This window comes from Gorilla gorilla, chromosome 2, assembly GCF_029281585.2.
Source record: "Gorilla gorilla gorilla isolate KB3781 chromosome 2, NHGRI_mGorGor1-v2.1_pri, whole genome shotgun sequence".
NCBI classification, from domain to species: Eukaryota; Metazoa; Chordata; class Mammalia; order Primates; family Hominidae; genus Gorilla; species Gorilla gorilla.
In genome coordinates, this window is record NC_086017.1 from 136,390,752 (window position 1) to 136,606,958 (window position 216,207).

At 43.1% G+C, this 216,207-nt stretch overlaps 2 protein-coding genes, 1 long non-coding RNA gene and 2 pseudogenes across 3 annotated transcripts; 3 read left to right on the top strand and 2 right to left on the bottom strand.

Moving 5' to 3' along the window:
• Positions 1-10,372: 10,372 nt before the first annotated feature.
• On the bottom strand, positions 10,373-79,785 carry OSBPL11 (oxysterol binding protein like 11). The gene is made up of 13 exons (XM_019024675.3): positions 78,837-79,785; positions 67,097-67,165; positions 64,064-64,239; positions 63,164-63,243; positions 60,415-60,591; positions 51,249-51,450; positions 47,431-47,576; positions 44,103-44,243; positions 33,753-34,251; positions 28,908-29,094; positions 20,025-20,207; positions 13,383-13,536; positions 10,373-12,096 (listed from the first exon to the last, which is right to left on the bottom strand). The coding sequence occupies exons 1-13, from the start codon at positions 78,998-79,000 to the stop codon at positions 12,031-12,033; spliced, it is 2,244 nt and encodes a 747-aa protein (XP_018880220.1). The 5' UTR covers positions 79,001-79,785; the 3' UTR covers positions 10,373-12,030.
• Positions 79,512-204,499, top strand: LOC101131649 (olfactory receptor 7E24-like; annotated as a pseudogene).
• On the bottom strand, positions 126,980-134,914 carry LOC129532778 (uncharacterized). The gene is made up of 3 exons (XR_008678697.2): positions 134,776-134,914; positions 133,330-133,405; positions 126,980-127,427 (listed from the first exon to the last, which is right to left on the bottom strand). It is a non-coding gene; the product is annotated as an uncharacterized lncRNA (long non-coding RNA).
• On the top strand, positions 191,615-201,099 carry LOC129532776 (olfactory receptor 7E24-like). Its single transcript, XM_063703467.1, is given in 4 exon segments — positions 191,615-191,693; positions 191,696-191,770; positions 194,859-195,911; positions 200,969-201,099. Coding segments are annotated over 4 exon segments (1,305 nt in total). The 5' UTR covers positions 191,615-191,647.
• Positions 204,500-213,882: 9,383 nt separating the features above from the next.
• The window catches only part of LOC115934040 (olfactory receptor 7E24-like), a 2,796-nt pseudogene continuing 471 nt past the window's right edge, over positions 213,883-216,207 (top strand).

Consider the following 216,207-nt stretch of genomic DNA (forward strand, 5'->3'; position numbering starts at 1 on the left):
GGAGTTTGAGACCAGCCTGGCCAACATGGTGAAACCCCGTCTTTACTAAAAAAATTTGCTGGACGTGGTGGCGGGCGCCTGTAACCCCAGCTACCCAGGAGGCCGAGACAGGAGAATCACTTGAACCCGGGAGGCGGAGGTTGATCTCAGTGAGCCGAGCTCGTGGCACCGCACTGCAGCCTGGGCAACAGAGCAAAACTCCGTCTCAAAAAAAAAATAGATTTTAAAATCAGGGCAAAATGGATCTGATGGTTATTTCCCTCTATTTTATATACACATAATACATGTTAATTGTGGGAAAATTAGAAAAGTTGAGCATTAAAAAATTAAAAGCCACAATTTAAGCATGAGAAAAAAAGAAAAATAATAAAATAAAAAATGGTTCTTGGCCGGGAGTCTCAGGCCTGTAATCCCAGCACTTTGGGAGGCCCAGGCGGGCAGATCACTGGAGGCCAAGAGTTCGAGACCAGCCTGGACAATACGGTGAACCCCGTCTCTACTAAAATACAAAAAATTAGCCGAGCATGGTGTTGTGTGCCTGTGGTCCCAGCTGCTTGGGAGGCTGAGGCAGGGAGAATCGCCTGAACCTGGGAGGCGGGAGGTTGCAGTGAATTGAGCAACAGAGTGAGACTCTTGTCTCAAAAAAAAGAGAAAAACAAGGCCGGGCACGGTGGCGCAAGCCTGTAATCCCAGCACTTTTGAAGGCCAAGATAGGCAGATTGCTTGAAGTCAAGAGTTCCTAGCGGACCACAGACTGGTACCAGCCCACAGCATGGGGGTTGGGGACCCCTGCACTAGATAATATGCCTTATTCTTGGGGCTGTCTATAGGCTAACAAATTATTTTTGATAAAGAGATAGCAACTAGTGGTTATGTAAAAAGCCTGAGGTGGGAGGGTAGCTGGCATTTTGAATTTTTTTAATGGGTCCATGTTTGGGACACCCTGCCCAATGGCCAGAATCATGATAGCTGCAGTTTTTTTATGTGCTTGGCACTTCACATATTAATACTTTTTCATGCAGTGCCCCTCCCTGCAAGACAGGCATTATACAAGCTGGGCATGGTGACATGTGCCTGTATCCCAACTACTCAGTAGGCTGAGGTGGGAAGATCGCTTGAGTCCAGGAGTTTGAGGTTGCAGTGATCCATGATAGGACCACTGCACTCCAGCCTAGGGAACAGAATGAGACTGACTCTTAAAAAAAAAAAAAATCCCAGCACTTTGGGAAGCCGAAGTGATTGCTTGAGCCCAGGAGTTCGAGACCAGGCTGGGCAACATAGTCGGACCCTGTCTCTACAAGAGATACGAAAAGTAGCCAGGTGGGGTGGCATGCCCCTGCAGTCCCAGCTACTTGGGAGGCTAAAGTGGGAGGATCCCTTGAGCCCAGGAAGTCAAAGCTGCAGTGAGCAGAGACTGTGCCATTGCACTCCAGCCTGGGTGACAGAGAGACTCTGTCTCAAAACAAACAAACAAACAAACAAAAAAGACATTATTTTCCCCATTTCACCAATGAAGCAGGCTCAGTAATATTTGACAAAGTCACACAGCCATTAAATAAGGGAAAGAGATTCAAACCCAGATTTGTAGGACACCCAGAACCCAAGCTCTTGGGCCATGCTGCTTCTCTTCATGGGGGAGAGGAAGAAGAGAGATTCCTCTAGAGAAGATGCAAATAATTTGCGGAAATTGAGAATTGATTCCTTATGTGAACACACACAAAGAAAAGCAGGTTTCCTTGGCATATGAAGGCAAAGTCACACCTGTGTGCTGAGGTCTGGGAAAGCCCAAGGCTAACTCCATGGAGATTATGGAAATAGATGTTCCCCCTTCTTCTGACTCTGGAAGGGAAGGAATTCCCCCTCACAGCCCTCACTGGGGGACAGCCTGCGGTGACCTGCTCTGGAGTGAATGGGAAAGCCTCAGGAGCAGGAGTGACTAGCCAGGCGGAAGGTACTTCAGTCCCTTGCATGTCAACAGCATGTTTTAGATTTCAATTTGTCATTAATTTAACATTTATTGAGCTCCCATGTTAGCCTGGGAACACCAAGAAATATCTATTCTCTGGTCCCCATCGTCCAGGTTCTGTTCTCCCCCTTCCCAGGATTTTCCTCCTGGTGCCTGGCCAGCCTCACAGGGACTGTGACAGTCACTTTTGTCTCCTTCCTCTGAAACTATCCCCTTCTCAGCAGCAATCAAACCCAAACCCCACCCCATTTCTCCTTTCAGTGTCAGTGTGGATGACATTTGCCCTTGGTCACAGCACAGGATCTTTCTTCCCACCCTCCTATCAGTACCACCATATTCTTTTGGAGCAAATTCCTCATTGTGTGAGGACTTGTGTGGGGAGCAATTTTTAATATGTACCTCTATTGTAGCCTCCCATCATAGGAGTTGAGGAGCCCAGATCCTTCTTGTACCACCACTGGGAAGATTATTTCAACTCACCACTTCAGACCCTTAAACTCCCAAGAGTTTGAATCTTGGGTCGGAGGGAATGCTGGAGGTTGAGCCTGTGGCAATGCTAGGGCCAGGTTTTTGCCAAGCCGAATTTCCTGTGTGTTCTGTGCCAAGTGTCTGGAGCTACCTTGATTCTGCAACTTTCTACAGAATCACCAGCCTTAATTCTGTGAATTCCTGTCCTATTTCTCTATTTGCTTCATATGACTAGAGTTCATCTTTGTTCTTTTTTCTTTTTTCTTAAGAGACAGGGTCTCACTCTGCCACCCAGGCTCGAGTGCAGTGCCATGAACATAGCTCACTGCAGCCTCAACCTCCTGGGTTCAAGCTATCCTTCCACTTCAACCTCCCATGTAGCTGGGATTATAGGCCCGTGCCACCATGTGCAGCTAATATTTTTTTGGTAGAAATGGGGTTCTACTATGTTTTCGAGACTAGTCTTGAACTTCTGGGCTCAAGGGATCCTCCCACGTGGACTTCCCGAAGTCCTGGGATTACAGGCATGAGGCACAGCACCCGGCCCTGGTCTCTGTTCTATGGAACCTAGAGCTGTAACGGCTGCAGTGAAGCACTCATCTACTCAACTAAACATGCAGTAAATATTTATGAAACATCTACTCTGTGCCTGGCAGTCTCAGTGTCAGCCAAGGTGATTTTCCAGACTGATTCATGGTTCTATGCCCTTGGAGAAGACTGGAATATATACCCAGAATCAGAAAAACCATATCCTCAACCCCTATTGCTTGAGAAACTCCCAAAAGTGCTACAGCAAGCCAGCTACCAGAATCTTCAACAGCTAAAAACATGGAAGCCTCTACAAGGTAGAAATTTTTCTCCCTAGACGAGTAACATAAATACACTTTGATAAAGACCTTCTGAGGCAAATAGTCACTTACAGCTAAGAAATTTATTTTATTTTATTTTATTTTATTTTTTTTAATTGATCATTCTTGGGTGTTTCTCGCAGAGGGGGATTTGGCAGGGTCATAGGACAATAGTGGAGGGAAGGTCAGCAGATAAATAAGTGAACAAAGGTCTCTGGTTTTCCTAGGCAGAGGACCCTGCGGCCTTCCGCAGTGTTTGTGTCCCTGGGTACTTGAGATTAGGGAGTGGTGATGACACTTAACGAGCATGCTGCCTTCAAGCACCTGTTTAACAAAGCACATCTTGCACTGCCCTTAATCCATTCAGCCGTGAGTGGATACAGCACATGTTTCAGAGAGCACAGGGTTAGGGGTAAGGTCACAGATCAACAGGATCCCAAGGCAGAAGAATTTTTCTTAGTACAGAACAAAATGAAAAGTCTCCCATGTCTACCTCTTTCCACACAGACACGGCAACCATCCGATTTCTCAATCTTTTCCCCACCTTTCCCCCCTTTCCATTCCACAAAACCGCCATTGTCATCATGGCCCGTTCTCAATGAGCTGTTGGGTACACCTCCCAGACGGGGTGGCGGCCGAGCAGAGGGGCTCCTCACTTCCCAGTAGGGGCGGCCGGGCAGAGGGCTGACCCCCCCACCTCCCTCCCGGACGGGGCGGCTGGCCGGGCGGGGGGCTGACCCCCCACCTCCCTCCCGGACGGGGCGGCTGGCCGGGCGGCGGGCTGACCCCCCCACCTCCCTCCCGGACGGGGCGGCTGGCCGGGCGGGGGGCTGACCCCCCCCACCTCCCTCCCGGACGGGGCGGCTGGCCGGGCGGGGGGCTGACCCCCCCCACCTCCCTCCCGGACGGGGCGGCTGGCCGGGCGGGGGGCTGACCCCCCCCACCTCCCTCCCGGACGGGGCGGCTGGCCGGGCAGAGGGGCTCCTCACTTCCCAGTAGGGGCGGCTGGGCAGAGGCGCCCTTCACCTCCCGGACAGGGCGGCTGGCTGGGCGGGGGGCTGATCCCCCCACCTCCCTCCCGGACGGGGCGGCTGGCCTGGCGGGGGCTGACCCCCACCTCCCTCCCGGACGAGGTGGCTGCCGGGCGGAGACGCTCCTCACTTCCCAGATGGGGTGGCTGCTGGGCGGAGGGGCTCCTCACTTCTCAGACGGGGCGCAGGGGGTCTCCTCACTTCTCAGACGGGGCGGCCGGGCAGAGACGCTCCTCACTTCCCGGACGGGGCGGCAGGGCAGAGGTGCTCCCCACATCTCAGACGATGGGCGGCCGGGCAGAGACGCTCCTCACTTCCCAGATGTGATGGCGGCCGGGAAGAGGCGCTCCTCACTTCCTAGATGGGATGGCGGCCAGGCAGAGACACTCCTCACTTTCCAGACTGGGCAGCCAGGCAGAGGGGCTCCTCACATCCCAGACGATGGGCGGCCAGGCAGAGACGCTCCTCACTTCCCAGACGGGGTGGCGGCCGGGCAGAGGCTGCAATCTCGGCACTTTGGGAGGCCAAGGCAGGCGGCTGGGAGGTGGTTGTAGTGAGCCGAGATCACGCCACTGCACTCCAGCCTGGGCGCCATTGAGCACCGAGTGAACGAGACTCCGTCTGCAATCCCGGCACCTCGGGAGGCCGAGGCTGGCCGATCACTCGCGGTTAGGAGCTGGGGACCAGCCCGGCCAACACAGCGAAACCCCGTCTCCACCAAAAAAATACGAAAACCAGTCAGGCGTGGCGGCGCGCACCTGCAATCGCAGGCACTCGGCAGGCTGAGGCAGGAGAATCAGGCAGGGAGGTTGCAGTGAGCTGAGATGTCAGCAGTACCGTCCAGCTTCGGCTCGGCATCAGAGGGAGACCGTGGAAAGGGGAGAGGGAGAGGGAGAGGGAGAGCCACGTTTTGCTGTTGTTTCGAAAAAAAGTAGCCCAATACCCCAGCTAAGAAATTTAAACCAGACAGGTTAGGAGGAAGCACAGGTTGGCCAAAGTACTTCCACACAAGTGAGTCTTGTGGCCCCTCTCAACTAACATTGTGCATATGAGTAATAACAGCTTACCCGTAAGGCTATTTTGGAAACTCAGAAGAGCCTGGCTACTTGTTTCTCACCTCCCACCAGCAACCTCCCATTCAACTCCGGGCCCCAGACAGATGAAGCACAACTCTCGGGGGACCATTTCCACATTGTGGAGATCCCAGGGGAGCCCATAACTATTTCACGTATCTGTGTGAAGAGAGTCCACCAAACAGACTTTGTGTGAGCAACAAGGCTGTTTATTTCACCTGGGTGCAGGCGGGCTGAGTCCGAAAGAGTCAGCAAAAGGTGGTGGGATTATCATTGGTTCTTATAGGTTTTGGAATAGGTGGTGGAGTTAAGAGCAATGTTTTGGCAGCAGGGGGTGGGTCTCACAAAGTGCATTCTCAAGGGTGGAGAGAATTACAAAGAAACTTCTTAAGGTTGGGGAGATTATAAAGCAATTTAAGGGTGGGGGAGATTACAAAGTAAATTGATCAGTTAGGGTGGGGCAGAAACAAATCACAATGGTGGAATGTCATCAGTTAAGGCTATTTTCACTTCTGTGGATCTTCAGTTGCTTCAGGCCATCTGGATATATACGTGCAGGTCACTGGGGATATGATGGCTTAGCTTGGGCTCAGAGGTCTGACAATAACCGCCTCTTGCGTACAACTGCCCACCAGGAGGCACATACCCAGTGTGAGAGAGGGATATGGTCTTGCCTTAATCTCTGTTAAAACTGCACATGTCTGAGGCAGGCGGATCACCTGAGGTCAGGAGTTCAAGACCAGCCTGGCTAACAGGGTGAAAACCCATCTCTACTAAAAATACAAAAAAATTAGCCGGATGTGGTGGCAGGCACCTGTAATCCCAGATACTTGGGAGGCTGAGGCAGGAGAATCACTTGAACCTGGGAGGCAGAGGTTGCAGTGAGCCGAGATCATGCCACTGCACTCCAGCCTGGGCAACAAGAGTGAGACTCTGTCTCAAAACAAAAAACAAAACAAAACAAAAAACTGCACATGTGCAAGCCATTTGCACTCTGGAATTGTGTGCCATGAAAACTCCTAGTGGTGTGGAACTTAGTTTGAATTTGAAATCACGTTGCATGCACAACCTGCCCGCTGACTGCAGAGCATCCCCTGTAAGCCACGGCAAGGCCCATGGAGCCTGAGCTTTGTGTAGCTCGGTGCTTATGATGTACCACCTCCCTTCAGTCCCAACTCCTCTTCCTCCTCCATCCTCAGGTATACTGATTGCACACTCCCTGTGTCAGAGGCGTTTGAACCAGAGCAAATCCATTTTGAGTGAGGGCTAGGAAAATGAGGCCAGGACTTGCTGGGCTGCATTCCCAGAAAGTCAGGCATTCCTAGCCTCTAGATGTTTACAGTTAAGGGAACAAATTAATAATGTTTACTAAACAGACCCAGACTTGGGAGTGTCCAGGTATCCCGATATCTGGAGAACAAAGGCATTCTTGATTTTGCTTTAAAAATAATAATATCGATTCTCGAAAAATATAGTAATTAAGAAAATTAATCGTTTATCATAAACCCTTGTAGCAGACTACACTCTCCCATATACCCAAGCATTGTACCTAGGGTGAACATGTTTCTCCTCTTACTTTCGGGAATGTCCTACTCTGTCAATGGAGTAGCTCTTCTTTTACTACTTTACTCTCTTAAGAAACCTGCTTTTAGTTTGCACTGTGGACTTGCCCTGAATTCTTTCTTGCGCGAGATCCAAGAGCCCTCTTTTGGGTTCTGGATTGGGACCCCTTTCCTGTAACACCTGTGCAAACGATAGTGTCCCTATTATAACCATCTCATAGTGGTAGATTCCATTCAGATTTAAGGTAAGCCCAAAGACCACTTTTGGGTTTTCTTGACTCTCTGAGAAAAGTTGTATAAGCACCTGTGTTCTTCTGGGTTTGGCTAGACAGGGTTGTGTCCCTCTATGGAATGGAGAGTCATGTGGATGAGGGTGTCATTTTCCCACCCAATAAAACTCACTGAGGATGCTTCTGTAGAAGTGAGAAATATGATGACTATATTCAGAATAACAATAACTCGGCTGGGCGTGGTGACTCACGCCTGTAATCGAAGCACTTTGGGAGGCCGAGGCGGGCGAATCACTTGAGGCCAGGAGTTCAAGACCAGCCTGGCCACCATGAAACCCCATCTCTACTAAAAATTCAAAAATTAGCCAGGCATGGTGGCGCGTGCCTATAACCCCAGCTACTCGGGAGGCTGAGGCACGAGAATCGCTTGAACCTGGAAGGCGGAGGTTGCAGTGAGCCAAGATCACACGACTGCACTCAAGCCTGGGCGACAGAGTGAGACGCTGTCTCAAAAAAAAAAAAAAAACAAAAAACAAAACAAAACAAAACACGTTGGTCAGGCTGATCTCGAACTCCTGACCTCAAAAAGTGATCCACCTGCCTCAGCCTTCCAAAGTGCTGAGATTACAGGCATGGGCCACCACACCCGGCAATCATTTTTTAAATTAAGGAAATATTAACAAGCAAAAATAAAAACACAAAAGTACAGTCTTTTCGCTTAATAAGTCCTTCTAAGAATCTGTAGAAGTTATTAATCAAGTAGTAGACATTCGTAGTGGGAGTTAAGCATAAGGACTAGAATTGTGTGTGGGGTGAGAAATTCAGTACTACTTATTGTTTTTGGTGACAACCAGATATTGGAGATAATGATGACCATAACGTACTGAGTTCAGTGAATCAATACGGATATGCCATAACTTACCGAATATACAATAAAAAATTACCTTTAGAGGCTTAAAAACTGTCTAACTGGAACATGACTGGGGGCTTAAATACAAATATTTTGCAGAAGCTATAGTGTCATCACCATGAGAAAAAAAATTAAAAGCCCAAATATATGGCTGGAACACTCTCTTTTTGTTACTTCCAGTCTTGGACTTTTTTTTTTTTTTTTTTTTTTTTTTTTTTTTGAGATGGAGTCTCTGTCGCCCAGGCTGGAGAGCAGTAGCACAATCTTAGCTCACTGTAACCTCTGCCTCCTGGGTTCAAGTGATTCTCTTGCCTCAGCCTCTCGAGTAGCTGGGACTAACAGGCGTACGCCACCACGCCTGGCTAATTTTTGTATTTTTAGTAGAGATGGGGTTTTGCCATGTTGCTCTGGCTGGTCTCGAACTCCTGACCTCAGGTGATCCACCCACCTCGGCCTCCCAAAGTTTTGGAATTATAGGCATGAGCCACTGTGGCCGGCCACCCTGGACTTCTGGACTTCTTTTTTTTTTTGAGATGGAGTCTTGCCCTGTTGCTCAGGCTGGAGTGCAGTGGTGCAATCTCGACTCACTGCAACCTCTGCCTCCCGCGTTCAAGTGATTCTCCTGCTTCACCTCTCGAGTAGCTGGGATTACAGGCATGAGCCACCATGCCTGGCTAATTTTTTGTATCTTTAGTAGAGACGGGGTTTCACCATGTTGGCCAGGCTGGTCTCGAACTCCTGACTTCCTGATCCGCACACCTCAGCCTCCCAAAGTGCTGGGATTACAGGCATCAGCCACGATGCCTAGCAGTCTTGGACTTCTTAACACAATCACTAACCACCAGAAGGAAGTGTACCTTTAAAATTCTGGCCCAAATGAAAGAGATACAAATATGGCACAACTGCCACAAAGACTTGTTTCCCTAGCCAAATAGTACCAAGGTGTAGACAAAAAAAATCAAAATAGAAAAAGCCTCTAGCTCTCGTGAGGTGTGTAAGCTGCAGCTTCTGGAAGCAGATGTTGCTCCTTCCTTACTCTCTGGGCCCTGCAGTGGGAAGGCAATTAGATAGGGAGAAGGTAAAACAGTCAGCCCAAAGCATAACAATTCATTCTTGTCAAAGAGTTCAACCCAATAATGTGGGGGAGATTTCATTACTCATAAATGTATTACTTTCCATAATAACTTTAAAACTAATATTTCAGTAATTCTTAAAATGGCTCAACAATCCAAAGAAATAAATGGGCACTTGACATGGTTTGGCTCTGTATCCCCACCCAAGTATCATCTTGAATTGTACTTCCACTCCACAATTCCCACGTGTTGTGGGAGGTAATTTGAATCATGGGGGCAGTTTTCCCCATACTGTTCTCGTGGTAGTGAATAAGTCTTACGAGATCTGACGGTTTTATCAGGGGTTTCCACTTTTGCATCTTCCTCATTTTCTCTTGCTGCCACCATGTAAGAAGTGCCTTTCGCCTCCTACCATGATTCTGAGGCCTCCCCAGCCGTGTGGAACTTTGTAAGTCCAATTAAACCTCTTTTTCTTCCCAGTCTTGGGCATGTCTTTATCAGCAGTGTGAAAGCGGACACAGCACTCAAACAGTTCAAATGAAACAAAAATCTCTGGTTTCATTTTATTTTTAAAAATTTTTATTTATTTCTTTTTTAAAGGCTAATCAAGTTAAGCAGTGGGAGCAGAGAAGGAACAAAGAAATCTGTAACTGGGGCTGGGCGAGGTACCTCACACCTGTAATCCCACTACTTTGGGAGGCTGAGGTGGGAGGACTGCTTGAGCTCAGGAATTCAAGACCAGTCTGGGCAACATAGTGAGATCCAGTCTATACAAACAGTACAACAATCAGCTGGTTGTGGTGGTGTGTGCCTGTGGTCTCAGCTACTTGGGAGGGTGAAGTGGAATGATTGGTTTAGCCTGGGAGGTCAAGACTGCAGTGAGCTATGCACTGTACTCCATCCTGGGTGACAGAGTCAGACTCTGCCTCACAATCAACAAAATAAGGAATCTATAATTGGTTGTGATCAGTTAGTTGTAAATGCCACTGCATGCAGATCAGCCTGGTTTCATTTTATATTCTTCTTCTATCTCCAGAATATTTAAAAGTTAAACATTTCAATTTTTAGAAACTCTTATTAAATTTACCACCTCACTGAAGATTCCTGAAGGACTTAAACAGAAAATCCATGCCCCTCTCAAATGAACAGGGCAATAACTCTACTGAATATAAACTTTCTATTTGTCTCCATTCATAAAAGAGACAGAAGCATTATTGTTTGTTCTCTAGTTTTATTATTTGTCAATTTTCCCAACACAGGAACTATAACTCATTTTGAGGATTTTTTTCAGTGCATTTCACAGCAAAAATGAACAAGGGAATCATTAAAATTGTTGTACACAAACCAACTCTTTTTCTTATAATTTACAATTTGTTGAAAAAATTGTTTTGCTGTTTTCATCCTACTAACCTCTTTAACAGAACACAATTTATCAGAGCACAAAGCTTAAACTTCTTATGATGATGCAACAGACACAGCCACCTACAGTGGCTGATAAACAACAGGTATGTTACACACACTGATTGGAAGACCATATCAGAAAAAACAGAGTAAGGCACCACTCTTGGGAAATTAAGGTAGCTTGCAGTAACAAGTGTTGAGCACCATCATAAGTAGGTGCTCAATAAATATATGAGTGAATGATGAAAGCCATAATTAGCTCTATTCTTTTAATTGCCAGCAATTCTTCAACCTCAACAAAATACTTATTTAAAAAAAGATTTGTACCTGAATACAACTTCCTGATCTTTTTTTCCTGATACCTTTTCATTTCGTTGTTTCTTTAGCATTTAAATTTCCTCAAAAAAAAAAAAAATAAAACCATACCTTACATGCGCGTTCAGTTACACATATAAGTTTTGAATTACTGACAAATATGAATAGAATCATTTATTTTAATTTTTAACAGAGGTAAAATAAAGCATACTTATCCAAAGGGATAACACATAATACTGGATATTAACCTAAAGGTGAAAAGAAAGAAGGAAAAAAGTAACAGTTTTATTTTTAAATATTTGCTATTTTCTTTAATGCCTTAGTTCTGGAGAAAGGCTAAAATCTCATCATATTGACATTAACACATTTTTAAAAAGTGTCTCTCAAGTGTAATATTTAATAAAACTAGGTACTGAAAAATGTTCTGAAATTTTTCAAGTCAATGTTGTTTTCAAGTATATTAAAATGCTCAGAAGAAAAAATTCTCCATGGTTATAACTCTGATCAATCTATAAATGTACTTTTTAAAAGAGAGTTCCAACAGAGGTGGATAATGGGTAAGTTCCTCAGACACAGGCATACAGTCTTTTTGAAGAAATAGAATGCCTTGTTACCACAACCTGGTTGATTTTTTTTTTTTAAACACTGATTTCAGGCACAATGGCTGAATCCACTTCTGGGTCATCTTTCTCCTCCTCTTGGTTGGTTTACAAGAGTAGTGAATACTTCAGTTATGGACAGAAAGAAAGACACAAACTCTGAAACGGAGACTTCACTTTTCACTACAAAGAAATCAAAGTCACTGAGTTCTCATTGTTGTGTGTATCTGCTGCCCCTGTGCAAAAACAGGGGATTCAAACTTAACTTTAGGAGCAAGAACTGGATAAAAGATTCATCTACTGATTCAGGTAACAAGTTTTAAGATGGTATTGCTCACATCACATGAACAGGTTGGTAAGAGGTCCACCGTGTTTCTTTACCACTTTGGTCTTGCTGCAGTATTATGGTGCCCTAGTAGGTACATTCAGGTTTAGCTAGTTTCAGTCTGCGCAATTAATCAGGAAGCAGGTCACTCAGTGCAATGACTCCATTCTGGGAGGATTTAGGGTAAACAGAGAAGAACCTCATTTGGTTGAGTTTTAGATAGTATGTGTCACTCTGCTGGTTGTGTTGTTGGAATTATTTTCCAAAGTGGTTTATGATAAACCCAGCCATCTCCCTGAAACAAATAAAAAGATAAAGAATCATCCCTCTAATATTATCAAAATCAGTAACCAAAACTAGAAGCAACACCTTCACTGAAATGGAATTCTATTTTCACATTCAAAAACAAGTTTTTGTGAAGGAATAAAGTCTTCCTGATTAAGACATCAAACAATGCCTGTGGTTTAGCTAGGATTTAGGTGAGAAGGCATGGTATGGGAGGATCTAGTTTGTGACCCATGAACATTTAATTTTGCAAGAACCATTTGTAGCAATTTTGCCAATTTCGCCAAGATGCTACAGATTGAGCCTCACTCACAGAGTTATGGGCAGCAGGTGGAGTACAGAGAAATGATCGGGAAGGTACTAACCGTTCTCCCTGTCTCCACTGGCACCCCAGAACTCATTTTTTTTCTTTCCTTTTTTTTTTTTTCCCCCAAGACGGAGTCTTGCTCTGTCAGCCAGGCTGGAGTGCAGTGGCACAATCTTTGCTCACTGCAACCTCCGCCTCCCTGGTTCAAGCAATTCTCCTGTCTCAGCCTCCCGAGTAGCTGGGATTACAGGCACGTGCCACCATACCCGGCTAATTTTTGTATTTTTAGTAGAGATGGGGGTTTCGCCATGTTGGCCAGGCTGGTCTGAAACTCCTGACCTCATGATCCGCCCGCCTTGGCCTCCCAAAGTGCTGGGATTACAGACGTGAGCCACCGCGCCAAGCCCCCCAGCTCATTTTTTCTTTTTTTTTTTTTTTGGAGACAGAGTTTCACTCTTGTTGCCCAGGCTGGAGTGCGATGGTGCAATCTTGGCTCACTGCAACCTCCGCCTCCTGGGTTCAAGCAATTCTCCTGTCTCAGCCTCCCGAGTAGCTGGGATTACAGGCATGTACCACCACACCTGGCTAATGTATTTTTAGTAGAGACGGGGGTTTCTCCATGTTGGTCAGGCTGGTCTCGAACTCCTGACCTCAGGTGATCCGCCTGCCTCGGCCTCCCAAAGTACTGGGATTACAGGCATGAGCCACCGAGCCTGGCCACCCCCTAGCTCATTTTTAATGATATATAGATGTTCTCACTTAGAAACTCTTCTTTCTTAGAATCTGTTCCTGGTATATCTGCCTTTTTTTTGAGACAGAGTCTTGCTATAGGTTACCCAGGCTGGTCTCAAAAACAGTTGGTATTTATATACAGCCATACTACTTTTAAAAATAAAGATGTATAAGTGATAGCAATTCAACAAAGCCTAGTAAGCTAAAGTTCTCAACCAAGTAGATACATTTTTATCTTGAAGACATGTACAGCATACCTCTTTAATAAAATATTTGGTTTTCCAAGGTGTGCCTGTTTCAGTACGATGCCTTTCTTCAGTCCTCTGATGTTCTTCCAGGGTATGCTTATGCTCTGTGGCCTTATCAATTTCAGATTCTCTCAGCGAGTCTGTCACATTTTTCCACAATCGCCTGAAATCCAAAAACCACACATTTTACAAGCATTCTTTAAAAGAGATAATTAAATAGAATCAATACCCTCAAAATTACAATAATTTTATAAAATAACATTTCCTAAATCACATCTACAATGTCATGCTTATGAATTCCAAGAATAATGATACTGTGCTTGCTGATGGTTATGTCCAGGATGCTGCTCCTTCTGCTTCTTTTTAAATTAAAAATAATTTGTATTTTTCCAGGTTATAAAATGAGGATTTTTTGTTTTTAGAAAACTTAGAAATTAACAAGTAAAAAGAGAAGTAAATTTTCAAAGTTGAAATGTAAGCAAGACCAACTGTGCTTCTGGACATGATGAAATAATGGGGAACACATTTATTTTCCTGCCTTCATCAACCAGGAAACCAGGCAACATATAATACAATAGTGGTTTTCAGATACTGAGCAAAAGGCAGTGCAGGGCAGTGATCCTTGAGAAAGGAAACAAATGAGGGGAGTCTTATGAGTGCTCTAACTCGCTGTCCAGAGTGTTTCTAGGCCACGCTCAGGGAGAGGGAAGCTTAACAAATCTCAAGCAAAAAAAAAAAAACAAAAAACTGCCACAACACTTCTTTAGGGAAAGAACTGTTTGTTGAACAAATGGTGCTGGGACAACTGGATATACATGTGAAAAAAATGTAGTAAGTTAAACATAAAACTACCATAAACCCAGCAATTCCACTCCTGGGTATTTACCCAAGAAAAATGAAAATAAATGTCCATACAAAGACTTGTAGGAGAATGTTCACAGCAGTATTATTCATCATTGCCCCCAACTGGTAAATGGATAGGCAAAATGTGATATATCCATACAGTGCAATACTATTCAGCAATAAAAAGCAATGAACCACTGATACATGCAATTAATACTTCATGGATGAACCTCAAAAACGTTATACTAAGGAAATAAGCCAGGCATAAGAGATCACACATTGTATGATTTATATGAAATATCCAGAAAAGGCAAATTTATAGAGACAGAAAGTTAGTGGTTCTCTGGGCTGGGGGTAATAGGGATTAACTGTAAATGAACATGAGAGATCTTACGGTAGGATGAAAATATTCTAAAACTTATTTATGGTAATGACTGTACTACTCGAGAAAGTTACTAAACATGTTTTTTCTTTCTTTCTTCCTTTCTTTCTTCCCCCCTTCCTTCTCTTCCTTCCCTTCCCTCCCTCCCTTCTCTCTCCCTCCCTCCCTCTTTCTCTTCTGTTCTCGTCTCTTCTCTTTTTTCTTTTTTTGAGACAGGGTCTCACTGTCACCCAGGATGGAGTGTGCAGTGGCACCATCTCAGCTCACTGCAACCTCTGCCTCCCGGACTCAAGCAATTCTCCTGCCTCACTTTCTTGAGTAGCTGGGACTACAGGCGTGCACCACCATGCCCAGCTAATTTTTGTATTTTGAGTACAGACAGGGTTTCATCATGTTGGCCAGGCTGGTCTCGAACTCCTGACCTCAAATGACCCGCCCACCTCGGCCTCCCAAAGTGCTGGATAGTATGCCAAAGATCTTATAGTTTAAAGAATTAAGGCTACATATGTATCTTAATGGTTCCAAAAGGTTTCCTAACACATTTCTGAAAATCAAGTATCAAATTTCCTTTTGAAAAAATATGATACATGAGATGGCTCAAACATAAAAATGAATTTATAAGGAATTCTCCATAAATAACGAAAGACATTAAAACAAAAACAGAAACATCAAGACATAACAATCCTAAATATAAGTGCCTGCCCTAATAACAGAACTTCTAATAAAATGAAGTAACAACTTGCAAAACTACAAAGTGAAATATTCAATTGTAATTGGTAATTTTAATAACCAATCTCAATAACTAAACTCAACTGATAGAATAAATACACAGAAAATCTGTAAGACTACAGAAGACTAGAAAAATACTGTCAACTCATTTGACCTCACGTTTATAGAACACACTCACCTCAGCCTCCTGAGTAGCTGGGATTACAGGCACATGCCATTACATCCAACTTATTTTTATATTTTTTGTGGAGACAGAGTTTCGCCATGTTACCCAGGCTGGTCTCAAACTCTTGGGCTTAATACACATTCGTGTCAAGGGCACATGAAACATTTACCAAGGCCAGGTGCGGTGGCTCATGAATAATTCTAGCACTTTGGGAGGCCGACCTGAGTGGATCACTTGAGGTCAGGAGTTTGAGACCAGCCTGGCCAACATGGTGAAACCCCATCTCTACTAAAAATATAAAAAAATTAGCCGGGTGTGGTGGCACACGCCTGTAGTCCCAGCTACTCGGGAGGCTGAGGCATGAGAATCGCTTGAACCAGGGAGGTGGAGGTTGCAGTGAGCCGAGACTGCATCACTGCACTCCAACCTGCGCGACAGAGTAAGACACTACTTTGTCTTAAAAAAAAAAAAAGGAAACATTTACCAAGACAGAACATATTCAGAGTCATTAAACAAACCTAAATAAAGAATTAAAATCATACAAAGTATATTCTTTGACCAAAATGAAACTAAATTAGAAATAAATAATGGAAAGCTAGCTGGAAAATCTCTAAACATTTAGAAATCACCAACACATTTGCAAATAAGTTCATGAGTTAAAAAAAAAAAACCCACAAAGGAAATAAGAAAATATTTCAAAATGAAAACACATAAAAAGTCATCAGATAGAAATAAAGCAGTCCTCAGAGGAAAATTTACAGCATTAAACATTTAGGAAAAAAATATTGATGAGCTAAACCAGGGATCAAACTATGGCCCACAGCCCATTTTTGTAAATAATTTTTTATTGCAATTTAACAATGTCTCATCATTGACTTATTGTCTATGGATGTTTCATGCTATAAGGGCAGAGTTGAGTAGCTGTGGGAGAGGCTATTTGGTCCACTAAGGCTAAAATATTAATTGGCCTTTTACAGAAAAAGTTTGCTGACCCCTAACCTAAGCTTCCATTGTAAGAAATTAGGAAAAAAAAAAAAAAAAAAAAAAAAAGCACATTATTTACAATGTAAGGAGAAAAAAAGAGATTTTATAAAAGAGCAAAATTCAATGAGAAAGAAAACAAACATAGATTAAATCAGTGAAGCCAAAATCTGGTTCTTTGCGTAAAATTAATAAACTTTTAGTCACACTGATGAGAAAAAAGATATTACAAATATAAGGAATAAGTATGGGGATATCACTACAGATCCTACACAGATAAAAAAATAAGGTAATATTAGGAACTATATGACAATAAATTTGACACATTAGCTGAAATGAACCAATTCCCTGAAAGACAAACTACCAAAGCTCACTGAAGAAACAGAAAACCTTAACAGCCCTATATATTAAACATACGTAATTTGTAATTCAAAACCTTCCGCTAAAGAAAAGAACAGAGCAATATCCCTCATGTATATAGAAACTATAAAATTCATTACAAAATTTTAGCAAATAAAATTCAGAAGCATCTTTTTTTTTTTTTTTTTTTTTGAGACAGTCTGGCTCTGTCACCCAGGCTAGAGTGCAGTGGTGCAACGGCGGCTCACTGCAACCTCCACCTCCTGGGTTCAAGTGATTCTCACGCCTCAGCCTCCCGAGTAGCTGAGACTACAGGTGCACGCCACCACGCCAGGTGATTTTTGTATTTTTAGTAGAGATGCCTGGCTGATTTTTGTATTTTTAGTAGAGATGGGGTTTCACCATGTTGGCCAGGCTGGTCTTGAACTCCTGACCTCAAGTGACACACCCGCCTTGGCCTTCCAACATGCTGGGATTATAGGCATGAGCCACCACACCGGCCCAGAAGCATCTCTTTATCTGCCCATACATTCAATCTGTGGTGATATATTGATTTAAAGTATATATAGGAAAAATCTGGGCCGGGCATGGTGGCTCAAGCCTGTAATTCCAGCACTTTGGGAGGCCGAGGTGGGCGGATCACCTGAGATCAGGAGTTCAAGACCAGCCTGACCAACATGGTGAAACCCCATCTCTATTAAAAATACAAAAAAATCAGTTGGGTGTGGTGGTGTGCACCTGTAATCCCAGCTACTTGGGAGGCTGAGGCATGAGAATCACTTGAGCCCAGGAGGCAGAGGTTGCAGTGAGCCGAGATCATGCCACTGCACTCCAACTTAGGTGACATAGTGAGAGTCCATCTCAAAAAAAAAAAAAAAAAAAAAAAAATCTGGCCTCACACAGATACAGTTTGAAAAAGAGAAGACATATTTTTACAGATTTTTCAAATAATTCAATTCTTTCATACTGTTTCAAAACTCGACAACTGGTAATTTTAAAAAGGCTAGTTGCAATGTGGAAAATTTAAGAATGTCAATATTTTTTCAAATAACTTATATGGAAATCCACTGGTCTAATGTGCATCCTGAATGGATCATTTATCCATGCATGATTCTGTAATATCATGCATTAGTCATTGAAAAATACTGGTTCATTGAGTTATGCAGATCTTCCAGATGTTGACATACTATACAATATTTTAAAAAATCACGTTCAATAATATCAGCACCAAGTTCACCAGAAAACTAATTGAGAAGTTTTCAAGTTCATGGTGGCAGATACAATTTTCTAAAATTCTAATTTTGCCTTGAAGCTCAAATTTTATTATTAGTAACATACCATCAATTGTTTTTCTTTAAGTATCACATTCACGTCTTTCACTTACAAGAAAAATGTCTACCTAACATTGAAATTAGAAGAACCATAGTTTGTCTATCAATCATTCTTTTAAGTAAACATGGTATTTCATGAACAAAGTGATTAATTCTGCTTGTAACTCAAAAAATTTTACAAGTGCTCTTCCTCCAGATAACTACTATATTTCTTTGGTAGCCAGCACAAATACTTATTTATATTCCCAATTTGTCATACAGAATACTAATAAGACATGTACTCAGCCAGGCACGGTGGCTCATGCCTGTAATCCCAGCACTTTGGGAGGCTGAGGTGGTAGGATCACTTGAGGTCAGAAGTTCACGACCAGCTTGGCCAACATGGTGAAACCCCATCTCTACTACAAATACAAAAAATTAGCCAGGCGTGGTGGTCGATGCCTGCAGTCCCAGCTACTCAGGAGGCTGAGGCAGGAGGATCACTTGAACCCAGGAGGTGGAGGTTGCAGGGAGCAGAGATCGCCCGACCACACTCCAGCCTGGGTGACAGAGTGAGACCCTGTCTCAAAAAAAAAAAAAAAAAAAAAAGACATGTACTCAGTAATCCACATTTTAAAAAAACTAATAATTTGTATTGCTTTTTCAAGGACATCTTAAGAGAAAGGGGCATGCGAGTACATGGCAGTGAAGAATATAATGACTGCTTGTGACGTTTGGTGCCACTGCCTAGATTAGTCCTAAGGCCCACCAGTGCTACCCACAGCATTCCTTTTGCACCATCATAAGAGCCCACAGAGTGAAAAATGGTAAATAATATCTCTGTATTGTTATAAAAAAATTGTGAACTTGCAGATGCCCTGAAAAGGTCTCAAGGACCCAACAGGGGTCTGCAAAGCAAACTTTGAGACCCTCTCCTTAGGATAAATCCCTGTAAGAATTCTTTAAAAATTCATTATTGCTGTATTTTTTGACCCACTCTGAATGTTTGATTGTGGACATTTAATCCTTTTTCACACCTAGTTAGAAATTGTTTGGTTCTATTTATGTGATCTTAACGTAAGATGTTTAGTGGTTCCCTGTATATTTTTTTTCTATTTTTAATTGATAGAGGGACATTTTATGTCCCTCATGACATAAAATTTAAACAGTACAAATAGGAATCTTGTAAAAATTAAGTCTCTTTCCTATTCCAGATCCCAGTACTCTTTTCCAGAAGCAACCACTGTCAACACATTTTGGAAGCTGTACCTTATTAACACATATAGATCCACTTTATTTTTCAAGGTCTATGACACATACTGCCAAAATAACCTCTACAAAGATTGCACTGGTTTAACATCTAATCAGCAGCATGAAAATGCCCATTTGCTCACACCTTTTCCCCAAAGAAGTATTATTTTAAAAACTAATTTGTCTTATTAATTTTTACCTCTGAATTCTAATTACCCTAAACAATTTTTCATTTCCTTGGTTGACCATTTAAGATGTTCCGATATTTTTGCACCACCTCTTTACATCCTTTGCCCAGTTTTTGTATTGGGGTGCCTGACTTTTTGTTAATAATATAACAAAATTTTTTATGATAAAGTTTTTATGATACACACAGTAATTCTTTGACAGTAAATGTTTTTAATATTTTTGCTCCATTTACAATGTTTGGTTTTTACTAAAATGTGACTGTATATCAAAGAATCTCACAGCTGGCAAGCGGTTTAACATCAGATCAGACTAATGCTTTCAATTTACAAAGCTGATGCAACCTGTGAAGTGACTTGGCCAAGGTCACCAGTTAGTGAAAAGGCTTAGATTAAGATGCAGAGCATCTGACTCTTTCCTGGATAGATGCAAGGATGACATACCTGGATTCAAATGGATCCTGCTTCTCCAGAGGTCTCACTCTTTTCTTCGTCACTGCCAATTTAGTCAAGTCCACATACTTTGTCTCTCCATTGCTATATGTGAACTCAAGAACACTATTCCATTCCCCTTGCACTCTGCATACCACAGTGTTGGTGATGTTGTGCTTTACCTCAGCTGTAACCCTAGAAGCAGACAGAAAAGAAAGATATGCTCTAATAAGTGATATCATGTTTGTTTCTTAGATCTGAAACCCAAGAACACAGCCTGTGAATCCTGTTGAAATTAGTTATATACCTCACTTCAATATGTCAGTGCCAAAGTTAGATTCTTTGTATGTCCTAAGACAGCTTCCTTCATAATTTGTTCAAATAATATCAATTGTAATCTTTAGAAAAAAGGCCAGGAGTCAAATCAGAGACTTCATTATCATTAATGTCAAAATGTTATCTTTAAAATGCTTGCTACAAACAAAACTATAATATTAAAACTAAATAGAAATATGAAAAAATCAATATTTATTAGTCTAAAAGTGTTACAACATTACAATCTATTTAACTTTTTTTAACTAGTTAATTTTACTTATCGAAATATTTGGCATCCCTACATTTGAAGTTCTGGATACATCAATCCCGTACTAAACTACATAAGCCTAATTTTAAATTTAGAAACCACACAAACCAATAAGAGGTAGAAAAACATAAAATAATACATTAAAATGTTTAAAATTCTCTTGCCAAAAGAGAAAACTTAAAAGAGCACTGGTCTACAAAAACTATCATTATCACCATAGAACTCAGAGAGACCTTAAACACTACTGCTATTGAAGTTTAATGAAGAGTCACCACAGCCATATATATATATATATATATATATAATAGCTATATATATGGCTGTTTATCAGCAGATAGCTGTATTGATGCAGCACAAATACATCAATAGGAACAGGCTAGGAATCGGAACAGGTGTAATTGTTATTATTTTTGAGACAGAGTCTTGCTCTGTTGCCTAGGCTGGAGTGCAGTGGTGTGATCTTGGCTCACTGCAACCTCTGCCTCCTGGGTTAAGTGACTCTCCTGCTTCAGCCTCCCAAGTAGCTGGAGTAGCTGGGATTACAGGTATGCGTCATCATGCCCAGCTAATTTTTGTATTTTTAGTAGAGATGGGGTTTTGCCATGTCGGCCAGGCTGGTCTTGAACTTCAACCTCAGGTGATCTGCGTGCCTCGGCCTCCCAAAGTGCTGGGATTACAGGCATGAGCCACTGTGCCTGGACTGTAATTATTTTTAGTGAGGTATTTTATGTTCACTCTAGGACACAGATAACAACAGGGTCAGATTAGACAGAGGTTCAGAAGTTAGGGAATGATAGGCAAAGGTTAGGGTCTAATCAGTGTACAAGAGAATATGGCTTATCTAGATTCAAAAGGAAATCCAAAAGACCAAAGCCTAGAGGTTCAAGTGACAGTTCAGGAATCCCAAGTATCATCTGTCCAGCATAAGCTAAGGGAACAAGAAGCACAAAGTAGAATTCAGGGAGTCCAGTTTCAGTTTTGCAGCGAGTGGTCTGCGAACTCAGCTCAAGGCAGAGGTGTAAGGAGCCCAATAAGCAAATTATTTATAAACCAGATCTCTGGAATCTAGGAGCAAATCAAACATTCACAATCAAGAGTTAAGAGTAATTTTACCTACTAAAAATACAAAAAATTAGCTGGGCGTAGTGGCACAGGCCTGTAGTCTCAGCTACTCAGGAGGTTGAGGCATGAGAATTGCTTGAACCCAGGAGGCAGAGGTTGCAGTGAGCCAAGATTGCACTATTGCACTCCAGCCTGGGCGACAGAGGATGGCTCTGTCTCAAAAAAAAAAAAAAAAAAAAAAGAGTAGTTGTATAGTTGTAGTTCACTGGACACAAAGAACACTACGACTATCAGTCAACTTGATTACAGCAGGAATGGGAATTCTGGGTTATGCCTCAAAGCATACACACTTAAATAACTGCCCTGGTTTCTTGCCAGTGTGAATGTTTCTTGTGATGTCATTGCATGCTTCCTCTCTGATCCCACTTGCCAACATCCTTCCCTTACTTGAAAATTTATCTCTATCAAACAGGATATGAAGAAGTGACACTGAACATTTATTTAGTCTGTTTCCCATCCACATACACCCAGAATGATATTCTAAGATAATCAGCTCCTCACTTGATCTTTCTTTTACTACCATAGCGCATCTCTCAAGTTACTGTTATCTCCCATAAGGCTTTCCAATGGACAATCTTAGGGCCCTGTTCATGACTGCTGGGTATTACAGGGTCCGTATTGTTTAGAGCAGCTACACAGCAAAAACAGCATGAAGAGAAGTGGGGCAGGTGACAGGAATCACATATACTACAGGTAGGCCATGAGGAACTTGCAAAGGAGCACGAGGAGGAGGAAGGCCTCATCACTTTGCTTATAACAATTCTTCACAACAGTGTAAGGCAATCATCACACTTCTTCCATAAAGAGCCAGAAAGTAACTATCTCAGGATTCTCAGGCCAGACCATCTCTATTGAAACTACTTAACTTTGTCACTGTAGCATGAAAGCAGACAGAAACAAGTACATGAATGGGCATGGCTGTGTTCCAATAAAATTTAATTTACAAAAACAGGTGTCATTAATGGCCTGAGCTCTTTACTTCCATTGTATGTCCTTAGGGAACTGATCACACAGTAATGTTATTATTGGTTTGCCATCCTTGCCCCTCCCCAAGACTGCAAGCTCTTTAACAGGCATGGAATGGGTCTCATCTCTATAGCCCCAGATAGCACTTAGCAGAATGCCTGATAAACAGTAAGTGCTTAATAACTGTTGCCTGAATTAATGAATGAGAAAACAAAACCTCAATTATATTATCACTACATAGCATAAGAGTGAGCAAAAGCATACACACACAAAAGGGTGCCAATGTGTGCATGGAGGGGGAGTTAACATTTTTTGAACATTTAAAATATGCTGGGCATTTTACATAAATTATTTGTCAAGCCTTGTGACTATTCCATTTCTGTAGATGAAGAAACTAAGGCTCAAAAATTTAGGTAAGGTGCCCCGAATCTCTTTCTGTATTATTTTTTTTGGAGACAAAGTCCTGCTCCGTCACCCAGGCTGGTCTTCAGTGGTGAAATCACGGCTTAATGCAGCCTTGACCACTTAGGATCAAGCCATCCACCCGCCTCAACCTCCTGAGTAGCTGGAACTACAGGCATGTGCCATCATGCTCAGCTAACTTTTTAATTTTTATTCTTGCAGAGAGTGGGTCTCACTATGTTGCCCAGGATGGTATTAAACTCCTGGGTTCAAGCGATCCTCCCACCTCAGCTTCTCAAAGTGCTGGGATTAGAGGTGTGAGCCACCGTACCCGGCCCCCAAATCTTGTAGTTAGTAAATAATAGACTCAGGATTTGAATACATGTCTAAAGGACTCCAAAGTCCGGTTCTTCCCAATACTTCTAGGTACAAATTTCCTTAAAACAGCTTGACCTGAGGTCTGACATTACCATTATTTTGTAGCTATGATATACAAATAAAAGTTAGGTACTTCAGAGAAATATTTTACAGGACAAAGGGAAATTGAGAAAATAACCCGAAGAAATAAAATTCTGCTCCGATTCAAATCTGTCATTCTGCTTACATGCAGCAGCATGTAACAGAAACAGACTTCCTGCATAAACAGAAGATACAAATGCAGAGCTTAGGAATTTAAAAGTAAAAGCTTGTACCAAACTACCGTAAGAAAGGTATATTTAAAAAGTTACGCCAATGATTAACACAAAGCAAAAGAAGTTAGGTTATGGAAAGCGATTCTTTTTCTTTTTTTTTGAGATGCAGTTCCGTTCTTGTGGAGTGCAATGGTGCGATCTCGGCTCGGCACGATCTCGGCTCACCGCAACCTCTGCCTCCCAGGTTCAAGCGATACTCCTGCCTCAGCCTCCCGAGTAGCTGGGATTATAGGCATGTGCCACCATGTCCTGCTAATTTTGTATTTTTTTTCTTTTGAGACGTAGCCTCACTTTGTCGCCCAGGCTGGAGTGCAGTGGCACGATCTCAGCTCACTGCAAGCCCCGCCTCCCGGGTTCACGCCATTCTCCTGCCTCAGCTTCCCGAGTAGCTGGGACTACAGGCGCCTCCTACCACAACCGGTTAATTTTTTTTGTATTTTTAGTAGAGATGGGGTTTCACTGTGTTAGCCAGGATGGTCTCGATCTCCTGATCTTGTGATCTACCCGCCTCGGCCTGCCAAAGTTCTGGGATTACAGGTGTGAGCCACCACGCCCAGCCTAATTTTGTATTTTTAGTAGAGACAGGGTTTCTCCATGTTGGTCAGGTTGGTCTTGAACTCCCAACTTCAGGTGATCTGCCTGTTTTGGCCTCCCAAAGTGCTGAGATTACAGGCACGAGCCACTGCGCCCAGCCGAAAGTGATTCTTAATCTTAGCGAAATTCTGAAATACTTGATAATTCTTTAAAAGCTGTCTGGTTAAGAGTAGAAAGGAAATGGTTATTGAATCAGACCAGTTCTGTTGAGGGTCTTAAAGAGTCTCAGTTTTCTCATCTATAAAACCAATACCTTTCCCTCCTGGGGCTAGTAAGATTTTTTTTTTTTTTTTGAGACAGAGTCTCACTCTGTTGCCCAGGCTGGAGTGCAGTGGGGCAGTATCGGCTCACTGCAACCTCCACCTCCCAGGTTCAAGCAATTCTCGTGTCTTGGCCTCCGAAGTACCTGGGATTACAGGTGCGTGCCACCATGCCCAGCTAATGTTTGTATTTTTAGTAAAGACACAGTTTCACCATGTTGCCCAGGCTGGTCTTGAACTCCTGACCTCAGTTGATCCACCGGACTCGGCCTCCCAAAGTACTGAGATTACAGGCATGAGCCACCGCGCCCAGCCTAGTAAGATATTTTAGATAACATTTATAAAAACACTTATTTACTTGTTTTAAGTAAATTTTTAAATGTGACCATCAATAGTAGACAAGAAGTTAAAGCTGTGATCAAAAGCTCTAGTTTCATTGGAATATGTCAATTTGATATATCCTCGTCCCCTGCAAAGCTTTGTCTCAAAGCAACCATTTTGGGTGGGCACAGTGGCTCACACCTGTAATCCCAGCACTTTGAGAGGCCAAGGTGGGCAGATCACTTGAGGTCAGGAGTTCAAGACCAGCCTGGCCAACATGGCAAAACCCCGTCTCTACTAAAAATACAAAAATAGCCGGGCATCGTGGCACATGCCTGTAATCCCAGCTACTTGGGAGGCTGGGGCAAAAGAATAGCTTGAACCTGGGAGGCAGAGGTTGCAGTGAGCTGAGATCGCACCACTGCACTCCAGCCTGGGCGACAGAGTGAGACTCCATCTCAAAAATAAAAATAAAAAAAATAAAAATAACCACTTTGTTATCTCTCGTTTGACAATAACTGAGTTATTAATTTATCTGGGACTATCATTGACTGAGATGATGAAAACACTTCAAATAAATTGTACTAATCATCTAACCATTGCTTTTGATGAGCATCCTTATGAACCAAGATTTTTTTTTTTTTTTGAGACAGAGCTTCACTCTTGCAATGGCGCCATCTTGGCTCACTGCAATCTCTGCCTCCCAGGCTCAAGCAAGTCTCCTGCCTCAGCCTCCCAAGTAGCTGGGATTACAGGCATGCACCACCAGGCCCAGCTAGTTTTTGTATTTTTAGTAAAGACGGGGTTTCACCATGTTGACCAGGCTAGTCTCAAACTCGACCTCAAGTGATCCTCCTGCCTCAGCTTCCCAAACTGTTGGGATTACAGGCGTGAGCTATTGCACCTGGCCAAGAATGGTTTTAAGAAGCAATTTTACCAAATGGTTAATTATATCTTATAAAAAACAGTTATATAAATGTTGCCAAAACCAAAGTTAAATATTCAAAAATAAGATATTAAATAATTCCCTTTAACAGGCTAAGGTACTGGCTTCTTGTGGTTGCTATCTAGGTGCTAATATCTTAACCATCAGGCAAGTTCTCCAAATCCAAGTCAAATTCTGGATCCTTTATGACTGAGGCAATTGAAAGGCTGTCTTAAAGTTAAAAAATATTTCTAACACAGAAATCTAAGATTTCAACAAAGCACTTGCCTAGGATTTGAGCAGATCAGAATTTTCTCCTTGATAAAAACTTTGCCTCTCTCCACAACTCAGGCTTATGGAGATGAGATGGCCCTATATGCGGGTGAGAATGCAATTAAAATTTTATTTTCAAAGAAAAAAAAGGTTTCTTGACCAAATCTACAATATCTCAACTATGTACATCTTGTATCAATAAATGACATAGAATACAGAATATGCTGCCCTTAAGATAGTTAGCAAAGAGCTAAATCTTACATTCTTGTTCCATTCATCTCTAAAGTAAGAATAATTGATAAATAATAAAACATATGCTTTCTCGCTTTTTAAAAACTTGACAAATCAGCCTTTTAGATTTTCTAGATCCTGTCTCTAAGAGCTCCCTGAGATACCAGAAAACCACTGGTTATGTTAACTTAGCTTCAAATAGAAAATATTTTATTGACTGAAAGTTAGCTTTGGGTTTCATGGTATATATAAAAAATTCACATGAAGCATAATTACATTTTATGGAGAGCTACTGAAGAAGACACTGTCTATTATGTTACTCGATATCACTATGTAAGGACACATGCAACAAATCCCTTTAGAATTTAGTGCCAGGAAAACAGTTTGTCTATCTCGAAAAAGTGATATGCTTCCTTTATCAGACTTTGGGAAGTATGTTGAGCATCATGTTTCTTTATTTGCTTTAACAGATGAATCAGAACTAAAAATTGACTTTTTAGCTATAGTAACCATCTAATCCTATCTTCACAGTACCATTGTCCTTACCCATCTTTATGGTATTATGACAGACTTTATCTTTAACTATTACATATGAGTTTTTCCTAAAAGCCTTACAAATGCTTTCCAAAAATAGTATCCTGGATTATAATCTCAGACTGAAAGCTTCTTGTAGGCAAAGATAGTCTTTATTTTTATTTCTCTGTATCTCTAGTATGCAGTAAAGTATATAGATATATGTATATACATGTATGTGCGTGTGTGTGTGTGTAATCTACATATCCTAAAATCTTTATATTACACCACACACTATATATATAGGCATCCTAAAGTGAGTGTGGAAACTGGGAACAGAAGGTGGACATGAGAATGGGGAATAGTTAAGCAGGCTCACTTGGCTGCATGAGAGATAGATGTGGAAACTAAGGGAGTAAGGGAAGACAGGTAGAATATAATATATTTATACCAAATGCAGACAGCAGATAATGTGTCTGTCCCAACTGCAGAGAGCAGTTAAAAAAACTAGGCTATGTCTGAGGAAGGAGGCATGTGCATTAAATAAAGACATGAAGAAGACCTTAGTTACAATAATTTGTAAGCACAAAGAAGAAAAGGTGTCAAGAATAAGAAAGTTGGCTGAGCATGGCGGCTCATGCCTGTAATCTTGGCACTTTGGGAAGCCAAGGATTGCTTGAGCCCAGGAGTACAAAACCAGCCTGGGCAACATAGGGAGATCCTGTCTCTTAAAAAAAAAAAAAAAAAAGAATAGGAAAGTCTATTTCGTTTTTTTTTTGTGGTTTTTTTTTTTTTTTTTGAGACAGAGTCCTGTTCTGTCACCCACGCTGGAGCACAGTGGCACAATCACGGCTCATTGCAACCTCTGCCTCCCAGGTTCAAGCAATTCTCCTGCCTCAGCCTCCTGCGGCATTATAGGCACCTTCCACCACACTCGGCCAATTTTTCTTTTTTTTTGAGACGGAGTTTCACTCTTGTCACCCCGGCTGGAGAGCAGTGGTGCAACCTCAGCTCACTGCAACCTCTGCCTACTGGGGTCAAGTGATCCTCCAGCCTTGCCTCCTGAATAGCTGGGATTACAGGCATGCGCCACCATACCCAGCTAATTTTGTATATTTAGTAGAGACGGAGTCTTGCCATGTTGGCTAGGCTGGTCTCGAAATCCTGACCTCAGGTGATCCACCCATGACTAAAAAATCACATGTGACTAAGAAATACATCAATATTAGCCAGGTGTGGTGGCTCCCAGCACTTTGGGAGGTTGAGGCAGGCAGATCACTTAAGGCCAGGAGTTCGAGACCAGCCTGGCCAACATGGTGAAAGCCCATCTCAACTAAAAATACAAAAAGCAGCCAGGCATGGTGGCACATGCCTGTAATCACAGCTACTTGGGAGGCTGAGGCACAAAAATCGCTTGAACCCAGGAGGCGGCTGCAAGGAGCCAAGACTGTGCCACTGCACTCCAGCCTAGGCGACAGAGTGAGACTCTGTCTCAAAAAAATGAATGACAAAAAAAAAAATACATCAATATCATTGACAATAAGAAGTGCTGGATCTGGAAATTTATCACTGCAAGTTGCTTCCACCTAAGCATCTACTGAAGCACATACACTGGCTTTAATCATTGTGCTTCTTGAACCATTCTTCATGATTAGATATATTTCCACCCTAACTTACAGCTATAGCTGCCTTTACTGAGGTCCAGATCCAAATCTGTATCCCTTAAAGGCAGAATTGGGCCAGAGACTGCATGTTCACTTGTTAGAAATTCTACTGTAAAGCTCACTAGTTACTTCATCAGGAAAATTTTTAAGAGTAGATATCTTAATGTTACTACTTTTAAAAATAGAGCATGATTTTCAGAATGCCTTAAAAGATGAAATATTTTAAATAAGAAATAAACATTAATACAAATCCAACTTCACATAAAACAGAGCAGAAAAAGAATAAGGAGTTGTAATACAAAATCAAAGTGGAAGAATAAGAAGTAGATAATCATAAAAATGTTCTTACCGATGCAGTTTGCCACCATAAAATGGCTTGGTATGAAAAGTGATGCTGGCTGAATATCCAGTTTTTGCACAGTTGACACTGACTTTGCCACCCAGTTCTACCCAAGGAACAGTCAAAATTGACCGAGCATATGCACAAGGTAGAGAAAATGTGTACTCTTCTCCATGCTCCAACAGACTAAGGATACCTGAATGTGAAAACATGAGGGTGGTTAACATCTTTTTAAAGAAACAGCTAATGAAAAAATCCATATTAATTTTTTTCCTGTCTAGTAAATAAGCATCATTATTTTTCCTAACCTTCATTTAACTTTCAATGAAACTGACTTCATTTATAACTATATCTGACAACATTACCAGGCAATAGTGAATCAGGTTTACTTTCACTATGACATGATCTTTCCATCAATTTGAGGTTCATGAGCCCAGTAAATGTTACAGTGGAAACATTTCAAGGGTTTTCTCTAATGCTCCTAAACATAATTTTTTTTTTTGAGACGGAGTTTTTTGTGCTTGTTGCCCAGGTTGGAGTGCAGTGGCATGATCTTGGCTCACTGCAACCTCCGACTCCTGGGTCGAACGATTCTCCTGCCTCAGCCTCCCAAGTAGCTGGAATTACAGGTGCCTGCCACCATACCTAGCTAATTTTTTTGTATTTTTAGTGGAGACGGGGTTTCACCATGTTGGCCAGGCTGGTCTCGAACTCCTGACCTGAGGCGATCCACCTGCTTCGGCCTCCCAAAATGCTGGGATTACAGGCGTGAGCCACCGTGCCCGGCCCCTAAAAATAATTTTTTAAAAAAGGCCTTCAGTCAGAGTTTAAGACAATGGTATGCTAAAATTTTATCATTAGTATGAATAACTTTTTAACAGTTTGGGAATAACTAGATATTCAGTGTTATAAAGTCATAGACATTCATCTAAGACAGTATAATGGGAAAAAATTGTTCTTCATTCTATTCTATGTATATTAAGAAAGAAAAAATGTTGTTTGATTATAAAAACTATGGTCATAATAATTTTGTTTGCCAAATTATAAAATATTTATGGTGAAGCTAGAAGAGATAATAGTGGTGGTTTTCAAACAAATATTATTCTAATAGAGAAAGGAGCTTGTTCCATATTAAGTGATGCTAATTAAAGATGGTTTAAAAGGTTTTATAAAAAGGGGACTATATTAATAAATAATCACTGTATACTAGACAATTAAGGGATACTAAGGATACTCGAGCTACATTACTAACCTTCTAAACTCATTACCTGTGTCATCAACAGACCACATATTGAAGTGGATATATACTACTAGTCCAAACTTTTATGGCATCTCCCTCTTAATAAATGCTCGTTAAGCACTCAGTTCTCAATGTTCACAAATAAGGGCGAGTGTATGATAAATATTTTAATATAGTTAATTTTTAGGATAAGCAAATAGACAAAATGAGATTCTAAAGTAGCCTACACAAAGCAACATCAACTATTTTTTTTTTTGTATTGCTCTTAATAGTCTTCACAAAGGGCAACAATAAATTAAGGTTTATTGAGCCATTTCACAAAAAACATGGTTCTGGCTATATTTATACATAATGAGAGCCGTCAGATGACAGACAACATACTTGTATATATTTTAAGTCTTTTTTTTTTTGAGATGGAGTTTCACTCTTGATGCCCAGGCTGGAGTGCAATGGCACGACCTCAGCTCACTGTAACTTCTGCCTCCCGGGTTCAAGCGATTCTCCTGCCTCAGCCTCCCAAGTAGTTGGGATTACAGGTGCCTGCTACTATGCCTGGCTACTTTCTTTGTATTTTTAGTAGAGACGGGGTTTCACCATGTTGGCCAGGCTGGTCTCGAACTCCTGACCTCAGCTAGTCCACCCACCTCGGGCTCCCAAAGTGCTGGGATTACAGGCGTGAGTCACCACGCCCAGCCCCATTCCTGACTTTTACTTACTTTCTGTTGAGGATATCGATAACCATTAAATTTCCAATATATTCCATTAATATGTAGCAGCACAATAAAAAATTATTTACATACCTCCTTTATAATTAAAGCATGGTTAAGACATGAATGCTTTTCTCCATTTCTTTTTTAAAAATTTTACATTTGAGACAAGGTTCTCCTCTGTCATGCAGGCTGGAGTACAGTGGCACGATCATGGCTCACTGCTGCCTCAATTTCCTGAGCTCAAGTGATCCTGCCACCTCAGTCTCCCAAGTACCTGAGATTATAGAAGCAAGCCAACATGCCCAGTTAATTTTTTTAAAAATTTTTGTAGAGATAGGGTCTCATTATGTTGCCCAGTCTGGTCTCCAACTCCTGGGTTCAAGCTATCCTTCCACCTCGGCCCACCAAAGTGTTGAGATTACAGGTGTGAGCCACTGTGCTGGGCTTTTCTTCACTTCTTGAAGTATTTCCTTTCTTGCAGTGTGAGAGGCTACCATTTCCAGATTCTTACTGTTACATGAACTGATAAGAGTAACTGTCCTTTGGGAGAGTGTCAAAGAATATGGTTCTAAATGTGTCTATTCCTTAACATTTATGACCTTAGACATGTCTCGTCATCTCTAGACTTCAGTATTTTTTCACTTATAAAATAAGCAAATTGATCTATGAAGTGCTTAAGGCTAACGTTACGGAGCTTATAACGAAGGGTAGCAAACTTTTTTTTTTAACTAATAAAATATGAATGATTTCAGCTGGGTGTAGTAGCTCACAACTGTAATCCCAGAACTTTGGGAAGCTGAGGTGGGTGGATCACTTGAGCTCACAAGTTTGAGACCAGCTTGGGCAACATGGCAAAAATCTCATCTTTACAAAAAATACAAAAATTGGTTGGGCATGGTGGCGCACGCCTGTAATCCCAGCTACTGTGGAAGCTGGGGTGGGAGGATGGCCTGAGCCTGGGAGGCAGAGATTGCAGTGAGCCAAGGTGGCCCCACTGCACTTCAACCTGGGCGACACAGCTAGACCGTGTCTCACACACACACACACACCAAACAAAAAAAAAAGAGAGAGAGAGTACTTTCTAATGTTATAAAAGTTGTAATTAACTTGAAATATTATTTGGAAATTGGTAAGACATATTATAACAGAACTTAAAAATGGGGAAAACTGAAAAAGAGGATATTTTCTTCATAACGACTATAACACAATCTCAAAATATTAGATTGGCTTAATGATGCCATGCTTACACTGTAAGATGACATTCAGAGCAAAGTGTTCTTTGCATAAGAGTTTTCCTTTAACATAAAAGTGGTAGTTTTTTTCCTATCATTATATTTTCATTAACTCTTCAATAATTTCTGTGGAGATTTTTGTTTTTGTTTCATATTCTTGGTCAAAACACTGCATTTCCAAAAATAATTTTTTCATAATCTTCTGATGAAGTAGAATTAACTTTTATAAGTATATATTTTTAAATATTCTATGAATAGCACCTAAATATTCTATGAATAGCACCTCTGGCCTCCATCTCCTAAAGTGCTGAGATTACAGGCTAATGCCTGGAGGTGGAGGCCAAAGGATCACTTGAGCCCAGGAGTTCATGACCAGCCTGGGCAACATATTGAGACCCTATCTCTAAAAATAAAAATTAAAAAAATTAGCCTAGCATGGTGGTGCATGCCTGTAGTCCTAGCTACTTGGGAGGCTGAGGCAGGAGGATGGCTTGAGCTGAGTAGGTCAAGGCTGCTGTTAGTTATGACCATGCCACTGCACTTCAGCCTGGGCAACAGAGCAAGAGCCTGTTTCTAAAAAAAAAAAAAAAAAAAAAAAAAATTAAATTAAATTAAAAAAAAAGATTTACCTAGATTTTTTGGTGATTTTTATAATAATAAAAATTTGGGACCAACCTCAATGTCCAAATAAAGGGAAATGTTTAAATATAAGATGGAAAATCTATTTCACAGAATATTATGCAGTCATTAAAATATGTTTTATCAATGACATGATAAAATGAATATATTTAATTTAAAAAGCAGTACTCAAAACTATATATATTATTAATTCTAATTTTATAAGGCTAAAAGTATGAACATACACACACAGAAAAAGTATAAAATATTAAATTTATATATATATGGATGCAGGCATTACAGAAGCTTTTATTTTCTGCTTTGTACTTTTCTAGTTTTCCAAATATTTGATAAGAAATATTTAAAATCGCCAGGCACGGTGGCTCATGCCTGTAATCCCATCACTTTGGGAGGCCGAGGTGGGTGGATCATCAGAGGTCAGGAGTTTGAGACCAGCCTAACCAACATGGTGAAACCCCCCCATCTCTACTAACAATATAAAAATTAGCTGGGTGTGGTGGCATGGTGGCAGGCGCCGTAATCCCAGCTACTCGTGAGTCTGAGGCAGGAGAATCGCTTGAACCTGGGAGGCGGAGTTTGCAGTGAGCGGAGATAGCACCATTGCACTCCAGCCTGGACGACGGAGCGAGACTCCATCTCAAAAAAAAGAAAAGAAAACAAACGAAAAGAAATATTTAAAATCAGAAAAAAATAATTTAAAAAGAGAATTTACATTAGTTCATAGATATACTCCTCCCATCCCCCCAGGAAGCATTCTGGAACACTCTAGAAATTGGAGCGAAAAAGTAACATAATATTTTAAACTTAGAGTTAATATTTATCTAGGGTTCCTAAATTTAAGATTGTAGTTTGATATTAAAAATTATAAAACAGGCACTTGACCTTCACATGCCTGCTTGGGTTTCTTCCAAGCGAACTTTCCTTTCTTTCCTGTTCTAAAGCCTTTTAAAGTAAACTTTCATTCCTGCTTGGAAAAAAAAAATACATATATATATGTGTGTATATATATATAAAAAATAATTTTTCTACTTACCTTCTCCAACCATTGTCACGCCTATTGACATGCCTAAGAACTTGCTCTTAGTCCAGACATGCGCATTTACACACATCTTCCTCTCTGTACATTCTGCATAAAATCCTGAGACTGGAGGATGATGAGAAACCTGCTCAGCAACAAATCTGACTGTGTAACAGTCTGATCCCACCTGGTTCAAAGACTCCCCCGATAAAGGAGCATGATTTGTGACTCCCTGGGTGGAAGAACTGCTAAAAACACTGGATGCTACCTCGCTTTTTGGCATCTTCCAGGAACAGTGAAATGTTTCTCCAATGATAGGATTGTATGGTTTTTTAGCAATGGCTCCCTTACGGCCTTCATGAAATGAGGTAAGGTAGTACTCAACAAAGCGAATCATTCTGTCCTCAGCTGTGGCTCCATTAGTGATGGCTATAAATAGGTCTGGATGAGACATAAAGTCTGCATACATTTCCAGCAAGGAACGCTTCTCTAGGATAAATGTAGGAAGCACCACCTAAAACAACAATCAATGAAAGAGGGGAAATTTAATCCATGTGTAGCATATCTGTAGACAACTATTCTCTCTCTGAAAACATTTCATTCTAGATAGGTATTAAAAACAAAGTCACAAAGAAAAAGTATTCAGTCACATTAAAAAATAGCATTCTTGGCCAGGCGCAGTGGCTCATGCCTATAATCACAGCACTTTGGGAGGCCAAGTTGGGAGGATTGTTTCAGCACAGGAGTTCGAAACCAGCTGAGGCAACATAGTGGAACCGTGTCTCTACAAAAGATACAAAAATTAGCTGGGCATGGTGCCTTGTGCCTGTGGTCCCAGCTGCTCAGGAGGCTGAGGTGGGAGGATCACTTGAGCCTGGGAGGTCAAGGCTACAATGAGCCATGACTGCACCACTGCATTTGTACCTGAGCAACAGAGTGAGACCCTGTCTTAACAACAACAACAAAAAAGCATTCTTAAAAGGACACGCAAATCTGCCCAAGACTAAACATAAATTCAAGAGAGTCAGAAGAAACTTCAAAAAAATCCTCAAACTTCTACACTGGATAAAAGTATCACCAGGGAAATGACGTTAAAACTCAAAGTAAATGTTAGCCATGCCTTTGCTCCTTTCCTATGTTAAAATTAAATTGTAGATGAATGACCAAGACATGAGAAAAGTCAATAAATGTCATTCCCTGAGAACAGACTAAAGAGATCACAAACCGAAGCAAAAACTGCAACATATATTTAATCTTAAGCACAAGAGAACTATTTCCAATAAGAGAACTTTTTATACTTAAAACCAGGTAAGTGTAAGAAAGATTAAATATTTTACTTAAAGCAGAGTTGGGAGAGGCACTGTAAAATGGTTTAAACGTCTGAGAAAGCAAAATCTGGCAATATTTTTCAAGAGCCCTAAGATGTTCTTACCCATTTAGCCTAGTACTTATATTCCAAGAATCTAGCCTTAGGAAATAAATAATTGAATGAAGGAAAAGCAATGTGAAAAAATAATTAGAACAACCTGCATTTTAAACTACGGTTCTAGCTAACTGAAGTAGGGAACTTTCATTTAATTGACTATTATAGTCATTTAAAAAGACGGTTTTGAAGATGATACAAATAATACAAAAGACAGTGGATGTTGCAGGTTCAGCTGGTGAATTGAACACATGCATCTTAATTTCACTTTCTGTCGAAATTCCACTGAAATTAAATTAACTTCATATAAAGACAAACCCAGAGATACCAGGAAAGTAGACAAAACACAACAAAATTTTGAGAGTTCCTAACTAGAAAGCTGAAACTTAGGCAGTAGGTTACAATATGCACATATTCCTAAAAAGGCTCAGGAGTTGATAGCACTAGGTACCTCTGGATCTGGGGATTCACAGAAATGATAAAATAAAAATAACTGAGTAAAATCTGTATGGAAAGCAATTAGATGCCTAACTCAAACCCCCAACTCCACACTGTTAGTAACTACCCTCTTGGACCTCAAAGTCTAGAGGTTTAGCCTCTGGATAAACAAGGTGGTCTATTCTCTAGACTGGAGAATAGCAAGGAATTCTAAGAGAGTGGATACCAAGTGATACATAACAAGGGCATTTAATAACTCCATATAAACTAAACGTTAGCTATTAACACCCTCTCTCATGCAGCCTTCTTCTCCTTTTTAACTCCTTTTGGACTCACCAAGTATGAGATGAAAAAATTTTTCTTCTGGGAAATTTGACTAAACCTAGAAAAAAAACCTAATGATACTGACACCAAGTTTCCCAACAAATGGCCCATCCAGATTATGGGACAATGAAAAACATAGGCGCCACCTACATGTTAAAGCTTAAAATCAGATTTTAGTTTCCCTAAACTTAATCGTGAGCAGAAAATCTGATTTCTGAGAAAACCTCTAACTAGGAATATAAAGAACAAAATAAAGAAACAGATTTGGAGGAAACAGAAACCTCAAAGGAGGGGAAAAAACAAAAATAAAAAATAATATCTTCAGAGAATTAAGAAGATATTATCCTCTCCCTCTCCCTCTCCCTCCCCCTCCCCCTCCCCCTCCCTCTCCCTCTCCCCTTTCCACGGTCTTCCCTCTGATGCCTAGCCGAAGCTGGACGGTACTGCTGACATCTCAGCTCACTGCAACCTCCCTGCCTGATTCTCCTGCCTCAGCCTGCCGAGTGCCTGCGATTGCAGGCGCGCGCCGCCACGCCTGACTGGTTTTCGTATTTTTTTGGTGGAGACGGGGTTTCGCTGTGTTGGCCGGGCTGGTCCCCAGCTCCTAACCGCGAGTGATCGGCCAGCCTCGGCCTCCCGAGGTGCCGGGATTGCAGACGGAGTCTCGTTCACTCGGTGCTCAATGGCGCCCAGGCTGGAGTGCAGTGGCGTGATCTCGGCCCGCTACAACCACCTCCCAGCCGCCTGCCTTGGCCTCCCAAAGTGCCGAGATTGCAGCCTCTGCCTGGCTGCCGCCCCGTCTGGGAAGTGAGGAGCGTCTCCGCCTGGCCGCCCATCGTCGGGGATGTGAGGAGCCCCTCTGCCTGGCTGCCCAGTCTGGAAAGTGAGGAGCGTCTCTGCCCGGCCGCCATCCCATCTAGGAAACAAGGAGCGCCTCTTCCCGGCCACCATCACATCCGGGAAGTGAGGAGCGTCTCTGCCCGGCCGCCCATCGCCTGAGATGTGGGGAGCACCTGTGCCCTGCTGCCCCGTCCGGGCTGTGAGGAGCGTCTCTGCCCGGCTGCCCCGTCTGAGAAGTGAGGAGACCCTCTGCCTCGCAACCGCCCCGTCTGAGAAGTGAGGAGCCCCTCCGCCCGGCAGCCGCCCCGCCCGAGAAGTGAGGAGCCCCTCCGCCCAGCAGCCACCCCGTCTGGGAAGTGAGGAGCATCTCCGCCCGGCAGCCACCTCGTCCGGGAGGGAGGTGGGGGGGGTCAGCCCCCCGCCCGGCCAGCCGCCCCGTCCAGGAGGGAGGTAGGGGGGCCAGCCCCCCGCCCGGCCAGCCGCCCCGTCCGGGAGGGAGGTGGGGAGTTAGCCCCCCGCCTGGCCAGCCGCCCCGGCCGCCCCTACTGGGAAGTGAGGAGCCCCTCTGCCCGGCCAGCTGCTCCGTCCGGGAGGGAGGTGGGGGGGGTCAGCCCCCCGCCCGGCCAGCCACCCCGTCCGGGAGGGAGGTGGGGGGGTCAGCCCCCCGCCCGGCCAGCCGCCCCGTCCGGGAGGTGAGGGGCGCCTCTGCCCGGCCGCCCCTACTGGGAAGTGAGGAGCCCCTCAGCCCGGCCAGCCACCCCGTCCGGGAGGGAGGTGGGGGGGTCAGCCCACTGCCCAGCCTGCTGCCCTGTCTGGGAGGGAGGTGGGGGGTCAGCCCCCTGCCTGGCCAGCCGCCCCGTCCGGGAGGGAGGTGGGGGGGTCAGTCCACCGCCCAGCCTGCTGCCCTGTCCGGGAGGGAGGTGGGGGTTCGGCCCCCCGCCTGGCCAGCCGCCCCATCTGGGAGGTGAGGGGCGCCTCTGCCCGGCCAGCCGCCCCATCCAGGAGGGAGGTGGGGGGGGGTCAGCCCCCTGCCCGGCCAGCCGCCCCGTCCGGGAGGTGAGGGGCACCTCTGCCCGGCCGCCCCTACTGGGAAGTGAGGAGCCCCTCTGCCCGGCCACCACCCCGTCTTGGAGGTGTACCCAACAGCTCATTGAGAACGGGCCATGATGACAATGGCGGTTTTGTGGAATGGAAAGGGGGGAAAGGTGGGGAAAAGATTGAGAAATCGGATGGTTGCCGTGTCTGTGTAGAAAGAGGTAGACATGGGAGACTTTTCATTTTGTTCTGTACTAAGAAAAAATTCTTCTGCCTTGGGATCCTGTTGATCTGTGACCCTACCCCCAACCCTGTGCTCTCTGAAACATGTGCTGTATCCACTCAGGGTTGAATGGATTAAGGGCGGTGCAAGATGTGCTTTGTTAAACAGATGCTTGAAGGCAGCATGCTCGTTAAGAGCCATCACCACTCCCTAATCTCAAGTACCCAGGGACACAAACACTGCGGAAGGCCGCAGGGTCCTCTGCCTAGGAAAACCAGAGAACTTTGTTCACTTGTTTATCTGCTGACCTTCCCTCCACTATTGTCCTGTAACCCTGCCAAATCCCCCTCTGCGAGAAACACCCAAGAATGATCAATAAAAAAAAAAAAAAAAAAAAAAAAACCAAAAAAAAGAAGATATTATATATATACAAGAATGCTTTTTAAAAAAATCAGAAAATTTAAAAACATGACAGTAATGAAAAGTCAAAAGAAGAGTTAAAAGATAAAAGGTGAGGAAATCTCCCAAAACACAGAAGACAGACAGAGAAAAAGAAAAGTATGAGAGAAAAATAAAAGACCAGACCAGGAAGTTCAATGGCCACATAATAAGGATTTCAGAGAAAACAAACAAACAAACAAACAAACAAAATAGAAGAAAGAAAAATCATTGTGATGGTTAATATTGAGTGTCAACTTGATTGGATTGAAGGATGCAAAGTACTGTTCTTGGGTGCGTCTGTGAGGGTGTTGCCAAAGGGGATTAACATTTGAGTCAGCAGATTGGGAGAGGCAGACCTACCCTCAATCTGTGTGGGCACCGTCTAATCAGCTGCTAGGATAAAAGCTGGCAGGGGAACATGGAAGGACTAGACTTGCTGAGTCTTCTGGCCTACATCTTTCTCCCCTGCTGGATGCTTCCTGCCCTTGAACGTCAGACCCCAAGTTCTTCGCTTTTGGACTCTTGGACCTTCAACCACAGACTGAAAGCTGCACTGCTGGCTTCCCTACTTTTGAGGTTTGGGGACTCGGACTGGATTCCTTGCTCCTCAGCTTGCAGATGGCCTATGATGGGACCTTACCTTGTGACTGTATGAGTCAATATTCCTTAATAAACTCCCCTTTATATATACATCTATCCTCTTCTTTCTGTCCTTCTAGGAACCCTAATACAATCATCAAAGAAATAATTCAAGAAAATTTCAGAGAACTCAAAAACATGAGTTGTCACACTGAAAAGGCCCACCAAGTGCCCAGATACAATGGATAAAAGAAACCTACATCAATGTCACAATACCAAGACATGATAAAGAGAAGATTCTAAACAATTTTGGAGAGAAGAACATACAAAACAAGTCACAAACAAAAGATCAGGAATCAGAATGACTTCAGTCTTTTCATTAGAACCCTGTAGCACGGAGATATTATCTTTTTTTTTTGAGATGGAGTCTCGCTCTGTCACCCAGGCTGGAGTGCAGTGGCGTCATCTCAGCTCACTGCAACCTCCACCTCCCAGGTTCAAGTGATTCCTGTGCCTCAGCCTCCTGAATGGCTGGGATTATAGGCATGTGCCACCATGCCTGGCTAATTTTTGTACTTTTAGTAGAGGGGATTTCACCATGTTGGCCAGGCTGGTCTCGAACTCCTGGCCTCAAGTGATCTGCCTGCTTTGGCCTCCCAAAGTGCTGGGATTACAGGCGTGAGCCACTGCACCTGGCCACAAGTAACAAATTCTGTCTAAACCAGCAGTGAAACACGAGGGCAACACAGACATTTCAGACACACATTTTCACATTCGCTTCTTACAAATCTTTCTGAGAAATTAATGGAGGATATATTCCAACAAAATGAGAGGCAACCAAGAAAGAAGAAACGGATACAGTAAACGGATTAGCCAAAGAGAATGCTAAAGGAAATCCTGGTCCAGATTAGAGTGATGTGACTCAAGAGACAGACATACTGAAGACTGTCATCCACATGCTTCATGCTGCCATTGTATCATCTTTTCAAACCTCAGGATAAAATAGCCTAGTGAAACTGATCCCAAGTGTATCTGTATTTGGCTTGTGTTGACTATCTGCTGGTGAAGTTCTTAGTCTCCTCTCCATGTTCTGCTGTCTGGACTGGCTGAAGATGCTCATTTCCCCGAAAGAAGCCTTCTGACTTCAATCTATTCCTGAGAGTTGGAGGTAGGTCACAGTTTGCTTTGAAACTGAAAATACTGAGCAGCTCACTCCCCCAGCCCACATTCCTCCTGTAGCTGACTCACACCAAATGCTCTGGGATGTATATGTTACAGGACTCACAACTTTGCCTTATAATTTCACAAGAAGGGGCTCTTCTAAACTTTCTCAATAACTTATAAGAAGCTAAAGCCAGAGACTCAAATGTTTAACTTGTCTTTTTCTGGGAGCTGCTTTCTACAAATGGCAACACAGTCCTTTCCTTATGCTAAGCTTATGTTAGCTATTCATTTTTTCCTAAACATCATTATGGAGTATAAAAAAGCAGTAAAACTATAGCAAAAAGTAGAGGGATAATTAACACACAAGTCAAGTAAATTGTTTTATGGAGGAAGAAGTAGAGGACTATAAATTAGAGGGGAACTCAGAGATTCCAAGTTCAGGCAGTGTTCTATAACTTAATGTCAGAGGTAGATACATGGGTATTCATTTTATCTTTTTTCTTTGAATGTTTATATGTATACCATTCAGTCTCCTGTGTGTTTAACACATTTCATACACACAAAAATTAACTGAAAAAAGGAAGTAAAACAAAATTCCATATAAACTATGACAATGTGAAGAAAGATAAAAGTGAGAGCTCTGTTATGTTAGGGTAGTAAAATGATAGATTTTCTTTAGTTTTCTAAAATTTTGTGTTTATATAATTTCATAATATTATTTAAAAAGAAACAAAATGAACAGTAGGAAAATGCATATTACTTATTCACAACATGAAGGCTAGGACCATGGTTATCTTATTTGTTCCTGTCCCAAGACCTAGCACAGTATCTGGAATATAACAGGGGCCCAGTAAATATTTGTTAATTAAGTGTTATTGTTAGATAAGAGGTAGCTGTGACTGCAGTTTAGTGACCAGGCTCTTTATTTTTATTTATTTGTTTATTTTTTTTGAGACAGAATCTAGCTCTGTCTCCCAGGCTAGAGTGCAGTGGTGCAACCTCAGCTTACTGTAACCTCTGCCTCCTGGGTTCAAGCGGTTCTCCTGCCTCAACCTCCCGAGCAGCTGAGATTACAGGCGTGCACCACCATGCTCGGCTAATTTCTTTGTTTTTAGTAGAGACGGGGTTTCACCATGTTGGCCGGGCTGGTCTCCAACTCCTGACTTCAAGTGATCCACCCGCCTCAGCTTCCCAAAGTGTTGGAATCATAGGTGTGAGCCATGGCACCCAGCCACCAGGCTCTTTAATATTGCCTGAAAAGTATCATTCCATTAAATGTTGTATAGATGTTCTTAATTTGTGGTTGGTTAATGTTAATGTAATATATGTGTAACACAGACAAGGTCTCGCTCCGTTGACCAGGCTGGCAGTGGCACAATCTTGGTTCACTGCAACCTCCACTTCCCAGGTTCAAGCAATTCTTGTATCTCAGCCACATGGTAGCTGGGATTGCAGTCGTGCACCACCATGCCCAGCTAATTTTTGTATTTTTTGGTACAGACAGGGTTTCGCCATGTTGGCTAGGCTGGTCTTGAACTCTTGGGCTCATGTAATCCACCTGCCTTGGCCTCCTAAAGTGCTGAGATTACAGGCATGAGCCACCACACCCAGCCACATACAACTTTTTAATCAACAAGGTACAAATGTGGAGAAAGTATAGTATATGCACTTATTCATGCCATGAGAGAACTTCTACCATGTGGATTACTATCACAGCACACTTCTTTCAAATGCTCTTATGCCTCATAAACCTCAATGCTGCTCTTGTGCCTTATAAATGCAAATCTACTCAGGGACTGCAAACACCATGCTAACTAATACCAAACAACCCCTTCAGAAGACTATTCATTTTTAACCAATTTCACAACTATGAGGTCTTTTCTGAACCATTAATATGAAAATATTTCTAGAACAGAAATGATTCCCAGTTGAAATACTGAAGCTATATAAATAATGAAAGCTTTATGGGTTTCTTTATTAATTCCTAAAATGTCTGTTTCTTATGCTTTCTATTTAAGTTATATTTTCAGATGAACAGTTCGTTGGAAACAATGTTTTAAATCTACCTTCAATGGCATCAAAAAAATCTCCAACTGACATCTACCTCCTAAAGTCAATTTTGAAATTCCATACTAATGTAAAATTGTTTCATCAGTAATTCAAAGTAAATAATCCTACAGTAATAAATATTTGACATATATAGGTTTTGAACTTGATTGGCTTTTTAAATTAATGTCATGGATTAATTGTTAAGACAAATTAAGGCACACTAGTTAAACTGGGAACAGAGAAAACTGGCCTAAAATTAAAAACTACAGATTAGTGCTTCTCAAACTTTAATGTATATATGAATCATCAGGGATCTTATTAAAATGCAGATTCTGGTCCACTAAGTCTGGGACTGGGGCCTGAGATTCTGCATTCCTAACAAGTTTCCAGGTGATGGTGATGCTACTGGTCTTCAGATCACACTTAAAGAAGCAAAGCTTTTGGCCAGGAATCTGCAAACTGTAGTCTTTGGGTTAAATCTGGCCTCCTGTTTTAGTAAATGAAGTTTTGTTGGAATACAGCCACGCCCAATCCAGTATATTGTCTATGGCTGCTTTTATACTACAAAGGCAGAGTTGAATAGCTACAACAGAGACCTATGTCCACATAGCTGCAAATATTTACTATCTGGCCCTTTACAGAAAAAGTCTGCAGACTCCTGTTATAGATAATACCCCAAATGTATGATCTGCATGTGGGAAGTAAGTGGAAGTGTCAATGCCTTTCATAGTTTTGTAGGATTACATAATTTTCTCTACATTTTCCAGTATAGTATACCAATGGACTCTTTAATTTTGTTCTGAAACTCAAAGACAATTGGTATTACTTGCCAGACAACTTCCTGCTGCACAAGAAAGCCAGAAAGCCTTTTTTTTTAGTGATGGAGTCTCGTTCTGTTGCCCAGACTGGAGCGCAGTGGCACAATCTCAGCTCACTGCAACCTCCACCACCCAGGATCAAGTGATCCTCCCACCTCAGCTTCCCAAGTAGCTGGACTACAGGCCACCATGCCCGGCTAATTTTTGTATTTTTAGTAGAGACGGGGTTTCACCACATTGGCCAGGCTGGTCCCAAACTCCTGACCTCAAGTGATCTGCCCACCTCAGCCATCTCCTGAGACAGGGTTTTGCCACGTTGGCCAGGCTGGTCTTGAACTCCTGACCTAAAGTGATCTGCCCACCTCAGCCTCCTGAGTTGGGGTTTCACCACGTTGGTCTTGAACTTCTGACCTCAATTGATCCACCTGTCTCAGCCTCCTGAGACGGGTTTCACCTCGGCCTCCCAAGGAGAGTGGATCATTTGAGATCAGGAGTTCAAGGCCAGCTTGATTACAGGCATGAGCCACTGTGCCTGGCCAAGAAAGCCATTTTTTATGAAAATAAAAAATACTGATCAGGAGACTAAAAAAAAAAATCATAAAAAATAAAAATCACAAAAAATAAAAAGACCGGCCAGGTGCAATGGCTCACGCCTGTAATCCCAGCTCTCTGGGAGGCCGAGGTGGGAGGATCACGAGGTCAGGAGCTCGAGACCCGCCTAGCCAACGTGGTGAAACCCCATCTCTACCAAAAATACAAAAAATTAGCTGGGCATGGTCGTGGGCGCCTGTAATCCCAGCTACCCAGGAGGCTGACGCAAGAGAATCGCCTGAACCCAGGAAGTGGAGGTTGCAGTGAGCCGAGATCGCACCATTGCACTCCAGCCTGGGCAACAAGAGCAAAACTCCGTCTCAAAAAAAAATTAAAATTTAAATTTAAAAAGTAAATAAATATAAAGTCCTGACATAAACATGAACAATTACTGGTACAGCCCTTAACAATCTCCATAGCCAGCTTATGCCATTACTTACTCTCGTTAAATCCATGCCCAGCTTAAGCTGTGACAAGAGATGTAGGATGACACTACGTTGTTCTTCTACAGCTCCCAGGTCATCCTCTTTGTGGTCACATGTATCCTCTATCTCATCATCTGCATTTATTTCTTCAGGCTCCTTGATGGAAAACAAAGCAAAAGTCTAGTATTTTAACTACCTATTCATATCCATTGAGAACAAAACAATAAATATCAGACTTGAAGACATTTGTATTTGACCAAAGTGAATCTGAGTATAGGCAAAAATCTTTCAGAAATACAACTATTTGTCCATGGTATAAATTTCCTTCAGAGAGCCCCATTATTGCTGATGTTGAACATATTGCAGTTTTGCCATATATATCACGTAAGAACTATTTTTCTTTTTTGGGGGGAAAATAGAATTTTTCAAAAAGAGTGAAGAATGTCTCCTCCAGCCTCCAGAGTCGCTGGGATTACAGGCATGCACCACTGCATCCAGCTCATTTTTGTATTTTTAGTAGAGATGGAGTTTCACCATGTTGGCCAGGCTGGTCTCAAGCTCCTGACCTCGAGCGATCCACCCGCCTTGGCCTCTCAAAGTGCTGGGATTACAGGTGCCCACCACCATGCCCGGTCCCTTAATTGCTTTTTTCTTTTTGAAACAGGGTCTTGCTCTGTTGCCTGGGCTGGAGTGCAGTGGTGTTAGCTCACTACAACCTCCACCTCCTGGGTTCAAGCGATTCTCCTGCCTCACCCTCCCAAGTAGCTGGGACTACAGGCATACACCACCACACCTGGCTAATTTTTGTGTTTTTAGTAGAGATGAGGTTTCGCCATGTTGGCCAGGCTGGTCTCAAATTCCTGACCTCAAGTAATCCACTTGCCTTGGCCTCCCAAAGTGCTGGGATTATAGGCATGAGCCACCACACCCGGCCCCTTAATTGTTTTTTATACACATTTATAATCACATAACCTCCTCTCTTGTAAAATTTACATGTTTATAATTATACTAAACCTTTTTTCTCAAAAGATTCTTTCTTCCTAATTTTCCTTTGTGAATGACAATACAATTTTATCTAACTACTGAGAGTCAAAAACTTGGGACTTGACTTGATCTAAACCTATATCCAGTCAGTCACAAATCCAATTGATTTTTCATTTGAAATGCACATAATCTATTCATTTGCCTTCATGTCTACTTCCATATCCTTCTATTCACATTTTATTCCAAGTCGTATCATGTACCAATCTTCTTAAACATAGTACATTCTTCCCCATGATCATGACGCTATTGTCATTAAGACTAAACCCTTCTGCATTATTTTTATGTTATTTGGAGGCACAATTTACACTGCATTCTATGGAGCAGTGCTCCTGGAAGCTTCATTCCACAGAGTACAATATGAATAGTGCCATTCAGAGTTGTAAAATCCAAAAATACTGTGATCATTTCCCATAAGCCAGGTGTTCTACTAAATTCATTTTATCCTCATAAGGATCTTACAAGGTAGTATTATCCCTACCTTACCGATGAGGAAGTTGAAGCTAAGAGTGGTTAATTAATTGGTCCACATGTCAGTGAATGGCATATCCTGGGTTCAAAATTACCAGGCAAGCTTTCTCTTCAATAAACACACATGCCTTGGGATCCTTGCTAGTGTTAGTCCTTCATCTTGAGATTCCCATTCTCTTCCTCCTCCTTTCAAATCCTGTCTCCTTTCAAAGCCCAATTCCAATCCCACTTTCTCCCCAAAGCATTTCTCATGTACCCGACTCAATATGTCTTCTTCCTTTCTCTGAATGCCCCTATCCCAATAGCCTACATGGTATCAATTAAGAAAAAAATATATTGCTTTATATTATCATCTCATCATTTTAGTGTATATGTTGTGACTCCAAGCAGATTATAAGTCTCTTCAGTGAAAAACCTGTATCTTCTAATTTTTGCTTCTCCTCTAATTCTTAGCATTGTACTTGCCATATACTAAGCTTAATAAATACTTACTAACTGCTGTTTCTACAAATGAGCCAGTCAAACAGCTACAGAGAAATAAGCATTTTACACATTACTGTTTTTTCTTCTCCCCTGCCAACCCTTGCCTGCAATGCCTGTCTTATCAAGCCAAAACTTTTGCCAACTTTGGAAGTCCCTGTGCCATATATTTCTTTAAAGAAGTAATTTACGAATATATAAAGTACCATAAACTATGCATTACTCTTGACTCAGTAATGCTACTTGGTAATATAACTTAAAGAGATAACCTAAAAAAAAAAAAATAGGAGAAGGCCGGGTGCGGTAGCTCACACCTGTAATCCCAGCATTTTGGGAGGCTGAGGTGGGTAGATCACCTGAGGTCCAGAGTTCGAGACCAGCCTGACCAACATGGAGAAACCCCATCTCTACTAAAAATACAAAATTAGCTGGGCATGGTGGCGCATGCCTGTAATCCCAGCTACTAGGGAGGTTGAGGCAGGAGAATCACTGGAACCCCGGAGGCGGAGGTTGCGGTGAGCTGAGATTGTGCCATTGCACTCCAGCCTGGGCAATAAGAGTGAAACTCCATCTCAAAAAAAAAAAAAAAAAAAAAAGGAGAAAAAGTTGGAAACAAGATAATAAAGTGTTATTTATAATTTTAAGAAAACCCTCCAAACAATCTAGATATTCAACAATAGGGACATTAACTCAATAGACTATTTCAACCTTTAGTTATACAGACCAGTACAACATAGGAAAATGCTTATCAAGTAAAAATAGCTTAAAATAACAGATGTGAACACAAAAGGCAAAAATATCAATATGATTTGTTACAGTGGTAGATTATGAATAGAATAAAACACTCTTCAGCTTCTAAGAAATGTGAAATGAATAATAGTTTATAAAAATATAAACCCTAAGATTATGTGCTATTTTAAGTAGGGTAATACTTGAAACAACTGGCTTGGTAAAGTGCTTACTATGAAAAAGACTTAACTTTTAAGATTATAAACTTAATAATAAATAATGTTAAAATAGGTTAAGAAACATAAGAGACAAACATTGTGCAAATCTCATTAGATAAGTTATTTTCTAGAAAAAAAACACAAATTTCAATTTTTAAAATATATTTTTATCAAGCAAAAGTAAACTAAAAGTTAAAAGGGCATATAATTTAACCTGGAAAATTCAACAAGTTTAATATAAGAGACCTCTTCAAAAACAATGCAGTTTAAAATGTTTTAGAATCTTCAAGAGTGTTGCTCAGGTGTTAAGTTGATGTGCATGAGCTGACAATGAAAAGAAAACTGACCCTTTTTCAGTGATACCTAATTTTTCACATCAAAATCATATTTTTATATTACCTTACCCTCGCTAATAGTCCAGATTCTGCAACAGGCTGCTCTTCTGGGACTGCCACCGGCTTACTCTGCTCAGTTGCAAAGGGCTGGTCAGCTCCATTTTTATAATGGTTTGATAAAGATATCTTTGGTTCTAACCACTCGATTGTCGTTCCTGATGGAGTAAGAGAAAACTTTCGCTGAAACTTGCTCATAATCTAGAAAGTTCGGCAGATGTGGATTTTAACAATTTTGTTTTGAGCCTACAAGCCTAAAAGCAATTAAACCTGTTAAGAGACCCTGCAAGACAGCCACTTATATCTCATTAGCAGGAGCACCATGATTGGGTATTTTACAACAGAGCAACTTGCAACTTGATATCAGATACTATTTAAAAGAAATCAACCCTGAATAGGACTGAATTTACTTCTTGGACAAGTCTGTGAATCACAAAGTATATTCCCAACCTAACAGTTGATTTGCTGTCTTTGTCCCTCTACTGATTAAAAAATATGCAATTAGGCTTTAGAGAGGCACAGCTACAGGAGGAGTCTGGGACTGTGAAACAGTAAGATTTGTTTCAATTTGGGATCGAGTCTTACTCTCAGCAACAATTGTCTAACCAATCAAAATAATCCCCCGGATCTAATTTAAGAATTGCAAATACATGTCCTTTTTCGAAATCATTTTTAAAAAGCCCCATACAACTTAAACTGAAAGACTCTTCTACTGAATAAATAATAACTGACCCAGTGAAGACAGTGGTCACATTTGGAGACCTGTCATCTTCTTGGTTAATGATTCAAATGTCTCTTGTTACCCTCGACTAGTTTAACAAAGTGGATTCTATGCCTAATCAATAATGGAAAATGTTCCATTTGATTTCAGTGGCTGATCTAGGTTTCACAGAAGCTTGGTTATAGAGTGCTATAATAAGGGACGCTCAGACTACTACAGCAGAAATGTAGGAGTAGGAAATGTATTATCCTTTTTTTTTTTTTTGAGACAGAGTCTTGCTCTATTGCCCATGCTGGAGTGCAGCGGTACAATCTCAGCTCATTGCAACCTCCACCTCCCAGGTTCAAGTGATTATCCTGCCTCAGCCTCCCGGGTAGCTGGGACTACAGGTGCTCACCACCATGCCTGGCTAATTTTTGTATTTTTGGTAGAAACGGAGTTTCACCATGTTGGCCAGGCTGGTCTTGAACTCCTGACCTCAGGTGATCTGTCTGCCTCGGCATCCCAAAGTGCTGGGATTACAGGCGTGAGCCACCATGCCCGGCCACAAATGAAATTTAGTATTTAATTAATCAAGTATTTATCGAGCATCTAATATCTAGTGCTGTGTTACTTGACATACTTTTAAAAAATTAAGTAAGCCTGGGCAACACAGACAGACTCCATCTCTACAAAAACTAAAAGGAATTAGCCAGCCATGGTGGCATGTGCCTGTAGTCCTAGCTACTCGGGGGGCTAAAGCAGGAGAATAGCATGAGCCTGGGAGGTTGAGCTGCAGTGAGCCATGATGGTGCCACTGCACTCCCGCCTGGGCAACAGAGTGAGAAAAAATATAAAATAAAAAATATATAATATATTGTCTTAAAAATAAGCAAATAATTAAGTAGTATAAACTGGAAACAAACTGTTTCATTTGACTGATAATTATGATTACCAACACTAGAATTAACCCACATTTCATAGCTAAGCCTAACTCATCCAATGTTCAACACAGGGATATAGTTAAGTAAACCAAAATACATTTGTCTCCTCAAAGGAATATAAATACTAAGCAAATTTATCAATAGCATATGATTGGAAAACATTTTTGATATAAAGTGAAAAAAGATACAAACATATATTTTCCAATAACAACAGGGCAAAAGAAACAAAAACTAAGAAGAAAAAAGAGAAAACCTGGGATGGGGAGTATACTAATATATCAACAGTGGTGGTTTCTGGTTGGTAGGACAATGCATATTTTTTGTTTCTTCTTTTGACTCTACAGTATTTTCTATAATGAGAATGTTGCTTTGTAAGAAGAGAAAATTTATATTGAACTACTTACAATTCCTACAAGTCATGAATTCACGTTCACAACTCACAATTTAGACTCTTCTATCACTTTGGAATGCCCTTTCCTCTACCTCTCACTCCTAAACTATGAATGCCCTTTCCTCTACCTCTCACTCCTAAACTATGAATGCCCTTTCCTCTACCTCTCACTCCTAAACTATGAATGCCCTTTCCTCTACCTCTCACTCCTAAACTAATCAGTCTTTGCAGCTTCTCTGTGCCTTTCTCAGAACTCTTTCTACCAGTCATTCAGCTATTCTCCCACAGTTTGTTCCTTTTGGTAGTAGCACCCTATGTATTATCTTTTTTTTTTCCTTCAGCCATTCAGCTATTCTCCCACAGTTTGTTCCTTTTGGTAGTAGCACCCTACACGTTATTATTATTATTTTTGAGACGGAGTCTCACTCTTGTCACCCAGGCTGGAGCGCAGTGGCACGATCTGGGCTCACTGCACCCTCCGCCTCCTGGGTTCAAGCGATTATCCTGCCTCAGCTTCCTGAGTAGCTGGGATTACAGGCGCCTGCCACCATGCCCAGCTCATTTTTGTACTTTTAGTAGAGATGGGGTTTCACCATGTTGGCCAGGCTGGTCTCGAACTCCTGACCTTAGGTGATCCGCCTGCGTTAGCTGCCCAAAGTGCTGAGATTACAGGTGTGAGCCACCGTGCCTGGCCCCTACATATTATTTTATATTTACTATTTACATATTTCTTCCCTGAGTGGAGTATGAATTTTTTAAGAGGAACATACATAACTGATTGGCCTCTCTCAATAGTGCCCTAACCTGCAACTACAATTGCCACTAAAAACAGTTTGTTGGCCGGAATTGTTGAATTTAGGCACACATGAGGATGAGGTCCATCCTATATCCATCTGAGTAAGGGAAACTGTCTCCTGAGCAGAGACTCTACCTTTCTAAAATACCTTTCTTTTATGAGTAAGGTGAATTAGTTAAATAAGAGAACAAAGAGATGTAAGGTATTAAGTTACTATCATCACTAGCATTATTAAGTTATTGCTCATACAATGTGATGAGCATCTTATTTATAGAAAGACTCATTTTTTGTAGTCCCGTGCAATAACATTTCCCTAGCACAATTAATTTCAACAAATAGGTGTTCTCAAATAGTGGACATATATATATGTACATATATATATATATATATGTACATATATATATTTTTTTTAATGGGGTCTCATTCTGTCACCCAGGCTGGACTGCAGTGGTGGGATCATAGCTTACTGCAGCCTTGGACTCCTGGGCTCGGGATCCTCCTGCCTCAGCCTCCCAAGTAGCTGAGATTACAGGCATGAGCCACCTTGCCTAGCTACAGATTATTTTTCAAACTGAAAAGTGACTGATAGACTTTTATATACTTGAAAATAATGACAGTGGACTAAGCCAAAACTCAAAAAATAATGCCAAGGTTTCTACTTTGGTCAACTGGATGAACAGATGGATAGTGATGCCACTAATTTTAACATAAATATAGGAGAGGCACATTTTGAGTTCAGTTTTTGACATGTTGAGCTTGAGGTCTCTTCAGGAATGTTCAGTGATATTAGACATTAGTCCTAAAATCATTTTAGATTCAAAAAAAGGACACAATCATTAAGAATTTGTATAACATCAGTATGATAATTAAAAACCAACAGGCTCTGGTTTTCTTCTCCTTTTTTTAAGTTAAGATTTTCTGAAATTAGAATTACAACAAATACAGTCCTTTCCATGTGTTGGCCTTCATTGCGAAGCCCTACCTTTAATGACAACTTACCTGAAGGCAATGAGCCCTTCTGATGTGATGCGTGCTGTAACTGGAGAATATGAAAGCAGTCATTTAAGCAGTTCATAGTTGCCATGGAAGTAGCTTTGAGCATTAAGAGATCCTGGTCCAAGGAACTAAGATGGCCAGAAGTAGGAAGGCATTCAATTCGTCTAATTAAGTCTCTTTGTTGTCCTTCAGCATGAGACATCATCTAAGGAAAAAACAGTTCTGTGGGTCCTACTCATGATTTCTGTAAAACATGTATACATACAGTTGCCATTTTAATTACCAGATTCAGCTTCTGAGCCATTTTTAAAGACCTACTAGGCTAGGCATGGTGGCTCACACCTATAATCCCGGCATTTTGGGAGGCTGAGGTGGGAAGATAACTTGAACCCAGGAGTTCAAGACCAGCCTAGGCAACATAGCAAGACCCCAACTCTACACAAAATTTAAAAAATTAGTCAGGCATGGTGACACATGCCTGTAGTCCCAGCTACTTGGGAGGCTCAAGTGTGAGGATCACTTGAGCCCAGGAGGTTGAGGCTGCAGTGAGCCATGATCACACCACTGAACTGCAGCTTGGGCAAAAGAGTAAAACCCCGTCTAAAAAAAAAAAAAAAAGACATATTAGGCCATATTAGGCTTTTTAAAAGTTCGTTTGGCTATTTTCATTTAATGAACATTTAATGGTGCTTATCAATTGGGCAAAAGATTGTTATCTAAGGCAGCTGCAATTTTTCTTTGGAAGCAACAAAACTTAAAAGACTTGGCACTTTTTATTAAGAGTAATCGCAGCACTTTGGGAGGCCGAGGCAGGCAGATCACGAGGTCAGGAGATCGAGACCATCCTGGCTAACACAGTGAAACCCTGTCTCTACTAAAAATACAAAAAATTAGCCAGGCATGGTGGCAGGCGCTTGTAGTCTCACCTACTTGGGAGGCTGAGGCAGAAGAATGGCGTGAACCTGGGAGACGGAGCTTGCAGTGAGCCAAGATCGCGCCACTGCATTCCAGCCTGGGCGATAGAGTGAGACTACGTCTCAAAAAAAAAAAAAAAAAAAAAAAAGGAATATTAAGCCATCAAGTTATCAGAAAGATTCTAGAAGATCCTTAACAGGAAAATCAAATACTTCATTCCAAAGTTAAATTAAGTTCCAGTCTGGGCTCTCAACCACTTACTTCTTATACCTTTGGTCAGGCTCAATTTGAACCTACTATGAGTGCATAATGGCTTTCCTGCTTCCTCTTTCCTAACCAAACTTTCTGGTCCTGTTATGTTGCTTTTGGACCAAGTACTGGATGCAAGCTTTTCAGTTTAAAAGATTTTAATACACTCTGCTTTTATTAGGAGCATTGTCCAGCTTTCCTAACAGAACCAATGGAGTAACAATGATTGATGAGCAAGCCAATTTTTTAGAGGAAAAGTGAATTTATGATGCTTAAAGACTTTCAGGTGTGAGCAGAAGGCTCTCTAATGGACCATCCTTTGAACACTAGTTTAGTTCACACAGAAACTCTATATAGTGGACAGACTCTTTTAGCTTTCAGAGGCTCTGTTCCAGGTAATTTTTTTTTTCTTTTTTTGAGATAGGGTCTCACTCTGTCGCCTAGGCTGGAATGCAGTGGTGCAATCACGGCTCACTGTAGCCTTGACTTTCCAGGCTCTGAGGCTCTCACCTCAGCCTCCCAGGTAGCTGGAACTACAGGTGTGTGCCACAATGCCTGGCTAATTTTTTGTATTTTTTTTAGTAGAGACAGGGTTTTGCCATGATGCCCATGCTGGTCTCAAACTCCTGGGCTCAAGCGATCCACCCACTGTGGCCTCCCAAAGTGCTGGGATTACAGGCGTGAGTCACTGAGCCCAGCCCAGGTAATTTTTAATATGGCTCATTGGGGGCAAGTGAAAGAGGTGTACAAAATGATCCTACTAAGCAAATCAGTGTCATATATGGAACAGTCCCTGAAAACATGTACCATAGTTAAGGATCAAACATTTACCCATCCCAGAAAAAAAGGTTTCATAATAGGATGAACTGTACGTAGGTATGATGGTATCTATTAATATACACACATTTATACATGCATATATAGTGTGCTTTGTGTGTGTATAAATGTTTTTGTATACAAATTTAGGAACCAACTCCCACTAATCCAAACTTATGAACACGCAGAACCACTCTGAAATACAGTGTGGCAATATCTACTAGACATAAGTAAATATAATTTATGATCCAACAATTACACTCTTAGCTACCTAACCAAGAGATATATACATGCATATGTTCAGCAACTCATGTCCATCAACACCAGAATGGATAAAAAATATTATAGCATAAGCATACAGTGAATATTGTATAGCAATGAAAAGGAACAGTTACACTCAACACCCTAAGTAAATCTCAAACACATACAGTGAACTGAAAAGCAGCCATACCCGAAGGAGTACATACTATATGATTCCAGTTTTAGAAGCATCAAAAATAGGCAAAATAAATCTATGGTGTTAGAAGTCAGGATAGTGAGGAAGGGTGTTGTGATGAGGGGCACAGAAGTGGCCCTAGGTTGCTCGTAACATTTAACTTCTTGATCCAGGAGGTGGTTATGCAGAAATTACAAGAGGCACACTTACAATTTGTGTACTTTTCTATAGTATGTTATAAGCCAATAAAAGTTTAACAAAGGAAAAAGAATCTTAAGACATTCACAGCATAATCAGAAGTCACAATATAAAAACACTTGAAAGAGAAAATAGTATGTTTCTTTGTGTAGAAGGCCCAAAAGAGCCACCTGCTAGTAATGGTGTTAGAAGTGGTCAAAGAAAGTAATGTTCTTTGCTAGAAAAAATAAAATTTAAAAAAATATAATTGTATCTTTGGGAGGCCAGGGTGGGAGGGTCACTTGAGGCCAGGAGTTCCAAGACCATCCTGGGGAACACAGCAAGACACCCATCTCTAGCAAAAAAAAAAAAAAAAAAAGAAAGAAAAAAGAAAAAAATAAGCTGTGTGTGGTGGTGTGTGCCTGTAATCCCAGCTACTTGGGAGGCTGAGGCGGGAGGACTACCTGAGCTCAAGAGTTCGAGGCTGCAGTGAGCTATGCACTCCAGCCTGGCAACAATGAGACACTGTATCTCAAAAACAAAGTACATATATGATATGGTTTGGCTGTGTCCCCACCCAAATCTCATCTTGAATTTCTGTGTGTTGTGGGAGAGACCCAGTGGGAGGTAACTGAATTATGGGGGAAGGTCTTTCCCATGCTGTTCTCATGATACTGAATAAGTCTCATGAGATCTGATGGTTTTATAAAGAGGAGTTCCCCTGCACAAGTTCTCTCTCTTTGCCTGCTGCCATCCATGTAAGACGTGACTTGCTCCTCCTTGACTTCCACCATGACTGTGAGGCCTCCCCAGCCATGTGGAACTGTAAGTCCATCCAACCTCTTTTTCTGTATAAATTACCCAGTCTCTGGTATGTCTTTATCAGAAGCATGAATATGGACTAATAGAGTAAACTGGTACCGGAAGTGGGGAGCTGCTGAAAAGATACCCAAAAATGTGGAAGTGACTTTGGAACTGCGTAACAGGCAGAGGTTGGAACAGTTTGGAGGTCTCAGAAGAAGACAGGAAAATGTGGGAAAGTTTGGAACTCCCTAGAGACTTGTTGAATGGCTTTGCCCAAAATGCGGACAGCAATATGGACAATAGTGTCCAGGCTGAGGCGATCTCAGATGGAATTGAGGAACTTCTTGGGAACTTGAGCAAAGGTGACTCTTGTTAGGTTTTAGCAAAAAGACTGGTGGCATTTTGCCCCTGCCCTAGAGATCTGTGAAACTTTGAACTTGAGAGAGATGATTTAAGTATCTGGTGGAAGAAATTTCTAAGCAGCAAAGCATTCAAGAGGTAACTTGGGTGTTGTTAAAGGCATTCATTTTTATAAGGGAAGTAGAGCATAAAAGTTCGGAAAATTTGCAGCCTGATGACACAACAGAAAAGAAAACCCCATTTTCTGAGGAGAAATTCAAGCTGGCTGCAGAAATTTGCATAAGTAACTAGGAGCCGAATGTTAACCCCCAAGACAATGGGGAAAATGTCTCCAGGGCATGCCAGAAGTCTTCGTGGCAGCCCCTCTCATCATAGGCCCGGAGGCCTAGCAGAAAAAAGTGGTTTCATGTGCCGGGCCTAGGGTCCCCATGCTGTGTGCAGCTTAGAGACTTGGTGCCCTGTGTCCCAGGTGCTCCAGCCATGGCTGAAAGGGGTCAACGTAGAGCTCGTCTGTGGCCTCAGAGGCTTCAGGTGCCTCAGGCCTTGGCAGCTTCCATGTGGTGTTGAGCCTGCTAGTGCACAGAAGTCAAGAATTGGGGTTTGGGAACCTCTGCCTAGATTTCAGAGAATGTAAGGAAACACGTGGATGCCCAGGCAGAGGTCTGCTGCAGGAGCAGGGCTGTCATGGAGAACCTCTGCTAGGGCAGTGTGGAGGGGAAATGTGAGGTCAGAGCCCCCACACAGAGTCCCTACTGGGGTACCATTGAGTAGAGCTGTGAGAAGAGGGCTGCTGTCCTCCAAAACTCAGAATGGTAGATCCACTGACAGCTTGTACCATGTGCCTGCAAAAGCCGCAGACACTCAATGCCAGCCCGTGAAAGCAGCCAGGAGGGAGGCTGTGCCCTGCAAAGCCACAGGGGCGGAGCTGCCCAAGACCATGGGAACCCACCTCTTCCATCAGGGTGACCTGGATGTGAGACATGGAGTCAAAGGGGATCATTTTGGAGCTTTGACTGCCCTATTGGATTTCTGACTTGCATGGGGCCTGTAGCCCCTTTGTTTTGGCCTTTTTCTCCCATTTGGAATGGCTGTATTTATCCAATGCCTGTACCCCCATTATATCTAGGAAGTAGCTAACTTGCTTTTTATTCTACAGGCTCATAGGCAGAAGGGACTTGCCTTGTCTCAGATGAGACGTTGGACTATGGACTTCTGAGTTAATGCTAAAATGAGGTAAGTCTCTGGGGGACTGTTGGGAAGGCATGATTAGTTTTGAAATGTGAGGAGATGAGATTTGGGAGGGGCCAGGGGCAGAATGATATGGTTTGGCTGTGTCCCCACCCAAATCTCATCTTGAATTCCCACATGTTGTAGGAGGGACCCAGTGGGAGGTAACTGAATCAGTGCAGGTCTTTCCCATGCTGTTCTTGTGATAGTGAATAAGTCTCACAAGATCTGATGGTTTTATAAAGAGGAGTTCCCCTGCACAAGTTTTCTCTCTTTGCCTGCTGCCATCCATGTAAGACGTGACGTGCTCCTCCTTGCCTTCCGCCATGATTGTGAGGCCTCTCCATTCATGTGGAACTGTAAGTCCATCCAACCTCTTTTTCTGTATAAATTACCCAGTCTCGGGTATGTCTTTATCAGCAGTATGAATATGGACTAATTATATATATATATATATTTTTTATATATATATTTTATTTATATATATTTTATATATTTTTTATTTATATATATTTATGTATATTTTATTTATATATTTATATATATTTTATTTATATATATTTATATATTTATATATATATTTTTATATATATAAAATATGTACATATTATAAAGTGTGTATATATATACACACACATACTTTAAAGCAGACTGCAAGATATAAATATAGTAAGATATATATAGTAAGATATATATAGTATATATAGTGTGCGTGTGTGTGTATATATATAACTTGCAGTCTGCTTTAAAACAAAGTATATAATTATAGCATAAATGTTAAAAGTTGGTAATGGCTGTCTCCAAAACAAATTAGCTAATCAAATATATTCAAAGAAATGGAAAAGTGATTTGTGAAACTGTTTTAGTGATGGTTCCTTGACACTATAAAACCAGTTCCTTTTTAAAAAAAAAGAAAACTTCAAGAAAGCTGAAAACTTGGTGAACCTGTGTTTTGTAGCTAAAAATGGCAATCGTAGTGATAGGAGTATATCACTCAGGTGGCATATAATTTGTCTGAAAACCAAATTAGAATCGTGATTTTAATCACTTGCATTTTAAGATTCTGTCTCACTTACTAGAATGGTCATTTGAGTTACTCACAGGGCATAGCATAGTACCAGCATGAAGCATGGACTGAAAAGGAAGGGAACTGATAAGTAGTACTAATAAGAAACAGTAAATAGGAAACAGATGATTTTAATAAAGTAAAGCTTTTGTAATAAATTCATTTTCAAGGACAGTATGATACTACTCACAAGAGTTAACTGCTTTTAGGCCAGGTGGGGTGGCTCACGCCTGTAATCTCAGCACTTTGGGAGGCCGAGGCAGGTGGATCACCTGAGGTCAAGGGTTCAAAACCATCCTGGCCAACATGGAGAAACCCCATCTCTACTAAAAAAATACAAAATTAGCCGGGCATGGTGGATGCCTGCAGCATGCCTGTAATCTCAGCCATGTGGGAGGGTGAGGCAGGAGAATCACTTGAACCTGGGAGGCAGAGGTTGCAGTGAGCTGAAATTGTGCCATTGCACTCCAGCCTGGGCAACAAGAGCAAAACTCCGTCTCAAAAAAAAAAAAAAAGGAGTTAACTGCTTTTACAAACTGCTACCTAATCTAACACTAAACTTACCCATAGATTTGATTAAAATGTTTGTTTCAAACTCACACCAATTTATATCTTTGCATCACAACCTCCTGGAACTGGATAATTCTAGAACAGTAATTCTCAAAGTGTGCTCCGTAGAGACCCCTGTGAGACTCCTTTCAGAGAGTCTGTGAAGTCAAACTATTTTTATAAGAATTCAGGCCGGGCGCGGTGGCTCACGCCTGTAATCCCAGCACTTTGGGAGGCCGAGGTGGGCAGATCACGAGGTCAGGAGATCGAGACCACGGTGAAACCCCATCTCTACTAAAAATACAAAAAATTAGCCGGGCGCAGTGGCGGGCGCCTGTAGTCCCAGCTACTTGGGAGGCTGAGGGAGGCTGAGGCAGGAGAATGGCGTGAACCCGGGAGGCGGAGCTTGCAGTGAGCCGAGATTGCACCACTGCACTCCAGCCTGGGCGACAGAGCGAGACTCCATCTCAAAAAAAAAAAAAAAGAATTCAAAGAAGTTATTTGCCTTTTTCACTGTGGTGACATCTGCATTAATGGTGTAAAAGCAATGGTGGGTAAAACTTCTGGAATGATAGTGAAAAGGCAGTGACACCAAACCCACTAGTGGTCACTGTATTCTTTACCTGACATGAACTCACAGGAAAAAAAAAAAAAGCCAATTTACTGAAGAATGTCCTTGTAAAGCAGTAAAAATCATTAAATTTACTACATCTTGACTCAACTACACATTGAAAAAATTCTCTATATAAAAAGTGGGAAGTACATATAAAGCACTTCTGTTGCATACCAATACACAGAGGTTGCCCAGAGAAAAAGCACTTCTGTGACTGACTTGTAAGCTGATTAGCTGTTTTTTTTTTTTTTTTTTCCCTATGGACTACTATTCAGATGTGAAAGAATGACAGAAAGAAACTATGGAGATTCAGGTTTGGGGAATGAGGTAGACATTTTCTCAAGATTGAATAAAATGAGGTTATCAATTAAAAAAAAGACAGTATTTGTTACCAATTACAAAATTTGAGCTTTAAAATGAAAATCAGAATTTTGGACAACCTTATCTGGTATATCTGACAGCTTCCCAATACTTTTCTGATGACACTGGGGATGTTAATAAATATGAATTTTACTCACTGTATAATAATAAAATGGATCAATATTTGCAAGATCTGCATAACTCTGTAAACTAATATCTCCAAAATGACTAATGCATGCCTGCACAGTGTTACAAAATCATGGATAGGTTAAAGATCCATTCAAAGTGCAGGACAGACCAATGGATTTTCATGTAACAAAATACAAAAAGTTCACCGATACATATTAGATTCCACACGGCATCTAACATTTAAGAAACTATCAGTTGTCAAGTTTTGGTATAGTAACAAAGAATAGCCACAATTATCTAAAAAGGCTATTACATGTTCCTCCTTTTTCCAAACACATTATCTGTGAATGGCCAAATTTTCATCCTGTAGTTCAACTAAAACAACATACTACAGTAGATTGAATACAGAAACAGATATGAGAATTCTGTTGTGTTCTGTAATATATATATTCTATATGTTCTATACATATATTTGGAACTTAATATTTAGAACTTAACAAACTGCGTGTTTTATTAACTAGAATTATTTGGTACACAGTTTAAAAGAAAGAAATGGTGATATAAGGCAACATCAAACATTTAATGATTCTATATGTTTGAAATGTTCTATATATATATATATCCATTTCTATATATACATATATCAGTTATATATATATAAAAGTTTTTTGTTTGTTTTGTTTTGTTTTAGAGACAGGTCTTACTATGTTGCCCAGGCTGGTCTCAAACTCCTGGGCTCAGGCGATCCTCCTGTCTCAGCCTCCCAAAGTGCTGGAATTACAGGGATAAGACACCACGCACCACCACTGTTTGTTTTTTTATTTTTTGAGACAGGGTTTCACTCTGCTACCCAGGCTGGAGTGCTGTGGCACAATCATAAATCACTGCAACCTCAAACTCCCAGGCTTAAGGAGTTCTCCCACCTCAGCCACTGGAGTAGCTGGTACGACAGGTGCGCACCACCACCCCCAGCTAAAATTTAAAAAAAAATTTTTTTTTAGAGATGGCGTCTGGCTTTGTTGCCCAGGCTGGTCTCAAACTCCTGGGCTCCAGAAATCCTCCCACCTTGGCTTCCCAAAGTGCTGAGATTACAGGCTTGAGCCATCATGCCTGGCCTATATCAGTTTGTTTTTTTAAAGAATCACTTGTTTGGCTATACAGTCTTCCCACTAGGCTTAATTACCCTTTTGATCACAAAATTTACATAAAAGGAGTCTGTACTTTTACTTGAGAATTGAAAGATACGCACTTTTGAAAAATGACCACATACCTAGTACGTGACAGACATGAGGAAACTTAGGACACTATATATTCAGGGAATGTTTACGACTTAAAAATTATCTCAGCATACTAGATGGGAAACAATGAAGGCCCTTGAAGATACAAACAGTATTTAAGTTTTTTTGTGACAAAACCAAGCAGGTAAGATCATTTTGTGCATTTTAACTTGACTTTAATTCATACTTACTTCTCTGACTTCCACAAGATGGTCTGGAGGTAAATTAGTTCTTTTGCTCACTGATTGCAGTTTGGAATGTCCAACATTAAAAAAAGAAATGGCATTTTGACTTGGTCTCCTCTGCGATATAGGAGAATTACCACTAGATGCAAGTGAGAAGCTCCGTGACTTCAGAGGAGGATTATTCTGTTAGACAAAGAAAATCATTCCTTTTGTTTTCTTCTTTAATTTAGGATTTCTAACCATCAAACTACCATACACTTAAGATTTACACATGAGCAGCGTTTAAAATTAAATTAACTTCAGAATTGACTATGAGAACATTTCCAAAGATAAAATCTGAGATACTCAAAGTTTAAGCATTTTACATATCCCAAAGGAAACTGGTAATTTATTTAGAAAATTATTTTCCAGCTTTGTGCTGTCAAAAAATATTCTTTCACATTTTATAAATATTAGAATAACAAAAAGTTTCTAATTTCAGATTTTTTAAACACCATAAATTTTTTTTTTTTCTTTTTGAGACTGAGTCTCACACTGTCACCCAGGCTGGAGTGCAGTGATGTGATCTTGGCTCACTGCAACCTCTGCTTCACAGATTCATGCAATTCCCCTGCTTCAGCCTCCTGAGTAGCTGGGATTACAGGCATGCACCACCATGCCCAGTTAATTTTTGTATGTTTAGTAGAGACAGGGTTTTGCCATGCTGGCCAGGCTGGTCTTGAACTCCTGATCTCAGGTGATCTGCCCACCTCAGCTTCCCGAAGTGCTGGGATTATAGGCGTGAGCCACTGCGCCCGGCCTTAAACACCATGATTAACACAGAAAATGCACTCAGTAATATAATACATTTCCTCATGTAACATGCCAAGTATCCTTTGATACAAACTAGTACTTTCTCACTGACAATGACTAGAACCTTGCAGTATGAGAAAAGCTGTTGTGTTGGATTTCCTGAAGACTAGGTTTTAGGCCGAAATTACAAACAGTTTTTAAAAATTCACTTCTGGGGGAAACCATGAGGAAGAACGATTAAAAAAAAAATAGTAAAAGACAAGTTATCACCTAGGTATGAAATCCTTTAAATATGCTGCCCATATATTAATTTTTAGACATCTCTAACCTCAGATTTCAAGTAATGAGACTCTCCTTTCACCTTGAAAAATATTTTTAAAAACACTCCAAAGAAGATATACAAATGACTAACCAATAAGCACACGAAAAGGTGCTCAACATGATTAGTCATTAGTAAAATGAAATCAAAACCACAATAAGATTCCACTTCATATCCACTAAGATAACCATAATTTTTTTTTAAAGGACAATAACAAGTGTCGGCAAGGATGTACAGAAATTAGAACTCTCGCTGGGCGTGGTGGCTCACACCTGTAATCCCAGCACTTTGGGAGACTGAGGCAGGTGGACTGCCTGAGCTCAAGAGTTCGAGACCAGCCTGGCCAACATGGCGAAACCCCGCCTCTACTAAAAATACAAAAAATTAGCCGGGCATGGTGGTGGGTGCCTGTAGTCCTAGCTACTTGGGAGGCTGCGGCAGGAGAATTGCTTAAACTCGGGAGGCGGTGGTTGCGGTGAGCTGATATCGTGCCACTGCACTCCAGCCTGGGTAACAGAGTGAGACTCCATCTCAAAAAAAAAAGAAATTAGAACTCTCATATATTGTTGATGGGAATGTAAAAAAGTGTGGCCGCTTTGGAAAACAGTTTGGCAGTTCCTCAAAAAGTTAAACATAGAACTATCACGTGATCCAGCAATTCTACTCCCAGACCCTAGAGAAATGAAATCATATGTTCACATAAAAACTTGAACACTTATAATGTTATTCATTAAAATAATGAATGTTTTCATTATGAAAACTTGAAAGTGTTCATGGCAGCATTATTCATAATGCCTACAAAATGAAAATAACCCAATGTCCACCAATTGATGGATAAAAAAAGTAGTATATCTATACAATAAAATATTAGTCTTAAAAAAGGAATAAAGGAATAAAGTACTGATACACGCAACAACACGGATGAACCTTGAAAACATGCTAAATGAAAGACACCAGATACAACAAACCCCATATTATATGGTTCAATTTACATAAATGCCCAGAATAGACAAATCCATGGAATAGAAAATAGAGTTTGCTAGGGGATTGGGAAGGGGAGAACAGGGAGTGACTGCTAGTGGCTCCGGATTTTTTACTTTTTTTATGGGAGGGATGACAATGTTCTGAAATTAGAAAGCTGCAATTTGGCCAGGTGCGGTGGCTCACACCTGTAATTCCAGCACTTTGGGAAGCCAAGGTGGGCGGATCACTTGAGGTCAGGAGTTTGAGGCCAGCCTGGCCAACATTTTTAGTAAAGAAACAACTTTTTTTAGTAAAGAAACCTGTCTTTACTAAAAGTACAAAAATAAGCTGGGTGTGGTGGTGTGTGCCTGTAGTCCCAGCTACTTGGGAGGCTGAGACAGGAAAATCACTTGAATCCGGGAGGCGGAGGTTGCAGTGAGACAAGATTGTGCCACTGCACTCTAGCCTGGGCCACAGAGAGAGACTCCGTCTCAAAAAAAAAAGAAAGTTACAATGGTTGAACCACCTTGTGAATATACTAAAAACCACAGAATTATACGTATATACTTTAAAACGGTGAATTTTACGGTATGTGAATAGTATCTCAATTTTAAAAGGCAAAAAATAAAAAATATTCCATCCTCATTTTTGTATATTAATATTGTATATAAATCTACATACCTTTCCAATAGCTTCAGTATGATGCTGTGTACATATCTGAAGTCTGCTAACCCAGTGCTGTCGCTCTTTTGCATCTGTAGCTGTTAAAAGAATGTAAAAATTATTTTATATTTATTTATTCTGGAACACAATTAATCGCCTACAGTATGAAGATCAGATCACTGAAAAGCAGATACTGATCTTACTCTCACTAGAGCAAACTTCCCTGACTGGAGGGAGGCAGGAAAGAGGCCAAAGCACCAACCTTGTTAGGGAACACAGTAGCTGGATGTAGTTACTTCATTAAAAGGATAAATTACATGCAGTGAGGTGAGGATGAGAGACTTACATGCTGTAACTCATAAAAATAGGTTCTTATTTAAAGAAATAACCCCTTAATTATTTGATGTATAATCAATACTTTCAGATCTGCAGGAGCACGCTCACTTAGGATTACCATTATACTTTGTGTATTCATTAAATAAAAAACTTCTACACAAATTAATGTTAACAGAAGTTATACATTATTTTAATGAATGACATTATAATAAATCCCAATAATGTACATTAGTTACTGAAAACTGCAAAAAGGGCATGTAAAGTAAACCACGTGAAGGGGTGAAATACATAAAAAATATCATTTAAAGTCTATGTTTCTAGATTTTCAGTAATCAGAGTTTCACCTACACAGTTTTTCAGAGGGGCCAGTCCTAAACAAACATACATTGTCCCACTTGAAAACAGTTACTTATTACAAAAGATTTCATAAATTCTCAAAGCAGTTCCAAGGTTCAGAATATTGTATTTACATCACTGATGACAGCAGTTTCTATTTCCAAAGCCCATATGAAAGCATGTAAGACACCAACTTCTCAAAAAAAGAAGAAAATCACAGTATTAATTCTCATATTTTGGTCATACCTCTGAGTTTATATTGTTCCCCACTGGCAGCGTTTACAGTGAAGGTGTGAGAATCCTCATCACTGGGTGATATTACAGCTCCTGCAAGCTGCAAAGTTCCTCTAGGTTTCTGATTTCTAGACTGTTCATTCACAAAGTACTCCAACAGCCCAGCTTCATTGTTTAAAACAAAAAACCTGTAATGATTTTTTAAAATCCATAATTTGTAAACATTTTCCCTCAGCAAACTAAAGCAAAGCAAACTTCAATCACTTACACATTTCAGGGTTTTGCTCTTAAAAATAAAATTTAAAAGCATTTCAAGAGGTACCTGGAAACACTACACTGAATTTTCCAGCAGTGAAGATTACTAAAAATCGAATAAGTTAGGCCAGGCGCAGTGGCTCACGCCTCTAATCCCAGCACTTTGGGAGGCAGAGGCGAGCGGATCACCTGAGGTCAGGAGTTCGAGATCAGCCTGGCCAACGTGGTGAAACTCCATCTCTACTAAAAATACAAAATTAGCCAGGTGTGGTGGTGCATGCCTGTAATCCCAGCTACTCGGGAGGCTGAGGCAGGAAAATCGCTTGAATCTGGGAGGCAGGGGTTGCACTGCACCGAGATCAAGCCACTGCACTCCAGCCTGGGCAAAAAGAGCAAAACTCTGTCTCAAAAAAAAAAAAAAAAAAATTGAATGAGTTTAATAAAAGATATAATAAACCCTTCAGCTGAGGGAGAGGCATTTATTAAGTAAGAGGCCTATCAGTTAATGCACAAAAGGAAGCAAAGATACCGTATCCTTTCAGAGACAGATTTTTCCCCAGAATTCATGAACAGAGGGTAAACTGCCAAAGGACAAATGGTAGTGAAAATTTTTCTTTAAAATTCACCGGAAATAAATCAAAATATGAGCTCTGAGGTTAAGGCAAGATATACTAGGCAAGATATGCACTGTGATTTAAGATTTAATTAGTGAAATATACAACAAGAATAACAGGGTAAAAAAGATTTTGTGAATGAATCATTAAATAAGTCAAAACTAAAGATTACTTCTCCTGTTTAAAAATGAAAAAGCTGCAATTGGAGATGCTGAAACATAAGGACCTTGAAACTAAATGATGAAATGCTGATACACTCTGGAAAAGAATTTGATGAAGTACTAATACACTTTGGAAAAAAAAATTCTGATTTGGTTCTAGATTAACTACTTTCAAAAATACATTTCAGAAATTCCAATTTAAGTAGTGTAATAATTTTTTTTTTTTTTTTGAGATGGAGTCGTGCTCTGTTGCCCAGGCTGGAGTGCAGTGGCACCACCTTGGCTCACTGCAACCTCTGCCTCCCAGGTTCAAGCGATTCTCATGCCTCAGCTCCCAAGTACCTGGGATTACAGGCGCCCACCACCATGCCCAGCTCATTTTTGTATTTTTTGTAGAGATGGAGTTTTGCCATGTTGGCCAGACTGATCTCGAACTCCTGAACTCAGGCGATCCTCCCGCCTCGGCCTCCCAAAGTGCTTGGATTACAGGTGTGAGTCACCTCATCTGGCCCCTTTTTAAAAAAGGAACGCTAGGCCAGACACGGTGGCACACACCTGTAATCCCAGCACTTTGGGAGGCCAAGGCGGGTGGACTGCCTGAGCTTAGGAGTTTGAGACCAGGCTGGGCAACACGGTGAAACCCCGTCTCTACTAAAATACAAAAAACTAGCTGGGCGAGGTGGCGTGCACCTGTAATCCCAGCTACTTGGGAGGCTGAGACAGGAGAATCACATGAACCCTGGAGGCAGAGGTTGCGGTGAGCTGAGATTGCACCACTACACTGCAGCCTAGGTGACAGAGTGAGACTCCATCTCAAAAAAAAAAAAAAAAAAAAAGTAACTCTAAAAAGGGCTGGATGAGTTGAGATTGCTTGAATCCAGGAGTTCGAGACCAGTCTGGCCAACATGGCAAAACCCTGTCTTTACAAAAAAAAAAAATACAGAAATTAGCCGGGTGTGGTGGTGCATGCCTGTAGCTCCAGCTACTTAGGAGGCTGGGGCAGGAGGATGATTTCAGCCTGAGGTGGAGGTTACAGTGAGCTGAGATCATGCCACTATACTCCAGCCTGGGCAACAGAGCAAGACCCTGTCTCAAAAATAATTAATTAATATAAAATAAAAAGTAACTCTAAAAAGTTTTGAACTTTTAAAATTCATGTTGGCTGGCCAGGCGTGGTGGCTCATGCCTGTGATCACTTTGGGAGGCCAAGACGGGTAGATCACCTGAGGTCAGGAATTCGAGACCAGCCTGACCAACATGGTGAAACCCCGTCTCTATTAAAAATACAAAAATTAGCCGGGTGTGGTGGCACATGCCTGTAATTCCAGCTACTCAGGAGGCTGAGACAGAAGAATCACTTGAACCCCGGAGGCGGAGGTTACAGTGAGCCGAGATCATGCCATTGCACTCCAGCTGGGTGACAGAGCGAGACTCCGTCTCAAAAAAAAAAAAAAAAAATTCATGTTTGGGTTTGGAGAAGTCTGGCATTCTACGTTAGCCTGTTCTATAATAGAACTTGGTAGACAATTTGATCCCGTTTAATATGCCTGCCCCACAACTACAATTCTATAAAGTATTTGAGATAGCTGGTTTTCCTGCTTCCTGACAGCTTGTGTGACCCTTGGCTGGTTACTTAACCTCTCCAAGATCCCAGAAAAGCTGTGAATCTGGCATAAGATGGGAACCTAACACAAATGTATTTGCTGTCTCCAAACCCCTATTTCTCTTCCCCTAAGAACCTAACTTCTGCAAGTATAAAATGCCCAAGCCAGGTAACAAGTGATTCTAATCCTCATTTAATAGTAACATCTGAGGCATTTAGAGGCTGCTACTTGGACAGATGTCAACTTTTCCCACCCTCTAAGAAGTCACCAAACTTTTAGAAGCTGTGGGAAATCCTTCTCTAAAAGGTTTCCCAGCCATGTCTGTCTAAAGTAATATCAAAATATAAAATTATTGGGCCCTATTCCTGGTCTCTTAGGAGAGACTGATGTGACACAAATAATCACACTTACCTGTATTGCCACCCAGTGACAAGGTTGGTATACTTCATTAAATAGCCATACACATTTTCCATGTGATCACTGTTTCAAAACGAAAAAGCCAAAGTTAGTAAAAATTAGAAGAAATTCCAGGAGGATAATGGTACAATTTTCAAAATAGCTGCAGATACATATATGCTCTATAAATGCCTCGAATTTTATTGAGAAGTAAAATGTATAGGTCAACAGAGGCATTTAATCTCCCAAATTTCATATCTATAGGACTTCATCAATTTCCTCAAAACAAGTACAATACCTCATAAATTATATATTATTATAAATATTCCAAATGTAAAATCATTAGACAAATATAAAATTACATAAACATAAAACAAATATACTATAAGTATTATAAATGGGATGGCCGGGCACAGTGGCTTGAACCTGTAATCCCAGCACTTTGGGAGGCCAAGGCAGGAGGATCACTTGAGGTCAGGAGTTCAAGACCAGCCTGGTCAACATGGCGAAACCCCATCTCTACTAAAAATACAAAAATTAGTCGGGCATGGTGGTGTGTGCTTGTAGTCCCAGCTACTTGGGAGGCTGAGGCAGGAGAATCACTTGAACCCAGGAGGTGGAGGCTGCACTGAACTGAGATCTCACCACTGCACTCCAGCCTAGGCAACAGAGTGAGACTCCGTCTCCAAAAAAAAAAAAAAAAAAAAAATGGGCTGAGTGCAGTGGCTCACACATGTAATCCCAACACTTTGGGAGATCAAGATAGGGGGATCACTTGAGCCCAGGAGTTTGAAACCAGACTGGGCAACATAATGAGACACTGCCTCTCTTTATTAAATACGTATAATAAATAAATAAGAATAATAAATAAAGCCCACAACTAGAGGAAAGAATTCTTCTGTAGAAATACAGCCACTTGGGTTTCTGCTAGAGTTCTTATACTTCCGGCCCAGGTCACAATCAAGTTGTTTATTTCAGTTATTTTGAGATACATTGCTTAGAAAAGCAGAGAGCTAAATTTTTTGTTTGGCTCCCCTATCTTCCCCAGGCTTCAGGCTTAAGCAGCTCTTTGAGGCCATAGAAAACCCAATGCCCCAGACTCTGTCTCAAAAAAATTCCCTAAAGAGCTCCTCCTCTGTTTTAGGTACTTAGTACACAGCTCAGCTTCCCGAAAAACTTATTCTTGGCCAGGCATGGCAGCTCATGCCTGTAATCCCAGCACTTTTGGAGGCCGGGGCAGGTGGATCACCTAAGGTCAGGAGTTCGAGACCAGCCTGGCCAACATGGTGAAACCCTGTCTCAACAAAAAATACAAAAAATTAGCCAGGCGTGGTGGCACGCACCTGTAATCCCAGCTACTTGTGAGGCTGAGGCAGGAGAATCGCTTGAACCCAGGAGGCAGAGGTTACAGTAAGCCGAGACTGCACCACTGCACTCCAACCCGGGTGGCAGAGTGACTCCATCATAAACAAAAACAAAAATAAAAAAACAGAAAAACTTACTCTTTCTCCATTCTGTCCAGTTGCTCCATAATCTGAATATTTGCTTACATTCTGCGTCAATCCATAAGAGGTTTGAGGTAGTATACAACCTAAATATTTTCTCAAAGTGCCAAGATATTTCATAATTCGCCATTTTGGGAACTACTCTTTAATCTAGGTTCTCTACACCAAGCTTTCATTACTACATAAATGTCAAGTCATAGCCATTAGCATGTAATAAAAAATATCACAACTGAATTACAGTTCAATTCCTCTGGTTTTAAGACTGTATATATTCTTCAAATGTATGTGAACTATGGGGCAAAACCTTCTTAAAACCTTATATATACTTATCTATACCTGAGAAAAAAATTTTTATTTCAAAGCAATAAACAAAATACATCATCTTTATTTAGTCGCTACTCTCATATTACTGAAGGTACTCCCCATTTTGGTCATATCTAATTATCTATATCAGTCATTTAACAGCTCAAGTGACCCTCCTACCTCAGCATCTGAGTAGCTGCAACTATAGGAACGTACAACCATGCTCAGTTAATTTTTAATTATTTTTGTGGGGATGGGGGCGGGGTCTCACTATGTTGCCTAGGCTGCTCTCAAACTCCTGGGCTCAAGTGATCTTTCCACTTTGGCTTCCTAAAGTGTTGGGATTACAGGCATGAGCCACAAATTTTTAAAAGTGTACAATTTCAGTAACATCAATCGCTAAAAAGATCCCACGTGTATCTTTTTTTTTTTTTTTTTTTAAATTGCGACAGAGTCTCGCTCTTTTGCCTAGGCTGGAGTGCAGTGGTGTGATCTCAGCTCACTGCAACCTTCGCCTCTGGGGCTCATGCGATTCTTCTGCCTCTGCCTGCCAAGTAGCTAGGACTACAGGCACCCGCTACCATGCCCACCTAATTTTTGTATTTTTAGTAGAGATGGAGTTTCGTAAAGATGGGTTGGCCAGGCTGGTCTCAAACTCCTAGCCTCAAGTGATCAGCCTGCCTCAGCCTCCCAAAGTGCTGGGATTACAGGTATGAGCCACTGTACCTGGCTCTAAGTGTATCTTCATATTTCACACCATAGTAATGTTCTCTTTAATTTTCTAATGTTATTAATATTTTGTTGATTCATATATCTAAAGAGTTAGCTTTCTGAAAAAAAAAAAACAAAACTATAAGGATATTGACATGGTTTATTTGGTAGTAGCATAAAGTTAGTTTCAAAAGAGCCAGAAATTCAAGTAAGTAAACTGCTGGCTTATTTTTATTATATAAAACAGCTGTCTCCAGGTTACAAAGAACCAACTTGAAAACATCCTATTCTTTGGAACAGCTGGTTGCAATGTCCCTCCCTCATTCTTCCCCTTTTCCATGTATCCCAAGAAATAGCCACTATCGAAGGCAACCAGCTGGTGTGGAACAACTGTGCCATCTGGTGGTCAGCATAAAAAGTGCTCTGTGACTGAACATCTGATTCACACTTTTCTTCTACTGTCTTATAATTGAGTTACCACACAGTATCTCTAACTCTCATGCTTTATTCCTATCTAAAAATGTGTGAATTTTCAGGGCCTGGTGTAGTGCCTCATGCCTGTAATCTCAACACTTTGGGAGGCCAAGGTGGGACAATTCCTTGAGTCCAGGAGTTTGAGACCAGCCTGGGCAACATAGGGAGACTCACCCCATCTCTAAAAACAGTAAATAAAATAAAATGTGCAAATTTTTATAGAATATTTTTAATGTGTGTCTGTTAATATGAATAAAATCTAGCTACTGAAGTGGGAACATACCACATATCTGATTATATTATACTATTTTGTGTTCTATAAAATAGAAGTGATGGTCCAAAACAGACTAATACACTAAAAAATAAGCTATGATAAAGTTAAATTTCTTCTTCAGTCCTCCAAAAGCTTCACTGCTCAAGAAACTGGGTATATTTCTGATCTTTTAAACTTGTTAACATTTAATTGGGATTAGTAGTGGAAGCTGATAGTCTATAAAAATAACTGATTAAACTTTGCTAAGTGGCTTTATTATATTGTGTTTAGTTTGATACTCATTTTCTCTTAAATATCTTAAAAATAACTGCTTCAATTCTTTAATCTCCATTACTATAACATACATATTTCTTTTTTTTTTTTTTTTGAGATGGAGTCTCGCTCTGTCACCCACGCTGGAGAGCAGTGGTGCGATCTTGGCTCACTACAACCTCCGCCTGCTGGGTTCAAGTGATTCTCCTGCCTCAGCCTCCCGAGTAGCTGGGATTACAGGTGCGTGTGTGCCACCATGCCTGGCTACCTTTTCTATTTGTAGTAGAGACGGGGTTTCATCATGTTGGTCAGGCTGGTCTTGAACTCCTGACCTCGTGATCCGCCTGCCTCGGCTTCCCAAAGTGCTGGGATTACAGGCGTGAGCCACCGTGCCCGGCAACATACTTATTTCTTAAACTTTCTTTATCAGACTTCAGATAGATAAAAGTTTTTAAAATTAAGCTACCTTTTAAACAGTTTCAAATCCTTTCAACTTAAAACAATTACTCAATACCTACTAAAGCACAGCACTCTGAAAAACCATTGAAAAGCATAAGAAAATCAAAAACGCAATAACTAATAACTCTCCATCTCAAATCTATAATCTAATCTAAGAGAAATATATCTCCTTGAAGAAAAAGGCAGTAACATGGGTTCCTGCTACTGGAAAAGACACACAATGGGACTACATTTGCAACTGCCATACAAATAAAAAAGGCATTAAACAAATACACAGGATTCAGTAGTGAGTGAGAAGGCTGAAATGACTAGATTTGATGACTGATTAGATGTGAAGTGAGACAGAAAGAATGAAAGTGAGAGAGAAAGGACAAGAGCAACACTCAGATTTCCAGCTGGAACAACTGGGTAGATAACTAATGCCTTCACTGAGATAGGGATCGCAGAGAAATTTTGGATTTGTTCCAACTTAAGATGTTAAATTTAATGAACCTGCAGGACTATACAGGGAGATATCCAGTAAGGCAGCATGATTAGGGCTTGGTAGTCATCAACATATAAGCATATAACTGGTATTTGAAGTTACAGCAGTAAATAAGGTCACTCAGGAAGTATTACGAAATGGCAAGAGATGGGCAGGGTCTAAGAGAGATCTCTAAGGAAAAGTTTTAAGGGCAAGGGGAATACAGAGAAGAAATCAGGAACAACTGAGTAGTGGGAAGAAAACTAGGAGTATGGAAAGACAGAAACCAGATAATGTGTTTCAAGATAAGTCTGTGGTCAAGAATATTCAGTGGACAGGTGCCTTCACTCACACCTGTAATCCCAGCACTTTGGGAGGATCACTTGAGCCAGGAGTTTGAGACCAGCCTGGGCATCACAGTGAGATCCTGTCTCTACAAAAAAAATTAAAAATTAGCCAGGCAGGGTGGCACACACCTGTAATCCCAGCTACTCAGGACACTGAGATGGGAGGATTGCTTGAGCCCAGGAAGTGGAGGCTGCAGGGAGCTGCAATCGTGCCATTGCACTCCAGCCTGGGAAACAGAGCAAGACTCTGTCTCAGGCCAGGCACAGTGGCTCATGCCTATAATCCCAGCACTTTGGGAGGCTGAGGTGGGTGGATCACTTGAGGTCAGGAGTTCAAGACCAGCCTAGCCGACATGGTAAAACCCTGTCTCTACTAAAAATACAAAAATTAGCTGGGCGTGGTGGTGCATGCCTGTAGTCCCAGCTACTTGGGAGGCTGAGGCAGGAGAATTGCTTGAAACTGGGAGGCGGAGGTTTCACTGAGCCAAGATCCTGCCACTGTACTCCAGGCTGGGCATCAGAGTAAGACCCTGCCTCAAAAAAAAAAAAAAAAAAAAGAAAAGTTCAGTGCTACTGATAAAGTAAGATATGACAAAGACTGAGAAGACTCATTAGACTTACAACCCAGAGATAACAGTTTAATGGAATGATGAGGGCAGTCAGCTGGAAGTAATATCAGAGGTTGACGATAATGTCAAGAGGTTCTCCAGCTTGTAGACAACAGAGCTATGGGATTTCTCAGGCTCCACAGTCATATGAGCCAATTCCTCATAATCTCTCTCTCTATATATCTACCTATTGGTTCTATTTTCCTGGAAAAGCCAAATAGCGATACCTTAAGGTATTTAACTACACGCAGGAATTTATCCAAGTTGTAGTCAGTAAATATGAGGTACCAGGCAAGTCACATGTCAAAATCCATACTTTCAACTAGGCAAAAAGTATCCTCCCAAAAGGCTTAGCACTTTGGTCCATTCTCTGGATAAGAAATAGCATGAAGCAGGGAGTGGCTTGCTTAGCTGAGGAAAAGGCTAATGACATTAAGAGATATTCCTTGCAACAGCTAGTGTGTAGCCTGGGATATAATGTTTATTTGCTGAATGAATTAAGCAATGGGAAGAAAGAAACAGAATTTTTCTATGAAGCCATGAGGCAATTCTCAGTAACCTGCCCACCTCCTCCCCAAAAAATTCAACTCGCAGACTGTATACTCAAAATCGCAAACAAAATAAAGTCTAACTGTATTTTAATCTATGACAAAAAGTATAAAGTCAAGAGAGGGGTCCTTCCTCCTGCCAAGAGTCTTAAAAATGTTAGCACTCTTTGGCCCTAGAATTTCGCTTTTAGGTATCCCATCTATGACAAATGATTAGAAATGTAGACAAAGCCGGGTGCGGTAGCTCACGCCTGTAATCCCAGTACTTTAAGAGGCCTAGGCAGGCAGATCACCTGAGGTCAGGAGTTCGAAACCAGCCTGGCCAACATGGTGGAACCCCGTCTCTACCAAAAATATAAGAATTAGCCGGGTGGCACCTGCCTGTACCCAGCTACTTGGGAGACCGAGGCACAAGAATCGCTTGAACCCAGGAGGCAGAGGTTGTGGTGAGCCAAGATTGCACCATTGTGCTCTAGCCTGGGCAACAAGAGCGAAACTCCATCTCAAAAAAAAAAAAAAACAGAAAAGATATGTAGTGCAAAAATGTAAGGAAACTAAGAAATCACAGCACATTATTAATAAACCAACTCTTGCTCCTCAAGACTTGGTATACTTTTAACTAGATTTTGGAATAATATTTTATAGTTTCCAGTTACATGCCTACAATCATCTTTCTCTTGTTTTTACCAGCATCTATAGCAGATTTCAGATACAGAAAACAAAAACTAGAGTATAGAAATATGTATCAATTTTCCTTTAATCCCTGCAGAGGAAAAAAAAAAAAAGCAGACATTTATGACTTTTTCTTCAAATCAACTCAGAAGAAGAGGTAAAACCTCTAAGACCATGAACATTCATTTATATTTATATAAATGATATTTATATCTCATTTTCCCATCCGCAAACAGGCACTTTTCCTTATAATAGTATTGACAGTGGAAGAAACCACAAAATATTGTGGTCTGACCACAAAAATTATTTCTATACTACACATTTGCAGACTTTTACACATTTACTGAGAAGTATAACTGTTGGCTAATGAGGAAAATAGATTTATCTGTTAATATTAGCCAGTGAGGAGCTCAAAATTTTTAAAAAAAGCAGGCCATCAAACACCCTGGTTTGTCTTTCAGTTCCTCTTTTGAATAGTTCTCTTCTGCCCATTTGAATAAGCAGGTGGCATATTTGCAGATTTGTGAATTTCTCTACAAGCTGACATGAAGAATACAAAAATAATGAAAACATGCATATTTTATAAAGTGTGAATATTCACTATGAAAAAGGAAGGAAAGACCCAGAACTGGGAAATCTATCTTCTCTATAAATGGTAAAGAAAGCTCACATCGTATGAATATAAATTACTCTGGAAACAAGAAAATACAAGGCTAATCTAATAAATTAAGTTCCTAAGTTTAATTTTACAAAAGGGCCAGGCACGGTGGCTCATGCCTGTAATCCTAGTACTTCAGGAGGCCGAAGTGGGTGGATCACTTGAGGTCAGGAGTTTGAGACCAGCCTGGCCAACATGGTGAAACCTCATCTCTACTAAAAAGACAAAAATCAGCCGGGTGTGGTGGCAAGTGCCTGTGATCCCAGCTACTTGGGAAGCTGAGGCGGGAGAATCGCTTGGACTTGAACCTGGGAGGCAGAGGTTGCAGTGAGCTAAGATCTGCCACCGCACTCCACCCTGCACAAGAGGACCAGACTGTGTCTCAAAAAAAATTTTTTTTTTTTTCAAAAGGTCATCATGAGATTGTTTTGTAAATGCCACTGACGCCCTTCCTTTTCCTGATTATTTTGATGATCCTCCTAAAATAAGCCTTAGAATTCATTCTTTTGTTGTTTTGGGTGTGCACATTAATTTGGCATTAATAAAAGAGTGCTTCAGACATAGTAGAGACTCAAAAATATTTGCTACGTAAGTTAGAACATGAGTAAACCATAAAACCAACCATGTACCAAACTAGTTATTATCAATAATTATTCATTCCTTTTAGAGAGTTTATCTTTTAATACCTCCATGTAAACATCTATCTAGAAATAAAAGTTCTCCCACTTACTAGCTATGTAACCTTAGCTACATGCAATATATAACTTCATGTACTATATTGCCTAAGTCTATATTGTCATTTAGACTTAGGTTTTCTTCAACTGCAAAATAGGAATAATAATGCTGTATCTTCCTCCAGAGTTGTGAGGATTACATGTGATAACAGATGTGAAAACATTCTGGATAATGTAAAGACAATTATCTACATTTCCAATACCCCATATCTCTGAGGACTGGCTAGATAAGACACTTAAACATTCTGGCAACTTTAGCTGGACATACCTAAAACCAGATACATAATCTGACTCCCCAAGTCTGTTTTCCCCTCTAGTCTTTACAATCTTGAGTCTATTATATTAACTGCCTAGGCATTTTCTGGCAGAAATCCCAATAATCCCCACCTGCTGGTATTCTCACACCCTTGTGTGGGACTTGTTTCTGAAGAACAGTGAAAAGTGATGTGAATTCACCTCAGTGCTTAGGTTACAAAAGACTGTTAACTTCTCTCCAGGTAGCACTCTCTAGTCCTCTTACCTCCTCATTCCCAAGAAACAAGCTGCCAAGTTGTAAGATGCTCTGTGAAGAAGCCCATGTGGCCAGTGACCAAAGGAGGTCTCTGGCCATCAGTTCGTGAGGAACTGAGTTTTTTGTCCAATGGGCCAAAAGGAACTGAATTGCACCAAGAGTCTCATGAATAAGCTAGGAAATGAATCTTTCCCAGTTCAGTCTTAAGAAAGACTCAGATCAGAGCCAGAAGACCCAGCTAAGCTGCACTGAGATTCCTGACCCAAAGACACTATGAAATAATAAACGCTGCTGTTTTAATATATTAAATTTGGGGGTAATTTGTAATGCAGTAGTAGATACACTATCTCACACTGTATTTCAAAATAAATTCCAGATAGATTAAAAAGTTAAATATGAGCCTGGGCAACATCGCAAGATCCTGTCTCTAGAAAAAAATTTTAAAATTATCTGGGCATGGTGGTGTGCACCTGTAGTCCCAGCTATTCCAGAAGCTGAATAGGAGGATCACTTGAGCCTAGCAGTTCAAGGCTGCAGTGAGCTATGATGGAGACACCACACTCAACCCTGGGAGACAGAGAGAGACCTTGTCTCAAAAAAAAAAAAAGTTAAATTGTAAAACTACCAAATTATTTTAAAACTTCATGAAAACAACTATTTATTTACTTAACTATTTTTGAGACAGGGTCTTGCTCTGTCAAGCAGGCTTGAGTGCAGTGGCACAATCACAGCTCACTGGAGCCTAGAACTCAAGCAATCCTTCCACCTCAGCCTCCTGTGTAGGCATGCCACCATGCCTGGCTAATTTTTTAATTTTTTGTAGAGATGGGGTCTCTCTATGTTGCCCAGGCTAGTCTCAAACTGCTGGGCTCAAGCGATGCTCCCACCTCAGTGCCCCAAAGTGCTAAGGATCAACACTTTGGGTGAGCTACAGTGCCAGCCAAAACCTAGTACTTATAAAAGTTACTTTTTATAATTAGAAATGGAAGGAAAAGAGGAATAAGAGGTCTGACTTAAAAGTTTTCTGTGTGTCAAAAAAAAATGAAATTAAAATCTGAGGACTAGTGAAATATTTGCAGAAAGTATAGCAAAGAATTTATACAAAATTAAAATATATTGCATGTCATCACGTTCATTAAATAAAGAACTAATATAAATTTCTCTGGAATTATAGTCAAGAAATCAGTAAAAGATGGCATTTCCAGAGACGGAAACAGAGTGGCTGGGAAAGTATGTAAGGGAAATGTTTCATTGTATATACTCATCCCTTTACCTATTGAAAAGAAGAAAAATCAACAAAATATTTTTAAAGGAATATTTGTATTTAATGTTGACATTTTAATAAGAGATATCAAGCATATTAAAAAGAAAAATATTAAGACCTAATAGGAAATGTATAAAAAACACATATGTAGATGTTTCACAAAAGAAAAAAAAGATCATAAAGAAAAATGAACTAAAAATGCATCAGAAACCTAAACATAAGCACTAAAACAAAACTCCTAGACAAACACATAAGTGTAAATCTTTGTCATCTTAAACTTCACAATGTTTTTTTAGATGTGGCACAAAACTATAACAAGAGAAGAAAAAACGCATTAAACTTCATGAAAATTAAAAACCATTGTGCTGCAAACAATATCATCAAGAAAGTTGTAAACCAAAAATAACATTCGAAGTCACCCCACAACCAACTTAATAGACTCCCGGCTCTCTCCAGACCCAAATGTGAATGCCAGCGCCGCAGCGGCGCCTCACCCACAGCCCCATAGCGGGTCAGGACGAAGCGCCACGGACAGGGGACCCGCGGCCCCTGCCACAGGTCACACACACACACAAAAATCATGCTGATTCCAAAAGCGGGCCTAGACCTCTCAAACTAACTGAATATATCTTCTTATCCTACAGTCACTTACCAATAAAAAGTTATCTTCTGGCCAGGCGCGGTGGCTCAAGCCTGTAATCCCGGCACTTTGGGAAGCAGAGGAGGGCTGATCACTTGAGGTCAGGAGTTCGAGACCAGCCTGGCCAACACGGTGAAACCCCATCTCTACTAAAAATACAAAAATTAGCCAGGTGTGGTGGCGCACGCCTGTAATCCCAGCTACTCGGGAGGCTGAGACACGAGAATCGCTTGAACCCAGGAGGTGGAGGTGGTAGTGAGCCGAGATCGCGCCACCACACTCCAGCCTGGGTGACAGAGCCAGACTCTGCCTCAAAAAAAAAAAAAAAAAATTATAATCTTCTATACTTCACTTCTGTATGTTAATATAGTCATGCATATTTCATACATATGAATATTATTCATGATAAATGTATATCCCTCACAAAATCTTGGCTTTAACCCCTTCCAAGTTTCACAAAAATTTCATAAGCACAAATAAGCACAAAGGCTAAAAAGGACTACAGTTAGGCACATAGGAGTCAATCAAAACTTAAGAATTCATCCCTTTAGTTCCAATACGATGGGATGTGCTGGTTTGTTTCATTCATTCTTAAGGTTCTGGATAGTTCTTTCTCCCTACACTTCATATATGAAAAAACAAAAACAAAACTTGTTGCCTCTCCAGGACTCTCCTCCTGTTCCTTAAGTTGTTCATTCATATTAGTGAAAATTAACAAATATAGACTTTCTCATCAACACTGAGAGCATTGAAGTGGCCTGAGCAACGCAAACTGAACATCTCCAGGCTCAGGTTTAGTTTATCAGAGGCATTAGGATCTCTACCTTTGTCCTTGTATTCCAATTATTTATGTACATTCCCCTTTCCAAGTCACAAATACCTTAAGGGCAAGAATCTTTTCTGGTTCTGGACAAGCTCTGGACAAGTAAGTTTTGCGCACCAGTATTTGCTAGCCTCTCGAGAAAGCTGAGTTAAACAGTTCCTGCCCTCGCAGTCTATCAGAGAAAGCTGGCTTGTAAATAAATTGCAACACAGGCAAAAGCAGAAGTGAGTACAGAATTAAATCTGAGGAAGCATTAACTCTCTGACTGTAGAGGAAGTTCAGGGATACATTTCTGTGTTCCTCAAAAGGCCTTCCATAAATACCTGTTGAATGAACAAATGAATGGATTAAATCTTTTAGGCGAGGTCCCAGATCCAAACGAGATGTATCAGTAGCTTCTGGAAGCCAGTGAAAAAACTTTTATCTTTCAACAATTGCGGGATGCGGCCTCCAGGGCATATTCACCCCTACCTCCACCTCAGGAAATAATTTTGGAGAAAGGACCATACCTGTACTGCCAGCCTTTTGCACTGCCACCGCGGCTGCCGCTGCTGCTACTGATTCCACCTCCACAGCTGCTGTTCTTGTTCGGGGTCACCGCTGTGGCCAGGCCCTCCAGCTTTCCTTCGCTCTCTGAGACTTTCATTGTGGACACCGGTTCACCCCCCTGCATCTTAACGCCAAAGTCCACTTGCCCTTCTTGAGCGGGAGAGAACAATTCTGTAGTTCTGTAGGTGACTTTTTTTTTTAAGATTTGATCTGAATATGATACCGGTTGCTAAATCACACGGCGGCTGGGGCGGGACTGTCAAATGGTCCAGAAAAGGAAGATACACATTCCCACAGAAGTTAAACTTTTAAGAGGGCAGGGGAAGCAACGAGGACAGATATCCTTCACATGTATCTCTCTCCTTTCCGGCAAAAGCAAGGAGGAAAAAGCATCCGGCAAGAAGACTTAAGTGACATACTCAAAAGAGAAGGAGTGTGGGGAGGTCGCAGTTTCTGTAGCCAAGACGGCTGGGAAAAGGACGGAGCGCCAGGGACAGGGGACCCGCGGCCTAACCTCGGGGCTGACCCGCCGCGCTCCCTCGTCTCCTCCGCAGGTCCTCAGGCAGTGGGTCCAGTCAAGCCCGCTCGGCAGTTCCCGCCGCAGCCCCCGAGATACAGCCTGGGCCGGCGCGCGCAGCCGGGGAGGAGGGTCGGGGAATGAGGCCGCTGGGGGCGGGACGCCGGCTCCCGGGGCCGCCTCTCCCAGGGCCAGAGGCGAGCCACTCGGGACAACTTCCTCTTATGCCCCTGGCCCGGGTCCTCGACTGGGTTCCCAGGAGACGGTGAGTCTCTCGCGCTATCTCCAGACCCAACAGCGAATGCCAGGGCCGCGGCCGCCGCCCCACCCACAGCCCCACAGCCCCACAGCGGGTCAGCCACCCCCCGCCCCCCGCTCCCGTCCCGCCTTCCCTTCCGGAGTAGCGTGAGCTCACTTCCCTCACAGCCGAAGCGTCTGGCGCCATCTTGGGTCAGGGCGGCCGGTCCCTGAAGGAGGCGGAGGCTCTGGGAGCTGGTAGCTGGGCGACTGGCTGATGGGCGAGGGAGGGCGAGGGAGGGCGAGGGAGGGCGAGGGAGGGCGAGGGAGGGCGAGGGAGGGCGAGGGAGGGCGAGGGAGGGCGCCGCAAGGGAACGAGGAACCCGGACAGTGAAAGAGGAAGAAACAAAGGAGCCAGCAGCACTAGAGAGTTCCCTTCTGGTGTGTGAGTGCCCGCCTTCCTAACCACGTCCTAGCCTTCCATTTGAGGGGCCGTTCCAGGCATTTTAGGAAGAAAGCTTACAAAAATAAGAAAGTACAAGAACGAAGCAAACATCTGTACGTTTTAGTCACTTGGGGTGGGGGTGGGGGGCAAGCATGACATTGGAGTAAAGCCAATCATTATTATAAATTAAAAAGAAGCTGTCATGGAAATTAGAGATCTCAGAACAGAGCTAGGTACTCTTCCAGACCCCAGACAAATCTTTCACCTTGTTTAGGCCTTGGTTTTGGATTTGTAAAACAAGAGTGCATGGGTAGATTTCTAAAGTCTCTCCTAATTGTTAATTTTAGTTTATAAAAACATGACTTGAGGCCGGGCACGGTGGCTCACGCCTGTAATCCCAGCACTCTGGGAGGCCGAGGTGGGTGGATCACTTGAGGTCAGGTGTTCGAGACCAGCCTGGCCAACATGGTGAAACCCCTTCTCAACTAAAAATACAAAAATTAACCGGGCATGGTGGTGCGTGCCCGTAATCCCAGCTACTTGAGAGGCTGAGACAGAAGAATCACTTGAGCCTGGGAGGCGGAGGTTGCAGTGAGCCTGAGGAAAGAGAGAGACCCTCTCATATTGTTTTATACTCAGTACCTGTTTTAAGAAAAAAAGAAAAAAACAGCAAGGAAGTAAAACCGAAGACAGGCAGCCCAGCGCCAGGCCCGAAACCAGGCCTGGGCCTGCCTGGCCTAAACTCAGTAGTTAAAAATCAACTCATAATTTAGAAACCGATGTTATTCATAGATTCCAGACACTGTGCAGCAGAACATTGTGAAACTCCCTGCCCTGTTCTGTTTCTCTCTGACCACCGGTACATGCAGCCCCTGTCATGTACCGCTTGTTTGCTCAAATCAATCACGACCCTTTCATGTGAAATCTTTAGTGTCGTGAGCCCTTAAAAGGGACAGAAATTGTGCACTTGGGGAGCTCAGATTTTGAGGCAGTAGCTTGCTGATGCTCCCAGCTGGATAAAGCCCTTCGTTCTGCAACTCGGTGTCTGAGAGGTTTTGTCTGTGGCTCATCCTACTAAAAGCTGAGATTGCGCCACTGCACTCCAGCCTGGACAACAAGAGCAAGACTCAGTCTCAACGAAAGAAAGAAAAGAAAAAAAAAAAAAAACCAGCCGGGCATGGTGGCTCACGCCTGTAATCCCAGCACTTTGGGAGGCTGAGGTGGGCGGATCACGAGGTTAGGAGATCGAGACCATCCTGGCTAACACGGTGAAACCCCATCTCTACTAAAAATACAAAAGATTAGCCGGGTGTGGTGGCGGGCGCCTGTAGTCCCAGTTACTCGGGAGGCTTAGGCAGGAGAATGGCATGAACCTGGAAGGCGGAGCTTGCAGTGAGCTGAGATTATGCCACTGCACTCCAGCCTAGGCAACAGAGCGAGACTCCGTCTCAAAAAAAAAAAAAAAATTAAATAAACCTACCATACAACCCAGCAATCCCACTACTGAGTATCTATCCAAAGGGAAAGAAATCAACATATCAAAAGGATACCTGCTCTCACATGTTTACTGGAGCACTATCACAATAGCATAAATATGGAACCAGCCTGTGTCCATTAACAGATGAATGGGTAAAGAATTTGTGGTATGTAGGCCAGGCACGGTGGTTCACGCCTGTAATCCCAGCACTTTGGGCGGCTGAGGCTGGTGGATCATCTGAGGTCAGGAGTTCGAGACCAGCCTGGCCAACAGGGCGAAACCCCATCTCTATTAAAAATACAAAAATTAGCTGGGCATGGTGGCGCACACCTGTAATCCCAGCTACTCTGGAGGCTGAGGCGGGAGAATTGCTTGAACCTGGGAGGCGGAGGTTGCAGTAAGCTGAGATCGTACCACTCCAGCCTGGGCGACAGAGTGAGACTCCATCTCAAAAAAAAAAAAAAAACAAAGACAAATAATGGAAAGCCAGGTGTGGTCATGCACACCTGTAGTCCCAGCTACTTGGGAAGCTGAGATGGGGGGAATCACTTATGCCCAGGAGTTTGAGGGTAGCCTGGGCAACATAGAAGACCTGTCTCTTTAAATAAATACATAAATAAATATAAAAGTGGAAAAAAGCTTGTGGGATAAAAATATAAAAAACATGATTCTAAGTGAAAGATGCAAGACGCAAAAATATCACATACTGTATGCTTCCATTTATGTGAAATGTCCAGAATAGGCAAATCCATCGAGATAGAAAGTAGATGAGTGGTTGCTAGGGATAGGAGAAAGGAGGAATGGGAAATGACTGCTAATGAATATGGGGTTTTCTGGGGGTGGGGGTAATAAAAATGTTCTAAAATTAGATAATAGTGATGGTTGTACAATCTTGTAAGTATATGAAAACTCACTTGATTGTATACTTTAAATGGGTGAATTTATGGTGGATGAATTATATTGCAATAATGCTATTTTTTAAAAAACATTCTCTAGCTGCCACATGGAGAATTAATTTTAGTGGGAGAAAAAGAGGAAGCAGGGCGACTAGGTAGGAGGATATTATAGGGAATGAGGGCAGAGATCATAGTGGCTTGGACTAGAGTGGTGGCAGTGGGGATAGAGAGAAGTAAATGGATCCAAGCTGTGTCTGGGATGGGGCTACAGTACTGCAAATGGACTGGATTTGCAATAGTGAAACTACCTTTGCAAAATTATAACTAAGGAAATTATGACAGTGAAAGAAATCAGACCTGACTCCATCTTGCTTCTAGCCTTTAAGCTGTCCTTGTTCATTCCTGGACACAGGCCAAACTAACTTTAGGAAGGAATTCAGTTCATGGTTTTACTCTGAAACAAAATTGATAATCACCCTTTCCCGAAAAGACCCCTCTTTTAGCCTGGGGACCAGTCTGCCTTTGCAGGACTAACAAATTAGCTATAAGATTAGAAATTACTGGCCGGGTGTGGTGGCTCACTTCTGTAATCCCAGCACTTTGGGAGGCTGAGGCGGGCGGGTCACCTGAGGTCTCGGGAGTTTGAGACCAGCCTGACCAACATGGTGAAACCCTGTCTCTACTAAAGATACAAAATTATCCAGGTGTGGTGGCTCATGCCTGTAATCCCAGCTACTCGGGAGGCTGAGGCAGGAGAATTGCTTGGACCCGGGAGAGGCCAAGGAGGGTGGATCATTTGAGCTCAGGAGTTTGAGACCACATTGGGCAACTGGCAAAACTCGTCTCTAGTAAAAAAACAAAAATGAGCTGAGTGTGGTGGCACATGCCTGCAGTCCCAGCTACTTGGGAGGCTGAGGTGGGAGGACTGCTTGAGCCCGGGAGGTTGAGGCTGCAGTGAACTGAGATCACACCAGTGTATTTCAGTCTGGATGACAGAACAAGACTCTGTCTCAAAAAAAAAAAAAAAATACAGTCTAGAGTACTCAGGTTTGAGTGTCAGCACATTCGGTGTAAGAAACTCAGCAAGATAAACTAAATTATTATCAGAAGGTTATAATGCTTGTGGAGTCATGGCCATGGGAGTTGGTAGGATAGATGTTTTGTTTTTCTTTGTTTTAAAGCCAAAACTTTTTATCAAAAATGTTTTACAATAGGATCTGAGTTTGACTGTTCCATTCAGCATCCAAAGAGAGAGGAGGACATACTGTTTGAATAAGGAAGATAAAGAAATGTACTTTTTTGAAAGCCATCAAAGAAGGATGTGTACTTCATCTCTGTGCCTTCCCTACCAGTCTAGCTGGGTAAGAGATGAGGGTGCCCTGCCCATGGAGAGAAGCTGCGTATGCATAGTGGTCAAGATCATGGTCTCTTCTATCAGACTGACACGCGGATTCCACTCCCTGTGACCTTAGGCAAGTTACCTAACCTCTTTGTGCCTGTTTCATCACCTACAAGATAGGAGTAACTGTGTTACTCCCCAAATTTCTACAATGAAGGCCTAACTTCTATGCAATGGTATTTGGAGATAGGGCCTTTGGGAGACACTTACGTTTTCATGAGGTCCTAATGATTGGATTAGTGCCCTTGTAAGAAGAGACACCAGAAAGCTAGCATGTACCATGCCCCAGCCCTCACCACCCCTGCCATGTGAGGGCACTTGGAGAAGACAGCTACCTGCAACCTAGGAAAAGAGCCGCCATCAGAAACTGACCATGCTGGTATCTTGACCTTGGACTATCAGCCGCCAGAACTGTGAAAAAATAAATTGCTGTTGTTTAAGCCACCCAGTCTATGGTATTTTGCTATGGCAGCCAAGCCAGTCTCTCTCTTTGAGGGGTTGTCAGCATTAAATGAAATGACTCATGTCATTTAAAGCACTTAGAGTCTGGTCTGACGCAGGATGAGCTAAGTGTTCAGCAACTGTTAGCCATTGTTTAGAAGGGTAGGGCTACCTGCTAAGTAAAATGAATGTTGGTGTTTGGTGAGGGCACCCTTCTGCTAGGGACATCTCTGAAGACACATCAAACAACATATTTCTGAAGACATTCAACATATTTCTGTGGGAGAATGCCAGCTTTGTCTCCCAAATGCAATGGAGTTTTCAAGTTAGAAATTCTAATCAAAAGAGACCCATCAGAGTATGTACAATAAATGTAGAATTCTAAGAACATTACCTGAAATCACCCAGTTTGTGGGTGTCAGTGTGAAAATGTAGATACCTAAGGCCATCTCTGCTTCAGTGTCATCTCCTCCTAGAGACCTTCCCTGACCACTCTATACAGAGTAGCAGTTCCTACCCATTACACTCTATCCCTTTACCCTGCTTTAGTTTTCTTCATAGCACTTGACATTTTTTTTTTTTTTTTTTTCTGAGAGGGAGTCTCCTCTGTTGCCCAGGCTGGAGTGTGATGGCATGATCTTGCCTCACTGCAACCTCTGCCTCCTGGGTTCAAGCCATTCTCCTGCCTCAGCCTCCCAAGTAGCTGGGATTACAGGCACCCGCCACCATGCCTGGCTAATTTTTGTATTTTTAGTAGAGGCGAGGTTTTGCCATGCTGGCCAGGCTGGTCTCGAACTCCTGACCTCAGGTGATCCACCCGCCTTGGCTTCCCAAAGGGCTGGGATTACAGGCCTGAGCCACGGCGCCTGGCCAACATTATATGCTTTGTTATGCATTGTCTGTCTCCTTACTAGAATGTAAGCTCTGTGAAGAAAGACTTGATTCTTTTTTCCCTACTACAGTGTCCCCAGTACTTGACCATTGCTTGACACATTTGTTGAATGAGTGGATGAATTTATTACAGTGGTTAAGAACATGAACTTTGGCACAAGCCTTCAAATCCTGGCTCTGCCACTTAGTGCATGTGATCCTGGGGAGGTTACTTGCCTTGGTAAGCCTCAGTTTTTTCATCTGTAAAATGGAAAAATAGGATGAAATAAACATGTAGAAGGCCAGGCATGATGGCTCACACCTGTAATCCCAGCACTTTGGGAGGCCAAGGCAGGTAATTGTTTGAGCCTAGAAATTCAAGATCAGACTTGACAACATGGTGAAACCCCATCTCTACAAAATAATACAAAAATTATGGGGCCAGGAGTGGTGGCTCACACCTGTAATCCCAGCACTTTGAGAGGCCGAGAAGGGAGGATCACTTGAAGTCAGGAGTTTGAGACCAGCCTGGCCAACATGGTGAAACTCCATCTCTACTACAAATACAAAAACTAGCCAGGCATGGTGGTACGCATCTGTAGTCCCAGCTACTCGGGAGGCTGAGGCATGAGAATTGCTTCAACCCAGGAGAAGGAGGTTGCAGTGAGCTGAGATCGCACCACTGCACTCCAGCCTGGGTGACAGAGCGAAACTCCATCTCAAAAAAAAAAAAAAAAAAAAAATTAGCTGGGTGAGGTGGCATGTGCCTGTAGTCCCAGCTACTAGGTAAGCTGAGGAGGGAGGATTGCTTGAGTCAGAGGTTGCAGTGAGCCAAGACTGTGCCATTGCACTTTAGCTAACCTGGGTGACAGAGCGAGACCCTGTCTCAAAAAAAAAAAAAAAAAAAAAAAGAGAGTGCCTGATGTCTAGTGCACTAGAAAAAATGCTGCCTGCTTTTATTTTCTCTCTCTAACCCTGACATGCAAGAAAGGGAAGTATGATTAGTTTCCTTGAAGCACAAGAACCCGCAGCTGGAATGAATGGGAGGATAGGCCACAGAGAAACTCGGGGCAGGGTAGCAGGGAGCAGGGGTGCGGGAAACAGTGCTAATCCCATGAGAGGAGGGCAACGCAGGGAGGAATGCAGCCAGGAAAAAAGTTCCCACTGAGAATAAGGTTGTGAACCCACAATTTCTTAAAAAAAGAAAACGAGACCGGGCGTTGCGGTTCACACCTGTAATCCCAGCACTTTGGGAGGCCAAGGTGGGTGGATCACCTGAGGTCCAGATTTCGAGACCAGCCTGACGAACATGGGGAAACCCCGTCTCTACTAAAAATACAAAATTAGCCAGGCGTGGTGGCGCATGCCTGTAATCCCAGCCACTCAGGAGGCTGGGGCAGAAGAATCGCTTGAACCCAGGAGGCGGAGGTTGCAGTGAGCCAAGATTGCACCATTGCATTTCAGCCTGGGCAACAAGAGCAAAACTCCGTCTCAAAAAAAAAAAAAAAAAAAAAGAAAAGAAAGAAAAGGAAGAAAGATATTCTGAGAAGACAAAGTGTTCACATTGGTAATAGGTTTTACTACTTTGCTGAAACAGAGTTTCAATTAATCAAGAGATCCTCTACCTCCCACCACACTTGCCTGCAGTTTAGGCAGAAATCCTTTTGTGATTTCCCACTCTGATGGAGTGATTCAGCTAAAGGGCTCCAAGAGAGCAGCATTTCTCTTCAAACACTCCCCTGCCAAGCTCAAAGCTTGTAGTGGGAGTGAAAGAAATAGACACAGTTGGTGTTTTTATTTGAGAGGAGGAATGAAGGATAGGAAAGGAGAAAAAGAGTCTATTTTATTCCGATTTTGATAAAATGAAACTTCCCTCCCATTGTTTGCTTCTCTCCACAACTTCCCCTTGAATCCCTATTGAACTTAAAAGTATTTCACTGGAGCCTTTAAAACTGTATTATAAAATGAGAACACATTTATTTTAAAGCTATGTGTCCTTTTTGTCCGTTTTTAGACTCATTTGGCTAGTGCAGGTAGTATTTTGCTCACAGTTTCAATAAAATGCACAGATTTAACTGCAGTCACGTGACCTTTCCATCGTCAAGTGGCGAATGCCAGGGGTTGCCATGGGAAAGGAGAGAGAAGGCAACCAATGCTTACTAGCATGAAATGTCAGGGTTATGAATTCCGGGGAGCGCTCATGTGGATCAGCTTTTGAGATGGTATGTGAGTGTATTGTTTCCATGAAATGACTCATTTGACGGAGAACGTTGATTAATGTGAGAGGGCATGTGCCAATATTTCTTTTGAAAAAACTGCATCCCTTTACCAAAAGAAAAAAAAGGCAAACACCAGGGGAGCACTTTTCAATATGTACTCCACACAATATTGTGGGGTATTAATAGGTGTTACTTGATTTAAAATTTTTCTTGCTGTGATTTCATACATTTGAAAAACACTAATTTTATTTTAAGTGAGACTGGTTCCTTTACTGCAGAATTTCTTGGGGAATTTACTGTGCATCATGAATCTTCATTAAGGAGATAGAAGGATGTGCCCAGAAAGCCCCTGGCAGGGAAGGAACTGCACCTTGGAAGGCTCTATGCAGCTAATTTTTTTACTTTGTAGAAATGCTTTTTGTGTGTATTTTTTTGTTTTTTTTTTTGAGAGGGAGTCTCGCTGTGTTGCCCAGGCTGGAGTGCAGTGGCACAATCTCGGCTCACTGCAACCTCTGCCTCCTGGATTCAAGCAATTCTCCTGTCCCAGCCTTCTGAGTAGCTACAGGCATGCGCCACCACACCTGGCTAATTTTTATATTTTTTATATTTTTAGTATAGATGGGATTTCACCATATTGGTGAAACTGGTCTCGAACTCTTGACTTCAGGTGATCCACCCGCCTCGGCTTCCCAAAGTGCTGGGATTACAGGTATGAGCCACCATGCCTAGCTGAGATGGGGTCTTGATATGTTGCCCAGGCTGGTCTCAAACTTCTGGGCTCAAATGATTCTCCTGCCTCAACCTCCCAAAATGCTGTGATTACAGACATAGGCCACCATGCTTGGCCACTACAGCTTTAAAATGGAATTGGACAACCATACTGAGAGGTGAAGCCAGCTGGGCTTCCTGGGTTGAGTGGGGACTTGGAGAACTTTTCTGTCTTGCAAGAGGATTGTAAAACACACCAATCAGTGCTCTGTAGCTAGCTAGAGGTTTTGTAAAATGCACCAATCAGTGCTCTGTAAAAATGCACCAATCAGTGTTCTGTAGCTAGCTAGAGGTTTGTAAAATGCACCAATCAGTGCTCTGTAAAAATGCACCAATCAGCGTTCTGTAGCTAGCTAGAGGTTTGTAAAATGGACCAATCAGCACTCTGTAAAATGGACCAATCAGCACTCTGTAAAATGGACCAATCAGTACTCTGTAAAATGGACCAATCAGCAGGACATGGGCAGGGACAAATAAGGGAATAAAAGCTGGCCACCCCAGCCAGCAGTGGCAACCTACTCGGGTCCCTTTCCATGCTTTGGAAGCTTTGTTTTTTGCTCTTCACAATAAATCTTGCTGCTGCTCACTCTTTGGGTCTGTGCCACCTTTAAGAGCTGTAACATTCACTGCAAAGGTCCACAGCTTCATTTTTGAAGTCAGCAAGACCACGAACCCACCAGAAGGAACAAACTCCAAACACATCCTGGGGGCTTGTTGGGGATTTCACCACATGGTCAGTACCATTGGACCCCTTTTGCTTGCTATTCTGTCCTATTTTTCCTTAGAATTCAGGGGCTAAACACTGGGCACCTATCGGCCAGTTTAAAGTGACTAGCACAGCCACTGGACTAAAGACACGGGTGTCAGACTTTCTGGGAAAGGGCTCTCTAACAACCCCCAACTCTTTGGAGTTGGGAGCATTGGTTTGCATGGAACCAGCTTCCACTTTTCCTGTATTTCCGGGCTGAGCTGAGGGACGACAGAGAGGAAAGCCATTCAGCTCCAGGGTCCCGACAAAAAGTTGGTTGACCCTGTAGATGTGAGCAGAACTCTCAAAGTCACATCGCCCAAGTAAGAGTCACCCATCTATCCTATCTATCCTGACCCTTCCCTCCTGGGTCCTAACATCAGTCAGACAAACTTCCTCCTGCCTCTCTTCTCTGAGGCTAGTCCCCCTTCTAAAAACCACTCCCTGTCTCTGGTGCTTTTCTAGTTTCTCCTGTAAGAATGATTTCTAGTATAAATTTCAGGACTCTGTTCCCTTCGTTAGGTACCCGGGCTCACCAATCAGAAAGACATAATTTTTCGCCCAAAGCCCCATCGGGGAGGGGGCACTATCTGGAATTTTAGGATCCCTCCTCAGACTAGCAGGTCTAAAAAAGCTATTCCCGAAGCTAGGATACGGGGAGCCTCAGAAATTATATCCTTCCTATTCATTTGATGAGAAGTGAAAACAAAAGGAGTCACTCTTCTAACCCTGGAGATCTCTTCCCTCTCTCAGGGTATGGCCCTCCACTCCATTTTGAGGCATATAATCTTTATAGGACAAGGTTAAGTTCCCAATGCTAATGGGAGAAAATGCTTAGGACTCTTTAACAGGTTTTTGAGAATGTGTTGGTAAGGGCCACTAAATCTCGGTCCTCTTTGTAGTCTAAGAGGAAGAGCAAGAGTGCAGGTTTTCGAAAATGCATCGGTAAGGACCACTAAATCTGACCTTCCTCGGTCCTCTTTGTGGTCTAGGAGGAAAACTAGTGTTTCTGCTGCTGCTTCAGTGAGCGCAACTGTTCTGATCAGCATGGTCCAGGGACAGTTGAGAGTTCTTGGGCAAGAGGGGAATCTGCTGCTGCATCGGTGAGTGCAACTATTCTGATCAGCAGGGTCCAGGGACCGTTGTGGGTTCTTGGGTGGGGCAGGGGGTTGGGAAACAAACAAACCAAAACCACAGGCGGTTTTTTCTTTCAGATGGGAAACACTCAGGCATCAACAGGCTCACCCTTGAAATGCATCTTAAGCCATTGGGACCAATTTGACCCACAAACCCTGAAAAAGAAGCAGCTTATTTTTTTCTGCACTGTGGCCTGGCCCCAATATTCTCTCTCTGATGGGGAAAAATGGCCACCTGAGGGAAGTATAAATTACAATACTATCCTGCAGCTTGACCTTTTCTGTAAGAGGGAAGGCAAATGGAGTGAAATACCTTATGTCCAAGCTTTCTTTTCATTGAAGAATAATCCACAACTATGCAAAGCTTGCAATTTACATTTCACAGGAGGACCTCTCAGCTTACCTCCATATCCTGGCCACCCTACAGCTCCCCTTCCTATTAATGATAAGCCTCCTCTAATCTCCCCTGCCCAGGAGGAAACAAGCAAAGAAATCTCCAAGGGACCACAAAAACCCCCAGGCTATCAGTTATGTCCCCTTCAATCTGTAGGGGGAGGGGAATTTGGCCCAACCTGGGTACATGTCCCTTTCTCCCTCTCTGCTTTAAAGCAGATCAAGGTAGACCTGGGGAAGTTTTTGGATGATCCTGATAGGTATATAGATGTCTTACAGGGTCTAGGGCAAACCTTCAACCTCACTTGGAGAGATGTCATGCTATTGTTAGATCAAACCCTGGCCTTTAACGAAAAGAATGCAGCTTTGGCTGCAGCCTGAGAGTTTGGAGATACCTGGCATCTTAGTCAAGTAAATGATAGAATGACAGCTGAAGAAAGGAACAAATTCCCTACCGGTCAGCAAGCCGTCCCCAGTATGAATCCCCACTGGGACCTTGACTCAGATCATGGAGACTGGAGTCACAAACATCTGCTGACCTGTGTTCTAAAAGGGTTAAGGAGAATTAGGAAAAAGCCCATGAATTATTTAATGATATCCACCATAACTCAAGGAAAGGAAGAAAATCTTTCCCCCTTCCTCAAGTGGCTACGGGAGGCCTTAAGAAAATATACTCCCCTGTCACCCAACTCCGTTGAGGGTCAATTGATCCTCAAAGATAAGTTTATTACCCAATCAGCTGCAGATATCAGGAGAAAGCTCCAAAAGCGAGCCCTGGGCCCTGAACAAAATCTGGAGGCTTTATTAAACCTAGCAACCTCGGTGTTCTATAATAGGGACCAAGAGGAATAGGCTGAGAAGGAAAAGCGAGATCAGAGAAAGGCCACAGCCTTAGTCATGGCCCTCAGACAAACAAAACTTGGTGGTTCAGAGAGGACAGAAAATGGAGCAGGCCAATAACCCAGTAGGGCTTTTCACCAGTGTGGTTTGCAAGGACACCTTAAAAAAAATTGTCCATTGAGAAACAAGCCGCCCCCTCGCCCATGTCCGCTATGCCGAGGCAATCGCTGGAAGGCGCACTGCCCCAGAGGACAAAGGTTGTCTGGGCCAGAAGCCCCCAACAAGATGATCCAACAACAGGACTGAGGGTGCCTGGGGCAAGCACTAGCTCATGTCATCACCCTCACTGAGCCCTGGGTATGTTTAACCATTGAGGGCCAGGAAATTGACTTCCTCCTGGACACTGGTGGGGCCTTCTCAGTGTTAATCTCCTTCTGCTCACTCTTTGGGTCCGTGCCACCTTTAAGAGTTGTAACACTCACTGTGAAGGTCCGCAGCTTCATTCTTGAAGTCAGTGAGACCACGAACCCACTGGAAGGAACAAACTCCGGACACAATATGACTTGGTGAAAAGTTGCTCAGTACAATGGGCATGGCGTAAAAGGACATTCTGCCCTTTCCTTCCATCTGTGAGGCCATTTTGGCTCCTCATAAACTGTTCTTTTTATGGCAATTATAGTTGTTCATGTCTTGCAAGTCATAGCCCTCTGACCTGCAACAAAACCTATTTTAGCTCTTCTGGCTGGGCACAGTGGCTCATGCCTGTAATCCCAGCACTTTGGGAGGCTGAGGTGGGTGGATCACCTGAGGTCAGGAGTTTAAGACCAGCCTGCCCAACATGGGGTTTTGGTGAAACCTATTTGTACTAAAAATACAAAAATTAGCCAGGCGTGGTAGTGCATGCTATAGTCCCAGCTACTTGGGAGGCTGAAGCAGGAGGATTCCTTGAACCTGGGAGGCAGAGGTTGCCGTGAGCCAAGATCTTGCCACTGTACTCCAGCCTGGGTGACAGAGCGAGACTCTCTCTCTCAAACAAAAACAAAAACAAAAACAAAAACAAAAAACTATTTTAGCTCTTCTGAGCCATTCCTAATGTTTTAGAAATAACTGGTCAGATCTTAAACAAATTTTTCACATGTTCTAGGAAATGAACAGATGAACGCATTTCATGCAGACCACGGCCCAGTAGTATCAATTCATCTCAGAGAAGCATGACAGAGAGACAGTGTCCTCTGCCATGCACTGTGCCTGATTCTACTTGCTTTTAGTCCTGGAGAACTTGAGGCAATATTTCCTCATTGCCTTTGGCAATTTAAGTTACCCTTGGTAGATGCAATACTATTGGCATGCCAAGCTGCTAATTACTTGGAACCTTTGGTCAGGCTGCCAGAGGCTAAGGTCAGTTAGTCCTCTGACTTTCAGTCTTCAGTCTTCCCTAAGCCTCAGCTCTCCACGCTTCAGTGACACTTTCTCATGGTATCACACTCTCAGTTTCATGCTCAGCTTTTAATCAGGTAAAATATCAAATGTGGTAGTTGAACAAAATTCAAAGGAAATATCACAATCATAACTTCCATATCTCTTGCTATTGAGAAGACATTCTGAAGGGAGGAGGAGAACACATTTTGGTCCTTTTTAGTTGACAAGAGTCATAGATGCAGATGGTGAACAGTAGGCCGGATGGAGACTGTAGGTTAGTGGAGGGTATGTGCTCCTTCTACAGAGAGTACGACTACTTCACTACAACAGGCTGTTGCCAGAAAGGCTTAGTGAAGCCAAGGCTTGTTTTCTAAGAGAAGCCTAGCACTTTGGGAGGCCGAGTCAGGTGGATCACAAAGTGCTAGGATTACTGGTGTGTGCCACCATGCCTGGCTGCCCTCAAGTTTTAAATGTTCACCACCATTAAATTTTTTTTTTTTTTTTTTTTGAGATGGAGTCTCGATCTGTTGCCCAGGCTAGAGTGCAGTGGCACGATCTCGGCTCACTGCCAGCTCCACCTCCCGGGTTCACGCCATTCTCCTGCCTCAGCCTCCTGAGTAGCTGGGACTACAGGCGCCTGCCACCACGCCCGGCTAATTTTTTGTATTTTTAGTAGAGACAGGGTTTCACCATGTTAGCTGGGATGGTCTTGATCTCCTGACCTCATGATCCGCTTGCCTCGGCCTCCCAGAGTGCTGGGATTACAGGCATGAGCCACTGTGCCTGGCCTAAAATTTTTTTTTTTTAATATTGTGGGGACCAAACCAAAATGTTTGTGACCAGATTCAACCCATAGGTACCAGTTTGGGATCTCTGGTTTAGAGTCTGTTCTAGCTGTGAAATCTGTAACCGGAGAAAAAGCATCATACTTCTGAGAGGGACTGATGACATCTAAGTATAAATCTTATGAGTGCCTTTATAGGGCCAAGGGCAGTGGCTCACACCTATAATCCCAGCACTTTGGGAGACTGAGTCAAGTGGATCACCTGAGGTCAGGAATTTGAGACCAGCCTGCCCAACCTGGCCAACAGGGCAAAACCCCATCTCTACTAAAAAAATACAAAAATTCACTGAGCGTGATGGTGCGTGCCTGTAGTCCCAGCTACTCAGGAGGCTGAGGCAGGAGAATCGCTTGAACCTGGAAAGCAGAGGTTGTGGTGAGCCAAGATTGCACCAGTGTATTCTCCCGGCCATATGTAGGGGCAAAGAAGAGTGAAAATGCAGGTGTATTTTGCTAGGGCTGTTATAACAAGGTACCACAGACTGAGTGGCTGAAGGAACAGAAATTCATTTTCTCACAATTTTGGATGCTAAAAGTCAGATCAAGGTATCAGCAGGGTTGGTTTCTTGTAAGTCCTCTCTCCTTGGTTTGTAGATGGCTGTCTTTTCCCTGTGTCTCCACATGGTCTTCTACCTGTACCTGTCTGTGTCCTATTTTCCTTTTCTTATGTGGTATCAAAAGATAAAATTACAACATATTTAATTATAGATCTAATGGCTTTTATTCACAATTCGTGAATCAAGGCAGCCTCCATTCTACAAAACAGAATGAGAGCTCCCACTGGACAAGTCAGAACAGTGAGTTTTGTAAAGTGGGAACAAGGAAACAGAACAATGGAAAAAAACGGAGTGGTTGCCAGGTGCAGTGACTCATGCCTGTAATCCCAGTACTTTGGAAGGCTGAGGTGGAGTTTGAGACCAATCTGCACAACAAAAGGAGACCCTCATCTTCACAAAAAAATTTAAAAATTAGCTAGGCGTGGTGGCATGTGTCTGTAGTCCCAGCTACTTGGGAGGCTGAGGTGGGAGGATCACTTGAGCCCAGGAGGTTGAGGCTGCAGAAAGCCTTGATCATACCACTGCACTCCAGCCTAGGTGACAGAGTGAGACCCTCTCTCAAAAACACAAAACAAAACTGATTGGTTAACAACAGATTACTTCAGGTTACTTTTTTTCTAAAATTTAAAGCAGAGTGGACTTTCTTATTATGCTGACTGGCATCTCCTATTTTCAGGAAAAACTAGGCTATTTGGGGATCTATTTGCTTCCTTAAAGTTTTAGTTTGATTATGTGACATTTAGCATGAGTGACTCCATTTTGATTTGGTCTGGTCTGTTGGGTCCTAGAGCAGAAACTCAGTACAAAACAATGGCCTGCCGTAATTTCTTCTTTTTTTCTTTTTTTTAGACATAATCTTGCCCTGTTGCCAGGCTGGAGTGCAGTGGCATGATCTTGGCTCACTGTACCCTCTGCCTCCCAAGTTCAAGTGATTCTCCTGCCTCAGACACCCGAGTAGCTGGAACTACATGCGTGTGCCACCATACTAAGCTAATTTTTGTATTTTAGTAGAGATGGGGTTTCACCACATTGGCCAGGCTGGTCTTGAACTCCTGGCCTCAAGTGATTTGCCCACCTCAGCCTCCCAAAGTGCTGGGATTACAGACATGAGCCACCATGCCTGGCCACCTGCCACAATTTCTGTCGAACAAAGGAAACCACTCATATTGGATTATGGCTGGCCCTAATAACCTATTTTAACTTAATTACATCTTTAAAGATCCTCTATCCAAATAAAGCACATTCTAAAGTACTGGGGGTGGGCCAGGTGCAGTGGGTCACACCTGTAATCGCAGCACTTTGGGAGGCTGAAGTGGGCAGATCACCTGAGGTCAGAAGTTCGAGAGCAGCCTGGCCAACATGGTGAAACCCCGTCTCTACTAAAAATACAAAAAATTAGCTGGGTGAAGTGGCATGCACCTGTAATCCCAGTTACTCGGGTGGCTGAGGCATGAGAATCTTGTGAACCCAGGAGGCAGAGTTTGCAGTGAGCTGAGATCGTGCCACTGCACTCCAGGCTGGATGGCAGAGTGAGCCTCTGTCTCAAAAAAATAATAAATAAATAAATAAAATACTGGGGGTGACCAGGCGTGGTGGCTCATGCGTATAATAATAGCACTTTGGGAGGCCGAGGCTGGGATTACAGGTGTGCCACCATGCCCAGCTAGTTTTTGTATTTTTAGTAGAGACAGTGTTTTGCCATGTTGGCCAGGCTGGTCTTGAACTCCTGACCTCAAGTGATCCACCCACCTCGGCCTCCCAAAGCGCTGAGATTACAGGCATGCACCACTGCGCCTGTCCAATAATGTGAATTCTTGATCCTTGCTGATTTCTGCTGATAACTAACATCAGCATCAGTCTGTCACAGATGGTGTTGGAACAGAACCTAAGGAAGGTATGACCCCAAACAAATCTGATCTTAGACCTTGGAAGGCTTTCAGTTGTTTCAGTGATTAACAGGTGAACTAGGAAGAGAGCTGCCGCAGAAAGGGTAGAGTGGAGGCCACTTGTTTTAAGCTTTGCATATCAAATAGCCTTCCATGACCAACCACTGACAGCTGGCCAACAGCAGCAGTGGTGGTGGGGTGTGGGGCCAGACACCATCTCCTGCACCATCAGCTTCACGTGCCGAATTGCTCTGAAAGCCTCAGCCTGATTTTCCCTTGTCACCAGTTTCCTCTTTAAGGCCAGACTTTCCAAGGAAGGAAAAATAGAGCACATTTCCATCTCATTCACGTACTCTTCCCAAGCCTATCCTTGGGAGCTTCGAGAGTTCTTCCCCTCTTGCACTGCATTCTTTTTTGTTTTTAAATTTTATTTTGGATCCAGAGGATACATGTGCATATTTGTTACATGCGTATATTGGGAGATACTGGGGCAGAGGAGATGATTTCATTATTTTTATGGCTGCATAGTATTTCATGATGTATATGTGCCACATTTTCTTTATCCAATCCACTGGACACTTAGGTGGATTCTGTGACTTTGCTATTGTGAATAATGCTGTGCTCAACATATGAGTGCCAGTGTCAGACTGGATTGTAATAGAATCAGTGCTAATCTTCACAGTGCTGGGCTCAGTCATGCTGTGGCTGATATTAATTGGGTCTGAAGTAATCTTAATGCACTTTTACCATCTTATACTTCCCTTAACTCCTGGAAAAATCTTGTTAGCTGTGCCAAGAGAATGGTCATCTAGCCTTTTAAGACCATTTTAAGAAGTCATCTTTTTTGGAAGCAATTAATTGAGCAACTGTACAAGCATATTCATAGTTTGTAACAGAAGAAAATGGGAAACAATCTAAATATCCATTCATAGGCTAATGTGTTCCTTCTGGAATAGCTTCTCAACTATTTAAATTGTTCATAATGGAAATGCATTCATATGACTTATGCCAAGTTATGGCTCCGGCCTTCTTAGTAGTCCCTCTTCGTTGTTCTTGCCCTTTATAATCATTCTCACTGCATTCTTGGTGATCTATTAAAATACAAATATGATTATGGCATTTCTAGGCCTAACGAATTTTTTGTGTGTGTGTGCCGAAGTCTTGCTCTGTCACCCAGGCTGGAGTGCAGTGGCACTATCATGGCTCACTGCAGCCTCAACCTCCCAGGCTTAGATGATCCTCCCACCTCAGCCTCCAGAGTAGCTGTGGGACACGCACCACCACACCTGGCTAAGTTTTGTATCTTTTGTAGAGGTGAGGTTTTGCCATATTGCCCAGGCTGGTCTCAAACGCCTGAGCTCAAGTGATCCTCCCAGCATGGCCTCCCAAAATGCTGAGCTTACAGGCATGAGCCACGATGCCCAGCCCTAAAGCTTTTTTATGGTTTATTTCTCATTGTTTATTCACCACATTCCAAGTGCCTCAGTGCACATGTGGCAGCCCTTCATGAGCTGTTAGTGCTCCCTTCTGCAGCCTCATCTATCATGCCCATACTCTACTTTCCAACCATACATTTCAACTCTGCATCACTCTAACCTCTGAACCAAGTGGCTTCTTTCACAACTACCTGGCTTTGCATGTGCTCTGCTGTCTGCTTTCAGTACCTTCCTTCTCCAAAATCAAACTCAAACTCAAGCATTACTGTCCCTCTCCACCCTCAGAAAAGCTAATTCCACCCTAATATGTTCCAACAGCCCCTCTGGGCTCTTGGCACGCTCTGCACAAAGCTGTCGGTGTTCATGCCTTGTCAACTTTGTCTTCTCCACTAGAATGTGTGCTCTTGAAGCTGAGAGGTGTTTCGATGTCTGTATTCTCCACTGAAGCACAAACCCTACTAGTAATTAAATGCTGAATGAATAAAGTATTTCATTATGCTAAATGAAAAACGAATAGCTGTACGACCCTTCTAATGATTATATCTACGAGTTCCTTCTGTTTGCTCTAGCCTGTACTTAATCATTTAAATCATATTCACACACAAAAAATATTGGGCTGCCAGGCACGGCAGCTCACGCCTGTAACTCCAGCACTTTGCTAGGCTGAGGCAGGATTGCGTGAACCCAGAAGTTCAAAACCAACCTGGACAACATGATGAGATCCCATCTCTTCCACACACAAAAAAGTTGGACTGGTGGAAGAGAGGTCCCATACAAAATGTTCAGTCTCGGCCAGGCATGGTGGCTCATGCCTGTAATCCTTGTTCTTTGGGAGGCTAAGGTGGGAGGATTGCTTAAGGCCAAGAGTTTGAGATCAGCCAGGGCAATATAGTAAGACCCCCATCTCTACCAAAAAAATATTTTGAGTGTAGTGAGTATGGTGAGACTGAGTGTGGTGGCACGTACCTGTACTCCCAGCTACTGGGGAGGCTGAGGTGGGAGGATTTTTTGAGCCCAGGAGGTCAAGGCTGCAGTGAGCTATGATGGTGCCACTGCCTGGATGACAGAGCAAGACCATGACTCAAAAAAACTGCACAAAAAAACAAAAAACAAAATGCTCCATCTAAGGCCCAACCCTTCTAAGGATGATCTGGCCTGCTCACAGTAATAAAGCCCATCTGTAGTCCTCAGCCCTTGAAGTCTTTTGCCTTGGGAACTTCACTGGGATATCCTGTCTTTGGAGGATTAGACACATATCACTTTGACCCTGTAATCTGTCCACCTCACTCTTCTCATTAGGTTTTGCCTCAGGCTGGCACAAGTCTCTACTGTATGAACCCGTTGCCAAAGCAATTTTTAAAAAATATTTATTTGGCCGGGTGCAGTGGCTAACGCCTGTAATCCCAGCACTTTGGGAGGCCAAAGCAGGTGGATCACTTGAGGTCAGGAGTTCGAGACCAGACTAGGCAACATGGTGAAAAACTGTTTCTACTAAAAATAGAAAAATTAGCTGGGCGTGGTGGCATATGCCTGTAGTCCCAGCTACTCAGTCTCAGATACTCCAGCAAGCCAGGAGAATCACTTGAACCTGGGAGGCAGAGGTTTCAGTGAGTCAAGATCGCGCCGCTGCACTCTAGCCTGGAAAACAAAGCGAGACTCTTTCTCAAAAAATTTTTTAAAAAAAGTTTGCTTAAAATCCAGATCCTGCACAAGCAATTTTGAAATATGAAAATATTTCAAACATAGTGAAAATGAATTCCTCTAGGATGCTGTGATGGTTAATATTAGATGTCAACTTGATTGGCTTGAACGATGCCCAGGTAGCTGGTAAGGTATTGTTTCTGGGTGTGTCTGTGAGGATGTTACCAGAGGAGTTTGACATTTGAGTCAGTGGACTGGGAGAGGCAGACCCACTCTCAATGTGGTGGGCACCATCCAATTGGCTGCCAGTGTGGCTAGAACAAAGCAGGCAGAAGAAGATGGGATAAGCTGGCTTGCTAAATCTGCTGGCTTTCATCTTTATCCCATGCTGGATGTTTCCTTCTGTTCCTCCTGCCCTTGGATGTCAGACTCCAGGTTCTTTGGACTTTGAATTCTGGGACCTGCACCAAAGCTCCGGGCCCAGGGAGTGAGAAGGAGCAACCACTCTGGACTTATTAGTGAGACATGTGCATGCCAGGGGATGGGAAATAAATCAACTAAGGCTGGGTGTGGTGGCTCACACCTGTAATTCCAGCATTTTGGGAGGCTGAGGGGGGTGGATCACTTGAGGTCAGGAGTTCAAGACCAGCCTGACCAGCATGGTGAAACCCTGTCTCTACTAAAAAAAATACAAAATTAGCTAGGTGTGGTGGCGCATGCCTGTAATCCCAGCTACTTGGGAGGCTGAGGCAGGAGAATTGCCTGAACCTGGGAGGCGAAGGTTGCAGTGAGCCGAGATAGTGCCATTGCACTCCAGCCTGGGCAACAAGAGTGAAACTCCATGGAAGCAATCAAGGAACGGGGGGGGAGAGAGAGAGAGAGGAAGAAAGAAAGAAAGAAAAGAAAGAAGGAAGGAAGGAAGGAAAGAGAGAGAGAGAAAGAAGAAAGAAAGAAAAGAACGAAAGAAAGAAAGAAAGAAAAAAGAAAATCAACTAAAATTCAGGGACCTTCTACCTCAGGGAAATTTCTAGGGATCAGTGGTGTGGGCCTGTAGAGAATTTCCTTCTAAGGTAAGGGATAAGTTGTTGCATTTGGCCCCTCCTACAGCCAAGAAAGAGGTACAGCAACTAGTGGGCCTATTTGGATTTTGGAGGCAGCACATTCCTCATTCAGGTGTGTTACTCCGGCCCATTTACGTTTTTGCACTTGGGCCATATGACCCAGCAGATCCAATGATGCTTGAGGTGTCTGTGGCAGATAGGGATACTGTTTGGAGTCTTTGGCAGGCCCCCATAGGTGAATCATAGCGGAGACCTCCAGGACTTTGGAGCAAGGCCCTTCCATCTTCTGCAGATAACTACTCTCTTTTTGAGAGACAGCTCTTGGCCTGTTACTGTGCCTTGGTAAAAACCAAACGTTTGATTGTGGGTCACCAAGTTACCATGTGACCTGAACTGCCTATGATGAACTGGGTCTTTTCTGACCCATCTAGCCATAAAGTTGGGCATGTACAGCAGCACTCCATCATCAAATGGAAGGGTATATACATGACTGGGCTCGAGCAGGTCCTGAAGGCACAAACACATTACATGAGGAAGTGGCCTAAATGCCCATGGTCCCCACTTCTGCCACCCTGCCTTCTCTTACCCAGTCTGCACCGATGGCCTCATGGGGTGTTCCCTATGATCAGTTGACAGAGGAAGAGAAGACTAGGGCACAATATGCAGGCACCACCTGAAAGTGGACAGCTGCAGCACTGCAGCCCCTTTCTAGAACATCCCTGAAGGACAATGGTGAGGGGAAATCATCTCAGTGGACAGAACTTCGAGCAGTGCACCTGGTTGTGCACTTTGCATGGAAGAAGCAATGGCCAGATGTGCGATTATATACAGATTCATGGGCTGTAACCAGTGGTTTGGCTGGATGGCCAGGGACTTGGAAGAAGCATGATTGGAAAATGGTAACAAAGAAATGTGGGGAAGAGGTATGTGGATGAACCTGTCTGAGTGGTCAAAAACTGAGGCTACTTGTATCCCATGTGAGTGCTCCTCAGCAGAGGAGGAGTTTAATAATCAAGTGGATAGCATGGCCCGTTCTGTGGACACCACTCAGCCTCTTTCCCTAGCCACCCCTGTCATCGCCCAATGGGCCCATGAACAAAGTGGCCATGGTAGCAGGGATGGAGGTTATTCATGGGCTCAGCAACAAGGACTTCCGCTTACCAAGGCTGACCTGGCTACGACCACTACCAAGTGCCCAGTTTGCCAGCAGCAGAGACCAACACTGAGCCCTTGATATGGCACCCTTCCTCGGGGTGATCAGCCAGCTACCTGGTGGCAGGTAGATTATATTGGACCTCTTCCATCATGGAAAGGACAGCAGAGGTTTGTCTTCACTGCAATAGATACTTACTCTGGATATGGGTTTGCCTATCCTGCATGCAATGCTTCTGCCAAGACTACCATCCGTGGACTCATGGAATGCCTTATCCACCATCATGGTATTCCAATACAGCATTGCCTCTGACCAAGGCACTCACTTAATGGCTAAAGAAGTGCAGCAGTGGGCTCATGCTCATGGAATTCACTGGTCTTACTGTGTTCCCCATCATCCTGAAGCAGCTGGATTGATAGAACAGTGGAATGGCCTTTTGAAGTCACAATTACAACACCGACTAGGTGATAATACTTTGCAGGACTGGGGCAAAGTTCTCCAGAAGGCTGTGTATGCTCTGAATCAGCATCCAATATAAATATGGTACTATTTCTCCCATAGCCAGTATTCACAGGTCCAGGAATCAAGGGGTGGAAGTGAAAGTGGCACCACTCACCATCACCCCTAGTGACCTGCTAGCAAAATTTTTGCTTTCTGTTCCCATGACATTTTGTTCTGCTGACCTAGAGGTCTTAGTACCAGAGGGAGGAATGCTGCCACCAAGAGACACAACAATGATTCCATCAAACTAGAAGTTAAGATTGCCACCTGAACACTTTTGGCTCCTCCTTCCTCTAAGTCAGCAGGCTAAGAAAGGAGTTACAGTGTTGGCTGGGGTGATTGACTATCAGGATGAAATCAGACTACTACCCCACAATGGAGGTAAGGAAGAGTATGCGTGGAATACAGGAGATCCCTTAGGGTGTCTCTTAGTATTACCATGCCCTGTGATTAAGGTCAATGGGAAAGTACAACAACCCAATCCAGGCAGGACTACAAATGGCTGACCCATCAGGAATGAAGGTTTGGGTCCACCAGGTGAAAAAACATGACCAGCCGAGGGGCTTGCTGAAGGCAAAGGGAATACAGAATGGATATTAGAAGAAGGTAGTTATCAAGACCAACTATGATCACGTGACTGGTTGCAGAAAAAATGACTGTAATTGTCATGAATATTTCCTCCTTATTTTGTTAAGAATATGTTTGTGCATGTACACACCTTTACTAACAATCTGTTTTATTTCCTTTCTTTTTCCTTTGTCATGTAACGTAAGATTTGTTGACTTTATATCAGCATTTAAGTGTTGCTACCTTTATGTAATAATATTTAGGTTAAGGATGCGTGCGCTTCCGGCTGTACGAAGGATAGTTGCATTAAGTTAGGCGTAATTATGACCTTATTGTATTTATTTGTAGATTAAGTATGATTTCAGGAGATGTGTGTGAATGCCAAGTTGACAAGGGGTGGGCTTGTGTTGGTTAATATTAGGTGTCAACTTGAGTAGATTGAAGGATCCTAGATGGCTGGTAAAGTATTGTTTCTGGGTTGTCTGTGAGGGTGTTGCCAGAGGAGATTGACATTTGTGTCAGTAGACTGGGAGAGGGAGACCCATCCTCAGTGTCGATGGGCACCATACAATCTGCTGCCAGTGTGGCTAGAACAAAGCAGGTGAAGAAGGTGGGATAAGCTTTGTCTGCTGAGTCTTCTGGCTGCCTCCTTTCTCCCATGCTGGATGTTTGCCTCCACTCCTCCTGCCCTTGGACATCAGACTCCAGGTTCTTTGGACTTTGGACTCTGGGACTTGCACCAGTGGCTTGTAAGGGGCTCTCGGGCCTTCAGCCACAGGCTGAAGGCTGCACTGTTGGCTTCCCTCATTTTGAGGCTTTTGGACTCAGACTGAGCCACTTACCGGCTTCTCCTCCAGATTGCAGATGTCCTATTGTGCCCTTCGCCTTGTAATCGTGTGAGCCAATTCTCCCTAATAAACTACTTTTCATATATGCATATATCCTATTAGTTCTGTCCCTCTGGAGAACCTTGACTAATACAGATGCTTTATCTGCAAATGTATGTGAATTTGCCTCAGAAGTGATTGCTTAAGCTGCAAAGCACTGACCCTTCTGTGCCCCTCAATACTGCTAGTACAGTACCTGAAGTGCACTTACAATTAGTCTTCTACAGCCCCACTGGAAAGTAAGCCCCATGGGGCAGGTAGGCTTCTTTTTTCTATAACAGTTGATACATAGAAAAGAATATATATAAAACATACATCAGAGTTATGGAGCATTGCACTATTTCTTGTTCTTCTATCATCAGTGCCTAAAAAATTCATGGTATGATAAACATATGTTGAATAAATGAATGATTCTTCTGTGAATAAGTGAACCATAAAGACCAGCATCTGCCAGATAAAATATCCATCAGTTGGGATGGGCACAGTGGCTCACACCTGTAATCCCAGTACTTTGGGAGGCTGAGGCAGGTGGGTCACTTGAGGCCAGGGCTTTGAGACCAGCCTGGCCAACATGGCAAAACCCTGTCTCTACAAAAAATACAAAAATAATAGCTGGCCATGGTGGTGCGTGCCTGTAGTTCGAGCTACTCGGGAGGCTGAGGAACAAGAATTACTTGCACCTGGGAGGTGGAGGTTGCAGTGGGCCAAGATTGTGCCGCTGCACTCCAGCCTGGGTGACAGAGACTCTGTCTCAAAACAAAAACAAAAATAAAAAACAAAACAAAACAAAAAAACCCATCAATTGTCAGATAGATAAAGATATCATTCCAAGGTGAACTGAATGTTCCTCCTAAATATATGAGAACCAAATGTTCTCTTCTTACCTACCTTTCTACCTTTTGGAAGTTCAGTAGTGTGGCTCTTTCATATGGCTATGTGGTGGAGACAACAAGGTGTGATTGAAAAACCAGGGACTGGCTGGGTGCGGTGGCTCACGCCTGTAATCCCAGCACTTTGGGAGGCCGAGGTGGGTGGATCACCTGAGGTCAGGAGTTCGAGACCAGCCTGGCCAATATGGCAAAACCATGTCTTTACTAAAAACACAAAAATTAGCTGGACATAGTGGTGCACACCTGTAATCCCAGCTACTCAGGAGGCTGAGGCAGGAGAATTGCTTGAACCGGGAGACGGAGGTCGTGGCGAGCCGAGATCATGCCACTGCACTCCAGCCTGGGTGACAGAGTGAGACTTCCATCTCAAAAAAAAAAAAAAAAAAAAAAAGACCATGGACTAGAGCAGATTTGTCCAACCTGTGGCCCATGGGCCACATGCGGCCTAGGATGGTTTTGAATGTGGCCCAACACAAATTCATAAACTTTCTTAAAACATTGAGTTTTTTTGTGATTTTTTTTTTAAAGCTCATCAGCTATCAGGAGTGTTAGTGTATTTTGTGTGGCCTGAGACAATTCTTCCAGTGTGGCCCAGGAAAGCCAAAAGATTGGACACCCCTGGTCTAGAGTCAGATGATCCTAAAATGGCTTCACCATCTAATAGTTGCATGACCTTGGGCTAACTATATATCATCCCAAAGACTCAGTTCTCTTATCTATTAAATGTGGATAATACTACTTACCTGCTGCAGTTATAGGGAATGAAAATGGATTAATTTCTGATGTTAGTTACTTTCTCACCTTGTTTCAGGTAAAGAAACCTGGTGTGAATATTTCTAGATAGAATGCATTGGAGCCCTGCTATTGATGGCATACTGGAAAGTTGCTTAAAAGCTCTCTGTACAAAGGGTTCCCATCTGCCTGCAGGTTTCTGCTTTCCTCTGGAACTCATGCTTCCTATGAACATTTCCTCCTTGTTCAGTTGCACTTTTCCTTAGTGGCTTTATGTTGCCTTTTTTTTTTTTTTTTTAGGCAGAGTCTGACTCTGTTGCCCAGGCTGGAGTGCAGTGGCACGATCTTGGTTCACTGCAAACTCCGCCTTCTGAGCTTAAGTGATTCTCCGTCTCAGCCTCCCAAGTATCTGGGATTACAGGTGCCTGCCACCATGCCTGGCTAATTTTTGTATTTTTAGTAGAGACGGAGTTTCAACATGTTGGCCAGGCTGGTCTCAAACTCCTGACTTCAAGTGATCCACCTGCCTCGGCTTCCCAAAGTGCTGGGATTAAAGGCGTGAGCCACCGCACCCGGCCTTTATATTGCTTTTTAGCATCTGTGGCAGCTAATTCCTCCATGGCATCATGGAGTTTTGTCTTTCACATATTCTTGATGAGTCACTTTCATTTTCTCCTTGACTTGATCCTAGAGACATATCAATACTCAACTATGACTCTCTCCTAAGCAGTAAAAGAAAGAAAAAAGGGCCGGGCGCCATGGCTCATGCCTATAATTCCAGCATTTTGGGAGGTCAAGGCAGGTGGATCACTTGAGGTCAGGAGTTCGAGTCCAGCCTGGCCAACATGGTGAAACCCCATCTCTACTAAAAATACAAAATGAGCTGGTGTGGTGGTGGGAGCCTGTAGTCCCAGCTACTACAGAGGCTGAGACAAGAGAATTGCTTGAACCTGGGAGGTGGAGGCTGCAGTGAGCCGAGATCGTTCCACTGCCCTCCAGCCTGGGCAAGACAGAGCAAGACTCCATCTAAACAAATAAGAAGTAAATAATGAAATAAAATAAAAATTTAAATTTATAGAAAAGAAATAAAGAAAGAGGTCGGGCCTGGTGGCTCATACCTGTTATCTTAGCACTTTGGGAGGCTGAGGCTGGCCGATCACTTGAGGCCAGGAGATTGAGACTACCATGGCCAACATGGTGAAACCTTATCTGTACTAAAAATACAAAAATTAGCTGGGTGTGGTGGCACCCGGCTGAGGCAGGAGAATTGCTTGAACCCGGGAGGTGGAGGTTACAGTGAGCCAAGAACACACCACTTGCACTCCAGCTTCGGTGACACAGTGAGACTCTGTCTCAAAAAAAAAAAAAAAGTGAAAAGGGATTCTGTGTGGGGTGATATCTCACAGTTTATAGTAATGGTCTGCTACAGCTGTGTGTTCTCTTCTGAAGTACCTGCCATAGTTCTAGCAGTTCTATTTGGTTCTTTACAAGTAGTCCCCACTTCTGGAATAGCCTGTGTATTAAAGAGTGTTTACAAAGCCAGTCATTTGAAACTCCCAATGCCAGTTCCCACAGAAATGAGGTTACCACTGGTCATCAGGTTCTCAGGGCAGCCTACGAAAGTCCATCTAATCCAGAATGTTGCCAATCTGCTGCACGAGGTGTACTGTTGCTACTCCCAGTAACTGCACGAGCTTGATTCTGAAAGGGAGACAGAGAGGGTACTTTGTGTTCCAACTCTGGGTGCCAGGGACACAGCCCTCCCCTGCTCCCTACTTGGCTGGACGGGCAGCTGGGGTGAGGGGCTGTTCCAGGAAGGGTGCTGGGGAGAAGGGCACATAATGTTTGAGCAGCAGAACCAGAAGTTTGATTCCCTGTCTCATGACATCTTTCCAGTCCGTTCACTCTCAGGCATTTTGAATAATAACTAATAGGAATACTAATGACATTCTTATAGTGTTTTATAGCTTACAAATGACATGTCTTCATGTCTCCTCCCACAACTAGTTGTCTATACAGTTCTCCCTTAGTATCCATGAGGGCTTGGTTCCAGGACTTCTCTCCCCCTTAGATACCCAAATCCATGATTGCTCAAGTCGCTGATATAAAATGGCATTGTATTTGCATATATCCTATGCACATCCTCCAATATATTTCATTAGATTTTTTTTTTGAGATAGGGTCTCACTATGTTGCCCAGGCTGGTCTTGAACTCCTGAGCTTAAGCAATTCTCCTGCCTCAGCCTCCCAAGTATCTGGAATTATAGGCCTATGCCACAGTGCCCAACTCTCCAATATACTTTATTTTACATATATATATTAGAGACACTGGAGTACAGTGGCATGATCTTGGCTCACTGTAGCCTCTACCTCCAGGGCTCAAATGATCCTCCTATCTCAGCCCCCCAATAGCTGGGACCATAGGTGCATGCCACCATGCCTGGCTAATTTTTTTTTTTTTTTTTGTAGTGACAGGGTTTCACCATGTTGCCCAGGCTGGTCTCAAACTGCTAAGCCCAGACAATCTGCCCGCCTCAAACTCCCGAAGTGCTGCGATTATATGCATGAGCATATCTGGCCTCCCATAGAGTTATTTATTTATTTAGAGACAGAGTCTCACTCTGTTGCCCAGGCTGGAGTGCAGTGATGTGATCTCAGCTCACTGCAACCTCTGCCTCCCAGGTTCAAGTGATTCTTGTGCCTCAGCCTTCTGAGTAGCTAGGATTACAGGCGCACACCAACACACCCTGGTGATATTTTTAGTAGAGATGGGGTTTCACCCTGTTGGCCAGGCTCGTCTCGAACTCCCGACCTCAGATGATCTGCCTGCCTTGGCCTCCTAAAGTCCTGGGATTACAGGTGTGAACCATTGTGCCTGGCCCGGCCTCCCATCTACTTTAAATCATCTCTTGATTACTTATCATATCTAATACAATACAATGTAAATGCTATGTAAATAGTTGTTATACTGTATTGTTTTAAAAATCTGCATCATTTGTTATTGTTGTATTGTTATTTTTTATTGTTTGGGTTTTTTTTTTTTTCAAATACTGTATTTTCAATCTGCAGTTGGTGGAATCTTAGATGCAGATACAGAGGACCAGCTGTATTTTATTTATTTAACAAACACTTCATAATGCTTAAGAGGTACCAGGCACTCTTTTAAAAGGGTTACCAATGTCAGCCTGTTTACTATGGCTCATTAATAAGTTTGACTTCTTTTCTTTTTAAATTTTTAAACCTGTGCCTCAATCTCTGTAGAATCACTTTAGAAATGGATAGTGGGGCAGGTACAGTGCCTCACACCTGTAATCCTCACACTTTGGGAGGCTGAGGTGGGAGGATCACTTGAGCCCAGGGGTTCTAGACCAGCCTGAGCAACAACAACAACAAAAAAAATTAGCCGGGCATGGTGGCACATGCCTGTGGTCCCAGCTGCAGAGGAAGCTGAGGCAGGAGGATCGCTTGAGCCCAGGAGGTCAAGGCTGCAGTGAGCTAGGCTCGCGCCACTGAACTCCAGCCTGGGTGACAGAGTGACAGCCTCTCTCAAAAATAAAAAAAAAAAAAAAAGAAAGAAAGAAATGAAATGGATTGTGAACTTTAATAATGTTCCCCACTGTATATTGTTTAGTCAGAAAGATCTAAACTACTTAGTCAAGTGATCTCTAACTCCATTTCTGGTATCTGATAAGACATTTTCAAGAGTCAGATTCTTTGCCAAATAGTTTAAATATGATGTCAGCCTTTATATTCACAAACTCAGTAGGTCTTTCCACCGTTGCCTTTTTTTGTTTTTTTTTTTGAGACAAAGTCTCACTCTTGTCTCCCAGGCTGGAATGCAATGGCGTGATCTCCACCTCTGGGTTCAAGCAATTCTCCAGGCTCAGTCTCCCAAGTAGCTGGGATAGCTGGGACTACAGGTGCGTACCACCACGCCCGGCTACTTTTTGTATTTTAAGTAGAGACAGGGTTTCACCATGTTGGCCAGGCTGTTCTCGAACTCCTGACCTCAGGTGATCTGCCGACCTCAGGTGATCTGCCCACCTCAGCCTCCCAAAGTGCTGGGATTACAGACATGAGCCACTGCGCCTGGCCACCAGTGCCTTTTTTAAGACAAAAATATAAACTGACCAGGCATAATGGTTCACACCTGGGAGCATGATGGCTCCCAGTACTTTGTGAGGCTGAGGCAGGAGGATTGCTTGAGGCCAGAAGTTCAAGACCTCAGCCTAGGCACCATAGCAAGACCCAGTCTTTATAAAATACAAAAAAATTAACCAGGCACAGTGGCACATGCCTGTAGTAGTTCTAGCTACTCAGGAGGCTGAGGCAGGAGGATTCCTTAAACCCAGGAGTTCAAGGTGGCAGTGAGCTATGATTGTGACACTGCATTCCAGCCTGGGCAACAGAGTGAGACCCTATGTGTTCAAAACAAACAAAACAAGACACACACACACACACACACACACACACACACACACACACACACACACACTCTAGACAGACCCAAAGCCTTAGTCAGTGGGGTCTGTCTCTGAGTCCAGCAGTTCTGTGTGCCTTAGCACCTAGAAAAGCTTTGAGCAGTAGCTTCATGGTTACCAGGATGGGCTCTGAAAATAGACTTCCTGGCTTTGAATTCTGGCCTTCCCTCTTTCTTTCTTTTTTTTTTTTTTTTAGAGCTTCACTCTGTCGCCCAGGCTGGAGTGAAGTGGCAGGATCTTGGCTCACTGCAACCTCTGCCTCCCGGGTTCAAGCAATTCTCCTGCCTCAAGCTCCCGAGTAGCTGGGATTACAGGCACCCGCCAACAAAGCCAGCTAATTTTTGTATTTTTAGTAGAGACGGGGTTTTGCCATGTTGGCCAGGCTGGTCTCGAACTCCTGACCTCAGGTGATCTGCCCTCCTCGGCCTCCCAAAGTGCTAGGATTACAGGTGTGAGCCACCGAACCCGGCTGGCTCTCCCTCTTTCTATTTTGTGATCTTTAGCTAGTTACTTAACCTGTCTGTGCCTCAGTTTTCTCATCGGTAAAATGAGGATAGTTATAAAGCAGGCACAACGTCTTACTGGCATCCATCTCCCCAGCTCTTAGCACAGTGCCTGGCCCAAGGTAGGCAGGAAGTATAAGTTGAATTAACTGTCCAGAGTCCTGCTTCTTGAGGATGGACCCTCTATCTTCTGGGTTTGGGCAGCCACCTTTGGTTTACAAACCTCCAGTCCTAAATGAGACTTGAGGGGGCTCATGTGTCCAGATGTTAAAACTTTCTATGGATTCCACCCGTATTTCAAGGGCAAATTTAGAGTCAGAAAGATATTAATATAGTATGTTGATTTGATTTTACTCAAGTCATTACAATGAAACAACAGCCAGTTTATTCAGACTGCTCTCTTTCCCTCTGCTATGCCTGCTTACCCTTCCTGCACTCCCAATTACAAGGGCAAATGGATATCTACAGGGTGGAAAATAAAAAGGATTGATGGGTGAGAATTTAGAAATAGCATCCTATCTCTGGAACATAATCAGTCTGAGATCATTGATTCTGTTTCATTTTTATTTCCTGATTTAGAGAGTGGTGGAAGTCTGGAGTGTTTATTGTTCCGGGAGAGTCTGAGTGAAAGGATCCTTTGACTTGGTTTCATATGCAAACTTTGCTGACTTACTTAGGCATAGCCAGGCAGAATGTGCTCTGGAGACCTTGCCCTTGAGAGGGTTGTTTTTTGGACTGAAACGCAATCTAATATGCATCCCCAGAAGGAGCCACCTTGCGGTTACCATCTTCTTTCAACCTAAGACCTGGAGCATGAGAGACTGGCTGAATGCTTTTCGATGATGATGAAAGCAGGAGGCTGGAGCAGATAACTTCTTTTTTAAATTTTTATTATTTATTTATTTATTTTTATTTTCCCATAAGTTATTGGGGTACAGATGATATTTGGTTACATGAGTAAGTTCTTTAGTGGTGATTTGTGAGATTTTGGTGCACCCATCACCCGAGCAGTGTACACTTCATCATATTTGTTGTGTTTTATTCCTCATCCCCCTGCCGTTCTTCCCTCCAAGTCCCCAAAGTCCATTGTATCATTTTTTTTTTTTTTTGAGACAGAGTCTCACTCTCTTGCCCAGGTTGGAGTACAGTAGTGTGATCTCGGCTCACTGCAACATCTGCCTCCTGGATTCAGATGATTCTCCCTCCTCCGCCTTCTGAGTAGCTGGGACTATAGGAGCCTGCCACTATGCCTGGCTAATTTTTGTATTTTTAGTAGAGACAAGGTTTCACCATGTTGGCCAGGCTGGTATTGTATCATTCTTATGCCTTTGCATCCTCATAGCTTAGCTCTCACATATCAGTGAGAACATATGATGTTTGGTTTTCCATTCCTGAGTTACTTCGCTTAGAATAATAGCCTCCAGTCCCATCCAGGTCACTGCAAATGCTGTTAATTCATTTATGGCTGAGTAGTATTCCATAATATATATATATATGTGTGTGTGTGTGTGTGTGTGTGTGTATGTGTGTATATATATATATACACACATACACACACACACATATGTATCTTGCAGTTTCTTTAACTGTTCATTGATTGATGGGCAATTGGGTTGGTTCCACGATTTTGCAATTGTGAATTGTGCTGCTATAAACATGTGTGTGCAAGTATCTTTTTCGAATAATGACTTCTTTTCCTCTGGGTAGATACCCAGTAGTGGCATTGCTGGATCAAATGGTAGTTCTACTTTTAGTTCTTTAAGGAATCTCCACACTGTTTTCCATAGTGGCTGTAATAGTTTATACTCCCACCAGCAGTGTGGAAGTGTACACAGATCACTGCATCCATGGCAAGATCTACTGTTTTTTGATTTTTTGGTCATGACCATTCTTGCAGAAGTAAGGTGGTATCGCATTGTGGTTTTGATTTGCATTTCCCTGATCATTAGTGATGTTGAGCATTTTTTGACATTTGTTGGCCATTTGTATATCTTCTTTTGAGAACTGTCTATTCATGTACTTAGCCCACTTTTTGATGGGATTGTTTTTTTTTTTCTTACTGATTCATTTGAGTTTGTTGTAGATTCTGGATATTACTCCTTTGTCAGATGTATAGATCGTGAAGATTTTCTCCCACTCTGTGGGTTGTCTGTTTACTCTGATGACTCTTCCTTTTGCCATGCAAAAGCTCTTTAAGTCCCAAATATTTATCTTTGTTTTTATTGCACTTGCTTTTGGGTTCTTGATCATGAAATACTTGCCTAAGCCAATGTCTGGAAGAGTTTTCCCAATGTTATCTCCTAGAATTTTTATAGTTTCAGGTCTTAGATTTAAGTCCTTAATCCATCTTGAATTGATTTTTGTATAAGGTGAGAGATGAGGATCCAGCTTCATTCTCCTACATGTGGCTATTACGGCATTTGTATAAGAGACCACCTGAGCAGGCTTAGTGTGAGCAACAAGGCTGTTTATTCACTTGGGTGCAAGTGGGTTGAGTCTGAGAAAGGAGTCAGCAAAGGGTGGTGGGATTATCATTGGTTCTTATAGGTTTGGGATGGGTGGTGGAGTTAGGAGCAATTTTTTGCTTGCAGGGGATGGATGTTACAAAGTACATTCTCAAGGTTGGGGAGGATGTTACAAAGTACATTCACAAGGGCGGGGAGGATGTATTATCCCAAGAGTCGGGAGGAATATTACAAGGTACATTCACAAGGTGGAGGGCAGAGGGGGAATATCACAAAGTACATTATCACAAGGACGGGGGAATGTCATGACGGCTTGACCATGGTGCGGCCAGCTCAGAGGACCTTACAGTGGCTAGTCAATTTTCCCAGCAGCATTTGTTGAAAAGGGTGTCCTTTCCCACTTCGTTTTCATTTGCTTTGTTGAAGATCAGTTAGCTGTAAGGATTTGGGTTTATTTCTGGGTTCTTAATTCTGTTCCATTGGTCTATGTGCCTATTTTTATACCATGGTGTTTTGGTGACTATCCCCTTATAGTATAGTGTGAAATCAGGTAGTGTGATACTTCCAGATTTGTTCTTTTTGCTTAGTCTTGCTTTGGCTATGCAGGCTCTTTTTTTGGTTCCATATGAATTTTATAATTTTTTTTTCTAATTCTGTGAAGAATGATAGTATTTTGATGGGGATTGCATTGAATTTGTAGATTGCTTTTGGCAGTATAATTATTCTCACAATATTGATTCTACCCATCCATGAGCATGGGATGTGTTTCCATTTGTTTGTGTCATCTATGATTTTTTTTTAGCAGTGTTTTGTAGTTTTCCTTGTAGAGGTATTTTGCCTCCTTGGTTAGGTATATTCATAAGTATTTTATTTTATTTTTGCAGCTATTTTAAAAGGGATTGAGTTTTTTATTTGATCCTCTGCTTGGTCGCTGTTGGTGTATAGACGACCTACTGATTTGTGTACATTAATCTTGTATCTGGAAACTTTGCTGAATTCTTTCATGAGTTCTAGGAGCTTTCTGGAGGTGTCCTTAGGGTTTTCAAGGTAAATTATCATATCATCAGCAAACAGTGACAGTTTGACTTCCTCTTTACCAATTTGGGTGCTCTTTATTTCTTTCTCTTGTCTGATTGCTCTGGCTAGGACTTCCAGTACTATGTTGAAGAGGAGTGGTAAGAGTGGGCATCCTTGTCTTGTTCCTGTTCCCAAAGGGAATGCTTTCAACTTTTCCTCATTCAGTATTATGTTGGCTGTGGGTTTGTCATAGATGGCTTTTATTACATTGAGGTATGTCCCTTGTATGCCGATTTTGCTGAGAATTTTAATCATAAAGGATGTTGGATTTTGTTGAATGCTTTTTCTGCATCTATTGAGATGCTCATGTGATTTTTGCTTTTAATTCTGTTTATGGGGTGTATCACATTTATTGACTTGCATATGTTAAACCATCCCTGCATCCCTGGTATAAAACCCACTTGATCATGGAGGGTTTCATACCAGGGATGAATATGATATGTTGTTGAAGTTGATTAGCTAGTATTTTTTTTTTTTTTTTTTTTGCTGACCCCCCACCTCCCTCCCGGACGGGGCGGCTGGCCGGGCAGAGGGACTCCTCACTTCCCAGTAGGGGCGGCCGGGCAGAGGCGCCCCTCACCTCCCGGACGAGGCGGCTGGCCAGGCAGGGGGCTAACCCCCCCACCTCCCTCCCGGATGGGGCGGCTGGCCAGGCGGGGGGCTGACCCCCCCACCTCCCTCCCGGACGGGGCGGCTGGCCGGGCGGGGGGCTGACCCCCCCACCTCCCGGACGGGGCGGCTGGCAGGGCGGGGGGCTGACCCCCCCACCTCCCTCCGGGACGGAGCGGCTGGCTGGGCAGAGGGACTCCTCACTTCCCAGTAGGGGCGGCTGGGCAGAGGCGCCCCTCACCTCCCGGACGGGGCGGCTGGCCAGGCAGGGGGCTAACCCCCCCACCTCCCTCCCGGACGGGGCGGCTGGCCAGGCGGGGGGCTGACCCCCCACCTCCCTCCCGGACGGGGCGGCTGGCCGGGCGGGGGGCTAACCCCCCCACCTCCCTCCCGGACGAGGTGGCTGCCGGGCGGAGAAGCTCCTCACTTCCCAGACCGGGTGGCTGCTGGGCAGAGGGGCTCCTCACTTCTCAGACGGGTTGGTTGCCAGGCAGAGGGTCTCCTCACTTCTCAGACGGGGCGGCCGGGCAGAGACGCTCCTCACATCCCGGATGGGGCGGCAGGGCAGAGGTGCTCCCCACATCTCAGACGATGGGTGGCCGGGCAGAGATGCTCCTCACCTCCCAGATGTGATGGCAGCCGGGAAGACGTGCTCCTCACTTCCTAGGTGGGACGGCAGCCGGGAAGAGACGCTCCCCACTTTCCAGACTGGGCAGCCAGGCAGAGGGGCTCCTCAGATCCCAGACGATGGGCGGCCAGGCGGAGATGCTCCTCACTTCCCAGACGGGGTGGCCGCCGGGCAGAGGCTGCAATCTCGGCACTTTGGGAGGCCAAGGCAGGCAGCTGGGAGGTGGCTGCAGCGAGCCGAGACCACGCCACTGCACCCCAGCCTGGGCGCCACTGAGCACTGAGCTAACGAGACTCCGTCTGCAAACCCGGCACCTCGGGAGGCCGAGGCTGGCAGATCACTCGCGGTTAGGAGCTGGAGACCAGCCCGGCCGACACCGCGAAACCCCGTCTCCACCAAAAAAACACGAAAACCAGTCAGGTGTGGCGGTGCGCGCCTGCAATTGCAGGCACTCCGCAGGCTGAGGCAGGAGAACCAGGCAGGGAGGTTGCAGTGAGCTGAGATGGCAGCAGTACCGTCCAGCTTCGGCTCGGCATCAGAGGGAGGCCGTGGAAAGAGAGGGAGAGGAGACCGTGGGGAGAGGGAGAGGGAGAGGGAGAGGGAGAGGGAGCGATTAGCTAGTATTTTTAAAATATCAATTTAGCTTTGATATGTTCTTGGATTTGGTTAGCTAGTATTTTGTTAAGGATTTTAGCATCTATGTTTCCTCAAGGATATCAGTTTGTAGTTTTCTTTTTTGGTTATGTCCTTTACTGGTTTTGGTATTAGGGTGATGCTGGCTTCATAGAATGAATTAGCGAGGGCTCCTTCTTTCTCTATCTTGTGGAATAGTGTCAAAGTATTGGTACCAATTCTTTTTTGAATGTCTGGTAGAATTCTGCTGTGAATCCATCTGGTCCTGGACTTTTTTTGTTGGTAATTTTTAGATGACCATTTCAATCTCACTGCTTGTTACTGGTCTGTTCAGGGTTATCTAATTCTTCCTGATTTAAGCTAGGAGGGTTGTATTTTTCCAGAAATTTATGCATCTCTTCTAGATTTTCTAGTTTATGTGCATAAAGATGTTCATAGTAGCCTTGAATGATCTTTTGTATTTCAGTGGTGTGAGTTGTAATATCTCCTGTTTTGTTTCTTAAAGAGGTTATTTGGATTTTATCTCTTCTTTTTTTGGTTAATCTTGCTAATGGTCTATCAATTCTATTTATCTTTTCCAATAACCAGCTTTTTGTTTCATTTATCTTTTGTATTTTTTTGTTTGTTTGTTTCAATACCATTTAGTTCTGCTCTGATCTTGCTTATTTACTTTCTTCCGCTAGGTTTGCATTTGGTTTGCTCTTCTTTCTCTAGTTCCTTGAGGTGTGACCTTAGAATGTCAGTTTGTGTTCTTTCAGTCTTTTTGATGTAGGCGTTTAGGGCTATGCACTCTCCTCTTAGCACTGCCTTTGCTGTATCCCAGAGGTTTTGATAGGTTGTGTCATTACTGTTGTTCAGTTCAAATAATTTTTAAATTTCCAACTTGATTTCATTTTTGAGATAACTTCTTGAATCCTCTTTTAGCTCTTAAAAAATTATCGGTCATCTCCTATTGGCCAGGTGCCACGCTAAATGCTTTTATATACATTATCTCATTTTATTCTCATGCCAGTCTTACGGAGGAGGTATCATTACCTTATCGCGCACATAAAGAAAGCTTAGACTCCAGAAGGTTAAGTGATTTGACAAGGTCACCCAGGTCCCAAGCAGTTAAATCTCATTCATTTAATAAACATTTATTTTTGGGGACAGTGGCTCCTGCCTATCATCCCAGATACCCGGGAGGTCAAGGTGGGAGGACTGCTTGAGGCCAGAAGTTTGGAATCAGCCTAGGCAAGATAGTAAGACTCTGTCTCTTAAAAAATTTTAAAAATGGCCAGGTGCAGCGGCTCACGCCTGTAATCCCAACACTCTGGGAGGCTGAGGTGGGCGGATCACAAGGTCAGGAATTTGAGACCAGCCTGGCCAACATGACGAAACCCCGTCTCTACTAAAAATACAAAAATTAGCCAGGCGTAGTGGCGAGTGCCTGTAGTCCCAGTTACTCAGAAGGCTGAGGCAGGAGAATCGCTTGAACCCGGGAGGCAGAGGTTGTGGTGAGCCAAGATTGCACCATTGCACTCCAGCCTGGGTGACAGAGTGAGACTCCATCTCAAAACAAAAAAAAAAAAACACCCAAAAACAAAACAAAACAAAAATTATCCAGGTGTAGTGGCTTGCACCTGTAGTCCCAGCTACTCGGGAGGCTGAGGCAGGAGGATCACTTGAGCCCAGGAGCTGGAGGCTACAATGAGCTATGATAGTGCCACTGCACTTCAGCCTGGGAGATACAGCAAGACCCCATCTCTGAAAATAAATAAATAAATAAATAAACATTTATTGAGCCTCTAGTATGTGCCAGGTACTGGAATAAGCACTAGAAATAATGAAATGTATAAGAAGTAGCCCTGTACTAAAAGGCTCATGGTCTAAAGACAAACATGGACCACTAAACAGATTTCATAATTTGATTTGGTTAATGAGAGATAATTGTAAGGAAAAACATCGTGGGTGCTCAGATAGTGGAATCTGACCAGCCCAGGAGTGAGGAGACTCCCAGAGGACATGACTCCCTAAGTGAATCTTGGGTGATGAGTAAGCATTAAGCTGCTCAAAAATGTTTGGACAAGGGTAGGAGTATGTGTCCTGGGCACGGGGAGGGAACAGCACAAACAGAGGCTTGGAGATGAGAAGCAGCGTTATGAAGGTGGGGTGCGGAGGCTCATACCTGTAATCCCAGCATTCTGGGAAGCTGAGGCAGGAGGATTGCTTGAGCCCAGGAGTTCAAGACCAGAATGGGTAACATGGTGAAACCCCGTCTCTACTAAAATGACAAAAATTAGCTAGGTATGGTGGTGCATGCCTGTAGTCCCAGCTACTCAGGAGGCTAAAGTGGGAGGATTCTGGGAGCCAGGGAGGTTGCAGTGAACCGAGATTGTGCCACTACACTTCAGTTGGGTAACAGAGCAAGATCCTGTCTCAAAAATAAATAAATAAATAAATAAATAAATAAATAAAATAAAGCAGCATTGTAAGTGTAGGTCCACGAACAGTCTGGAGTCATTGGAACACAAAATCAGTATAGGCATGGAGTGGAGGCAGATGTGGTAGTCAGGAGCTAGATTGTGGCAGTCCTTGTCATCATGCTTTTCCTAAGACCCACACTCTTCCCCTTGAAGCCTGTGCTCTATGAAGAAAAGAATCACTGATGACCATCTAAGGATTACAGGGGACAGTTATCCTTAGGTGAAAGTTAAAAACAGCTAATCTTCTGGGCGTTGGGAGAGGAAGACATGTTGCAATTCAGAAAATCATTTTTCCTCTGGTAGGCCCCTGGGCCATCTCCTAGTGGACCAAGTATCTACCTAGATAAAGAGTCGGAACAATATCGACAGTGTGTATTCATTGGTGATTCCTCTGAAGCCCACATCCTCCATGGAATGGCTGCAGTGACCTCTAGAACAGTGTTTCCTAAGTGACCGTAGTGCCATCGAGTCAGCTGCACTGGACTAACAACTTCAGTTATGAAGCCACCTTTGCAAAGATTATGACCATAGAAGACGCCTAGCATGGCTGACTCCATCTTGCTTCTAGCCTCACAGGCTGGCTGTCCTCTCTTATTCCTGGGCATAGGCCAAGCTAACCTTTGGAGGAATTTAGTTTACAGTTTAACTTGGAAGCAAGGACAATAGTAGTCCCTCCTTATAACAGACCCCCTCCTTGTTCAGGGACTGAAACCACCTTTGCGAGACTAAAGAAAGGCTACAAGATTAGGATTATGCGAGGGGCCTGAATTCTGCTAAAATGTAGGCATAGTTAACCTATAATCAGCCATTGTTCTCTGGTTTGCCTTTCTATAATGCCTTACTGCTCAAGAGTTATGTGGCCAGAGGTCACAAGATTTGTTACTTCCCCAATTGCTCCTGTAGATGACACCATGATTGTAGAACCTATGATCAGTCTTTTAAGATGACTTCTGCTTTCCGGCAACTGACTGACTCCACCCAGCCTCGTGACTCCTGACCCTGCTCAGAGGCTGACTCAGTGCAGAAGGACTGCTTTCCACACCCTATGATTTGATCCCCAACCAATCAGCAGCACCTCTGCCCCAATTATCCATAAAAGCCCTGACCTCTGAGTTCCTGGGGAGACTGATTTTAGTAATAAACTCCCATTTACAACATGGGTAGCCTGTGTTAATTAAACTCATTTTTTTTTTTTTTTTTACATTTTCCTTCCTTCCTTCCTTTCTTTTTTCTTTGTAGTTTCTTGTTGTTTTTGAGACAGGCTGGAGTGCAGTGGTGCAATCGTAGCTCACTGCAACTACAGACTACTACCAGGCTTGAGTGATCCTCCTACCTCAGCCTCCCTAGTAGCTGGGACTACGGGTGCATGGCACCACATTCGCTGCAACCTCTGCCCTCCAGATTCAAGCAATTCTCCTGCCTCAGCCTCCTGAGTAGCAGGATTACAGGCACATGCCAGCACACCCAGCTAATTTTTGTATTTTTAGTAGAGATGGGGTTTCGCCATGTTGGCCAGGCTGACCTTGGCCTCCCCAAGTGCTGGGATTACAGGCATGAGCCACAGCTCCTGGCCTTTATTTATTTTAAGGCGAGCTCTAGAATGAGAAGGAATCCACTACAATTTACCTGTGAGATATTGGGCAGGTTACTTGACCTCTCTGACTGAACCTTGGCTCTTCATCTATCGAATGAGAAAAATACCACCTGCCTCATTGGATGACTGTGAGGAATGACTAGAAGCCAAGGGCCTGGCCAAAGCAGGCACTCAGCATGTACTAGTCTCCATCCCAATTCATTGGTACTTTCTTATGAGGATACTGACTGTGCAAACATCTGGTAGGTTTAGTGAATTGGCCTAGTGCAGACAATAAGAACTCACAAATCAGCCAGGTGCAGTGGCTCACACCTGTAATCCCAGCACTTTGGGAAGCTGAGGCAGGTGGATCACTTGAGCCTAGGAGTTTAAAACCAGCTTGTGTAATGTGGTGAAACCCCATTTCTATAAAAAACCCAAAATACAAAATTAACCAGGCGTGGTGGTGTGTGCCTGTAGTCCCAGCTATTTGGGAGGCTGAGGTGAGAGGATTGCTTGAGACTGGGAGGATGAGGCCTCAGTGAGCTGTGTTTGCACCACTGCACTCTAGCCTGGGTGACAGAGCTCCAAAAAAAAAAAAAAAAAAAAAAAGGAGGTGGGGAGGTGGGGAGGTGGTGGGTGGTGGGGGCTACATTACATCAGGGAACCACGAAACCACTGAGCCATTTCCCTAGATGCCTGCTGGTTCTTATCTCCTCCCTCCCCCTCACCTGATGGAATATAGCTGGTGAACACTCCTGAGGGAGTGTATGGTTCCAACCAGTTCAGAGTGGGGCTGTCTATGTCACAAATCCCAATTCCTGGCTTGCGTAAGGTGTCCAGCCTAAGCCAATGAACTCCTTACAGCCATGGGAAATGAGGTACACAGTGCAGAAGTGGTTTCTGGGGCCCAGCCTAACATGAGCAAAGACACACTTCACTACAGTGTGTGACCGAGGACTCAAGACCAATCTAGACTGGACATCTATGTTGCACAAGGAAGGCCAGAATGACCAAACACAAGCAAATATAACCAAAGAGACCTGAATCATGATGGAGAAGGAGAAACAAAACCCCTGGCTTATGGGTGGGTTTAGACAGAGAAAACGCAGGGCTTGGTGGGGAGAAGGAAGATGGGGCAGGGAGAATTCCTGAGTGTGGTAGCTAATGGTTGAGGAGCTTGGTGGAGAAAGGGGAAAGGGGAGAGGGAGGGCAGCCAGGGCCACTGCCTTGCTCCCTAGAATAGAACTTATTCCTCCTCCGTGGCATCCTGTGATCCCTTTCCCTCCCTTCATCCTGATTCTAAATGAGGTCCCTGTCTGCCATCCACTTCCTAGTTAAAGAAAAGCATTTTATGTATGTGTGTATGTATGTATGTACGTATGTATGTATGTATTTTAGGCAGAGTCTTTCTCTGTCACCCAGGCTGGAGTGCAGTGGCATGATCTTGGCTCACTGCAGCCTCTGCTCCCCCTCAAGGATCAAGTGATCCTCCCACCTCAGCCTCAGCCTCCCAATAGCTGGGATCACAGCTGTGCACCACCAGGACCGGGTAATTTTTTTTTTTAATTTTTTTACTTTTAGTAGAGATGGGGCCTCACCATGTTTCCCAGGCTAAGAAAAGTGTTTGAAAAATAAGTAAATAAATAGTGATGACACAGATCACAGTAAACATAGCTTCCCCGTACTAAGAGCCTACTATCTCACGGCTGTTTGACACAGTTTATCTCTAATTCTCACAGTTTTGTGAGGCAAACATTGCTGTCCCCATTTGCTACACATGGATGAGTCTCAGCATGACACAGTCTGTTGCCCCAAGCCACGCAGCTTCTGTGGACCCAGCACACAGTCAGACCCTGGTCCTCTGAGGGCTGCTGCCAATACTGCAGGGTGCTTTATAAAGGTGATGAGAAACTGTATTAGTTTCCTATTGCTGTTGTAACAAAATACCCCAGCTTAGTGCTTAAAACAATTTAAAGGTACTAACTTAAAGCTTTGGCCAGGTGCAGTGGCTCATGCCTGTAATCCCAGCACTTTGGGAGGCTGAGGCGGGCAGATCACATGAGATCAAGAGTTCCAGACCAGCCTGGCCAATATGGCAAGACCCCAACTCTACTAAAAATACAATAATCAGCCAGGTGTGGTGATGCACGTCTATAATCCCAGCTACTCAGGAGGCTGAGGCAGGAGAATCACTTAAACCCGGGAGGTGAAGGTTGTAGTGAGCCGAGACTGAACCACTTGACTCCAGCCTGGGTGACAGAGCAAGACTCTATCTCAAAAAACAAAAGCAAAAACAAAAACCTTTGTTAAACTAATGAGTGAGGAATAGTAAACTAAACTAAAGATCTTATCCTCTGCTTTCATTTGTTTTCATTTTCATTTTAGTTTTTGATTGCTCTATCCTAAAATATGATGGAACTGGGAAGGACCAGTTCTGTGGTTGAGCAATCTGCTTCTCCATTTGGTCTTGAATTTATTATTGTTATTATTAGTATTATTTTTAGACAGGGCCTCGCTCTGTAGCCCAGGCTGGAGTGCAGTGGCATGATCTCAGCTCACTGCAACATCCGCCTCCCAGGCTCAAGCGATTCTCCTGCCTCAGACTCCGGAGTAGCTGGGATTACAGGCACGTGCCACCATGCCCAGCTAATTTTTGTATTTTTGGTAGAGATGGGTTTTCACCATATTGGCCAGGCTGGTCTCAAACTCCTGACCTCAAGTGATCCACCTGCCTCGGCCTCCCAAAGTGCTGGGATTACAGGAGTAAGCCACTGTGCCTGGCCTGGTCCTGAATTTAAAAAGGCACCACCCTTGCCACTAGAGTCTGCCATCTAAGGTTGAATGGAACTCTAGGTTGTAAATAAATTCTTAAAAGTACAGACTGAGGCTGGGTGTCATGGCTCATGCTGTCTCAAAAAGAAATAAAATGGAAAAAAAAAAATGTGCAGGCTGACTAACCTACAGTGGTGAGGCTTCCAAAACTCTAAGTTAAAAATGAACTGCAAACTACCTAGTTAAAAATGGGCAAAGGACTTGAATAGATATTTTCTAAAGATGATTAAACAAATGACCAATAAACACATGAAAAGATGCTCAATTTCATTAGTCATTAGGGAAATACAAACCAAAATCCCAATAATCGTGAGGCCAAGGCAAGAGGATTGCTTGAGCCCATGAGTTAGAGACCAGCCTGGGCAACATGGCGAGACCCTATCTCTACAAAAAGTTAAAAAGTTAGCTGGCATGATGGTGCATGCCTGTGGTCTCAGCTACTCAGGAGGCTGATGAGGGAGGATTGCTTGATCCTGGGATGATCCTGGGAGGTCAGTGCTTCAGCAAGCACTGCACTCCAGCCTGGGCAACAGAGTGAGACCTTGTCTCAGAAAAAAAACAACAGCACACAATTAAGAAATTATTTCACACCTACTAGTGCCGAGACCAGCTTGGTCGGGGAGACCCTAACCCAGGGGTGCTAGAGGAATTAAAGACACACACACAGAAATATAGAGGTGTGAAATAGGAAATCAGGGGTCTCACAGCCTTAACAGCAAACCAGTCATTAGCATTGTTTCTATAGATATTAAATTAACTAAAAGTATCCCTTATGGGAAACAAACGCATGGGCCAAATTAAAGGATAGGTTGGGCTAGTTAACTGCAACAGGAACATGCCCTTAAGGCATAAATTGCTCATGCTATTGTTTGTGGCTTAAGAAATCCTTTACGTGGTTTTCCGCCCTGGGCGGGCCAGGTGTTCCTTACCCTCATTCCCCTTCCAGCTTGGGCATTAGGGCCATTATGAACATGTCACAGTGCTGCAGAGATTTTGTTTATGGCCAGTTTTGGGGTCAGTTTAAGGCCAGATTTTGGGGGGCTTGCTCACAACATACTAGGATGTTATATTTGAAAAATAAAAATAAGGCCAGGTGCAATGGTTCATGCTTGTGATCCCAGCACTTTGGGAGGCTGAGGCGGGTGGATCACCTGAGGTAAGGAGTTCAAGACCAGCTTGGCAAACATGACAAAACCCCGTCTCTACTAAAAATACAAAAATTAGCTGGGCGTGGTGGTGCACACCTGTAGTCCCAGCTACTCGGGAGGCTGAGGCAGGATAACCGCTTGAACCAGGGAGAAGGAGGATGCAGTGAGCCAAGATCACACCAGTGTACTCCAGCTTGAGCAACAGGGCGGGACTCCATCTCAAAAACAAAAAACAAAGCATAAAAAATAAAAATATGTGTTGGTGAGGATGTGAAGACATTGGAACCCTCATATATGGTTGGTGGGAATGTAAAATAGTGCAGTCACTGTGGAAAACAGTTTGGTGGTTTCTCAAAAAGTTAAACATATAGAATGTCTATCCTGCCCAAAGCAATCTACTGATTCAATGCTATTCCTATCAAATTACCAATGTCATTTTTCATAGAATCAGAAAAAAATTCTAAAATTCATATGGAACAATAAAAGAGCCTGAATAGCCAAGGCAATCCTAAGCAAAACTAATGGAACAGAATAGAGACCCCTGGAATAAACTTACACACCTACAACCAACTGATCTACAAAGTCAACACAAATAAACAATGGGAAAGGATACCTTTTTCAATAAATGGTGCTGGGAAAACTGGCTAGCCATGTGCCGAATGAAACTGGACCCCAACCTCTCACTATGTACACAAATTATCTCAAGATGGATTAAAAACTTAGCTGTAAGACTTAAAAGTAAAAAATCCTAAAAGAAAACCTAGGAAATACTCTTCTAGACATTGGCCTAGGCAAAGAATTTATGACTAAGTCCTCAAAAGCAAATGCAACAAAAACAAAAATTGACAGTTGGAACCTAAGTAAACTAAAGAGTTTCTGCACAGCAAAAGAAACAATCAACAGAGTAAACAGATAACCTACAGAATGGAAGAAACCATTTGCAAACTATGCATTCAGCAAAAGACTAATATCCAGAATCTATAAGGAACTTAAACAAATCAACAAGAAAAAAAAACCCATTAAAAAGTAGGCAAAAAACATGAATAGACACTTCCCAAAAGAACACATACAAGTGTCTAGTAAAGTGTTCCATCCTGGTTAACATAACAAAACCTTGTCTCTACTAAAATACAAAAAAAATAGCTAGGCGTGGTGGCACAGTCCTGTGATCCCAGCAACGTGGGAGGCTGAGGTGGGAGGATCACTTGAGCCTGGGAGGTGGAGGTTGCAGTGAGCCGAGAATGTCCCGCTGCACTCCGGCCTGGGAGACAGAGCAAGACTCTGTCTCAAAAAAAAAAAGTTCAACAAACATAATAAATGTTCAGATCACTAATCGTTGGTGAGATGCAGATCAAAGCTACAATGAGATACCATCTCATTTCTGTCAGAATGGCTATTATTTGGTGGGAATGCAAATTAGTACAGCCCTTATGGAAAGCAGTCTGGAGATTTCTCAAATAACTAAAAAAAAATTACCATTTGACTCAGCAATCCCATTACTGTGTATATACTCAAAGGAAAATAAATCATTCCTCCAAAAAACATTGCACTCATATGTTTATTGCAGCACTATTCATAATAGCAAAGACATGGAGTCAGGCTGGGCACAGTGGCTCACATCTGTAATCCTAACTGTTCGGGAGTTCAAAGCAGGTGGATCGCGTGAACTCAGGAGTTCAAGACCAGCCTAGGCAACACAGCGAAACCTCATCTCTACAAAATATACAAAAATTAGCCAGGTGTGGTGGTGCAAGCCTGTAATCCCAGCTACTAGGGAGGCTGAGGTGGGAGAATTGCTTGAACCCAGAAGGCAGAGGTTGCAGTAAGCCAAGATCAGGCCACGGCACTCCACCCTGGGCGACAGAGAGAGACTCTATCTCAAAATAAACAAACAAAACAACAACAAAAAACAAGTGGCCAAGAAACTTATAAAAAGTGCTCAGATCACTAATCATCAGTGAGATGCAAATCAAAGCTACAATGAGATACCATCTCATACCAGTCAGAAGAGCTATTATTAAAAAGTCAAAAAATAACAGATGATGGTGAGGTTTTGGAGGAAAAAAGAACATTTTTACACTGTTGGTGGGAATGCAAATTAGTTCAGCCCTTATGGAAAACAGTCTGGAGATTTCTCAAATAACTAAAAAAAGATTTACCATTTGACCCAGCAGTCCCATTACGCGTATATACTCAAAGGAAGCTAAATCATTCTACCAAAAAACACCTGCATTCGCATGTTTATTGTAGCACTATTCATAATAGCAAAGACATGGAGTCAGGCCGGGCACAGAGGCTCATATCTGTAATCCTAACACTTTGGGAGGCCAAGGCAGGCAGATCGCTTGAGCTTAGGAGTTTGAGACCAGCTTGGGCAACACGGCAAAACCCCATTTCTACAAAGTAAAAGTACAAAAAATAGCCAGGCGTGGCGGTGCACACCTGTATTCCCACCTACTTGGGTACAGGAGGATCACTTGAACCTGGGAGGTCGAGGCTGCAGTGAGTTGAGATCGCGCCACTGCACTCCAGCCTGGGTGACAAAGTGAGACCCTGTTTCAAAAACAACAACAAAACTAAACTAAAAAATGCCAGGTGCGGTGGTTCACTCCTGTAATCCCAGCACTTTGGAAGGCTGAGTCAGGCAGATCACCTGAGGTCAGGAGTTTGAGACCAGCCTGGCCGACATAGTGAAACCACTTCTCTACTAAAAATACAAAAATTAGCTGGGTGTGGTGGTGCGTGGCTGTAATCCCAGCTACTCATGAGGCTAAGGCAGGAGAATCGCTTGAACCAGGGAGACGGAGGTTGCACTGAGCCGAGATGGCACCACTGCACTCCAGCCTAGTGACAGAGCAAGACTCCATTTCAAAAAAAAAGAAAAAGAAAAAGAAAAAGACAGGGAATCAACCCAGGTATCCATCAACAGTGGACTTGATAAAGAAAATGTGGTTATATATACAGCATAGAATACTACACAGCTATAAAAAAGAGTGAAATTATTTCCTTTGCAGCAGCATGGATGCAGCTGGAGGCCATTATCCTAAGTGAATTAAAGCAGAAACAGAAAACCAAATATCACATGTTCTCACAAGTGGAAGCCAAATATTGGATACACATGTACACAAATAGGGGAACAACACACACTGGAGATTCCAAAGGTGTGGGGGAAGGGCTGCAAAACTAACTACTGGGTACTATGTTCACTGCTTGGGCAATGGGATCATTAGGCCCAAGCCTCAGTGTCACACAGTATACCCATGTAATAATCCTGCACATGTACCACCTGAATCTAAAATAAAATAATTACAAATAATAATAATTACAAAAATAAATAAAATAAAGTCTTAAGACAAAAAAAAGTTAAACATAGAGTTATCATATGACCCAGCAATTCCACTCCTAGGTGTATACCTAAGAGAACTGGAATCAGAGACTCAAACAGATATTTATACACCAGTGTTCACAGCAGCATTATTCACAATAGCCAAAAGGTGGATACAACTCATGTGTCCATCAACAGATGAATGTAAATAAAATGTGATATATGCACACAATGGAATATTGTATAGTCATATAATAGAATGCAGTTGTGCCACATGCTAAGTCAGATGAATCTTGAAAACATTATGCTAAGTGAAAGAAGTCGAACACAAAACAACAAATGCTGTATAATTCCACTTGTGAAATGTCACACGCGTCCATGTGAAGAGAGTCCACCAACAGGCGTTGTGTGAGCAACAAGGCTGTTTATTTCACCTGGGTACAGGTAGGCTGAGTCCGAAAAAGGAGTCAGCAAAGGGTGGTGGGATTATCATTAGTTCTTATAGGTTTTGGGATAGGCGGTGGAGTTAGGAGCAATGTTTTGTGGGCAGGGGGTGGATCTCACAAAGTACATTCTCAATGGTGGGGTGAATTACAAAGAACCTTCTTAAGTGTGGGGGAGATTACAAAGAACCTTCTTAAGGGTGAGGGAGATTACAAAGTACATTGATCAGTTAGGGTGGGGCAGAAACAAATCACAATGGTGGAATGTCATCAGTTAAGGTTATTTTCACTTCTTTCGTGGATCTTCAATTGCTTCGGGCCATCTGGATGTATGCGTGCAGGTCACAGGGGATATGATGGCTTAGCTTGGGCTCAGAGGCCTGACATGAAATATCTGGAGTATACAAATCTACAGAAACAAAAAGTAGAATAGAGGTTACCAAGGCATGCAGAGAAGAGAGAATGGAGAATTATTGCTTAATGCCTACACAGTTTCTGTCTAGGGTGATGAAAATGTTTGGAAATAGATAGTGGTGATTGTTGCACAACATGGTAAAGGTAATTAATGCCACTGAACCAGATGGTTGGCTGGGCATGGTGGCTAGTGCCTGTAATCTCAACACTTTGGGAGGCTGAGGCAGGAGGATGGCTTGAGGCCAGGAGTGTGAGACCAGCCTGGGCAACATGGCAAGACCTCATCTCTACAAAAAAGTTTTAAAAAATTGTCTGGGTGCAGTGATGGTGTACACCTGTAATCCTAGCTACTTGGGAGGCTGAGGGGGGAGGACTGCTTGAATTTGCAGTTGCAGTGAGCTACCATCATATCATTGCACTTCAGCCTGGGTAACAGAGTGAAATCCTGTCTAAAAAAAAAAAAAAGAAAAGAATATTATTGAAATGGTGACTTGTATATTATATATATTTTACATCTTCTTTTCTTTTTCTTTTTTTATTTTTTGAGACAGGGTCTCTGTTGCTGAGGTTGGAGTACAATAGTGCAATCTCAGCTCACTGCAGCCTCGGCCTTCTGAGTACAAGTGATCCTCCTGCCTCAGCCTCCCAAGTAGCTTGGATTACAGGCACGTGCCACCACACCTGGGTATTTTTTGTGTTTTTGGTAGAGACAGGGTTTCACCATGTTGCCCAGGCTGGTCTTGAACTCCTGACCTCAAGTGATTAGCTCACCTTGGCCTCTCAAACTGTTGGGATTACAGGCATTAGCCATCATGTGCTGTCCAACTTTTTTATTCTTTTGTAGAGACAAGGTCTCACTATGTTTCCCAGCCTGCAATTTTTTAAAAGAGTAAAATAAATAAATAAATAAACCATGAACTTTTTGCCAGGAAAAAAAGAGCTTTCAGCTGGGCTCAGTGGCTCACGTGTGTAATCCCAGCACTTTGGGAGGCAGAGGCAGGCGGATCACTTGAGGACCAGAGTTCGAACCCAGCCTGGCCAACATGGTGAAACCCCCATCTCTACTAAAAGTACAAAAATTAACCAGGTATGGTGACGCTCGCCTGTAGTCCCAGCTACTCAGGAGGCTGAGGCAGGACAATCGCTTGAACCTGGAAGGTTGAGGCTGCAGTGAGCTGAGATCGTGCCACTGCACTTCAGCCTGGGTGACAGAGCAAGACTCTCAAAAAAAAAAAAAAAAAAAGCTTTCAGTGAATCAACACTGTCATGGGGTGAACAGCAAAAGTCCTGTTAATCCCAAGATTTATGAAGGGCACAATAGTTAATTACAGGGGCCTGGTGGAGACAAATACTGAGGCCTTTGTAGCGTAATAAACTAGTTTTATTAAATCTTATCAGCCTTGGGGGAAGACCTGGAACTGATACATGTGAAATTGTTTCACAAGCTACTGATCTTAGGGCTTAATGAAGCAAAGCAAGAGAGAAAAATGTGGGGAGATGTTATATCTTCCATCTGTCTGGAACTTGAGACAAGTGGGGATGGAGTGTCCTTGTGATCTGATGCATTAGGGAGTGCACAGGGAAAGGCTGAGACTCTCTGAGCAACATGCAGAAGTCACTGCTTGCTAAAGAATCATGGCAAATCATAAAATTTAGTATTTCCAGGTGGAATTTTTGCTCATGTGTGGGGAAAAGGATTATAAATAAGTAAAGTTAATCCATAAGCTTGTGTGCTATATAAAATGTCTTTTGTAATAAAATAAAAATTATCCTGGGGATATCTGGTAATGAAAATATTTGTCGGGTGCAGTGGCTCATGCCTATAATCCCTGCACTTTGGGAGGCCAAGACAGGCGGATCACCTGAGATCAGGAGTTCAAGACCAGCCTGGCCAACATGGTGAAACCCCATCTCTACTAAAAATACAGAAATTAGCTGAGTGTGGTAGTCCATGCCTGTAATCCCAGCTACCCGGGAGGCTGAGGCAGGAGAATCACTTCAACCCAGGAGGCAGAGGTTGCAGTGAGCTGAGATGGTACCATTGTACTCCAGCCTGGGCGACAGGGTGAGACTCCGTCTCAAAAAAAAAAAAGAAAAGAAAAGAAAAAAAAAGAAAGTAAAATGTCTAAATGTCTCTCTTGGATCATTTAGCAGTGAGCCGCCAGGAAGCAAGAGGGTGGGTGGAAGAGCTCTGAATGGACTCTGTGATGAAGGGACCTCATACAGAACCTGAGGCAGAAGCTAGGCACCTGAGCAAGCCGGGAGCTAGGGTCTGAATCCCTAACCCAGGGACAGGCCACACTGTGTGTGGGGAAAAGGGTGACTGACAGAAGACACAGCTAAAGGCTGCTTTTTCTGATTCTAGGAAAGGCATATTTTTCTGATGCCTGTGAGGCCACAGCCAATGGCAATATCCTTGTGTTTGTCACCCCTCTGAATTGCATCTGGGCCACAGGCACACAGCTGGTGGCTCATGCGAAGCCTGGAAGCTTTGACCTCTCCTTCAGTATAGTTGATTTGCTCTTGCTTTGCTAAGTTGTGCAATAACTGTGATTGCACCCTTATTTGATGATGTGTGTTTCGGTAACCAGGGAGCGAGTGCTGCTTTGCCAATCCTAGGTCAACACTGACCCCTTTCCAAGGACTGTTCAGTAATCCCCAAGCCAGGTTTTATATACTGGGTAATTGTCTGTCTTTTGAGCTTCTCAGTGGGATGGGAGTTTGTGGGATTCCAGCGAGAAATAAAGGCAATGGCTCTCAGTGACATGCAAGCATTCCTGGAATCAGCATGGTGACCTCCCTATGCCTATGCTGAGCTGGTTTATTGAGTATGAGCTACGCGGCAGGCCCCACAACCCAGCTGCCTCACTAAGAGAGAATTAAGGAGCTATCCTGAAGGTTAACGCCTTGGGCACTTGGCTCAGATGCATGTTTCGGTCACAGATAGCATTCTGGACTCATGTGGAGTCTTTTCAAGACACTAGAATGAGGCTGGGCATGGTGGCTCATGCTGATAACCCCAGCACTTTGGGAGGCCAAGGTGGGCAGACCACTTGAGTCCAGGAGTTCGAGACTAGTCTGGGCAACATGGTGAAACCCTGTCTCTACAAAAATACAAAAAGCCAGGCATGGTGGTGGGTGCCTGTAACCCCACCTACTCAGGAGGCTGAGGAACGAGAATCACTTGAACCAGGGAGGCGGAGGCTGTGGTGAGCCAAGATCATGCCATTGCACTTCAGCCTGGGCAACAGAGTGAGACCCTGTCTCAAAAAAAAAAAAAAAAAAAAAAAGAATCCAGGATGTCCTCAAAAGACAGGACTAAGGAAGTATATCAATTCTAGAGGATATTGGCTTTTTAGCACAAGCATTATAAAGCAAAGGTATCTTGCTATTTTTCTTCAAACATTTCAGAAATATAGGCCAGGCACAGTGGCTCACACCTGTAACCCTAGCACTTTGGGAGACATTGGCAGAAGGATTGCTTGAGGCCAGAAGTTCGAGACCAGCTTAGGAAACATAGTGAGACCCCTCCTTTACAAAAAATAAAAAGTTATGTGTGGTGGCACTTGCCTGTAGTCCCAGCTACTCAAGAGGCTGAGGCGAGAGGATCCCTTGAGCCCATTCGAGGCCAGCCTGGGCGACAGAGCAAGACCCTGTCTCTTAAAAAAAAAAGAGAAACATTTATTGAACACCTAATTTGTGGCAGAAAATGATCTTGGCTCTGGGATACATCAATGGACTAAATCATTCTAGCGGGGCCCCTAAACATAAGTTCTTTGTTTCTGTCTGCCCTGTCCTGTTGTCTCCTCTAGAGGTAGTCTGGGGACAAGCATGAGATGAACTTATTTTGAGGAACCCTGGGAAGAAGTTGTATGATGGAGAAGGGCTGTGTGGGTTTGGGGCCACCCACAGGCTTCAGTGGTCTAGCATCTCTTCTGCTTGCTGTTCACACTGTCTGAACAGCTCATTTTGACTGATGTGCTTCGGGTTTGGGGTATAAAATGGCCAACATTTCAGAAGCCTATGGGCCAACCAACTCTCCCAGACTTTTGTGATCACACACCCTGCATTTGCAAAGCTGAACCAAAAATTTAGTCTGGATGAGCTCTTCCTTTCCACACCCACCAGCCCCCTACTTAAAAGTCTGGCCAATCAGTGAAGACGCAAACCTTAGGGAGAGGGGTGTGGTTAATTTCTAAATTCCTATTTGAACAAATTATTTATTAAGCACTGACTCTGGACCAAACACATTCTAGGTAGTAGGGATGTAAAAGTGAACATAAAAGAATAAAGGGCCTGTCTTCAGAGAACTGACATGCTATTGAAGGTTGGGGAAGGGAGAAGAATAACAGCGATACTCATCAATGTTGTCTACAAATAGCACTTTTCAAATTCTAATATGCTTATGAAAACAGATTGCTGGGCTCCAGGCCCCAAAATGGATTCAATAGATCTGGGGTTGACCAGAGAATTTATATTTCTAACAAACTCTCATGGGATGCTACTCAAAGTGTAGTTTGTATAAATCATAGAACTCCAAGGTCACAACTACCTGTAAGATGAAAAATTTAGTACCTTGTGTCATGGGTGAGTGACAACTATCTGGGCTGGTGGCATGGGGGAAAAATAATTTGCCAAGACAGTTGTAGGAAAAGAAAGGCAGATTTATTAGAGAAAGTATGAAAATACGTTGCAAGAAAGCAATGGGCAGCCAGGAAGAGAGGAGCTGACTACAAAGAAACAAAGGCTTGCTGGATGTTTTATAGGATAGTGTTTATGCTGTAGGCTGAAAAGGGCTTTGTGCAATACTGATAATGCCAAGGCTGCAGTGAGCTAACTTGCAATTTTCTATCAGCCAAGGGTCTGGTGATAGCTGGGCACAGGAAGAGTGTGAGTTATCTGCATAGGAGGGCTATGTGTCCTAGACTGTGAAGAAAGGCAGACTTGTGGCTTATCTGCTTTCTCTTTTTGCTTTCTCCTGATTCCACCAGCCTGACTCCTTTTCCCTAATTAGGATTCCACACCTTGATTACCCTTCAAAGTGTGGGCTGGGCACAGTGTGGCTCACATTCATAATCCCAGTGCTTTGGGAGGGTGAGGTGAGAGCATTGCTTGAGCCCAGGAGTTCAAGACCAGCCTGGGCGACATAATGAGATCCCATCTCTACAAAAAGTTTAATAATTAGCTGGGTGTAGTGGCATGCGCCTGTAGTCCCAGCTACTTGGAAGGCTGAGGTGGGAGGATCACTTGAGCCCAGGAGTTGGAGGCTGCAGTGAGCTATGACTGTGCCACTGCACTCCAGCCTGGGCAACAGAGAGAGACCCTGCTAATTAAAAAAACACATTTAGAAAGAGGTACTTGCTGATTTGTGTAGTTTGGATGGTAGGAAGCTGGAACAGGAGGCAAGGGAAACACAACCTTTCAAGTATGTGTTCAGGCCTGCTAGAACTCACCTTGGGAGGCTCAGAGATTTTTTGTATACTCTAGCGTGCCAGTCAGGATTCACTATGGAAACTGAGTGACTACTTGAGAGAAGGAAATCAAACACAACAAAAGGAAACTGTCCAGAAAACAAGGAGCACAAGGCTGGATGTGCTCCACCAGTCAGGTGAGGTTAGGACAAAGCATAGTTCTGAAGACCTGACCTGGAGGCAGAGTGAAGACACCTCTCCTTCAGATGTCTATCTGGAGTTCAGGGTTTCCTGGGTTCTGGTCTGCCCTGAATCAAAAGGTAAGGCCTAGAAAACCCAGAGAGGAGATTTTTGTTTCCTGGTGGCCAGGCTGCAGGGGAGGGATCAAAGGCAAACCCAGGGCAGGTGCTGCAGGCGCACCAGCCTGACTGGTGAGTCAGACCTCCGGCATAAGAGTGTTGTCAGGAGGAGGGGGTGGGACCTTACCTGCCTCAGCTTGTTTCGGTTCCTTGACATTTTCTTCACTGTTGTGCAGAACCACACAGTCTGGGAGTTGGAGGAGCTGAAAGGAGACGTTAAGAGAAAGGGCTGCAAACGTAGGGGTGTTAGAGACATCCCCTTTGGGGGACAATGGGAAGCTCTCCTTTGTTTCTTCCCAAAAAGCCTAAGAATGTAACCCTGGACCAGGGGACTAGCTACGGAAATGGATAGGAAAGGGCAGGCTCACAAAGTGAGGGGAAAGGGAAAAAAAATCACAACATTATCAAAAACATCGTAGAGTGTGGACATTAGAAGCTATCTAAGGCCAACTTCTCATCTAAAGAAAGTAATGATTGCTAACATTTTGGGGGGCTTTCTTCATGCTAGGCTACTCTAATTGCTTTAAATTTATTAAGTCATTTAATCCCTCAAACAGCCCCATGAACATTATTGGCCCCGGTTTATAGATGAGGCAATAGAGGTTAAGCAATCTGCATTTGCCTGAGGTCCCAGGTTGTGAATTGTGGGATCTGTCTACCCTTCACATTCGCAACTAAGTCAGCTAAGTCCCTTTGACCCAGTTCTCACATTCTTAAGAGCAGAAGGGCCATTTATAAGACAAGACCTTGGGGCCAGGGACAGTGGCTCATGCCTGTAATCCCAGCACTCTGGGAGGCCAAGGCAGGTGGATCACGTGAGGCCAGGAATTCGAGAGCAGTGTGACCAACATGGTGAAACCTTGTCTCTACTAAAAATACAAAAATTAGCCAGGCGTGGTGGCGAGTACCTGTAGTCCCAGCTACTCAGGAGGCTGAGGCACAAGAATCGCTTGAGCTGAGAGGTAGAGGTAGCAATGAGCCGAGATCGCACCATTGCACTCCAGCCTGGGTGACACAGAGAGACTTCATCTCAAAACAAAACAAAACAAAACAAAAAAACAAAAAAATCCAAAGGAATAAAAGATAAGGCCTTGGGTAAGCATAGGCATAGATGTAGAATAAAGGTGACCAAAAATAAATAAATAAATAAATAAATAAATAAATAAATAAATAAGTAAAAATAAAGAAAAAGAAAAGATAAGGCTTGGAGACACCTGCATTCTCCTCCAGCTGAGATACTGTCCACCCTCCAGATCTGCTGGATCATGTGGCCACATGATGCCAACGTTGCTGGCAATGTCCATAAGGGAACCCTTTCTGAATATGATCCAGGAGACAGGCACCATCACCAGCCCCTGGCATGCAATAGCCAGAATGAAGATGCTGCTGGTCACTCTGGCCTGTGTGAAGCACACCAACTTCCTGTGGCCCATGTACATCAGCAAGGTGGTTGATGCCTGTCATCCCACACTTTAAGAGGCTAAGATGGGAGGATGATTTGAAGCCAGGAGGTCAAGACCAGCCTAGGCAGTATAGCAAGATCTTATCTGTACAAAAAAAATTAAAAAATTACCTGGGCACTCTGGCATGTGCCTGTAGTCCCAGCTGCTTAGGAGGCTGAAGAAGGAGGGTCCCTTGAGCTCAGGAGTTCAAGGTTGCAGCGAGCCCTGATTGTTTCACTGCACTCTGGCAAGAGTGACAGAACAAAACCCAGTCAAAAAAAAAAAAAAAAAAAGACAAAACTCTGTCTTACTAATATTACTCTGCTTTTTTTTGAGACAGAGTCTCATGTTGTCACCCAGGCTGGAATGCAGTGGCACAATCTCATCTCACTGAAACCTCTGCCTCCAGGTTCAAGTGATTCTTATGCATCAGCCTGCCAAGTAGCTGAGACTGCAGGCACGCACTACCACACCGGGCTAATTTTTGTATTTTAGTAGATACAGGGTTTCACAATGTTGTCCAGGCTGGTCTTGAACTCCTGGCCTCAAGTGATCTGCCCACCTTTGCCTCCCAAAATCCTGGGATCACAGGCATGACCCACTGCACCCAGCCTAATATGACTTTGGTTAAGAAAGAAAAGAAAGACCATGGTTATAGACTGAATATTTTTTCCCCTCCCCACAAATTCATGTTTGAAGCTCTAACCTTCAATGTGATGGTATTTGGAGATGGGGCCTTTGGGAGGTGAGCTCACTCACACATGTGCACTTTCTCTCTCTCTGCCATGTAAGAACACAGGAAAAAAGCAGCTGTTTGCAAGGAAGACAGCCCTCATCAGGAACTAAATCAGTTGGCACCTTGATCTCAGACTTCCAACCTCCAGAACTGTGAGAAATACATTTCTGTTGTTTAGGCCACCCAGTCTGTAGTATTTTGTCATGGCAGCCCAAGCTGACTAATATAACTACCATTAACAGTCTGAAATTGGGCCAGGGACAGTGGCTTACACATGTAATCCTAGCACTCTAAGAGGTCAAGGTAGGAGGATACCTTGAGACCAGGTTCAACACCAGCCTGGGCAACATAGTGAGACCCACATCTCTATTTAAAAAAACCAAATCAAACAAACAAAAAGAATGGTCTGAAACTGGGGCTATCCAAGCTGAACATTGAAAGCACTATAGCTATAGCAAAGAAGTAGACTATTATTTAAGGCAATATTATGAGTTCAGTCTCTGCTTGGCTCAGAGAGGAACTGTAAAGTCCTCTTTGCCATTGGTGGCCTTTAGGCCACACATCACTGGTGTTGGCAAGATTGCTTTCAAACAGATTCAAAATGGATTGCATATGATTCTAGAGGGTCTATGGTCATTTAATAAAGGTGCTACTATGCACATGCTTGAAGCTTGGTGAGTTGTTTCTTTAATTCTTATTTATAGCAGATGGTGAATAGGTCTTTGCTGAGAGCCTCATACATTTAAATGGGATGAGCAAAGTAGGTGAGGAAGATAGAGACCCTCATGTGATCACACTCGCCTCACTGGCTGGAACTCTCATCCTCAACATTTCCTTATGTTGAACAGAAATTCACTTTCTATGGATCAGGTCTGCATTTTGAAGGACACAGGGCAAAGGACCTTCTCTTCCCACTGACAAACCTTAGAATTCTGCTCTTAAGGCAAAAAAAAAAAAAAAACCACCAAACTCATTCTCACATATGCCAGTTTCCAGGCTCCCATTATCCTGATCAATCTGCTCTGATTTCCAACATTCTTTTAAAAATATGGCACTAGAAATGGAAAGTTCTTTTTTCCAGTGGCTCAGGAAAGACAGTCATGCTGCATGCATTATGTCTGAGCAAGGCAGAGGGAGAAAGAAATGGAGATGATTTTAAGGAAGTAAGCTGAAAGACTAAAAGATGGCATCAAAGGTGGCATTGAGAGTATAAAGAACTGGGAATCACGGCTCAGATGTAAGATGATTGGGGGCTTGCTATGTCTCCGAGTGGGAAACAGGAAATACAGACCAGGAGGAAGAATAAGAATTAGGATGAAAGGTATAATTTAAAGGGTCTTCAGCCTGGATATAGGAGGTGGTGGCGAATCCATTAAGGAATGGGGAAAACTCTTATTTGTGGAGTGTCTAGGATAGTCAGGCTGTATCAGATGTTTTCTTGGCATTAGTGTAATCTAATCTTTCCCACAATCTCATAAGGTAGGAATTAACTGCCCTCATGAGGAGGGTGAGGCTGATGAAAGTTAAGTAACTCACCCAGGGCCATCCAACTACTAAGTGGAAGGGCTGGGATTCCAACTTAAGGGAGTTCTCAGGGAGCGTAACGAGCACTTCAAGAACTTGTTCCCAAACCAGTGGTGTCAAGTAAAAATTGCAGAGGAGTGGCAATGTGTGAAGGTTTCCCAGGTGGCCTGGAGACTGCAGACTTAATGCTTATGAAATGGAAGTCTATAGTTTGTTGGTAGTCTGGATAACACGGTGTACAGTGGTTAGAAATATAGGTTTTAGAGAGACCTGATTACAAATCATAGCTCTCCCCCTTGCTTGTACGTTCGTGGGCAAATTTCCCCACTTCTCTCTTAGTTCCTTCATCTATAAAATGCTCTTAATAATACCAGCATTGAAGCATTGTTACAACTAAATGAGATCATCTATATAAGCAAAATGTATGTAAAGTGTATTTTATATATGAGAAGTGTTGAATGTATATGCATTCAACAAAGGGTAGCATTTAATTTTTTTTTTTTTTTTTTGAGGCAGAGTCCCACTCTGTCACCCAGGCTGGAGTGCAGTGACATGATCTCAACTCACTGCAACCTCTGCCTCCCGGGTTCAAGCGATTCTCCTGCCTCAGACTCCTGAGTAGCTGGGATTACAGGTGTGCACCATGCCTGGCTGATTTTGTATTTTTTTTTAGTAGAGACAGGGTTTCATCATATTGGCCAGGCTGGTCTCGAACTCCTGACCTCGTGATCCACCCGCCTCGGCCTCCCAAAGTGCTAAGATTACAGGTGTGAGCCACTGCGCCTGGCCCAAGTGTAGCTATTTCTTCTGTGCAAATTATTCATTTTTCCCTGGCACTTGACCTCAAGTCTCTTTTTTAAAATGAGTAATAGGTGTGGTGACATTATAATGTGTCACCTTGCCTAGATTGAACTACATTTCCCAAAATTCCCTTCCCGGCATGTTTCCAGTTAGGATGGTCTGCAGAGAGATTTTTGTGGGAGACTTTGAGGGCAGAAGTGAAGCAGCAGTCATTGTGTAGCTCACACACTTTGTCATTGAGTTGCTGGCCTGCTTCACTGGTGTGAGCCAAAGCCAGGCCTGCAGCTGCCTCTGACTTCTCCTCCAGCATCTCTGACTTCTGGGCTAGGTGTATGTGTTTAGCTCTGTGACGAAAGGTCTCAGCTTCAGCAGGATATCCACACCGTCAAGGTCAGAGCCACAAGGATTGACAGGGCTTGCATTCCCTCCCTGTGGTCCATGCTGGTTTTCTTCCATGTCACCTCCAGCTTTCCTCCAAATGGCCTGCCCTGAGGACTATGTGTCTTAGTGAGGGTTGCCAGATTTAGCAACTAAAAATCTGGATGGCCAGGCAAATTTGAATTTCAGTTTAACATGAAATAATTTTTAGGGTAAGTATGTTTCTCTGAAATTCAAATTTGACTTGGTATCCTTTTTTTTTATTCTGTCTTCCCTAAATCTGGCCACCCTAAGAGAATAAGAGAATAAGCATCTTGAAAAAGGTAAGCTTGCTGGGCAGAACTTAGTTGAGGCTGGTGACTGAATTTATGATACCAACTAATACCCAGCCAAGTGCTTTTCTCAAGCAGGGCTTAGCTGCCAAGGTGTAAGTAAGGCAGAGGCAGAACGCTGGGTTTATCCACAGGTGGGATTTTGCCAGTTAAGACACACAAGAGAATTTGCGGCAGGGTTTCCAAACTTGAGTTTGCAACTGCATCACCTGGAGGACTCCTTAAAACAGATTTCTTAAAACAGCTAAAATTATTTTTTTTTCAGACAGAGTCCCACTCTGTTGTCCAGTCTGGATTGCAGTGGCATGATCTCGGCTCACTGCAACCTCCACCTTCTGGGTCCAAGTGAACCTCCTGCTGAAATTATAGGCACCCACCACTACGTCTGGATTAGTTTTTCTTGTATTTTTTGTAGAGATGGGGTTTCGCCATGTTGGCCAGGCTGATCTTGAACTCCTGACCTCAAGTGATCTGCTCGCCCTAGCCTCCCAAAGTGCTGGGATTACAGGCATGAGCCACCGCGCCTGGCCTTAAAACAGAAGTTTTGATTCAGTGGGCATAGGGTGGTGCCCAAGAATTTGCATTTTCAATGCAACTGGTCCAGGGACCACACTTTGAGACTCCCAGGGGTAGACTGAAATGGGGGGACTTCAGTATCTAAAATAGCTAAGGGGAGACAATAAGGCTTGGAGGAGGCTGATGGGGCACATGGGCTATGTGATTGGGAGTACATATGCTTCTTGTCTTCACGGTGAGCAGAAGATTGTGCTGGTGAACTTTGAGGGGTTTTGTGTTTCCTCCTCTCTATTCTTTCCTCTGTCCTAATTTTTGATTCTGTCCTTCCTCTAATACTGTCATCTGCCTCCGTTTTAACCAGGCAATTTTTGAGAATGCTGGTGTCATAAAACTGTTGTCTCTTCTGATTTGTGAGAAGCTAGGCATCAAAACAAGTGAAGGTGGCCGGGCATGGTGGCTCATGCCCATAATCCCAGCAATTTGTGAGGCCAAGGTGGGCGGATCCCTTGAGGTCAGGAGTTCAAGACCAGCCTGGCCAACATGGCAAAACCCCATCTCTACTAAAAATACAAAAATTAGCCAGGCATGGTGGCATATGCCTGTAATCTCAGCTACTCGGCAGGCTGAGGCCTAAGAATCGCTTGATCCTGGGAGGCAGAGGTTGCAGTGAGCCAAGATCGTGCCACTGCACTCCAGCCTGGGTGACAGAGCTAGACTCCATCTCACAAAACAAAACAAAACAAGTAAAGGTAACGAGGCCACAACTGGTAATGACTGCTCTGGAAAAAGCATCCAAATTATTACTATTTTTTTCTTTCTTCTGAGAAAGGGACTAGGAGTTGAAAGGGCAAAGAAGGACGGTGCAAAGAAAGGCAAAGAAAGGTGCAAAGAAGGGCAAAGAAAGACGTGGTGGCTCATGCCTGAAATCCCAGCACTTTGGGAGTCCAAGGCGGATGAATCACCTGAGGTCAGGAGTTCAAGACCAGCCTGGCCAACATGGTGAAACCCCATCTCTACTAAAAATATAGAAATTAGCCAGGTGTGGTGTCAGGCGCCTGTAATCCCAGGTACTTGGGAGGCTGAGGCAGGAGAACCGCTTGAACCTGGGAGGCAGAGGTTGCAGTGAGCCAAGACTGCACCACTACACATGGGCAACAGAGTGAGACTCTGTCTAAAAAAAAAAAGAAAGGGCAAAGAAGGAAAACAGAGAAAGGAGAAAGGAAGCCAGGCTGTTGTTGCTAGGTGAAGATCTTCAGAAGCCAAAATATTCCCCTTAGGAATCTTCATTGCCAAGTCCTTTCTAAATCTTTGGTTATTTCATGGAACAACTCATTTTGTCCAATTCTCAAAGGAATATGGCCTTAAGTGCAAAGGACCTAAACTTTATTGAGTATATACTATATGGTAGTTGCTGACTGTTAATTTCCATGGGAAGTAGATGTGCAAAATATGAAAAGTGTTCCATTTAAGTATGTAATTTTTATTTCTTTATGCTTTTATGTATCTTCTAAATTTTCTACAAGTATGATTTTCCTTTACTTATTTTAAACTTTTATTTTGAAATAACTTCAAATTTACAGAAGAGTTACAAAGGTAGTAATGACAATTCTTGCATATATCCTTTACTTTGACATCTTACATAACCATGGTACATTTATGAAAACCAAGAAATTAACATCTGTACAATACTATTAACTAAACTACAGATCTTGCTTGGATTTCACCAGTTTTTCCACTTATATCCTTTTTCTGTTGCAAGATCCATTGCAGGATAGCACATTGTAATTAGTGAATTTCTTCTATAATTAAAAAAAAAAGGCATACATCTTCTCCCTTTCTATCAGGGCATTCCTTGCTGTTTTAGCAAAGGAATAAAGAGGAAAGTGTCTTTTATTGACCATGGAGTACAGGGGATACGTGGAGATAGACATCTCTTCGGTAAACCCAAAAAGGAAGTAGGAGGAATTTTAAATAAGTATCATGAAAAATCCACATAAAGTCTAATAATACACACACAAAAAATACTTATGGCCCTATGGTAGGTGGGAAAAAAAGATAAAATACTTGGTTTCAAGATGTAAAACTATGCAGAAACCTTTTTTGAAATGAATATATATTGTAAATTATGGAATAATTTTGACACATATATCTCTATATCAAAAAGTGTTTTCACAGATAGCTTCTTTTTAATTTTTAGGGCTGGTTATTTGTGTTTTCCTAAGAGGTCTCAATGTGCTCAGAAATGTCACTTTTTAGATTCTACAAAAAGGGTGTTTGGAACCTGGGGAATCAAAATACAGGTTCCAATGTGAGATATTAAATAGCACATCAGAATGCATTTTCACAGATAGCTTGTTTCTTGTTTTTGGGGCTGGATATTTGTTTTTTTCCTAATAGGCCCCAATTGGCTTAGTAATGTCACTTCGTAGAATCTACAAAAAGAGTGTTTGGAACCTGGTGAATTAAAACACAGGTACCAATCTGACAAAGCATTTTCACAGAGAGCTTGTTTCTAGTATTTAGGACTGGATATTCATTTTTTTCTTTGTAGGCTTCAATGGGTTCAGAAATGTCACTTCATAGATTCTACAAAAAGCAGGTTTGGGACCTGGTGAATGAAAACACAAGCTCCATTCTGTGGTATAAAACAGCACATCACAAGCCATTTTCACAGATAGCTTGTTTCTAGTTTTTAGGGCTGGACATTCGTTTGTTCCTATAAAGCCTCTATGGGCTCAGAAATGTCACTTCATAGATTCCACAAAAAGAGTGTTTGGAACCTGTTCAATCAAAGTGCAACCTCCATTCTGTGATATAAAACAGCAAATCACAAAGAGTTTTCACTGATAGCTTGTTTCCAGTTTTTAGGGCTGGATATTTTTTTTTTTCCTAATAGGCCTCAATGGGCTCAGGAATGTCACTTCGTAGATTCTACAAAGGGATGGAACATGGTGATTCAAAACACGTGTTCCATTCTGTAATATGAAACAGCAAATCACAAAGCATATTCACAGGTAGTTTGTATCTATTTCTTAGACCTGGATATTCATTTTTTCCCATAAGGCCTCAATGGGCTCAGAAATGTCACTTCGTAGATTCTACAAAAAGTGTTCGGAATCTGGTGAATCAAAAACAGGTTTCATTCTGTGATAGGAAACAGCACATCCAAAAGCATTTTCACAGATAGTTTGTTTCTTGTTTTTAGGGCTGGATATTCATTTTTTCCTAATAGGTCCCATTCGGCTCAGTAATGTCACTTGGAAGAATCTACAAAAAGAGTGTTTGCAACCTGATGAATTTAAACACAGGTTCCAATCTGGGATATGGAACAGCACATCATAAAGCATATTTACATATAGCTTGTTTCTAGCTATTAGGGCTGGATATTCATTTTTTCCTAATTGTCCTCAATGGGTTTAGAAATGTCACTTTGTAGATTTTACAAAAAAATTGTTCGGAACCTGGTGAATCAAAATACAGCTTCCAATCTGGTAATATGAAACAGCAAATTGCAAAGCATTTTCACAGATTGTTTGTCTCTTGTTTTTAGGGCTGAATATTAGCTTTTTCCTAACAGGCTGCAATCAGCTCAGTAATGTCACTTCATAGAATTTGCAAAAAGAGTTTTTGGTACCTGGTGAATTTAAACACAGGTTCCAATCTTAGATGTGGAACAGCACATCACAAAACATATTCACAGATAGCTTGTTTCTAATTGTTAGGGCTGAATACTCATTTTTCCCTATGGGCCTCAATGAACTCAGAAATTTCACTTTGTAGATTCTGCTAAAAGAGTGTTTGGAAACTGATCTATCAAAACAAAAGTTCTATTTTGTGATATGAAACAGCACATCACAAAGCGTTTTCACAGGTTGCTTTTTTCTAGTTTTTAGGGCTTGATATTTGTATGTTCCCGTGAAGACTCAATGGGTTTAAAAATGTCCCTTCAGGGATTCAAAATCAGTGCTTCAAACCTACTGAATCAAAACCTAGGTTCCATTCTGTAATATAAAACAGCACATCACAAAGCACTTTCACAGATAGCTTGTTTCTAGGGCTGTATATTTGTTTTTTCTTAACAAGCCTCAATGGGGCTCAGAAATATCATTTTGTAGATTCTACAAAAAGAGTGTTTGAAATGTGGTGAATCAAAATGTAGGTTCCATTCAGTGACATAAAACAGCACATCTCAAAGTGTTTTCACTGACAGCTTGTTTCTAGTTTTAGGGCTGGATATTCTTATGTTCTTATAAGGCCTCAATGGGCTCAGAAATGTCACTTCATAGATTCTATAAAAAGGAAGTGTGGAACATGGTGAATCAAAATACAACATCCATTCTGTGATATGAAACAGCACATCATGAAGTGTTTTCACAGAGAGCTTGTTTGTGGTTTTTAGGGCTGGATATTCATTTTTCCTAATAGGCCTCAATGGGCTAAGAAATGCCATTTTGAAACAAAAAGACAGCAGTAACCTCTGCAGACTTAAATGTCCCTGTCTGACAGCTTTGAAGAGAGCAGTGGTTCTCCCAGCACACAGCTGGAGATCTGAGAACGGGCAGACTGCCTCCTCAAGTGGGTCCCTGACCCCTGACCCCCGAGCAGCCTAACTGGGAGGCACCCCCCAGCAGGGGCACACTGACACCTCACACGGCAGGGTATTCCAACAGACCTGCAGCTGAGGGTCCTGTCTGTTAGAAGGAAAACTAACAAACAGAAAGGACATCCACACCGAAAACCCATCTGTACATCACCATCAAAGACCAAAAGTAGATAAAACCAAAAAGATGGGGAAAAAACAGAACAGAAAAACTGGAAACTCTAAAACGCAGAGCACCTCTCCTCCTCCAAAGGAACGCAGTTCCTCACCAGCAACGGAACAAAGCTGGATGGAGAATGACTTTGACGAGCTGAGAGAAGAAGGCTTCAGATGATCAAATTACTCTGAGCTAGGGGAGGACATTCAAACCAAAGGCAAAGAAGTTGAAAACTTTGAAAAAAATTTAGAAGAATGTATAACTAGAATAACCAATACAGAGAAGTGCTTAAAGGAGCTGATGGAGCTGAAAACCAAGGCTCGAGAACTACGTGAAGAATGCAGAAGCCTCAGGAGCCGATGCGATCAATTGGAAGAAAGGGTATCAGCAATGGAAGATGAAATGAATGAAATGAAGCAAGAAGGGAAGTTTAGAGAAAAAAGAATAAAAAGAAATGAGCAAAGCCTCCAAGAAATATGGGACTATGTGAAAAGACCAAATCTACGTCTGATTGGTGTACCTGAAAGTGATGGTGAGAATGGAACCAAGTTGGAAAACACTCTGCAGGATATTATCCAGGAGAACATCCCCAATCTAGCAAGGCAGGCCAACGTTCAGATTCAGGAAATACAGAGAACGCCACAAAGATACTCCTCGAGAAGAGCAACTCCAAGACACATAATTGTCAGATTCACCAAAGTTGAAATGAAGGAAAAAATGTTAAGGGCAGCCAGAGAGAAAGGTCGGGTTACCCTCAAAGGGAAGCCCATCAGACTAACAGTGGATCTCTCCGCAGAAACCCTACAATCCAGAAGAGAGTGGGGGCCAATATTCAACATTCTTAAAGAAAAGAATTTTCAACCCAGAATTTCATATCCAGCCAAACTAAGCTTCATAAGTGAAGCAGAAATAAAATACTTTACAGACAAGCAAATGCTGAGAGATTTTGTCACCACCAGGCCTGCCCTAAAAGAGCTCCTGAAGGAAGCACTAAACATGGAAAGGAACAACCGGTACCAGCCGCTGCAAAATCATGCCAAAATGTAAAGACCATCGAGACTAGGAAGAAACTGCATCAACTAACGAGCAAAATCACCAGCTAACATCATAATGACAGGATCAAATTCACACATAACAATATTAACTTTAAATGTAAATGGACTAAATGCTCCAATTAAAAGACACAGACTGGCAAATTGGATAAAGAGTCAAGACCCATCAGTGTGCTGTATTCAGGAAACCCATCTCACGTGTAGAGACACACATAGGCTCAAAATAAAAGGATGGAGGAAGATCTACCAAGCAAATGGAAAACAAAAAAAGGCAGGGGTTGCAATCCAAGTCTCTGATAAAACAGACTTTAAACCAACAAAGATCAAAAGAGACAAAGAAGGCCATTACATAATGGTAAAGGGATCAATTCAACAAGAAGAGCTAACTATCCTAAATATATATGCACCCAATACAGGAGCACCCAGATTCATAAAGCAAGTCCTGAGTGACCTACAAAGAGACTTAGACTCCCACACATTAATAATGGGAGACTTTAACACCCTACTGTCAACATTAGACAGATCAACGAGACAGAAAGTCAACAAGGATACCCAGGAATTGAACTCAGCTCTGCACCAAGCAGACCTAATAGACATCTACAGAACTCTCCACCCCAAATCAACAGAATATACATTTTTTTCAGCACCACACCACACCTATTCCAAAATTGACCACATACTTGGAAGTGAAGCTCTCCTCAGCAAATGTAAAAGAACAGAGATGATAACAAACTATCTCTCAGACCACAGTGCAATCAAAGTAGAACTCAGGATTAAGAATCTCACTCAAAACTGCTCAACTACATGGAAACTGAACAACCTGCTCCTGAATGACTACTGGATACATAACGAAATGAAGGCAGAAATAAAGATGTTCTTTGAAACCAACGAGAACAAAGACACAACATACCAGAATCTCTGAGATGCATTCAAAGCAGTGTGTAGATGGAAATTTATAGCACTAAATGCCCACAAGAGGAAGCAGGAAAGATCCAAAATTGACACCCTAACATCACAATTAAAAGAACTAGAAAAGCGAGAGCAAACACATTCTAAAGCTATCAGAAGGCAAGAAATAACTAAAATCAGAGCAGAATGGAAGGAAATAGAGACACAAAAAACCCTTCAAAAAATTAATGAATCCAGGAGCTGGTTTTTTGAAAGGATCAACAAAATCGATAGACCACTAGCAAGACTAATAAAGAAAAAAAGAGAGAAGAATCAAATAGACACAATAAAAAATGATAAAGGGGATATCACCACCGATCCCACAGAAATACAAACTACCATCAGAGAATACTACAAACATCTCTACGCAAATAAACTAGAAAATCTAGAAGAAATGGATAAATTCCTCGATACATACACTCTCCCAAGACTAAACCAGGAAGAAGTTGAATCTCTGAATAGACCAATAACGGGAGCTGAAATTGTGGCAATAATCAATAGTTTACCAACCAAAAAGAGTCCAGGACCAGATGGATTCACAGCCAAATTCTACAAGAGGTACAAGGAGGAACTGGTACCATTCCTTCTGAAACTATTCCAATCAATAGAAAAAGAGGGAATCCTCCCTAACTCATTTTATGAGGCCAGCATCATTCTGATACCAAAGCTGGGCAGAGACACAACCAAAAAAGAGAATTTTAGACCAACATCCTTGATGAACATTGATGCAAAAATCCTCAATAAAATACTGGCAAAACGAATCAAGCAGCACATCAAAAAGCTTATCCACCATGATCAAGTGGGCTTCATCCCTGGGATGCAAGGCTGGTTCAATATATGCAAATCAATAAATGTAATCCAGCATATAAACAGAGCCAAAGACAAAAACCACATGATTATCTCAATAGATGCAGAAAAAGCCTTTGACAAAATTCAACAACCCTTCATGCTAAAAACTCTCAATAAATTAGGTATTGATGGGACATATCTCAAAATAATAAGACCTATCTATGACAAACCCACAGCCAATATCATACTGAATGGGCAAAAACTGGAAGCATTCCCTTTGAAAACTGGCACAAGACAGGGATGCCCTCTCTCACCACTCCTATTCAACATAGTGTTGGAAGTTCTGGCCAGGGCAATTAGGCAGGAAATAAAGGGTATTCAATTAGGAGAAGAGGAAGTCAAATTGTCCCTGTTTGCAGACGACATGATTGTATATCTAGAAAACCCCATTGTCTCAGCCCAAAATCTCCTTAAGCTGATAAGCAACTTCAGCAAAGTCTCAGGATACAAAATCAATGTACAAAAATCACAAGCATTCTTATACACCAATAACAGACAAACAGAGAGCCAAATCATGAGTGAACTCCCATTCACAATTCCTTCAAAGAATAAAATACCTAGGAATCCAACTTACAAGGGATGTGAAGGACCTTTTCAAGGAGAACTACAAACCACTGCTCAAGGAAATAAAAGAGGATACAAACAAATGGAAGAACATTCCATGCTCATGGGTAGGAAGAATCAATATTGTGAAACTGGCCATACTGCCCAAGGTAATTTACAGATTCAATGCCATCCCCATCAAGCTACCAATGACTTTCTTCACAGAATTGGAAAAAACTACTTTAAAGTTCATATGGAACCAAAAAAGAGCCCGCATCGCCAAGGCAATCCTAAGCCAAAAGAACAAAGCTGGAGGCATCACACTACCTGACTTCAAACTATACTACAAGGCTACAGTAACCAAAACAGCATGGTACTGGTACCAAAACAGAGATATAGATCAATGGAACAGAACAGAGCCCTCAGAAATAATGCCGCATATCTACAACTATCTGATCTTTGACAAACCTGAGAAAAACAAGCAATGGGGAAAGGATTCCCTATTTAATAAATGGTGCTGGGAAAACTGGCTAGCCATATGTAGAAAGCTGAAACTGGATCCCTTCCTTACACCTTATACAAAAATCAATTCAAGATGGATTAAAGACTTAAATGTTAGACCTAAAACCATAAAAACCCTAGAAGAAAACCTAGGCATTACCATTCAGGACATAGGCATGGGCAAGGACTTCATGTTCAAAACACCAAAAGCAATGGCAACAAAAGCCAAAATTGACAAATGGGATCTAATTAAACTAAAGAGCTTCTGCACAGCAAAAGAAACTACCATCAGAGTGAACAGGCAACCTACAAAATGGGAGAAAATTTTCGCAACCTACTCATCTGACAAAGGGCTAATATCCAGAATCTACAATGAACTCAAACAAATTTACAAGAAAAAAACAAACAATCCCATCAAAAAGTGGGCAAAGGACATGAACAGACACTTCTCAAAAGAAGACATTTATGCAGCCAAAAAACACAAGAAAAAATGCTCATCATCACTGGCCATCAGAGAAATGCAAATCAAAACCACAATGAGATACCATCTCACACCAGTTAGAATGGCGATCATTAACAAGTCAGAAAACAACAGGTGCTGGAGAGGATGTGGAGAAATAGGAACACTTTTACACTGTTGGTGGGACTGTAAAGTAGTTCAACCATTGTGGAAGTCAGTGTGGCGATTCCTCAGGGATCTAGAACTAGAAATACCATTTGACCCAGCCATCCCATTACTGGGTATATACCCAAAGGACTATAAATCATGCTGCTATAAAGACACATGCACACGTATGTTTATTGCGGCATTATTCACAATAGCAAAGACTTGGAACCAACCCAAATGTCCAACAATGATAGACTGGATTAAGAAAATGTGGCACATATACACCATGGAATACTATGCAGCCATAAAAAATGATGAGTTCATGTCCTTTGTAGGGACATGGATGAAATTGGAAATCATCATTCTCAGTAAACTATCGCAAGAACAAAAAACCAAACACCGCATATTCTCACTCATAGGTGGGAATTGAACAATGAGATCACATGGACACAGGAAGGGGAATATCACACTCTGGGGACTGTGGTGGGGTGGGGGAGGGGGGAGGGGGGAGGGATAGCATTGGGAGATATACCTAATGCTAGATGACGAGTTAGTGGGTGCAGCACACCAGCATGGCACATGTATACATATGTAACTAACCTGCACAATGTGCACAGGTACCCTAAAACTTAAAGTATAATAAAAAAAAAATAAGAAGAAAAAAAATTAGCATATAATCCTCAATGGTCAGGAATGTAACTATTGAAAAAAAAAAAAGAAATGCCATTTCATATATTCTACAAAAAGAGTGTTTGGAACCTGGTGATTCAAAACACAGGTTCCATTCTGTGGTAAGAACAACACATCACAAACCTTTTTCACAGATAACTTGATTCTACTCCTTAGGGCTGGACATTTGCATGTTCCTATAAGACCTCAATGGGCTCAGAGAGGTCACTTCATAGACTCCACAAAAAGAGTTTTTGGAACCTGGTGAATCAAGATACAGTTTTCCTACTGTGATATGAAACAGAAAATCAAAAAGCATTTTCAGATAGTTTTGTTCTTGTTTTTAGGGCTGGATATTTCTTCTTTCCTAATAGGTCTCTGTCAGCTCAAAAATGTCATTTATTAGATTCTGCAAAAAAAGTGGGACCTGGTGAATGAAAACACAGGTTTCATTTGTGATATGGAGCAACACATCACAAAGCATTTTCACAGACAGATTTTTTCTAGTTTTTAGTACTGGATATTTGTTTGTGTAAAGCCTAAATGTGCTCAGAAATGTCACTTCTTAGATTCCACAAAAAGAGTGTTTGGAACATGGTGATTCAAAATGCATGTTTCATTCTGTGATATGAAATAGCAAATCCAAAAGTGTTTTCACTGGTAGCTTGCTTCTGGCTTTTAGGACTTTTTGTTTTTTCCTAATAGGCCTCAGTGGGTTCAGAAACGTCACTTTGTAGATTCCACCAAAAGAGTGTTTAGACCCTGGTGACTTAAAACACAGATTCCAATCTGAGATATGGAATAGCACATGACAAAGTGTTTTCACAGAGAGCTTGTTTCTAGTTTTTAGGACTCGATATTCATTTTTTCTTTGTAGGCTTGAATGGGCTCAGAAATGTCACTTCATGGAGTCTACAAAAAGCAGGTTTGGAACCTGGTGAATCAAAACACATGTTCTATTCTGTAATATGAAATAGCAAATCACAAAGCATTTTTCCAGATAGCTTGTATCTACTTCTTAGGGCTTAATAAGGACTCAGTGGGCTCAGAAATGTCACTTGGTAGATTCTACAAAAAGAGTGTTTGGAATCTGGTGAATCAAAACACAGGTTCCATTCTGTAATAGGAAACAGCACATCAGGAAGCATTTTCACTGATAGCTTGTTTCCACTTTTTAGGACTGGATATTTGTTTTTTCTTAATAGGCCTCAATGGGTTAGGAAATGTCACTCTATCAATTCTACAATAAGAGTGTTTGGAATCTGGTGAATAAAAACACAGGTTCCATTCTGTGATACTAAGGAGCACATCAGAAAGTGGTTTCACAAATAGCTTGTTTCTTGTTTTTAGGGCTGGATATTAGTTGTTTCCTAATAGGCCCCAATTGGCTCAGTAATAGCACTTCATAGACTCTGCAAAAAGAATGTTTGGAACTTGGTGAATTTAAACACAGGTTTCAATCTTAGATGTGGAACAGCACACCACAAAACATATTCACAGAGAGCTTGTTTCTAGTTATTAGGGCTGGATATTCATTTTTCCTAATAGGACTCAATGAACTCAGAAATGTCACTTTGTAGATTCTACAAAAGAGTGTTTGGAACCTGGTGAATCAAAACAGAGCTTCCATTCTGTGATATGAGACAGGACCTCACAAATCATTTTTTCTGCTAGCTTGTTTATAGCTTTTAGGGCTCGATAATCATACGTTCCTGTAAGGCCTCAATGAGCTTAAGAATGTCACTTCATAGATTTATCAAAAAGAGTGCACAAACCTGGTAAATTGAAACATAAATTCCATTCTTTGATATTAAACAGCACATCACAAAGCATTTTGACAGATAGATTGGTTCTAGTTTTCAGGGCTGGTTATTTCACTGTTCCTATAGAACCTCAATGTGCTCAGAAATGTCACTTTGTAGGTTCTACATAAGGAGTGTTTGGAACTCGATGAATTGAAAAACAGGTTCCATCTGTGATATGAAACAGCACATCACAACTGATTTTCTTGCCAGCTCTGAGAATGAAAAACAAGCTAGGTGAGAAAACAATCAGAGCTGGATATTCATTTCTTTTTAATAGGCCTCAAAGAGCTCAGAAATATTACTTTGTAGATTCTACAAAAAAAGTGTGTGGAACCTGGTGAATCAAAACAGATGCTCCCTTCAGTGATACAAAACAGCACATCACAAAGTGTTTTCACAGATAGCTTGTTTCTAATTTTTAGGGCTGGATATTCACATGTTCTTTTAAGGTCTCAATGGGCTTAGAAATGTCACTTCAGAGATTCTTCAAACAGAGTGCTTCAAATCTGGTGAATCAAAACACAGTTTCCATTCAGTAATATAAAACAGCACATCACAAAAGATTTTCACAGTTAGCTTGTTTATAGTTTTTAGGACTGGATATTCAATTTTTTCTTTATAGGCCTCAATGGGCTCTGAAATATCACTTAGTATATTCTACAAAAAGTGAGTTTGGAACCTGGTGAGTCAAAACACAGGTTCAACTTTGTGATATAAAACAGCACATTGCAAAGCATTTTCACAGATAGTTTGTTTCTACTTTTTAGGGCTGAGTATTCACTTTTTCCTATCTAGCCTCAATAAGCTCAGTAATGTTACTTTAGAGATTCTGCAAAAAGCATGTTTGGAACCTGATGAATCCAAACACAGGTTCCATTCTTTGATATAAATAAGCACATCACAAAGCTTTTTCACAGGTAGCTTGTTTCTAGTTCTTAGGTTGTATATTCGTATTATTTTATTTTATTTATTTTTTTATTATACTTTAAGTTCTAGGGTACATGTGCACAACATGCAGGTTTGTTACAGGCCTTAATGCGATGAAAAATGTCACCTCGTAAATTCTACAAAAAGAGTGTTTGGAACTTGGTGAACCAAAACACAGGTTCTATTGTGCAATATGAAACAGCAAATCACAAAGTGTTTTCACTGATAGCTTTTTTCTAGTTTTTAGGACTGGATATATATATTTTTAATAGGCCTCAATGGGCTCAGAAATATCACTTTGTATATTCTACAAGAAGAGTGTTTGTAACCAGGTGTGGTGAATCAAAACACAGGTTCCATTCTGTAATATTGAAAAGCACATCACAAAGCATTTTCACAGATAGCTTTTTTCTACTTTTTAGCGCTGGATATTCATTTGTTCCTAATAGGTCTCAATTGGCTCAGAAATGTCACTTTGTACATTCTACAAAAAGAGTGTTTGGGACCTGGTGAATCAAAACACAGGTTCCATTCTGTTATAATAGAAAGTGCATCACAAAGGATTTTCTTTTCTTTTTCTTTTTTTTTTTGAGATGGAATCTCACTCTCGTCACCCAGGCTGGAGTGCAATGGTGCGATCTCAGCTCACTGCAACCTCCACCTCCCTGGTTCAAGTGATTCTCCTGCCTTAGCCTCCCAAGTAGCTGGAATTACAAGCACGCACCCCCACGCCTGGCTAATTTTTTAATATATTTTTTAGTAGAGACAGGGTTTCACCAAGTTGGCCAGGGTGGTCTTGAACTCCTGACTTCAGGTGATCCACCTGCCTCAGCCTCCCAAAGTGCTGTAATTACAGGCATGAGCCACTGTGCCCAGCCTTGCAAAGGATTTTCAAAGACAGTTTGTTTCTAATTTTAGGGTTTTATATATATATATATATATATATATATATATTTTTTTTTTTTTGAGACTGAGTCTTGCTATATAACCCAGGTTGGAGTATAGTGGTGTGATCTTGGCTCGCTGCAACCTCTGACTCCTGGGTTCAAGCAATTCTCTTGTCTCAGCCTCCTGAGGAGCTGGGATTACAGTTGCCTGCCACCACACTTGGCTAATTGTATTTTTAATAGAAACAAGGTTTCACCATGATGCCCAGGCTGGTCTGAAACTCCTGACCTCAAGTGATCCACCCACCTCAGCCTCCCAAAGTGCTGGGATTACAGGCATGAGCCACTGTGCCTGGCCCCATATTTTCTTAATAGGCCTCAATGAGATAAGAAGTGTCACTTCGTAGATTCTACAGAAAGAGTTTTTGGACTCTGGGGACTCACAACACAGGTTCCATTCTGTGACGTGAAACAGCACATAAAAAAGTTTTTTCACTGATACTTTGTTTTTAGTTTTTAAGACTGGATATTTGTTATTTCCTAATAGTCCTCAATGGGCTCAGAAATGTCAGTTCGTAGATTCTACATAAAGAATGTTTGGAACTCAGTGAATTGAAACACAGGTTCCATTCTGTGATATGAAACAACACATCACAAATTGTTTTCCTTGATAGCTTATTTTTAGTTTTCAGGGTTGGATATTCATTTCTTTTTAATAGGCCTCAATGGGCCCAGAAATGTCACTTCATAGATTCTACAAAAATTAGCTGGGCATGGTGGCATGCACCTGTAATCCCTGCTACTCAGGAGCTCAATAAGCTCAAAAAGAATGTAAGCCGCTTCTTAGAATCTACAAATTAGTGTTTTGAACGTGTTGAATCAAAACACAGGTTCTATTCTGTGATATAATCAGCACATCACTAAGTCTTTACACAGATGGCTTCTTTCTAGTTTTTAGGGATGGTTATTCATATGCTCCTCTAATGGCTCAATAATATCAGAAATGTCACTTCTTAATCTAAAAAAAATTGTTTTGAACCTCTTGAATCAAAACCTATGTTCCATTCTGCGATATAAAACAGGACATCACAAATCATTTTCACAGATACCTTGTTTCTAGTTTTTAGGGCTGGATATTTGCATGTTTTTCTAATTAGTCAATAGGCTAAGAAATGTCACCTCATGAATTCTAAAAAATGTGTACTTGGAGCCTGTCTAATCAAATTATATGTTCTATACTGTGATATGGAACAGCATATCACAAAGTGTTTTCACAGATAGCTTGTTTGTAAATTTTAGGGCTGGATATTCATATGTTCCTATAAAGAAAGGCACAATAGGTTCAGAAATGTCACTTCTTACATATTCTAAAAAAAATTGTTTGGAACCTGTTTAATCAAAACCAAAGATCAATCTTGTATTATGAAACTGCACATTCCAAAGCACTTTCTCAAATAGCTTGTTTCTAGTTTTTAGGGCTGTATATTCGAATGTTCCTATAAGGGCTCAATAGGCTAAGAAATGTCACTTATTAGATTCTGCAAAAAAGAGTGATTGGAACTTGTTTAATGAAAACCCAGGTTCAGTCCCAAAATATAAAACAGCACATCACAAAGCTCTTTCACAGATAGCTTCTTTTTACTTGTTAGGGTTGGATATTTGTATGTTCCTCTGAAAGCTCAATGGGCTCTGAAATGTCATTTCTTAGATTCTACAGAACACGTGTTTAGAACCTCTTCCATCAAAACACTGATTCCACTCAGTGATAGAAAACAGCATATCACAAACTGTATTCACACACAGCCTGTTTATAATTTTTAAAACTGCATATTCATATTTCCATACAGGCCTCAAAACCTCTGAAATGTTATTTTCTGGATTCTACAAAATATGTATCTGGATCATTTGTAATGACAACACAAGTTCCATTCAGTAATATAAAGTGGCACATCACAAAAGTTTTTCACAGATAGCTTGATTTTAGTTTTGAGGGCTGAATATGCATATGTTCCTATAAGTGCTCAATGTCCTCAGAAATGTCCCTTCTTAGATTCTACAAAACATGTGTTTGGAACTGGTTGAATCAAAACAAGTTTCCATTCAGTGATATGAAACAGCACATCACAATGCTCTTTCAAGGATAGCTTCTTTTTACTTTTTAGGGCTGGATATTCCTATCTTAATATAAGGGCTCAATGGGCTCAGAAATGTCATTTCTTGGATTCTACAGAACGTGTGTTTAGAACCTGTTGAATGATAATGCAGGTTCCACTCAGTGACAGGATACAACACATCACAAAGCATATTCACAAAGAGCTTGTTTGTAGTTTCTAGGACTGGATATTTTTATTTTCAAAATAGGTCTAAAGACCTCTGAAATGTCATTTTTTTTGTTTCGACAAAACATAAGTTTGGATTTTTTGTAATGAAAACACAATATCCATTCAGTGATATAATACAGCATATTGTAAAGCTTTTTCACAGATTGCTGGTTTTTAGTTTTGAGGGATGAATGTTTGTTATGTTCCTATGAAAGTTTATTTGGTTCTGAAATGTCCCGTCTTAGATTGTACAGATACTGTGGTTTTTTTTTTAGGAGTCTCACTCTGTTGCCCAGGCTGGAGTGCAGTGGCACAACCTTGGCTCATTGCAACCTCCACCTCCCAGGTTCAAGTGATTCTTCTGCCTTAGCCTCCGGAGTAGCTGGGACTACAGGCATACGCCATCATGCCTGGTTAATTTTTTTTTTAATTTTTAGTAGAGAAGGGGTTTCTCCATGGTGGCCAGGCTGGTCTCAAACTCCTGACCTCAGGTGATTTGCCTTCCTTGGCCTCCCAAATTGCTGAGATTACAGGTGTAAGCCATCATGCCTGGCCGGAAACTGTTGAATCAAAACACAGGTTCCATTCAGTGATATACAACAGCACATCACAAAGCTCTTTAACAGATAGCTTCTTTTTACTTTTTAGGACTGGATATTTGCATGTTCCTTTAAGGGTGCTCAATGGGCTCAGTAATGCCATTTCTTTTCTTTTCTTTTTTTTTTTTGAGATGGAGTTTCATTCTTGTTGCCCAGGCTAGAGTGCAATGGCGCGGTCTTGGCTCACTGCAACCTCTGCCTGTGGGTTCAAGCATTTCTCCCGCCTCAGCCTCCCGAGTAGCTGGAATTACAGGCACTCACCCCCATGCCTGGCTAATTTTTTTGAAATTTTAGTAGAGACGGGGTTTACCATGTTGGCCAGGCTGGTCTGGAACTCCTAGCTTAGGTGATCCGCCTATTTCGGCCTCCCAAAATGCTGGGATTACTAGTGTGAGCCACCATACCTGGCCAGTAATGTCATTTCTTAGATTCCACAGAACCTGTGTTTAGAACCTGTTCAATCAAAACACAGGTTCCACACAGTGATAGGAAACAAAACATAACAAACTATATTTGCACAGAGCTTGTTTGTAGTTCTTAGGGCTGGATATTTTTATTTTTTTATATCTGTCTAAAAAATTCTGAAATGTTATTTTTGGATTCTACAAAACATGACTTTGGATCCTTTGTAATGAAAATCACAAAAAGTGTGTCTGGAACCTATTGAATCAAAACACAGATTCCATTGAGTGATATAAAACAGCACATCCAAAAGCTCTTTCACAGATAGCTTCTTTTTACTTTGTAGGGCTTGATATTGGTATGTTCCTGTAAGTGCTGAATGGGCTCAGAAATGTCTCTCTTTCGATTTCACAAAAAGTGTGTTTGGAAACTGTTGAATCAAAACACTGGTTCCACTCAGTGATAGAAAATGGCACATCACTAAGCATATTCGCACAGAGCCTGTTTGTAGTACTTAGGACTGGATATTTGTATTTTCTTGAATAGGCCTAAAAACTTCTAAAATATTATTTTTTGGATTATACAAAACTTAAGTTTGGATCTTTTATAATGAAAACACATTTTATTCAGTGGTATAAAACAGCAAATTAGGTGGCACACAGTGGCTCATGCCTGTAATCCCAGTACTCCGGGAGGCTGAGGCAGGTGGCAGATCACTTGAAGTCAGGAGTTCGAGACCCGCCTGGCCAACATGGTGAAACCCTGTCTCTACTAAAAATACAAAAATTAGCTGGGTGTGGTGGCATGTACCTGTAATCCCAGCTACTTGGGAGGCTGAGAGAGGAGAATTGCTTGAGCCTGGGAAACAGAGCTTGCAGTGAGCTGAGATCATGCCACTGCACTCCAGCCTGGATGACAGAGCGGGACTCTGTCTCAAATAAATAAATAAATAAAATAAAAAATAAAAAAACATTAAATAACAAAGGATTTCACAGATTGCTTGTTTTTATTTTTGAGGGCTGGATATTTGTATGTTCCTATAAGGGTTCAATAGGCTCACAAATATTCTTTCTTAGATCTACAAGAGGTGTGTTTGGAACATTTTGAATCAAAACAAAGATTCCTTTCAGTGATATAAAACAGTACATCACAAAGCTCTTTTATAGATAGCTTCTTCTTTTTTTTTTTTTTTGAGATGGAGTTTCACTCTTTGCCAAAAAAGTGCTAGGATTACAGGCGTAAGCCACCACATCTGGCCCATATTTTCTTATATAGGCCTAAAAACCTGTGAAAGGTAATTGCTTAGATTCTACAAAACATGTGTTTTGATCCTTTGTAATGAAAACACAAGTTCCATTCCATGATACAAAACAGCATATCACAAAGGTTTTACACAGATCACTTGATTTTAGTTTTGAAGGCTGAATAAAGGGCTCATTGGGCTCAGAAATGTCCCTTATTCGATTCTACAAAAAGTGTGTTTGGAAACTGTTGAATCAAAACACACATTCTGTTTACTGATATAAAAGAGGACATCACAGAGCTTTTTCATAAATAGCTTCCTTTTATATTTTAGGGCTGGATAGTCATATATTCCTGTAAGGACTCAATGGTCCCAGAAATATCAATTCTTAGATTCTCCACAATGTGTGTTTAGAACATGTTGAATCAAAACCCAGGTTCCAATCAGTGATAGAAAACAGCACATCACGAAGCATATTCACACAGACCTTACTTGTAGTTCTTTGGGTTGGATTTCATATTTTCTTACATAGGCCTCAAAACCTCTGAAATGTCATTGCTTGGATTTTGTGAAATATGAGTTTGGATCCTTTGTAATGAAAACACAAGTTCCATTCCATAATATAAAACAGCACATCACAAAAGTTTTTCACAAATTGCCTGTTTTTTTTTTTTTTTTTTTTAATTTTTGGAGGGCAGGATCTTCATATGTTCCTACTAGGGCTCAATAGACTCAAAAAATGTCACTTCTTAGATTCTATAAAATAAGTGTTTAGAATCTGTTGAATCAAAACACAGGTTCCATTCAGTGACATAAAATAGCATGTCACAAAGTTTTTTTTTACAGATTGCTTGTTTTTTGTTTTGAGGGCTGGACATTCTTATGTTCCTATAAGGGCTCAAAAAGCTCAGAAGTGTTTCTTCTTAGATTCTACAAAAAGTGTGTTTGAAACCTGTTGAATAAAAACACAAGTTTCATCCAGCGATATAAAACAGCACATCGCAAGCTCTTTCACAGATAACTTATTTTGGCTTTTTAGGGCTTGATGTTTGTACATTCCAATAAGGGCTCAATGGGCTCAGAAATGTCTCTTCTTAGATTTTAGAAAAAGTGTGTTTGGAACTTGTTGAATCAAAACACAGGTTCCACTAATGATAGTAAACAGCACATCACAGAGCATATACTCAAAGAGTAGTTTGCAGTTTTGATTTTTGGGTATTCACATTTTCTAATATAGGCCAAAAATCCTCTGGAATGTCATTTATAGGATTCTAAAAAACATGAATCTGGATCCTTTGTAATGGAATCACAAGTTCCATTCATTGATATAAAACAGAACATCACAAGGGGTTTTCACAGATAGCTTTTTTTTTAGTTTTTAGGGCTGGACATTCTTATGTTCCTATAAGGGCTCAATGGGCTCAGAATTGTCCCTTCTTAGATTCTACAAATCTGTGTTTGGAACCTGTCGAATCAAAACATAGGTTCTATTCAGTAATATAAAACATCATATCACAAAACTCTTAAACAGATAACTTCTACTTTTTAGGGATGGATATTCATATATTCCCATAAGGGCTCAAAGGGCTCAGAAATGGCATTTCTTAGATTCTACAGGATGTGGGTTTAGAACCTGTTGAATCTAAACACAGGTTCCACTCAGAGATAAGAAACAGTGCATCACAAAGGATATACACACAGAACTTGCTTGTAGTTCTTACAGCTTGATATTCGTATTTTCCTATATTGGCCTAATAACCTCTGAAATGTCATTACTTGCATTGTACAAAACAGAAGTTTGGATCTTTTGTAATGAAAACACATGTTCCATTCAGTGATATAAAGCAGCACATCACAAAGGTTTTTCACAGATTGCTTGTTTTTAGTTTTGAGGGCTAAATATGTGTATGTTCCAATGAGGGCTCAATGGGCTCAGAAATGTCACTTCTTAGATTCCACAGAATGTGTGTTAAAAACCTGTTGAATCAAAACAGAGGTTCCAATCAGTGATAGGAAACAGCACATTGCAAAGCATGTTTGCACAGAGCTTGTTCGTAATTTTTAAGGCTGGATATTCGTATTTTCTATACAGGCCTAAAAACCTCTGAAATGTCATTTTCTGGATTCTAGAAAACATGTGTTTGGATCCTTTGTAATGAAAACACAGGCTGCATCCAGTGATATACAACAGCACATCACAAAGTTCTTTCACAGAGAAATTCTTTTTGCTTTTTAGGGCTGGATATTTGTAAGCTTCTACAAGGGCTCAATGGGCTCAGAAATGTCCCTTCTTAGATTCTACAAAAAGTGTTTCTGGAACCTGTTGAATGAAACACATGTTCCATTCAGTGATATAAAACATAACATCAGAAAGCTCTTTCACAGATAACTTCTTTTTAATATTTAGTGCTGGATATTTTTATGTTCTATAAGGGCTCAGAAATTTCATATATTCTACAGAACATGTGTTTAGAACCTGTTGAATCAAAACATAGGCTCCACTCAGTGATAGAAAACAGCACATCACAAACCATATTTGCACAGAGCTTGTTTGGAGTACTTACGAGTGGATAAGCATATATTCACATATAGGTCTAAAACGCTCTGAAATGTCATTTCTTGGGTTCTACAAAATAAGCCTTTGGATCTTTGGAACAAAAACACAAGATCCATTTGGTGATATAAAAAAGCACATCACAAGGGTTTTCACAGATGGCTTGTTTTTAGTTTTTAGGGCTGGACATTTGTATATTCCTTTAAGAGCTCAATGGGCTCAGGAATGTCTCTTTGCAGATAACACAAAAACTGTGTTTCAAACATGTTGATCAAAACACCCTTTCAATTCAGTGATATAAAACAGCACATCACAAAGTTCTTTCACAGATAGCTTCCTTTTACTTTTTAGAGCTTGATATTCTATGTTCCTGTAAGTGCTCAATGGGCTCAGAAATGTCACTTCTTAGATTTCAGAAAAAGCGTTTTTGGAACCTGTTCAATCAAAACACATGTTCCATTCAGTGACATAAAACAGCATCACAAAGCTTTTTCACAGATAGCTTCTTTTTACTTTTTAGGGCTGGGTATTTGTATGCCCCTATAATGGTGTAATGAGCTCAGAAATGTCATTTCTTAGATTCTATAGAACGTATGTTTAGAACCTGTTGAAATAAAACACTGCTTCCACTCAGTGACTGGAAAGAGCACATCACAAAGCATACACTCACAGAGCTTGTTTATAGTTCTTAGGCCTGGATATTAGTATTTTCTTTTTTTTTTGAGGCGGAGTCTTGCTCTGTCACCCAGGCTGGAGTGCAATGGCACTATCTCGGCTCACTGCAAGCTCCGCCTCTTGGCTTCATGCCATTCTCCTGATCAGCCTCCCGAGTAGCTGGGACTACAGGCGCCTGCCACCACGCCCAGCTAATTTTTTGTATTTTTAGTAAAGATGGGGTTTCACCATATTAGGCAGGATGGTCTGGATCTCCTGACCTTGTGATCCGCCCTCCTTGGCCTCCCAAAGTGCTGGGATTACAGGCGTGAGCCACTGCACCCTGCCCTAGCCTGGATATTAGTATTTTCTTAAATAGGCCTAGAATTCTCTGAAATGTCATTTTTCAGTTTCCACAAAACATGACTTTGGATTCTTTGTAATGAAAACACAAGTTCCATTCAGTGATATGAAACACCACATCACAAAGTTTTCTTAAAGATTTCCTGTTTTTAATTTTGATGGCTAGATATTTATATGTTCCTATATTGGCTTGATGGGCTCAGAAATGTCCTTTCTTAGATTCTATGAAAAGTGTGTTTGGAACCTTTTGAATCAAAATACAGGTCCTATTTAGTGATATAAAACAGCGTACTTCACAGCTGTTTCACAGAAACAGGGAAATAGGGAAAGGATTCCCTGTTCAATAAATTGGGAAAGGACCCCCTATTCAATAAATTGTGCCAGGATAGTGGCTTGCGGTACACAGAGATTGAAATTGCACCCCTTCCTTACACCATGCACAAAAATCAACTCAAGATGGATTAAAGACCTAAATGCAAAACCTAACAGTAAAAAAACACTGGTAGATAACCCAGGAAATACCATTTTGGACATAGAAACTGGCAAAGATCTCATCATGAAAATGCCAAAAGCAATTGCAACAAAGGCAAAAATTGACAAATGGGACCTAATTAAAGAGATTCTGCACAGTAAAAGAAACTATAATTTTTCAATGGTCTAATACCCAGAATTTACAAGGAACTTAAACAAATGGACAAGAAGAAAACAAACAAACAAACAAAATACAAATGTTCCTAAATCAAAAATAAAGACAATAAAGACAATTAAACAAAACAATCTATAGACTCAGTGAAGATTTTGAAATGTTTTGTTTATTATATGGTGAGGTTTTTCAGATCTTTTAGCCAAATCACGTGCCCTCATGTCTCTTACTCTTTTTGTTTCTGGCATAAAACTTTTTGATTTGAGCCAGAACAGTGAAGATGACAACACACATCAATCTGATGATAATTGGAGGTGAGGGAAGTTCACAGTCCATCATGAAAAACTCTTTTAGATAAGAAGGGAAGACCATATACATAGTTATGTAAAAAAAATCCTTCATGAGGGTTCATATACGCAAAAGGGTAAGGGGAAAGCTTTACTTTGTACAAATGTAGATAGGTTAAGTAACAATACACTAATACTTTGTAAAAGTGTGCTATTTACAAACAATGTTAGTGAACACAGTCTGCTAAGGTTTTATTCTCATATATTGTTATGCACAGCTAAATCCTTCAACTATGTGAATGTTAGGGCTTTTCACAAAAGCCTGCCTAATTCAAAGGAGCCTTTTCAAGTCCATTTACAACAAATTTAAAATCATATTTTCCCTGAACAAGTGCTTACCTGATATGACTCTGTTTTCCTTGCTTGTTTTTTTTTAAATGAAGAAATATTCTGTTTTGCAAATTGGAACCCAGGCTGAAAATCGGCACCTTAAATGGCTGCATTTGGGCTTTGGGGAAAGTGCCACTCAGATAGGTAACTGAGGACATGAGCGACCAGTGTGAGGGAGGGTGAGATTTGTCAGATGCCAAAATCAGGGGATGAGTGGTGGTGTCTGTCAGACACAAACATGTTGCCAGAATCTTATCACCATCAGTCACATGATTTCACACATTTATGTGGGAACCATGCCTTTTTTTTTGAGAGGAAGTCTCGTTCTGTCACCCAGGCTGGAGTGCAGTGGTGCAATCTCCACTCACTGCAGCCTCTGCCTCGCGTGTTCAAGCAATTCTCCTGCTTCAGCCTCCTGAGTAGCTGAGACTACAGGCGTGCACCACTACATCTGGTTAATTTTTGTATTTTTAGTAGAGATGGGGTTTCACCATGTTGGCCAGGATGGTCTCGATCTCCTGACCTCATGATCTGTCTGCCTTGGCCTCCCAAAGTGCTGGTGAGAGGTGACAGCGTGCTGGCAGCCCCTGCTGGCTCTTGGCGCCTCCTCGGCCTCGCTGGCGCCCACTCTGGCCGCACTCGAGGAGCCCCTTGGCCCACCACTGCACTGTGGGCGCCCCTCTCTGGGCTGGCCGAGACCGGAGCCGGCTCCCTCTGCTTGCGGGTAGGTGCAGAGGGAGAGGCGCAGGCCGGAACCGGGGCTGCACGTGGTGCTCCCGGGCCAGCGCGAGTTCTGAGTGGGCGTGGGCTGGGCCGGCCCGCACTTGGAGCGGCTGGCCAGCACCGCTGGCCCCAGGCAGTGAGGGGCTTAGCACCCGGGCCAGCAGCTGCAGAGGGTGCGCGGGGTCCCCCAGCAGTGCTGGCCCGCCAGCTCTGCACTGGAATTCTTGCCTGGCTCAGCTGCCTCCCCGCGGGGCAGGGCTCAGGACCTGCGGCCCGCCATGCCCGAGCCTCCCCACCACCGTGGGCTCCTGCATGGCCCCGGCCTCCCCACTGCCATGGGCTCCTGCATGGCCCGAGCCTCCCCACCGCCCGTGGGCTCCTGCATGGCCCGAGCCTCCCCGATGGGCGCCACCCCCTGCTCTTCTGCGCCGGGTCCCATCGACTGCCAGGCTGAGGAGTGCCAGCGCACAGCGTGGGACTGGTGGGCAGCTCTGCCTACCGCCACTGTGGGGGATCCACTAGGTGAAGCCAGCTGGCCTCCTGAATCTAGTGGGGACTTGGAAAACCTTTAAGTCTAGCTAACGGATTGTAGAGACACCAATCAGCACTCTCTTGTCTAGCTCAAGGTTTGTGAATGCACCAATCAGCACTCTGTATCTAGCTAATCTGGTGATGACTTAGAAAACCTTTATGTCTAGCTAAAGGATTGTAAATACACCAATCAGCACTCTGTGTCCAGCTCAAGGTTTGTAAATACACCAATCAGTGCTCTGTGTCTAGCTAATCTAGCAGGGACTTGGAGAACTTTGTGTCTAGCTCAGGGATTGTAAACACACCAATCAGCACCCTGTCAAAATGGACCAATCAGCTCTCTGTAAAACAGACCAATCAGCTCTCTGAAAAATGGACCAATCAGCAGGATGTGGGTGGGGTCAAATAAGGCAATAAAAGCAGGCTGCCCCAGCCAGCAGTAGCAACCAGCTGGGGTCCCTTTCTGCGGTATGGAAAGTTTGTTTTTTCACTCTTTGCGAGGAATCTTGCTGCTGCTTACTATTTGGGTCCGCACTGCCTTTATGAGCTGTAACAGTAATCACAAAGGTCTGCAGCTTCACTCCTGAGCCAGTGAGACCAGCAACCCACCAGAAGAAAGAAACTCCAAACATGTCCAAATATCAGAAGGAACAAACTCCTGACACGCTGCTTTTAAGAACTGTAACACTCACCGCCAGGGTCTGAGGCTTCATTCTTGAAGTCAGTGAGACCAAGAACCCACCAATTCTGGACACACTGGGTTTACAGATGTAAGCCTCTGTGCTTGGCCACCATGCCTTTTTTAGGGTGGCCTATTTTATATGTGTACACACTTGTCTGTTTTGAAATGAGACGTTCTTACACCCAGACAGATCCTGAAATAAAGCTTCAGATTTTCTCAGATGATGTATGTGTTTTCAGTGTGATCAATAACTGATCATTTCTTCTCTTTTTTTCCTTTCCCTAATTTAAATATGATTTGTCTGCTGGGACTCTGGATACATGGCGAAAAGTTTTCGATTATTTTCACCCCTGGCAATCGGTTTTATTCTCTGTGTTTAGTTCACAAAACAGAGTCTCAGAAGGGCAATGTCTGTAATTTGCCACTGGGTGACTGTGCCTAGCACAAAACCTAGCATGTGGGAAGCTGCATAAATGCCATTTAGACACATAAATAAAAACCGTTTACCTATGACACATTTTATTCTTTCTAGGTATAAAAGGCGAGAAACTGTGGTAATTTGAAATCAAAACAGTACTTTTTAGTTTGAAATCTGTGTGATGACCACCAACATGTTAGCATATATCCAATCAATATTTCATTTTGAGTTTTCCATTAATGTGATAACTCCATGGGAATTAGCATTTATTAGTAGTTCTAAATCTTCTACAATATAAGAGGAGTGGAAATTTTAACGAGCCAATGCTGTGGCATTTACTTGGGAATAAACTCTCTCTTCCCTCCTTGTGTCTCCTGTGTCCTGCCCCCTGCTGAATTCAGCTGCAGCATAGACCTCCTATCTTCCAGACCACCAAAGCTTACACAGTCCCAGAGAAGAGACAGGTGTGGGGAGTCATAACTCACGAAGGCTCCCTTGGACTCTAGGACCACTAAGAAGGTTAGAATTTCAGGAGTAGCCGTGGAAGATGATGAGGGCTTAGAGTCTCAAGAACTACAAATAAATACCTAAAAGTAAAATTTGTCAGTCCAGACTTGGAGAGGTCTAGTATGTGGCTATGAGAAAGATGAAAAGCAACATAGATACTGGGTAAAAGAGGAAAGGCCCTCCATCACACCATTTGTTGGCGTCATAAAGTATACTGTGTTTCCACCCCCCACAATGGAAACCAGGAGGTAACTGATGTCTGTTGTCCCTTCCTAGGAGGCAATGAAAAGTTCAGTGAATTAGTTTATCAGATGAAGACTTTTCATATTGCCATAAGTATTATCATTCTAGTCTGAATAGACACATATGGGCCAGTGTAACTTAAGTGCATACAGAATATGAGCTACTCAGAGGACTTTCAGATGCAGAGGTAGAGCAGTGGTTCTCAGCCCTGGTTAAGATCACCCAGGAGCTTTTTACTAGGCATGAGTGCTGCAGTCACCCTATATATTCCAACATAATTGTTCTGGGATAGAGACCTGGCATTGGTCTCATGAAGATGTGTATGTGTATGTATACACAATATACCTGTATATGTATTCATATATATGCAATACCTATGTATATGTAATTATATATATACGTACAGTACATAGGTGTATGTGTTCATATTTTTATAAAACATTATTATCTCATTTCTTTATATGGTTGTAGCTCTTTCTGTCTTACTAGTATATGTATACATAAATACGTGTATAGAGAGACAATGATGACTACTTATTTGGATGATGACTCCAAACAATTTGTGCTTAGATTTTTAATGAGAATTGTTGTTTTAACATTCTACATAACTTTGGTATTTGATAACTTAGCTAGTAGATTGCTTAGGTTACAAGGTACAATTTACAATGACTTTCTTCATCTCAGTTTCCATAATGGTAAACAGCAATTTTAAAACTCTCTCAGAAGTATAGCTATTTTGTCTATAATCTAATGACATGTGTGTTTGCTATGCTATCCAGATTATTAGCTAAATACTCTTTATTTGGACTTTTGGCATAAAGTCAGACACAAAAATATGTGAAAAATGTTAAATCCACATGATACCAGTGACTTAATTACTAACTTTAAGTAGACAAAATTGGCAAAAACATTTACAACTCATAACAGGAGCATCACATCCCCTTATAAGATGCTTTTTAGCATACCAACAAGTTTATATTCATAATCTCACTTATTCCTAATTAAATCCTTTGAGGTCTGCCTTATTTTGATTTTACTATTGCAGCAACTCAGGCTATGAGAAGCTGTTGGTGACCTGGAGTAACAGGCTGGCAGAGTCAGGACTGGAGTTGAGGGTCTGCTCCAAGCTCAGTACTGGCTCCTTGCATCACCTGCAGGGTCTCAATCGTGTCTCATTTTTTTTTTTTTTTTTTTTTTTGAGACGGAGTCTCGCTCTGTCGCCCAGGCTGGAGTGCAGTGGCACGATCTTGATCTCGGCTCACTACTAGCTCCGCCTCCCGGGTTCACGCCCTTCTCCTGCCTCAGCCTCCCGAGTAGCTGGGACTACAGGCGCCCACTACCACACCCGGCTAATTTTTTGTATTTTTAGTAGAGACTGGGTTTCACCGTGTTAGCCAGAATGGTCTCGATCTCCTGACATCATGATCCGCCCACCTCGGCCTCCAAAAGTGCTGGGATTACAGGCATGAGCCACCGCTCCCGGCCTGTCATGTCTCTAACTGTAGAAGCTCAAGCAAGGCTGTGGCCTCTGCCTCTGGCTCTGCTCTAAAGAACTGTTTCTTTCTGTTTGTTGTATGCCATGAACCAAGTTGTTGTGAACATAAAAACCAATTGTGGAGGCCTTTCTCCTCTGCAAGGAAATAGTACACCTGATATTACTTAAACAAGCAAGTGATAAGGCTTACCTGACATGCTGAAAAATGACATGTTGGGGATTTTACTACAAGAAACAAAATACATAATTGGCAGAAATGTGGCATTTGCTAAAAAAATGGCTTGAATTCTTTCCATCTGCTACACTGATTTTCTTCACACATCACCAAAATCATAACGCAAATCCAGCTCTGAGCAGTTGAAATATAGAAACAAGGGTGACAAGAGAGCAGGCCGAAGGAGCTCAGTGACTCAGAGATTAGCCACTGCCATCTCACTGCTGGGACCCTCGGCATCATGGAATGTGGCATGATGGCCATCCTGTGGCAGTTTCTAAGCCACCCAAAGAGGTAATGCCGCCTGTCAACATTCAGAGCATTACCTCAAGGAGACTGCACCATGGCTGAGCCTAAAATAAAACACTGCTGTTTGCGACCCTCTGTTGTTGCTTGCTGGGAGACTCAGAGTAAATTTGCATCCAAAGCCTGCAACAAGCTTGTTTCCTTAATATAATATATACCACATGTTTTCATATCATAATTTTAGACTTTATCATAAAATAATTTTTAAAAAATATTCTATCTTCAAAGAAAATTGTAAAGGACCTGTGGGGGAACCTAAAATTTGGGACTTTTAATGTTATTAGAACTTAGATGTACCCTTTGAGCAGATTATGCAATGATAACTTATATTTAATTATTTTATGACTGCCTCTATTTGAACAAACATATGTCATTTTCTGCTCATGTTTTGAATTTTTAATGCAAAGAACCTGACCTAAAGCATTGTGAGTTTTCTTTTCTTTTCTTTTCTTTTTTTGAGACAGAGTTTCACTCTGTTGCCCAGGCTGGAGTGCAGTGGCGTGATCTCAGCTCACTGCAACCTCTGCCTCTACAGTTCAAGCGATTCTCCTGCCTCAGCCTCCTGAGTAGCTGGGATTACAGGTGTATGCTACCATGCCTGGCTACTTTTTGTATTTTTAGTAGAGATGGGGTTTCACCATGTTGGCCAGGTTGGTCTCGAACTCCTGGCCTCAAGTGATTCACCTGCCTTGGCCTCCCAAAGTGCTGGGATTACAGGTGTGAGCCACCACACCTGGCCGTGAGTTTTCAATTACTTGCTTAACATCTATAAATGTTGTTGGTTTACAAAATAGATCACTGATGGGAAATGCATAACCTTATAGGAAAGTAATTTGGGGGCAGTGTTAATTATAGATGCGTTGGATAAGAAGATCTGTTAGGTAGTAAAGCCCTTTAAAAAGGATAAATTGGTTAAAAGTCCCTATCATGGGTTTTTGGGGACTCTTCAGTACTCCTCTGTGGATTCACTCTGGTGCCCACTAGCATTTATAATGCTGGTAGCAGGGAATAAAGCTCAGGATATCCACTGTCTTCAAACTCTGTAGAGTCTTCAAGATTGTGTATCTATCTGTGAGTCACAAAGTGTTTGATAAGCTGAGTGTGCAGGACTGATTAGAAGAGGGACTCTTTGTATTGAGGGTGTTCACAGTATCATATTTCTTAGTAGAAATAGAATCTGAGAAGTCGTTGAGTTCAGGAAAACATGTATGAATCAATAAAACCATGAGGATAAACAGGCACAATAAGAAGGTAGAAACTATTGAAAGTTTATATTTTTGTAGTCACAGAAATGAAATGAGCCAAAAACATAGAATTTAAACAAATAGAGTTGACATCTCAGTAACAGAAAAAGTGCATGCACCATTTCTGGTTGTACTGAAAATAAGATGCCTGTTTTAATGCTAATGTAATTATAATGAAAATAAAACATGCAAATGAAGGCAAGAGTACTTGGAGTAACTGGAAAGAGGAATCAGTTTGCTCTATTTGGTAGAAAGGCTAGAAAGAGAGTGAGAAGGATTTATCCACAGAAGAAAGATGAGGTTGGCCGGGCGCGGTGGCTCACGCCTGTAATCTCAGCACTTTGGGAGGCCCAGGCAGGCTGATCACAAGGTCAGGAGTTTGAGACCAGCCTGGCCAGCATGGTGAAACCCCATCTCTACTAAAAATACAAAAAATTAGCTGGGCATGGTGGTGCATGCCTGTAATCCCAGCTAATTTCAGAATCGAAGGGCCAGGCATCCAGGCCAGGGTGGCAGGGCACCCACACACACAGGCGGCCTATGCAACGCGACCCCCAGCGGGTGTCACCCTCCTCCCTCGTCGGTTGCCTTCACCCACACCGGGGCATAGGGAATGGCGGTAGGCTGAGGCAGGAGAATTGCTTGAACCCGGGAGGTAGAGGTTGCCTTATATCAAATGGTGTAGTATTTGATATAACCTATGCACATCATCCTGTAACTTTAAATCATCTGTAGATTGCCAACAATACATAATACTATGTAAATGGTAAGTTACAGTTATATTGTATTGTTTAGGAAATAATAACAATAGAAAGTCTTTACATGTTCAGCACAGTTACAACCATCCTTTTTTCCCAAATAGTTTCAACCCAAGGTTAGTTGAATCTATGGATACAGAAACCATGGATGTGGAGGGCCAACTGTGTATATACATATACATACACATATACACATCCCACATTGCATGTCTGTATCAAAACATCTCATGTCCCCCATAAATTTATATACCTACTGTGTACCCACAAAAATTAAAAATAAAAAATTTTAAAAATAAAAAAAGAGAATTTAAAAAAAATACATTTGAAACAGTTCATTGAGGTCAAGGGCATTTTTTTTTTTTTTTTTTTTTTGAGCTGGAGTCTCACTGTTGTTGCCCAGGCTGGAGTGCAATGGTGCGATCTCGGCTCATTGCAACCTCCGTCTCCCAGGTTCAAGTGATTCTCCTGCCCCAGCATCCTGAGCAGCTGGGATTACTGGTGCCAGCCACCACGCCCAGTTAATTTTTTTGTAATTTTAGTAGAGACGGGGTTTTGTCATGTTCTCCAGGCTGGTCTCGAACTGCTGACCTCAGGTGATCCACCCACCTCAGCCTTCCAAAGTGTGGAATTACAGGTGTGTGCCTCTGTGCCAGGCCAAGGGCATTTTTAAAGAGCTATTAAACTCTACTGCTGATTACTTGCTTCTTCCCTCAATACCATTAATAACCTCATAATTCAACATAGCTCTAGATGACCGCCTGCAGCTCATTATAAACCCATTAAAGAAAACCGATCCCATGGCAGAGCTTGCCTTTCAATGAGAACTGGACCTTTTATATAAATACTCTATCTTCTGTATACTTTTTGGTAAAGTTTCAGAGGACTCTTTCTGTGAAAAGCTATCTCCACTAAATTTTTCCTAAATGTAATAATTATCGGTGAACATTGAAATAGCCACCACATCTGCTTCAATTGGTGTCATAAATGTATTTAATATGGTTGCTCCTTTGGCTTCCATTTTCAGGCCTGGCATAAGTTGTTTGAAATCCAGTTGTGCCTCATCTCCTTTTGCCTAGTTACAACTTTGTCCACCTCTGTGGTTGTTTGCCATATACCCTGTTTGGTCTTCATCCCACTGACCCTAAACCCGACACTCTCCACAACTGCTGACCATGATAAAACCTAATGGTCAATACCAGGGTCGTGGAAATAAGTTTATCTTCACATGTGTTTTCTGTAAACCAGCCAATCTCCAACACCTTGCAGGAAAGCCCAAGGGATAATGCCCATGGACCTTGTTAAAGGATAGTCCTGAAGGTCCTTTCTCTCTTTCCCCACCTGCTGGTGGAGCTCTCTGTTACTGCTAGACTTCCCTCCTTTTGGCCTCTCAGTGAGCAGCGGTGACAGCAGGAACAATCCCTCGGCAAGGGCCACCTGTTGTGCGCCCGTGGGGAGACACCTGGGGAGAAGGTGGTGGCTCTCGGGTTGCAGTGAAGAATGTCAGCCACTAGCGTGGTTTAGAGACCTAACAAGCAGAGAAATAAAGTTTCAGTACAGAATGGTTGGATTCATCAAAAAGATGCTGTAAATGATGATTTGGAGCCACACAAATAGCCAGACAAATCAGAGTGACAGCCCTCCATCCATGGTCAGAGCCATGCATGCCTGTCACTATGCCCCATCCTCTGAATTTCCATATTCCCCTGGTCCATGGACTACAGGTTTACACTCAGGTATCAGGTAAATACCCAGGTCCCCAGTTGACACCAGGATCCAGGTGGACACTCAGGCCCCAGGTGAACATCAGGCCCCAGGTAGATGCTGGACTCCAGTAGACATCAGGCCCCAAGTAAACACCCATGATTCAGGGGAACAAAAGGTCCCAGGTGAACACCAGACTCTGGGTGGATATCAGACCCCAAGTGGAAACCAGGCCCTAGGTGGATACCTAAGTTCCGGGTTACATCAGGCCCCAAGTGAACACCAGACCCTAGGTGGACATCAGGCTGTAGGTGGACACAAGGACCCAGGTGAACTTCAAGTCCCAGAAGAATATCAGGCCCCAGGTGGATGCCTAGGCCCCAGGTGGATGCCTAGGCCCCAGGTGTACATCAGGCCCTAGATGGGCCCCAGGCCTCAGGTAGATACCTAGGCACCTGGTGAACATCAGGCCCCAGGTTGATACCCAGCCCCAGAAGGAAGCCCAGGCCCCAGCTACACATCAGGTTCCACATGGACACCCAGGCCCCAGGTGAATATCAGGACTCAGGTGAACACCAAGCCCCAGGTAGACATCAGGCACCAAGTGGACATTTGGTGCCAGGTGGACATCCCAAGAGGCACCTCAAGCCCCAGGATGATGCCCAGGCCCCGGGAACACACCAGACCCAAGAGAACTCCAGTCCCCATCTGAACATCTGGTCCTAGGTAGATATCGGGCCCCGGGTCAATACTAATTCCTAAGTGGAAACCTACGCCCAAGTTTGACATCAGGCCCAAGGTGGATACCCTGTCACCAGGGGCCATCAGGCTCAAGGCAGATGCCAGGACTCTGGTGGACAACAGGCCCCAGGGGAATGCAGGCCCCAGGTGAACATCAGGCTTCAGGTGAACACCAGCCCCAGGCTGACACCATGAACTAGGTGGTCAACATTAGACCTCAAGCGGGCAACCATGCCCCAGGTAAATACCCAGGCTCAATTTGACATAGGCCCAAGGAGGACACAGGACTGTAGGTGAACATCAAGCCCTCGGTTGACACTCATGCTCCAGGTTGACACAAGTCCCCATGTTCATACCTAGTCTGCAGATGTACATCAGACCCCAGGTGGACACCAGGCCCAAGGTGTATACCAGTCCTGAGGTGGACATAAGGTCCCAGGTAGACATCAAGCTCCAGATTGACATCTGACACAAGGTGGACATCAGGCCCCAGATGGATACCCAGTCCCCAGGTGGACATCAGGGCCCAGGGTGATAAAAGGACGTCAGACCTGAAGTGGACACCTAGGCCCCAGGTCAATACCCAGGTCCCAAGTGGACACCAGGCACTAGATGGACATCATGCCCAAGGTAGGCATCAGGCCCCAAGTGGATATCAAAGCCTAGACTGGCTGGAGATGTGCATGACACATTGTTAGCCCTCAATGGATCTGAGCAAGCATGACAAGTCTCAGCATCATGACAGCAGCAGCCCTGCTGAGGACAGGGCTCCCATCCCTACTGCCAGTGCTGCCTGGCATGAGCCTCCCTGTGCTTCCTCCACAGGGCAGCCCATCCAGTACGCTCGCTCCACCTGCGAGGCCGGCGTGGCTGAGCTCCACATCCAGGATGCCCTGCCGGAGGACGATGGCACCTACACCTGCCTGGCTGAGAATGCCTTGGGGCAGGTGTCCTGCAGCGCCCGGGTCACCATCTGTGGTAGGAGCTTCTGGGCACCCGAGTAGAAGCACCTTTTCTGCAGACACTTCTGCTTTGGAAGAAGGGCACATTTGTAGAAAATGGTATCATGAGCTAAAATCCAGGGAGCAGAGGTTCACATGGCGCTACTCCACACCACTGGCAGCGGCAGGTGACGTGACAGAGGAGTGGCTGCTGCAACCTCTTAGGGACAGAGGAGAGGGTCCTTAAAAAGTGCTGCACCTGCAGGTAGGAAGTGAGGGAGATGACCTCCAGGAGTTCACAGCGACAAGGGTGTCATCAGAGGTGGCCTTTTCCTCACCCCCTCACTCCACTGGGGCCATGGAAAGGTATGGGGGAAAGAGATGAGGGTCCCTTAGCTCCAGAAGCTCCAGGTCTGGTCAGAAGAAAACCTCACACACTACAAAAAGACTTAGGAGAGCACTCACATATTCCCTGAGCAGTCAGTGGCCTCACCAGTGACCCCTTACATGCTGGGGGACCCCTGGGTCACAGTGTGCACACTGAGGCTTCCAGAGGGTCACAGGTTGTCCCCTTTCTGCCCCCCTTCTACTCACGGGCCCAGGCTTGTTTTTACACATCAGCAGCCTGGTCTCCAGTAATCTGATTATCATGGTCATCCATTCATCAGCCAAGCACTTAGTCCCCGGGAATTGCAGGGAGCCACAGACTCAAGAGAGATCTGTCTGGGCTGTGGTATCAGCAGGCCTGGTGACAGTTCCCACGGAAATGCTTCTTGGGTCCAGGGCTTTCAGGTAAGCCTGATCCCACCGTCACCCTGAGCCTATGCCCCCAGCTCCTGTGCGTGGCTGGGTCCTCTGGTGCTAGCACTGAGTGCAGCGTGACTGGTCTCCCATCAGACAAGCAGGAGAATACATCTCTCCATTCCCCGGGGCTCAGGCCTGTCAGGAACATCTCCGTATTGTATGAGTAGCCACTGTCTGGGAGGCTGCAGGAGGAAGTTTTGCAGAAAAGGAAAGGGGAAGAAACATTTATGGCTTACTGTGTTAAATACTTTCACCTCACCCGTATTCTCTCACTGAGACCTCAGTAGCCTAGGGGACAAGGATGCTGTCCTGATTTCAGATGGAAGGCTCTGGAAGTCTCAGGAAGTGAATGTAACTTGCCTAAGCACATCACACTAGTCTGCAAAGCTGGACCCTGGAGACCACACCCTGTGACTTTCAAGTCTGCACTCATTCCTATGCCCTGACCTTTTTCAGAGGGCACGTCCCCTGGCCTAAAGGGGAAGACTGGCCACTGTGGGCTGGGCAATGTCAGTCCCTTAGGGATGAAGGAACTGGCACTGATGGAGAATGTGGCCGAGCCTGGCTCCATGAAGCTCTCTGCCAGGAGTGAGCATGCTCCCTGGGTGCTCTAACTGAAGAGATGCCTCAGCATAGAGTCGTTATTGGGAAATTGGTCCACCTCTTCCTTCCAGGAAACCTACCACACTGGGCTCAGAGCCCAACTCTGGCCTCTGGGAATTTGCAGCCAGATTCTGGTTTACAAACTTACTCATTTATCCTCATAGTTCTAACTTCATGACTCCCTGGGAGCCAGGAGGGGAGCTCAGGAAATTGTGATAATGAGACTTCAGTGGAAACCTGAACTGTTCAGAGCCTTGTCGCTGAGGGTCAGGGAGCAGGACTCACCTTCCACCTGGGGGCTCTTCTTGGATGCCAGCGTGGCCAACCCCAGAGTCGAGTAAGGGATAGCAAGAGTCAGAATGCTACACGTAGAGCCACGTGGCTCAGCCCTCTGTTTTCCAAGACTCTCCCTCCACAGCCACAGCCAAGGACTAATCCAATGTCTGTCCTGGCTTGCCTGTGTTTAGATTGGATTAGAGTGACCCAGCTGAACTAAGAGTCCCCTGGAGGTGGGAGTCCCAGGTGAAAGATCAAGAACTCTTTGGGGCCATTCTCCTGACTCCTGGGCCTGTGGGGGCTGAGGCCTGAAGGATCACCACCCATCCACAAAAAAAAAAAAAAAAAAAAAGGCACAGAGAGGTCCCAGGCAAAAACTCTGCCAAGGAAGTTTGGATTTGTTCTGAGAAGAGGCCTGCATGAGAGAACCCCCTCCCAGTGTGGGGGATGTACTGGGCTATAAAGACCAATAAAGACCAGACAGGCTCAGATACCATAAATGGTGAACAAGGCTGAGAACGCAGCTGCACTCTCAGGCCCGGCAGCATTTGGGCTCTCTTGGCACAGGATTGGAGCAGGGTGAGCCTGGCAGAGTGACACCCCCTGGCATGGTGCCCTGAGACACTCAGGAGGCTCGGGGCTGCTCCCTGCACTGTCCTCCACTGTGGAGTTTTTCTGACTTGATTGGCAGCCCCATTGGCTCTGGGTCCTTGGGGGACAGCCTGGGCTGGGGGAGATGATCACAGTGGAGGTGTTTGTTCCCTACTGCACTGATGGCTGCTTCACTCCTCCCTTAGCTGTCCAGGTCCAGCCCTCTCTTGCCCTTAGTGTGGCACCAAGCCATGGTGGGGAGCATGGATGTGGAGCCAGCGGCCTGGGTGTGAGTCCTGCTCTGCCACTTACTAGCCCTGCACCCTGGCGTTTTAGCATTCCAGACCTCAGCTTCCTCTTGTGTGAAATGGAGATGCTGACAGTCGCGGTACTGTGAGGATTAAGTGAATGAATGTGCAAAGTATCCCCAGAGCATAGGATAGCACATACCCTCCATAGGTATGTGCTGTGATTATGATTGTCCAGCAGAGCCCACCTTTAAACAAGATACAATCCTTACAAATGCCAAGACTGAGGAGGGGTTTTCCCAAAGGATCCACTTTGCTACAGTATTGTGTGTTTGTTTGGCCATCAGAAAATCAGAGGAGGGAGGTGTCCAGCCAGACACAAGCCATGAACACAAGCGCCTGCTTCCAAGGATTCTGGCCACAAAGTGGCGCCATGCAGCAATGCGTGTCCCTCCAGTTGTTTTCTCTCAGGGGTGGTTCTGAGAGCTCAGCAGATACTGTGCCAAAGGCCAGATGCAGGGGCTCTTTCTCACCTCTTGCCTTTTGCTGATATTTTGCGATCATCGAGATTGCTGGTGCAGCCCTCAAATGCGATTTCTGCAGCCAGCCCTTCATGCTTTCTCTGCCTCCCCTCCTTAGTGACTCTCTTCTTCTCCAAATCCTGGAAACTCCCACAAATGTCACTTTCTCTGGGAAGCCTACCCTAATCACCCCAGAATGCGTTCCCTGAACACCATGTGCTTCTAGTATTACACTTACTTATCAACAAGTCTTTACTGCACGCCTATACTGATCAGTGCCAGGCATTGTTCTGGGGAAATTGCAGTAGACAGGACAGCTGAGGGCCCTGCCTGCAGGGTGCTTACGTTCTGATGGGGATGCCAGCAGCAATCAGCACCTGGCCTCATTTTAAATGCTGTCACTTGCTGTTAAGAACATGAGCAGGTCACAAAGAATAATTATAAAGAGAAAAAGCCAGTGAGTGGGGTGTGTGAATCGAGGAGGGTGAGAGGGTGTATCTTTAGTGCTGGGAGGAAGCCTCAGAGGTGTCCATGGCCTGGGGAAAGAGAGCTCCAGGCAGGCAGCACAGCAAGTGCAAGGCCCTGAGTCAGGAGCAAGATTGACCCATTTGAGGAGCAGCAAGATGGCAGCCTCTGTGGCTGCAGCAAAGTAGATGGGGCAGTGTGATAGAAAGTGAGTTCAGAATGCAGGGGCACACCATTCCAGACCTCTGGAGGTGAGGAGAAAACAATTTACTCTGTGAAAATTCACTCTCATTTTACTCTACTTGCTTAATTATCTTCCTCTCCAGACTGTAAGCTCCCTGCAGGGAGGGACCACATCGTACTGTGTGTAGAGCCAGGCCTGCCATGGGAGCATTCATTCCCTGAATGGATGAGAGCACAGAGGTTGCTGAACCTCCCCTGCAGTGCAGGGAGGCATTCCTTAGACTTCCTCGCTTTTCTGGGGGCTCAGTGCCCATTAGGGTGTGCAGGAAATCTGCAAATTAACTTCAAGAGTCCCTCAACATGGCTGGGTGCAGTGGCTCATGCCTGTAATCCCAGCACTTTGAGAGGCCAAAGCGGGTGGGTCACTTGAGTCCAGGAGTTCGAGACCACCCTGGGCAACATGGTGACACACTGTATCCACAAAAAACACAAAAATTAGCCAGGTGTGGTGGCCCATGCCTCTAGTCCCAGCTACTCAGGAGGCTGAGGCAGGAGGATTGCTTGAGGCTTCGAGGTCGAGACTGCAGTTGCAGTGAGCCGTGATCACACCACTGGACTCCAGCCTGGATGACAGAGCAAGACGCTGTCTCAAAAAAAAAACAAAAACAAAACAGAGTCCCTCAACAAATATTCCTTCTTTCCCCAACACAGGCTAGGGAAAAAAAATTCCCTGATAGTTAACCAAGCAATGAATGTCTTTCCTCCTGACCCAGGATGAGTCTAAAAGATGATTAATTCAAATTCCTGCAGAGCCCAGGAAGATCTGAAATACACTATATATTTCACGCTATTTGGACTGAGTCATTGCTGGGGGCTTCTTTGGGCTAGAATATTTTAAGTTTATTTCCCACTGGAGTATCTCTGTCAAGGCTACAATTCTTAAGTGTCTAGATTTATTAATACCCTGCTAGTTGTGCCCATTTTGACATAGTTTCTCAGCCTAATGGTTTGTTTATTTAACTGAAGGCCTGGTGGGCCTGTTTAAGGCATCTAAGGACATAAAATGTGGGTAAGTTAAAAAGATGAAAAGATGATCTCTAGAATACATAATAAAATATAACAAACATATTTATTAGAGTATTTGTTTTGATGCAGAGCTTCTAATGAAGACAACAGGCACCAGTGAAGTCAGCGTTTGCTTGGCAATGAGTAGAGGCACAGTTTGTTTTCAGATTAATACCAGGCACTCTGTGGGGCAGCCTGGAGCCGCCTCCTTTGTCTTCCCATGTTATGCACAGGTACTTTGGACACTATACAGTCTGTGCAGTTGACATAAGGTATGGACCCCGACTTCCTTAAGATTCAAAACACTGACAACTTCTTAAATACTTACACTGACTACAGAAAAATATTTTGAAGAAGAATAAATACGAGTTTTAACTTGCCTTTTTTATATATATTAAGAAGCTTAGTTTATTCAAAACATCTGTCCACAAGCCTTTAAACTCTAAGAAGGTGTACACAAATAGTGTGTACACCTACTGTGATATTAAAAGTTATATTTCCATAGGGTATTGCAAATAACATCACAGTGGGTGTATACCCACTGTGATATTTGAAGTAATATCTCCCTAAGATATGACAAAAAATATCAAAGTGTGGACCCTGTCTGTGACATCAAAAGTAACATCTCTGTGGATATTCCGAATAGTATCACAGGGTGTACACAGCCTGTGACATTAGGAGTAGCATCCCCATAAGATATTCTGAGTAATATCACAGGGTGTACACCCCATGTGACATTAAGGGTAACATCTTCTTAGGATGTTACGAATGACATCACAGGGTGTACGCCCCCTGTGACTTTTAAAGTAACATCCCCCTAGAATATTATGAATAATATCATGGGTGTACACCCCGAGTGACATTAGGAGTAACATCTCCCTAGGATATTATGAAGAATATCACTGGGTGTACACCCTCTGTCATATTGGGAGTAACATCCTTCTACGATATATGAATAATATCACAAGGTGTACACATGCTGTGATATTCAGAGAGATATCTCCCTAGGATATAAGGTATCATATCACAGAATGTACACACATGGTGTACACCTGCTGTGATATTAGAACCAATATCTCCCTATGATAGTATGAGAAATATCAAAGGGAGTACACTCTCTGTGATATTAGATGTAATGTTTACCATGGATATTACAAATAATATCATGGGTGTACACACATGAGGTACACACGCACGGTGGTATTATTTGTATTGTCTTAGAGAGACAAAACTCTCTAATATAACACAGAGAGCTATAACTCTGTAATATCTCTGAGATATTACAAATAATATCACAGTGAGTGTACACCCACTGTAGATTTACAGTAATATCTCCCTATAAGACTACAAATAGTATCAAAGGGTGTACACCTCCTGTGACCTTAGGAGTAACATCCTTCTGGATATCAGGAATAATATCATAAGGCATACCCACTTTGTGACATTTTGTACACCATTTGTGACATTAAAAGTCACATCCCCCTAGTATATTATGAGTAATATCAATGGCAGTTGACGCACACGGTGTACGCATCCTGTTACATTAGGCATAATCTTTTTCTGTGATTTATGAATAATATCATAGAAGGTGTACACACATGGTGTACACTCCAGGTGACATTAGGAGCAACATTCCCCCAAGATATTAGAAATAATATTACCAGGGTTGCATACACATGGTGTACTGTCCCTGTGACATTAGCAGCAACATTCCCCTAGAATATTATGAATAACATCAGAGGGGGAGTACACATATAATGTACGCACCTTGTAAAATTAGGAGTAGCATCTCCCTATGATGTTATGAATAATATCACAGAATGTGTACACACATGGCGTATACCCCATGTGATGTTAAGAGTTATATCCTTCTAGTATGTTAGGAATAATACCACAAAGGTGTTCGCACATGGTTAACACCATATGGAATGTTAGGATTAACATCCCTCAAGAATATTACAAACAACATCACAGGGGCTGTGCACACATGGTGCACATGCCCTGTGGTGTTAAGAGTACATTTCCCTGACACATTACGAGTAATATCACAGAGTATACACCTTCTGTGACATTTGGAGTAACGTCCTCTAGGATAGTATGAATAATACCCTGTGACCTGAGGAGTAACATCTTTCTAGGATATTGTGAATAATATCACAAGATGCACAGCCCCTGTGACAAGAGGAGTAACATCCAGCTAGGATATTATGAATAATATCACAGGGAGTACACCCCGTGTGACAGTAGGAGTAACCTCAGCCGAGGATATAAGGAACAAATACAGAGGCTGCACAAGTGTTGTGACATTAGCAGTAACATCCATTTAGGATATTACGAATATTATCACAGTGTGAATACCCCCGTGATATTAGGAGTAACATCGCCCTACAATATTGGGAGCCATGTCATACGGTGTACACCCCCCATGACATTAGAGGTAACATTTCCTTAGGATATTATGAATAATATTACAAGGTGTACAGCCCCTGTGATATTAGGAGTAACATTTCCATAAAATATTAGGAATAATATCAGTTTGTACACTATGGGTGACATTAGGAGTAGTGGACCCCAAAACTATTATGAATAACTTCACAGGATGTACACCCTCTGTGACATTGTGAGTAACACCTTCCTACGATATTACTAATAAGATCAAGGGGGGTACACATCCTATGACCTTAAGATAACATCCCGTTAGGATATTCAAAATAATATCCCAGGGTGTACACCCCATGTGACATTGCGAGTAACAGCTTGCTAGGATATTACGAATAAGATCCCAGGGTTGACACACCCTGTGATTTTAAAAGTAAAATCCCCCTAGAATAGTACTAATAATAACACAGGGTATACACCCCTGTGATGCTAGGAGTAACATCCTCCCAGGATATTACAAATAATATCAGAAGGTGTACACACACGGTGACATTAGTAGTAATATCCCGCTAGTGTGAATACTATTACAGGGTATACGCACCTGTGACTTTAGGACTAACATCCCCCTGAAATAGTCTGAATAATATCACAGGGCGTACACCTCCTGTGACTTTAGGAGTATCACCCCGCTAAAGTACTAAGAATAATGCCCCAGGGGGTTAGCCTGCATAATATCACAGGGTGTACACCCCCTGTGACATTAGGAGTACATCTTTCTAGAACATCATGAGTAATATCACAATGTGTACACCCTTTGTGACATTAAAAGTAAAATCCCGCTAAAATATTCTGAATAATATCACAGGGAGTACACCCCGTGTGACATAGGAGGAATAACCCGTGAGGATATAACAAATATCAGAGAGTGTGCACGTATTGTGACATTAGTAGTAACATCCCGCTAGGATGTTACAAATAATATCACAAGGTGTACACACCGGGTGACATTAATTTATATCACATTCCCCTAGAATATGACCCATAACATTACAGGGTGTAGAACACCTGTGATTTATGAGTAACATTTCTATAGAATATTACAAGTAGTATCCTTCGGTGTGCACTCCGTGTGACATTAGAAGTAACATCCCACGAAACTGTGATGAATAATTTCAAAAGGTGCACACCCTCTGTGACATTAAAAGTAACATCTCGCTAGGATATTATGAATAATATCACAGGGTATATACAGCCCCCGTGACATGAGGAGTAATGTCTCTTTAGGATATCACGAATAATATATCAAGATGTACACACCCTGTGACATTAGGTGTAATATCCGTCTAGGAGACTACAAATACTATCATAGCGAACACAACCCCTGTGACAATAGGAGTAACATCCCCCTAGGATGTTATGAATAATATCACAAGGTGCACACACATTGTGACTTCAGTGCTAATATCCCTCTCATATACTGTGAATAATATCACAGGGTGTACACCCCTGTGATATTACATTAGGAATAACATCTCCCTACAGTATTATGAATAATATCATAGGGGGTACACAGACCTTTGGTTTAGGAGTAATATTCCCATAGGATATTACTAATAATATCACAGTGTGTACACTCACTGTGATATTAGGAGTACCATTTCCCAAGGATATTATGAATAATATCACAGTAGGTGTTCACACATGATGTGTACACCATGTGTGTACACCCAATGTGATAGTTGAAGTAATATGTCCCTGGGATCTTACGAATAATATCAAACGGTGTACACCCTATGTAACATTAAGAGTAACATCCATTTTGGAGATTCTGAATGTTATCACAGGGTGTGATATTAGGAGTGTGATATGAGGAGTAACCTCTTCCTAGGATAACCTGTGATAGTAGGAGTAACCTCTTCCTAGGATATTACGGATAACATCACAGGGTGTAAAACCCTGTGACTTTAAATGTAACACCCCCCTAGAATATTATGAATAATATAACAGGGTGTACACCCCCTGTGACATTAGGAGTAACATCTCCCTAGGATATTACAAATAATGTCACTGGGGGCACACCCTCTGTGATATTAGCAGCAACATCTTTCTAGGATATTACGAATTATATCACAGGGTGTAAACTCACTGTGATATTAGAAGGAATATCTCCCTAGGATATAAGCTATCATATCACAAGAGTGTACACACATGGTGTACACCCACTGTGTTATTAGCAGCAATATCTCCCTATGATATTATGAAAAATATCACGGGGTGTACTCTCTGGTGGGTTACTAGAAGTAATGTTTACCATGAATATTACAAATAATATCACAAGGTGTACACACATGGGGTACACCCACTGTGATATTAGGAGTTATATCTCTCAAAGATAATACAAATAATATCCCAGTGGGGGTACCCCATATGTGTACACCCACTGTGATATTTACAGTAACATCTCTCTATAAGATTACAAATAATATCGAGAGGGGACACCCCCTGTGACATTAGGAGAAACATCCACTGACAATATTGGGAACAATATCACACGGTGTACACCCCTGTAACGTTAGGAGTAACAACACCCTGAATATTACTAATAATATCACAAGGTGTACACGCATTGTGACATTAGTAGTAATATCTTGCTAACATATTTTCAAGAATATCACAGAAGGAACACACCTGTGACTTTAAGAGTAACATCTCTCTAGAATAGTAAGAATAATATGACGGGGTGTACACCCCCTGTGACATTAGGAGTATCATCTCACTGGAATATTACAAATAATGTCACAGGGGGTTATCTAGTGTGACAATAGGAGTATAGACGTCTGGGAAATTATGAATACTATCACAGGGTGTACACCCCTGTGACATTAGGAGAAACATCTTTCTAGAATATCACGAATAATATCACTATGTGTACACCCACTGTGTCATTAAAAGTAAAATTGCCCTAGGATATTATGAAATAGAACACAGGGAGTACACCCCGTGTGACATTAGAAGTACATCCCCCGAGGACATAACGAATAATATCAGAGAATGCACCTGCCTTGGACATCAGTAGTAACATCTCTTCAGGATAACACGAATAATATCAAAGGGTGTACACGCATTGTGGAATTAGTAGTGAACTCCTGCTAGGATATTACGAATTTTATGACAGGGTCTACACACCCTGTGACATTACTAGGAAGGTTTTCCCAGAATATTATGAAGAATATTAAAGGGTGTACAGGACCTGTGATTTATGAGTAACATTTTGATAGAATATTGCACGTAGTATCACTGTGTGTACAACCCGTGTGACATTAGGGGTAACATCCCACAAAACTATAACGAATAATTTCACAAGGTGTACACCCTCTGTGATATGAAAAGTAACATTTCCCTAGAATATGATGGTAATATCACAGCGTGTACAACCTCTGTGATATGAGAAGTGACATCTGATAAGGATAATGAGAGCAATTTGACAACGTGTACAAACCCCGTGACATAAGGAGTGACATCCCACTAGGATACTATGAACAATATCAAAAGGAATATACCCCGACTGACAATAAAAGTAGCCTCCCCTTAGGAGATTAGGAATAACACCACAAGTTGTACACACATTGTGACACACTTATTAGTGTCCCGCTAGGCTATTGGAAATAACATCACAGTGCGTAGAGTCCTGTGACATCAGAATTAACATTCCCCTGCAATATTACGAATAACATCGCAGGGTGAATACCCCTGTGACTTTAGTAATGGCATTTTGCTAGAATATGGAAAATAATGTCCCAGGGTGTTAATCAAGTGTGGCAGAAGAGAAAAGACCCAAGGAGTAATAGAGTAATATCTCCACCCCTCTCCCCCCCTGGATATTATGATCCACATCGCAGGGGGGCGGGCGCCCCCCGCGATGCGGGGAGTAATATCCCCCCCTCTCCCCCCCGGATATTACGATCCACATCGCAGGGGGGCGGGCGCCCCCGCGATGCGGGGAGTAATATCCTCACCTCTCTGCCCCCCTGGATGTTACGGTCCACGGTGGTCACACAGCGTGTTTACCTTATTGGCAGTAATATCTTCTCCGCCTCTGGAAATTACCATCTATATCACAGTCGGGGGTACATCCTCTGCACTATTTGCAATAATAGCATCCTCTTCCCCATGGATATTAAGAACAATATTACAGGACTGTTTTTACCCCCAGTGGCATTGGGTGTAGTATCATCCTCTCCCACGTTGAAATTACGAACAATATAACTGGGGGCGTGTCCACCCCATGCCATATTGAAAGTAACATCTTCCGCTTCTCGCCTGGATCATGGGAACAATATGACTGGGGTGGTGTACACTTTCTGCGGTATTGGGAGTAATATCATCCTCTCTGCCTTGGAGTATTAAGGACAATATCACAGGGGGGCTCTACACACCCGGCGCTATTAAGAAGAATATTGTCCTCTCCCATCCTGCTTATTAGGAAAAATATCAGAGTGGGTGTACACCTCCTGCGATATGGGGAGTAATATCCTCTTCTTCTTCTGGATAGTGGCAACAATATCACATGGGTTTGTACACTTTCTGTGATATTGGGAGTAATATCAACCTCTCGGCCTTTGAATATTGAGAACAATATCACAGAATGGATGTGCAACCCCTGCGATATTGGGAGTAATATCAGCCTCTCCTCCATGGATATTAGGAATAATATCCCAGGGTGGGTGTACACCTCCTGCTGTATGGGGAGTCATATCGTCCTCTCCCTTCCTGGCTATTAGGAACAATATCACAGGGTGGCTGTACACAACCTGCGATATTGGGAGTAATATCACCCTCTCCCCGTCCGGATATTAGGAACAATATCACAGAAGTTGTGTACATTTCCTGCGATACTGGGAGTAATAGCATTCTCTTCTTCCGTGAATATTAGGAGCAATATCACCGGGTGGATGTACACCCACTGCTATACTGGGAGTAACGTCATACTCCACCCCCTGGATGTTATATTCGGATCAATATCACAGCGTGGGTGTACACCTACTGCGATATTGAACGTAATATCATGCTCTCTCCCTCCCTAGACATTAGGAACAATATCACAGGTGGGTGTACACCCACTGAGGTATTAGACGTAGTATTAGTATTAATTATTACTCATTTATTATTAACATGAATATGAATTACCAATATCAATATTAAGAAATAACTGCTAATAAAATTTTTCATATTATTAATATTAATATAAATTATTAGGAGCTAATAGTGTTTTCTAATAAGATCAGTATCAGTTATTAATATCAGGTGTTATTAATCATTAATATTAATCATTTATTGTTATCATTAGTATAACTATTTAATATTAATTATCATTATTTTTGGTATTGATTTTTAAAATTATATTATCAGTTATTAATATTGATAATTATTAGTGTCAATTAATAATTGATATTATTAATTGCGATAAGAAATATTGTGACATTCCTCACAATATCGCAGAAAATATACACCCCCCAGTGATGTTCTTCCTGATAGCCGGGGTAGACGGTGACATTACTCCATCCATCACGACCCTTTCACGTGGAACCCCTTAGAGTTTTAAGCCCTTAAAGGGGCCAGGAACTCTCTTTCTTAGGGTAGCTGGGCTCTTAAGATGGGAGTCTGCCGACGCTCCTCCCGGCTGAATAAAAAACCCTCTCCTTTCTTTAATGGGCTGTCTGAGAAGTTTTCCTGTTCTATTTCTTGGTTCCCTGACCGGGAATCAAACATGAGTAGCAGTTGTGAGAGGGCGGAATCCTAACTGCTAGACCACCAGGGGGACTTAGAACCTTATGCGAAATAGATTGCCTACCATTAGAAGTGGGTTGGCCATCAGAAGGAAGCCTGGGCAGGTCCCTTGTTTCTAAGGTGTGGCACAAGGTAACTGGTAAAGGATACCTAGAGCAGTTCCCATACATAGACACTTGGTGACAGCTGGTGCTAGACCCCCCACAGTGGCTAAGAGGGCAGGCAGCAGCAGTGCTAGTAGCAAAGGGACTGATAGCTAAGGAACGATCCCGCTCCACCCGCCCAGGGAAATCAACTCCTGAAGTTCTCTTCGACCCAACATCAGAAGATCCATTGCAGGAGATGGCATCAGACATCCCAGTGGTGCCCTACCCTTACAGGGGAAAGAGGCTCCCCACTCTTGAGCCCACAGTTCTTGCCTCCGCGAGACAAGCATATCCCTAGGCCCCCCAGAGTAGACAAGAGAGGAGGTGAAGACTCGGGAGAAACCCCTCCCTTGGCAGCTCGTTTATGACCCAAAACGGGGATACAAATGCCCCGAGAGAGCAGCGGTATCCTAGGATAGACGAGATGGTCACGTGGTGGAGAGGCGTGTTTTTGTGTACCAGCCCTTCACCTTGGCCGACCTTCTCAACTGGAAAAACAACACCCTGTCCTATACCGAAAAGCCACAAGCTCTAATTGATTTGCTCCAAACTATTATCCAGACCCACAACGCCACCTGGGCTGATTGCCAGCAGTTGCTCATGTTCCTCTATAGCAGAGATGAAAGGTGGGGAGTGCTCCAAGCAACAACTAAGTGGCTAGAGGAACATGCACCAACTGATTATCAAAACCCCTAAGAGTGTGTAAGGACCCAGTTACCAGGACCCGATCCCCAGTGGGACCCACATGAAAGAGAGGATATGCAAAGGCTAAACCGAGACAGGGAAGCTCTCTTGGAAGGATTCAAGAGGGGAGCTCAGAAGGCCACAAATGTTAACAAGGTCTCTGAGGTCATTCAGGGAAAGAAGAAAGTCCAGCACAATTCTACCAGAGACTGTGTCAGGCCTATCGTATGTATAATCCCTTTGATCCCGATAGCCCTGAAATCAGTGCATGATTAACATGGCTTTAGTCCATCAAAGTGCAGAAGACATGAGAAGAAAACTGCAGAAACAGGCTGGGCTTGCAGGGATGAATCCATCACAATTACTAGAAATAGCTAGCCAGGTGTTTGTAAACAGGGATGCAGTAAGCCCTAACGAAAACAGCAAAGAGAAGGGAGGTCAGGGCCAGAGAAATACCGACCTGTTTGTTAGCTGCAGCAATCACAGGCCCCCCCCCCCAAAGAGGCAAGGGAAGGGGGGCCCTGGGAAAGAAACTCAGCTTGGCTCTCAGAGTTTGCAGTGTAACCAGTGTGCTCATTGTAAAGAAATAGGACAGTGGAAGAACAAATGCCCTCAGCTCAAAAGAAAACAAGGTGACTCAGAGCAGGAGGCCCCGGACAAGGAGGAAGGGGCCCTGCTCAACCTGGCAGAAGGGTTCTTGGACTGAGGGAGACCGGGCTCAAGCGTCCCCAAAGAGCCTCTGCTCAGAATGACAGTCGGGGGTGGAGACGTTGACTTTCTTGTAGATAGCGGTGCTGAACATTCGCTAGCAAGCGCCCCGGTCGCCCCCTTATCCAAAAAGACTATTGACGTCATCAGAGCTACGGGGGTTTCAGCAAAGCAAGCTTTCTGCTTGTCTCAGACTTGTACTGTAGGAGGACATAAAGTCATTCATCAGTTTTGGTACATGCCTGACTGTCCCTTGCCCTTTTTGGGAAGGGACTTGCTCAGCAAGCTGAGAGCCACTATGTCTTTGACAGAGCATGGCTCTTTGCTGCTAAAGTCACCTGGAACAGGAGTCATTATGACCCTTATGGTCCCCTGAGAGGAGGAATGGAGAGTTTTCTTAACTGTGCCAGGCCGAGAGAGAAGACCAGCTCTGGCTAAGCGGTGGCCAAGAATACAGGCAGAAGACAACCCTCCGGGATTGGCCAGTTAAGACTGGGGCCCAGCCGGTGAGGCGAAAACAGGACCCGGTCCCCAGAGAAGCCCTTGAAGGTATCCAGGTCCATCTCAAGCACCTAAGAACTTTTGGAATTATTGTTCCTTGTCAGTCTCCATGGAACACTCCCCTCCTGCCTGTTCCCAAGCCACGGACCAAGGACTACCGGCCGGTACAGGATTTGCGCTTGCTTCATCAAGCTACACTGACTTTACATACAACAGTACCTAACCCGTCCACATTGTTGGGGTTGCTGCCAGCTGAGGACAGCTGGTTCACCTGCTTAGACCTGAAAGACGCTTTCTTTCCTATCAGATTAGCCCCTGAGAGGCAGAAGCTGTTTGCCTTTCAGTGGGAAGATCCGGAGCCAGGTGTCACTACTCAGTACACTTGGACCAGACTTCCTCAAGGGTTCAAGAATTCCCCCACCATCTTCAGGGAGGCGTTGGCTCAAGACCTCCGGAAGTTTCCCACCAGAGATGTAGGCTGCGTATTGCTCCAGTAGGTTGATGACCTTCTGCTGGGACATCCCACAGCAGTCGGGTGTGCCAAGGGAACAGATGCCCTACACCAGCACCTGGAGGACTTTGGGTATAAGGTGTCCAAGAAGAAAGCTCAGATCTGCCGACAGCAGGTACCTTACTTGGGATTTACTATCTGACAGGGGTCAGAACGCAGCCAGGGATCAGAAAGAAAGCAGGGCATTTGCAATCTACCGGAGCCTAAGGGCAGAAGGCAGGTGAGAGAATTCTTAGGAGCTGTGGGGTTTTGCAGACTGTGGATCCCAAAATTTGCAATATTAGCCAAGACTTTGTATGAGGTCACAAAGGGGGCAGGGACCAGGAAGCTTTGGAATGGGGATCCCAACAACAGCAACTCTTTCATGAGTTAAAGGAAAAACTTCTGGCAGCCCCAACCCAATCTGACAAAGCCTTTTCCATTGTATGCGTCAGAGAGAGAAAAGATGGCAGCTGGACTTTGAACCCAAACTGTGGGGCCCTGGCTGAGACTGGTGGCCTACCTCTCTAAACAACTAGATGGGGTTTCTAAAGGATGGCCCCCCTGTTTGAGGGCCTTGGCAGCAACTGCCCTGCTAGTACAAGAAGGAAATAAGCTGACTCTTGGGCAAAACCTGAACATAAAGGCCTCCCGTGCTGTGGTGACTTAAATGAATACTAAAGGACATCATTGGCTAATGGATGCCAGACTCACCAAGTACCAAACTTTGCTCTGTGAGAATCCCCGTATAACCATTGAAGTTTGTAACACCCTACACCCCGCCACCTTGCTCCCGGTATCAGAGAGCCCTGTTGAGCCTGATTGTGTAGAAGTGTTAGACTCAGTTGACTCTAGCAGACCTGACCTCTGGGACCAGCCTTGGGCATCAGGAGACTGGGAACTATACGTGGATGGGAGCAGCTTCTTCAGCCCCCAAGGAGAGAGAGAGGTGCAGGGTATGGAGTGATAACCCTGGACACTGTTGTTGAAGCCAGATCATTGCCCCAGGCCACTTCAGCCCAGAAAGCTGAACTCATTGCTTTCATTCAGGCCTTAGAACTCAGTGAGGGTGAGACTGTAAACATTTACACTGATTCTCGGTATGTCTTTTTAACCCATCAAGTGCATGAAGCGTGATAGAAAAGGGCCTACTGAACTCTGGGGTAAAAGACAGAAAATATCAACAAGAAATCTTGCAATGATTAGAAGCAGTATGGAAACCCCACAAGGTGGCAGTTACGCATTGCAGAGGACACCAGCGAGCTTCCATGTTGCTGGGTTTGGGGAATCCCCGCACTGACTCTGAAAGGAGCCGGGCACATTCCTCAGCCCCGGGCTCAAAACAAACAAGCCCAGTACAAACACATCCCATCCTCCCATCTCACCACATATCGCCATATATCTCTCAAACTTCCTGAGCCCAGTACAAACACCACCAGGAAAGTCTCCGATAAGGAGACAGCCGTTCAAAGTTTTACTGAAAAAGCGGGAACCAAAAGAATTCCTTTGTTCCCCTGTAACTCTCAGGCTATAAAAAGCAAACACTCGCATTGTTCAGGGCCCTCTTGTATGCTGTGGAGTGGAGGGACCAGGTTCGAACTTGTAGTAAAGATCCTTGCCGCTTGGCTTTGACTCTGGACTCTGGTGGTCTTCTTTGGGGAATTAATGGTCTGGGCATAACAACTCAGAGGCTCGAAAAACAGCATCTGCCCCCTTCCAGGCATCAGTGCTCCCTCAAGCACCTGATCTTGGACCTCCTTCTTCTAAAGAAGAAAAGGACTGTCTCCAGGTAGAGGGAAGGACAAGTGATGGAGGAAGGATGGATTCGGTTACCGGATGGGACAGTAGCTGTGCCACAGCTGCTAGGAGTTGCAGTTGTACTGGCTGTGCAAGAAACCACCCATCGAGGTCAGGAGTCACTGGAAAAGTTGTTAGGCTGGTATTTCTACATCTCGCCTTTGTCAGCCCTTGCCAAAACGGTGAGGCAGTGGTGTGTTACCTGCCGACAGCATGATGCGAGGCGAGGTCCAGCCATTCTGCCCGGCATACAAGCTTATGGAGCAGCCCCCTTTGAAGATCTCCAGGTAGACTTCAGAGAGATGCCAAAGTGTGGAGGTAACAAGTATGTACTAGTTCTTGGGCGTACCTACTCTGGGTGGGTGGAGGCCTATCCAACACGAACTGAGAAAGCTCATGAAGTAACCCCTGTGCTTCCTCGAGATCTGATTCCTAGATTTTGACTGCCCTTATGGATCGGCTCAGATAATGGGCCTGCGTTTTTGGCTGCCTTGGTACAGAAGACAGCAAAGTTATTGGGGATCACACGGAAACTGCATGCCGCCTCCCGGCCTCAGAGTTCCGGAAAGGTGGAGCGGATGAATCGGACTATCAAAAATAGTGCTGTTGTCTTCCCCGCTGGATATTTAAAACAGCAGCACAAGGGGCATCAAACCACCTCCTAAATTTGAGGGAACGTTATCCTCTCCCCACCTCCCCCAGCCCCGGATATTAGAGACAATAACACAGGGGTAATGTACACCCACTGCTTTATTGGGAGTAGTATCATCCTCTCCCTTCTTGGATATTAGGAACAATATCACACTGTGCGTGTACGCCTGTCACGAAATTCAATGGAATGTCATCCTGTGCCTCCCTGGATATGATGAACATTATCACGGGGGATGTACAACTTCTGAGGTATTGGGAGTGATATCATCCTCTCCCCTCTGGAAGTTAGGGACAATATCACAGGGGTAGTGTACACCCTCTGGGATGTTGGGACTAATATCATCGTCCCACTGGATATTAAAAACCATATCACAAGGGGCGTGTGCACACACTTCAATATTGGTATTAATACCATCCTCTCCCTCTTTGGATATTCGGTGCCATATTTCAGGTGTGGTATACACCACCTGCAATATTGGAAGGAATATGATTTTCTCCCCCCCGGATATCAGAAACAATATCACAGGGGGGTGTCAACAACCCCTGCGATATTTGGAGTAATATCATCGTCTCCCCTCATGAATATTAAGAACAATATCGTAGGGGTGGGGGGTGTACAGCCCCTTTCATATTTGATATCATCCTCTTCCGCCCTGGATATTAGGAACAATATCAGGAAGGGAAGTACAGACCCTGCGATATTTGCTGTCATATAATTGTCTCTCCCCTAGATATTAGGAAAAATGTCACTGGGGATGTGAACAGCCCTGTGATATTGAGAGTAGTATCATCCTCTCCCCCCTTGCATATTGGGAACAACATCACAGGTGGGGTGTACTGTCTCTGCGATATTGGGAGTAAAATTTTCCTCTCTTCCCCTGGACATTAGGAAGGATATCAGAGGGGGGAGGGTGTACATTCCCTGCCATATTCAACGTAACCTTACCCTCTCCCTCCCAGGGTATTCAGAACAATATTACAGGAGGGGTGTACACCCTCTGCAATATTGAGAGTCATATCATCCTCTTTCGCTGGATATTAGGAACAATATCACAGGGTTGTGTACACTCGCTGTGATATTGGGAGTCATATCATCCTCTCTCCCTGTGGATATTAGGAAGAGTATCACAGGGCTGTGTAACCCCCCTGCGGTACTGGTAGTAATACCATCCTCTCTCCCTCTGGATATGAGGAAGATTTTCACAGGGGTGTGTACACCCTCTGCGATATTGGGAGTAATATCATCCTCTCCACCCAGGAAATGACTAACAAGGTCACGGGGGAGTGTACTCCCCCTGCGATATTGGGAGTAATGTCGTCCTCCCCAAACCTGGATGTTAGCAACAAGATCACAGAGGGGTGTACACACCCTGCGACATTGGAAGTAATATGATCCTCTCCCCACCTGGATATTGGGAAAGATATCACAGCGCGAGTATACATTTCCTACCCTGTTGGGAGTAATATCATTCTTTTCCTTTCTGGATATGAAGAAGAATATCACAGGGGTGCTGTACAATTACTTCGATATTGGGAGTAATATCATCCTCTATTTTCCTGGATATTGCGCACAAAAACACAAAAGGGTGTACAACCCCTGCGATATTGGGAGTAATAGCATACTCTCCTTCCCTGGATGTTAGAAAACAATATCATCAGGGCTGAACACCTCCCGCGATAATGGGAGTCATATTTACTCTTTCACAGGCCATTTGGAACAATATCACAGGGGGTGTTTACAAACAGGGGTGGTGTACACCCCCTGTGATATTGGGAGTAACATCATTGTCTCCACCTCCGGATATTAAGAACAGTATCCCGGCGGGAGGTGGTACACCCCCAGTGATATTGGGAATAATGTCATCCTCTCCTTCCCTGGATATTAGGAACAATGTCACAGGGGTGTGTACACCTTCTGTGATATTGGAAGCAATATCATCCTCTTACCCGCTGGATATTAGAAAAAATATCACTCATGGTGTACACCCACTGTGATATTAGGAAGAATATTACAGGGTGTAGACCCACTCTGACTTTAGGAGAAATAGCTCCCTAAAATATCACAAATAATATCACAAGGTATACAGTAATATCTCCCTAGGATATGACAAATACTATCACAGGGTGTACACCCACTGTGATAACAGGAGTAATACGTCCCAAGGATACTACCAAGAATATCACAAGGCCGTACACCCACTATGACACAAGGAGTGATATCTCCCTAGGATATTATGAATAACATCACAGAATGTACACCCACGTGTACCCCCATGTGTGCACTCACGGTGATATTAGGAGTAATATCAACCCAGGACATAACCAATAACACCACAGGCAGTACAGACATGATGTACACCTATGGTGGTGTTATGAGAACTATCTCCCTAGGATAATACCAAGAACATCACAGAGTGTACACACATGGTATACACCCACTGTGGCACTAGGACTAATAACTTTCTAAGATGTTACGAATAGCATCAGAGAACATAAACACATGGTGTACACCCAGTGTAACTTTAGGCGTAATTTCTCCCTAGGATATTATGCATAACATCTCAGTGTGTACACACATGGCGTACACCCACTGTGACATTAAGGGTAATATCCCCCTAGGATATGACGAGAAACATCATAGGGTGCCCACCCATGGTGTACACACACTGTGATGTTAGGAATAATATCTCCCTAGGATATTATGAATAATACCACAGGGTGTACAGAAACTGTAATATTAGAGCTAAAGTCTCTCTAGGATATGATGAATAATATCACAGGGCATACACCCACTGTGATACTGGGAGCAATATCTCTCTAGGATAGTACGAATAATATCACAGAGTGTACACCCACTGTGATATTAGGAGAAATATCTCTCTGGGATATTATGAATTATATCACAGAGTGTACACACATGGCATACATCCACTTTGATATTAGGAATAATATCTTCCTAGGACATTACAAACAACATCGCACAGTGTACACCCACTGGAATATTAGGAATCATATCTCCCTAGGTGATTACAAATAATATCACAGGGTGTACACCCACTGTGATATTAGGAGTAATATCTTCCTAGGGTATTACGAATAATTTCACAGTGTGTACACACATGGTGTACACTCACTGTGATATTAGGAGTAATATCTACCGAGTAGATAACAAAGAACATCACAGGGTGTACACCCACTTTGATATTAGCTGTAATATTTTTCTAAGTTGTTACAAATAATATCACAGGGTGTACAAACATGGTGTACACTCACTATGATATCAGGAGTCGTATCTCTGTAATTATGAATAATATCACAGGGTGTATAAACATGGTGTACACTCACTGTGATATCAGGAATCGTATCTCCATAATATATTATGAATAATATCACAGTGTGTACACCCACTGTATTATTAGGAGTAATATCTCTGTAGGATAGTACAATTAATATCACAGGGTGTGCAGCCACTGTGATATTAGGAGCAACATCTTTCTAGGATATTACAGACAATATCACAGGGTGTACGCCCACTCTGATGTCAGGAGCAATATCTCCCTAGGATATCCAAAATAATATCACAGGGTGTGCAATATCTGCCTTCCAGGTTCTAAGGGATTCTCCTGCTTCAGCCTCCCGAGTAGCTAGGGTTACCCGCCTCCAGGCCCGGCTAATTTTTTTTTATTTTCACTAGAGACGGGGTTTCACCACGTTGGCCAGGCTGGTCTGGAACTCCTGACCTCAGGTGATCCGTCGGCCTCGGCCGCCCAAAGTGCTGGGATTACAGGTGTAAGCCATGGCTCTCGGCCAAGAGTTATACATTCAATTAATTTGGAAACACAGCTCCCATCTTTGAGTGTGCATGTACTTTTATGAAGAAATGATGTCAGAAAACCTAAGGAGGAAAATAAATATGAAAAGTAACTGGCATGTTAAAAGGTCTTCCGATTAAGAACTCTAAGTTTGGATTTCGTTTTTAGATAATGCCGTCCTAGCTCTTGTATCATCCTTTTACATATTCTACTTCAAAGGAATTTGTCGCACGGTGTCAGAATAAAACAGAGTGTATTTCACTGCTTCTTAATTTCTTTCAATTAGGCTGAGATCTTTTTCTTAGAAAGAGAAGAGCATCTTCATTGCATTTTATTTTTTCTGAAAAGAGTAGGCCGTATTTTACTGAGATCACGGATTTGTTATATATGACGTTTTGGTCTTCTAACATTCTTCCGTGGATTTTCTCCAAAGTAGTATGTACAGAAGGAGTTGAATAGAAAAAAGTAAATCATGTAATAATTCTGAGATTTTTGGGTTTGTCACAACTGAGAAATATTGCTGACGGTATATGGTCCTCAAGTGTGAAAATGTTCCTTGTGAATTGCTTGCATCCAAAATATACACACAGCATTAAGGGCTGGTTTTTATCTTTTATTTTTCCAATCCTCTTTTCTTCCCAAGGTGTCCAAGTCACACAGAGCCACGGAATCTCACAGGTGTCTGAGAATTCCTCCTCCTGGAACTCTCAGAGGATCCAGAACTGCAGACCGTCCTTGCTGGGCTGTCCCTGTCCATGTATCTGGTCACGGTGCTGAGGAACCTGCTCATCATCCTGGCTGTCAGCTCTGACTCCCGCCTCCACACCCCCATGTACTTCTTCCTCTCCAACCTGTGCTGGGCTGACATCCGTTTCACCTCGGCCACGGTTCCCAAGATGATTGTGGACATGGGGTCGCATAGCAGAGTCATCTCTTATGCGGGCTGCCTGACACGGATGTCTTTCTTGGTACTTTTTGCATATATAGTAGACATGTTCCTGACTGTGATGGCCTATGACTGCTTTGTAGCCATCTGTCGCCCTCTGCACTACCCAGTCATTGTGAATCCTCACCTCTGCGTCTTCTTCGTTTTGGTGTCCTTTTTCCTTAGCCTGTTGGATTCCCAGCTGCACAGTTGGATTGTGTTACAATTCACCTTCTTCAAGAATGTGGAAATCTCTAATTTTGTCTGTGAGCCATCTCAACTTCTCAAGCTTGCCTGTTCTGACAGCGTCATCAATAGCATATTCATATATTTCGATAGTACTATGTTTGGTTTTCTTCCCATTTCAGGGATCCTTTTGTCTTACTATAAAATTGTCCCCTCCATTCTAAGGATTTCATCGTCAGATGGGAAGTACAAAGCCTTCTCAGCCTGTGGCTCTCACCTGGCGGTTTTTTGCTTATTTTATGGAACAGGCATTGGCGTGTACCTGACTTCAGCTGTGGCACCACCCCTCAGGAATGGTGTGGTGGTGTCAGTGATGTACGCTGTGGTCACCCCCATGCTGAACCCTTTCATCTACAGCCTGAGAAACAGGGACATTCAAAGTGCCCTGTGGAGGGTGCGCAGCAGAGCAGTCGAATCTCATGATCTGTTCCATCCTTTTTCTGGTGTGGGTAAGAAAGGGCAACCACATTCAATCCCTACATCTGCAAATCCTGCCCCTTGGTCACATTATTTCTGTGGCTTGATGGCTTTTATTCCTTTCCGAATTTCCTTTGTGAATGTTGCTTTCTTCGTTATGCCTTTAACTGGAATGGGTGAGGATTTCTGGGATCCTTTGTTTAGCAGAAACCTCATGACAGAATCCTCTCTACCTAGGCGGCCTCCTTTAGTTTCTGAGCAATAACCCTGTCATCCAGGTGGAATCACAACCATCTTTTTATATACATGAAGTCCTCACTTCATTTTGGAATTCCCTGAAAATTGACTTTATGGAAGCAATGTACAGCAGGTCCTCCAACACCATTGGTGCGTTCAAAGTCATGTAGTTATAATGTTGGTGAGGAATAAGTGGTTTCACTCTACCTAATTTTGCTTAAAGGTGAAGTTTCGAAGAGACTTTCAAAGGTGTTAAGTGAGGACATACTGTACATCAAATTCATATCCTCTTCCAGGGTTCATGTGGAATTTCTTTATAAACTGCTTCTAGAGAATCTATTTAGGCAGATTATGTGTAGAGATCCATGTCGCCTTTCCTCAATCTTGGCTTTGAGTCAAATCACCTGGGGAGCTTACACATGATGAGGCCTGGGTCTCAATACCTGAGATTCTGATTTGCCTGCACCTGTGTGAGTATGTGGGTTTTTTTTTTTTTTTTTTTTTTTTTTTTTTAAAGCACCAGACGTGGTTCCAATGATGAAGTTTTTAGAGGCATCAAGCTCCAATGAGTAAGAACAGAAATTAATTGTAATATGATTTCTTCAAATATTATCTTCAAATGCATTGTCCATCAACACCAAACAAATGTTTATTAGGCTGTTGTTTCTTACCATTTAACATTTTCTATTTTTTTCTTTTTCTTTTTTTTTTTCTTTTTGAGGCAGAGTTTCACTCTTGTTGCCCAGGCTGGAGTGCAATGGCACGATCTCGGCTCACTGCAACCTCTGCCTCCCGTATTCAAGCGATTCTCCTCTCTCAGCCTTCCATGTAGCTGAGATTACAGGCATGCGCTACCATGCCTGGCTAATTTTTTTTTTTTTTTTTGGTATTTTTAGTACAGACAGTGGTTCTCCATATTGGTCAGGCTGGTCGTGAACTCCCAACCTCAGGTGATCCGCCCACTTCCGCCTCCCAGTGTTCTGGGATTACTGGCATGAGAGACCGCGCCCAGCCACCACTTAGCATTTTTATTTTACATTTGTTGAAATTACAGATTTATACACACTTTGATTGCTGCTTCGTTATACACTTGCATATACATAAGATGGGAAATAGAAAAGAATAAAACGGGCACAGTATCCCTGAAGTTTCACATTCCGAGACATGTTAAAAATATTTGCTTTTTAGAAATTTGTTTCAATTGAGAAACTGTGGTATACACACGCAATGAAGTATTATTCAGCCTAAAAAGGAATAAACAAAATCCTCTCCACTGCAGACAAAATGGATGAGATTGCAGGTCTTTATATTAAGTGAAATAAGCCAGGCACAGAATGACAAATATTTCATATCCTCACTTCCATGTAGGAACAAAAAAGAAAATCTTGGCCAGGTGTGGTGGCCCAGGCCTGTAATCCCAGCACTGTGGGAGGCCGAGTCGCACGGATCACTTGAGGCCCAGAGTTCGAGACCCGCCTGGACAACATGGTGAAACCCCATCTCTACTAAAAACACAAACAATTAGCCAGGCGTGGTGACGCGTGCCTGTAGTCTCAGCTACTCTGAGGGCTGAGGCCCAAGAAGCGCTTGAACTCGGGAGGCGGAGGTTGCAGCGATCCCGGATTGTGCCTGTATACTCCAACCTGGGCAACAGAAAGAGACTCCATCACAAACCTACACACAAAAGGAATCTCAGGAAGGTGGAAAGTATAAGGGTGGTTAGCAGACGCTAGGAAGAAAAAGGGTGGGATGGGGAATGAAGAGAAGTGGATAATTGGGTCCCAAAATACAGAAAGATGGAATAACTGAGTTCTAGTGTTTGATAGTACAGTATGAAAATTTTAGTTCACAAGAATTTCTTGCATATTTCCAGATGCTTTGGTAAGAAGCTTCCTAACTTTCTCATTATGCTGGTTTTTCAGCTATTCACTTTCTGCTCTCGAAATCATGCCAGATTTTTGTTTTTGGTTTTTTGTTTTGAGAGAGAGTTTCACTCTTGTTGCCCAGGCTGGAGTGTAATGGTGCAATCTTGGCTCACCGCAACCTCTGCCTCCTGGGTTCAAGCGATTCTCCTGCCTCCATCTCCCGAGCAGCTGGGATTACAGGCATGCGCCAGCACACCCAGCTAATGTTGTATTTCTAGTAGAGACGGGGGTTTCTTCCTGTCTGTCAGGCTGGTCTTGAACTCCTGACCTCAGGTGATCTGCCCGCCTTGGCCTCCCAAAGTGCTTGGATTACAAGCGTGAGCAATGGTGCCCGGCCCATGCTGCATCCTTATCTGTTGTCTGTTGTTGTTTGTTTGTTTTGGAGCCCAGAAATAACTTCTCACCTATATGTTCAAATGATTTTTCACATGAGTGCTAAGAAAGTCCATTGGTGGAAAAGCAGCCTTTTCAAGAAATGGTGTTGGAGAAACTTGATTTCCACATGCAGAAGAATGAAGGTGGACTCTATGTCACACCAGGTGCAAATATTAATACAAACTGGATCAAAGACCTAACCCCAAGTGCTGAAAGTATAATACGCCTAAAAGAAAACATTGGCCACACTTTCATGACATCAGATTGGGCAATGCTTTCTGGGATATGACACCAAAAGCATAGGCAACTAAAGAAAATTAGATTCCTTGGATTACATCTAAATGACAGACACTTTTGTGCATCAGCAAACACTGTGAACTGAGTGAAAAGGTAACCCATGGATTAGGAAAAATATTTGCAAATCATATCTGTGAAAAGAGGCTGATATGCATCATATACAAGAACAGCTAGAACTAAACAACAAGAAACCCAAAGCATCCCATCAACAATGGTCAGAAGACTCGAGTAGACGTGTTCCTAAAGAAGATACAGCAATGGCCAATAAGCATCTAAAATGATGTTGAAAGTCACTCATCATAGGGAAGCGCAAATCAAACCAAGAATGTGATACCACACATTTGGATGGATATGATAAACAAACAAGCATTGGTGAAACTAGAGGGAAGTAGGAATGCTCGAATCTGATTGGAGGGAATGTAAAACCGTGAAGGAACAGGGAAAATAGTATGGCGTGTACCGGAAAAAGTAGAAACAGGATTATCAGATGTTCCTGCAGTGGCACTTGTGGGTACCTGCCAAAAAGAATTAGAAGGCAGGAGTGGAAGAGAGATTTGCACACCCAAATTCATAGCAGCGTTATTCACAACAACCAAAATGTGGAAGCAACCCAAGGGTTCGTGGACAGATGAATGAAAAAGCACACTTGCAGTTCATTCATGCGATGGAAGACTATTCAGCCTTAAAAAGGCAGGCACTTCTGGCCGGTGCGGTGGCTCACGCCTGTAATCCCAGCATCTTGGAAGACCGAGGTGGGCGGATCACCTGAGGTCAGGAATTCAAGACCAGCCTGCCCATCTTGGTGAAACCCTGTCTCTACTGAAAATGCAAAAAATGAGACAAGCGTGATGGCGTGTGCCTATAGACCCAGTTACTCGGGAGACTGAGGCACAAGAATGGCTGGAACCCGGGAGGCGGAGGTTGCAGTGAGCCCAGATTGTGCCACTGCACTCCAGCCTGTGCGACAGAGTGAGACTCCATGGAAACACAAAACAAAACAAAACCAAAAAAAAAAAACAAACACCCCAGCAACCAGACAGGCACTTCTGACACAGGCTGCAACACGGATGAACCTTGAAGACATTCTCGTCAGTGAAATAAATAAATCCCAAAAGGATAAAGATGACCAGGCTCAGTGGCTCGCACCTGTAACCCCAGCAGGTTGGGAGGCTGAGGCAGGCGGATCACTTAAGGTCAGGAGTTCGAGACCAGACTGGCCAGTATGGTGAAAGCTCGTCTCTATCAAAAATAGAACAATTAGCTGGGCGTGGTGGCGCACGCCTGTAATCCCAACTACTCGGGAGACTGAGACACAAGAATCGCTTGAACCCACGATGTGGAGGTGGCAGTCAGCTGAGACCACGCCACTGCACTCCAGCCTGGGCGACAGAGAAAGACTCTGTCTCCAAAACAAACAAACCAAAAAAATTAAGCACGGTATGATTCCACTTATATCACGTGTCTAGAGTAGTTAAACTTATAGAGTTTCAAAATAGAATGGTGGCCCCCAGGGGTGGGCGAGAGAGAGAGGAATGGAGAGTTTGGTTAATGGGTGCAATTTCCATTTTCAAGGATAAAACTGTTCTGGAGACGATGGCAGTGATGGTTGCTAAACAATGTGAATGTACCTAATGTGATTAAACTGTAAACTGAAAAACAGTGGAAATTATAAATGTTTATACTGGCCATTCTATATGAAATAATCTATATTTATAATTTTAAGCATTTATACGTGGTATATTTTCCCATAATAAAAGATGAAAATTAAAGCACTTGGATCTTGTAAAAGAAAAGAAAGAAGCGAATAATACACACAAGCTCTCTCCCGATTAGAGGAAGAGACCCAGAACTTCTATGGACACTCACTTTTCTCTTCTTCTTCTTGCATGATGATGAGGAAATCCTTAGAGCTTGGGGAACTTGGGCGACTCTGGCTAATGAGGAGTTCTGTGCCTTGAGCCCCCCAGGCCATAGAATAGTAAATACTCAATCTGTGCCTCCAGCCCTGCAGTGTGAGGTTGCAGTCCTGTGGGCTCCACAACCGTCACCTGTATCAGGAGGCTCATGTTTCACCCTGTCTTCTGGCCAGCCTTGAGGATGGAGTCTGAGCCTCCAATGTGCACCACGCAGAGAGGACAGTGGACCTGTTCTCCGTGGTCATGGCCCAGCAGAGGGGAAGGGCAGTTCAGTGAGTGCTGAGGGACCGTCGGGAGCCTTGTTTATTTGCTCATCCTCAGGACAAACAGGAGAGTGCCGTGGGCAGATGGGAGGAGACCAACGTGCAAACTGTCAGCTCAGCAGACTGTGGAGTTTCTGTTCTTGGTTGTGGTGGGGTGGTCTCTCTCAGGAATATTCTTCAAAATTTTGCTTCCCTCCCCCACTGGTTGTCCTTTACATAGACGTCTCACCCACGTTAGCAGGGAATGGGTCCCTCTATACTATTCCCTCAGAACAACAAAAAGATGATGAAGGTGATGATGAGGATAAAGAGGATGATGACAGACACCACCGCATCATGAACCCTTACTGAGGGCTTCCTAAAGGCCAGGCTCTGAGCTCTGTGCTCTATGCAGCTTGTTTCATTTCATCTGCGTAGTCTCCCAGTTATTAGTGCACATTTCCTGATGATTTTACAGACTAGAAAAGGAGCAACACATTTTCATAGAACTTGTACCAGATCATGAAGTCAAAAAGAATGAAGCCCAATTTGAACCAGGCAGTCTAAGGCCAGACACATGGCATTTGGCCAGTCCTCTCCCTGCATCCAGCCTGCCCTCTCAAATCCTTGTCACTCGGGCTGATGCCCCTGCTCACTGTGCCCTTCCCTTTGGGGGTTCCTTGTAGACCACAGCTAGACCAGTGGGTGCCACAATCACTGTGTCAAGTATGGAAAGGGCAGCTGAGATCACATCAAAGATTCCAGAAAGAATTGGCACAGGATCATTCGGGATGTATCTCTCCCTTGCCCCTGTTCCTGGCTTTCCTTACAGCTCTCGACTTCCTCAAAGGAGTCATCAATTCGGGGTTTGGTTTCCATTCCTATTGAGGAAGCTGGAAACCGTTTCAAAAATGCTCCTCCGATGTGCCTGTGGTTAAGACCTGTGAGCTCTGTTGAAAACTTTTGGAAGCTGGGCGCGGTGGCTCACGCCTGTAATCCCAGCACTTTGGGAGGCTGAGGCATGTGAATCACAAGGTCAGGTGTTCGAGACCAGCCTGGCCAACATGGTGAAACCCCGCCTCTCCTAAAAAGAGAAAAATATTAGCCGGACGTAGTGGCGGGCGCCTGTCATCTCAGCTACTTGGCAGGCTGAGGTAAGAGAATAGCTTGAATCTGGGATGCGGAGGTTGCAGTGAGCCGAGATCACTCCACTGCACTCCAGCCTGGGCAACAGAACAAGTATCCGTCTCAAAAACAAAAACAAAAACAAAAAAGAACCCACAACATTTTGAGGGTTGGGAGACCATCAAGTATAGTGCCCGGGACTTAGAGTCTGGCCATTAATTTTCAATACCACCCTTTCTACTTATCTGTATGGCAAGGGGTGAGACATACATCCTCTGAGACTCAGCATTCTCATCTGATTGATTTCTAATTGATCCAATGGAAGTGAGCGATGATGAAACCGATCGTGGGTTCCCGCTGCGTGATTTCTATGTGATGGATGCGTAAAGTAAAGGCAAAATGAATTTTAGATACATTCGTTAATATTTTAAGCTTAAACTCCATACGGTTCAACGGAAATGTCTCCTGACCTGAAGTTCTGGTTTCCCTACATTCCGGATGGGACATTTTATTTTGTCCTTATCTCAGTAAGTACTGAGTATTGTGAGAGGAACATGTGAGTCTCTTTTGTTTCTGATTCCCCAGAGCCTATATGTTGCTTGGCACAAAGGAGATAGCAAAAGTAAACATCTATGTGAATTATTGAATTGACACTTCCTTGGTTCACAAAAATTGGTTGTCATCAGTGTGACGTCAGTGTGACAGAGCGTGTCTTTTTGTTTTTTTGTTTTTTGAGACGGAGTTTTGCTCTTGTTGCCCAGGCTGGAGTGCAATGGTGTGATCTCGGCTCACTGTAGCCTCTGCCTCCCAGGTTCAAGCCATTCTCCTGCCTCAGCCACCTGAGTAGCTGGGACTACAGGCGTGCGCCGCCATACTGGGCAAAGTTTTTGTATTTTCAGTAGAGGCGGAGTTTCGCCATTTTGGCCGGGATGGTCGTGATCTCCTGACCCCGTGATCTGCCCTCCTCCGCCTCCCGAAATGCTGGGATCACAGGCATGAGCCAGCGCGTCCGGCCAAACGTTCTGATGAAAACTCTAAGTCCACCGAAGCTAAGGACAGGCGTTATAGCTTCCATGAATTTTAAAACAAGACCCACCGATTTGAGTAAGCAATTACTGTCTTGAAGGAGAAAAGTCAGAAAACATAATGATGAAATCACTAGGACCTAACTGGCCTGTGGAACTATTTTCTGCTTATGAACTATCAAGTTTAATTTCATTTCCAGATGGCATGGTCTCAGAAGTTATACAGTGTTTACAGATGTTCTAAATCAAGGGAATTTGTATCAATCTATTCAAATAAAATAAAATATTTGAGTTCTTAATTTCCTTGAATTAGGATAACCTTTTTCTTAAAGTGAAGAGAATGGTTTTATTACATAGTTTCCTTCGGTGAAGATAGGCTGTCTTTTCTAGCAATTACGAATTTGTTATATATGATGATCTGGTTCTTGGAACATTCTTGAATCCAGTGTCTCTGAGGCAGGTGTGTACAGCAAGAAGTGAATAACACAGAAATCAATGATGAAAGCATTAGAAGACAATTGAGCTTGTCAGAACTGCAAAATATTGCTGAGTGTGGATTGCTCTGAAATCTGAAAATATTACTTGTGAATTGCTTCTATCCAAAATGCAGACACGATGCTGGGTGTTGGTTTACTTGTTTCCGATTTCTCAACCCTCTTTTCTAGCCAAAAGGTGCCCAATCTCTACAGACCCACAGAATCTAACAGATGTCTCTATATTCCTCCTCCTAGAACCTCAGAGGATCCGGAATGGCAGCTGGTCCTTGCTGGGCTGTTCCTGTCCATGTGCCTGGTCACGGTGCTGGGGAACCTGATCATCATCCTGGCCGTCAGCCCTGACTCCCACCTCCGCACCCCCAGGTACTTCTTCCTCTCCAACCTGTCCTTGCCTGACATCGGTTTCACCTCCACCACGGTCCCCAAGATGATTGTGGACATCCAATCTCACAGCAGAGTCATCTCCTATGCAGGCTGCCTGACTCAGATGTCTCTCTTTGCCATCTTTGGAGGCATGGAAGAGAGACACGCTCCTGAGTGTGATGGCCTATGACCGGTTTGTAGCCATCTGTCACCCTCTATGTCATTCAGCCAGCATGAACCCGTGTTTCTGTGGCTTTCTAGTTTTGTTGTCTTTTTTTTTTTCTCAGTCTTTTAGACACCCAGCTGCACAACTTGATTGCCTTACAAATGACCTACTTCAAGGATGTGGAAATTCCTAATTTCTTCTGTGACCCTTCTCAACTCCCCCATCTTGCATGTTGTGACACCTTCACCAATAACATAATCATGTATTTCCCTGCTGCCATATTTGGTTTTCTTCAGATCTCGGGGACCCTTTTCTCTTACTATAAAATTGTTTCCTCCATTCTGAGGGTTTCATCATCAGGTGGGAACTATAAAGCCTTCTCCACCTGTGGGTCTCACCTGTCAGTTGTTTGCTGATTTTATGGAACAGGCGTTGGAGGGTACCTCAGTTCAGATGTGTCATCTTCCCTGAGAAAGGGTGCAGTGGCCTCAGTGATGTACACGGTGGTCACCCCCATGCTGAACCCCTTCATCTATAGCCTGAGAAACAAGGATATTAAAAGTGTTCTGCGGCGGCCGCACGGCAGCAAGGTCTAATATCAATATCTTCTTATCTGTTCCATTCCTTTTGTAGGGTGGGTTAAAAAAGGCAGCAAGGTCAAATAAGAATGATATCACAGGGTGAACACCCACTGTGATATTAGGAGTAATACCTCCCTAGGATATAGAATATACTGTCACAGAGTACACACACATGGGGTACACCCACTGTGGTGTTAGAAGCAATATCTCCCTAAAGTATGAGGAAAAATATCACAGGGTGTGTACACTGTGTGATATGAGGAGTAATATTTACCCTGGATATTACGACTAATATCAAGGGTGTACACACACGGGGTACACGCACTGTGATATCAGGAGTTGTATCTCCCTAGGATATTACGAATACTATCCCAGGGTATACACTATGTGTGTACACCCACTGTGATATTTGAAGTCATATCTCTCTATGAGATTATAAATAACATCAAAGCCTGTACACCCCTGTGACATATTAGGAGTAACATCATTCTAGGGTATTACAGATAACCTCACAACGTGTACACCTTCTGTGACGTTTTGTACACTCTTTGTGACATTAAAAGAAACATCCCCCTAGGATATTATGAATAATAACACAGGCCGTGTACACACATGGTGTACACGGCCTGTGTCATCAGGAGTAATATTCCCCTAGGATATTACAAATAATATCACAGCAGGTGTACACACATGTTGTACACCCCATGTGACATTCGGAAGAGCATGCCCCTAGGATATTAGGAATAGTATCACAGGCGTTTAATACACATTTTAATGTGTAATGTCACCCCCGGTGACATTAAAAATAATATCCCCCTTGGATATTACAAATAATATGACAGGGAGTACACCCCATGTGACATTAGGAGTAACATACCCCGAGGATAGAACAAATCATATCACAGGGTGTACATGCATTGTGACCTTAGTAGTAACATCTCTTTAGGATATTACAAATCATATCACAGGGTGTACAGGCATTGTGACATTAGTAGTAACATCCCGCTGGGATATGACGAGTCATATCACAGGGTGTACAACGGCATGACAATAGTAGCAACATTCCCCTAGAATATTAAGAATAATATCACAGGAGGTACAGCCCCTGTGATTTACGAGTAACATGTCTATAGAATATTACAACTCATATCACTGTGTGACTCTGTGTACACCCCGTGTGACTTTAGGAGTAACATCCCACAAAACTATGACGAAAAATATCACAGGGTGAACACCCCCTGTGACCTGAGGAATAACGTAGTTTTAGGATATTATGAATGATGTGACAAGGTGTACACACCCTGTGACGTTAGGAGCAATATCCTTCTAGGATGTTAGGAAGACTATCACACGGAACACACCCCCTGTGACATTAGGATATGACAAATAATATCACAAGGTGTACACGCATTGTGACATTACTGCAAATATCCCTCTGGTACACTATGAATAATATCACAGGGTGTACATCCCTGTGACATTAGGAGTAACATCCCCCTAGAATAGTAAGAATAATAACACGGGGTGTACAACCCCTGTGACATCAGGAGTATCATCTCGCTAGAATATTACAAATAATGTCACAGGGTGTTATCGCCTGTGCCAATAGGAGTATAGACCCTTGGGAAATTATGAATAGTATCACAGGGTGTACAGCCCTGTGACAGTAGGAATAACATCTTTCTAGAATATCACGAATAATATCACAATGTGTACACCCCCTGTGTCATTAAAAGTAAAATTGCCCTAGGATATTATGAAATCGAACACAGGGAGTATACCCCGTGTGACATTAGAAGTAACACCCCCGAGGATATAACCAATAAGATCAGAGAATGTACCTGCATTGGCACATCAGTAGTAACATCTCTTCAGGACAATACGAATAATATCAAAGGGTGTACACGCATTGTGAAATTAGTAGTGAACTCCCGCTAGGATATTAGGAATTTTATGACAGGGTCTACACACCCTGTGATATTAGCAGTAAAATTTTCCTAGAAGAATACAAAGAATATTAAAGGGTGTACAGGACCTGTGAATTACGAGTAACATTTCCATAGCATATTGTACATAACATCTCTGTGTGTACACGCCGTGTGACATTAGGGGTAACATTCCACAAAATTATAGCGAATAATTTCACAAGGTGTGCACCCACTGTGACATTAAAAATAACATTTCCCTAGAATATGACGACAATATCACAGAGTGTACGCCCTCTGTGAAATGAGGAGTGACATCTTATGGGGATAATACGAGTAATCTGAAAAGGTGTACAAACCCTGTGACAGAAGGAGTGACACCCCTCTAGGACATTATGAATAATATCAAATGGAACATACATCGTGTGACAATAAAAGCAACCTCCCCTTAGGAGAATAAGAATAACACCACAAGGTGTACACACAATGTGACATTATTATTAAGGTAAAGCTAGGATATTGGGAAAAACATCACAGTGTACAGAGTCCTGTGACATCAGGTTGAACATTCCCCTACAAATTTACGAATAATATTGAAGGGTGTATACCCCCTGCGACTTTAGCAGCCGCATCTTGCTAGAATATGGAAGATAACGTCCCTGGGTATGAACAGAGGGGGGCAGTATAGAAAGGATCCCACGACAAATGGGGGAGTAATACAACCTCCTGATCCACCGCTGGATATGAAGATCCACATCGCAGGGGGGCGGCGGTGTCCAGTGACGTGGGAAGTAATATCACCCCACTCTCCCCCCTGGGATATGACGATCAACATGGAAGGGGGGCGGGCGCCCCCGCGATGCGGGCATTCTTATCACCACCCCTCGTCCCCTGGATATGACGATGGACATCGCAGGGGCGCCCCCCGCCATGCGGGGAGTAAGAGCCAGCCCCTCTTGCCCCCCTGGCTCTCAGGACCCCCATCGCGGGGGGGCGAGGCGCCCCCCCGCGATGCGGGGAGTAAGAAGAGCCAGCCCCTCTTGCCCCCCTGGCTCTTAGGATCCGCGGTGGACTCACAGCCTGTTTATCATATTGGGAGTAGTGTCATCTGCCCCTCTGGAGATTATGAACCGTTTCGCAGACCGGTGTGCACCCTTTGTGTACAGAGGTTGTACACCCGTCTGTATTGGGAGTCATATCATCCTCTTCCTCCCTGAATATTAGGAACAGTATCACAGGGGTGTTTCTACTCCCTGGGATATCGGGTGTCATGTCCTCCTGTCACAAGCTGCAATTAGAAACAATATCATTGGGGGCGTGTCCACCTTCTGTGATATTGAAAGTAATATTATCCTCTTCCTTCCAGCATCATGGGAACGATATCCTTGGGGGTGTCCACTTTCTGCCATACATGTAGTCATGTCACCTCCTCCGCCTTGGAATATTTTTAAGGACCATCTCACACGGGGGTGTGCACTTCCTGTGATGTTGGGAGTAATGGCATTCTCTTCTTCCGTGAATATTAGAAGCAAATTCACCGGGTGGATGCACACCCAGTGCTATATTGGGAGTAACGTCATACTCCACCCGCTGGAGATTATATTCGGATCAATATCACCGGCTGTGTGTACACCTACTGCGATATTGAACGTAATATCATGCTCTCTCCCTCCCTGGACATTAGGAGCAATATCACAGTTGGGTGTACACCCCCTGAGGTGTTAGGGTATAATATTAGTATGAATTATTCCTCATTTATTATTAACAGGAATATGAATGTCCGATATTAATATTAATATTAAGAAATAATTGCTAATAAAAGTTTCCCATTATTAATATTAATATTAATTATTAGGAGCTAATATTACTGTTTTCTAAAGAATAAGATCAATATCAGTTATTAATATCAGGCGTCATTAATCATTAATATTAATCATTTATTTTTATCGTTAGTATAACTATTTAATAGTAATTATCATTATTATCGTTATTGATTTTAAAAATTATATTATAGGTTATTAATATTGATAATTATTAGTGTCAATAATTGAGATTATTAATTGCGGTAAGTCGCATTGCGCCATTCCGCCCCTCCCTCGGCAGCTCGTTTATGACCCAAAACGGGGACACAAATGCCCCTGAGAGAGCAGCGGTATACTGGGATAGACGGGGATGGTCACGTGGTGGAGAGGCGTGTTTTTGGGTACCAGCACTTCACCTGGCTCCACCTTCTCAACTGGAAAAACAATACACCGCCCTATACCGAAAAGCCACAAGCTCTAATTGATTTGCTCCAAGCTGTTATCCAGACCCACAACCCCACCTGGGCTGATTGGCATCTGTTGCTCATGTTCCTCTTTAACAGCGAAGAAAGGCGGAGAGTCCTGCAAGCAGGAACTAAGTGGCTAGAGGAACATGCACCAGCTGATTATCAAAACCCCCAAGAGTATGGAAGGACCCAGTTGCCAGGAACCGACCCCCAGTTGGACCAACATGAAAGAGAGGAGATGCAAAGGCTAAACAGAGACAAGGAAGCTCTCTTGGAAGGATTAATGATGGGAGCTTAGAAGGCCACAAACGTTAACAAGCTCTCTGAGGTCATTCAGGGAAAAGAAGAAAGTCCAGCACAATTCTACCAGAGACTGTGTCAGGCCTATCGTATGTATAATCCCTCTGATGCTGATAGCCCTGAAAATCAGCGCATGATTCCCATGGCTTTAGTCCGTCAAAGCGCAGAAGACATGAGAAGAAAACTGCAGAAACAGGCTGGGCTTGCAGGGATGAATCCATCACAATTACCAGAAATAGCTAGCCAGGTGTTTGTAAACAGGGATGCAGTAAGCCATAAGGAAAACAGCAAAGAGAATGGAGGTCAGGCCCGGTGACACGCCGACCTGTTTGTCAGCTGCAGCAATCACAGGGGCCCCCCCAAAGAGGCAAGGGAAGGGGGGCCCTGGGAAAGAAACTCAGCTTGGCTCTCAGAGTTTGCAGTGTAACCAGTGTGCTCATTGTAAAGAAATAGGACAGTGGAAGAACAAATGCCCTCAGCTCAAAAGAAAACAAGGTGACTCAGAGCAGGAGGCCCCGGACAAGGAGGAAGGGGCCCTGCTCAACCTGGCAGAAGGGTTCTTGGACTGAGGGAGACCGGGCTCAAGCGTCCCCAAAGAGCCTCTGCTCAGAATGACAGTCGGGGGTGGAGACGTTGACTTTCTTGTAGATAGCGGTGCTGAGCATTCGCTAGCAAGCGCCCCGGTCGCCCCCTTATCCAAAAAGACTATTGACGTCATCGGAGCCACAGGGGTTTCAGCAAAGCAAGCTTTCTGCTTGTCTCAGACTTGTACTGTAGGAGGACATAAAGTCATTCATCAGTTTTGGTACATGCCTGACTGTCCCTTGCCCTTTTTGGGAAGGGACTTGCTCAGCAAGCTGAGAGCCACTATGTCTTTGACAGAGCATGGCTCTTTGCTGTTAAAGTTACCCAGAACTGGAGTCATTATGACCCTTATGGTCCCCTGAGAGGAGGAATGGAGAGTTTTCTTAACTGAGCCAGGCCAAGAGAGAAGACCAGCTCTGGCTAAGCGGTGGCCAAGAATACAGGCAGAAGACAACCCTCCGGGATTGGCCAGTTAAGACTGGGGCCCAGCCGGTGAGGTGAAAACAGGACCCGGTCCCCAGAGAAGCCCTTGAAGGTATCCAGGTCCGTCTCAAGCACCTAAGAACTTTTGGAATTATTGTTCCTTGTCAGTCTCCATGGAACACTCCCCTCCTGCCTGTTCCCAAGCCACGGACCAAGGACTACCGGCCGGTACAGGATTTGCGCTTGCTTCATCAAGCTACACTGACTTTACATACAACAGTACCTAACCCGTCCACATTGTTGGGGTTGCTGCCAGCTGAGGACAGCTGGTTCACCTGCTTAGACCTGAAAGACGCTTTCTTTCCTATCAGATTAGCCCCTGAGAGGCAGAAGCTGTTTGCCTTTCAGTGGGAAGATCCGGAGCCAGGTGTCACTACTCAGTACACTTGGACCGGGCTTCCCCAAGGGTTCAAGAACTCCCCCACCATCTTCGGGGAGGCGTGGGCTCGAGACCCCTAGAAGTTTCCCAGCAGAGACCTAGGCTGCGTGTTGCTCCAGTAGGTTGATGACCTTCTGCTGGGACTCCCCACGGCAGTCGGGTGTGCCAAGGGAACAGATGCCCTACACCGGCACCTGGAGGACTTTGGGTAGAAGGTGTAGAAGAAGAAAGCTCAGATCTGCCGACAGCAGGTAAGTTACTTGGGACTGACTATCCGACAGGGGTTGGAACACAGCCCAGGATCAGAATGAAAGTAGGTCATTTGCAATCTAGTGGAGCCTAAGAGCAGGAGGCAGGTGAGAGAATTCTTAGGAGCTGTGGGGTTTTGTAGACTGTGGATCCCAAACTTTGCAGTATTAGCCAAGACTTTGTATGAGGTCACAAAGTGGGTGGGGACCGGGAACATTTGGAATGCGGATCCCAACAACAGCAAGTCTTTCATAAGTTAAAGGAAAAACTTCTGGCAGCCCCAGCCCTGGGGCTACCCGATCTGACAAAGCCTTTTCCATTGTATGCATCAGAGAGAGAAAAGATGGCAGCTGGACTTTGAACCCAAACTGTGGGGCCCTGGCTGAGACCGGTGGCCTACCTCTCTAAACAACTAGACGGGGTTTCTAAAGGATGGCCCCCCTGTTTGAGGGCCTTGGCAGCAACTGCCCTGCTAGTACAAGAAGGAAATAAGCTGTCTCTTGGGCAAAACCTGAACATAAAGGCCTCCCGTGCTGTGGTGACTTAAATGAATACTAAAGGACATCATTGGCTAACAGATGCCAGACTCACCAAGTACCAAACTTTGCTCTGTGAGAATCCCCGTATAACCATTGAAGTTTGTAACACCCTACACCCCGCCACCTTGCTCCCGGTATCAGAGAGCCCTGTCGAGCCTGATTGTGTAGAAGTGTTGGACTCAATTGACTCTAGCAGACCTGATCTCCGGAACCAGGCTTGGGCATCAGGAGACTGGGAACTATACGTGGATGGGAGCAGCTTCTTCAACCCCCAAGGAGAGAGAGGTGCAGGGTATGCAGTGATAACCCTGGACACTGTTGTTGAAGCCAGATCGTTGCCCCAGGCCACTTCAGCCCAGAAAGCTGAACTCATTGCTTTCATTCGGGCCTTAGAACTCAGTGAGGGTGAGACTGTCAACATTTACACTGATTCTCGGTATGTATTTTCAACCCTTCAAGTGCATGGAGCATGATAGAAAGAAAAGGGCCTACTGAACTCTGGGGTAAAAGACAGAAAATATCAACAAGAAATCTTGCAATGATTAAAAGCAGTATGGAAACCCCACAAGGTGGCAGTTATGCATTGCAGAGGACACCAGCGAGCTTCCACCTTTGCTGGGTTTGGGGAATCCCCGCGCTGACTCAGAGGCTTGAAAAGCAGCATCTGCCCCCTTCCAGGCATCAGTGCTCCCTCAAGCACCTGATCTTGGACCTACATCTTCTAAAGAAGAATAGCACTTTCTCCAGGTAGAGGGAAGGACAAGTGGTGGAGGAAGGATGGATTCGGTTACCAGATGGGACAGTAGCTGTGCCACAGCTGCTAGGAGCTGCAGTTGTACTGGCTGTGCACGAAACCACCCATCGAGGTCAGGAGTCACTGGAAAAGTTGTTAGGCCGGTATTTCTACATCTCGCCTCTGTCAGCCCTTGCCAAAACGGTGAGGCAGTGGTGTGTTACCTGCCGACAGCATGATGCGAGGCAAGGTCCAGCCGTTCCGCCCGGCATACGAGCTTATGGAGCAGTCCCCTTTGAAGGTCTCCAGGTGGACTTCAGAGAGATGCCAAAGTGTGGAGGTAACAAGTATGTACTAGTTCTTGGGCGTACCTACTCTGGGTGGGTGGAGGCCTATCCAACACGAACTGAGAAAGCTCGTGAAGTAACCCCTGTGCTTCTTCGAGATCTGATTCCTAGATTTCGACGGCCTTACGGATCGGCTCAGACAATGGGCCTGCGTTTTTGGCTGCCTTGGTACAGAAGACGGCAAAGGTATTGGGGATCACGGGGAAACTGCAAGCTGCCTCCCGGCCTCAGAGTTCCGGAAAGGTGGAGCGGATGAATCGGACTATCAAAAATAGTACTATTGTCTTCCCCGCTGGATATTTAAAACAGCAGCACAAGGGGCGTCAAACCACCTCCTAAATTTGAGGGAATGTTATCCACTCCCCATCTCCCCCAGCCCCGGATATTAGAGACAATAACACAGGGGTAATGTACACCCACTGCTTTATTGGGAGTAATATCCTCTGCCTTCTTGGATATTAGGAACAATATCACACTGTGCGTGTACGCCTGTCGCGAAATTCAATGGAATGTCATCCTGCGCCTACCTGGATATGACAAACAATATCACAGGGGATGTACAACTTCTGAGATATTGGAAGTGATATCATCCTCTCCCCTCTGGAAGTTAGGGACAATATCACAGGGGTAGTGTACACCCTCTGGGATGTTGGGACTAATATCATCCTCCCGCCCACTGGATATTAAAAACCATATCACAAGGGGCGTGTACACACACTTCAATATTGGTATGAATACCATCCTCTCCCTCTTTGGGTATTCGGTGCCATATTTCTGGTGGGGTATACACCACCTGCAATATTGGAAGTAATATGATTTTCTCCCCCCCTGGATATCACAAGCAATATCACAGGGGGTTGTGAACAACCCCTGCGATACTTGGAGCAATATCATCGTCTCCCCTCACGATTACTAAGAACAATATCGTAGGGATGGGGGATGCACACCCCTTTTCATATTTGATATCATCCTCTTCCCCCCTGGATATTAGGAGCAATATCAGGAAGGGATGTACAGACCCTGCGACCTTTGCTGTCATATAATTGTCAAAAATGTCACTGGGGATGTGAACAGCCCTGTGATATTGAGAGTAGTATCATCCTCTCCCCCCTTGCATATTGGGAACAACATCACAGGTGGGGTGTGCTGCCTCTGTGATATTGGGAGTAAAATTTTCCTCTCTTCCCCTGGACATTAGGAAGGGCATCAGAGGGGGGAGGGTGTACATTCTCTGCGATATTCAACGTAACCTTATCCTCTCCCTCCCAGGGTACTCAGAACAATATTACAGGAGGGGTGTACACCCTCTGCGATATTGAGAGTCATGTCATCCTCTTTCGCTCTGGATATTAGGAACAATATCACAGGGTTGTGTACACCCCCTGCGATATTGGGAGTGATATCATCCTCTCTCCCTGTGGATATTAGGAAGAGTATCACAGGGCTGTGGAAACCCCCTGAGGTACTGGGAGTAATACCATACTCTCTCCCTCTGGAAATAGGAAGATTTTCACAGGGGCGTGTACACCCCCTGCGATATTGGGAGTGAGATCATCCTCTCCACCCAGGAAATGACTAACAAGGTCACGGGGGTGTGTACTCCCCCTGCGCTATTGGGAGTAATGTCGTCCTCCCCAAACCTGGATGTTAGCAACGAGATCACAGAGGGGGTGTACACACCCTGCGACATTGGAAGTAATATGATCCTCTCCCCACCTGGATACTGGGAAAGATACCACAGCGCGGGCATACGTTTCCTACGCTGTTGGGGGTAATATCATTCTTTTCCTTTCTGGATATTAGGAAGAATATCACAGGGGTGCTGTACGATTACTTCGATATTGGGAGTAATATCATCCTCTATTTTCCTGGATATTGCGCACAAAAACACAAAAGGGTGTACAACCCCAGCGATATTGGGAGTAGTAGCATACTCTCCTTCCCTGGATGTCAGAAAACAATATCGTCAGGGCTGAACACCCCCGCGATAATGGGAGTCATGTTTACTCTTTCACAGGCCATTTGGAACAATATCACAGGGGGTGTTCACAAACAGGGGTGGTGTACACCCCCTGTGATATTGGGAGTAACATCATTTTCTCCACCTCCGGATATTAAGAACAATATCCCAGCGGGAGGTGGTACACCCCCAGTGATATTGCGAATAATGTCATCCTCTCCTTCCCTGGATATTAGGAACAATATCACAGGGGGGTGTACACCTTCTGTGATATTGGAAGCAATATCATCCTCTCCCCCGCTGGGTATTAGAAAAAAATATCACTCACGGTGTACACCCACTGTGATATGAGGAGTAATATCTTCCTAGGGTACTACGAATAATTTCATAGTCTGTACACACATGGTGTACACTCACTGTGATATTAGAAGTAATAACTACCTAGTAGATAACGAATAACATCGCAGGGTGTACACCCACTTTGACATTAGCTGTAATATTTTTCTGAGTTGTTACAAATAAGATCACATGGTGTACAAACATGGTGTACACTCACTGTGATATCAGGAGTTGTATCTCTGTAATATATTATGAATAATATCACAGGGTGTACACCCACTGTATTATTAGGAGTAATATCTCTGTAGGATATTACAATTAAGATCACAGGGTGTAGAGCTGCGGTGATATTAGGAGCAATATCTTTCTAGGATATTACAAATAATATCACAGGGTGTACGCCCACTCTGCTGTCAGGAGCAATATCTCCCTAGGTTATCAAAAATCCCATCACAGGGTGTGCAATCTCTGCCTTCCAGGTTCTAAAGGATTCTCCTGCTTCAGCCTCCCGAGTAGCTAGGGTTACCCGCCACCACGCCCGGCTGATTTTTTTTTTTTATTTTCACTGGAGATGGGGTTTCACCAAGTTGGCCAGGCTGGTCTGGAACTCCTGACCTCAGGTGATCCATCAGCCTCGGCCGCCCAATGTGCTGGGATTACAGGTGTGAGCCATGGTGCTTGGCCAAGAGTTCTATATTCAATTCATTTGGAAACACAGCTCCCATCTTTGAGTGTGCATGTACTTTTATGAAGAAATGATGTCAGAAAACCGAAGGATGATAATAAATATGAAAAGTAAGAGGCATGTGAAAAGTTCTTCCGATTGAGAACTATAAGGTTTGATGTCGTTTTCAGATAATAGGGTCCTAGCTCTTGTGTCGTCCTTTTACATATTCTACATCCATGGAAGTTGTAACACGGTGTCAGAATAAAGTAGAGTGTATTTCACGGCTTCTCAATTTCTTTCAATTAGGCTGAGATCTTTTTCTTAAAGAGAGAAGGACATTGTCATTGCATTGTATTTTTTCTGAAAAGAGTAGGCCGTATTTTACTGAGATCACGGATTTGTTATATATGACGTTTTGGTCTTCTAACATTCTTCAGTGGATTTTCTCTAAAGTAGTATGTACAGAAAGCCTTGTACAGCAAAAAAGTAAATCACGCAATAATTCTGAGATTTTTGGAATTGTCACAGCTGAGAAACATTGCTGGCGGTGTATGGTCCGCAAGTGTGAAGATGTTCCTTGTGAATTGCTTGCATCCAGCATTAAGGGCTGGTTTTTATCTTTTATTTTTCCAATCCTCTTTCCTTCTCAAGGTGTCCAAGACACACAGAGCCACGGAATCTCACAGGTGTCTGAGAATTCCTCCTCCTGGGACTCTCAGAGGATCCAGAACTGCAGCCGTCCTCGCTTTGCTGTCCCTTTACCTGTCCCTGTATCTGGTCACAGTGTTGAGGAACCTGCTCAGCATCCTGGCTGTCCACTCTGACTCCCCCCTCCACACCCCCATGTACCTCTTCCTCTCCATCCTGTGCTGGGCTGACATCGGTTTCACCTCAGCCACAGTTCCCAAGATGATTGTGGACATGCAGTGGCATAGCAGAGTCATCTCT

What these genes read in the sequence shown, in the direction of transcription:
- OSBPL11 (XM_019024675.3), bottom strand. Translation starts at nt 79,000, where the DNA reads ATGCAGGGGGGTGAACCGGTGTCCACAATGAAAGTCTCAGAGAGCGAA. An exon ending in TGGGCATGGATTTAACGAGA is followed by an intron (nt 34,252 to 44,102) that starts GTAAGTAATGGC and finishes TTGTTGTTTTAG; the next exon opens with GTGGTGCTTCCTACATTTAT. An exon ending in CAGGATCCATTTGAATCCAG is followed by an intron (nt 13,537 to 20,024) that starts GTATGTCATCCT and finishes TTTGGATTTCAG; the next exon opens with GCGATTGTGGAAAAATGTGA.